This window comes from Chiloscyllium punctatum, chromosome 26 (genome assembly GCF_047496795.1).
Source record: "Chiloscyllium punctatum isolate Juve2018m chromosome 26, sChiPun1.3, whole genome shotgun sequence".
Lineage (NCBI taxonomy): Eukaryota > Metazoa > Chordata > Chondrichthyes > Orectolobiformes > Hemiscylliidae > Chiloscyllium > Chiloscyllium punctatum.
Genome location: NC_092764.1, coordinates 44,388,194 through 44,676,551, shown reverse-complemented (window position 1 = coordinate 44,676,551; position 288,358 = coordinate 44,388,194). Strand labels below are relative to the sequence as shown.

The 288,358-nt window shown below is 41.2% G+C and overlaps 2 protein-coding genes across 8 annotated transcripts in view; both read left to right on the top strand.

The window, feature by feature from the left end:
• znf423 (zinc finger protein 423) overlaps nucleotides 1–58,010 on the top strand; it is a 366,010-nt gene extending 308,000 nt beyond the window's left edge. For all 6 annotated transcript variants that reach the window (XM_072596261.1, XM_072596260.1, XM_072596259.1 and 3 more), the window contains 3 exons: nucleotides 4,552–4,683; nucleotides 9,678–9,793; nucleotides 57,378–58,010. In XM_072596261.1, the coding sequence (XP_072452362.1) occupies nucleotides 4,552–4,683; nucleotides 9,678–9,793; nucleotides 57,378–57,407 (278 nt within the window). In that variant the 3' untranslated portion in view covers nucleotides 57,408–58,010. The remainder of the gene's footprint in view (nucleotides 1–4,551; nucleotides 4,684–9,677; nucleotides 9,794–57,377) is intronic.
• Nucleotides 58,011–142,771: 84,761 nt separating this feature from the next.
• On the top strand, nucleotides 142,772–287,567 carry LOC140496479 (plasmanylethanolamine desaturase 1). 2 transcript variants are annotated; one of them, XM_072596254.1, is made up of 6 exons: nucleotides 142,772–143,293; nucleotides 177,587–177,706; nucleotides 235,095–235,186; nucleotides 249,624–249,768; nucleotides 273,710–273,922; nucleotides 282,108–287,566. In XM_072596254.1, exons 1-6 carry the CDS (start codon nucleotides 143,119–143,121, stop codon nucleotides 282,227–282,229), a joined length of 867 nt encoding a protein of 288 aa, XP_072452355.1. In that variant the 5' UTR covers nucleotides 142,772–143,118; the 3' UTR covers nucleotides 282,230–287,566. The 2 variants fall into 2 exon arrangements, with proteins under 2 accessions (XP_072452355.1, XP_072452356.1); XM_072596255.1 differs by lacking the exon at nucleotides 177,587–177,706 and having other exon boundaries at nucleotides 142,775–143,293; nucleotides 282,108–287,567.
• Nucleotides 287,568–288,358: the final 791 nt, after the last annotated feature.

Below are 288,358 nucleotides of genomic sequence, written 5' to 3'. Positions count from 1 at the left end.
CAGTGGGACCTAGTCAAAGGAGTTCTAACAAAATAAAAATTGCAATTTATAAACCATTAACTACTAACAACCCAGAAGAAATAGCTACATTTCTTTGAATGGATTGTCCCAAATATATTATGTCCTTGTATTCTTTGATAATGTTGATGTGTGAAGCAGTCAAGACCAAAGCGTTGTTTGATTTCAAGGAGGAAGTTGGATATAACACTTGAGGCTAAAAGGATTAAAACAATTGGGGGAGAAACAGGCACAGGTTATTGAGTTGGATGATCAGCCGGGATCATTATGAATGGCGGAACAGACTAAAGGGCTAAAGACCTACTCTGCTTCTATTTTTGATGTTTCTGTGAAAGTGCTTTAACTACATGAAAAACGTTCAACACTGTTAAAGATATTTATGTTCAGCCAGAGAGAGACTAATCCAGTCAGCAACATTGGAGTTGATAAAGGTACCAGTTTTGAAGGTGTCAATCATTTTATTAGTTTCCTAGATCTATTTGTTCTTCATGGTGACAGTCAGGTATCAAGAGGAACTTGGTTGGAGATACATGAAAGAATTTAATGTATCTGAGCAGTAGAAGTGATAACAAGGTTACAAAATGCTATTTCATGTTTCTATTATTTGTGTGACTGAACTCTCTATCAAAAGCAAATCTAACCCACTACACAATGATCTCCACCAAAGGTAGGACAGCAAAGCAAGTCCCAAATCCAGGAATAGCATTGAACTCCTACTTTTGGCACCAATTCTGACTGCCCATCCAGCCACGCTCACAATGAGTTTGTGTTGCTGTGGCAACATACATGTTTACATATAGGTTGTGGCATGGATCACTAGATAGTGCCAGTCGAACTTTCAGTTTCTTTCCATTATATGGCAGACAAGGAGTTTCTCCTGCTCTTACCATCTGCCAATGTGTGTTGGAAGGATTTGAAAGTTTATACCCAGCCCTTTTGGCCATATTAAGAATGCATCTTCCTTTGCCACCAAGTCTTGGAGTGGGACTTGAACCCAGAGCTCAGGGGCACGAATGTAACCTGCTGTATCAAAAGTGTTCCATTGAAGATTTCATAAAAATGCATTTTTCATTTCTAAAGTTTCTAATCAACCTGTTCAGAGATGTTATTACACACCTCTGGAGCAGGTGGAACCTGAACTTGGGCCTCCTGGTCCTGGAGTAAGGACACTACCATTGTACCACAAAATGTGTTTTTATTGGGGCATTTGATTCAAGGTGTAAGTATTTGTGAGAATTGAAAATTTTTGCTAAACAGCAGCCAAAGATTTTCAGATAAGTAAAACTAAAAGAATAAATGTATTTTTAATTGTTTTTTATTCATTTCTTGCAGAAAAGCTATGTTTTATGGTTTTCACAGAAGCTTTATAACAGATGAGGGAGGTCTCAGAAGAGTTGAGAACCCCTATTCTAGATCATTACTTAAGCTAATTCTAGCCCTAAGGCTCCCCAGATACTACTTTGCAGCACAATTGTGGTGAAATAGCACACACACCGGCCCATGCTAAAAGATGTAGATGTATTTCCATGTTCTGTCATGGCCAGCGTAGGGTTATCATGTTTTACAATTGGATTCAATTCCACCAGGGCAGCTGGTCAGATTTAAATTTATTTAAATTTTAATGGAGTCTGCAAAGGGAAGCCTGTCTCAGTCATGGTGATCATAAAACTATCGTCGATTGTTGTATAAACCCCATCTGTCTCACCAAGGTCCTTTACTGAACGAGATCTGCCATTCCAACCTGGTCTGGCCTACATGTGACTCCAGGCCAGTAACAATGTGGTTGGGTCTTAACTGCCCTCTGAAATTTCCCAGCATGCCATTCAGCTCAGGAGCAGTTAGGATGGATACCAAATGCTGGCCTAACCAGCATCGCCTGCACCAATGAACAACTAAGAAAGCTCACACAGACCCACAACATAAATTTAGTTAGAGTCTCTACATAACCACCACACTCATTCTCAAACTCTCACACACATCCGGCATGCACTGACATACCCCCAAACTCCAAATACATAGCTACCTTTTCAACCTTTTGAACTGGTGACCTTGCCTAGCGGATGCTTTCCTGTTGTACACTGATTTAAAATATATTGAAAAAAGCAGCATTTGCATTTGATATTTTTTATACTGACCACACTACTCTTGCACGCACGCTTTTTTATATTTGTAGCATTCATCTTTTTAGAAGCTTTGTTTCCAATGCCCTCTTTATTCTGTTTGCATACAATCATTCTCCTTAGAAGAAGAGAGGCTGAATAAGCTGGGACTGTTTTCCTTGGAGTGCTGCAGGCCGAGGGCTGACCTTATAGAGGTTTATAAAATCATGAGAAGCTTGGATACAAGGTCTTTTGCCTGTGGTGGGGAGTCCAGAACTAGAGGGCATAGGTTTAGAGTGAGAAGGGAAAGATTTAAAAAGGACCTAACATGCAACTTTTCATACAAAGGGTGGTGTGTGTACGGAATGAACTACCAGAGAAAGTGGTGGAGGCTGGTACAATTACAATGTTTAAAAGGCATCTGGATGGGTATATGAATAGGAAGGGTTTAGAGGGATATATGCCAAATGCTGGCAATTGTGGCTAGGTTAATTTGGGATATCTGGTCAGCATGGACTGAAGGGTCTATTTCCATGCTGTACATCCCTATGACTCTCTCTCTCTGTGCCTCTCTCTGTCTGTCTGTCTCTCTCTCTCTCTCTCTCTCTGTCTGTCTCTCTCTCTCTCTCTCTCTCTCTCTGTCTCTGTCTCTCTCTCTCTCTCTCTCTGACCTCTGTGTGTACCTACAACAAATGGACTTCAAGAAGGCAGTTTACCACCACCATCTCAAGGCCAACTCGGGTGTGGGCAATAGATGCTGGCACACCTGGCAATGATCAGGGTCCATGAATAAAGTAAAAGAACACACAGCTCCCTCCCCCCCAACCCCCGGGGGCACTACTCATTGACTCCCTCCTCATATAATCCTACAAGCATAATCACAACACCCACTCATTCACACACACACACATCTGTTCTCCTCACCCCGCCACAAAAAAACCCCACTCTGCTCTCCCCCCCCCCCCCCAACCAAATCAGAGGAAAGTTCTGCGGCATTTGCAGTGTCACAAAAAGAGATAGCTGCTGCTGAGGCTGTAAGAGAAATGTGCAGGTCTGCGCCATGTTACCGTTTCTGAGCAGGGTTTGAGAGGTTGATGCAGAGTTGTTCCGTTTGTTGGGGCCAAGCAGGAAGAGGGGAAACCTCTCCACTGATACCATAGGGATGGTCTTTGCCAGTGGCACTCCCCTCTTTGCGTCATGAGCATCCAGTTGCCCATCTCCCCCTGCCGCCGACTCCCACCAGCACCCGAAATCTGAAGGTGGCTGCTCTCTTGAAGCTTCTGGTCTCCCCACACAATGCTGGGAAACAGTTCCACCACCAGCTAAATGTCACTGACCCCAGGAAGTAGCCCTTCATTGGTCTTTAATTGTCTATGTTCACCAGGCACCTCTGCTTGGCAGTATGCCAAGTCAGTAACTTTCCTGTTGCTGAGAAATTTCCCAAACAGCAGGATTGCATCAGGGAGCCATCCTGATATGACTCTGTGGCATTTATCAGCACCTATACCTCCTAGGAGCCTTCAGAGAGCCAGTAAAATTACATCTAGTCTCCAGCAGGAGAAGAGAGGAAGAGGCATACTTGGCATAAAATTTATTTCAGATATATTTCCAATTACATTTTCCTCCTGAAGTTTGTATTGAATTCATTACCTTCTGACAAGTTTATTGTTGGACCACAATTGCTGGATTGCATCAAAAATGTAACCAATCCCAACCCATCTCTAATTGACCGATAATGTTAGCATTCATTGTAGCCTATAAGTGTTGTCTAACTGTTAAAGAAATCAAATGTTAACACTTGGGTGCTATAAAATTGGTACATTTAGCTTTAGCCTCAGTAAAAGCGCAGTAGGGAAGGTGTTAGGTTTATCCAATCAAAAACATCTGTGGTCAGTGCAACTAATCCTGATTTGGTGACAGGCTGTTACCAAGACTCAGCAGGGTCCTAATCTGCTGTCATCAAATCTGATAGGAGTAATAAATCTGTCAGCTCCAAATGCTCATCTTCAGCTGCCAGAAGTATCCCAAATCCATGATATCTGTAAAAAAAAACTGACAGTCATGGTTTAAGGTCAGAGCAATGTTGATTTGTGTTTTCAATATTTTAATGCTACTTAAATCTTCAGGCCTCTTGCAGGTGCAAGATGTATTTTAAATATTGTAAAATACAAATGCTGATGATTGAGGGCACAAATGCATCATAACCAGCCTTAGAGCAAACAGACAAATATTATAGTATATAATAATAGGTTGGAACTTTCATGGTTTTGAACAATATCTATGTATTTTTTTATTGACATCTACCATAATGATATTTGGTACTTGGTTTAGATTGTTGGTTTTCAAATATAAATTTCAAACAGTTTCATTGTGTACCCCGACTTCCAGCCTATAATTTTCTTTAACTAACTGTTATATTATTTGAACTTTACAGAGGAAGGCATCAATCATGAGTGCAAACTGTGTAACCAGATGTTTGACTCGCCAGCAAAGCTACTGTGTCACCTGATTGAACACAGCTTTGAAGGGATGGGAGGTACTTTTAAATGCCCTGTTTGTTTTACAGGTAAGTTGCATACAATAGAATTTGTTTTGATCTCTTCCACAGTTGAATCAGAAGCTATTAATTTTAATTGTGAATACTGAATAAATTAAGTTCAATTCTGAGAGCATTAGAGTAATTTCTGCAAAATAAATGAAAAAAATTACTCTGCTTGAGGGTAATACTGGGCTTTTAGCGACAACATTGATGATTACTTGTGGCTGTGAAATCGCTGCTTCTGCTTTATCAATATAATTAATATCAGTCATTGCAGTCTAATTCCACTTTTCAAATAAAGATTCAGAAATGTTGATGCATTTTATCCAAAGTCACATTGACTACATTCTATGCTTGTTTATGGAGATTCTTTAGGATTTGAAGTTGGCAATGAGGTGCACATTTGGGAGTCTAAATGCACAGATCATTTGAAGCTACTGCATACTTAGAAACCACAATCAAAAAGGCTAATGAAATGTCAGCCTTTATCTCGGGGTAGTGGGGGGCTAGGTTACAAAGGGGAGGAAGTTATGCTTCAGTTGCACAGAGCCTTGTCAGATCCCATCTGGAGTCTTGTGTGCAGTCGTGGGCACCACCCCCCTGGAAAATATATATTGGCTCAGGAGGTGCAACACAGACTCACTCAAATGATACTGGAGCCTGGTTACCTTTTAAGGAGGTCCTTAAAAGAGGATATAAAGATGGGAGTTGAAGGGATTGAGGAACATCATTCTGGAGCATGTAGGGAAGGTGATGGAAGACATCTCTGTAAATGGTAGTATGATAGAAGGGCAGATATGCAAGAGCCCCAAGTTGGAGAAGCAAAGAGTTGTAGGGAGAGGGATTGTAAGAATAGAAGAGGTTACAGAGAGAGGGAGGAGTGAAGCCATGTAAGGATTTAAATGCGAATGAGAAGTTTAAGTTGGAGGCACTAGGGGAACCAAATGTCAATATAGTTCAAATAGTACAGCACTGTTTGGATTTATGTGATAGGATACAATGCCAAGTGAACTGAGGAATACAGAGTTTGGAGGATGGTCAGAAAAGTATTGGAACATTTGAGTCTCTAACATTTTAAGAGTGAGGGTTTCAGCAGTAGCTGGCCAAGACAGCACTTGAAGTAGTCAATGTTAGAGTGGTGGAAAAGACTTTTATTTTGTCTGAGTGTACAAAATTACTCCTATTGGGTTGATAGGGTGCTTGAGACTAAACTGTTTCATGTTGAGTTACTGGCTGTTGATGAACTGGAATTCATGGCAAGGTTATGGGACTTGTAGTATGAGGTGATGACAGTACCACTGGAGGAAATCATGACCCCTTTGAAGACTGGATGTTTGACCAGCAGTTTGAAACCACAGACAGCAGACAAGGCTATATGGAGGTATAAAGCTGGGTGTCATGAGCATACATGTGGAAGTTAACCCTATGAATTTGGATGATGCTGCTAAGGGGCATCATGTAGTTTAGAACAGGAAGAGGTCCAAGGATAGATCCTGAAGCTTAAGGTGGAATGATGCTGAACCAGAATGAGAAGCTGTTGTAAGAGATACCAATCAATTTGTGATCGAAGTAAGCGTGGAGCAGAGCCAGAGCTACTTCGTTGTTGTAAAAATGGAGAAAAGAAATTGGAAGTAGATAATATGATCAAAAGTGGTAAAAGCTGTAGAGAGGATGAGGAGAGAACATGGCACCACATTTTATGTCAGAGAGAATTTATTTCCGACTGACCAGAGCGATTTCTGCCATAAAATGGGCATAAACCTGATTGGTGAGATTCAAATGTTGAATCAGAGACAATATTAGGAAAGATATACGAAAAGCACTTTCAGTAATACAAAAGTAAAACACAATGAATGATGGAAATCTGGAATGAAAGGAAATGCTCTGCAGATACACCAGCATCTGTAGAGAGACAAATAGTTCAGGTCATGATCTTTCAGGAGGATGTGAAAAGTTGAAGATATGACAAATTTTAAACAATTACAGATGTAGTGGGAATAAAAAAGAATCAAAGGGATGATCTGGGGTTGGAAGCAGATGGGAAAGACTAAATGACCAAAAGGGTTAACGATGCAAAATTGACTAAGATGGTAATTGTAACAGAAGTAAAGGAAAAAAAGATGGCCTTAGTGGAGACAGAATCATCACCTGCGGCTGTTGTCTAAAGCAAAAGAAAATATAAGAAAGAAAAGTTGGGGGCATAGTTTATGAATTGTTTAACTCAGTATTTGAATCTGGAAGGCTGTAAAATTCCTAATCAAATAATGAGTCCTCTTCCCTTCAATTACGTGGCTCAAGGGTAGGATATAGGGGACCTGAAGCAGTTTAACTTCATACAGAAATAGGAAAGCAACAGATACAATATGGACAGCAGGATAGTGTTGATCTTATTAATCCAAGAACTGCTTGTACTTGCTACCAAAAGGTGAAGATGTTTTGGTGCAAACTGAATGTGGGGGTTATTCTCACTCTTCGGTGTTTTTGAATTATGAGCTTGTTCTTGCAGAAAAGAGCAAGGCCAAGGGAATTTGATGGGACTAGTCAAATTCAGCGACAGATGGCCAAGTAAGGTTGCTTGCAGAAGTAAAGATGTAACCATACTAGATGGAACAACCAGGATGAGACAGAATAAACTTTCTACCAGGAAAAAGGGCATTAAAGATGAGGGAATGGGTGAATAAATGAGCAACTATAGAGGTTTCATGGTAAATTACTGACTTTGGTCTGCAAATTTGGGAAATTAAAAGTACTGTAGTGAGCAACTTCATCAAGAGCTTATTTCAGATCTGGTCTGGTTTCACCTCACTGATTCTAATTAGTGTGTGGTAGCAATATTTGTAGTCAAATTTAATATTTCATACTTGCTGTTTGATTCAGCCTATATATAAACACTAATAATGGCAGGTCATAAGCTACACCTGAGGCTCCAATTCATTGCACGTGTACTTGCAGATGGGCCCTCAGACAATCCATACGCACACTGTGCTTTATACCTGCAGCCGCATTGATCAAAAGTACATAGCATATTTCTGTTTTTGCTCATGTCTTACACACCTTAGTCCTATTACCACATTAACTAGGTAGGAAGTCCCTTGCCAAACCACAAAAACGGAGAAATAATATGATCCTCTATGAAGTACATCTTGGCTTCGTGTTCTGTTTTTATTAAATATTACAAGCATCAGCAATAGGTGTTTCTGTCCCCAAAGGTGCGATATAATTCTTAAACACAATAATATTAATCTGATTCTGACTTAAGGAAAAATTAAAATGTTTGATTCACTTTCTGGAACTGTTAGATTCATTATTAATTTTGTGGAAAGCAGATTTACTCCCTTCTTACAAAATGTTAATCATTTTTGAGTGGAATTGTTAGTCTTTCCTTATTTCATATTGGAACCATGTCCCTTTAAGGCCACATTGCAGCTAGTGATGGTTCAGGAGTGAAGATTGGCTATTTGAGCTGTGCTGAGGCACTTTTGTAGTTTTAGATTTCTGCTTAGTTTTCTGAATTAATGGACAAACTTTTATTGCTTCAAATTAATGGAAAAGGTTGTGAACTAATTTAGTGTCACACATTGCTTTTCATAACTTCAATTAAAAACACAAATAGGATTTCAATAAAAGTATAGTTTTTTTTGTTCAGTGCAGTCTGAAGTTGAATCCACTTAAGTTTTATACTTTACTTTGAAAGATTTAATGAAGCTCTTGTAATGCAGTGTTAGTGTCCCTATCTCTGAGCCAAGAGGCCAGGTTCAATTTTTCCTGCTATAGAGATGCATAATAATATCTATGAGCAGGTTGATTAGAAAATATATTACTGAAGATTTCAAGTATAAAGTGCCCATCTCATGATAATATTGCCTTTCTTACTAAGCTAACTTTGGCAAAATGTTGACCATTACCTTTACAGCCACAGCTTAAAAATGTGTTGCTGGAAAAGCACAGCAGGTCAGGCAGCTTCAAAGGAACAGGAGAATCGACGTTTCGGGCATAAGCCCTTCTTCAGGGCATAAGCCCTCCTTTACAGTCACAGATCTGTATAAAATCTAATTCACTAGTCAAAGTCTCCACTATTACAACTATTTACATTATTTGATTTTAAAAGATTTGGTTAACTTGAATTAATTTAGCAATGGTGGGAGGGAGGCTTATCAATAGATTCCATAGTAGCCCATGGTTTGTATAGTTCCTTTGCAAAATAATTTTATAGAACATTAGACCAATGACATGCTACTCAATATGGCTACTCAACAACCAAATTAATTTGTCATTATGTTTTCGCCCATGCTGATGTAAACTCAGGCTATAAACATTTTAACACAAAGCTATTGGACTTCTACCTCCCTGACTATGCTGCTCCACTGAGATTCACCAACTGGAGGAACCTATTGGCTTCAGTGTAACAAATAAAAGCCAATGCAGCACTCTTCACTACACTTCGTGAAGTTGAGACTTTATGGTGTTCACAAAACCAATGCCTGACCATCTATCACTGATGGGTGCAAACAGATAGTGCTTGTTTCTAATTTCTTCATTCAAGCATCCCTCTCTTTGATAAGCACAAGTCACTAAAACATACCAAAAAAAAACTGATCTTTGATTGCTTTTATCTTTTCATTGTTTTCTTCCCTGTTGGCACATACTAACATTTGAATGTTATTTGAATTGGCACAGTGAATAATGGCTTCACTGAAGATGGCAGGTTCATTTCTGATGATCCATCCCAGGACATAGACCAATAATTAGCAACCCTAAAAAGGCATCTTCATGTGTGCAAATTAAAAAGAGCTCCGTATACAAGATGTTATAAATAAGTGAAGCACTTGCCTTGAAATATTAAATTATTAATATCACCGACATAGTGGATTAAATTTAGTGAAACAAAAAAATGATTTATTGATAAATATCACTCAATCCATGGGGGATTTGGCTCAGTGTGGTAGTAATAGACATACAGCTGGGAATGGCAGCCAAGTTCTGCAGCAGATGCACTTCTGATCACTTTCAATTATTTTCAGTCTTCGTGCAGGCAAACAAACTGCAGCAACACATCTTCGCTGTACATGGGCAAGAAGATAAGATTTACGACTGTTCGCAATGTCCACAGAAATTCTTCTTTCAAACTGAACTTCAGGTATCCTCAAGATACATAGCATCTGATTATTTAATGGTTAAGCAAGGCAAAGAATAACTAACCTCATGCATATTTTACTCTTAACTCTATTTGATTAATGGGGAATAAATATAAATTATTTGTCAGTGCTCCATGTCACTGAAAATCTGTCTCTTGGGTGATTTAACTGTTTAAAAAGGAGTTATAAGACTTATTGTTGACTTGCATACTCCTGTGGTAAGATATGTTTGCTATGTTATTATTTGTCTACCCAAATATTTCTAACTTGTATGATTTTATCTAACTTGTGGGAACTTGAAATTTTAATGCTGTTTTCTCCATTACTTTCTGCACAGGCCTTGCCTTACAATGTACCAATACAATTGTTTCATAATCACAATAGCCTCTTGTGAAGGTCTTAGATTTATGTATGCTGTGCATAGTGAGGTCTTAGTTTCTTTTAAAATCTTGTCAAAAACAAATCAAGATGAAGGGTTTGGGATAAAAAAAAATCACTAGAGAACATTATATCCATCATGTTGGTGAGGCTCTGCCAATAGTGATTATTTACATTGATGAGGATTGACTCAATATAATGGAGACATTTCCTGTGACCTCATGGGCTCTGAAAATTGTAGAAGCTCCTGTATGCTGCCTCTCAGGTCTGCTATGATTAGTTACGCTGCCCAGTTTGTACAAGGCAGAACAGTCACATTCTGCTTTTAAAAGAGAATATTGCTTTGTATTTACACAGACACATTTGGTGGACTGACATCAAGCAAAGAAGGTCTGAAGTGTCATATGCTTTCATACTGGGATCCGTATTATCTAAGAAAGCCAGAATTGCATCCAGCTTTATCTGGACATTATTTACGATGCATCCATTCTAATGCCTAACTAACTGATAATCCATTCTTGGTTCCGATTTTTCTTTATTTATTCTTGGAATATGGGGGTTGCTCGCCAACTCAACATTTATTGCCTATCGCTATTTATCCTTGAGAAGGTAATTATGAACCCCCTTCTTGAGCAGCTATAGTCCATGTAGTGAAGGTACACCCACATGCTGTTGGGTAAGGAGTTCAAAGATTGTGAGCCAGTAGCGATGAAGGAATGGTTAGCTTCTGTACAAGTTTTAATCTGGAATAATGTCGTGGTTTACTTTAAAGACAAGGGTTTTGTTGATATTTATTGACATATAAATGTGAAACAAGTAGAAATGGCGGATTAAAAGGATAGCTGTGAAAACGAAAAAAAACATGTACAGATGCTCTTTGAAAGCATGGAACAATCAAATTCAGACCTTGATTCCTAGACCAACATAATGTTTAACTGCAGCCTTAATCTAATTACTAAGAAATTATGAAGACTTACTGGATAGTTAATATTTTCATGTGCAGCAGCACAAAGCATTGCATGCCTATTTGAAGTGCATATTACATGCTTGTCTGTTTAATTCAGCTAGAGGTCAATATGCTTTATCTAATGTACAGCCAATGATTTTTCATGCACAATTCAAGAAGCACAACAGAGAACTGTTGCTTTCAACCAGTAAATCAGAGTGGAGAGGATTACTGAGATAAAACCAGCACCCATTCATTTGTCTTTATTGTAAACCTTGTAAAATTGTTACTGCGTTGCGGCACTTGCACAGGGGCTTATCCAAGGAAGCAAGATTGATTGCTGTTTGTTAGTTTTATCTTAGACTAAGTGTGAACACTAACCAATACTTGCTACTTCTAAATATATAAAATAAGTAGAAAAATAAGCTAACTGTTTAAAAAAAAAACTAGTAATTAGAACAGCAAGATCTTGCCATGATAGTTGTTTCTTTTTTTTACACTTTAATAGGTCACTTTACCGTTTTTCAAGTGTTTGACTCCATATGTTTTCCTCCTAAGATTGGATCATACCAGAATATGGTTCTATGCTTCTCGCTAAGCCACAGCATCATGCTCTCAGAGTGCTTTTGCAATTGTGAAGCCAAGTAAAGAATGTACAACTCATGTTCCTATGCAATCTTAACACTAATTGTATTGGGAAGGTGGAGGTTGCTGGTTTGGAAGGTGCTGTTGAAGGATTGTTGCATGTAACTGCAGTGCATTTTATGGACGGTATACATTGTATGCCAGTGGTGAAGAAGTGAATGGTTAAAGCAATTGATGGGGTGTCCATCAAATAAACCGCTTTATTCCGGATGTGTTGAGCTTGAGTTCTGTTAGAGCTGTAGTCATCCAAGCGCTTTGCAGAGTAGTGTATCAGACTCCAACTGAATGCTTTCTATGAAATAAAAAGGCTTTGGGGAATCAAAAATTGAGTTAATTGTCACAGAATTCCCACCCTCTAACCAGTTTCTGTGTGTAGTGTATTTATATGGCTCAACCAGCTAAGGTTTTTAAACATCAACTTTTGTTGACTCTTCTCTTCTCATTCAGAGACACTGGTTTCAGTGCAATATTGACACCACCATCCTAACTGACATCAGCTCACTGAGATCAGATAGGAATTGGAATTAAAATTCTCTGGCTAGTATAGCTTAGTATCAAAACTGGGTATTTTTCCACTTTAAGGCTCATACTTTTAAAACTGTCTCTTGCTGTTACAAACGTAAAGGAATTAAACAATCTCACGAATAATGTGGCTAAAAATTACTAAATCCTGTCTGTCTCTATGGTATACAGCTTTGCATTCTTTAACAAATGATAACTCACATCAAGCAAACATAACACAGTCTTTTTTTGAGTCATGTTGGGGTATACACTTTGCTTATTTTAAGCCAAGTACAGCGAAAATGTCAAATTGAGAAAAAAGATGGAATGTAGCATTTCCAGCAAAGCACTGCTGACACAAACTGGAAAGCACAATTTAGATCCCACTTCATCCCCAGAGAAGGCAATTTTTTGTATTCAAATCACATGAATTAAACTTGTATCTCAGACTATTGCTGTTTCATCGTACCAACTCTAAATTCTCTTCACCCACTTAAAGAAGCTTTCATAATCTACTGTTAATCAAATGAATGAGCGAGGACCAATCATGACTCAAGTGCACAAATAATTTTTCCCTCGCAGCATACTGGAGCTCTTGAATTGTCTAATTCAATTAGCAAAAGAGTGACAGTAATCAGCAAATAACAGTGCTCATTTAGTGAACTTAAAACAAAGTTTTCGCACTTAAATTGAAGCAGTGGTGCAGTTGTTCTGTATAATGAGCTGGTTGATTAACACATTACTGCTAACAATAGTTAAACTCATAGTCCTCTACAAAAATCATTGTGGAGAGGATTTTCTGTCTGTCTCTGTTCACTGGTTTCCTGCTGACACACTGATGACTGTGAATCCTGCGCCTGCGTGAACATATCATGCTGCAAGGAGGATTGGTAATTAGCAGAATGGGAACTGAAATCTTTCTGACAAAGATTTACGTTAGACTATTGATTGAGAAGCACTAAGTCTGGCGTTGGTGTGTGTATGTGTATGATTAATCATATGAATATTGTACTGTTTTTCTCTCTCTCTCTCTCTCTCTCTCTCTCTCTCTCTCTCTCTCTCTCTCTCTCTCTCTCTCTCGGCTGCTTTGGCTGGACAAGTGGCAGTTAGAGTTGCACAGCACGGAAACAGACCCTTTGGTCCAACTCATCTACGCCAACCAGACATCCCACTCTGAGCTAATCCCATTTGCCAGCATTTGGCCCATATCCCTCCAAACCCTTCCTATTCATATACCCATCCTGATATCTTTTAAATGTTGCAATTGTACCCGCTTCCTCCACCACTTCTGGCAGCTCATTCCATTCACACACTACCCTCTTGTGAAAAACTTACTTCTCAGGTCTTTTTTAAATCTTTCCCCTCTCACCTTAAAACTATGCCCTCTAGTTTTTATGCCCCCCACTCTAGGAAAAAGACCTTGGCTATTCACCATGCCCATGTACCTCATGATTTTATAAATCTCTGTAAGGTCACCCCGCAGCCTCCGATGTCCAGGGAAAGTAGCCCCATCCTCTCCCTTTAACTCAAACCCTCTAGTCTCGGCAACATCCTCGTAAATCTTCTGTGCATCCTGTCAAGTTTAACAATATCCTTCCGATTGAAGGGCGACCACTCTAAAAGTGGCTTCACCAATGTCCTTTACAGTCACAGCATGGCATCCCAACTCCTATACTCAACGTCCTGATCAATGAAGGCAAGTATGCCAAACACCTTTTCACCACCCTGTCTAACTGTGGCTCGCTTTCAAGGCATAATGCACTTACACCCCTGTTCTCTCTGTTCAGTTCCCATGGCCTTACTATTAACTGTGTAGTCCTGTCCTACTTTGTCTGAGCATAATGCGGCACCTCATATTTATCTAATTTAAACTCCATCTGCCATTTCTTTCAGCCCATTGGCCCAACTGATCTATATCCTTTTGTATGTTGAGATAATCTTCTTCATTGAATACTACAACACCTATTTTGATGTCATCTGCAAACTTACTAACCAGTTATTGTGTGTCTGATTGTTGAAACTCAGAAATGGAAGGTTATGCCAGATAGCAGCATGAGGGTTTGCTGGATGTTGAGAAGGAGGATAAACAGATACATGATGTAATCCTTAATATTTGAAGCAACATCTGATGTTATGGGTTCAATCACAGTCAGCCCAATAATGCTCCAAGCCATTGCTGCTGTAGAGCTCAAGGTATGCAAGAGTGATCTGCTTTCACCATGCCTCTATTCTGCATCTATCGAATGCCCCACCTTCCCTCTGGAGCAGAATGACCTAATAATTGTTCTGTAACAGTGTAAAGGTCTGAAAGGTTTGTTACTGGGGAGTGTACTAAAGAGGACTGTCCAATTTGATAGTGTTACATGTCCTTGAGGATGGGAACAGGTTTTGCATCTTGAAGGAGTAATATCCAACATTGTGCTCTCTCTCCTTTATTGTCTCATGAACAATGTCTATCATTTCAATGTAACTTGTACCTAGTTGCTAATATGCAATAAATAATGTCTAGTTTAAAACAAAGTCCTCTTCCCTTTCAGCTGTCTGGTGGTGTTTCTCTACACACTAGTCTAAGCAAACTTGTAAGTCCCTAGAAGGAAAGGGGGTGGTAGCCGCAAGTCTATCAGATGTTTCTTGCACCACGATAAGCTGTGATCAGGATTCATTGTTCAGTAATAACATAGTGCTTTATAAGATATTATGTAGAACATAGCTAAGTAACTAGAGGCATGTGGAGACTATAAAAGCTGAATGTGTGGCAGGCAGCATTGCCGGCTGGGCTGGATGGAGCATTTGTAAGGGATAAGTTGGAATGGTGGAGAGGGTTACTATGAGAGTGATAAGTGAGTCGGTTATTGAGCCATTTGTGTCGTTGTGACGTGTTGGCTACAAGATATGATGTGAAGAAGCATTACCGTGTGATCTCATTTTACTTCCTGAGGCCCTAGGGTTCAGAATCTGGAAGTTGCCCTCCCTGTCCACCTTCTTTTAATCGCTTCTGTGGGTGGAGCTTAAAGGTCTCCTCCTGTCCACCTTCATGACTAACACCTTGAGTGCTTACATTATTGTTCCATCTTACCCCTTTTAAATCCCAGCAATGTTTTTGGTACAAGCTCTTTCGAAGAGAAAGGCCTTGCTTTTCAGTACAGAATACTGGCCCTACCGTTCTCAAAACTACACCAAGAAACACTGATTCAGCTGGTAAAAAAGTAACGAGGCAATCAGCAATGAAGACCCACTTGGGCAAAAGCTCCAGTCAGGTAAATGAGGTGGGAACACTAAGGTTGCCTCTAAAGCAAGTGATCTGCCCACCACAAGTACTTGCTGGTAATGTAAATATTTTTCACAAATCCCAAAATAAGTAAATCCTGATTAACAGTAAGCAGAGAAATTCCTTTTGAGTGTGTTCCTCATATCCTCGAAAACATTGAGCAAAAGAAATGAAATCAGATGAACAAATCAGTAGAGCTCTACAAGAATAGAAATGGACCATTTGTGTTAACAAGAATAATGGGAGAAACAAGGCTATATGCTTACCTTAGTCTCAACTAATAACAGGAATGATTCAAAACGCTTAACATATAGCAAATTACTTTGAATGCAGACATAGATGATTGCCCATTCACAAGTCAGTGGGTGGAAAACCCATGCTTTAATCAGATCCACAGGATGCCCATGAGAGATTTGTTAAAGAAAGGATATTTGCTTGAGCAGCAGAACCACGTATCTTTCTTCAAATGGTGCTACAGTAGCCTTTGCATTCATCTTCTTAGAAGCTGGCAGCAAGTTACAGGTTTACTGTCTGGTATGGAAAAAGCTGGCCTCTGTTTTGAAAGTCTGAGTTCCAGAGTGACCATTCAGATTTGTTTGCTGGTTTTCAGGTAAGTTGCTGTCATTCTTGAAAATGCTACAAGGTGGAGTTTCACAATGGGACACTCAGTCTTTGGGACATGTACAGATTAACAAAAAATCTATGGAATTTTCTGAAATATGTTCCCTGTTGTTTGACAAAGAATTGCATTAATTGCAGTTTTGGAGAATTGTTTGGCTACATTTTTCTTGGTCATAAAATTGAAATAGGATAGTTTGGAAAGAAAAATGCAGCAAATGCAGATTGTATTATTATCTTTAAAAATACTAATCACTATGAGATGGAGAATTCTGCTATGAAGCACCTTCCTTGTTAGAGGGATAAAAGGTGGTCGTAATTCATTGCTTAGGTAACCAATTAAAACAAGAACCAGACTTTGGTGCTGTCTTTGAAGGTGTTTTTTTCAGACTGTTTCTGAAAGCACTGGCTCTTAATGAGCTTACAGAGGAAGCTGATGGACACCAGATAACCAGTGTACACTTGCACATGAACAATTTGTTTGGCCAACTATTTTACATTCTTCCAAGTAAGAACTGTACATATGGATGTTTCACTCACTGTTAGTTAATATTTACGAAAGAGAAATTGCATTACCATATTATGTTTAGTATTGCTTAGGAATTATTTTAAGCCTTGTTGTCTTTGACCTCCTTTGTTCTGATATTTCCTTTAAACTGCTGTGTGAGAGATAAGTCTTGGAGTAGAATTTATCTTGCAACCATTCCTCGAATCTTGCTCCTGTATCATCCTAATGACGGGTAGGATGCACTCAGTCTTGTTAACAAGTATACATTTTTAAGAATCTCTCATGTACTTAATGATGATTTTTGTGTAGCTAAGTTGGAAAGTTTCCTGTTTCCCAGCTTAATTATCCCTTGTGTTACTCAGTACATAACTTCACAGAGGAAAGAAAAGAAAAGCAATTCATTACTTCTGCTGTGAAAGTGATCCTATGACCTACTTGATATTATCCATTGGCTGTTAGTCTACTGCAATTTGGCAACACACCATGGGGAACTTTCTGACTGGTGGTTCCCCATCAGGTGCAGCCCACCCCCTACCAGTTGTCTTCTAATAGGTCCAGCTGCTGTTCATGTGGGTTCTTGAGACTGCGGCTGCTTCTTTCCCTTGGAGAGTTCTGCCATCAGAGTGAACCTGGCAATAATGACACTCATGATTGGCAGATAGAGCTCATTGAATGTGCACAGAACAAATAAAATATCAGAAAAAAGCAATCCAGAAGCTGAAAACTCTCACGGCAATCCTAGCAACAAATAAGAGGTCAGGCATAGAGATCCAGTTCCCTGTAGCTTAGTGTCTCTTTCAATCCTGCCTTGAATTGTTGATTTTAAAAAATAAGCCCGTCAGTAGTTGTTTGGAACTTGTATGACTTCAGGTTAAGATGGTGTTGAAGTTCAATTTGAGTCATATGTTCCTGCTGAACATGTATTCCACTGTTCTCCACTGGCTATTTTCTAATGCATGCCATGGACAATGAAAAAACCTGTTGAAAATGGTGGTCAGTAATAACAGAGATTTAAGCCCTCTACAGTCCTCTTCCTGCTGGCTCGAGATTAAAATCTAACATAAACAAATTGGGTCAATATTTTCAGCAACTGAGAAAAATGAAAGGTGTTCTCATTGAAATGTATAGGTGCTAAAGGAGCTTGAGAGATAGGACTGAGATAAAAGAGGAGTCTCTTTACTCAAAAGGTTATGAATCTTTGGAATGCTCTGCCTCAAAGGTCTGTGGAGTCTCTGTTGTTGAATGCATGTAAGTTTGGCACAGACAGACTTTTGAATACAGAGAATCAAGGAAGATAGAGATAACATAGAATATTATAGTGCAGTAGAGGCCATTCAGCCCTCTATGTTATACAGACCGGTGGAACCAATCTGAAGCTTATCTATCCTATACTATTCCATTTTCTTCCATATGTTTATCCAATGACCATTTAAATGCCCTTAAAGTTGGTGAGTCTACTGTTACAGGCAGTGCATTCCGTGCCCCTACTATTCTCTGAGTAAAGAAACTACCTCTGACATCTGTCTTATATCTATCACCCCTCAATTTAAAGCCGTGCTAGCCATCATCATCCGAGGAAAAAGGCTGTCACTGTCCACCCTAGCTAACCCTCTGATTATCTTATATGTCTCAATTAAGTCACCTTTCAACTTTCTTCTCTCTAGCGAAAACAGTCTCAAGTCCCTCAGCCTTTCCTCATAAGACCTTCCCTCCATACCATGCAACATCCTAGTAAATCTCCTCTGAACCCTTTCCAAAGCTTCCATGTCCTTCCTGTAATGCAGTGACCAGAACTGTATGCAACATCTCCAAGTGCGGCCACACCAGAGTTTTGTACAGCTGAAGCATGACGTTGTGGCTTCAAAACTCAGTCCCTCTACCAATAAGAGCTAACACACTATATGCTGCCTTAACAACCCTATCAACCTGGGTGGCAACTTTCAGGGATCCATGTCCGTGATCACCGAGATCTCTCTGCTCATCTACACCGCCAAGAATCTTACCATTAACCCAGTACTGTTTATTCCTGTTGCTCCTTCCAAAGTGGATCACCTCATGCTTTTCCACATTAAATTCCATTTGCCACCTCTCAGCCCAGCTCTGCAGCTTATCTATGTCCCTCTGTAACCTTCAACATCCTTTGGCACAATCCACAACTCTACCGACCTTAGTGTCATCCGCAAATTTTACTAACCAATCCTCCTATGCCCTCATCCTGGTCATTTGTGAAAATGACAAAAAGCAGTGGCCCCAAAACAGATCCTTGCAGTATACCACTAGTAACTGAACTCCAGGGATGAACATTTCCCATCAACCACCACCTTCTGTCTTCTTTCAGCTAGCCAATTTCTGATCCAAACTGCTACAACACCCTCAATCCCGTGCCTCTGTATTTTGTGCAATAGCCTAGCGTGGGGAACCTTATCAAATGCCTTACTGAAATCCATATGTATCGCATTAACCGTTTAACCCTCATCCACCTGTTTGGTCACCATTCTCAAGAACTCAATAAGGTTTGTGAGGCACAATCTACCCTACACAAAACAGTGTTGACTATCCCTAATCAACTTATTCCTTTCTAGATGATTATAAATCCTATCTCTTCTAACCTTTTCCAACACAGTACCACAACCGATATAAGGCTCACTGGTCTATAATTACCAGGGTTGTCTCTATTCCCCTTCTTGAAGGAGGGGACAGCATTTGCTATCCTCCAGTCTTCTGGCACTATTCCTGTAGACGATGACGACATAAAGACCAAAGCCAAAGGCTCTGCAACCTCCTCCCTGCACGGAGAGCTGGCACAAAAGAGAAAAAGAAGCCCAGGATCAATACAGCAAAAGTAGAGATGAGGGGAAGCAATTATAGCAATGTAGACTATGTGGAGTCAGAACCACGGTTTGCTGTTGTCTCAATATTGAGATCCAGTTCAATCTGAGACAATAGTCAGAGAGGTAAATGGAATTGGTTAACAGAATCAGGAGTTCATTATGAGGGTTGATGATGGAAGCCTTAGATTTCATAATGTTTAGTTGGAAACATTTGAGATCATCAAGACTGGGCACTAGACAGGCTTCTGACAAAACAGGTCATGATGAGAATCGAGGATAGGTGGTGAAAAGTGAGATTTGATGTCCTTAGTAGAAGCTGTTGGACAATGATGCGTGCCTTAAGTAGTCTGTGAGTTCTGAGCTTTTCTCATGGACTGTCACTTCCTCCGATGGTTGATATGTTATGGTGCAGTACAAATTGATCCAGTGTTCACATGTGAATGGTGCTTTGTGTATCAATCTCTACTGCCCTAAGTTCAATATCATCAGTGAACTTGAGTGATCTGCTATTTTGATTCACTGCCCCAATCTGAGTTGGTAACAAAAACAGTTCATTCAATAACAGTCTTCCTCCTTAAAATATAGATTAGCCATAGGTCAAAACGAAACATTCAACTTATTGTTTCATGCCAGCTCTCTGGATGAGAAACTCTCCAACCACTTTCCTGTATTTCCCTGTAGCCCAGCAATACTATGGGTAATTTTGATCCCCTTCTATAAGGAAAGATATTTTGTTATTAGAGACAGTCCAGAAAAGATTCCTAGGTTCATCCTGGGTGTAGACGATTGTCTTATGAGGAGAGGTTAAGTCGGCTTATTGGAGTTTAGGAGAATGAGAGACAGCCTTATTGAAATATACAGGACTCTTAGGGGAAGTGACAGGGTGGATGTGGAGAGGTTGTTTCCTCTTGTGGGAGTGGAGAGTACCAAAGAGCATAATCACAGTAAGAGATCACACATTTAAGACAAAGGTGGAGAGGAATGTCTTCTCTCAGAGGGTAGTGAATCTGTGGAATTCTTTACCACAGAGGACTGTCAAGCCTGGTTTGTTAATTATATTCAAGGCTGAGAGGAATCCAAGGTTACGGGGAAAAGGCAGGAAGTTAGAGCTGAGAGTTATCAGATCAGCCATAATCTCATTGAATTGTGGAGCTACCTCAATGGACTAAAAGGCCTACCAATTGTATATCTTATGATCTTAGAATCAATATTTTCTCTTCACATGCTGACCTAATCCATTTGAAAGCCACCACTCAATTTACTACCACCACGCTCCCAGACTCTGCACCAAATCCTAATCACTCGTGTTTCAGGAAGGATGTGAAGGCTTTAGGGAGGTTCATCATGGACAAAAAGTTTAGAAAATATTTGATAGAGTTGACGGGGTCGTACAGACTGGGCAGGGAGAAACTTGCTTTCAGTGGAAGAGCCTCAAACCGTAGGACAGTTGAAAGAATGGTAGCATGAGGGAAAGCGGTGAGTGGTTAGGGTTTGGATGCATGATCTTGTAATGTGGTGGAAGTAAAGTCAATTGTAGCTTTCATTGTTGACTGTTGTAAAAAACAATCTAGTTCCCTAATGTCTTTTAGGAAAGGAAATCAGTCACCTTCACCCTTCAAGCCTCCAGATACACAGCAGTGTGGTTGACTCTTGAATCCTCTGAACTGGTCCAAGCAAGCCACTCAAAACAAGGAGCAATAAGGAACGGGCAGTACCTGCTGGCCCATTCCACATCCCATGAATGAATAAAAAAAATTGATCTTGTCTTTGGAAGTGAGGGGCCCACTGAGTGTCACTTCCATGCCTTTTCCTCGGAACACCTTACCCTCCTTGCTTTTGACTGTATTCCTTGAATCCCCATATCACTATCACTTACCTTTCTACAAGGGATATAACCTTGTACCCTGACAAAGGCGAATGTGAATTACTGGGGGGACCCACTGCTCCCCCCTACAGTGGTTCTGCTGGTAATGGACAATTGTAGGCCTCTGATTAGGCAGAAGTTGTTGCCTTGGAGGCAAGATTTCCATCCAACTTGAAGTTCTGCAATTAATTTTTCCCAGTGGAGCCAGGAGCACTGCCAGCAAGAATCCTGGAGTAAATCAGGGACTTAGTTCGTGGCTCCTAAAGATTGGTTCACTGCGGTTGCTGCTAGTTTTGGTGGCAACTTTTGAAACTTGCACCACCTTCAGTAAATTCCTCCCTCCACCTCTATTTATAAAGCCCAGAATTTTATATGCAATTTTAGCCACTTTCTCAATCTGCCTGCCAGGTCTCTGTGACTACATCCTCTATAGGATTGTATCCTTCACTTTTAAATTACTTTTCCTCATTCTTCCATCTATCATAATGGAAATGTTTATAACATGTTTCAACATATTGCAAATGTTCTTATAATATGGGGATTTCATGGCATTAGATTTCATTTGCCACATGTTCTCTTATTCCATCATGCTCATGGTTCACAGTTAATCCAATTATTGTTCTGTACACCCATGTCTAGGTCATTAATGTGTAGCAAGGAAACAGTGGTCTGAATACCAACCTCAGGGAAATGCCATTATACACCATCTCCAAGTCCGAAAAACAGCTGTTTACCATGCTAAGTTTCCTGCTACTCTGCCAACCTGACATCCAATTTGTCACTAACCCTTTTATTTAATTTTGCTAACAAGCCTGTCCTGTGACGTTTTAAATTTTCCATCTACTGACACCACCACATAGTGACCGCAGTGTCTTCCATAGATAAACTGCAGCACAGCAACTCACAGAGGCACCTTTGAGCACTTTCCAAACCAGTCACCACCATGACCTCAAAGGACAAAAGTAGCAGACAAATGGAAGCATCACCTACTATATCCCCTCTGAGCCATATGGCTTCCTGACCTAAAAGTATATCACTGTTCCTTAAGTGTAACTGGGCCAAAATCCTGGATTTCCCTTCCTCTTGTATATCTATGCCAGATGGAGTGCAGTGATACCATGTGGCTTACCATTACCCCCTCAAACACAATTAGGTAACAAAAGCTGACCTTATGTAGGATGCACACCTCCCAGAAAAGAATAAACAAATGCTTATTGGAAGTCCACATATACCACATCAAACGCAGTGCCTCCATCAGCACTCTCTTACCTCATCAGCAACCTTGTATAAGTTAATTAATGTATGTTGCCTTTAAAAAAAATCTGATGCTGTCTTTCCTTCATTTTCTGCCTTTCTCCAAGTGTCTGTTAATTTTGTCCCAGATAATTGTTCTTCAAAGCTTTCCTAGTACACAGGTTAAATTTTTTTAAAAAAGTCAAAGAACTGCAGATGCTGGAAATTAGAAATAAATGCAGAAATTGCTGGTAAAGCTCAGCAAGTCTGGCAACATCTGTGGAGAGAAAGCAGCATTAAAGTTTTGTGTCCTGTGACCCTCCTTCAGAAGTACTGAGGTTAAATTGACTGGCCTGTAGTTGCTGGGTTTATATTTGCATCCTTTTTTTGCAGTAAGATTTGCAACATTCATGTTCCCTGGCATAGCCTCTGCATCTGTAAGGATTGGAAGGTATGGCCAATACTCCTGCAATTTCCAAACTTACTTCTGTCAGCATTTTCCCATGCAGTTCTTGTGACTTATCAGTAGTGGCCACTGCTAATCTTGGTAATGGCTATTTTAATGGCAGCTAGCTTTTCTAATAGCCCCTTATTTCAATTATTAGCTCATCCAATAGTTCCTATTTTCCAATAACTTCAGTAGCTTCTTCTTTAATAAAAACATATACAATATAAATTTTTTATTCTTCCATGTGATGTGGGCATCATTGACTGTCTAGAACGTCCTCTCTGCCAGGCAGTGCTGTCAGTCCCTACTGAGTGAGGTGAATAGAATGGGCATTTAAGAATCAAACATATTAGTGAACTTGAGGGGTTTTTATGGCAATCTATTATAGACTCATGGTCGCTGTTACTGGCATACCTTTCTAATACAGATTTAATTAATTGAATTCTAAATTTCACTGGTGGCCATGATGTGATTGGAGTCCATGTACCAGAGAATTAACCTCAGTTTTTGGATTTCTAGCCTAGTAACGTTACTATTACAACACCATCGCTGTATTGGTACCTTAACCATGACCTCTGTTCCATGCATGTGTCTTCTTTCTTGATACCCAACTGACCCCACTAATCAATCTTTTACCATTTTATATGTATATGGAAGACTTCAGTTTCTCTTTTACCTTAGTTGCCAGTCTCTTCTCATTCTTACTCTTTACCTTTCATGTTCTTCAACTCTAATGAATTAGATTCTGTCCTTGGCTCCTCAGGAATATCTACCCTGCCAAGTACTGGAATATTATCTTTAATTATACTGATAATTCTAATTTTTCTTTTCTTCCCTATCTTTCCTAAAATCTTTGCATGCTTTCTTACTGTTCCTTGTTCTCATACCATGTATTTCTCAATTCTTCAAGTACCTTGTTTTTACTCATCACTAATGCTATTCCTGGTGCCCAGATCAGCTGCCAAATTAGTCTTAACTCTCCCCAGTTGCACTCCCCAAGCTGCTCAATGGGGACATTGTTCCTAAGCTCCCTTTTGATTGAAACTATTTCAGCCTGTACAAATCTCATCACCCCAAAAACAATTTAAATATTTAAGGAATTAAAAACTCTGTCTTTTGCGCCATGTCTCCAGCCAATATCTGCAATTTTTTAAAGAGTTCTATTTCTACATTCCCTAGTATGTGGCTGAAAGGAAACCAGAGGTAATAATTACTTTTGAAGTGCTGCTTGCTAGTCTCTTTCCTAGCTTCTGAAATCCTCCGACAGGATCTCCTTCTTCTTTCCAACTATGTTAGTGATCCTGATATGTACCTTGACTTCTGATTGTGTCTCTCTCTTGTCTGAACAATCTGATGCCACTCAGAAGCATCCCTGAACTAAGCACCAGGGAGCTGGAATACTATCATGGATAGAGGTCTGTAGCACAGAAATGGCTGTCTGTTCTCATAATTGTAGCATCCCTATCACTATTACTTTTTCAATTTTCTTTCTTCCCTGGTGTATAGCTGAGCCACCCTTAATGCCAGAGACTGGAGTCACTGAAACTGCGAGACAAGCCGCCACTGATCAGTATTCAGTACTGATTACTAGTTTGGAGAACAAGATGCAGTCAGAGGACTCCTCCATAGTAGCACTCAAAGTCAGGCTCATTCTTCTGTTTGTCCTTCCTAAGAACCATCTCCCCAAACTGTGACGACAGGTCAGCTACTCACTGCCATGCTTTAACTAGGCATGACTTTGGAGGGACTAGCAGACATAAATTCCACGATGTGGTCTCAAACAGATTGTACTGCAATTTACCAAAATACGCTTCTGCAAAACTATTATTGTCAAGCATTGCAACATAGCAACACACCTTATCCGTTAACTGTTACCTCCCAGAAGCTAACACCCACAAAGGTACATAAAAGGAAAATTTTAAATCTTTGAAAAGGCAGTGACCCAAAATGCCATTACTTACTCACATAATGAGAATACTGTATGACATGACAGGACCGCATTAGCCATTCACAACCTTGTCGATCAGGGCTTTGATAGCCAGACAGTACACAGGTATGATGAGGAATAGAGCTAAGTTTGAGCATAAAATACTGTGATTCACAAATTAGATATAACATCTTCACATACAAAACAATTTACGTTTCAATAAAAGAGAAGTCAAGCATTTTTGAAAACAATGCTCACAATTATATTTATATTTCTCAGTGTTTAAACTCATTTAGTTCAGCTATATGCCTGTTCCAATCGTTCCACTCTTCAACAAACAGTATGCAGCTTATTGCCCATCTTACAATATCTAGATTCAATAGCGTGGCATTTTTTGAAGTTTATTTTCTTTTGCACTTACAGCAGAAGTGCCTTCTCCATTTTAACACAACAATACATGCCTGGGTGTTTTCAGAAAAAAAAGTCTAGATCATTAAATATAATAGGTCTCAGCTGCAGTTATGATCACTGAAGCGTGCACACAATTCATCACAGCAAATTAGGTACATCTAAGAAACGTAAGTGTCTCTGAGAAAATCTTAAGAAAAATGCCAGCACAAAACTGTATGACCAAAATCATCATTTTGCTTAAAATGTTTCTTGAACATTATTAGGCAAAATAACATTATTTTTATAGAAAATATACACATTTTTTGTTCACAGTCCATGCATTAAAATTAAATAATCACTGGATGGATATCTCTCTGCATACATAATTTATTTAGTTAAAGTATCTTGTCTACTGTTAAAGATATGAAAGTCTAAACAGTTAACATTTTAGTGACAAATATTTGAATACAAAGCCCACATACTTGTCAAATATTCCTGGCATGGGTTCAGATAATTGTCCTTTTTTAACGCATCTTGTTTATGGCATATAATAAATTAACCCAATTGTTTCTTAACTAAAGGCTCTTGAGATAAAATAAATGCCTTAAAATTGGTCATTTGTTTTCCATTCTGTTTGGTTGTGATGCTGTTTAACAAGCATTTATTAATTGCATTAAGATTTTACTTTTTTTCTCTGCTGCATAAATCCTTTTGGAGTACCTTTCCTGATGTCCATAATACGCTAGTTACAAAATAATTTAATCACAATAAAATTTACATTATGTGTATTGTGCTGAATATTGTAAAGTAGAAACCCACTGGCTCTATTTTTTGTAAATCTTTATGGAGTAAACTAAACACAATAACCTTGTTCTCATGTATTGGTGTTAATCTTCCTCTTATACCTAAATCCTGAAACACGTCTCCAACCAAGTCTGGAAAAGTATATTCCCTAAAGTTTACACTTTCCTTATAAAATATTACTACCATATTATTTCCACATTGCTAGAGGGGAAGGAGGAGGCCTGAACTCCCATGAACCATTGCATTATTTATAATGCTTGTCAGCACAGTGTTGAGTATTTTCAGAACATAAATGCTGCGACAATATCTGTGATCTAATAGTTTGCACAACTTTAATATAGCATGAGATACACATTGTGTTCTTGGCAATACAGAAGTATAAAGTAAATTGGCTTTTTTTAATCCATCTTATCACAATATACTTAACAAAGAGGTAAGTGTTTTAGTTTTGGTAGCTTTTCATTATTTGGTGTAAATAGGCATTTTTGCAGACTATCAAGTTTATCCTTTAAAAAGCAATTTTATAGCATACAGCAGAATTTATCAACTTCGTTTACTAAATATAGCATTAGAATGTTGATCAATAGGGAACTGAGGAATTATTTTTACTATAATTCCCAGAAAAAATATTGATGTCAAAAAAATGTTCGGAGACCAGGAGAAATCCATCTCCTTCCTGGAATTACAAGGACCATAATTTGCATTTGTATGCTGTTATATAGATTCATGGTTCTGAAGGGTTAGTGGTCATGTTAGAGTGGCTCCACTCATTCTAATAGCATCACACAAAGTCTTTGTGTAGAAGATGAGAAGTCTTGCTGTAGCTTTCAGAGGGAACAGATGTTAGTAGGACCTCCCTCAGGTCCTACTAAACATATCTAATCAAATTAGTTGTACTAATGGCTATCATGCAATTAACCTCCTTATCTAAGAAGGTCTATCTTCTTCTATAGACACTCAGTGGTAACTTATCCTATACCAATGATCTCTGGGTAGGGCCAAAACAAAACAAAAACAAAAGGATAAACTGGTGTCAATTAATTACCTCAAAACGACCCTTACGCATTACAACTTACTTATGGCAAATACTCACAGTACCATCGGTTCTGATATAACGCGACAGTTCTGTTTGCGTGCAATCCCACGTTATAAGAAGACTAATAGCCAATACAGTTGGAAAGTTTGCATTCTACAAATAATGGTCTGAATTCTTCAATTGCGTTATAGCCAATTCGTGTTGAAGAAACAGGCGTTATGGCAGAACCGACTGTACCAGCAGTTGTCATCTGGGAATATATCACAGTGCAGCAGCGTGCATCCAACCTTCACCATGAGAAGAATAAATACAGAAGACCCTGAAGTAAAGGAATTTTTTCACACAAAATTAATGTGACACTTCAAGAGCATTACTGCCTTCAGAAGACAGTTAGTCAGCAGCTGAAATGCAGTTACTGGCAGAAAGAGACAACAGGAGCTGTGGAAGCAGCAAAAAGGAAAGCTCAGTTCTTCAAAGTCAAAACTTCTTTCAGAAGCTGGTAAGAAGTGTGAAGGCAAGAGTGTGGGTTACAAAAAGAGAGAAAACCAGCCATACTTAGAAGATGCAGAAGTCTTTGTGAAGAACGTTCCATTAGAGCCAAGTGATATCTCCAGGAGATAAAATTAGAGATCTTTATGGGAAAAGTGATTAATTTTTGAGAAACGGCATAAAGAGAAGAACGGGAAGACAAAGCAGTGTGAAAGAGCATTTTCACCATCACAATTAATATTGGCATCATTGACATTCAACTCCAAGAGGTGCAGCTTCAATGAACAGTGAAAGGGCCACTAAATAAATTCAGACCAGTGTTACAGCATCAGAAAGGCCTCAGAATTTCTTTAACTTGAAAATAAACAATTTCGAAGTAATCTAGTGTAAAAGTTCAGAAGATAAAGGTTAGGAAGAATGAATGATGTAAAATAGCCCAGATTTAGTAATTAAGCTGTAACATCAATAGGAAGATTATGTTATAAAAATAAATAAAATATTTATATTTAGCCTGAGAACATTATTTAAATACTTGGGTAGTGGGAAGTATTTGGAGATTTTTACTGTAAAAGATGGCAAAATATCCACTTAACTCAGGACCAAGTAGTCAGGTGGCACCTTTGGAAAAAGTATGTAAATCCAGTAAGTATTACAGAAATTCAATATTACAAAGAACAGGTTTAAAAAGCACAGAAGCAATAATTCATTGCTGGAAAAAAAGTTAATAAAATTGAAGGCTTTATTGAATAATTTAATATGGTACTACAGAAATACAGGACTAAAATGACTGGCAAATAGAAAACACCACAACACTGTTATATTATTGAAGTCTTAAAATCTCTTGCAAGAGAATTTTAAATAGCATTTGTGAATACAAGGACAAGTTGAAGGAAGTCTAGATTTCAAGCAATGTTGAATTGCTCCAGAATTAAAACAATTTTACAACAATATGATTACTCAGCTCATTGAGAAGAAGTGGAAAATGTTTTAATACTTAATACTAACAGATTCAAGGTCAGCGATGGACTACACAAAGCATAAGACTGGATTTCATGGGGGCAACAGTTCAGACAGTATTGTAATGCCTCAAAAGCAAACACTAAGTACAGATTAGTACACCGATACAGAGGTGCAGGAAACAGAAGGTTGTACACACAAATATCTTAATAGGGTAGTGCAGTCCTCTTTCGAAAGGATAACTGAGGTGTTTATAGGGGAAATTGTTGATCCTAACTATCAATAATTCATAGAACATGTCTATGGCAGTGAACTTCTTATTAAATTTAAGATTGATACAAGTGCTGAGGTCAGTAACTTATCAGAGCAGTTACAATGGCTGAAGAAGCCGAAGCTACAGCCTACAGTTCTGAGATTATATGACTTAGATTTTAGGGGAAAGTAGCATGAACAACCAAGTTTCTGGTATCAAGACTGGCTGTAATGTAGTGAGGGACACCTTGGGTTCCAACAGATCGATTGTGTTAGAGGACTCTCTAGTCCGAGGCACAGACAGACGTTTCTGTGGCCAGCAGTGAAAAATCAAAATGGTGTGTTGCCTCCCTGGTGCCAGGATCAAGGATGTCTCCGAGAGAGTACGGAATGTTCTCAAAGGGGAGAGGGGCCAGCAGCTGGTCATTGTCCACATTGGAAACAATGACTTAGGAAGGGAAAAGGACGAGATTCTGAAGGGAGATTACAGAGAGTTAGGCAGGAATTTTTAAAGGCAGTCCTCCAGGGTAGTAATATCTGGATTACATTTAAACTAAGTAGCGGTGGGGAGGGGACAAACTGGGTGTTTAAAAAGGAAATTGAAGGGAAAGTTAGAACAAGAGAAGTCAAGAAAGACAACTGTATCAATGAGGCAGAAAACTCGGAAAGGGATCATGCTGTAAGGTTGAGTGAAATAGGGGTTGATGGGAAGGGTGAGAGCAGTAACAAATTAAAAATACTATATATGAATGCACGAAGCATTAGACATAACATGGATGAGCTTGAGGCTCTTTTGGAAATTGGCAGATACGTTATTGTGGGGATAACTGAGACGTGGCTTCAAGTGGACAGGGCTGGGAAATGAATATTCAAGGCTACACATGCTATCGTAAGGACAGACTGACGGGCAGAGGGGGTGGAGTGGCCTTGTTGGTAAGGGAGGATATTCAGTCCCTTGCACGGGGGGATGTAGAGTCAGTGTGGATAGAGCTGCGAAATACTAAGGGTAAAAAGACCCTCTTGGGAGTCATCTACAGGCCCCCAAACAGTAGTCTGGATGTTGGATGTAAGTTGAATCAGGAGCTGAAATTGGCCTGATACAAAGATGTTACTATAGTTGTTATGGGGGATTTTAACATGCAGGTAGACTGGGAAAATCAGGATGGTATTGGACCTCAAGAAAGAGACTTTGTGGAGTGCCTCAGAGATGGATTCTTAGAGCAGCTGGTGCTGGAGCCGACCAGGGAGAAGGCAATTCTGGATCTGGTATTGTGTAACGAACCAGAATTGGTCAGAGACCTCGAATTGAAGGAGGCATTGGGATATAGTGACCATAATACATTAAGCTTCAGTCTGCAATTTGAGAGGGAGAGGGTACGGTCTGAAGTGACAGTACTTCTGTTGAATAAGGGGAACTATGGAGCTATGAGGGAGGAGCTGGCCAAAGTTCAATGGTGCAATACCTTAGCAGGGATGACCGTGGAGGAACAATGGCAGATATTTCTGTGTATAATGCAGAAGTTGCAGGATCAGTTCATTCCTAAAAGGAAGAAAGATCCCAGGAGGAGGCATGGGCGGCCGTGGCTGATGAGGGAAGTTAAGAAACTGGGTGGCAAGGTGATATGTGCTGAGGATGTTAGGAGATTACAGGGTGGCCTGGACAAGTTAGGTGAGATGGCAGATGCAGTTTAATGTGGATAAATGTATGGTTATCCACTTTGGTGGCAAGAACAGGAAGGCAGATTACTACCTCAAAGGAGTCAATTTTGGTAAAGGGGCAGTACAGAGAGATCTGGGTGTTCTTGTACACCAGTCAATGAAGGCAAGCATGCAGGTACAGCAGGTAGTGAAGAAGGCTAATAGCATGCTGGCCTTCATAACAAAGGAATTGAGTATAGAAGCAAAGAGGTGCTTCTGCAGCTGTACAGGGCCCTGGTGAGACCACACCTGGAGTACTGTGTGCAGTTCTGGTCTCCAAATTTGAGGAAAGACATTCTGGCTATTGAGGGAGTGCAGCGTAGGTTCACGAGGTCAATTCCTGAATTGGCGGGATTACCTTACACTGAAAGACTGAAGCGACTGGGCTTGTATACCCTTGAGTTTAGAAGACTGAGAGGGGATCTGATTGAGACATATAAGATTATGAAAGGATTGGACACTGGCAGCAGGAAACATGTTTCCGCTGATGGGTGAGTGCCGAACCAGAGGACACAGCTTAAAAATACGGGGTAGACCATTTAGGATAGAGATGAGGAGAAACTTCTTCACCCAGGGAGTGGTGGCTGTGTGGAATGCTCTGCCCCAGAGGGCAGTGGAGGCCTAGTCTCTGGATTCATTTAAGAAAGAGTTGGATAGAGCTCTCAAAGATAGTGGAATCAAGGGTTATGGAGATAAGGCAGGAAGAGGATACTGATTAGGAATGATCAGCCATGATCATATTGAATGGTGGTGCAGGCTCGAAGGGCTGAATGGCCTACTCCTGCACCTATTGTCTATTGTCTACTCCTGGTGCTGTGAGCTAGTGAGGGCAGGAATTGGAGGATAGAGCAGATGAATGCATGGCTGAGGAGCTGGTGTATGGAAGGAAGGATTCACATTTTTAGACCGTTGGAATCTCTTCTGGGGTAGAAGTGACCTGTACAAGAAGGATGGATTGCACCTGAATTGGAAGGGGACTAATATATACTGGCAGGGAGATTTGCTAGAGCTGCTCAGGAGGATTTAAACTAGTAAGGTGGGTTGGCGGGGTCGGGTCGGAAATCCAGCAGGGAGATAGTGAGGAAAGAGATCAATCTGAGACTGGTACAGTTGAGAACAGAAGCGAGTCAGTCAGGGACAAGGTACGACTAATAAATTAAACTGCACTTATTTCAATGCAAGGGGCCTAACAGGGAAGGCAGATGAACTGAGGGCATGGTTAGGAACATGGGACTGGGATATCATAGCAATTACAGAAACATGGCTCAGGGATGGACAGGACTGGCAGCTTAATGTTCCAGGATACAAATGCTGCAGGAAGGTCAGAAAGGGAGGCAAGAGAGGAGGGGGAGTGGCGTTTTTGATAAGGGATAGCATTACAGCTGTACTGAGGGAGGATATTCCCAGGAATACATCCAGGGAAGTTATTTGGGTGGAACTGAGAAATAAGAAAGGGATGATCACCAATTTGGGATTGTATTATAGACTCCCTAATAGTCAGAGGGAAATTGAAAAACAATTTTGTAAGGAGATCTCAGTTATCTGTAAGAATACTAGGGTGGTTATGGTTGGGGGTTTTAACTTTCCAAACATAGAGTGGGACTGCCATAGTATTAAGGGTTTAAATGGAGAGGGATTTGTTAAGTGTGTGCACGAGAATTTTCTGATTCAGTATGTGGATGTACCTACTAGAGACGCTGCAAAACCTGACCTCATGGGAAATAAGGCAGGGCAGGTGACTGAGGAGTCAGTGGGGGGAGCACTTTGGGGCCAGTGACCATAATTCTATTAGTTTTTAAATAGTGATGGAAAAGGATAGACCAGATCTAAAAGTTGAAGATCTAAATTGGAGGAAGGCAAATTTTGACGGTATTAGGCAAGAACTCTCAAAAGCTGATTGGAGGCAGATGTTTGCAGGTAAAGGGACGGCTGGAAAAGGGGAAGCCTTCAGAAATGAGATAATGAGAGTCCAGTGAAAGTATATTCCTGTTAGGGTGAAAGGAAAGGCTGGTAGGTGTAGGGAAGCTGGATGACCAAGAGAAATTGAGGGTTTGGTTAAGAAAAAGAAGGAAGCATATGTCAGGTATAGAGAGGATAGATCGAGTGAATCCTTAGAAGAGTATAAAGGCAGTAGGAGTATACTTAAGAGGCAAATTAGGAGGGCAACGGGGGACATGAGATAGCTTTGGCAAATAGGATGAAGGAGAATCCAAAGGGTTTTTGCAAATACATTAAGGGCAAAAGGGTAACTAGGGAAAGAATAGGGCCCCTCAAAGATCAGCAAGGTGGTCCTTATGTGGAGCCACAGGAGATGGGGAAAATACTAACCGAGTATTTTGCATCAGCGTTTACTGTGGAGATGGAAATGGAAGATATAGAATGTAGGAAAATAGATGGTGGCATCTTGAAAAATGTCCATATTACAGAGGAAGAATTGTTGGATGTCTTGAAACACATAAATCCCCTGGACCTGATCCTGTGTACTCTAGAACTCTATGAGAAGCCAGGAAAGTGATTGCTGGGCTCCTTGCTAAGAAATTTGTATCATCGATAGTCACAGGTGAGGTGCTGGAAGACTGGAGGTTGGCTAATGTGGTGCCACTGTTTAAAAAGGGCAGTAAAGACAAGCCAGGTGAGCCTGACATCGGTGATGGGCAAGTTGTTGGAGGGAATCCTGAGGGACAGGATGTTCATGTATTTGGAAAGGCAAGTACTGATTAGGGATAGTTAACATGGCTTTGTGCATGGGAAATCATGTCTCGCAAATGTGATTGAGTTTTCTGAAGAAGTAACAAAGAGGATTGGTGAGGGCAGAGCGTTAGACGTGATCCATATGGACTTCAGTAAATAGTTCAACAAGGTTCCTAATGGGAGAATGGTTAGTAAGGTTAGAGCTCATGGAATACAAGGAGAACTAGCCATTTGGATACAGAACTGGCTCGAAGGTAGAAGACAGAAGATGGTGGTGGAGGGTTGTTTTTTTAGACTGGAGGCCTGTGACCAGGGGCGTACCACAAGGATCGGTGCTGGGTCCTCTACTTTTCGTCATTTATGCAAATGATTTGGATGCGAGCATAAGAGGTACAGTTAGTAAGTTTGCAGATGACAGCAAAATTGGAGGTGTAGTGGACAACGAAGAAGGTTACCTCAGATTACAACAGGATCTTGATCAAGTGGACCAATGGGCTGAGTGTGGCAGCTGGAATTTAATTTAGATAAATGCGAGGTGATGCATTTTGGGAAAGCAAATCTTAGCAGGACTTATACACTTAATAGTAAGGTCCTAGGGAGTGTTGCTGAACAAAGAGACCTTGGAGGGCAGGTTCATAGCTCCTTGAAAGAGGAGCTGCAGGTAGATAGGATAATGAAGAAGGTGTTTGGTATGCTTTCCTTTATTGGTCAGAGTATTGAGTACAGGAGTTGGGAGGTCATGTTGCGGCTATACAGGGCATTGGTTAGGCTGCTTTTGGAATATTGCATGCAGTTTCGGCCTCCTTCCTATCAGAAAGATGTTGTGAAACGTGACAGGGTTCAGAAAAGGTTTACAAGGATGTTGCCAGAGTTGGAAGATTTGAGCAATAGGGAGAGGTTGAACAGGCTGGGGCTGTTTTGCCTGGACTGTCAGAGGCTAAGGGATGACCTTGTAGAGGTTTGTCAATTCATGAGGGGCATGGATAGAGTAAATAGACAAAGTCTTTCTCCTGTGGTGGGGGAGTCCAGAACTAGAGGGCATAGGTTTAGGGTGAGAGTGAGAGGTGAAAGATATAAAAGAGACCTAAGGGGCAACTTTGTCATGCAGAAGTGGTACTTGTATGGAATGAGCTGCCAGAGGAAGTGGTGGAGGCTAGTGCAATTGCAACATTTAAAAGGCATCTGGATAGGTATATGAATAGGAAGGGTTTGGAGGGATATGGGCCAGGTGCTATCAGGTGGGACTAGATTGGGTTGGGATATCTGGTCGGCATGAACGAGTTGGACCAAAGGGTCTGTTTCCATGCTGTACATCTCTGTGACTATCTGATTCTATGTGGAATAATTGTCAAAAGCATAGATGTGCTCTATGTTACAGTGCAGTACAAGTAGTACAAGGAAGTTGAAGATCAGAATCAACAATCTTCACTTTTGAACCTGTGTGTCATGATCACAACTTCCCAAGGAAAGTAGAAGGACTTCAACTAACCCTGAAAGCAACTGACCAGGAACGACTAATCATTGCTGAAAGATCTGAAGGTAAAACCGAGTAGAGTTTGCCAGAAGAAAGCAAGAATGAGCAGTGCAACCCACCTGAGCTCATTGTCAACTCTTTAAATGAAGATGTCTAGACAGCTCAATAGTCTGCTGAACAAATTGCTAAAACATAACAGTCAATACCAGTGAAAGAGAGTGCTGAGTAAACTGCATCTTCTTTTAAAAAATGTTTACTTCACTCGTCAAACAGCTACAGGAAGTGACTAAAGATCCCCAGCCTCATCAATTATGGGAGTGAGGTAAGCAGCATGGGAGTCAGCACAATATCCACAGATTCTGAACACGATCAAGAACAAAGCATTGCCTGATCCAGAATTGAGAATACTACAAGAAAGAAAGCATTTATTTCCACACAGCAGCAGTCTTTCACAGAGGAAAATCCAGAGGGTCAGGGTCCTCCAGCTAAAGTAGTAGGCTTACCAAAAATGTTTACAAAGAACAAGATCCTCTGTGAAGAATATCCGATAGATTAAAGATGTTTCAATGGAGAAAGGATCCACAGTTGAGAACAAGGGTTAACAGTTCTCAAGCAAGAGATCTACCATTATGCCAAGCCCAAAGGATTCTGAGCAACATGTGATATGTCTAGACTGCCTACATTTGTGAAGTCTAAGAGTTGGGGAGATAGTATACTTCACTCTGAGCTGTGAGGCTGGGCATGTGTAGCCACTCTGAGGGTCCATGCACAGCCAACCCCATTCACAAAAATAGTTTAGGCTTAAATACCTGACTCATTTTTGTAATATTTTTACTCCCATATCTTTCCATCTTTGCAATGCACTTTGTTCATTTAGAGAAACAGGTATGATTGATCTAAGATTCTGCATATGAACATTGCTTCAATTCAATGGATTGACCTTCCACGTATCCTTAGATGGGCAAGATACCAGTTTTCTCAGTTTTAGGCTTATCCATTCAATTAAGCAATTGCTGGCTAAAATTATCTCACCTTGGTATGAGTCTTGAAGTATTGATCACTGATGATGTTCATGTTTACTTACTGAAACAGAGAGAGCAAATTGGGCTCCATAAAACCATGAGGAACATGAGTAGGCCATTTAACGCCTCAGATCTGCCCCACCATTCAATAGGACCATGGATGCTCTAACATTTCTTACGTCTACCTTCCTGCCCTTTCCTCATAACATTTGATTCCCCTATCGAGGATTTCAAAATTTGAATCCTGGCTGTTGTCAGAAGCAACAAATATATGTAGGTTTTAACAACAAAATGGCTTTTCAGTTTAAAATATCACAACAAGATGGCTGCAAGTTATGATTTGACTTTGTGAACCTGTACTGCTGCTTTGCTGTTTTAGCTGTAATAGAAGATAAGGAAAACAATAGCGTTTTCATCAAATGAATTATGAACCATTAATTAACCACTCAAACTAACCTTGAACTGCTAGCATAAGATGATGATCTGCGTAAAACAAGAACCGTTTCCCAGGAAATATCGTAGGATTAGCCTGTCAATCGTCGGTTGATTGGTCTTGTTATTAAGGCTGTACTGTTTCTTGAAAAACATATAAAAAATGCTTATTGTTCAATTGTAATTGCGCAATTTCGCCCCGAAGCCCGGAAGCTTTAATCTCTGTGTTGCTGGACAGAATTGTGTTAGGCTGCCTTACTTTATTAAATTGATAATCTTGCTTTATGCAGACCGGATTCCGTTGATTCTTTGACCGATCTCGAAGCCAAGGGGTCCCACCTGGGATCCATATCTTCACTGTGGTCAAGAATATATCAAGCTCTCAGCCTTAAATATACACAGCTCTCTGTGACAAGGATTTCCAAAGACACTCAACCCTCTGAGAAAGAAAATACCTCCTCATTCAGTCTTAAAAGTGTTTTCCCTTTAGTGAATTGAACTGAATTGAATTGAATTTATTGTCGCATGTACTGAGGCACAGTGAAAAGCTTTTTAGTCTAAGACTGTGCCCTCTAGTCCTGGACTCTCCCATGAAAGGAAACATCTCCTTAGCATTTACCCTGTCAAGTGCCTTATGAATTCTGTCTGTTTCAATGAGATCAACTCTCATTCTTCTGAATTCTAATGAGCTGGGTCCCAACCTGTGTCACCTTTACCATAAGACAATCCCTCCATAGTTCTGTAGCTGTGAGGTCTCTTAAAGTACAAAGCTAGTGTCCATGACTTGCATGTGCACTTGAATGAAAACTGTACTGGATCCTACATTTGGAAAGAGGTTTTTGCATATATACTCTGATGACTGTCTGTGGCATGGATACCAGGCAGATTATAGCTGTCAGCAGGAGACAGTTTCTATGGAACAGTTGACTAAAGTGCTGTAACGTTGAAGAAGTTTCTTTGCACATTTATCCAGAGCCACAATAACAGCAATCTGAGCTTCCAGTCAATGTTGTTTGTGCCGCAGTGGAAGCAGAGGTATCGGCCATCAGATTGTGAACCATGTCAGTATTTGACACCAGACTGAAGTCTCTGATCACTGTATGTTCACCAAGCTGTATTGCTAACTTGGCTCAATTCTTTTTGCCATGTCGATGCTGGCACCATGTTGCTTGATATTGAATACATGCATCCTGATACAGTATGCATTTTGGTCTATGCACAGATCTATTTTCTTTGGCCCAGTCCTCATCTGAGTCCTGTATATGTTGTTGTCTTCCAGTGAGTTGGCACCTTGAATGTCCTTGGCTCCAGGTACTTGTGTTCACTTGTCATGTTTAGATCACACCTATCTGGTGCCCTCTAACTTAGTGTCAGTTTCTGAACTGGCAGCAGTGCTGGGGAACTCACTTGATAGTGCTTCTTCGTCTTTACTTCTTGCTTCTTATGTACTGACTAGGTAACTGCCAAAGCTTGAGGATTGAAATGAAAAGGAAACAAAGGCTGTGCTATGCAGGAGAGGAGAAAGTAAAATGAGTGCATGCACCATCTGCAGCTGGTACATCAATAGAGACTGAGGGATGAAGAGATGAGGTTAGACAAGGAGAATCAGCCATACAGATCTTCTAATCTTCAATGGTTTCAGCCCCCTTGATTATCACAGCCTCAGCAATGGCCCTTCTCTCTACCCACCCCCCCCCCCCCCCCCCCCCATGTCCACTCCAAGGGAGGAAATGTCTCTTTCCTACCAGTAAACTCCTGCAGTCTCCTCTTGTGCACTGCTTCCTTTCCCTAGAAAGAGGGAAATGTGCGTGTGTAATACAATATGTTTGGATGATGTGGCTGTCATAGATGAATAGTTGCTAGCATGCAAAAGCTTTGAGATTTAAGTTGGTTTGAGAACAGGACTTAAAAACCAGTCTTGTGGGTGTGTGTGAAGTTGAGGTAGAGCAAAAGAATGTTAGGTGTGAGTCCTGTATGTTAGAAAGTGTTAGTAAGAGATAGGAATGTAGTGAATTGAACAGTGGATATTGATATTCGTGCAGCTGGTAGGATATAAGATGCATTAACTTATGTGAGACCATTCAACTTCTTCCTGCACTGTATCCTGGTCCTTAGTCTCACTTCTCGCATTAATCTCTGTCACCGATCTTTTGTGGTGGACCCTTGAGTATTTGTGTAGAGGCTGACTCTCTCAGGATTGAGGATTTCTCTTGTGTTCTTTCTGTCCCTTCCAACAGGATTTCCAGGGCAGTGTCCAAAAACCTTTTCACACACACTCTCCTATGGTTAACATTGTTCCATTGCACAATATTTAGAATAATTTCCACATCACTGTAAGCCACAATACACCTCCCCCTTTAAAAGATGTAGGCTAGCTTTAATTAGTGCTAGGGAGTAACAATGTTGGACTCCCTGCTGATTTGTGCAGCCAGTAAATGATGCAGGAAAGTCTGGCTCTATGCAAGTATTGTGGCATTGAGCAGACTGCAGGAACTTGTTATATCTACAGTCAGCTTGTGCAAGTTAATCACACATCATCATCTCAGCGCCCATTATCAGGCATTACTCAATTTGACTTCCATGTGGTTGCAGTGTCAATCATGGCTCAGTTGATGACACTCTCATTCAGTCAGCAGATCCTGGGTTCAGCCACTTGGACTTGGAACAAAAAAGTTGAGCCTAACATTCCCAGTGTAATAATGACCGAATGCTGTACTGTTGGAGGTGCTGTCTTTCAAACAAGGCATAAGACCAAGGTCATACTTACCCTCTGAGACATTACTTCAAAGGGAAGTAATCTATCCTTAGTGTTCTGGCCAATATTTACCCCTTCAGTGAACATTATCAAAGAATTTTTTTGTTAATCACTTGGCTGCTGTTTGTGTTATTCAATGACTCCTCTTCACAGCTCATCATGGTATAAGATATATCTCATAGGTTTTAAGCCTCCATCCTCCTTCCTGATAGGGATTTACAGTATTCTGTTGCATCTAATGTGATAGAGGAAATCGACCATGCAGTCAAATGAGAAGAAGGTATGCTCTGTAACCATATATAATGTATTGCATGATGGCAACCAGGTTTCAGTTGCACATTGGTATGATGGGCATAGTTACTGAGACTACAAGGGAGACCATCTTAATCATTTCAGAACCAAAAATGTTTCCTGGCCTGATGTTACGTCACCACATTGGAAAGTGCTTAATGCAGTTCTCATAATTAACTGTTTCAGATTCTTCCAATCTCATGTAATATCTCTCTCCTCCTGCCACCCATCTCCCCATACACACCTCCCCCAATACCCTAAGCTTTATTCCTAATATTAATGTTATGAAATTGTGTCCATGATTGCATTTACCACAACGCTAGTCTCTGTCTAAGTCGCTTCAGACTTGGAATATTGTAGGTCACTGGAATGAAGATTGTTGACTTTGACTCTCTTCTGGACATCAGATTCAGGACTCTGGTCACTGTTCACCAAGCATGATTGCAGCATAAAGTACTTCAGGTGTGTATTCTCTTAATGGCTTTCCTGAATTAATCCCACTCTTCATGGCTCAGTAAGACGAATCCTGTTCCTGAAACAGATTTCCCTAAATGATTCCCACTGTCTGCAGCACGACAATTAATCTCTGTGACTTCACAGTATTTTGCTGGACATGCTTCCTGTCTCTATTGCGATTTAAGTAATGGAGCTCCTAGTTTTTCTGTGGTCTTAAAAGCATCCGAACCTCCTTCTTTCCTTAGATTTGTCCACATATGCATTAACTTGTCCCTTTTATTGCTTTAATTCTGGGTCTGCAATGTTCCTGGATATGTGAGCTCATTGTAAATCATTTCTGTGCGTGACAATTTCCTTTATATTGTAATGCTTCTTCATGGTGGCCACTCTCTGGTGGCGATGCTCAATCTTAGCTGCAAGCACTTTGCTTACTTCTAGCTTTTCCAGCCTCAGCCACCAGGGATTTCAACTTTACCCGTAGAACCTTTGATGTCTGTTTGCTCTTTGGCTGAACCTTGACTTGACTGCTCTGACAGATTAGTCAGCATCTGTGACAACCTGTGACGACCTCGATGTAACCAGAATTCCAGCTCCATGGAGGTTCTAGTTCACACTCACTGCAGCAGTTGCCAGGTCTGAAATGATTTTGTTTTATCATCAACTGTCTTATTGACTCTTGCCACCAGGTTCTTTTCAGTAGGATATTGAATGTTCAACACCTTCAGATGCTAACTGTCTACTTGAGCAGCTTCCTTAAAGCTGTGTCAGTAAAATCTTCAGATCTCCATGGCTGCCAGCTAAATAGAGTCTGTGCCACTTGCCACCATGATGTATGATAAATCCTCCCCACAGCTCATCATAGTGTCAGATACAATGGGTAGATTTGCTCTTTCCTGGGCAGGATTTACAGGGCCTGTTTGATGCTGTGTGGTAGGGGAAAACCACCAGGTGGTCTAATGAGAAAAGGCTCTTATTTTAAGCAAGGTATTGTTTATTGCATGATAACAACTCAGTAAAGTTACATTTCTACACTTGACCCTATAACTTAGACTACAGGAGGGACTTTGATATTTGGTTTTATTTATTCAAGGTCCAAAACTGTTGCCCTGTTTCAGTCCATGTGACATTTTCAGATTGGGCTGTGTTTAATACATTCTTCCACATTAACTCTGTGACACCCTTACATCTTTATACAATAGTTTACCAGGTGCAAATTTGCTGTTGTGATTTCTACATTATAACAGCTGTGTATATTTAAATATAAATGTCAATAAGACATTGTATGATACCAAACATTGTGAATTATTAATGCAAGTCTTTCCTTCTCTTCTATTGGAGCATTTTAACTGGAAGAGTAAATGCAGTCAGGCCTCTATAATAAAGCAAGATAAAAATTTTATTAAAAGTGATTCATATCCCAGAAACCTTTTAATGTTTTTACATGCTGAAACCAAAATTCATCAGCCTGCTGGGTGCATATTAAAGATGTCAAGGTGCTGTTTGAACAAAAGTGAGGAGGTACCATGGGTTTTTAAAAAAATTATTCATTCTTGAGATGCGGGTGTCACTTGTGAGGCCAGCATTTATTACCCATTCCTAATTGCCTAGAGGGCAGTTAAGAGTCATCCACATTGCTGTGGGTTTGGAGTGACATGAAGGCTCGACCAGGTAAGGAAGGCAGAATTCCTTCCCTAAAAGGATATTGTGAATCAGATAGATTTTTATGACAATTGACAGTGGTATATAGTTGCCAAATTATTCCAGATTTTTACTGAATTCAAATTTCACCATCTGCCATTGTGGGATTTGAACCTACATCCTCAGTATATTAGCCTGGGGTTCTTTCTTACCAACTCAGTAGCATTACCATTACACCATCACCTCCCCATAACAATTTCCTTCTCCTACAAATGCAACTTAAAAATTAAATTTAGTGACCAGTTATCCCTTTTCAGTTTGTGAGGCAATGTTATCACAAGATGACTGCATACAAAATTATCACTGAATTGTTTTTGCTGAAGAGCTATTGATTGAAATATTTTGAGCCTCACTAACATAAACTTTCAATATAAATACAAAGGAGTATTATTGCAAAATTATTGTATGCTGATAAAGGAAGTGTTTGGGTGAAGTTGCCAATGTTTTCCCCCTGGTAGGGGAGTCCATAACGAGAGGGCATAGGTTTAAAGTGAGAAGGAAAAGATTTAAAAAGAACTGAGGGGCAACTTTTTCACACACAGAGTGGTGTGTATATGGAATGAGCTGCAGAGGAAATGCTAGCGAAAGATGCAGTTACAACATTTAAAAGACATTTGGACAGGTACATGGACAGGAAATGTTTGGAAGGATATGGGCCAAATGCAGTCAAATGGGACGAGATTAGAAGGGCCTGTTTCTGTCGTGTATGACTACTTCCTAGACTGAAACCATGCGATTCTGTAATGTTTTCTTGGCTATAAACCAACTGCATGTAGAAAAATAATATTTTCGTTATAATATGAAAAATACAGCAGGAAGTTGATGTCTTGTGAATCATTCTATTCAATGTCATTTTTACAAAATCACATCCAAAGAAAACTGCATGGTAGCTCTGCATCTACCTCACTCTAAACCCTCTGCATGGCAAGTCTGCTCTTTAAAAGAATCATCATGTATGAGAGAACTTTTCACTTCTTGCATTAATGATCTAGATGAAGGAACTGAGGATATTCTGGTTAAGTTCGCAGATAATACAAAGATAGGCAAGGACGAGTTGGACCGAAGGGTCTGTTTCAGTTCTGTATATCTCTATGACTCTAGGTAACTCAGACAGGTAGCATTGAGGAGGCGGGGAGGCTGCAGAAGGATTTGGGCAGGTTAGGAGAGTGGGCGAAGAAGTGGCAGATGGAATAGAACATGGGAAAGCGTGAGGTCATGCACTTTGGGAAGACAAACAGAAGCATGGATTATTTTCTAAATGGGAAAAAAAATTCAGAAGTCTGAAGTGCAAAGAGACTTGCGAGTTCTAGTCCAGGATTCTGTCAATGTAAACTTGCAGAATGAGTCAGTGGTTAGGAAGGCAACTGCAATATTTGCATTTATTTTGAGAGGACTTGAATATAAAAGCAGGGATGTACTTCTGAGGCTCTATAAGGCTCTGGTCTGACCACATTTGGAGTATTGTGCGCAGTTCAGGGCCCCATATTTCAGGAAGGATGTACTGGCCCTGGAGCATGTTTAGAGGTGGTTCACAAGAATGGTCCCAGCAATGAAAAGTTTAACATTTGAGGAATGTTTGAGGACACTGAGTTGATACTCGATGACATTCAGAAGGATGAGGGAGGATCTAATTGAAACTTACAGAATACTGAATGGCGTGGACAGAGTGGATGTAGGGAAGATGTTTCCATTGGTTGGAGAGACTAGGACCCAAGGGCACAGCCTTAGAGTAAAGGGAAGAGCTTTTAGAAAGGAGGTAAGGAGAAACTTCTTCAGCTAGAGAGTGGTGAATCAATGGAATTTATTGCTACAGAAGGCTGTGGAGGTCAGTTCATTGAGTATATTTAAGACAGAGATAGATAAATTCTTGATTATCGAGGGTTATGGAGAGAAAGTGGGAGAATGGGGTTGAGAAACCTACCAGCCATGATTAAATGGCGGAGCAGAGTTGTTGGACTGAATGGCCTAATTTCTGCTGCTATGTTTTCTGGCCTTAAAATGCAGAAAGTGACAGTCTTGAGACAAAAGAAAAACTGCAGCAAAGCAAAAAGGAAAGGGTTAGGGCAACGCACTGTAGACTGTCCTCCCTGACTGAACTTCTGACTATATCAGCACTGAAGTTTACAAAATATGCAGGATGAGGAAGGAAATATAAGGACATCATGGTTGCAGGGAGGAGGAAGCAAAACAAGTTTTAAATGGGGTAGGTAAAGCAAAAGTGGAGAGAGATCTTACCCAGATCTTTTAAAGATTAGAGATCCTATGTTTGTAGGTATGTTCGCCGAGTCGGGAAGTTGATTAGAGATCCTGGAAAGGTAAAGATCAAATCAGGCAATACTGAACTGAGACCAGATGGCAAAGGAAGCTGTAGAGCGGGAAAAAAACTACTGTGGACACAAGGAACTTCATCTCTGTTCCTACTGGGAATGGGAGGGATGGAGGCATTATTAAAAACATGATATCATTTGTTAGCAATAGCATGGGATCTCTTGGTGTGACCATCCACCGTCATCTGATAGAGAGTACCAAAAATAAATTGATCTTGGTGTTGGTAAAGGAATATCATATGTAAAGAAAGTACGTACCTTAAGTGATGTCACTTCCAGGGCATGTACAGATATGTACATATACAGCATGGAATACTGCCTGCTGCTGCTTTTGCCACCAGTAATTGTAGTTTGCTATTACCACACTCTATGTTGCCAAGCCAGCATTTGGCCTAAATGTTCAGCCGAACCAACCAAATTCAGTTGTGTATTTTTATAACCCCCTTTGCTGCACACGATTCACTGCACACCCGTTGAGTGCGTTTACTGTTTGTCAGGAGTGCAAACTACAGAACATATGAGGCTTTAAGACAGGCCATCTGTTAGTCCTGGATTGTTGGAAGATTGTCAAACTAGTCTAAAAATAAGCAGATAAAAATACACTGAAAAAGACAATTAAATGCTTTGTTTTATTCTTTGGAAAGGTGTAAACAAAGTTTGGCTTTGTGATAGCATGTAATGAAGCATGCAAATCTTTTTAGCTGCGTGAGATTTCATTGTTAGTTAATGAGCTGAATATACACTGTCGGGCCAGCTAAAGTTTTGTTTGTTTAAAATCAGACGTCCAGAAAATTTAAGATACATGTTACTAAACAATACTGGTTTTGATTTTCTTGATGGCCTTAAGATGTCTGTAGCCAAACCATTATGATATGACTGTAAAATGGGGCACACTTGGAATCGGTGGCTGTACAATATGCTAAGTAGTGGCTTAGTGCTCATTTTCTGGTACTAGATGTTGTTGCACTTAAGTATAGTAGATGTAGAACAGACATACTCAATCAAACCATTGTGAAGAGCACATGAGGATGACTGATTTCTTTACCACTATGGATTAATCATGAAACACGTTAAATCTCCACACTAACAACAAAATCAGTTGCCAACACGCATATTGTTTTGCTAATGTGGAGCTGACTGGATTTAATAGAGTCATAGCAGATTTGTTTGAGCAACAATTGAATAAAAGCCAATGATATGGGATGTATAGGATTGGTCTGAAATAGTTGGACTGAAATTTGAGGATACAAAATCCTAATCAGATTTTAATAGCGTGGTTTTACACTTGAGTAAAATTCTCCAGAATGTAATTATATCTTGTTTAGAATTGATTTTACATGAGTTGTACCTTGTTTCTCCAGCTATGAACTCAACTGAAAGGCTAAATTTTACTCGCCCCGTACAGGCAGAGAGACTGGTGAAATAGCAGTTGAGCTGTGATGTGTTGGAAATCTCTTAGCTTAGGTCACAAGTCAGAATAGTTGTTTTCTCCATCGAAGAAAGCAACCGATTTGCATAATTCAGGAACCAATTTGGGCCATTCTGTGAGGCTGTCTGTAATTTGCTGATGCACGCGGACCTTTAGAATGAGGTAAAGCTTCCAGCTTCATAATGGAAACCTTCCTGTAGCTATCCAGGAAGTCCATCAAAGTCAGAGGGGACAGGGTCAAGAAAGATCCCTGCTGCAGAGTCCAGCTCCCATGAGAGGCTTCCCCTTTGTCTCACACCGGGGAAATGCCCTCATCTCCCTATGTTTTCATTGATACATAACTGTCTGGAGAACACTTCTATTTTGAGATGCACCAAGGACAAACTGCCTGCCTCAGCAGCATCCATTGCTGCTAGTACTCTGAATGGACAGCCATTAGCTAGTTATCCTTAATTGAATAATGTGACACCAGGCATCCTCTTGACTACTAAGGTGCAGATAGACGTCCCATGCTTAACTCAGCATGTCAGAAAATAACTGGATAAAGTTGTTTAATTCCCATAATTTGCAGTGGGTTTCACTGCTTTCAACTACAGTTATGGGAAGGCCCCAAAGGTGCCCACATAGAGTTTGGCTTTTGGTCAGTGACGCCCAGTTTGGGTTCTGCCAGGGTCACTCAACTCTTGATTTCATTCCAGCCTTGGTTTAAACATGAATAAAAGAGCTGAGTTCCAGAAGTGAGGTGAGAGTGACAGCCGTGACATCAAAGCTGCATTTCACTGAATATGACATGAGTTTCAGCAAAACTGAAATCAGTGGGTATCAAGGCAAACTCTCTGCTGGTTGGAGTCATATCTGGCAAGTAGGAAGGTGGTCATGGTCATTTGAGGTCAGTCACATTCGATCCTGGACATTTCTCCAGGAGTTCTTCAGGGTAGTGTCCTCACCCCAACTATCTTCAGCTGCTTCATCAACGACCTGCCTTCCATTAAAAGGTCAGAAATAGGAATGTTTGCTGATGATTACACAACGTTCAGCACCATTCACAACATACTGAAGCAGTCCATGTTCAAATGCAACAATATCCAGGCTTCGGCTGACAAGTGACATTTGCCCCATACAAATGCCAGACAATTATCATCACCAGTAAGAGACAATCTAACCACTGGCACTTGATATTCATGGTGTTATTGAACATCATTGAATTCCTCCACTGCCAACATCCTGAGGTTACCATTGACCAGAAACTCAACTGGACTTGCCACATAAACACTGGCTACAAGAGCAGGTCAAAGGCGAGCAATACTGTGTTGAATAACTGATCTCCTGATGCCTCAAAGCCTATCCATCATCTACAAGACACAAAGAATGTGATGGAATACTTCCCAATTGCCTGGATGAGTGCAACTCCAACAAAACTCAAGAAGCTTGACACCATCCAGGAGCACCACCACCTGCAAGGTCCCCTCCAAGCCACTCACCATCCTGCCTTGGAAATATATCGCCGTTCCTTCACTGTTGCTAGGTCAAAGTCCTGGAATTCACTCCCTATTGGCATTGTGGGTCAACCCGCAGCAGGTGGACTGCAGCAGTTCAAGAAGACAGCTCACCATCATCTTCTCAAGGGCAGCTAGGGATGGGCAATAAATGCTGGACAGCCAACAATACCACTTGCCACAAATGAATAAAAAAAAATCTTGGGACAGGATTTCCCAGTGTGTTTTCCTGACTTGCAGCCATAATTTTGGTGGATGATCAGTTAAAACTCTGAGAGAATGTTCTCTATTCCTGCTGTAATCACAGTAAGAGATGAGGCAGAGGAAGTAACCACAGAAAGTCTGACCCTTTGTGTTTAATATTCAGTTGTTCCCCTACAGAAGATTCAGCAATGTCTGTTGGGTAGTTTCAAAATGAACAGAACCTTGTGCCTTCTAGCAAACCTAACTTGGTGCTGGAACATTTAATTGAGTGGCAAGGTGGAGATCCCATCTCCACAGCTATTAAGGCCCTTAAATGAGGAATTAATCCAATCAAACACCTTATAGTTCTGCTGCTGTGAGTGGTGGGAGGATGCTTATCATTCAAGGAGCATAGCAAGCAAACTTGCAGGATTTATTTGTGGGTTCCTGGAGTGTGGGATTGAGGGCAGAGAAGAATGGGAAGTCCCTTGAGAGGCCTAGCATCTAGAATGGGACAAACCCTCAGATAGCCATCCTACCACCCATGTTTCTAGCCCCCTCCCATCTTGCCAGCTATCGTCACCTGTGCATGGGCAGCGTCTCATCAATATATGCAGTTCTGAAAGCAGCCACCAACTTATCAGTGGTGCTGAGAGTAGAAGTAGGCTGTGGGCTTCTGATATCTAGCAACTCTCAGCAGACAGGACCCTGCCTCGAGGATACTCAATCCCAGAGGAATGTGTGCTCTTGTCCTGTGAACTGACTGAATATGGTACAAGGTGCAGAAGGATTTTTTTGAACAAAGGCAGTGAGGGGCTCCTGCTGCCCCTCCAACCACTGGTCAAGACTCCCTCACCCAGTAATATTCTACCCAGTGTCTTATTGGACTTAAGTATGGCAAGACCAAAAGGTTAATTTCTATCGGCTGCATCTTCAAAGGCATCATTTAATGTGGGGTGTAATTTGACATTGAGCGGCTCATTGTCTGATCCCACCTTGCAGAATATTTTGCATAATGATCGTTCCTGTGTGATCAGTCAGCAGCACCCAGCAAAGGAAATGTTAGACTATGTGGAGCCATGTTTGCAACACCCAGCATTGGTCAGGCTTTGTTTCCAGAAGAATGGGTTCCATCAACAAGATGGATGTCTCAATGTGACTTTAGGTGGGTGCTGGGCAATTCATTTGAGGATGTAAACTTGTCATTTGTTTATTTGATAGACTGTTGGCTGAAATTGGGCATTATTGGCCCAACTTTTAAAAGGAGTAGGTGTAACCAACAATTGTGTAACCATTTGCAGCCACAATTAGTGGCAAGTGGTATTTGTTGGATATTGCCAACTTTTGAGGAAAAATAACAATTGTGACATCTGGTGGACAGTCAGAATAAGACCTCACTGACAGGTTAACTGGGGAGTCACATGATTACGTGAGCGACCTAACTTTTATCTTCTCAAAAGTCCCATGTTGTTACATGCTCCAAATGATAGACACACATACCAGCTTAATTTTGATTGGATGTCAGTAGCTGTTCGTTATTTATACAACTTAACATAATTTTAAGAGTTATGTTGTTTTGTAAAATAAGTGGTTTACAATTTAAGAGAAAATAGACCTTCTATTAATATCTAATTATGTTAGAAAACCAGTCTTGTTGTTATTACATAGATTCTTAATGTCATAGTTGACTGTTTTAATGCAAATTGCCAACCTGTGAAAAAAAGGTAAGCCCAAATCCCATAATGATTTTTTTTCTTTCACATCAACCATTTATCTTGATAATTGCTACAAATGTTTTTGAGCAATTTACATCAAAAATTAGTAGGAGAAGAATTTTTATTAGATTCTCCATATGAAGGTTTTCCATCATGCCAATGATCACAATGGCGTAGTTCAACTGATGACAGGAAAAGTGTAATGTCCTGCTTCCAGGCAATTGTTCAACTCTATTATAAAAAAAACTGACACCTGTCCTCAAACTACCAGCTCTTACATAAACACCTTTATCTCTAAAGTACTTGACTGTATTGTTATCTTGCAGTTCAGTGACTGTCTTTCCAATGACTCCATGTTTGATCTTTACAATAAACCTCCCTTCCCATGGTTTAAGTAAGTCATGAACGATAGTAAAATATATGGCGCATTCGCCTTTTTTTTGTCCTCCTCAACCTCTGTGCAGCTCGTGGCACAGGTAAACACATTATCCTCTCTGCTGTTGTCCAGTTTGGGGGAACGTCACCGGAAATCCTAGCTACAGCCTACCAGTGTCGAGAGTGTGGTGCTGGAAAAGCACAGGAGTTAAGGCAGCAGCCGAGGAGCAAGAGTCTGCAGTCCTCACTTTCTCCAACAGCCTACCGGTGCCCAGCAGGGTCCAGGAGGGAGATTGTGGGCCCTGCCACTTCTCTGTCTCTGGAGCCCCTTTCTTTCCCCAGCCTGACAGCCTTTAGCACTTCCCCTCACATCCTTCAGATTTGAGAACAGGGAGCAAAATGTTTCCTTTTGAGCTTTTCTGCTTTTTTGATTTCTCGGTTGCTACTTTCTCATTCTCATGTAGTCACGCTGTAACATTACCTTGAGTACTTGACATAGAATTGGAAAAATTCATCAATATCCTCAGCAAGTACCAACATTCCATTAAACTTAAGGGCACAGAAGAACAGATTTTTTTTCTTGACTCGATTGTATCTAAATTGACACAAGACAAGAAAAATAAGTTTTTTTTCAAAATAACTAACACGTTGCTACACAGAAAAAGCTATTTCCCTAAGCACAACTTTCACAGACTGATGAGATCATAGCTAATGGCTTTCCACCACATGTGCAAGAAGCTGGAATATTTTAAACAAACAATTGTTACTCCATTGCCCATCCCTAATTGCCCAGAGGGCAGTTAAGAGCCAACCATATTGCTGTCGGTCTGGAGTCACATGTAGATCAGCCCAGGTAAGGATGGTAGTTTCCTTCATGAAAGGACTTTAATGAGTCAGATGGGTTTTTCCAGCAATTAGGAATAGTTTCATGATAATTATTCGACTCTTAATTCCAGATTCTTCATTGAATTAAAATTCCACTGTCTCCTGGCAGTGCATGCACTCATTCATATTGCAGTGGTGTGTCAGTTTGGATCTCTGCAGAGGGGAGTTGAACCCTTAACCTTTTAAGGCGGAGGTGAGAGTACATCCACTGAGCCTCAGCTCTTCATGTCTTAGCCCACTGTCCACACCCCCTCCAAATTTAAGTATGTCAAAGCTTTCTGCTGTCCTCCACACTTAAACCTCAATTTCACCCAAAACTTTACAGCTTATTACCTAAACTAGAGTAATTCTCATCTCTGTTACCTATCTGATCACTGATCGGCATTGACATCTCAGTCCCCTAACATTTCTAATTTAAGTGTTGCGTTCAAGTGCCTTAATGACCTCAGCCAGCCCCACCCCTGCCACTCTCACCATCTATCTCTATAATCTTCTGAAAACCTATTATTTGCAAAGAATCTGTTTTTCCACATGACCTGTATATCCCCATTCTCTGCCAAACCACCTTGGCCATATTCACCAGAATTTCTTCTCTAAATCTTTATACTTTATTTAAGATCTTCTGTAAAATATACCTCCTTGGCCATGCTTATAGTCACTTCCTTCAAATAGCTTCACCAATACCTTAGTGTCAATTTTTATTTTATTTTCTGCTCTGAAGTGTCTTTTGCTATTTTCCTACATTAAAAGCATTGTTTTAATGCAAGTTGTTTTTAAAATTAGCAAATGGTGAAATCCTGTTCTGTTTAAGATTTTAATTATTAAGTGTGTCTATAGTTCTCAACAGTGCAAAGGTTTCATAATAAATCAGCTAACATATCTTGCTTGATATGTAGTGTGCTGACATAATGAACAAGAAAGGGATGGAAAAGATCCTGACATGTTTGGAGAGAGAAAATCAACGTAGTGAAAACAATTACCATACCATTAAATTAGGTTGCTTTGAACTGTCAATATGTCTGTCTCCGAAATTTACACTAATTGTTTAAAGTGCATTAAGTATTGCTGTATTGCTCTGAATGGGAAAGGAAATATGACGCTGCAAATCACTATTTGTCATATATGGTATTTTTCAAAAACGAATCTCCTTCCCAAACAAGACAAGTGTCCTTCATTGAGTTAATATAGTTTCTTTTTCAAAAAAAAGATCAATCACGGGAATAACCCTTTAATTTACCAATGGTGAAAAGTGCAGTAGGTCACATTATCATATCATTTGCATGTGGCACAGGTCCAGCTCTGCACTGCAGAAACTGACAAAACACCAATTTCTGGCACAAGGACATCTACTCACAGCTGGCACCAAAATTACACCATTTCTCAGAAAACAATAAACTACTATATTAAAGGGGTACAGCATTCATCTATGTTTTAATAATCTCCAGTTTTATGAAAGGGATAGATAACAAAAGATCCATTATTGGTGTACTTCAGTCACCATTACTAAACTATTGGCTCAAAACAATCTGGAAGCAGGATTTCTGTCTGAAACCCAATGTACGGTGATGTTTTTAAGATCTGCCTCTGTGATGTCACGAATGGACAAATATTCTGGCTCCAGCTACTGTTTCAGTTTATGTCGTCACTAGATTAGGAAGCCAAATAGTTATATTACTGCTTCCCATACAAATTGTATGTTCCCTATTTGCTGTAATTAACAATTTGCCTTTGTTCATTTTGGGACCTTGCTGTGTGCAAATTGGCTGTCACATTCCCTACAATACAGCAGTTGAGTATATTTTAAAAGTACTTAACTGTAACTCACTCAGGAATATCCTGAGGTGATATAAGGTCTCGCAGAAGGTTCTTGCTTTTTGATTTATTTAATTCTGGATTGAAGCCTTTTTTCTCCACCAGTCAGAAATATATAGATATTGTATTGAACAGGATGGAAAGAAAGTTTATTTTGCTTCTTTAACTTAATTTATTTTTGTTAATTTAAGCATACAAATTAGGAATACCCCATTTGGCCCCTCCAGTCTGCTTTGTTTTTTATTAAGATAATGGGTTGATCTGATTGGGCCTTCAATGTCTTTTTCCAGCCTATCCCTGACACCAATTGATTCCCAAAATCAGTCAAGAATCTCTCTTCCTCTGCCTTATAAATATTCAGTGTTGCTGCCTGCCTCCATGGCTTTCTGGTGAAGAGAATTCCATTGACTCTCAATTAAAAAAAACTCATCTCTTCATCATCTTGCCTATCCTGTGCATATTTTCCAAACCAAAAGTTTTTTATCCACTCCTAATGTGTCACTAGTGCAAATTAGTAGTACCTAGAAGTTGTAGCCGAGGTAAACTCATAAATTATCATTCCTGGGAGGAGCTAAGTGACCAGCTCTGATAGCAAAGCTGCATGAGAATGTTTCAGTTTAGTAATGTGAACTTACTCCTAGGTTGAGTTCAGTTTCTCTCAGGGAACCATCATGTATCTCAGTTGAAATGCAACTAGCTATTGAGTAGTATGTAATAATCCTATTTACTGCTTATCAAGATCTAACATATCTTCTGCTGAAGACTTCTTGTGGTATCCTTCTCCACACGGCATCAGTAACTTATACTAATACAAGCAGATTGAGGTCACTCTGATACTCTTAGTCTTACAAATCAGCAACTGTCATAAGGATCTTTTGTTATCTATCACTGGAATTTTCCAGAGGCTTAGCCAAGATTGAAACATTGCATGTTGAATTGCAGATGATGGGCAGAATCTTACGCCCTCCCCTTGGCAGTGTGGTTGCAAGGGGCATTTAATCAGATAGAGGATTGGTGGGTTAGGGTCCCATCTACAATCTGATTATATCTCTGATGGGAAGTCAATTGATGCTTACTTAAGGGCCTTATCCCATTTCCATCAATATCCTAAAGGTGGCAGAAAGCTTGTCATGTAGGAGATATGGCAAGGAAACCAGTGTGGGTGACCTGCGGACTCTCTGGCATAGCCCCGGTTCAAAAGTGCTCAATGGTTGATTGAGGGACCCAGAATTGCAAAGGAGGGATAGGACTGCTGAGAGCCAACCCCTCCTTCCTTATTACTGACCATACACCCTGCTAGTTCTGTGGTCACATTCATAGAATCCCTACAGTGTGGAAGCAGGCCATTCAGCCCATCAAGTCCACACTGACCCTCTGAAGAGTATCACACCCATACTCACAGTACAACCCTATTCCTGTAACCCTGCATTTCCCATGGCTAATCCACTTAACCAACACATCCCTGGTCACTATGGGCAATTTAGCATGGCCAATCCACCTAACATTGCTGAAATGATAACATTATAACAAGATTAAAATTTCATTGATTTTTTATGTACAATTCAGTTCAAGGAAAATCCAATTTTCCATGAGTTGACTTTAAACCTTGCTAAAATTTATGAAAGAAATTTATTGCTGGTTGTCACCTAAACCAAGATGTTATTAATTATAAGATACAGTGTCACCAGGTTGACAGTGACTTTGAGCATTTGAATAGCTTTTCATTGTGGCCTTCAAAGATGATGTAACATGTCATCGCTTTAAGGAGCTATCCTGAGAATTTTGGTCCAAAATAGCATTTATCTTTTTAAAGATAGGATTTCTCAGATGGCTGGTCCCACTGGGTACCACAGTTGTCCAATGTTAGGTACTGGGACAGATGTAGTGGTGATGAGTTTTGTATATATGTCTCTGTACAATGCACTACCAGGAAAAGCAGGTCAGGCAGCAGGAGGAGCGAGTGCACAGCTGCAGTTTCCCAAACTGGCTCACTTCCAAGATGGTGGGTTTGCCATGGGGACAAGCAGAAATCTAATTGTCTCTGTGGATTTTTTTTTTAAGAAAAGTAAAGTTTATGATAACTGCTGTTTCTTTTTGTATGTTGTTACCAGTGCAGATGCTGGATTATTACCATGTTAAATTCTTGTTTGATACAGACAGTTATTTTAATTGCTATAATTATCATGTTTGAATAGGACAAATTGAAGTAAAAGTGTTCAGCACCGATATCTGTTTCATACCACCTGAGTGTTTACAGTAGGATGATGAAAGTGGCTATTAAAACTAGATTGGTATAGGAAGTTCTACTTTGTTCTCTTTAACAGCATTACAGTGAACTTTTTGCCTTTTGTACATAGAGATTTGAAACCAGTATTTTACCCCATATAATAATAAAAAGAGATGTCAGATAAAGAGCCTGAGGTGTATTTGCTATTCCACGAAGTGAGTATAACAAACACAGTTGCCTGTCTTAACATCTTTTGCTTTTTGAAATTTCCTCCTTCAATTTTGGGCTTGTCCCAGCATCTCCTTTGTTGTTTGTTCCAATTTTATTAAAGAAAACATAACAATGTCAACATGCTTCAATGTAGTGCAAATCAGTTTTTTTCATTTTTTTGTTCTTATTTGAAATTTCTGCATAACAAAGGCAATTCAAACAGCAAGTCAGGTAAGCCAATGAGAAAATGCTGCACATGTTGAATTAAGCATTCCAGGTAGGCATAAGCAGCAAATGGCAGTGTTTCTCAATGAAGTCTCTAATGCTCACTTTCTCTCAGAATATTTGTAATGGTATGGTTCCAAAACTAAGAGCTGAAGTGGATTTGTGTCAGTTTAGATTACGAATTCCACTGACTTTGTATGCAAAATGGATGTGGTCTTTATTTAAATCCGGAATAAATGTCTGTTCGTAGATACTTAGCTTACAACAGTTGACATGCATTTAATGCACAATCACCGATAAAACCTTTCTGATTATCTGGATAAACAGCTCCTTACTTGCATTATTATGTGGAAGGATTATGGCCTGGAGTTTCAGTTTTATGCACAATTACTTACCTGGGCACAAACTACACCAGAAATTGCACAAGTTTTTAAGAAGTGTTTCCTCTCTATTAAATTTCTGCTCAGACTCATTTGTGTACTATTGAAGATCTGATTTCTGGTGCTCTCAGACAATATTTCACAATGTAGTTTTCTTTAATAAATCTAGAAAAATTAGGCGGGTTGGTGTCAGGACAGATACCATACTTCTCTACCTCTGGCCCAAGTGACTTCTGGATGGGAAGGTTCAAAGGCAACTGTCTCGCTCTGCTGCCACTTTCAGACCCTTTAGTTACTCAAGGACCACTAAAGAGCTTATTCCCTCCTGGGCTGCAATTATTTCAGTCCTAGGTGGAACAAATAAGAGATGGCATAACTGACTGATAATCCTGTGCAAGCTGCCCATTAGCTGGAGAGCTGCCCTATAGATCTGCAATATCTTTTGCATGATTAAATGTAGTGTGTATAGGGTAGGGCAGTTTGGCTTCCGACATAGAATCCACCACTGTTGCTTCTGACCCCAGTAGCTGCTTGTGACCCCTGCCTCCCAAAAAAACGTCTGCATGTTCCTTCCACACTTGTCGCTCATTGCTCTTCCATCTTGGGAAATTCAGTAGCCACACCTCCACCATGGTGCAACTGAATATTGGAGCTGCTACCCTCTAATTGATTGGCATCCTGCGGGCAGCTGGGGCGTCCCATTTTGAGGTCCTCAGCATCTTCGTTGGTGTTCACTGAACTGCCTGCTGAGGACACACGGGTGCTTCAGTGCTTTTGTAAGCAGCTTGCAAGGCATCCAGCAAAGCAACCAGTGTTTTAGTACATTTTATTCAAAGCTTTCAAAGTTCTTTATTACAGAAACATGCTCAAATTTAAGAGTTTCCTTGAAGGCTGCAGATGGCACAATTAGAAGTTTGCATTAGTACTTAATTCAAACTTGGTCCATGGCCAATCATTCGTGGACAGTCAGCTTCTGTTTGATGGTTTTTAAATCAGTGTGGAAGATCATTGAGACGTGATTTTACTGGACATTTTTTGCCCCTAATACTCTGTTGTCCTTTGTGGTAGTTTGCCCTATTTCACACAAATTGGGCTAAAGAACCTGTGCAATTTAGCAAAAACCTAGACCAGTGTGTAAATAATCCTGACCTATGAAATAACCCTTTAATCACTTCTAATCAAAATTCCAATATATGTACAATTGTCATTCTCATGCTCACCTTACTGGATCAACATAATGTATTTCTGCAATGTTGACATTCAATAATTTGATCTTTTTTCTGCTCACCCTTGATGTGAGACTGTTTAAGAGACAAAAATCCTGCACAATAGCTGAAGAAAAAGTTACTGTTATTTATTTAATTGTTTATTATTTACTGTAATTTCCCAGCAGTCAGATTAATTGCAAAGTTTTCAACATTTAAACTTAAAATTGTGTCATCTAAAAGAATGGAGTGGAATAACATAGGGATTCAAAACTGAATATTTACTCTGGTCAGCTTCTTAAAACCCTTTTTATATTGACACTTGGAAGTTAGATTGAGCCCAAAACATGACCTCCATTTGACAATATAAATCTCCTGAATTATGAATGTCAAACTGGTGCTGTTTTTAAGTAAACTCACCTCAGGAGTAGGTCTCCTGCTAATACTGATTCAGATGCACAAAAGCAGTTTAAACTGTAGGCGGATTTGCTGTGAACCATTTTTGCCTTCAGTATATACTTTTTCTGTTCGTACATCTTTGTATGCATATTCATGTATAGTTAAACATTTACATGTTATGTTATATTAATTGTCCTTGTAAGCAGCTCAATTTAACAGGCCATATTAATGGAAGAGTCAGTTGCACTCGATGTTATTACTTTAAGTCCTGACACCACATTATAATACTGGATCACATTACAATTACAAACAATGAAACCTGAACTGTTCAGCCAGTATTTTGATATGAATAAATTAATATTTATAAAAATCAGATTGGAGACTGTTAATCTTTCTTTAAACGCATCTGGTCAGCTTTTTATAAACCGGAAGTGCATATATGTGAACTATATGTTCTATTATGAGAAATCGTACAAAATTGAAATGAATTAGGGATTTTGTGTTTCTTAAATGGAATATTTAAATGAAGGAAAGCTGACCAAAAAAACACAGGTATTGTGCTTCCCTCTTCTGGTAGAAAGACAGAATTTGCTAAACATTGACAAAAAGCATCAGATCAAAGATAGCACCAAAGAGTTATTCTTTGATTTCAATGTTTGGAACAATAATTTAATAAATTGTTCCATGTCTGTAGAGTTACCCTCCACATGACTATCAGTTTGTTGCAGAATTAAGTCAAAAATACTTTGACACAGATTCAAACAATTTTTTTAAAAATGGATTTTAAATCTCAAATTTCACATGATCTATTTTTAGAGTTCACACAGACTTACATCTCCTGCAGTTTGTATTCATTTGCAGTCTTGTCCAATGTAATATCATTATTACAAAACAAAGGTGATTGTCATACCCAGTTGATTATAAGGAATTATGTGTTCAGTCTTGCTCTTGTTAAGCTAATGAAATTGGAACCTAGTACAGATAACAGTTACTTTTGTCTCTGTGCATAAAGCTAAGTTGTACAAATTTTACATTATCTGCAGTGAGCCCTGGGTGGATATGGACACGTGTAATTTATCCCTTATGGGGTTTTTTTGTCTTTCCAGAACCACATGATGAGTCAGCACGCACAGTAAGGTGTCAGCACTGCGAGACATATTCTCTGCAGAAGACTCGACAGAGACACAGTGGGAGAGAACTTTTGAACATTACATCCAATCAAAGTGTCATTTGAAACCCAGATGTAAAACTAATGATTTGGCCATGAGGCACTGCTATTATAAGCAGTTTGAAATGAATATTAATGTAACAGATTAAAAGTATTCTATGCTCAGTATTTTTCTGTCCTGCTTTTAACTAGTGAGTTCACAGCTTTTGCTTCTAATCAGAGTTATAGTGTGTTAGAAACATCAGCTTTGTTGCTGTTGTCCTTTGTTGCTTAATGTAGTAAGCTAATAGATGTCAAGATAACTAGATGTATTTTGTTAATACTTGCTTTTAAATGCCGAATTAGCCAGTTGTGATAACTGTGATGCGCTAGCTTGCCATTGTCAGAATTTTTTTTTCCCTTTTTGTCAAAGAAAGATGTTTTAATTGAATTGACCGGTTCACAGTACAATGAAAGATTATGTAAAGAAAAACAATGATTACAGTGCAACTGGATGGTGTTTGCTTATAAAATGTGATTTACCTGATTGCAATAACTAGGACAGTATAATAAAGGGAAACCACGCACTTGATCTGTCTTTGTATTTTGTGTGAATGCATGTGTTGGTTATTGTTCTCTTTCAGTCTAGCAGAAGGTCTTGACCACAGTAGAGTGTATTAATCATCATTGCACATAATGCAATACATTTTAGTGTTATACAATAGCTAATATTAGAGTAGTCATGCAGAGATTATATGATTAACTTTATAATTTTGGTCAGCTTGGTGTCATAGCACACTGCATGTTGTGGAGGACATAAACCCCTTGCACACAATTTAATATGACTGTGCTTCCCTTTATACTATACCAGAACTCCCTTATGTTTTTTAATTCACCCTAGAGATGTTCAGTGAAATTGAGGTCAGGTTTGTCTCCAACTTATTTCAGTAATGGTTCACTGTAACCTCGTTTCACTATGTTAAAGGCACCATAACTGGAAGATGTTGTTTTTATTGCACACAACTTGCACTGTTTTACAGGGTACTGCCTCAAACTGAAATATTGCAACACTAGTAGAAGTGGAGGAGGTATTGGATTTGAAATGGTAGGATGTAATGTAGGTAAATTATATTATTGAATTTTCTGTTGCAACCTTATATTGGTTTATTTGTCCTGTGTTTGTTTTTCTTGCCCTAGTTAAACTTTGTATGGAGATTTATATATGGTGTTATGGCAATGTATAAAAAGCCAACCACAAGAAAACCTATTGTTTATGAATTCCCGTCTTTTTAATCAGCGTTTCTGTGACCCTTTCCCAACTACATTATTTCATGAAAACAATTTTTACATGAATTATGAATGATTTATTAAAAATGAGTAATTCAAATGATAATTTTCATAAACCAAAGACTGCACAATTCCTTTACAATCAGGATAACTAAAACGCTTTGACCTTAGCTTCTTTTAGATTGGGTAGAGATGTTAATGAACAGAATCCTCTTGCTTGGTTTTCTCTCCATCAAAATTTCAGTCCTTCTGGAAAGATCAAATGTACACATCACTTAATTGTATTACGTATGTGTGCACACTAGACCATGCAGATATTGCCTTGGCTTTCTTACCTCCTCTGGATCAATATTTGAAATTTGGATTTACAGCTTTGAAAATGACAGACTTTTGCTGAAGTTACAAAAAACATTTCCGATTGTACAACTCCTCATTGCTTTTTTCTTCCAAATTTTTCTTCCACGTTGCCAGTATTTCTTAGAAAAGACGAGCAAGGCACCTGCTGTTCAGACTCCACCCTTCCTTCCTACATGCAAGCTGGAAGATGCGTCAAGGTTCATATTGACTCATACTTCTATTCACCTGTGTTTCCTGCAGCTGACTTGAGATTAGGATATCTTGTTAAGTTAACCTTTGCTTAGTTACACCACAGATCAGTATGTTATGTAGGAAGTGCTTAAGTAGTAAACCAAGAGGTGCCAGGGTAATTGAATGTGTTTCATCAACACAGTTTAGTTAGTACATCATCAGCTTGTGCCACTACAGATCATTGCTGTCGATTTTCTAGTTCAGCCTGAGTTGCAGGTGAATTTTTCCAGCAACAGTTAGGCTTACAAAATTCAGTCCTTATTTTTGGCATGACATGTGCCATTTCAACTGCAGGTTGGTGCCTGTGGTGCACGCACATAAATTTGACTAGGTAAAAACAAGGACTGCAGATGCTGGAAACCAGATTCTTGAGGCAGGCCATGCCAAACACCATTTTGTTCAGGGCTTTACTGTGCACACAGGGAGTGCTCACTATAAACATGTAGGCTAGGTTATTTGGAATGTCTGATTTGACGTCAGCATTGCCATTTTAGAGCTCAGCACTCCCAGTAGGTACCATTTCTTAATCACGGACAGCTCAGCATGCATTCAACAGCAGGATTCCAACCCTTCCTCCACTCACGGACTAACTACCATTGCTAACTACTTAAAGAGATCATTAGTTTCTTAATAGATTAGTTGTTTATTGATTTCTACTGGCTGGTTCTGAAAATGTTATAGTGTTTGATGGTTTCTAGAGTTCTTGAATATTGTTACAGTCTGCAAGGCTGAGCTGAAGTATACTGTCAAGATTTTAAATGTTTTGCATAAGCAACATACTGTGTGACTCAATGACAGATGAAGATGAATGTGCTTGGAGGATCGTCAGATGTACCTGAAACTGAAGTCCAACTGGTTGAGAATTCAATGCAGGACTGGTTGAGAATTCAATGCAGAAGCAGTATTTCAGACATACAAGGCTGAAGTATTTGCAATCATCTTCAGATGGAACTGCTAAAAGGTTGATCCATTTGAACCTTCCCTTAAGCTCATCGCCATTATAGATTTCATCATTGAGTCAGTTTGATAAGTTTCCACATGGTTTCAAAAATGAGGTGAAGACATTGGATATTAAAGCACCAATGGAGTCTAGCAGCATTCCACCTGTAGGACTGAAGATATATGTTTGACAACCAGCTACACTTATAACCGAGCCAATTCGGAGGTACAACATTTGCGTCTACTCAGCAGTGGGGAAAATTGTACAGGTATATACTGTCCACACAAAACAGGACATATCCAATCTGGCCAATGACTGTCCCTACAGTCCACTGTCAATAATCCGCAAAGTGATTTAACCAGGGAACATATTGTCAAAAGTTTTAGTGGCACTTACTCAGCAGTAACCTGCACTCTGATGCTTAGATTGGGTTCAATCTGGAATATTCAGCTGTGTACTCATTACTGCCTTGGTCCAAACATGGACAATGGAGCTGAATTCTAAAGGCGAGGTGAGAGTGATGACCAAGGTATCAAAACAGCTTTTGACCAAATGTGATATTAAGGATGGAATACTCTCCCCTTCCCCAGATGAGTGCAGCTCCAACAAGACTGAAGAAGCTTGATACCCTCCAGGACTAGATTGGCACCTCAGCCACCAATTTAAATATTCACTCTCTCCATTGCGAACACATAGCAGCAGCAATGTGTAACCTTTACAAAGTGTAGTGCAAAAACTAACCTAGGCTTCTTCAGCAGCACCTTGCAAACCCACAACTCTTGCCATCTGTAGAGAGAAGGGTACCGATAGGTGGGAAAATAAGGCACTTCCCCTTCAAGCCATGCACCAACCTGACTTGAAATTTTATCCCCATTCCTTCAGTGTTGCTGGTTCAGAATTCTTAAACCTTCCTAACAGAACTGTCAATATCTCTACCCATCATGGACTGCAGCAGGTCAAGAAGGCAGCTTACTACTTCTCGCTCAAGACTGATGAAAGATGTGCAACAATTGTAAGCAGAAGGTACTGGAGAAGATCAGCAGGTCTGGCTGCATCAGAGGAGAGAGAGTCACTGTTAATCTTTCAAGTTCAATGATGTCTTCCAAACACTTTCTAAAGAAGAGTCATTGCACTTGAAATTATTTCTCCCCACAGACATTTCCATTTCTTGCACTTTTTGTTTATGTTTCAGATCTCCACGATATGCAGTATTTTACTTTTAATTATAGAACATAGAACAATACAGCGCAGTACAGGCCCTTCGGCCCTCGATGTTGCGCCGATCAAAGCCCACCTAACCTACACTAACCCACTATCCTCCATATACCTATCCAATGCCCGCTTAAATACCCATAAAGAGGGAGAGTCCACTACTGCTACTGGCAGGGCATTCCATGATCTTACGACTCGCTGAGTGAAGAACCTACCCCTAACATCAGTCCTATATCTACCCCCCCTTAATTTAAAGCTATGCCCCCTTGTAATAGCTGACTCCATACGCGGAAAAAGGTTCTCACTGTCAACCCTATCTAACCCCCTAATCATCTTGTACACCTCTATCAAATCACCCCTAAACCTTCTTTTCTCCAAAGAAAACAACCCCAAGTGCCTCAGCCTTTCCTCATAGGATCTTCCTATCATACCAGGCAACATCCTGGTAAACTTCCTCTGCACCCGTTCCAGTGCCTCCACATCCTTCCTATAGTATGGCGACCAAAACTGCACACAATATTCCAGAAGCGGCCGCACCAGAGTCTTATACAACTGCAGCATGACCTCAGGACTCCGGAACTCAATTCCTCTACCAATAAAAGCCAGTACGCCATATGCCTTCTTCACTGCACTATTTACCTGGGTGGCAACTTTCAGAGATCTGTGTACATGGACACCAAGATCCCTCTGCTCTTCCACACTACCAAGTAGTCTACCATTAGCCCAGTAATCCATCTTTTTATTACTCTTACCAAAGTGAATCACTTCACACTTAGCTACATTGAACTCCATTTGCCACCTTTCTGCCCAGCTCTGCAGCTTCTCTATATCCCGCTGTAACCTGCCATATCCTTCCTCACTGTCTACAACTCCTCTGACTTTCGTATCATCCGCAAACTTGCTCACCCAACCTTCTAACCCTTCCTCCAGGTCATTTATAAAAATGACAAACAGCAATGGTCCCAAAACAGATCCTTGCGGAACACCACTAGTGACGGCACTCCAAGATGAATCTTTGCCATCAACTACTACCCTCTGTCTTCTTCCAGAGAGCCAATTCCTAATCCAAACCTCCAACTCACCCTCAATGCCATATCTCTGTATTTTCTGCAGTAGCCTACCATGGGGGACCTTATCAAACGCCTTACTAAAATCCATATATACTACATCTACCGCTTTCCCCTCATCTACCTCCTTCGTCACCTTCTCAAAGAATTCAATAAGGTTTGTGAGGCACGACCTGCCCTTCACAAAACCATGCTGACTATCCTTGATCACATCATTCTTATCCAGATGTGCATAAATCCTATCCCTTATAATTCTCTCTAAGACTTTGCCCACAACAGAAGTGAGACTCACTGGCCTATAGTTACTAGGATTATCCCTACTCCCCTTCTTGAACAAGGGAACCACGTTTGCTAGCCTCCAGTCCTCTGGCACTACTCCTGTAGACAAAGAGGACACAAAAATCAAGGCCAATGGCTCTGCAATCTCCTCCCTTGCTTCCCAGAGAATCCTAGGATAAATGCAATCAGGCCCAGGGGACTTATCTATTTTCACCCTTGCCAGAATTTCCAACACCTCTTCTCTACATATCTCAAAGCCATCCATTCTACTTATTCGTGCCTCAGTATTCATATCGACAACAATGTCCTGTTCCTGAGTGAATACTGACGAAAAGTATTCATTCAGCGCCTCCCCAATCTCTTCAGCCTCCACACGCAACTTCCCATTACTATCCTTGATTGGACCTATTCCTTCCCTCGTCATTCTTTTATTCCTAACATACCTATAGAAAGCCTTAGGGTTTTCCCTAATCCTACCAACTAAGGACCTTTCATGTCCCCTCCTTGCTGCTCTTAGCTCTCTCTTCAGGTCCTTCCGGGCTACCTTATAACTCTCAATCGCCCCTATTGAACCTTCACGCCTCATCTTTACAAAGGCCGCCCTCTTCCATTTAACAAGGGATTCCAACTCCTTATTAAACCACGGCTCCTTCACACGACCCTTTCCTCCCTGCCTGATAGGTACGTACTTATCAAGGACACTCAATAGTTGCTCCTTGAACAAGTTCCACATATCAATTACGCTCTTGCCTTGGAATCTACTTTTCCAATCCACACATCCTAAGTCATGCCTCAACGCATCATAATTTCCCTGCCCCCAGCTATAACTCTTGCCCTGTAGTACACACTTATCCCTCCCCATCACGAGACTAAAAATCACCGAATTGTGGTCACTGTCCCCAAAGTGCTCACCTACCTCTAGTTCTAATACCTGGCCTGGTTCGTTACCCAGAACCAAATCCAGTATGGCCTCACCTCTTGTTGGCTTATCTACATATTGTGTCAGGAAACTCTCCTGCACACATTGCACAAACACTGACCCATCTAACGAACTTGAGCTATAGCTTTCCCAATCAATATCAGGAAAGTTAAAGTCTCCCATAACAATCACCCTATTACTGTCACTCTTCTCCTGAATCATCTTCGCAATCCTTTCTTCAACGATTCTAGGACTATTAGGAGGCCTGTAAAAGACTCCTAACAGGGTGACCTCACCTCTCCTATTCCTAACCTCAACCCAAACTACCTCAGATGGCAAATCTTCATCCATCTTCCTTTCCACCGCTGTAATACTATCTTTGACAAGCAAAGCCACCCCCCCCCCTCTTTTACCCCCACCTCTGACCCTACTAAAACATTTAAACCCTGGAACCTGCAACAGCCAATCCTGTCCCTGATCTAGCCACGTCTCCGTAATAGCCACAACATCGAAGTCCCAGGTACCAACCCACGCTGCGAGTTCACCTACCTTATTTCGTATACTTCTGGCATTAAAGTATACACACTTCAAGCCACTCTTCTGTTTACAGGCACGATCCTTTAAGATTGATACCATATTCCTACCCTCCCTACACTCCAGGTCCTGCACCCTAAAGTTACAGTCTGGGTTCCCATGCCCCTGCAGAGTTAGTTTAAACCCCCCCCAAGAGCACTAGCAAACCTCCCCCCAAGGATACTGGTGCCCCTCAGGTTCAGGTGCAGACCATCCTGTCTATAGAGGTCCCACCTTCCCCAGAAAGAACCCCAGTTATCCAAATACCGAAATCCCTCCCTCCTGCACCATCCCTGTAGCCACGCATTTAACTCTTCTCTCTCCCTATTCCTCGACTCTCTATCACGTGGCACGGGTAACAAACCAGAGACAACAACTCTGTTCGTTCTAACTCTGAGCTTCCAACCTAGCTCCCTAAAAGCCTGTCTAACATCCTCAGCACTCCTATCTATGTCATTGGTGCCAATATGGACCACGACTTCAGGCTGCTCCCCCTCCCCCTTAAGGACCCGGAAAACACGATCAGAGACATCACGTACCCTTGCACCTGGGAGGCAACATACCAAACGTGAGTCTCTCTCGTTCCCACAAAACCGCCTATCTGTGCCCCGAACTATCGAGTCCCCAATTATTATTGCTCTGCTCTTCTCCACCCTTCCCTTCTGAGTAGCGGGGACAGGCTCCGTGCCAGAGGCCTGAGCCCCGTTACTTACCCCTGGTAAGTCTTCCCCCCCACAAGTATCCAAAACGGTATACTTGTTCTTGAGGGGAACGACCACAGGGGGTCCCTGCACTGGCTGCTTCCTCCCAGTCCCCCTCACTGTCACCCATCTATCTGCCATCTTTGGAGTTACTACTTCCCTATAGCTCCGATCTATGACCCCCTCTGCCTCCCGAATGATCCGAAGTTCATCCAACTCCAGCTCCAGTTCCCTAACACGGTCTTGGAGGAGCTGGAGATGGGTGCACTTCCTGCAAGTGTAATCAGCAGGGATGTCCATGGCATCCCTCACCTCATACATGTTGCAGGAGGAACATTGCACTGCCTTCACTGCCATCCCTCTAAAGCTAACCTTTATTTAAAAAAACTGGGTCTAAAGAATACAACAAGCAAAATTCGGCACTTACCTCCTTACCACAACGGATCTTATTATTAGGTTAGAGGAGGAGGGCGGGAGGGAGGCACTACCTCCGTAGTGCCTCGGGTTCTTCAGCTGCACGCTTTTAAAGGGGAAACAAACCTACCCAGGTAAGCTTACGCTCTACCTGCTTCCGGGTCTCGGCTGCCTCTCTGGTCGTCGTCACTTCCCCCTACTGCTCCCGCTCTTTCTGTGAAGAGAGAGTGAAAAAAACCACCGCTGCCCGCTACCGGTAAGTACTTTTAAAACAAACAGTCTTAACTTAGCTGCTGCTCGCACTCAAAATGACCGTTAGCGTCGAAGGGTGAGTATTTATACTCACTGCTTTCCTTCCCGGCTGCCTCTCTGGTCGTCGTCACTTCCCCCTACTGCTCCCGCTCTTTCTGTGAAGAGAGAGTGAAAAAAACCACCGCTGCCCGCTACCGGTAAGTACTTTTAAAACAAACAGTCTTACCTTAGCTGCTGCTCGCACTCAAAATGACCGTTAGCGTCGAAGGGTGAGTATTTATACTCACTGCTTTCCTTCCCGGCTGCCTCTCTGGTCGTGCAATTAGAGTGCAAGAAATGCTGGCCTGGTTGGTGTAGTCTAAATTTGTGAAAGAATACATTTTAAAAAACCCCTTGGTTACATTAACATTAAAGGAAATCCCGTAAACCCTCCTCTGGTTGGAGTCATACCTAGCACAAAGGGAACTGAAATGACTGTTGGAAGCCAATCATCTCAGGCCCATGACATAATTGCAGGATTTCTTCATGTCTTTGGGCTAACCATCTTCAACTGGTTCATCATTGGACTTCCCACAAACATTAAAGTATTTGCCGATCATTGCATGGTATTCACTGCCAATCACAACTGCTCTGGCACTGAAGAATTTCATTCAACCAAATCAGCATAACATTCCAGCTTGGGTTGATAAATGGCAAGTGGCATTTAGAACATAGAACAGTACAGCACAGAACAGGCCCTTCAGCCCACGATGTTGTGCCGACCATTGATCCTCATGTATGCACCCTCAAATTTCTGTGACCATATGCACGGCCAGCAGTCTCTTAAATGTCCCCAATGACCTTGCTTCCACAACTGCTGCTGGCAACGCATTCCATGCTCTCACAACTCTCTGTGTAAAGAACCCGCCTCTGATATCCCCTCTATACTTTCCTCCAACCAGCTTAAAACTATGACCCCTCATGCCACACAAGTACAAGACAATAACCATATCCAACAGAGAGAATCTAACCATCTTCCCTTTGCACTCACTGCTGCTTTCACTAAAATCCTGACCATTCTGGGTGTTGCCATCCAAAAACATAACAGTTCCAACTGCATCAAAACCATGGCTCCTGTTCTTTTCACTGAAGAGTATAAATACTGTGGTTTCTAGAATTGGTCAAAGACTGCAAATTCTACTGCTTATAACTCACTTGACAATGTCTGCCCATCATCTACAAGTTGCAAAGGAAGAGTGTGATAAAATGATCACTTGCCTGATTGAATGTAGATCCAACACCACTTAAGTAGCTTGTTTTATTTGTATCCCGGTACAATACCTTATATATTCACTCAGTCCAACACTGATAGCAGTGGGTACCCTCTGCGCAAAGCAATACTGCAGTTCATCAAACTACCTTCACCTTCCTGACCTCTAACAACGCTACTAGTTCCTTCCCATTCACATGTTATCCTGGTGTGCAACTATCTCACTATTCCATCAAGGTTGCATGGTCAAAATCCTGGAACTTTCACCTTAACAGCATTGGCATATACTGCTGGACATAGACTCTAGCAGTTCAAGCAGGTGCACACCACTATCTTCTCAAGGGCACTCAGGGAAGGGAAACAAATTCTGGCTTTGCTAGTGACATCCACATTTTAAAATTGAGGAAAATAAATAGCATGCATTCCTGTTGGACGAAAACATAGCAGGGAAGATAATTAGAGAAAACACAACAAGACAAGCTGCTGCAAGAAGGGGAGCAGTGTTCTCCTTAGTAGACCGTGTTCAGAACAATTTACCGACGTAAGTTTCAGTGAGGAACTGTGCGCACTTCAGTAAAATGCTCTCATTGAGATATGCCATTTGTGACAGCATTAAATGTCATCTGGGAGCAAGATAAGGACAGCATCCAATGTCTGTGAAAATGATATTGACTACAAGTGTTTGTGTGTTTGGATCATCTGACGTTGGATCAGACTACAATACCACACAACTGTTACATGTAGGATGTCACTGAGGTTTGAAATTTATTCCAAGACTGATGAGTATGTTGCATACTCTCTCTCCAGAGAGAAGCAAGTGAATCAAGTACACAACTTTGGAAGGATTTGGTGTGAGGATCTAGAGAATAAATGTTGATGTTTGCTCCACTTCAGCCACATGCATGCCAACCACTGAGCCCGTATGAGCAATAGTGATAAATTTGGCAGAATGTTGCAACAATGAAAAAAATAACATATTCAACATTGAGGAAAAGAACTCTTGGTTTTTCCCTTAAGATCACAACGGCTGGATGCAAATCTTGCTGGTAAGTGATGAGGGCCCTTTTCGCATGTGTTGACAGTAAAAGTAAAGTTGCCATTGTTCCACTCTCCCATTTGAGAGAGACAACATTAAGCTAACCTTCAATCCAGTTCACCAAGAGTGCCTGAAAAAACTGCCCATTGCTCCTGTGACTGTTTCTACATTTGCCTGAAGTTATTAATGCCCTATACAATGGGATCATCTTCTCCCTGGGGCTGAGAAGGCTCCTGGTCTTTACTGACTTCCCATTTCCAGCAACCCGGGGTTTTTCTTCCTTGACCAGCTGCGGAGATGTGAGATTAGAGTGGTGCTGGAAAAGCACAGCAGGTCAGGCAGCATCTGAGGAGCAGGGAAATCGACATTTCGGACAAAAGCCCTTCATCAAGATACTGCATCTGCAGTACTCACCTCTGCCCAGCTGTGGAGATGTGCCTGTGACGTGCTCTTCAGGACATAAACCCAAATAGTTTCTCCTGAAGAAGAACAATAGTGTGAAGTTGTTAGACATAGGTTACCCCAGTCTAATGAGTTTAGTTCAAAAGTTCCAGACCAGAAGTGTTTGGTTAAAACCCTGAAGGGGTTATTTGAAGTTGAGAAATGTGACAACTCAAGGAAGAAGCTAGCAGGTTCGCAAGACCAAGAATTGAAGCATGTTAAGTTATAGGGTTAACAACTCCTCTTGTGGGAATGATTTTGAGGAACAAACCAGCAAGAAAATTGCAGAAAGTTGTAAATATCATAGCATCATTATCGTGGGGAGCTTTAATTACCTCAATATAGACTGAGATAAAGGGTGATGTAAAATTCAGCAAGGGACTAACATTCCTAGATTGTGTTCAGGAGAATTTCCTACAGGAGAATCTGGTCCATTAAGAAAGGTTGAGACTAGACCTTTTCCTTGAGAATGAGGTGGGTCAAGTAAAACAAGTGTGAGTTGAGGAAATTTTAGGGATAGTGATCATTGTATCATAATATTTATGATGTTGATGGCAAATAACAATGAACATAATGAACAAGTCCCAAATTCCTTGCTTGATGAAGGAGATAGAAATTTAAGTTAAATAAGGAAAAGTGTGCTTGTGATAGAAAATACAATTGATAACCTAGCTGTACACATAAGGTTCAGAAGGGAGATGAAAACGTTAAGCGGAGAAGTGAAGAAGGATTATGAAAAAATGCTGACATCTAACATACAGAGAAAACTTAAAGTCTTCCATAGGCATATCAATAGTGAAAGGATGGTAAATGGAAGAATAGTGCTGATTAAGAACCAAAAGGATTTACACATGGGAACAGCAAGCATGAGAGAAATGTTTAAAAACCTCTGTCTTTACCCAGGAATAAAATACTGCCCAGGGCATGGTGACAGATGAAGAAACTCTGAAGGGTTTAAAATTGATCGTGAGGAGGTATTGGATAAGTTGTTGGTATTTACAATTAGTATGGCACTGGGATCAGGTGAGATGCATCCAAGGATATGAAGAAAATGAGAATGGAAATTTCAGAGACCCTGGCAATAATACTTCAATATTCCTGGAGTAGTGCTGGAGGACTGAAGAATTACAAATATTACATGCTTGTTCAGTAAAGATTGTAAAAAATAAGCTCAACAAATATCGAGAGTTCATTGAACTTTGGTGGTGGGGAAACTTCTGTAAAGTTATTTTAGATAGGATTGCTAGTCATGTGATAAATTATGGGTTAGTTCAGAAGAGCCTGCATGGATTTGTTTAGAAAAATCATGTCTAGAGGTGACAGAGGTCTGGTGAGGACAACGCCATTGACAAGGTGTACATGGCCTTTCAAAAGCGATCAAATGCAGTGATAAGAAAAATACTGAGTGGCTAGAGTCTGCATGGAAGCATTTATTCTTGAGGCATTAAAGAGGATATTAGAAGATTATCTACATAGAAACAACATACAATGTAGCATAGGAGACTAGCAATAAGGTAAAATGCTCAGAGTCAATGCAGACAAATGAGCCAAATGAAGGAAAGGAAATGAGGATGAACAACCATATTTACAAAGTACAACATCCTCGATGAAGGATATCTGAGAGATGTAAAATCCTCCAGCAAAGAAATTATCTATGGATCAGAATCAGGCTCAATATTCCTCAAGCAAGAGAGCTACCATCCATCAATGGGAATGCATTTAGAGAAATCCAGACTGTCTTTGTGAAGTCTGAGACTTAGGGAGCAGTATTCCCGCCATTATCCTTTCCATCTGTGCAGAGATTTGTGCACAAGAGCAACTTCAGGATCGGGGATCAATTCTGTCATCCGACCTGGCTGGCCAATCAGCACTCACATTGGAGTGGCAGCACATTCAGCCATGGAGGCTTTGAGGTGATGTTATTGGTGGGGGGTGTGGAAGTGGTAGATGTAATCTAATTATGTACTTGGCTTACATGGGGGAGAAATATGGAGAAAGAAAGCTTGGGGGAGATGGTGTTACTAAAAGGGCTACCATTCATGTTATATTGCCTCTCCTATTCTACTAATATAATGTGTAATATTTGTGTGAAGATCAAGAAATTCTACCCTAGCTTTCAGAAGGAACAAATGTATCTATACTGGATCCTTAATCTCCGTGAAATAATGCCTCATTAAATGTAGTAATAGTAGTTATTGCTAGCATGTAATAAACCTTCTTGTTATCTAAGAAATGTGCCTCGTCTGTAAATACAGGTACACAATCTTTATCCGAAATTCTGAAATCCGATAAGCTCTGAAATCCGAAATTATTTTTATGGGATGTGGAGCGTCATTTTGGTGTGCAAACATGTAACCCAACTCCCCACCCACTCAAACCATGTCACTCAGATGTGATGTAGTGGTGTGGCCCAGTACTGGCAGGAGTCAATTGTGTCTCAGCGCTCGTACTATTCACACATGCGCCTGCTGTTAGGTAATTTTAAAAAATTTCACTGTGAAAATGTCATTTATTCCGAAATCTGAAAAATTCCAAACTCCGAAAAACAATGAGCCCCAAGGATTTCAGATAAATGATTGTGTACCTGTCTTCTTTACCACAATTCACTCGATGGGCCCAAGACAAAATAAAGACAAAGGAGGATTGGTAACTATCTCAAACAACTCTTACCCGATAATATACACTGGTACAGGTGGCAAACATTACAAGACACCAAGAGTGGTCATCACAGATTGTGCCTTTGGTGCAAGTGCCATTAATTGTACCAAATACAACAAGTTAGACGGTGTACTGGGTGACAGTGGTCATCCTTTGATGTCATGGTTCATGATTCTGATGCACAAGCCATGCATTGTCAGTCTGCATATGGTGGGAGACATGCTACGACATGAAACAAAATAGAATAGAACATTGACATGCTATGACAACACCTCTCACCCTCACAACGCGCAGCCCTCCAATCCGTCTGCTCCAATCCCAACCTCACCATCAAGCCAGCGGATAAAGGGGGCGCAGTGGTAGTCTGGCGCACTGACCTCTACACCGCTGAAGCCAACGTCAACTCGAGGACACCTCTTCCTACTGCCCCCTAGACCATGACCCCACCCCCCATCACCAAACCATCATCTCCCAGACCATACAGAACCTCATCACCTCAGGAGATCTCCCACCCACAGCTTCAACCTCATAGTCCGGGAACCCCGCACTGCCCGGTTCTACCTCCTTCCCAAGATCCACAAGCCTGACCACCCTGGCTGACCCATCGTCTCAGCATGCTCCTGCCCCACTGAACTCATCTCTACCTACCTCGACACTGTCCTATCCCCCCAGTCCAGGAACTCCCCACATACGTTTGAGACACCACCCACGCCCTCCACCTCCTCCAAGACTTCCGTTTCCCTGGCCCCCAACGCCTCATCTTCACCATGGATATCCAATCCCTCTACACCTCCATCCACCATGACCAGGGCCTCCAAGCCCTCCGTTTTTTCCTCTCCAGACGTCCCCAACAGTACCCTTCCACAGACACTCTCATTCGTTTGGCCGAACTGGTCCTCACCCTTAACAATTTCTCCTTTGAATCGTCCCACTTCCTCCAGACCAAAGGGGTAGCCATGGGCACACATATGGGCCCCAGCTATGCCTGTCTCTTTGTTGGCTACGTAGAGCAGTTGATCTTCCGTAATTACACCGGCACCACTCCCCACCTCTTCCTCCGCTACATTGATGACTGCATTGGCGCCACCTCGTGCTCCCGCGAGGAGGTTGAGCAATTCATCAACTTCACCAACACATTCCACCCTGGCCTTAAATTTACTTGGACCATCTCTGACACCTCCCTCCCCTTCCTGGACCTCTCCATCTCCATTAATGACGACCGACTTGACACTGACATTTTTACAAACCCACCGACTCCCACATCTACCTGGATTACACCTCTTCCCACCCTACCTCTTGCAAAAATGCCATCCCGTATTCCCAATTCCTCCGCCTCCGCCAGATCTGCTCCCAGGAGGACCAGTTCCACCACAGAACACACCAGATGGCCTCTTTCTTTAGAGACCGCAATTTCCCTTCCCACGTGGTTAAGATGCCCTCCAATGCATCTCGTCTACATCCCGCACCTCCGCCCTCAGACCCCACCCCTCCAACCGTAACAAGGACAGAACGCCCCTGGTGCTCACCTTCCACCCTACCAACCTTCGCATAAACCAAATCATCCGCCGACATTTCTGCCACCTCCAAACAGACCCCACCACCAGGGATATATTTCCCTCCCCACCCCTTTCCGCCTTCCGCAAAGACCGTTCCTTCCGCGACTACCTGGTCAGGTCCACGCCCCCAAACAACCCACCCTCCAATCCTGGCACTTTCCCCTGCCACCGCAGGAACTGTAAAACCTGCGCCCACACCTCCTCCCTCACCTCTATCCAAGGCCCTAAAGGAGCCTTCCACATCCATCAAAGTTTTACTTGCGCATCCACTAATATCATTTATTGTATCCGTTGCTCCCGATGCGGTCTCCTCTACATTGGGGAGACTGGGCACCTCCTAGCAGAGCGCTTTAGGGAACATCTCCGGGACACCCGCACCAATCAACCACTCCGCCCTGTGGCCCAACATTTCAACTCCCCCTCCCACTCTGCCGAGGACTGGAGGTCCTGGGCCTCCTTCACCGCCGCTCCCTCACCACCAGACGCCTGGAGGAAGAATGCCACATCTTTCGCCTTGGAACACTTCAACCCCAAGGCATCAATGTGGACTTCAACAGTTTCCTCATTTTCCCTTCCCCCACCTCACCCTAGTTCTAAACTTCCAGCTCAGCACTGTCCCCATGACTTGTCCGGACTTGTCCTACCTGCCTATCTTCTTTTCCACCTATCCACTCCACCCTCTCCTCCTTGACCTATCACCTTCATCCCCTCCCCCACTCACCCATTGTACTCTATGCTACTTTCTCCCCACCCCCACCCTCCTCTAGCTTATCTCTCCACGCTTCAGGCTCACTGCTTTTATTCCTGATGAAGGGCTTTTGCCCGAAATATCGATTTCGAAGCTACTTGGATGCTGCCTTAACTGCTGTGCTCTTCCAGCACCACTAATCCAGAATGCTATGACAACATGTCCACTGCCTGCTTCATTCTAGTGAAGCCCTGCCCTAACTGACAGAACAAATGTTAAAATTGGTGGTGGTCTGTTATCCTCTATACAACCTCTGCATTATAAGGCAACATCTCTTACAACCTGCGATACAATGTGCAGCTGAGGAGTCAGAGTAAGAAGAATGGAGACGATGTCTAATGTTGGCTGCACGCATCAGTATAGTAATAAGGAGATGGTCTGAAGTTGGTGTGCTGGTTGTATTAGAAGCAACTGATATGGGCTAATCATGGGCCATGATCCCTGTGTCTATTTTTCAAGGGCCATTATATTTTGCTTTCTTGTAAGGCTTTTTATTCTTAACTATTCTTTCTAGATTCTGTCATGTTGAAAAACTGTTATTTAAAATTGAATGTGGTAATTCACCAGTTATCACACTAGTTAACAGAAAATAAAAGCTGATGTGCACAGAACAAATTATTTCACTGGTGGTCTTTTGGATTCTTTTGAATATTTCGGTGTTCTTTTTCTTAAACGTACTTCTGTAAAAGGGACATGTTTCCTTCAGGTCGAAATAGAATTTTAAAAAAATTAACAGAAATTTTTTATTAATTTGTTATAATCTTGAAATTTTGTAATGTGCATAGTGGCAGGGTCAGGATTTTGTGAATGAGAAGATGTAGAAATAATATCTGATGTTCGCAATTCTGAAGAGATTAATGGCATCTATCCTATGCTCAATCCTGCACTTGAATAAAGTTATGCAGGTCAAGAATGGTTACTAAATTAGTTATGGCATTTGTAAAATTACCTCCACTGTATACAGAATCAGGTCACTTGGTACGACTGTATGAAAGTGTTTATATTCTGTGAAGCTCCCCCACTCTAATTACCTACTTCCACCCACACTACTGTATCCCTATCTTCCTTTCTCTGCCACGAATTAACACAAATTAATTAGATTGTTAAAACCTTTTAATTCTTTCCCTTAGCCTCTCACCACTTTATAATGTTACAACTCGATTTTCTGCTTCCATGTTCCATATCATGGAATGTTTACAAAAGCATAAACTGCCAGCCAGAACACTTCATTTTGTTCTTCAATTTACTTTTTTAAGTAAATGCATCTATGATTAAAGATGCATTCCCAATAAATTCTTAACTTTTAAGAGCTTATGGGTCATTTTCATTTATTCTAGGATCACTAGTCAGCCCATCACGTAGTACATGGAACAGATTAGAATTAGAATCAGCCTTTATTATCACATATATTCAATGAATGTAGTGGACTGTTTATATGTTACCACTTATAGCCCCATCTTAGGTACAAAGGTACCTAGGTACAGTTTCTTTAGTTACAAGATCTGAGAAAATAGAGAAATAAAATCTCCAGCATTGCAGAAATAAAAATTCAGAACAACAATCTTCCAACCCAGACTATGCTGGCATCTCGCCTCCAACCCATACTGGGTCCTGGCTCCAGACCACTCCATGCCTCACCTTGAGGGTGATGAGGCTGGGAGATCACTTCAGACTGCCATGTCAGGCTGAGAGCCTGTCATGTGAAGACTTTGTCCTGAGACAATGCTACAGTAAGTGGGGGGACAGTTATGCCAAGCTGGGAGGACACCACAGCATGCCAAGAGGCTACTCTTGGCGGCTGTTACACCAGACTGGGACTCGGCCACACTATGCCAGGAGGCTGCTATGAGAGGGTGCTGTGCCAGGCTAGGAGGTAACCACAGCATGCCATGCCAGGAGGCCACTATGGGAGGCTGCTCTGCTAGGCCGGGAGGTCACGAGTCATTGGAGGTTTGCATTATTGCTGGAGGCCGGGGGCCATCACCTGAGGCTTGGGGTCATCGCCAGAGGCTGGGAGTCATCACCGGAGGCCTAGGGTCATCACTGGCGACTAGGAGTCATTGTTAGGGGCCTGGGGCCATCGCTGGAGGCTGGGAGTAATCATCACCTAGGGTCATCACCAGAGGCCTGGGGTCATCACCGGAGACTGGGAGTCATCATCGGAGGCCTGGGATCATCACCAGAGGCATCGCTAGAGGCTGGGGATCATTGTTGGGAGCATGGGGTCATTGTTGGGAGCATGGGGTCATTGCTGGAGGCCTGGGGTCAGCGCCAGAGGCTGGGAGGGAAGGATAAAAAAACACACTTAGTGGAAAAGAAAAGAAGAGGAAGAATGGGCGAAGTGGATGAGTTCCGGTTGCAGCGTCCTCTTCCACCGCCATATTGGTAGGCCTACTTGAGCCATTAACAAAACTACTATGGAGAAAATATTTGCTGTGAACAATCCTGATGTGAACATTTTTGATTGGTAAGGGGATCAAAGGTTATAGGGAGAAAGCAGGAGAATGGGTTTGAGAAACCTATTGGTCATGATTGACCTAATTCTGTTCCTATATCTTATGGTCTTATAATGTTTCAGGGACTATTAAGTCAATATATTTAAAGGTTTTCTATATAGTTCCATATAATTTGTACTTATGCCATATTCATCTCAGACATGAATGATATCTCTCTGAAGTACTCTGGTGTCCATGCTTTTACAATTAATCTAGATAGCAAAAGATATAATTATTTGGAGAGTGGAATGAAGCTGCGATTATTACATATAGCCTTATTTAGCTAAGATTGAGAGTTGAGCAAAATAAATTTTAGTAATGAAATATTTTGAGAAGGTTCCACTCACATTAGTGTGCTGTATCTTGTCCTAAAAAATGTATTTACTTCCTGGTGCACACTGCCTATCCTCATAAACCTTCAATGCTTGATGTTTGCCAACCAATGACTGTGATATCAATTGTGCATTGTTGAAACAGTAATCAGAATCAGAATAATTTTAGTCTTGACAGCAAATATTCTTTTGTTTAGATAGTAAAGTGTAAAAAGTCTGAAACTGAAAATCTACGCAGATAATGAATTTGTGTGAGGGTTGCCAATGGCCCTCTGACTCATGAAGATTTCTAAACACTTGGGGAATGCATACAATAATTTTCCTTGTCAAATATTTGTCAGTTCATTCATTCTTCAATGATTGCTTTCAAAACAGGTGTGAACCATTCAGGCGAACAGTTTGAATGCTTGCTTCCTCTTAAAGTGCTTATTTTCACCTGTAGCTCAGATACCTACACATGTTGGATGTTGGACTTTATGAATTTTTTTTAAAAACCGGCACTGATGTATCATCTTAAATGCATTAAAATATCCCAAGGAGCTAATAGGAGCATAATCAGACATACGGTGAGACAATGAGAAACACTAAAAAGGCTGGCTAAAAACATGGTGAGTGAATCGGATACAGGGAGCATCTCAAAGGAGGAAGTAGAAGTAGGTAATTGAAGGGGGAGACCCATATGGTTGAAGGTGGAGCTGCCAATGATAAGGTAAATGAAGTGGGAATTGTACAAGGCTAAGATTGAGGAGTGTGCTGTTTTTGGAAGGTGACATGGATGGATAGGCTTGATTTCTCTATGATACCTTCAGCAATTTTTACTGCCAGCTCAGCTTTTCCATTCGACTGGCAATAGTATGTGATTGAAGCATGATATTGAATTTCCTCATTTTTTATGAAGCAGCTGCATTCTTCACTCGTGAACTGAGAGCCATTGTCACTCAACACATTATTGGGAACGTCATAAAGTTGAAATGTATTTTCAGGCATCCTGCAATCTCACGGGTAGTCATCAAAGTCAGCTGGTCCGCCTTCCAGTAATCAGAACAGTAGCAAGATAATCAATTGCTGAGAGCATAAAGAGATCCACTCCCAGGGTACCACAATAGGCAATGCTTGTTCACACTATGTATAAACAATTCAGCTGAGGGAACCAAATACAACATTTCCACCTTTGCTTGGTTATGAAAAATTGGGCAGGATTGTGAGTTGTAAGGAGGATACGAGATGATTTCAAGGTGACTTAAACCAGTGCAATGAGTGAGCTAATGCAAGGCAGGAAGGGCTGGGGTGATGTGGTGGGAATGTCACTGGCCCATAATCCTGAACTTCAGGCTAATGTTCTGTGGGCATGCGCTTGAGCCCCATCATGGCAGGTGGTGACTTTGAATTCAGTATCACAAACAAAAATCTGGAATAAAACGCCAGTCCAATGATAACCATGACCACTATCGAGTATTGTAAAAACCCATCTGGTTCGTCAATGCTCTTTAGAGAAGGAAATACACTGTCTTTACCTGGTCTGACCGACATATGAATTCAGACCCAGAGCAATGCAATGCTCAATAAATGCTGGTCTCACCAGTGATGAATGAATTTAAAAAAGATGCAGTATAATGTGGCTAAATGTGGAGTTGCACACTTGGGTGTGGAAAACAGGAAGGAAGAGTATTATTTAAATGGTGATCTATTGGGAATTTTGGACATACAAAGGGATCTGGGTTCGCTGATACACCAGTCAGTGAAAGTAGACAGGCAAGCAATTAGGAACACAGATGGTATATCGACCTTCATTGCAAATGGATTTGAGTTCAGAAATAGGGATATTTTACTATAGTTATACAGGGCCTTGGTCACCTTACACCTAGAGACATGTAGATTTTGTCTTTGTACTGAAGAAAAGACACACTTTCAATAGAGAGAATGCAGTGGAAGTTCACTAGGCTAATACTGGGGATGGCAGAACTGTTTTATGACAAGAGATTGGTTTGACTGGACCTATATGCACTTGAGATTAGAAGGATAAACAGGATCTGATTGAAACATTATAAAATTCTAACATCTGAACAGACTAAAGCAAGGAGGATGTTTTCCCTGGCTGGGGAGTCTACAACCACTCAATGTATTCAAGAAAGAGATAGATACATTTTTAGATTGTAAAGGGAACAAGGAATATGGGAAAAAAGTAGGAATTTGGCATTGATATAAAGGATTAGCTATGCCATTAACATTACCATCAAAATGGTGGAGCAGGTTTGAAGACAGACTGGCCTACTACTGCTCCTTGTTTCTATGTATGTAGTATAGATTAAACCATGACATTAAAAAGTGATATTAATAGCCAAAGGAAATACTTGAAGTTATTGCAAACAGATTTCTATGTTGCCGAATGTGTGAGTATCTACTTTGGACTTGAAAGGCTAGAACAGAGTGCTAGATGATGAGAAAGTTAGAAAATTGGGAGTACATGGTTACATACATGGATCATTGAAATTAATGATAATCGAAGAGATTAAAGGAATGATGGCCTTTCAACCTCGAGCTTGAGCTATTCAATGTCTTGATGAGACTTCGCCTGGAGCACTGTAAGCAGTTCTGGGGAGCATATCTTAGGAAGGATTACATTTGCATTGGAGAGAGGGTAATACAGAAGTATCAGAATCATACTTGGTTGAATTACAAGAAATTATTACATAGACTAAGGTTATACTTCCTGTAGTGCAGATTTAATCAAATGTGTCAATAACAGATAGGCTACTGAAGTATTTCTGTTGGTTGGGATGTCCAAGGCTGATCGGCAGCTTCAAAAAATGGAAAGCAATCCTTACAGAATTGAAAGTAAGAAATACACTGCTGCACACAAAGGATGGCAGAAGTTTGGAACTCTTATCCACAAATTGCAACTGATGCTAGATTAATTATAAATGGGAAATCAGTGATTGATTAAAACATTGATTAACAAAAATATAAGGCATATATGGAATTAAGTCACCAGTCAGTCCTGATCTCATTGAATGGGTAGAACAGGACTGATGGGCTAAATCACCTAATCCTGTTCCTAAGTTTCTTTGTTCCTCCTTCTGTTTCACTCATGCAGGTGAAATAGGTTTGATGCCGGTTGGGATAGAAGCTGTCGAGTTTTGGTTGACTTAAGTTTGAGGTGAGCCAGGGGAGCTGAGTAGAGTTTGGAGGTGGTTAAAAACATTGATGAGAATATGATCTGATGCAGAGTCAGAAACTGACAATATTCCACAAGTGAAGTTAAGCGGCCTTTGAAATAGAAAAGATATGCGGTAAGATGCTCATAAAAGATACCAAAGTACCGAACAATTTAGTGAACTAGAAACAGTAGCCAGAAAATTGATGAGGATCTTGGTGACATATTGGAATTATTGACATGGACCAAGGATAAACTCAATAGTTCCAAAAATAGGGGACGGATTTGAATGATGAATTAGCCCACACCTGTTGTTTCCAATGCAAGTGAGCATGGTAATGTTGAGCTACCTGCTATTTAATATGATTGCAGCATACAACGATCACTAACTGCGTTGTGGAGTGTCTGAATACCACAAGTGGCCCAACAAGATAACAGTCAGTTTTGATTATCCAATTCATAGTTTGATAGCATCATAGAGTATACAGCATGGAAACAAACCCTTCAGTCCAACCAGTCCCCATTGGTAATTTTCCAAAATTAAACTTGTCCCACCTGTCTGCATCTCGCCCATGTTCCCTCCAAACCTTTCCTATTCATGAACTGATCTAAATTCTTTTAAACATTGTAACTGTATCTGCATCCACCACTTTTCCTGGCACTTGACCACTTTCTGTGCAAAAATGGTTGCCCCAACGTCTGTTTTAAACCTTCCTCCTGTCATGTTAAAAAAAGCCCCCTAGTTTTGAACATCCCCATCCTAGAGGAAAGACCGTTGTCATTTACCTTATCCATGCCCTCATGATTTTATAAACCTCAATATGGTCATCCCTCAAACTCCTACACTCCAGTGGAAAAAAAGGTCCCAGTCTTTCCAGTCTATTTTATATCTCAAGGTGACCATTCCTGGCAACATCCTAGTAAATCTTTTCTGAATCTTCTCCAGTTTATTAATATCCTTCCTGTAGCTGAGCAACCAGAAATGGACACAGTACTCTAGAAGAGACATCACCAATGTTCTGTACAACCTAAACATGATGTCCAACTCCTATACTCAAAGGTTTAAGCAATGAAGGCAAGTGTGTTAATTCCAGATCAAGCTGACATCTACTTACTCCAGTCCTCCACAAACTCAAGGCTACAAACAGATAGTGTCCTTGGCTGCCCAGAGGTAGACTGCACTCACGTTGGTGCTGCGACCATTCTGATCAGTTAAAGCTAGTTTTCACTCCTTAATGCCAGCCTGCACTTTCAGACGTGCATTGCGGCTAGAACACTGTGAGTTATTCTACATCAGATTATGACCTGGAAATGACTCTGAATGGCTGGACTCCAAGATATTCTAATGTAGCACTGGATACGTTGATCAAGATGATGCAGAAGTGATATATTCTCAGGAGTAGTGGAGGAGTCAATGGTCACCTCAATGAATATTTAAGAGGCAAGAGGATTGCAGTGGTGGTTAATCCTAGGGAAGCACCCAAGGACCTGAAAGCAGTGCCATAAAAGATTTTAATTTCAGTAACCTGCCATTAGCGGTCAGAAGATGAATATATCTCCAAATACCATACCCCCAATTACACCATACCTTAAACTCCATCACACCTCTCTCACTCAACAGCCAACAAATCTATCAATCCAGGCTCATAGATCATGTACATAGATTCACCTCACCCTCCTATATCTCAATCTGCTGTAAACCTCACACCGACATATGCACATTGACATGTAGCTTCATCTGTGAAGGTTGCGCTCACTAACACACTTGCCTTTCAGTTGCTGGCCAAAGTACTGTACAACCTGAGGCAACAAGTGCTAACTAGTGGGGGCAACTGAGGCTGCTAACCCTTACTCATGTTGCAGCACAGATAGTGCTGGTCATTATTGAAGCAACCATTGCTGAAGACATGGTCAGCGGCAGTGCTGCAATGATGGAAGAAGACAATATCCTTATTTCTCACGCTTCCTGCTCCCACTTTTTCCTCATCCCACAATTTATTCTGATTTACACACTTCAAATGTTGTAAGCATGCACCTCTTTCTTTCCTCTGCTGTCACCCCCCTCCTCCCTCACCAGAACCAACACCTTTCCTGAACTTTATTCTACCCTTGCCCTTTACACCTTTCAATTATTCAAGAACTGCAAGTGGCCAAGGCTATGGAAGAGCAAACTGATGATGAGGAAGAAACTGTCAGTGGACTGCACACCAACAGCCACAAGTTTAAATATTGACATGTCATGTACTTCATAGGATAGCACAGAAACAAGACCAGTCCATGGTAAAACATTGGTCATGTGGTCTGCTGACTGAGCAGTATTAAAGATAGCAATGGTGCCCTCCAAGGGTGAATCACTCATGAGTTCTTCGGCAGAGGATTCAGCTGAGGATTTTGATGAAGCAGTCCGACAACTCCAGTTCTCAAAGACAGTGATATCAGACCTGAAACATCAACTCTGTTTCCCTCTCCGCAGATGCTGCAAGACCTGCAGAGTTTCTTTGCCAATCACCAGCATGCATTAAGACTTAGAAAGGAACTAAGAATAGATGTTTGAGGCTTCAAGAGATAATGATGAGGGGGCAACTTGAGTAACCATTGCAGATTTTCTGTCGATAAATAGTAAGGCTGGGATTAGGCAAGAGCAGTCTTACTCAAATTGTCAATAAGAGTGATATTTGTTGAGGATGTTTTAGTCAGTGCTGTATTTCTTGCACCAAGTCCCTTGGTGCTTCCTTTAATTGCATGTTTTACCCATCCACTTGGAGGATTGTGAGTTCTGACAAAGGGAAGCAGCAGTGGAAATGCTGAAGGGATAGCTTCAAAATTTTTAGCTCAAGTTTCTTAATATATTTTATATAAAATTAAGTCACTTGTACACACATGGTTGACAGCTGTGTTTTTAATGCAGTGAAGGAAGCATCTGCAGTAAGTACCGATGAAGATAATGGTTGACACATGGTGCCATTTGTTTTTAACGGTCGGCATCCACCAGAGGGAGACTTGGGCTAAACCTTTACTCAATCTTATGTGTGGGATGGAAAGGATGGAATGGTGGTGGGGCCTAATTTGAAGTAACCTTGTGAACAATTACCTATTTTAGACATCAAGAATTGCCAGCTTTAGTTTTCATCTAAGACACCACGCCCCCTCCCCCACCCCACGTGCAACAATTGCAATCCTGTTTTGAAAGAATTGTAGCTGCTTTTTTCTGCCTTTCCAGCGGGGAGTCTTTTATGTTGACGGATCATTTTAGTAACTCTTCAGTTTCCAGGTCTGATATTTTTGCAGTGGAATCTGTTTTTTCAAATAATTCATTTTTAGGTCAGTTGCTACTTGGGCTGCCTCAGAAACTGTTAAACATCAACCACAACATATGGATCAAACTAAGTCAGGACAACATAGTGTTCAAATGGATATTCACAATAATCCTGTTTTACTGACCTCTAAAGTAGAACTTGAATGCATAACTTGTGGGTTGCTATTTCAGCACACTAGTCAGTACACTACTATGTCATGTGTGTTATTGAACCTCTTGCCAAGAAAGAGATGTCTATCTAGTTTGTTTGGATTGAACACTGGAAAGAGTGAAATGAGGCATTGCTCTTAAGGTGATCAAGCACATTCCTTAGTTCATGTATAAGTTTCCATCCCATGTATATGTGGGTTTCCTTCAGGTGCTCCAGTTTCATCTCACAATCCAAAGATATGCAAGTTAGATGAATTGGCCATGCTAAATTATCCGTAGTGTCTAGGAATGTGTAGACTAGGTGGATTAGCCATGGAAAAAGTCGGGTTAGGGATAGGGTAAGAGGGTGGTTCTGGGGGGATGGTCTTTAGAGGGTAGGTGTGGACTCAATGGGCCGAATGGCCTGCTTCCACACAGTAGAGATTCTATGATTCCATGATGATTCTATGTATACTCACAAGGAATCGTTACAGATATAAATAAGTTTCCATTGCTGACAAGACATTTAAAGATCTCTTGTATTTGAGGCTAGACCAAAGAGAAACGCTGTGTACTAGTAACAGCTACTCCAAGAATTCCAGACTTCCTGATTGATGCATAATTGACTACATTTTGGGGCATTGAATTTTGTTGTTATTGGTTTTAAATTAAGCCGTACTTCTGCAAAATGCAAGTGGAGATTCATAAGTTCACTCTGTGGATTTATTGTGTTTAGTCAAAAAATGCTAGAATGTAGATATGTTCAGAATATTGGCATTGGCAAAGATTCATTCAAGTGCAAAATCTTGTAAAAATTGTCAATTCAGGATGTTGGTCAGGCCACTTTTGGAATATTGCATGCAATTCTGGTCTCCTTCCTATTGGAAGGATGTGGTGAAACTTGAAAGGGTTCAGAAAAGATTTACAAGGATGTTGCCAGTGCTGGAGGATTTGAGCTACAGTCAAAGGCTGAATAGGTTAGGGCTGTTTTCCCTGGAGCATTGGAGGCTGAGGGGTGACTTTATAAAGGTTTATAAAATATGTGGGTGGCCTGGTGGCTCGGTGGTTAGCACTGCTGCCTCACAGTGCCAGGGATATAGGGTAAGGGAATGGGTCTGGGTGGGTTACTCTTTGGAGGGTCGGTGTGGACCGGTTGGGCCGAAGAGCCTGTTTCCATACTGTAGGGAATCTAATTTAACCTAAAATCATGATGGGCGTGAATAGGTAAATAGACAAGTTCTGTTCCCTGGGGTGGGGGAGTCCAGAACTAGAGGGCATTGGTTGAGTGTGAGAAGGGAAAGACATAAAAGGGACCTAAGGGGCAATATGTTCACACAGAAAATGCTGTGTGTATGGAATGAGCTGCTGGAGGAAGTGGTGAAGGCTGGTACAATTGAAATATCTAAAGGTACATGAATAGGAAGGGTTTAGAGGGATATGGGCCAAGTGCTGGCAAATGGGACCAGATTAGGTTGGGATATCTGGTCGGCATGGACAAGTTGGACCAAAGGGTCTGTTTCCATTCCGTACATCTCTATGACTCTAATATTAGTGGGTCATCCATAAAAATACACAGTTGTCTTCTGATGGAAAGAATGGAGCCGCTGACAATGGGATGCAACAGCAAAACGAATGTATATCGTACCTTTAACATAGTAACAACAATCCTGGCACTTTACAGGAGTATTAACAGTGTTTGATAGTTTGGAAAAGCCTGCCATTTTTGTATACCTGAGGTAATCATTAGCATCAACAACCTGAGGATAACTTAAATATTAAGGATCATAATGTCTTATTGACAAACTGGTAATTATTTAGCCACAGATATACTGAAAAGGAGGGGAGCAGTTTTGTCAACAAGGGACTGAAATGGTGCTGGAAATTAGTAGTTAGTCTGCATCTTGTATTCCAGGGACAGAGTGAGTTTTATAGTCTCTGTGTTTTTTCTTAGTAAACAGAGACTTTGATGCAGCTCCTCTAGTTTTGATTTATACATCTGTTATCCTGACCAAAAGGAAATGGATACAAAGTAAAAAAAATTCACCAAGTTATCAAGAACCTCCAAATTGAAAAGAAAACTAAAATTACTTCAGAAATTGTAACATCAGAAAACAAAAATAGACTTAGTCAAATAACTTCCTTGAATGAAGCTGATATTTACTAATTTACGCTAGTTAATGCAAAAGCCACTACTTAACCCTGGACAGCAGTTTAATTCCGATGACTGGGATCTTGGTTTTTTCCAATCATAATGTTGGCACCCGTAGTACTCACCACCTGGACTCTGAAGAATTTCCTGTTGCTTTCCCTGATGGCTATGTGGGGAAAGGATGCAGATTTGAGTTGTCTGGCTCATGGCCAATATTTTAGGCAAACTGCCTGAATGATGGTGAGCAGAGTCATCATTTTCAACCTCTCTTTCATAAGGAACTTGTTGACTGAGCTGTTGAATACATGAGACGGTGATAGAAATCATTGATGCTGGAAGATTCCCCCATGTTCAATCCCTTGACGCTGCTTATGAAATAAATTGGAACCGTCATGTCTTCTCAAACTCTTTGCTTCTCCTTTGACACTGGACCATATTTTCACCATTTGTGGTCCTGCTTTTGAGCTTGAGATTAATTGTGATGCTGCTGGCAAACAGATCCTCTCCAGCCTCGAGTCTCAGCTTGACCAGTGGGTGAGTTCTTGTTCAAGCAGACAGCCTCCAGATTTCCAAGTAGGAGGTCACCCATGCCAAAGGTGGAGAGTTGTTTTTGTATTGTTTCAACTATTTTTAACTTGTTAGGCCCAAAATTTAGAAGTGCAAGTGTCTGTATGTGCTCTAGCTCTAATACTCTGCAACCCCCAATTCTAAAGTAGACAGAACAAATGGATTATAAAATGTGGCTTCTCTTATTTATACATATCCATCCGAACTGTGCTAGATTTGGTGAAAGACACTTGAACAAAAGATCAATTATGAAAAAAAGGGGATATAAAAAGGACATGGAAATGGCATGTTACTTATTTAGAGTTGGGGGTGTGTGAAGAATTTCTCATATAGGTGGACTAGTACCTCTGAGACATTATCAACTGCTTTTGAATGTGGCTAAGGTTTGATGCGTTGCAAAATGTCATAGGCTTGCAGTTATGCCTTGAAGTAGCTGGTAAGGCATATCAGCAGAAATAGCACGTGACCTGCTGCATGTGAAGAACTAAACTCAGTGAGTGTATCATCGGTTTTTTTTTCTGGTGCAGAGAGGAACGTCACACTCTTGAGTGCATGAAGTCTGGAACAATGGACGAGTCAGGTGATCTGAGCAAGAGGACCTTGGAAGGTGGACACCAGCAGGATGTGTTACACATCCAGAACATTTTCCTGATGCAGTGATCTTACGCACTGTCATTCCAGGAGAGCTTGGGACTTTACCTAGTATTATCCTATAGCAATGAAACTTTGTCACAAAAAAGCTGTTGTATTACAGTACAAGTACTGGTCAACTTAATATTCAACCTAAGCAAGAAGAAGGATCTTGAAGAAGAGTTATTAATGCTAATTTATGCACATAATATGCTATCACCCATCTTTTCTTAAAGCCTTGAAGCTAAGTTATCAATCCTAAATAAATATATTTTACATTTCCATTCTTCTTTGTTTTAAAGTGAGTGTCCCTGATGCTTTCATTAAAGGAAACATTTTACTCATTACTTTGTTTCCAGAAAACTAAAATCTACAAGCTACATCATAAATGTCCAAGTTGCATTTGTTTTTGTCGGTGTTGTTAACATTTATTCACTTCATTATTTAGGTGAGGTAGAGACCATCTGCTTTCTGGATTGAAGGATGATTGAGAAACTATCGTGTGGAAGAGGGGAATGTATGCAATGTGAAAGGTATATACAGATTGCTCAAAGCATTCCAGCACACATTCTGAGAGAAAGTCATTGAGTTTCTCCAGTTTAATGTAGTGACTACAAAATTAACACATGAACTATTCCTCGGAGTTGTAGTCAGAAAGCAGAAAAGTGGACTTAAATACTGCCTCTCATATTTCCAGGAGCGTTATGACCAATGAAGTACATTTGAAGTGTCACTGTTACATAATTAGCAGTCAATTTATGGATGGCATCAAAACATTGAGATAAATAACCACATGAGCTGATTAAATTACATTGGTTGAAGGATAAATGGATAAATCCTGCACTCTTTGTAGTGCTTTGTCATCTTTATGTTGATGTCAAAAAGCAAACAAGGCTCCATTTTAAAATTTTCATCTGAGAAAAAGAATCTCTCAAAATGTAGGATTGCACTGAAAAATACTCAATTATGTGGTCATGTAATGGGGCGGGATTTTGTTGGGTATCATGGTCCCTGGCTAACATACCTTAGTGTAACTCTGATGAAAATCCTGAATTGTCTTAAAGTTTTCTAAAGTAAATATTTTGTCAAAAGTATTTCATTATGGTGAAGTCCTTTAAATTGCTTTAGCCTGACATTGCAGCACCGTGTCATCTGGATCAAACACCCCCTCCACCTTCCCACCCCACCCCACCCCATGATGCCAGTAGTCACCTTGCAGCAATTTAATGCTGGATTAATTGGAGAAAGTCCCACTAGAGAGATTCTGGCCAATCTAACTGGCCATGCTGACAACTGTGACCACAAGCAATCCTACCAGGACGAAGAGACCAGGTGATCTGAAGTTTGGAGAGTTGGTGAGAGAGAGGGTGGCCATGTTTGCTGGGGACAAGGTTAAAGATTGGGATGACCTTCATGGGGTGGGGATGGGTGGGTCCCTTTGGTGAGGCCATTGAAAAAAATACTCTCCCTTTGCTGTCCGCAGCCTGTTGCAGCTTGTTAATTGGCTACTTAAGGGTCTCACTAGGCCCATGGGTGGTCAGGCTGCTCAATTCCACTCTAACCCCTGTATAATTTTAGCCTTGTTGCAGTGGGTGGGTCCCTGCACTTTGTGTGCCACCCTGTCTTCAAACCCACCATCAGGGGAGTGGGTCTTGAATTCACACCATTGCAACACAGAGGCTCAAGTCGAGAAAAGTTGCTAAAGTATAGCAGTCGGATGCCCATTTGTAACTCCTGAAAGATTAATCCTACCTCCTTTCTGCATACATGTCATATGACCTACTGAGCATTTCTAACATTTTTTGCTCATTACAGAGTGGACTTATTCCATCAATGTGAATCATCTGGTGTATTTACCACAGCTTAAAGAAATTGGCAGAAAGCCGTCTAGTGACATTCCAGGGTCCTTGTTGGGTCACACATATGGAGAAGGGTGTTTTCTATTCCGCTTGTCGACCGGCACTGGGAATTTGATAATCCCTTTTAGTAAAGGACTGTGGGTGGCGCCATATTCCAAATAGCTCAGGTTTTGAACTGAGAAGAAAAGGTCTTTTCATTCCATGTTGCAAAAGCTGCAAAACCAGCATTTTAGAGATCTCCATTATCTATTTCAATGTACTGTATTAAGCATGCTCCTGTTCCCAATGTTAAATCTTTTGACTAATTTGTTATTTCTTTTACTAAATGATTAACATGCAAGTCCAAAGTGAAGAACCTGAATGATGGGTGGCTGAAGTTCATACCAGAACTGTTTGATGATAAGAATTGATTATAGAGATAATAATGTAAGATCTCACAGCAAAGGGCTGAATTATATCTGTGTTATATATGACTTGTATGTTATGTGCAGTTATGAATGCAATTCAGTTGTAGGAGAACAATTGGCAAAGTACATCTGATTAATTTTTAATCCACATTGACCATAATGGAAGTGGTTTGTCTAGGAATGAAATGTTAAAATAACGTTTACTACCAAATAAATACAGATAATGCTATTTCATGACACATTCTATTAACGTTAAGGAATAACCCAACTACACTTGATCTGAGTGACATAGTGCTGCAGTGTCAGGCTAAAGCAATTTATAGGGATTCGCCATAATGAAATTCTTTTGACAAAATATTTGTTTTAGAAGACTTTAAGACAGTTCAGGATTTTCATCAAAGTTATAATAAGATATATTTCAATTCAATTTGTGTGCATTGAAATTCAATGCACGGTTACTAATGGATTTTCTGTCACAGTTCATGTGGGTTCTCTTGTCTTTGATTGTGCTCTGTCCTGTAATCATGTTGATTAATGTAAACTAACAATGACATTGTCCCTCTTCCTAGAATAATGACTGCAGATGGACACCATTGTTCCTCTCCTCTCCTGCATAAGCTCTTCATCAGGAATGGGGAGGGGGTGGCCCAAGGGGGCTGAGAGATCCATGGCCCCTGCCCCCATTCCTGATGAAGGGCTTATGTTCGAAACATTGACTGTCCTGCTCCTCGGATGTTGCATGAGTTGCTGTGCTCTTCCAGTGCCACGCTCTTTGACTCTGATCTCCACCATCTGCAGTCCTCACTTTCCCCTCTCTTCTCCTGTCATCATCTTCAGTAAAACATCACTTTTGAACTATTCAAATATTATCAAGATTTTCTTTCTTCACTCTCTTTTCAAAGATTGCTCCAATAACCACAAAATGTATGAATCCGTTTCCCTTTGGCATTCATTCTCTTTTTTTCCTTTGGTTTTCTGAGCAAGGTTATCCTGAGAAGCCTGGGATGCATATTGTCAGTGCTTTGATTAAAACCCCCTTGATAGATAGCTGCCTGAACATTATCACACAGAAAATGTTATATATGTAAAGTTGTTCAATCTTTATTTGGCTCAGAGTGAGGGAGTGCTGTGACAGAGAGTGAGGAGCCCAGAGATGCAGCCTGGTGCAGTAAATGAGCTGGGTGCATGACACTTAGCACAATGTGTCTTTACTGCAGCATTACAATATTGGTTGTTGGTGCAGCCTGAGGTGCAGCACTGAAATTTGAAAATTTCCTGGAAGTGGATTGGAGATGTGCAATGAGCATTCTCAGTGTGCAGCACATTTCAGATGCCAATGGTCATGGACATGGGATGCATTTGACAAGCGCCCATGGAGCATGCCCTGGGATGTTGGTGGCCAGCATTCAATATGGAGGTCCTTCAGAGCAAGTGGCGAGCTGAAGTTGTCAAGTAACTGCTCTAACTTCCATGTTGAGAACTCTTGACATTTAGCTTGTTTGGCGTATTTGGTAAGATGGGAAACTGAATATTAATGAGACAAGATTGCTAAGGTGATTAACAAACTACAATCCTGTTGATTGGCAACTTCCCGTTCCTGGCAAAAACTTGCATCGCTGCTTGGCAAATGTGTAAAAGCTGCATCAAGATCTCCCTGATGTTGTGACAGGCCTCCCTGCATTTCTTGCCTGATTCTGCGACAAAATCTTGCATTAACCGATAACACTCAGACCCCTACAATATTCCACCCAATGTTTTTGCACATCGGGAATTCTGGGTAATCCAAGATGGAGGACGGGGAAAACTTCTGGCTGTAACAGCGACTCCCTTATTGAGGTATTTTAGGTGTTGGAGGTGATTTCCTCGAATTCCAGGATCAGCAATTACTGTTTTATGTGCTGTTACATTGTTTTGGAACTTTGGAAAAAAAAAGTCCCAACAAAAGCAGTGTTAAAAGGGAGAAGAACAGACAAAGACAACACATGGTGAGGTCAGTGCAGGAGAGAGAGAGAGAAAGAAACTGACACAGCAATGAACCTGCACAGTTACCGCCTTTGCTGTTTGAATTCATGTATCGCTGGACAGCAGAGTGTGTCTGGGCAATTTAAAAAACAGTGAAATTCACAACTGATCTTGGAGGAACTGTTTGGGTGAAGTTCACAACACAGAAGCAGATAAGTGTATTGTTTTTAAGTAGGACCTACAGAAAAGTCTGGCGTAGTGAGTAGAGTGGTTTTTTTCTTGATTATATGTTTTATGAGATCTGTCTCTTGATTAAACTTAAAATATAAGCCATAACTATTAATTTAACCTGGAGCAGTGTTTTGTAGAGGAATAAGACTGTCTTATTTTCTGGGTCTGGAGATTGTGAAGTAGCAAAAATGGCCTTTAGTGGAGTGGTATGTGCTTCTTGTCAGATGTGGGAGTTTAAAGAGAGTTTAAGGGTTACTGTGGATTATATCTGCAATAAATGCTGTTGGTTGCGAATCTTATAGATCGGTTGGAAAGACAATTAGAAGCAATGAAGAGTTTGCAACAGCAACAGTATGTGATGGATGGCAGTTATAGGAAGGGGGGAAAGTCTCAGATACAGTCACATAGATGGGTTAACTCCAGGAAAGGTAAGAGAGGTAGGCAGCTTCTGTGGCTATATCCATTTCAAGCAGGTATGCTGTTTTGGAAAATGTAGGGAGTGATGGATTCTCAGGGGAACGTAGCACAAACAGTCAGGTGTCTGGTATTGAGACTGGCTCTAATACAAAGAGGAGTACATTGGATTCCAAGAGATCAATTGTGTTAGGAGACTCTCTACTTCGAGGTACAGACAGACATTTCTGTACCCAGCAGCGAGAAATCCGAATGGTGTGTTGCTTCCCTGGTGCCAGGATCAAGGATGTCTCAGAGAGGTTGCAGAATGTTTTTGGGGGGAGAGGGGCCAGCAAGAGGTATTGTCCATATTGGAACCAATGACATAGGAAGGGAAAAGGTTGAGATTCTGAAGGGAGATTACAGAGAGTTAGGTAGGAATTTAAAAAGGAGGTCCTCGAGAGTAGTAATATCTGGATTACTCCCAGTGCTACGAGCTAGTGAGGGCAGGAATAGGAGGATAGAGCGGATGAATGCATGGCTGAGGAGCTGGTGTATGGGAAAAGAATTCACATTTTTGGACCATTGGAATCTCTTTTGGGGTAAAAGTGACCTGTACAAGAAGGGCAGTTTGGACCTAAATTGGAAGGGGTCTAATATACTGGTAGGGAAATTTGCTAGAGCTGCTCGGGAGGATTTAAACTAGTAAGGTGGTGGGGGGGGGGGGAGGTGTGGGACCCAGGGAGATATTGAGGAAAGATATCAATCTGAGACTGGTACAGTTGAGAACAGAATCGAGTCAAACAGTCAGGGCAGGCAGGGACAAGGTAGGATGAATAAATTAAACTGCATTTATTTCAATGCAAGGGGAAGGCAGATGAACTCAGGGCATGGTTAGGAACATGGGATATCATAGCAATTACAGAAACATGGCTCAAGGATGGGCAGGACTGGCAGCTTAATGTTCCAGGATACAAATGCTACAGGATTGATCGAAAGGGAGGTAAGAGAGGAGGGGGAGTGGCAGAGGGGGAGGGGGAGGGGGAGCTGAGGGAGGATATTCCCGGAAATATATCCAGGGAATTTATTGGGTGGAACTGAGAAATAAGAAAGGGATGATCACCTTATCGAGATTGATTATAGACTCCCTAAGTCAGAGGGAAATTGAGAAACAAACTTGTAAGGAGATCTCAGCTATCTGTAAGAATAATAGGGTGGTTATGGTAGGGGATTTTAACTTTCCAAACATAGACAGAAACTGTGATAGTGTTAAAGGTTTAGATGGAGAGAAATTTGTTAAGTGTGTACAAGAAAATTTTCTGATTCAGTATGTGGATGTACCTCCTAGAGAAGGTGCAAAACTTGACCTACTCTTGGGAAATAAGGCAGGGCAGGTGACTGAGGTGTCAGTGGGGCAGCACTTTGGGGCCAGCAACCATAATTCTATTTTAAAATAGTGATGGGAAAGGATAGACCAGATCTAAAAGTTGAAGTTCTAAATTGGAGTAAGGCTAATTTTGACGGTATTAGGCAAGAACTTTCAAAAGCTGATTGGGGGCAGATGTTCGCAGGTAAAGGGACGGATGGAAAATGGGAAGCCTTCAGAAATGAGATAACGAGAATTCAGAGACAGTATGTTCCTGTTAGGGTGAAAGGAAAGACTGGTAGGTATAGGGAATCCTGGATGACTAAAGAAATTGAGGGTTTGGTTAAGAAAAAGAAGGAAGCATATGTAAGGTATAGACAGGATAGATTGAGTGAATCCTTAGAAGAATATAAAGGCAGTAGGAGTATACTTAAGAGGGAATTCAGGAGGGCAAAAAGGGGACATGAAATAGCTTTGGCAAATAGAGTTAAGGAGAATCCAAAGGGTTTTTACAAATACATGAAGGGCAAAAGGGTAACTAGGGAGAGAATAGGGCCACTCAAAGATCAGCAAAGGTGGCCTTTGTGTGGAGCTGCAGAAAATGAGGGAGATACTAAACGAGTATTTTGCATCAGTATTTACTGTGGAAAAGAATTTGGAAGATATAGAAAGTAGTGAAATAGATGATGACACCTTGCAAAATGTCCATATTACAGAGGAGGAAGTGCTGGATGTCTTGAAACACATAAAGGTGAATAAATCCCCAGGACCTGATCAGGTGTACCCGAGAACTCTGTGGGAAGCTAGAGAAGTGATTGCTGGGCCCCTTGCTGAGATATTTGTATCATCGATAGTCACAGGTGAGGTGCCGGAAGACTGGAGGTTGGCTAACATGGTGCCACTCTTTAAGAAGGGCGGTAAAGACAAGCCAGGGAACTATAGACCGGTGAGCCTGACGTTGGTGGTGGGCAAGTTGTTGGAGGGAATCCTGAGGGACAGGATGTACATGTATTTGGAAAGGCAAGGACTGATTACGGATAGTCATATGGCTGTGTGCATGGGAAATCATGTCTCACAAACTTGATTGAGTTCTTTGAAGAAGTAGCAAAGAGGATTGATGAGGGTAGAGTGGTAGATGTGATCTATAGGACTTCAGTAAGGCATTCAAAAAGGTTCCCCACGGAGACTGGTTAGCAAGATTAGATCTCACGGAATAAAGGGAGAACTAGCCATCTGGATACAGAATTGGCTCAAAGGTAGATGACAGAGGGTGGTGGTGGAGGGTTGTTTTACAGACTGGAGGCCTGTAACTAGTGGAGTGCCATAAAGATCGGTGCTGGGTCCTCTACTTTTTGTCATTGACATAAATTATTTGGATGTGAGCATAAGAGGTACAGTTAGTAAGTTTGCAGATGATAACAAAATTGGAAGTGTAGTAGACAGTGAAGAAAGTTACCTCAGATCACAACAGGATCTTGATCAGATGGGCCAATGGGCCAAGAAGTGGCAGATGGAGTTTAATTCAGATAAATGCGAGGTGCTGCATTTTGGGAACGCAAATCTTAGCAGGACCTATACACTTAATGGTAAGGTCCTAGGGAGTGTTGCTGAACAAAGAGACCTTGGAGTGCAGATTCATAGCTCCTTGAACGTGGAGTCGCAGGTAGATATGATAGTGAAGAAGGTATTTGGTATGCTTTCTTTTATTGGTCAGAGTATTGAGTATAGGAGTTGGGAGGTCATGTTGCGGCTATATAGGACATTGGTTAGGCCACTGTTGGAATATTGAGTGCAATTCTGGTCTCCTTCCTATGGGAAAGATGTTGTGAAATATGAAAAGGTTCAGAAAAGATTTACAAGGATGTTGCCAGGGTTGGCAGATTTGAGCTACAGGGAGAGGCTGAACAGGTTGGGGCTGTTTTCCCTGGAGCGTCGGAGGCTGAGGGGTGACCTTATAGAGGTTTACAAAATTATGAGGGGCATGGATAGGAAAAATAGACAAAGTCTTTTCTCTGGGGTTGGGGAGTCCAGAACTAGAGGGCATAGGTTTAGGGTGAGAGGGGAAAGATATAAAAGGGACCTAAGGGGCAACTTTTTCACGTAGAGGGTGATATGTGTATGGAATGAACTGCCGGAGGAAGTGGTGGAGGCTGGTACAATTGCAACACTTAAAAAGCATTTGGATGGTTACATGAATAGGAAGGGTTTGAGAGGGATATGGGCCAGGTGCTAGCAAGTGTGCCTAGATTGGGTTGGGATATCTGGTCGGCATGGACGGGTTGGACTGAAGGGTCTGCTTCCATGCTGTACATCACTATGACTCTATGATATTTGGACAGTCTATCTTGCCTCATGGTTAAAAGTTAAAACTTGGAAATATCATTTAAATATCTTCTTTCTTAATTCAGCACCAAGAGACGATTGGGATTTTTTTGGGGGGCTGATTCTTCACCAAAATTCTTCACCCGTCAGCCAGAGAGTGGTGGGCCTGTGGAATTCATTGCCACGGAGTGCAGTGGAAGCCGGGACGCTAAATGTCTTCAAGGCCGAGATTGATAGGTTCTTGTTGTCTAGAGGAATTAAGGGCTACGGGGAGAGTGCTGGCAAGTGGAGCTGAAATGCGCATCAGCCATGATTGAATGGTGGAGTGGACTCGATGGGCCGAATGGCCTTACTTCCACTCCTATGTCTTATGGTCTTATAAAATTACAAGAGGACAGAAAAAAATGAGGAAAAAATGTGTCATTGATATCATGTAAAGTTTCTACACCTTACAGGCTTTATCTGTTGTTTTATGCTCTCTCTCTTTGAAACAGAAGCCTGGAGCTGACACACACAATGCATTTTTACTCTGTTATAAATGGTTCCCCTCTCATTCATTGGACAGACTGTAGAAAACAGCAGATGGGTGAGGTGGTCAGCAGCAGGGTGGTGTGTCAGTGAACAGAACTGCTACATCCTCAATTAAATAACGCAGAGCAGCAACAAATTATCGATATTCTGCAAAACAGAATGATTAAAATTACAATGGAAGGCAAATGGATTATGATTTGGGTATAAGTAATTGCAGATGGTAGAAATCTATTGAAGATCCAATAAGGATGATTTTTAAAACAATCAGCAAATTGCACTGTGGAAACTAGAGGGTAGTGGATGTTAAAGAAAAGGGTGCATCAGCGGTCTGTTTTACTTTATGGTAAAATATTAAGAAACAATTTGGCCAAAGTGTAAAACAAATTATCAATTCATTTGGGCTTGTTTATCAACATCGTTTCTGGTGCATTTCACATTCCTCAATCGAAAAGCTTTCATCTAATCACATTATCCACCTCATTGATGTCATCTTTACAAGACTGCAAATCTGTTGCTTTGATGTAGTGTAATTTTGCCAGTTCTGTGTAACTGTGGAAATAATGGGACTGCTAGCAAAAGCTCCTTTCACATAGAAGGGAACATGCATTTCTTGAAAAGGCATTAACATTATCGGCACATGCCCTCCCACTGCCCATCATCTCCATTGGTAACATATTGTCATTGAAAGAAGATTGGCTGGTAAACAGGAAGCAGAGAATAGGCATCAATGGGCCACCTTCTGGTTAGCATGATGTAACAATGGCATGCCACATGAATCAATCCTGGGACCTTAACTGTTTAAAAGTTATATTAAGGCCTTGGATTGAGGAGCTTAAGGTATGATTGCTAAATTTGCTGCTGACACAAAAATAGTTGCGAAGATAGGCTATACATCGACATTAGGAAACAACAAAGGAATATGGATAGGTTGACTGAGCTGGTAAAGATTTGACAAATGGAGGATAATATGGAAAAATGTGAAATTGTCCATTTTGGTAAGAACAATATTAAAAAGCATATTATTTCAATGTTGAGAGCCCTGAGATGTGGAGGGATCTGAGTATCCCAATGTAAGAATCACATAAGATTAGTATGCAGGTTGAGCAAGCAATTAGAAAAACTAATAGAATGTTATTGTTATTGCAAGGGGAAGTGAATACACAAATAAGGAGGTTTCTTTACGTTTTACAGAGCATTGGTAAGACCACAACTGGGTACTGTGTACAGTAATGGTTGCTTATTTAAGAAAGAATGTAAATGCATTGGAACCAGTTTAGAGAAGGTCTACTAGACTACTATATGGAATGGGCAGGTATTCTTATGAGGAAAGGTAGGAGAACCTAGGTTTGTTTCCACTGCTGTTTACAAGGGTAACAGGCAATTTGATTGAAACGTAAAATGTTGACGAGTCCTGACAGGATGGATATGAGAAGGATGTATCCACTGCAAGAGAATCTAGGACTAGGAGTCATCGTTATAAAATATAGGGTTTCCAACTTGAGACCGAGAATGAAGAGAGATCTTTTCTAACAGTCTTCCATGAAGGACGGTGGAAGCAAAGTCTTTGAATATTTCTAAGGAGAGACAGATAGATTTTTGAAAGGCAAGGGGTGAAAGATTATAGGGGATGGGCAGGAATGTAGAGATTAACCATGATCTCATCCAATGTCAGAACAGGATCAAAGCGTTGAGTGGCCTCCTTTTCCTAATTCACATGCATTTTCATGTTTTCACATGGTTAGTGTCCAATGACCACCATACGCAGGAGAAATGTATTTGTCTTGTTATGCGTAATGACATCATTGCCTTCAGTATAATCAGGAAAAGTAAAAACAAACGATTGCTGCCTTTTTCTAATTTGATCATTGTTATAGTTCACTAAGTCTACCGAGTGGAAAGGAGAGAAACTAAATCACAACCAGCAATTATTTAAAAGCTTTCTAAAGCAGGAAAATTTGTTGCCTCAAATGTTAATACATATTACAGGCTGTAAAAATGATTCAAGATGTGAATCTGAAGGCAGGAGTTCTTGACCTCCTTATTCTGTCTCCTTGATTACCTCAATCAGAGTTCCCTGATGAGAATCATTTTAAGTGCACAACAATAATCAGGGATTTTGGCTTCTAGTCCCTTTTTTAGTAATAATATTTTTCTTCTCAGAAGATGATCATAAACGACAAATAGGATAAGTAGATGTCAGGTCAAAGATTTTTAAGCTGGCTGTTGTGCACGCATTTTATTAGTCATGGTTTTCTGAAACATATCAGGAATAACGTTAAATTTCACATTTGATAACAAGTCTCAATGAAATTGAGCTAGTCTAGAGGAAGAAAACATCATAACATCACACAATCATCCTAGGATGAAAAACTGGTATAACTTGAAAATAGAATGTCCAATTTAATAATCATCATAAAAATGTAAAAGATTGCTATCATTATTTTTAAACTTAAAATACTTGAAAGGATGCGAAATGAAGATCAGAAAGTGCCACCTCATTTTTGTCAAGGTGTTCATACATTCTGTTTCCTACCATCATAGATTAATGAAACACTGGCAAATATTTTAATTTTCTTGCCATTTGTTACATAACAGAAATTAAACTACTAAGCGCTGCTCGTTGGATGCTGCCTGAACTGCTGTGCTCTTCCAGCACCACTAATCCAGTACTAAGCTAAACGGTCAGGCCACCATGCATTATGGGTTTTCCTTCATTTTAAGTCATCCAAAAGATTTGAGCCTTCTTACTGTCGAGTTAAACAATGATGCAATAATTTAGTGAATCCCAGACCACTGTAATAGCCATGTTAGAGTCCATGATGACATTAATGACTGTACGAAAAGAGTTCACCCTTGTTTTTAACACGTTCTTTTGGTGGTATAGGATTAGTTTTAACTCATGGTTGGATCAAGACAATCCATGTAGAGTCCAAAGATGCTTCTTGTTGTTCCTCATGCTCTGACCTCAGCTTCACCGAGAGTAAACAGACTCTGAACAAACAAACAAGGAACACCAAGGGCTAAGTTGTTAAGGCAGCAGGAGATTTTTTTTTATAAATCATTCAGATAATAAATCAAAGTGCTTTGGCAGGTTTAATTATACCACAAAAGACAGTTCCCAATTTCACAGAACCCCTAGCATGTGGAAAGAGGCCCTTCAGCCCATTAAGTCTGCAATGACCCTGCAAAGAGCATCCCACCCAGACCCAGCTCCCTACCCTATCCCTGCAACCCCACAACTATGATGGCTAATACACCTAACCGACATAACGCAGGGCAGTTTCAGCATAGCCAGTCGACCTAACCTGCACATCTTTGGATTGTGGGAAGAAACCCGCACAGACACAGGGAGAATAAACACACTCCACAGACAGTCGTTCGAGGGTGGGAACGAACCTGGATCCCTGGCGCTGTGAGGCAGCAGAGCTAACCACTGAGCCACTGTGCTGGGGGGGGGGATGATAGGCTCCATTGTAGTAATGGTTGCCTTGGAACTCTGACCAAGTGCTAATAAATGTCCCTTTAAATCTCCCAGAGTTTTTAGTGGCAAGTTGGCTATAATTGTCCAATTCTGGAGGCCTGAATCATTTTCTTAAAAACCTAACATGATGTTTTACTTAAAACCCCTATGGATTAACCAGTCCACCACCTCCCCCTGCTTGCTCACATGGGACATTCTCCCACTTCTCCCCTCTGTCCCTCAATGGCAATGCTCCAAACCCCTGCTTTCACAAATCTGGGGTGGTGGCTAGTATTGTGCACTAAAATGGGGTCACACTGAGAAAAAGTTTGGGAAGTTCTGATCTAAAGCTTGGGAAGGAATCTCCACAGGCCCTGAACAACATGGGCTAATGGAAGGAAATTTGGGATATCTGGTCGGCATGGACGAGTTGGATCAAAAGGTCTGTTTCCATGCTGTACATCTCTATGACTATACGACTTGTGAAAATTGGATGAGATGTCACACAAGGTCCTCTCTGTGTCTAGGCCAAAAAGTCATATTTTTCAACCAAGTCCTGGATGTGGAAGGTGTATTCTTATTAGTGGGCAACAAGAAGACTGTTACTGGAGTTATCACTTATTATGACTCTCACTGCTACCAAGCTCACTTCACTATGACACAGACTTCCATTCTCTCAGTGTTGCAATTTAGAGCTCACCTTACTGGAATATTTTGTTGTTTTGTACTGTCAGTGAGTTTTCATTGTTGAATGCTACAAACTTTCCTCTAGTCTTCAACTTTAATTGGAGCGATGAATATGTAAAATTGTACTTTTTCTTGACAAAGCAGTAATTGTTTCAGCATTTCATTTTGGCCTTAACTAATGATTAACCTATACATGTGATGCATTTTATGTGGCACTGATATTAATTGAGTTCAATTGTTTTATAACCATGAATAATTGAAAATTAAAGATTTTATGATATTCCTTTTGTGATGAAGAAAATTCTAACTCAGTTTTTGTATTGGTACGTGCCAAACTGTAAACTAAATCATTAAGAACAATAAGCTGAGGAAGCATGAGCGATTAAAGAAGGTAAATGGTATTCCTATTAAAATAAAACATGCGCACCTTTACTTACTGCAATAGCCTTGCTTTCTCTGCTGATTATTGGTATTCAGATCTTTCCTGATATCGTCTGAATTGAATTTATCTCAAACCTAAGATCAGCTACTAAAGACAGACACACTCTTTGAAGTGGTAGAGAGACTGTTATTCTGGCAGTCTTCCTAGATTCTATCTTCGTAGAAATCTATGCCTTTCAAAAGGCTGGGAAATTGGGTTTATGCTGAAAAGCAAACAGAAGTTTGATTGCCCAAATACGTGGCTTCAAAGGTCCTCCAGTATGATTTTTAGACTTCATTTCCGTAAAATAGGCAAGCTACAAATGTCAGTCAGGTCTCTTGATGCAGCCTAATGGTCAGGGTCTTTGTAGAACTGGCTGTCTCAATCTTGAATTCACAGAATCACTTGCGATCTTTCAAACTCTACATTAACTAAAAACAAACCATTCCATTCAGTGTCCCTGTCTGTATTTGGGAACTGTGTCCCAAACAGGGGTTAGGCCCACATTAGCAAATTGAAGGAACCTGTTATAGATACAAAGCTCTCTGGGCTCTCAAATTTCATCAGTTTGTAATTTAGCATCCAGTGCACGTCTGGTTATGGGTTAGTAGATGGGGGTGAGAGGTGGAGGGAATGTGGGGTGGGGAGTGTGAGGGTATGTCTTGGGGGTAGTTAGATGGGGCAGGTTAGAGCATGTGTTATCACCACACAAAACCATTCCAAATCCATTTCATGCCAGAATTTGGGCAGGATATTAATAAATTTCTTCTTTGACATTGCTAATGACGAAGCTTTGATCATCGTGCTTAGTTGAGAGGAGAATTGCTGAAATGTTTTATATATTAATCTACTTACTATTAGTAATAAAACACGAAAACCACGGATATAAGTACAGCTCAGAGAATTCATCCAGTTGATTGTTGAAACCTGTAGTATTCCTTATGTTCCAATATCCAATTACCAACAGAAAGACTCCAGAGTTTTTGCTTCCACTTCCTTAACAGAAGATAATTTCAAACATTAATCACTTTATAAACTTGCCTTTCATTAGGTTTCAATATTACACCAAGAGTTCCATTGCCCGTCCATGTAGGCTTGGAACTCAATTTCCATTCTAGCAGCAAGATGAACTTGCATTTGAGAAAACTCCAGCCAATAATTTTCTTTTATAAAACAACCCCTTATAAAATAATGTCATTCTGCCTTGATGATTTGCATGTCCTGAAGCAGATATTGCATTTGCCATTTACTTAATGAACTTTTTTAACTATCGATTTTATAAAGCTGTTCATTTTCAGGAGTAATGACTCCTTTGATTTGAAAATAATGTGTAAAAGACCTTTGTACAGTGGGTTTATTTCCTATAACTTGCTTTCTGTATTGTTTTCCCTGTTACATTGTTTATAACTTACTTAATGCTATGAAACAATGCAACTGGAGATCTGGCTAACGGTGGTTCTGCATTGAATGACTTTCGGAGATCTTAAGTATTAATAATTCAGGGCCGTATCATCTTGTTTTTCTCAGTGCTATGAACTCAATTGCTTTTCCCAGTTGCAGTGCTGGTCGACAATGTTAACTGTTCCCTTTTCTGGTATGACATCGATATCCTTATCAAAACTCAGCAACCAATTTTTCAGGAAAATCAGCTTCAATGTCTGTCACTTCCAATTTCCATTCCACTTGTAACTACCATCTTCAGGAAAATTCAGGCCTTAGTTATGGATGAGCCAGGATTTCTTCCAGTTGAGCACTGGAAAGTTTAAAGCCATTGTTTAACATCCACATCAAAACTTTTGATCCCATTTCCATTCGATCCCTCCTTGCCCTGTTTGGTCACTCAGGCTGGACTAGTTGAACCCAGATGGCAAAGACAGCATTTGTTGCCCATCCCTAATTGTCCTTGATGAGATTTACTTTTTTCAGCTGTTGCAATTCATGTGATGTATGAATTCCCACAATGCTATGAGAAAGAGAATTTGAGGATTGCATTCCAACAAGAGTGAAACATCAGTGTTATACATCCAGGTTATGACAATGCATGGCTTAGAGAGGAAATTGTAGCTGGTTATGTTACCATGTGGCCTTGTGATGGGGTTGAAAGGTATTGCTGGAAAAAGTCTTGTTGAATTGCTGTCGTGAATCTCATAAACATTACTCACTGCCACTATTGGTAGTGGAAGGAGTGCATGTTTCAGTTAGTGAATAGGGTACCATCCATGTAAATAAATGGATATTTTCGAGCTTTGTGAGTGCTGATAGAAATAATTAAGGAAGCTACTGAGTTCATAGAATTGTACACACTACAGGAAGAAGCTGTTGGGCCCCTTGTGCTTGCACTGGCTCTGTTACCTAGTGCCAATATCCTGCCTTTTTCCTATATCCCTGCACACCATTTTTGTTCAAGTAATCATCCAATGCTCTCCTGAATGTTCAAATGAATATGCCGCCACCAGATTTCCAAGCAGGACATTTCATACCCTAACTACCTGCTATGTGAAAAGGTTTTTCTCACATCAACCTTGCTCCATTTGCACATTACTTTAAAACCATGCCCTTGTGTCTTTCTTTTTACCTCTTACGAGTGGGAAGAGCTTTCCTCGATCTAATCTGTCCAGCCTGCTCATGATTTTGAAAACTTTGAAAAGGTCTCTCAGCTTTCTCTCCAAGGAGACCAGCCCTACCTTCTTCAATCTATTCTGAGAACTGAAGTTTTTCATTCCTGGAACCATGCTTGTAGACAGCTGCTGCATTCTCTCCAATGCATTCACAAAAGTTCCTATAATGTGCCACCCACAACTGTACACAATACTACAGCAGAGATCTAACATGTTTCTTGTACAAGTTCAACATCAGCTTTTTACTCTTGTAATCTATGCACCTATCAATAAAGCTGAGAAATCTTTACTAACTGCTCTCTCTGCCTGTCTTGCCACCTTCAATGATTTGTGCACATATACACTCAGGTTCCTCTGCTACTCCCCATTTTATGTTGACTTTTCAATGTTCTTCTGACCAAAGTGCATCACCTCACATTTCTCCACATTGAATCTCATCTGCCACCTGAGTTAGTGATGTAGTTAGTTTAGTTGACATGTACTGGAGTTTCATCAAGCTTTTTTTTGATAGGATGCCACACAAATGGTCCTTATTTATTCAATCAGTTGAACTACAGCGCAAATTCTTCTTCCACGACCAGCAGGTTGTGGCTTCAGACCAGAATCCTGAACTTCTCGATTAGAGGTAAAGATGCCACATGACCTCTCAGGAGCCATTGAAGCCATTTGTGAGGTAAACGTAGCGACCTTTCATGCATATTTGATTTTGGACAACAAATAGTTAATCATAATACAGCATTTTGGTGAAATATTTCAGCATTGAAAGTGAATGTTGATTGGACTTGCAGTCATTGAGTGATTGGTTTCCTGGCATCTTCAGTCTTTTTAGGCAGGAGCTTCTGACTATTGACTGCTGCCCTGAGGAGGCCTGTGCTCTTGTATTCACCTTTTACTTAACATTTGATGCATGAAAACTTGCATATTCTTCTCCAATCCAATACATTCATGTGTGTAGATTTTGCTGATCCCCTACATTATTTATCACAAATAATTATAGTGTCTTATACATATCCTAAACATGTCTTATACATGTCTTCTTCCATCTCCCATTCCAAAATTCCATTTCCTTCTATTCTGTTTCCTTACTTGATGATGATATCATGCTGCTGTAAGCTTCTTCATAACAAAACAATTGAGATACAACTGTTGAGGCTGCCAGCGACTTTGTGTTCATGTGTTTCATGTCAAGGAAGCTTTATTCAATGATCCTTCACTCTAATATTTATCTTTGTTTTTCAGGAAATAACAATAATACTAGTAGGCATGGGCACCTTTTATTGCGTAGCTTGATTTAACTTGTCGCCATTGTCAGGTTTTTAAAGGGATTGTATATTCTTGGAAAACAATCTACGCTCTATTGCTTTTCGTAGGTGGGAGAAATTACTAAGGGCACATGTAATGTCATTTTGATATCAGCAACAAGTGATTTTATGATGCCAGTATGGGACATATACAGTCACCTGCAGGCAAACATATATGATGACATTAGGAAGCTGTCATGACAAGACTATCATGTTGTGATTCCTGACCAAAGAAAGAAACTTGACAGTCGGGATAGCTCAGTTAAAAAATGCATCTTCTCGTCTGTCATAATAATTCAAAGAATTTAGCGCGCCAAGATTTGTTGCAAATTGCACAAAACACTTTGATTGTCAGTTGGTGGGAAAGGGACAATCCAAAAACAGTTTATGTTCTCTATCTTGAAATGGGCATCTTTAAACAAATGTGGTCTCCATATGGACTTACATCCATTTAAGTTTAGCCATTTCAACTCCATCAAAATCACTGTGTTCTTCATTAATTGGTTCTTCAGGGCCTCAAGTGCAGTTTGATGTTTTCACTTCCAGATACAAGTGCTATCTTTCTTGTTAATTGCCACAATAGCTGTGTGATTGTGACACAATCATTTAACATTCGCAGTAGTTATCTACTTTCCTTTTGTGAACTTTGTACTCATCAGGTTGAGGAATGTTATTGTTCAAGCTCTAAAACACTTTTTTTCTTTGAACGTCTGTAACTAGGCTGCGCTTGATTTAGTTCACCATATGACTTAGGTGACTTTACAATTGCAAATGCTTTGGCTAACAATTCATAAATAACCCTAAATTCTTACACATGTTACTCATTCTACCAGGTCAAACTTGAAAATACCGCATTAAATTGAACTTAGGCAAAAATTAGTTATAAATTAAATAATGAAATGGCAGAACTTGGCAAAATACTAAACAGCATAAGGCAGCATTTATTTTTAACATACAACTAGAATGCTCACTTAAGAGTCAGTTGCTGTTCAGTTTATCTCCCTTGGAAACAATGTATTTAAGAAAAGCTGCTTATATGATGTCTGAGTCTGATTCTAATGCTGTTGCTTCCTGGAAGCTATGTTTTGGTGCAGCTATCACCTACTCACAAAGTAAACTTTCTGAAATCCAGTATGTTTGCAGTGGTATTGCCAGTAATAATACAAGACTCACATATTGACAGCCAATAGTACTGGATTGGATCTTGAGCAATATAAAATCAGCATGAAAGACTCTCTAAAGGTACTTTGACATTGTGTATGTAGCATTGCTGTTGCAGAGTGAACTACAAGCAAAATATAAAAATGCCAGGGGTTGTTATATCTGATGGCTCAGGTCTGGCAGGATACAATAAGTTGGCATTCCAAAAATTATTGAATTGAGATTGTGGCCAGTATATTTTCTCTCAATAATGAGTTCTTCATCTCACTAAAGATCTGTATAAGTTCAAAAAAAGGTAAGTAAAGAAAAAAAAGATAAGTCACTGGGCTGTTCTGTTAAACCAGAATGAAGATTAAAAAGTGACACTCCACATTCAGCTGAACAATTGACTCCAACTGATTGTACAGCACGTTAATCATACCAGGGACATATGTAAGGCTATTCATCCACTTTGTAATGAGCATGTTTGTGAACATCAAATCCATTCTTGCTTGACCTGACAGTGTGTCCATGAAGAATAGAGTGTTCATGTAAGCCTGAGCTGCATATTTTGAAAGAAAACCACAGAAGACACAATTTTGGTGAATTAACCCTTCTTCGATGCTTTCAAATATTCCATTTCAGTATCTTCACAATCTACTTGCAGATTTTTGAAGTGTGACTGATATACAACACATCACTTATGAATATACACATGAATTCAGAGTAGAAGTAGGTCAGTCGGCCTTTCAAGCCTGCTGTGACATTAAATAATATCATGGCTGATTCCACTTTCCCATCTCTCCCTGATAACCTTTGATTTCCCCTGCCTGGCAACAATTTAACTACCTCCATCCTAAAAATATTTAATGACTCTGTTTCCATTGCCTTTTGAGGCAGAGTGTTCCAAAGTAGTAGAACCCTCTGAGAGGAAAAGCAATTCCCTCACCTCTTTCCTAAAAAAGTGGATTCCTAATTTTAAAATGCTGTCCCCTCACTCTGGACTCACCCATAACAGTAAACATCCTTTCCAGGTCCATCTTTAGGATCTTATAAAATTCAATCAAATCACCCTTACTTTGCAATTTAAAGAAACCCAGCTTGTCCAATCTTTACCCAAAAGACAACCCACTCATTCCAGGTAGCAATCTAGTAAACTTCCTCTGAATGTTTGCCAAAGCATTTATACCTTTCCATAAATAAAGAGACCAAAACTGCTCACAGTAATAAAGATGTCAGAGTAGGTCATGTGGTCAGAGGGAGACAGAGAGAGACATTGCTGGAATGAAACTGAAACAGAGCGAGTAACTGGGAACCAAACCAGATGGTGCTGGAAAATCTCAGCAGGTCTGGCAGCACCTGTGGAGAGAAATCAATGTTAATGTTTCAGGTCCGGTGACCGTCCCTCAGAACTGGGGGAGGGGGAGAGGTGGATAGAAGGAACTTTATTTAAGGTTTACTGCAAGACATGAAGTCTCGACAGTGAGGGGTGAACAGGAGAGGAAACAAAGCATGAATCAAGAGGCCTGTTTGCACTGAGACCAACAATAGCATGATGTCACAAAGGCAGGGGAAAGGATCGGATTGGTGAGTAGATTTGGTCAGTAATTCCAATCGTTAAAAGGGAAGTTGGACATTTATGTTTAAACATCTAGATCGTTTTTCTTTTTTCTGAGAAACACTTTATTAAGTTTTCATAGTAATACTCACTTATTTTAGGGGTAGCAAATAGTCTTTAGAGTTACAAATAGTAGGTGGAGGGACAGGCCAGTGGAATATAGATCCTCCAGTTAGTGTGAATATGAACTGGCATGGGTGATGTCTCCTCAGACGATGGCACTACAGGAGACTCTGTTATCTAGGGGAGAAAGGAGTAGAATGGGACAGGAATAGTTACAGGAGATTCCAGAGCCAGGGGATCAGGTAAGCCCCTCAGTGGCAGGGAGCATAACACCAGGATGTATTTTAATTAGTGAAATTAAATATGTCTCAAGTCCATTTTAATTAATAAATCATCACTTTTTATAAGCATCCATGCCATTGTTTTCATGAGAATTTGTCACTTTGTTGACGCAGCCTTGAAAAGTTACTTTCTGTTGGTCAGCAATAGTTGGATTGAATAGAAGTATGTGCTACTCTTTTTGTTTTGCAGAATGAGGTGGCATGGTGGCTCAGTGGTTAGCACTGCTGCCTCACAGCACCAGGGACCTGGGTTTGATTCCTGCCCTGGGTGACTGTCTGTGTGGAGTTAGCACGTTCTCCCTGTATCTGTGTGGGTTTCTTCTGGATGCTCCAGTTTCCTCCCACAAGGTCAGGTGAATTGGCCATGCTAAATTGCCTATAGTGTTAGGGGTAAATATAACGTAGGGGAATGGGTCTGGCTGGGTTACTCTTCAGAGATCGGTATGGACTTGTTGGGCTGAAGGGTCTACTTCCATACTGTACGGAATCTAATTGAAAGAAAAACTGGTTTGTAGTCTTCACAGAATTTAGCTTCACTTGGCAAGTCCTTGGTCTATTTGTTTTCTTTTCCAACATCTTTATATTAAAATGGTATAGAGCATTCTGTTAAATGTTAGGATGATTTTTAGTCCCAGAAATCCTGGCAGCAAATGAGAGATGAGCATGTCTGGATGGACCCAGCTGATGGAGAGTTTTTCCACATACCCATGAGATAAGCTTTACCTACTCTTCATGCCTGTACCCTCACAAACTCTTTTGATCCTCCCGGACCCTTCTGACCTTGTTCTATTGATCTTCCCTCACAAACATTTCCAATATCCCTCACCAACTTTTAAGGTTTGTCCCCAGTCCTTCCAATCTGCTATCAAGTTCTTCTAATCTCCCCCTCTTCCTGGGTCTTACATCTTCGCCAAGCACAATGTCTAACATCTCATCAATATTTGCTGTGCCGCTCAAAAGCCCAAGCCTTATTGATCCTTCTATCCCTTGGGTCTGCTCCCTGGCTCTAGCCTAGTTCCAAGGGCCATTCTGCCTTATTCCTGCTCTATGACACTTTATGGATCTGTCAAACTGGGCTGGGAAGCTGGGTAATCAGAACATAATGAGATCCTGCCTTTAGACTAATCAAAACCTAGGAGAGCCCATTCTTTCATATTTCCCAACCGCAAAAACCTCGCCATCTCAATGCATTCCCAAGATGTCCTGGGACCACATCCAGTGGGATTCCTCAGCTCTCCACAGCAATACCCTGACCATCCAAAAGAAGTGCATTGGGACTGGAGCATTTGAATAGAAATGGTGTGTAGGCAAATGAGGAAAAGGCAGGGGATAGGCACTAGGTATTAGGTGGAGAATGATGGGCCAAATGATCTCCTGCTGAGCTGGAACAAATCAATGATTCTGTGATATGCATTCAGAGCTTTACTACATTGCTCAAGCCATGGATGCATTCCTTCAGTGGCTACGTGAGAGAGGGCTGAGCAATCTGGAAAACCCTCAGGATGTCCTATCCCTTGAGAGGTGAGGGAGGTGCTATTGTATACTGACATGGAGGAAGAGCAACAGACAGGCACCCAGGGATTGTCACCTCAGGACACTCTGGAGGTGCCCTGGGATACCTCCTCCCCTCTGTCAGGTACCCAAATGCCTCCAGCAGATCAGGTCGAGGTGCATCTATGTAAGAGACCCGCCCAACCAGCAGACGGTAATTCTGGATCATCAAAGCTTGCCTGTCAAAGTTATTTGGGACTGGTTCCCTCAAGCTTAGCTGAGGCTGTCAAGGTGGCACCAAGACATAGGGATCAGGAAAGAAAGATTAAACAACATTGGAATCACTTTGGATGAAAAGACATGAACCATCTGACACTTGACAAATACAGTAGTCCTCTTGTTTTTTCAACCTGGTAAGCTTTCTGATTTATAACTGCCTTGCAGACGACCTTTAGGGGCACTAATCACTGTACATCCTGGGGTACAGGGCAATGATTGCTGAGGCTGTCATTCTCTGGGAGGCACATACCCTCTGGAAAGTGTTGGCATTGGGTATCCCTTCTGATCCTGTTCCTTCTTCATCATAGCTATGCTGTATAGCAGTTGGGTGAAGATGGTCAAACAATTGGCACTGATCAGTGAAGAAATATCAGAAAGGAGATTTAAGTTCCAGTGAGTAGAAGGCAAAAGTGAGGACTGCAGATGCTGGAAACCAGAGTTTAGATCAGAGTGGTGCTGGAAAAGCACAGCAGGTCAGACAGCATCCGAGGAACAGGAAAATCGATGTGAAAAGCAACCACACAAAAGCCCATCCCTTTCTAGCCCTTCCCTCTCCCTTCCACTGCTCACTTCCACCAACCAGAATCATTTCTCCAATCAGATCGTACCCTCTTCACCTATCCCCACTTCATCACCCTGCACACGCTGCCCCCTTTATTTGCAGCTCCCCCTACACCCACTCCCAGTCCTGAAGAAATGTCAACTTCTTCACCTCCTGATGCTCCCTGGCTTGTTGTGTTCTTCCAGCCTCCTGCCTGTCTATTTTGGATTCCAGCATCTGCAGTTTTTTACCTCTAACTGAGATAGTCTATTGAGCCAGCCCTGCACTATTTGGTGAAGTGGTGGAATGTTCTTGTGCTTTCAGTGCTCCCCCCAAGCCCACATGCAGCCTGGACAGACACTATCTCTCTCGCCTGCCGTAAGGAAGGCCACGCTGCTTAATAGTCCATGTTACTATCATGGCCTTTGGCCCCATTCACACCTTTTGGCACAGTACCGGACTTGATCTCCACTCCTGGGTTTTTCTCCAGTCAAGGTGTGTGCTCCCACTCCCAGATTCTCAGACCCTGACTCCCCTGGATATATGAACCTTTGGCCTCAGTGGGGCCATCTGCACATGTGCACCTGGTGATGTTGTTACATTTCGAGCACAGTGACGTGAACACACACACACACACTGTGCAGGTTCATTCTGGCTTGGGATTGTCTGTCACCAGAAACTGATGCTTTCTGGCCCATTTGCTCATGAGCAGGCAGCTATGTTGACAGCCTCTTTTGATTCTGTGCCATTTACGACAAATAGCAAAATACTAAACCATTGTTGGAAAACTGATATTTTGACTTCTGCCCAATTAAGAACATATCCCAGCATCAGCCCCCTCTTGTCTTCGCAAAGGTCCAGACTAACCTGAATGATTCAGTTGAATGATGGGGTCCTCACTATTCTAGTCCAGGTACCTACCTGAATAGGAAGGAGACATATTAAAGCTTGAACACAGAGGGATCTGACACATTAAAGGCTCCAAGCACTACGGATGCAAATAGCTATAGTGTGTGCCAGTGGCCTAACCAGCATTTCTTCAAAAGACTCTCTGAGGCCATTCACAAAAGGACTCAGGAAAAGTCTTTTATTTCTGTGGTTATCTGCAGAGTGTCTCTTTGATACTCACAGCTTGCCAGAAACATTTAAATAAACTCTTGTATACTTCTGAATGGTTCTGGTCTCCTATTGACAAGAAAGGGAGGGCTGAGTCATCCCTTACATCTAGATTGTGTTTCTATAATAGCAATTAAAACAGCTATTGTGTCCCTTTTCACTGTTGCTGATGGTTTATATGCTTCTTTAAAGCCACAATTCCAAAACTGACCAATGATGAGTTGAGTCGAAGAGTGTGGTGCTGGAAAAGCACAGCCGGTCAGGCAGCATCCGAGAAGCAGGAGTGTTGACGTTTCAAGCATTAGCTCTTCATCAGGAATGAGGGGGGTGGCCCAAGGGGGCTGAGTGATAAATGGGAGGGGGGGGATGGGACTGGGAGGGAAGGTAGCTGGGAATGTGACAGGTAGATGAAGGTGGGGATGAAGGTGATAGGTCGGAGGGTGATGTGTCCCAGAGATGTTCTCTGAAAAGTTCTGCAAGTTGGCGTCCTGTCTCCCCAATATAGAGGAGACCACATCAAGAGCAACGGACACAATGGGCAGCACGGTGGCACAGTGGTTAGCACTGCTGCCTCACAGCGCCAGAGACCCGGGTTCAATTCCCACCTCAGGCGACTGACTGTGTGGAGTTTGCACGTTCTCCCCGTGTCTGCGTGGGTTTCCTCCGGGTGCTCCGGTTTCCTCCCACAGTCCAAAGATGTACAGGTCAGGTGAATTGGCCATGCCAAAATGCCTGTAGTGTTAGGTAAGGGGTAGATGTAGATGTAGGGGTATGGGTGGGTTACACTTCGGCGGGGCGGTGTGGACTTGTTGGGCCGAAGGGCCTGTTTCCACACTGTAAGTAATCTAATCTAATCTAATCAATAGATGACGTGTGTGGAATACAGGCAAATCTCTGTCTGATGAGGAAGGACACATCATCTACTGTGTAGTTGCTCTCAATGTGGTCTCCTCTACATTGCTGATCTCCAGCATCTGCAGTCCTCGCTTTTTTCTCCGAAGATGTAATGAAGCCTGGATTCCTTACGTGGCCCAAGTAACAAATGAAGAAATATATTTTGAAATGTTGCTGAGCCAAGAGAAACAAGAGGACTTCTGCACAACCCTCTCAAGCCCTGAGGCCTGTGAGCTGCATCCCCACCTCCTGTTATTTTTAACTACTCTAGCAATTAACTGCAAGGCAGGTGATAGCTGCCTGAGGAAGTGGTGGAGGCTGGTACAATTGCAACATTTAAAATGCATTTGGATGGGTATACGAATAGGAAGGGTTTGGAGGGATATGGGCGGGGTGTTGGCAGGTGGGACTAGATTGGGTTGGAATATCTGGTTGGCATGAACGGGTTGGACTGAAGGGTCTGTTTCCATGCTGTACATTTCTATGACACTATGACTCTGGAAGTGGGCAAGCTGCCTGTGAAAGTGGAGATTTCCCACTTGGTTTCAATGTAACATGAAGCCTACTACATTTGCGTAGACCACGGGGCTCCAAACTGAGGCATGCATTGCAGACGCATTGTTGACTCCACATTCTCAATGTGACTGACAAATTTCACCACAGGATTTTGCTTTTGTCCACATAAGTTAGTTTTCAGAGCACACACGATACAGCCTTGTCACTTGCTTTTCTGTATAATTTGGTGATCTGAAACTGTTTTAATGTTTCAGAGAATTCTGGTGATTGATCTGAAAGTACACCCCTTACCAACTACAATCCCCCCCACTCCAGACAAGCATCATAGCTGGACTGCTTTGTATTCAAGCAGCCAACAACGTTACGTCAAAAGGCCATTTTGTCAATATTTATTGAGGCAGCTTCAGCTTTGAACCGGTGAGACCAACCAGCTGCTGACCTCACTGGTGACCTTATACTTAAAATGTGTCATACATTCCCAATGATTTGAAAATGAAATTTTCAGAAAGTCAATCAAATCAATATAATGTTAGGTGTTTCAATTTGTGCTGAAAATGCTGCAGTATGTGCTAAATGCTGGTCTGCAAATTACCTAGCTGCATTCCCAGAGAGTGAAGTTCTGAGATCGGATGCTAGTAAAATCCATCAAACAATGACAAAACAATCATGAGGGTTTACTTGTCTAAAACTGTAGTCAAGGATATCACTTCTATCACACAAAGCTTTTAAATGTTGAAACTTATAGGGGAAGCATTTAATCTAAATTGTGTCATTATGTCTACACAAAACATGTTTCCTTTAATAGACTGTCAACTGGCATTAAAAAAGCAGAACAATGAAATGTCAGTACACTTTGATAGAAGTAAGCATTTTATGTCTGGCATAAATCCATCAATTCTGTGTGTTACATCACCAAAAAGAAGTCTCAAATTTTCCAGATAACTTAAAAGCATACACTTTCACTGTCTCTTGCCACTTGTCTCAAACTGAGACAATCATCCATCCAACAGTCTGCCCTGCTTCCATGGTTACTATGTTGTTGGGGATTGAGATCAGTAGCATTCGTGACGATAACAGAATGGTAAGGTCAGACTTACATAGATAGATAGTGGTAGCTGGAAAGAAACAGAAGCTGTAACCTAGTATGAAGAGAATGTATCTGTAGGTCAAGCTGCAAAGATGTTTTGCAAACAGTTCCAGCAGCAACACTTTAAGAAACTAATCAAAGTTAGACATGTCAGCAATAATGGTGGCAGGTGGAAAGGGAGAAAGAAATAAAAAGGTCAAAGTCAGCAACTGAAATGGAAGTTGTGGTGAAAAGAAAGAGAGAATTTGTTTGAATTCTTGCCAGAATGTCATGGATGTCTGAGGAGCAGCAAGCTTGAAAGGACTGGACAACAATAAGCACTGGCCCAGAGCCAAAAACTGCAGGACAGAGCCTGGTTGTCCCAGATGCAGGAAGAGCTTCAAGGTTTAGGAGACAGGCAAAGCCAATTTCCTACCCCCATAAAAAAATCCAGGAAATTGAGGGACTGCATCAGGCTGAAGAATGGGAGACTTGAGAGAATAGGTTCACTGGGAATAAAACTGCTTCAGGAGTAGCTAAAAATAGCCAGAAGGATCAAGTTAGCACATTACCATAGAAGTTATCTGTAATGATGGTATTATCACTGATGAGAATACGGTATCATATGAAGAGGTTCACATGCATTTGATGATTATTTCAGTGTTCAGAGAATTTTAATTGTTGAACAGCTAAAGTTTAATAGAGGAAAGCAGACGCAAAGTGAAAGCACGGATTTATTCATGAAAGATCCTTACTGTATAGCAGAAAATTGTGCGTAAGAAGGATTGAAGGCAGAGATATTTTGGAACTAGATCATAGTCACAGTAGCAGTTGATGGCTTACAAGGATTTTGACAAGCCAAAAATGATTTAATGTTGCAGATTACCAGTGGAATTTCAGAAACAAAACAGGCTGCATGTTCAACAAGAAACTGAGACAGAATGGAATATAGTGAGCAAGTTTTTAGGTTATAAGGAAGAAAGTGCGCTTATACCACTGCCTGCCAAAAATGGAGAAAAGCATGCCAGCAGACATTTTGAAAAGTCGTTGATATAGTGGGAACAAGTGACAAAAATGTCCAGCAGGGTCAGCAGTGTCACACTTGTGGAAATTGGGTCTCTAAAATTGTCATTGTCATTAGCATTCATCCTCGAATGAGTAGGATTATCTCCCTAGGAGATTCTGTGTCACTGGTCATGGGTACTGTGGGTCCTTGTGTGGCTGATGAGCCCGATGCTAGAGCCGCGTCATTTGGCAGGGATTTCCTGGTGGTGAATTGGTCTTTGGCCTGAGATCATTGGCATTCCTTTCTCCGGTTCCTTTTCCATACTTCCTCCTGTCGAGGGGTGTTTTTGAAGAATTGTGTCCCCTCATCCAGGAGGTTCCTCCAAGTCGGTTTCTTCTGAGTGAGAGTCTCCCAGATTTTGATATCTATGTTGCATTTCTTGTGAGAAGCCTTCAGGGAATCTTTGAAGCATTTGCTTGGTCCTCCTCTTGTTCAGATGCCTTCATTAAAGTACCATTGGTTAGGTAAAGTACAGACATAGATGAAACAAAAGGATATATCCTCAAAGCTGAAGACAAATACTTGAGTGTCAAACCAGAGGTAAATGGATACCCCACAGAATTTAAACTAGGTATAGAGCTGATGATTCAGCATTATCAGATGAGCACCAATGGCTTAAACAGATTAAGTTGCGGGGGATTCAAGATGGCGGCGATCCAGCAAGTCTGAGTCTATAGTGCTCTGCCTAAGACTTGGGCAAAGTGGGGCACTCGCCTCTACCTCACCCATTAAATCATTTAAAATAGCTTTTGCCCAGTGTAGTTAGTGATTTTGCATCAAACTTGGATAGTTTGGTGTTGTTCTTAAAATGACAAAAGGCAAAAGTTCCCGCAGCTCGCAACAGGCAGGGACCCCTCCCCCATACCCTCTCGCAGCAGCTGAGATGTCCACGGCTGCCTCTGGGAATTACCTGCAGAGGCGGGCCTGCACTCCGGGATCAACAAATTTCAAGAGAAAATCGACGCTCTTGTTGAGGAGTCCCGGTCCAGGTGGGAGTCAATCTCGGTCATGCTGCAGAAGGGGCGGAGCAACGGGCCACAGCCTCGGAGATGGCTGCCGAGTTGTCCATAGATCAAGTCCGGGCTCTCGAGCTGCGAATCCAGACCCTGGAGAAGTGCATTGATGACCTCGATAATCAGGGCCGTCAGAAAAATATTTGGTTGCTGGGCCTTCCTGAACGGGAAGCACAAGGCCAGCATGTAGACTTTTTGGAGCGATGGCTCCCACAGTTATTGAAGTTGGAGTTGGGACCGGGCCAGGTGTGGGTGGAGTGGGCCCATTGGGTTGCTATATGCAGGTCTGGGTCGGATCAGCGCCCCCGCCCAGTTCTAATCTGACAGCAATGCTACAAAGAAAAACAAATGCTCTTGGAAGCCTCCAGAGCCCTGGGGAAGGATCCCCAGGCCGTGATGCACAAGGGCTCCAGAATAATGTTATTTCAGGACTTCTCTCCAGTCGTGGTCCGCAAGAGGAAGGTATTCGATGAGGCAAAGAAGCATCTGAGAGACCTAAATATCCAATACTCCATGCGTTATCCGCTAACACTGCTTCAGCCATGGAGGATCTGTTTACAACTTTGGGTTGCTGGAAAAAGCAAAACAATTCTTGGACTCTCTTCAATAGACTGCGGGACTCGAACTGTATGGATAATGACTTTTATTTACGCCCCCTTTGTTTACCCCCTTTTTTTTCATCCTTCTTCCACTCATTTTTCCCTGGGGGTGGGTTGGGGTGGGGTTGGGGTGGGGTGGCTTGTTCTTTACTCTTCCTTTGGTTTCCTTTTTATAGTCTGTGCGGATTAGTTAATTTGTGGGTGAGGTGAGCTTGTTTTGTCTTGCCCTTTTCTTAAGAGCGGGGTTTTCTTTTTTCCTCATTTTACTTAGTTGCCTAATAATTGCTGAGGTTATAATATTGTAATTTTGTAATTTTATATATTTCTATTTTTCTACTGTGTTTGCTAAATGCACCCAGATGTTGGGGGGTTACTCACTTTCAACTCTGGTTTTATAAAATATTTGAACTTGTCTACTCCAATCTATAATGCCTGGGCCGAGGGCAGGGCCCTAGCTAGGAGAGGTTATGGTGGGGTTATTGATAGGTAGTTATGCCCCCTGGGAGCAAGGGGGAAAGTCTACTTTCAAATATGTTTTGTGTTTTTTTTTCATTTAGGAATAGCTTTTAATTGTATTGGTTTAAATGTTTTAAAGAATTTTTGTATTTGTGAAATTCTTATGGTCTTTATTCAAGATTCGTTGAGTGGGGTTCTTCCTCCTAGGGGTGTCTTGGGCTTGCCTGGACGATCATGGCTAGCTATTCGTTTAGATGGTGCACCTGGAATGTCAAGGGGAGTAATTCACCAATCAAAAGGAAAAATATATTATCAAGTCTCAAAAAAGAAAGGGTTGATGTAGCTCTCTTACAGAAGACACATCTACTTGACAAAGAACATATAAAGCTACAACAGGGTGGATTTGATCAGGCTTTGTTCTCATCTTTCAGTGCAAAAAGTAGGGGAGTAGCCATTCTTATTCGGAAGAATCTTCCTTTCCAAATGTTAAGCCATATAAAAGATGAGTCTGGACGGTATATATTGATCAAAGCCCTAATACATGGAGAGGAATGTGGAATTTTGAATCTTTATTGTCCGCCGGTGCACCCCTTGAAATTTGTAATGGAAGCACTCTCTAAGTTGATGGCATTTGGAGTCCACCATACAATTATAGGAGGAGACTTTAACTGTATTATGGACCCAGAGACAAATAGACTACTAAGAACACTACGGGTATATCTCTGAGATCTAGACAATTGGCTGATCTGAATAAGGAGCTTGGGCTAGTGGATGTATGGAGGTGCCTTCACCTCCAGGGTAGAGATTTTACTTTCTACTCTAACCCACACAAGTGCCAATTGATATGTTTTTGCCCCTCAACCCTTTTGAATTCCATATTGTCTTGTAAAATAGGTAATATAGCTATTTCTGATCATGCCGCAGTATATTTGGAAGTCAAGATCAGGGATGATGGAATAGGCCCCCGACATTGGCGTATGGATCCCTTCTTATCGAAGGATAGCAAATTTATGAAGTATTTTTTGCAGGAATTCAAAACCTCCTGGAAAATTAGCTCAGTATGGCCAGTAACCCGTCGATGATGTGCGAGGCTTGATCATCTCATATTCTGCGACCTGGAAAAGACAAAAGGGAGAGCAACAGCATCTGCTCGAGGCTCACTTGAAGGCAGCTGAGACAGTGCATGTTGACAGGCCTTCCATTACTAAGCTACAAAGGATCACAGCCCTTAGGACAGCCTTGAATACCACACTTACTCAAACAGCAAAGAGGGAAATATTATTCGCAAAGCAGAGATTATATGAATATGGCGATAAGCCTGGCAGATATCTAGCATACCTTGCTAGAAAGAAAAAGGCTCCTCAAGCCATTACGTCCATTAGAGAAAGTGCTGGTACCCTGACTTGTGATTGTAAAAAGATCATTACAGCCTTTAGAAAGTTGTATTTTGAACTGTATAAATTGCAGGACTGTGCGGATAGAACTGAGAAGATGGAATCCTTTTTAAAAAATCTGACCTTTCTGGGCTTCACCTCGGAGCAGGTGTCGATCTTGAATGCCCCCCTCAACCCAGGGAGTACTCGATGCGGTTAGGCAGCTCCAAAGTGGCAAAGCGCCTGGACCAAATGGATTCCAGGTCGAATTCAATAAAGAATTTATAGGGGATCTGGCCGGGCCACTCACAAATATGTTTAATTATTCACATAGTCAGGGTTGTCTCCCACCTTCATACAGAGAAGCAAATATCTCTCTTATTCTTAAAAAGGTAAAAGTCGCAGAAGATTGTTCATCATATAGACCCATATTCTTAGTAAATATGGATTTTGAAATTCTTTCTAAAATGTTAGCATTAAGATTGGAGAGGGTCTTACCATATATCATAAAACAGGACCAGACGGGGTTTATAAAGGGCCGCAGGTCAACTAATAATATCAGAAGGGTCTTAAATATGATACAAGCCTGCCAACAGGGAACAGTACCAGGTTTAGCTGTCTCCTGGGACGCAGAGAAGGCATTTGATCGGGTGGAATGGCCAAATCTTTCTTATACACTGGAAAGGTTCGGTGTCGGAGAGAAATTTAGTAAATGGGTTTCGGCGTTATATAATGATCCTAAAACAGCGGTGATCACTAATGGTTTAAGTTTGGATAAATTTAGTGTTGGCAGGGGGTGTCGTCATGGATGTCCTCTTTCACCATTATTATTCACGCTAGTGATTGAACCACTGGCGGAAGCTGTATGAACTGACCCTAACATAACAGCTCCAAGGGTTGGATCAGGCAAACATAAAATCACTCTATATGCGGATGATGTCCTCCTCTTCTTAAGTGATCCTTCGGTATCCCTGCCCCACCTAATCCAAGTGATTAGCTTATTTGGTATGTTTTCAGGCTATAAAATCAATTTCATGAAATCTGAGGCCATGCTGTTGGGAGGTCTTGCCATTGTGTCTAATTTACCGGATGGATCTTGATTTCCCTTTCGGTGGTCACTAGAAGGTTTTCTTTACTTAGGTATTTTTATCACCCCAGTATTTGGTCAGCTGTATAAAGCCAATTTTGTGCACTTATCAGAGACAATAAGACAGGACCTTCAATGCTGGGGAGATCTTCCAATATCCTGGTTAGGCAGAGTAGCCCTAGTTAAGATGAATATCCTACCTCGTCTTTTATACTCCATGAGAATGGTCCCCCTGATGCTGCCAAGGTAGGCGTTGCGTAAGCTTTATGGCTGGCTCGGCTCCTTTATTTGGAATCATAAACGGCCCCTTATTAAATTAGAAAAGCTGCAGCTTCCACAAGCAAGGGGAGGATTGGACTTTCCAGATTTTAGGAGGTACCAATTGAGCTCCTTATTATCTGATTGGGTCTCTTGTGACCACAATCAATCTGGCTAGATATTGAGACCTGAAAATGTGTTGCTGGAAAAGCGCAGTAAGTCAGGCAGCATCCAAGGAGCAGGAGAATCGATGTTTCGGGCATAAGCCCTTCTTCAGCCCTTCTTCTGCTCCTTGGATGCTGCCTGACCTGCTGCGCATTTTCAGCTCTGATCGCCAGCATCTGCAGTCCTCACTTTCTCCTCGTAGATATTGAGACCTCCCAAGCAAAGTGTCCCCTCATCACTCTTTTATTTATGGACAAGATGAGAGCTATTATGGACTATTGTAAAAACCCTATTGTATTAAATGCAATTAAAGCCTGGAGGATAATGCGACAAGATGAGGGTAACCTGCAAAAAACCTCTCCTTATACTCCTATAGTGGGAGCATTGGGGTTTCAGCCAGGGGTGACATATACTACATTTAAAACTTGGAAGTCCAGAGGTATCTCCTGCTTGGGAGACCTGTTCAATGGGGAGTAGTTGCACCAGAAGTTTGGATTGCCTAACAGGGACCTTTTTCGGTATTTCCAAATTGCGAGACTATATGCAAAAGAAGACTGCACTGATAATTAACTCCTACAAATCGGATAGGGAAAGGAGAGTGCTATGGCCGATGAGGCCCCCCTCGGTCAGTACTCTTTATCACTCATTATATAAGAAAGTATCTAAGGACATGGAACGATTATTTAAAACCTGGAATCAAGAATTAGGGTTGGAAGTCTCATCAGAAGTGTGGGAGGACATCTGGGAAAATGGCAGAAAGATCTCTGTTTGTAATAAAACTCAGGCTATTCAATTAAAGATACTCCACAGGGCTCATATGGCACATGAACGACTCACAAAATTCAAGGCAGGACCATCCCCAGTGTGTCCTAAATGCAAAATAGAAGTTGGCACTCTCACGCATTGTCTATGGACATGCCATAAGACCCGCAGGTATTGGGATAGAGTAGCGAATGGCAGGGATCTTGGGTACAGAGATTAGATCGGATCCAGTGTCCCTGCTTTTTGGGCTCTTCAGATTTTCCCTCCCTGGATATGCACGAGAGGAAATTATTTACCATTCTTTCCTTTTGTGCAAGGAAAAATATTTTAGTGAACTGGATAGCTGAAGGCCCTCCAGGACTCTCGAACTGACACAGGTTAATCATGGAATATATCCCTCTTGACTTCCTTTCAAATATGGTGCACCAAAAAAACAGAATTATTCTATAAAATATGGACTATATTGACACAGATAGTTTGGCCATACTGTCCAGGGCTTTTGTCTAGCTATGGTAATGGTTCTGGTTGGTTCGGGGATCCGTATAAATACGGATTTTATTATGACTTGATGTAAAACTATTTTGAGCATGCATCTAGTTAATTAATTATTTTGTTGTTTATTGCTAGTAATGTATGATATTCTATTTTATGCTATTTTGTTGTTTGTACGATAGATTAGTAGTTAGTTGGGTTTTTCTTCTTTTTTTGGTTATTTTTAAAAAATTTATTTAATTTTATATTGATGTTTATGCTTCTTTGTATTACTTTTGTAATTTTGTAAAAAATCTTTAAAATTTTCTTTTTTCAATAAAAATATCTATATGAAAAAAACAGATTAAGTTGCTGTATCCTCAATGAACATATAACATCCTGCAGGAATATCATTGAAAGTAAAAGGCCAAGTATTGGCAAAGCACCAGTAAACATGAAGAGAAATTATAGAATCTTTCTATGTAATTCTCCTTGAATGAGACAAAGGGAGGGATTGATTGATATGAAAGTGGTGGCACAGCTGTTAGTGCTGCTGCAGGTGGGGAGGGGGAGGGGGCTGGGAGATGGGGGCAAGGTGTCCTGAATACATTAGTAGGCACTGTAGAGACCATACAGACATAGTAATATGGGAGGATTGTGTGAGTGAGAGTGAGTAAGGGAAGATGCTGCGTATAACAGTGAGAGTGGTGGACCATGAACATTGGTGGGAGGTAGTTGCAGCAGAAAAACAGATTGTGAGATACCAGAGAGAAAACAGCGACACTTGCCCCAATGTAGCAGAGAAAGTCATTGACCTTTTTCCTGCATTGCTGCATATTCCTCTGAATTGTGGAAACAATACTGTCTCAGGTAGCAACTTCAGACCAGGAGGACAGCTTCTGGTGTTGCTGTCGCTTCTGCTGGTCCTGAGAGAAGTCCACTCTGCATCACCCAATCTACCAGGACCTCCAGGTCCTAGTCTGTAAAGCGGGATGTCAATTTATTCTATCCACATCTCTGGGGCAAACAGCAGGAGCTGTGTTGGATTTCATAGTTGAATTTTCAAATGGTGCCAGTGCCAGGAACCTAGGACATCCCAGCAGCTACTGTGAATGGAATAAGATGAGACTAGTGTCAAAGGGGTGTACTTCATAAGCAAAGAGGCGAGTTTGGGAAGATAGCGTGAGAGATATGAGAACAATCAGAAAAATGAGAAAACCTCTGTGGATCTCGCCAAAATTGACACATTCCAATCTCTGAACGGACAAGATCTAAGATTTAAACAAGATGCCAGGTATGTCATCTTAATTTTTAAATAATTGTTACAATTGTGTATTCATTTTGTAAATAGTTGTTGCAATCAAATAGTCATCTTGTAAATAGTTGTGGTAATTGTTTGCTCAATTTGTAAATAGTTGTTGCAATTACTGTGTGCTCATTAATTCTTGCACTTAAGTTTAATTTCACCATATGGGTCTTTTGTTTGGATTTCTTCATAAAAATTTAAAATTGAGTTGTTGCCTTTGCCTCATTGTGATCCTTCAATTTCAGCTAGGTTTTCAGCCTTGATCCAATGGGTTTCATTGAATTCTCTTCACCAATAAAGTGTAAAATTCACATTACCATTGAAGGCACATATACTTAAAACCTGCATATTGGGGAAACAATCACTTTAAACCATAAGGAGAGCTGAAAGGCTAAACAAAAATTGCTCTACAAGGTAATAATGGTCTGCAAAATAGCTGCCAGTGACAACCATCTCCAACTGCTAGTGGCAACTGAAATGTTCCCAGTATCCCCCCTTCATTTTTCCTGTTCAGTAAAACAGTGTTTTCCTTCTGGGTAGGGTCAGAAACCAGGTAAAAACAATGACTGCAGATGCTGGAAACCAGATTCTGGATTAGTGGTGCTGGAAGAGCACAGCAGTTCAGGCAGCATCCAAGGAGCAGTGAAATCGACGTTTCGGGCAAAAGCCCTTCATCAGGAAACCAGCGTGTAGGCCGACCTTGTAATTTTGAGGCCCTGACTGACCAATCTCATTTCTGACCTCAGCAGGACTCAAAGTTTCACTCCTTTTTGATGACTGTTCAATGTTAATAAAAGGATAAGGCTTGGATTTCCTGTTTTCATTTGTCGGCAGAGCTGATTTGTTACTTTTTAAGGTATCTCTGCAAGCACTGAATTTGGTGTTTTGTATTTGGTTCCGAGACACGTACTTCTGCGATTGTTTTTTTCTCTCTCTCACACACACTGTAAGAAAATGTGAATGTGCTGATTAATAATTATTAATGAAGCAGATAAATTCGAGTTTTCAAAATTTAGCGTTTTGCTTTCTTCTCATGTTATTTCTTGCTCTGTCTCATTTTTTTCTGAGCTTGCTAAAATTGTGAAGTTACAGGCATGTGGACATAAAAACATATATTGGTAAGAAGTTAACACAAAAATGTAGCAAACATTTTGAAAATTAGGTTGTGCATAGAGGAAGCATTGTAATTTATAGCAAGGCATAGAGATATCAACAAACAATTAACCTAAAGATCTTTTATGCAATGGCATGACATCAGAACGGTACCATATGGAGAAAAGGGCGCTCTCGAGAACCAGACTTAAACCTTTTTCTCTGCATTTAACTTTTTCTGCTAATTAGGGCAGAAGAAAATAGCTGAAGAAATGACATAAAAAGAAAGGGACAGAGGTGAAATCAGGCTCAGAGGAGAAAAGAAAAAGAAATGGGCCAGAAGTATAACGAGAGTCACCAGGAGGCAAGGATCAGGAGATTGTAAAGCTAGTCATAATTTAGCTGCAGGGTCTTGAGATAACACAGAGGGAGCAGAAAATCAGTGAGGAATCGACAGAGTAAGTTAAATAGTCTGAGACTGATTGTTTCCTGTAGTTGAACTGGAAAAAAAAGTGCAATTAAGAGAATCAGTCAGTGTGAGACGGAGATTAGGTGTTAGATGACTGGAGGCACTGATTTCTAGTGATCTATGAACAAGTTCTGCTGTTCCTTGTCGATCAAACAATAGAATATTAATGCTGTGATTTTTAATGCTAAGTGGAAAGTAATTTAATTACAACCAGAGTGCTACTCCATTAAGAACAAGCTAATTAGTATATTGCATTTTTCCACTATATTTTCCATGTCCAAATGTGGGCTATACATGAATATTTCATATTGACTTAAAAACACCAACGTGCAGAACATTTAGAACAACATAATGGTGTCTGTCAGGTATTATATAACAATTGATTGGATTTCCAAGCATGCTATTTGCTAAGATACATTTAGCAGGATATAAAATTAAAATCAGCAAGCCACTCTGCCAGGCTGAGCAAATGTAGAGATTGGGAATGTCCCTTCTTCAGTTCCTAGCTTGCCTTAAACTAACTGGGTTCAGCTAGACTGATACTGGTCTTGCACAATTGACCTCAATAATCTTGGAAGGGAGCTATGTTAACTCTTCTGAGCTTTATCCACTGTGCCAGAGTTCCCCAAATCAAATAATCCAGTGATATTCATTGTCCAGTTTTACACATGAAATGTTGTGTCATGAATGAAATACTGGACACCAGCCAGCATATGTGGAACCACATTCCTGTCTGAGTTTCTGGAAGAGACAGAATAAAAAGTATAGAAAGACAATGCAATTACAAACAAGTTTCTAGGCACTGGAATGTTTGTAGTTTGTCAGAATAGTGAGAAGATAGGACAGCAATATTTTCTTTACAATGGTGAGGAGGAAAATGGATAACTTCTGACCTCTGCCTCAATTGGGCTATAACTTCCAAACTCATGTCCCAGTTTCTATAATGAACATTCTAGATGTGCCATGGCATGTGTACTTGCACATGCTATTAAAAGCAGGGAATCTCCTCTTCACCATGTAGACTGTGGTGGTCACTTTGTGTCCTTCACTGTGTTTTGCACCTGCACACACGCACACCATGGGTGCTGGGGAAAAAAAATAAGCACTACCACACTTAAGCGGTAGTGTGGGGGTAAAAATAAAAGAAAAAAAGAAAGAAAAAAATATATATAAAAAGGGGATTTCCCTACCCTCCCCTTCACAAAAAAAAAGCAAAAAAAAAATAGACTGTGGTGGTCTCAGCCACAGGGGTCAGGAGCAGATGCATCTGTTCAATTACACACCCAATGGGCTGTTATGACCAGACCCAAGGCAGCATTCTTCAACATTTTAAGTTCTAAAAAGGATACTCCAAATTGTTAAGCTCCTGCGTGAAAAGGGCCTAAGTGGCTCACCTGCCCCTCATTTAGTTGCAATCAGGTTAATTCAAAAACAGACCCTTTCCTTGTGGTTACCTTTCTCCCAGATTCAAGTGAAGTAGTGTTTTAAAGGAATCACTGTGACCAGGCTTCATTGAATTTACAAAGAATGAATTTATTAATTACAAAATGTGAGAAAAATTACCCTCACAACACACACAGACAAGGATTAGAAATAAAAGGTGTTTCCAAAAAAGAAAGTTCAAAACACAGATAGAAGTCACTTCTGAATTGTTTGTGAAAGGAAGACAGTTAAATGTTATGGGCATTGTAGTGAAGCTCACTGTTGTATTGGCATTGGTAGTTGAACATTTGGTTACATGATCTGTAGTTTTGGAGATTGGTTCAGATTCTGTAGTGGTGATTCTTTTTGATTGTGGCTGATTCCAGCATTCAGGGGAGAAAGAGCCCTTTTGTCATCCTGCTTTCCATTTCACTGGCTGCTAGCTAGCTGACTTTTAGCACTCACAGCATGAGAGGGTCTTTACTTGCAACAGAGAGGTGACTATGTGATAGTTCTTTGCCTGTTACCTTCACTAGATGCTAAAGCTTGAACTCAAGCTGATACACATGAGAACCTTCAGTCCCACTCGTGCACTCCAGTGGGGTTGAAATTAACTTTTACCCCACGTTCTTGTATATTGTTCAAAGGGAAAAGAAGTATATCTAGAATTTGGAGTAACTTGCTGTTGAGCAGACTGCCATCAGGTCTCTGGAATCACTATAGTCACATGATATCACAGTCTAGTCTGGTTTATTGACCTCTTCCCCCCCCCCCCCCCCACCTTTGAAGGGCTATTGTTTGAAGACCCCTTTTGCATTTGTAGATGTGACATTCTGTGGATCTCCCTCTGTGTCCAAGTAGCCACTAACTTTATAAAAGCAAATTACTGCAGATGCTTGAATCTGAAACCAAAAGAGAAAATGCTGGAAAACCTCAGCAGGTCTGGCAGCATCTGTAAGGAGAGAAAAGAGCTGACATTTCAAGTCTAACTTTGTCAGCTTTGACAGTGGGTCAGTTAGATTCGAAACACCAGCTCTTTTCTCTCCTTATAGATGCTGCCAGACCTGCTGAGATTTTCCAGCATTTTCTCTTTGGGAGCCACTAACTTTACATCTGCAACCACTTTTGACTGCAGCTCCTTTTAAAAAAAAGTATGGAAGTAGGAGTTAAAATGTTCCCTGTATTTTGGGGTTCTGTGGTCCTGGCACTACCCATGGCTTTTCAGTGTCACCATCTCCATTATTTGAAGGCTACGATCCAGGCATCAGTAAATTTTGCAAGCAGAAAATTGAACTGTATGCATAAATATTTACTGTTCATTGCCTTAACTCAAAATGATCAGTCTAGTTTTGGAAGCCTTTTACATCCTCACTCCACCCTATACTGTGTTCATTTTTATCATCTCAGTGAAGTGTCTTGGGTTTGTTTTTACACTGAAGGCTCTACACAAGTATAAGATGTTTATTTTGTTTTCTGCCAGTTTGAAGTTTCCATCCTATACTCCTCGGACTGCAGATGTTTTCCATCCATGAGCTGTGGCCTAAATGCTCATCTGGGTCAATAATACAATCCAACTTCTTGTTCCACTAGAAGAAAGTGATTGACTTTGTCATAGTTTATCAAGGTGGATTAGCTGGTGCATGACATGCTGGGATCTCTAAGGTTAGGATAGATTTTCTTAAAAAGCTCCTGGCTTGTCTTAAACTTGGGCTTCTGCAAGATGTGTAGAATCATTGGGAACAGTTTAGCCTGGTTAATCAATCAGGCATTGCAAATGCAACTGTCGGAAGTCCTACAGCAAATGATGATACTAATTCAGATGAAAGGTCCACTCGTGATAGAGGAACATTGGAGCATTATGGATGTTGGTGATGGAGCGCGTCTAACCTATGGCCTGAAACTGGGAACCAGATGAAAAAAAACATTTCTGGTCTGCACCAAGTTGCTAAACTAGTATCAATACCTAATTAGGTACACCACCACAGATTAATAATGTTCAGCTTTCTAAATCAAAACACATATAGTTTCCATTTTGACATTGTGTATCACAGTCATTTCAAAGTGGTGGTCATGTTTCCCAAGCATGAAATTGTTGCTGTATGATTTCTACTATTCTTATTGCTACCTATTAACCCTTTTCTACTTCAGACTTTTCCCAAAGTGAAAGCTGATCCCTTCATAACCTCTGACAAACCATGCATCAGACTGATTTGCAGTTTTAGTGTACTGGTGTAATTTCTGTTTGATAAAAACATCAAATAAACTTAATTTCACTGTTTAATCTATGAAAAATAATATTATAAAATCATCTGTTTGTACACTCACCACATCTGCAGCCATTTTTGACTGCAGTTCCTTTTAAAAATAAGGTATGGAAGTATGAGTTAAAATGTTCCCCATATTTTGGGGTTCTGTGGTCATGGAACTACCCATGGCTTTTCAGTGTCACCATCTCCATTATTTGAAGGCTACGATCCAGGCAGCAGTAAATTTTGCAAGCGGAAAATTGAACTTTATGCATAACTTTACTTTACTGTTCATTGCCTTATCTCAAAATGATCAGTCCAGTTTTGGAAGCCTTTTACATCCTCACTCCACCCTATACTGTGTTCATTTTTATCACCTCAGTGAAGTGTCCTGGGTTTTTTTTTACACTGAAGGCTCTACACAAGTATAAGATGTTAGTGTTAGTGTTTGAATTTTTAACAGACACTGTCAAATTACTAATATAAATACAGAAAATATTCCAAATATTTGGCAAGTCTGTGGAGAGAAAAATCAGATTTAACGTTGGTCATCTTCGATCCAAACTGGGAAACAGATGTAAACAGTTTGCATAAGGGTTGGGGGGCAGTGGAACAGGGCCAAAAGGAAGGTTGTGAGATAGTGGAAGGAAGGAGAAATTCAACGACAAAAGAGTTAGTTTTCCTGGGCACCTCAAAGTTTGCAACCAAAATCTGGAAATGTGATGGGATATTACAAATATTTCCCTAGCTAATGCTTTCCCTAGCTTTGCTCGTAGTATGTGACTGGTACATTCTGCGATCTAGTCAAACACTTCTCACACATGCTTCCTCAAGCTAGAAATGCATGCTGATAGACTGCTCAGTGGATAAACTACTTTCATGAAAAGTTTTTGAGGGTGCTGTCCATTATGCTATGCAAAGGGATGTGAGACAGATCAGTTTAGGCTTTGTGCCATTTACGAAATCAGGGAAGTTATCCCCAACCCAATTTCTGATATAGAGAAAAAATATTGGAGGGGTGTTCTATTACCCTATGCACTTTGAACGATATGATCTGCCCGTACTACACGTAAAACAAAACGTTTCATTGTGTCTAGGTATATGTGACAATAATAATTGATCAAATCAAATCATAGGAGAAAGTGAGGAGTGCAGATGCTGGATGCCTTCTTGGATGTCACCTGACCTGCTGCGCTTTTCCAGTGCCACACTTTTCAAATCAAATCATACCAAAACAAGCCATTTAGATACAGAACTGGCTCGAAGGTAGAAGATAGAGGATGGTGGTGGAGGGGTGCTTTTGACTGGAGGCCTCTGACCAGCGGTGTGCCATAAAGATCGGAACTGGGTCCACTGCTTTTTGTCAATTATATAAATGGTTTGGATGTGAACATATGAGGTATAGTTAGTAAGTTTGCACATAACACCAAAATCTAGAGGGGTAGTGGACAGTGAAGAAGGTTACCTTGGATTACAATGGCACCTTGATCAAATGGGCCAAAGGTCCGAGGAGAGGGCAGATGGAGATTAATTTAGATAAATGTGAGGTACTGCATTTTGGAAAGGCAAATCAGGGCAGGACATATACACTTAATGGTAAGGTCCTGGGAAGTGTTGCTGAACAAAGAGACCTTGGAGTGCAGGTTCATAGTTCCTTGTGAATGGAGTCACAGGTAGATAGGATAGTGAAGAAGGCATTTGTTATGATTGCCTTTGTTGGTCAGTGTATTGAATATAGGAGTTGGTGGGTCATGTTGCAGCTGTACAGGACATAGGTTAGGCCTTGTTTGGTCTCCCAGCTATAGGAAGGATGTTGTGAAACTTGAAAGGATTCAGAAGATATTTACAATGATGTTAGACAATAGACAATAGACAATAGATGCAGGAGTAGGCCATTCTGCCCTTCAAGCCTGCACCGCCATTCAATATGATCATGGCTGATCATTCCTAATTAGTATCCTGTTCCAGCCTTATCTCCATACCCCTTGACTCCACTATCTTTAAGAGCTCTATCCAATTCTTTCTTAAAAGAATCCAGAGACTGGGCCTCCACTGCCCTCTGGGGCAGAGCATTCCACACAGCCACCACTCTCTGGGTTTGCCAGGGTTGCCATGTTGCCATGTTGCCAGGGTTTGAGGGTTTGAGCTATAGGGAGAGGCTGAATAGGCTGGGGCTATTTTCTCTGGGGCGTCAGAGGCTGAAGGGTGGCCTTATTGAAGTTTACAAAATAATGAAGGGCATAGATGAGGTGAATAGCCAAGATCTTTTCCCCAGGGTGTGGGAGTCCAAAATTAGAAGGCATAGCTTTAAGGTGAGAGGGGAAAGAGTTAAAAGGGATCTAAGAAGCAACTTTTTCATGAAGAGGGTGGAATGAGCTGCCAAAGGAACTGGTGGGGGCTGGTACAATTACAACACTTAAAAGGGTCTGGATGAGTATATGAATAGGAAGGGTTTAGAGGGATATGAGCCAAATGCTGGGAAATGGGACTAAATTAATTTAGGATATTTGGTTGGCATGGATGAGTTGGACCAAAGGGTCTGTCTCCATGCTGTACAGCTCTGAGTCTAAGTAAGAAAATCAGAACACACTGTCACAGTGAGGCAAATTTCCATTCTCTGGGCATGCTTTGTGTATTGGACCCTGCCTCCTTATATCTGGTGATCTGCTTGGCAATAAGCCAGATGTTGCCACACCTTCCCACAAAGGTCCTAAACTAAGGAATGGAGAAAAGTGAACTTGTTGCACAATGAGGCCCTTGGCCTTTTTACTCAGCAGCCTAAGCAATCATGAGGAATGTTTGAGGTGACTTTGGAGTCTCACCAATATCTACGGCACAACTGAACTTATAGGGAGCTATCTTAAGTACCATCTAGTGAATTGCATACAATGCAGTAGAAGGTAGATGTGGGTACTGGATTCATCCCAATCGACCATCATTTGTTTTTACATCACGCCCTCAATAACTGCTTAGAAACTGGACTTGTTTTGAGAGCATGTGTCAGTATCTGTTTCATTTCATTAGGACCATATGAAAGTTGATCTGCCAGAAGGAAGAATTTTCTTCTCATCCTTTGTCACCACTGCTCCTTCATATTTCCACCTGTAAAGGGTGGAGGGTGCTTTATCCATTTATTACTTACTGCACATCTTTTTTTCTTCAAATTAAAGATCAATTGAACTAATGTTTTGTTGATGAGGCTTGCTGAATGTTATGAAGTGCTGACTTCTTCCATCTTCCTTGTCATAAATTCAGCTTCAAACAAGGAAAAACTGAAAATGGGATGTAATGGTGCCTTGAGGAAAACTCTTCAGATTTACATTTCATCTCAGTCGACTGGAATTGACCTGTTCAGTTCATTTTAGTATCTGTGAATAAGAAGCTTAGTTAGAATAAAGGGTGGGCTTTGCATACAAACCTTAATGCAGATGTAAAAATTGCAATTAATCCAGAACCAACCATTGTGTGTAGTAGGGAGTTCCATACTTCTGTGAGTGGAAGTGTCTCCTAATTTCAGTCCTTAAAGATCTGGCTCTAATCGCTAAACTGTACTACCAAGTGTTATACAAGGCAGTTAGTACCTGAAAAAGATATCTCAGATGATTTTGCAGAAACCAACACTTACAAATTGCTGTCAATGCTAGTATACCACAGTACAAACCAAGAATCCTAAACTCACAAAATAATAGAAATGGCCCCTCCCATTTTACTCCATCTGTTCTCCTTCATATTTTGAAAACTTCAAACAATGCACTCTTAAACTCCTAAATTCCAGGTAATAGAATCCTATTTTGAGTATTTTTTCTTTGTAAATTAACTTTAGGAGTCCAGATATCATCTTGCTAAGTCCATGCTGCACTTTCCCTTCCTTATGCTGTCAATAGCCACCCTATTCCATGCAACTACAGTAAGTGAAGGGTATTACAAGCTGAAAGGGAGAGGATTTGGTTTTGTGCCCCTTCTCCTGCCCATCAAAAGCTCAGCTGGAAGTTGGAGTAGTCACATAATGCATCTAGCTACAGAAAGAATTCATTTCCTGCCAACGCACTCCTAGTGATTACTGTGTACCTTGTATTGAGTACTGCTCAAGGTCTCTGAAGAATTTAAATGTAAAAGGCTGATTTCAGCAATGTAGACAATCCACTGAGCAATTAATCCCATTATTTTCAATTGACGGCTCCAACAGAGTTTTTGTTGACTTCTCAAAGGTTCTCAGATTCATTTATGTTGTGGCAATTATAATCCTTCCCTTCTTCATTTGAGACAGCTGCTCTGTTGGTAACATATAAATGCCCTGACTGACTCTGAGGGTGCAGCCATAGTTGGATGGAACTTTTGTGACACCAGAGATCTCTGTTTCCAAAAGGCTTCCGGGGAAACATCTGAGCTCTTTTTAAAAAAACTGAGCAGAAGTGATTTTAAAAACATTCTTGACAATTGAAACTTGTTTACTGTCAACAATGAACATTTGACAGTACACATGCATAGACCATGACTTTATTTTTAAAAATAACAATAAATGTACAATGTACCTGCCATAAAATAAATTAGTTTATATTTCAATGTTAATAGAATGATGTTAATTTAAATATTGCACCAAATCTAATACTGGGGGTTAGGATAGGGAGGAGGTGCCATTACACACATTGCTCTGAAACAGTGTTATTAGCCTGTGCACCAGAAAAGAAGCCAGAGAGTGACTTTAATGCCTCTGCAGCCAATATTGGTAAATATTAAATGGGAGAAATGAGAGAGAGAGAGAGAGAGAGAGAGAAAGAGAGAGAGAGAGAGCGAGAGAGAAATGACATGGAGAAAGAAATGATATAGAAAAGATGGCAATGAGAGGAAACAAAAAGATTGAACAAGATGGAATGAAAGAAGGACAGAACAAATGGGGAATGAAAGAAAAAATGTATACCCATAGAATGAGAGTGGGAAAATAGAGAGTTGGGAATGACTGTGCAATCAAGATCTTAGTGAAACATTGAAACTAAAACATATCACATGATTAAACTAGGTTTCAAAATTTCTTGTATTCTATACCTGTACCTCCAGTGATATCAGTGAGTATAATGCATTTGAAACTTAAGGGACACATGACCTTTCTTTAGAACCCCAGGCACTACGTTTAGATTAGATTACTTACAGTGTGGAAACAGGCCCTTCGGCCCATCAAGTCCACACCGACCTGCCACCCACCCATACCCCTTCACCTAACACTGTGGGCAATTTAGCATGGCCAATTCACCTGACCTGCAGGTCTTTGGACTGTGGGAGGAAACCGGAGCACCCGGAGGAAACCCACACTGACCACACTGACACAGGGAGAATGTGCAAACTCCACACAGTCAGTCACTTGAGGTGGGAATTGAACCCGGGTCTCTGGCGCTGTGGGGCAGCAGTACTAACCACTGTGCCACTGTGCCACCCGCACATTCTCATTTACTGAAGTGTATTGTAAGCTATTATGCAACTACTTTGACTCTAGTAAGTCAAAGCATATAACTCATTTCAGTCCATAGATCGGCCGTAAAATTGAAAACCTAGTTACAGCTGGTTAAACAATGCATGACTTTTGATTGGTGTTTTCAGTAGCAATCCAAAAGAGGGAAAGAGGAAGTTCCAATCACACCAATTTGAAGTTGTTGATGAATTTGAATATTGCTGTTGAGAGGGTGGGAATGTGAAGGTTCACAGAATGACCTGCAGGGAGCAGTGAATGACAGTGTGCAACTTTAGGATTTCCACATAAACTGCACTAATGCTAAATCCTGACATTGTGGCCAGATTCAGAGGGACGACAGCATCAAGCCCTTCAGAAATCCAATCCATTAACATTGGCTCTTAGAAATGCTACTTGACTAATCCAAATTTTCAATGCTGTAAATATGTTTCTCTTACATTTCTGAAATGCATAACTCTACATAAAATTATTCTTTACCATAGCCACATTCTTTTCAGATACTATCACAGAGTCTTTGAATAACCCTGTATCTCTGCTAATTTCAGATTGAGTAGTGTGCTAACCTATAACCCTTCAAGACTCCTGGCTCCAAAGCTGCAGATTATATGGGATCAACAGACAGGTCTTCTCCGACTTATTCCATGTCTTTCCCACAAACACAGTTACCATCAAAATTATTGTCCCTGAGAAGCCCAATTATCTCAACCATTAGCTACCTGATGAAGGAGCAGCGCTCCAAAAGCTTGTACTTTTAAATAAATCTGATGGTGTTGTGTGATTTTTAACATAGAATATTGGCAGCAAACAGTTGTATATCTGTGCACTGTAACGAGTAAATTAATGATTAACTGTAGCTAGCTGTCATCAGTATCAGTGAGTATGTTACATTAACACTTGTGAATCTTTGACAGCATGAAATCCTTTGTCCAGCTCTTGAGCTTAGGAAAGTTGATCACTATGTCAATTGGACTGAATAATATTGTTTGACTTTATTTAAAAATCGTACGGATTTGTTATTTGGAACAAAAAAGACATCTGAGCATCTGTATTGCCTAGGTTTTCTGAATAATACAATTTAATCTTTGGAGTCCAGAGCAATAGAGAGAATTGGAGACTCAAGAATTAAAGATATTTTGAGGTTTGTAGCCTAATCTCAGGGTACAGATTTATGATGGCAACTGAACCTGTGATTGTGTTCCATATTGTGTCTTTGCATCATGTACTCTTCTTCTATAAGTTTTCTGGCCCTGACTGCAGTGCAAAACACACTGCAACAATCAAATGGAACCTTAAACAAATACAGTCTTGGAATAAATATTGCATTGCAACACTTCAGTAAAGGAACGTAGTGACTGGTTAAAGTGCCCTGCAAACACTCCAACAGGTTCAACATAAAGTTGATTACAAATAAATGACCGATGAGAACAAAATAAACAGGAGCAAGAGTAGGCCATGTGGTTCTTCAAGCCTGTTGCACCTGTCAATAAAATCATGGATCACCTTCAACCTCAACTCCACTGATTCCCAATCCTCTTGAGTTCTAGAGAGTCGAACAGTCTAATCTCATTGCCCTTAAAGGCACTCCACATCTAAGCACAGAGACCCCTCTAAGGTGGGGATTCTAAAGATTCACAATCCTCTAAGAAATTTCCCCTCGTCGATCCTAAAGGGACAATGTCTTATCCTGAGACTACACTTTCTCAGTTGCCACTCAGCATCTACCCCATCAAGCTGTTCAGAATCAATGAGATTACTTATCACTCTTCTAAATTCCAAGCACAGTAAGCCTGTCTACATAATCACTTTTCAGAGGCCAACTTCTTCATCTATGATGTTATGATAGAACTATTTTGTCAATCAATTCTCCAAAATATTGTTTTCCTTGCAATCAAGACCCTTCCCATATATTTCATTTGTGAGTGCACTGGTATAATGGATTTATTTGAAGCCAAAAGATGGTGACTTCTCTATCCTTACTGATATTTTGGTACATTTTGTATCACACCCCTGTCCAAACTGGCAAATGGTAGCATTGCTGATGTTGGGAAGTCCCATCTTGACTTTTGGTCTTCATAGAATCAAAGAGATATACAGCACGGAATCAGATCCTTCAGTCCAACTAGTCCATGACGACCTGATATCCTAAATAAATCTAGTCCCATTTACCAGTATTTGGCCCATGTCCCTCTAACACTTTCCTATTCACCTATCCATCCAGATGCCTTTTAAGTGTTGTAATTGTACCAGCCTCCACCACTTCCTCTGGCAGCTCAGTCCACACATGCAACACCCTCAGCATGAAAAAGCTGCCCCTTAGATCCCTTTTAAATCTTTCTCCACTCACCTTAAACTTCTGCCCTCTAATTTTGGACTCCCTCACTCCAGGCGAAAAAAAACCTTGCCTATTTACCCATCCATGCCCCTCAGGATTTTATAAATCTCTATAAGGTCATCCCACTGCCTCCAATGCTTCAGGGAAAATAGCCCCAGTCTATTCAGCCCCTTCCTATAGTTCAAACATCCAACCCTGGCAAGATTCCTGTAAATCATTTCTGAACCCTTTCAAGTTTCATAGCGTCCTTCCTATAGCAAGGAGACCAGAATTGAATGCAGCATTCCAAAAGCGGCCTAGCCAATGTCCTGTACTGCTGCGATATGATATCCCAACTCCTACACTCACAGACTAATAAGGACAAGCATACTAATCACCTTCATCACTACCCTTTCAAGGAACTATGAACCTGCAGTCCAAGGTCTCTTTGTTCAGCATCACTTCCCAGGACCTTACCAATCATTGTATAAGGCCTGTCCTGATTTGCCTTTCCAAAATGCAACAGCTCACATTTATCTAAATTTAACTCCATCTGCCAATCCTCAGCCCATTGGCTTATCCGATCAAGATCCCATTGTACTCTGAGGTAACCTTCTTCGCTGTTCACTACACCTCCGATTTTGGTGTCATCTGCAAACTTATTAACCATACCAGAACTTAAACACTTAATGGTAAGGTCCTAGGGAGTGTTGCTGAACAAAGAGACCTTGAAGTGCAGGTTCATAGCTCCTTGAAAGCGGAGTTGAATGGTAGATAGGATAGTGAAGAAGGTGTTTGCTATGCTTTCCTTTATTGGTCAGAGTATTGAGTAAAGGAGTTGGGAGGTCATGCTGTGGCTGTACAGGAAATTGGTTAGGCCACTGTTGGAATATTGTGTACAATTGTGGTCTCCTTCCTATTGGAAAGATGTTGTGAAACTTGAAAGGGTTCAAAAAAGAGTTACAAAGATGTTGCCAGGGTTGGAGGATTTGAGCTATAGGGAGAGGCTGAATAGGCTGGGGCAGTTTTCCCTTGAGCATCGGAGGCTGAGGGGTGACCTTATAGAGGTTTACAAAAATTATGAGGGACATGGATAGGATAAATAGACAAAGTCTTTTCCCTGGGGTCGGGGAGTCCAGAACTAGAGGGCATAGGTTTAGGGTGAGAGGGGAAAGATATAAAAGAAACCTAAGGGGAAACTTTTTCACACAGAGGGTGGTATGTGTATGGAATTAGCTGCCAGAGGATGTGGTGGAGGCTGGTACAATTGCAGCATTTAAGAGGCATTTGGATGGGTATATGAATAGGAAGGGTTTGGAGGGATATGGGCCGGGTGCTGGCAGGTGGGACCAGATTGGGTTGGGATATCTGGTCGGCATGGACAGGTTGGACCAAAGGGTCTGTTTCCATGCTGTACATCTCTATGACTCTATACCTCCTATGTTCACATACAAATCATTTACATAAATGACGAAACGAAGTGGACTCAGTACCAATCATTGTGGCACACAGCTGGTCACAGGCCTCCAGTCTGAAAAGCAACCCTCCACCACCACCCTTTGAGCCAGTTCTGTATCCAAATAGCTAATTCTCCCTCTGATCTGTGTGATATAATCTTGCTAAACAGTCTACCATGAGAAACCTTGTCGAACACCTTATTGAAGTCGATATAGATCACGTCCGTTGCTCTGCCCTCATCAATCCTCTTCATTGCTTCTTCAAAAAACTCAATCAAGTTAGTGAGACATGAATTCCAATGCACAAAGCCATGATGACAATCCCTAATCAGTCCTTGCCTTTTCAAATATATGAAAATCCTGTCCCTCAGGATTCCTTCCAACAACTTGCCCACAACCAATGCTCACTGGTCTGTAGATCCCTGACTTGTTCTTACCATCTTTCTGAAATAGTGGCATCATGTTAGCCAACCTCTCGTCTTGTGGCAGCTTGCATGTGGCTATCAATGCTACAAATATCTCAGCTAGCGTCCCACAGAGTCTGATCAGGTCCTGGGGATTTATCCAACTTACACATTTTGAAACATTTTTCAAGATGCAGCTGTTTATTTCTCCATGTTCTCTATCTTCCATGTTCTTCTCCACAGTAAACACTGATGCAAAATACTTGTTCAGTATCTCTGCCATTTCCAGGGTTCCACATATAGGTGACCTTGCTGATCTTTAAGGGGCCTTATTCTCTCCCTAGTTAACCTTTTGTCATTGATATATTTGTAAAAACTCTTTGGATTCTCCTTAACCCTATTTGCCAAACCTATCTCATGTCCCCTCTTTGCCTGTCCCCTGATTTCCCTCTTAAGCATACCTCTACTGTTTTTATACTCTTCTAAGGATTCACTTGATTTCTGCTGGCTGTATCTGACATATGCTTCCTTCTTTTTCTTAATCAAAATCTGAATTTCTCCAGTCATCCAGCATTCTCTACACCTACCAGCTTTTCTTTTCACCTCAACAGGAACATACCATCTCTTTATTCTCGTTACCTCATTTTTGAAAGTTTCCCATTTTCCAGACATCCCTTTATCTGCAAACATCCGCCCCAAATCAACTTTTAAAGTTCTTGCTTAATACTGTCAAAATTGGCCTTCCCCCAATTTAGAACTTCAACTTTTTGATCAGGTCTATCCTTTTCCATCACCATTTTAAAACTAATAAAATTATGGTCGCTGGCCCCAAAGTGCTCCCCCACTGACACCTCAGTCACCTGCTCTGCCTTGTTTCCCAAGAGTGGGTCAAATATTTTACCTTCTCTAATCAGTACATCCAAACACTGAATCAGAAAGTTTTCTTGTTCACACTCAATAAATTCCTCTCCATCCAGGCTCTTACTACTATGACAGTCCCAGTCTATGTTTGGAAAGTTAAAATCCCCTCCAATATTATTCTTCCAGATAACTGAAATCTCCTTACTAATTTGTTTCTCAATTTTCCACTGACTATTAGGGGGTCTATAATACAATCCCAATAAGGTGATCATCCCTTTCTTATTTCTCAGTTCCACTCAAATAACTTCCCTGGATGTATTTCCGGGAATATCCTCCCTAAGTACACCCGTAATGTTATCTCTCATCAAAAATGCCCCTCCCCCTCCTCTCTTGTCCCCCCCTTTCTATACTTCCTGTAGCATTTGTATCCTGGGAACATTAAGTCGCCAGTCCTGTCCATCTCTGAGGCGCGTTTCTGTAATTGCTATGATATCCCAGTCTATTGTTCCCAATCATACTCTGAGTTCATTTGCCTTCCTTGTTAGGCCTTTTACATTGAAATAAATGCAGTTTAATTTGTCAGTCTTACCTCGTTCTCTACTTTGTTCCTGCCTGCTCTGACGTTTTGACTTACTCTTTTTCCCAACGGTATCAGTCTCAGATTGATCTCTTTCTTCACTATCTCCCTGGGTCCCACCCAACATGACCCCCCCCCCCCCCCCCAAATTACCCCTGAGCAGCTCAAGCAAATCTCCCTGCCAGTATATTAATGCCCTTCCAATTCAGGTGCAATCCATACTTCTTGTACAGGTCACTTCTATCTCGAAGAGATTCCAATAATCCAAAAATGGGAACCCTTCTCCCCTGCATTAGCTCCTCAACTATGCATTCATCTGCTCTATCCTCATATTCCTACCCTCACTAGCTTGTGGGACTGGGAGTAATCCAAATACTAATGCCTTCAAGGACCTCCTTTTTAAATTCCTGACTAACTTCCTATATTGTCTCCTCAGAATCTCATCGTTTTCTTTTCCTATGTCATTAGTTCCAATGTGTATAACAATCTCCTGCTGGTTGCTTTCCCTTTTGAGAATATTCTGCTCCCTCTGCAAGAGAGGGTTACCTCAGGTTACAACAGGATCTTGACCAGATTGGCCAATGGGCTGAGAAGTGGCAGATGGAGTTTAATTCAGATAAATGCAAGGTGCTGCATTTTGGGAAAGTAAATCTTAGCAGGACTTATACACTTAATGGTAATGACCTAGGGAGTGTTGCTGAACAAAGAGATCTTGGAGTGCAGGTTCATAGTTCCTTGAAAGTGGAGTCGCAGGTAGATAGGTTAGTGAAGAAGGCATTTGGTATGCTTCCTTTTATTGGTCAGACTATTGAGTAAAGGAGTTGGGAGGTCATGCTGTGGCTGTACAGGACATTGGTTAGGCCACTGTTGGAATATTGCGTGCAATTCTGGTCTTCTTCCTATCGGAAAGATGTTGTGAAACTTGAAAGGGTTCAGAAAAGATTTGTAAGGATGTTGCCAGGGTTGGAGGATTTGAGCTATAGGGAGAGACTGGGACTGTTTTCCCTGGAGTGTCGGAGGCTGAGGGGTGACCTTATAGAGGTTTACAAAATTATGAGAGGCATGAATAGGGTAGATAGGCAAAGTCTTGTCCCTGGGGTCGGGGAATCCAGAACTAGACTGGAAATAGGTTTAGGGTGAGAGGGGAAACATATAAAAGAGACCTAAGGGGAAACTTTTTCACACAGAGGGTGATACGTGTATGGAATGAGCTGCCAAAGGATGTGGTGGAGGCTGATACAATTGCCACATTTAAGAGGCATTTGGCTGGGTATATGAATAGGAAGGGTTTGGAGGGATATGGGCCGGGTGCTGGCAGGTGGGACTAGATTGGGTTGGGATATCTGGTCAGCATGGATGGGTTGGACCGAAGGGTCTGTTTCCATGCTGTACATCTCTATGACTCTATGATATCTTTGATCCTGGATCCAGGGATCCAAAACACCATCCTGGTGTCTCACTGTCGGCCGTAGAAATTGTGAGGGTCCCCTATCACAATTGATTACTTGGAACCTGGCATATTCCTCAATACATTACAACCAGTCTCAGTGCCAGAAATCTGGCTGTCTGTGGTACATTCCCCTGAGAGTCCATCACTCCCTCCTTTTTCCAAAACAACATATTTGTTTGAGATGGGGATAACCACATGAGATTCCTGGAAGTTATGACACAGTTTCCATGCTTTATCCTAATTTATCCACGATCAACCTTTCCACCTTTACTCTCATTGTCTACCATTCCCTGAAGCCTCATTGCAGCTTCTTCAGTGAGCTCTCCTTACTCTATTCTTTGCTTAGATACTGTGGTGAACAACTTAATGCTTCATTTAATTTATCTCTAAATTCTCTCAGTTCCTTGTCCAGTCACCATTCTTCCTTCTGCATTCACTGAACACTATGCTATATAAACTCAGCCATGGACAGTCCTTTGATCATGCCAAATCCAAGGTTTTGATTTTTGACAATGCCTTCTCTGAGCTCTGCTTGATCTCTCTTTCTGTTCATGACATCAGTCCTCCTGCATGATTCACAGTACTGCCCCCTTTACTACCACACCTCTTTGAGAAAAACATTTGCTTGCACTTGCTTATCATTCCACCCTCTAACTGCTCTTCCCAAATGCTAGTCCTTTAATTTCCTTGACCCTTATGCTATTGTTGATACCTTCACTTTATTAAATGTTCTTGTCTTTTCCATGAGCTTTGAATATCTCTATTCCTCTTGATTCAGTTTCCACCCCATACCTGTAAGTGTGGGTGCTGCCAAATCAGGTTCTGGATTAGAGTGGTGCTGGAAAAGCACAGCAGTTCAGGCAGCATCGAGGAGCAGGAAAATTGATGTTTCGGGCAAAAGCTCTTCATCAGGAATACAGGCAGAGTGCCTGCAGGGTGGAGAGATAAATGAGAGGAGGGTGGGGGTGGGGAGAAAGTAGCATAGAGTACAATAGGTGAATGGGAGTGGGGATGGAGGCGATAGGTCAAGGAGGAGGGTGGGGGAAGGTAGCAAAAAGTACAATGGGTGGATGTGAGTGGGATGAAGGTGATAGGTCAGAGAGGAGGGTGGAGTGGATAGGTGGAAAGGAAGATAGGCAGGTAGGACAAGTCATGGGGACAGTGCTGAGCTGGAAGTTTGGAACTGGGATGAGGTGGGGGAAGGGGAAAAAAGGAAACTGTTGAAGTCCACATTGATGCCCTGGGATTGAAGTGTTCCGAGGCGGAAGATGAGGTGTTCTTCCCCCAGGCATCGGGCAGTGAGGGAGCGGTGGTGAAGGAGGCCCAGGACCTCCATGTCCTCGGCAAGTGGGAGGGTGGTGTGGTTGATTAGTGCGGGTGTCCCAGAGATGTTCCCTAAAGCGCTCTGCTGGGAGGCATCCAGTCTCCCCAATGTAGAGGAGACCACATCGGGAGCAACGGATACAATTAATGATATTGGTGGATGTGCAGGTAACACTTTGATGGATGTGGAAGGCTCCTTTGGGGCCTTGGATGGAGCGTGGACCTGACCAGGTAGTCACGGAAGTCATTGTTTTTACCTCGCTGCCAAATCAGGATTCAAGAAAGAATCTACCTTACTTTCCATAACCAGAATTTTTTTTGTCATCAATGATAGTAAAGCTAGTCTCAAACTCCAATGAATCTCATCATACAATTAATACAACACAGAACACGGCCACATCTGAACCAGCTCACCAAATATGCAACTCATCTGGTGCCATTCCTCTGACTTCTCTCTGGGACCATGCATATTCTCTCTTATGAAACAAGACAGGCCATTCTGCAATAACACACCTTTCGTCAGTGCGAATTGGCTATAATGCGATTGATGAATTGTGGATGTTATTTGGATAACGTGTACTTTCTACTGAACGGGTATAGCAATTTTCTACTAGCGCAATTTTCTGTAGTGGTTTTCCATAGCATGAGGAAATAGCTATCGCGTTATAGCACAACAACCTATAGCCATTTTCACCACACTCTTAAGCAGTGCTTTTCAAACCCTAAACACTTGCTGCATGGTAAAGATTTTCCTCATATCACTTTTACTTCTTTTACTAGTAACTTTAAATCTGTGCCTTCTTGTTCACAATCCTTTCATGAGTGGGAACATTTTTATCCTATTTACCCCATCCAAATCACTCATATTTTTGAACATTTTGGTCAGATCTCCTGATCTGAGATCTCTAAATTTCTTCTTTAAAGAGAATTGTTTCAGGTTCTCAGCTCCATTTTCCTAAATGATATTGCTCATCCCTGGACTCATTTTTACAAACCTCTTCTGCACTCTATCCAATGTCTTCACTTCCCTCCTACAGCATGGTCCCCTGAACTGGGTGCAATATTTCAATGCTTTTAAGTTTCATGGTTAAAAATCACATAGGTTATGGTCCAACAGGTTTAGTTGGCAGTACAAGCTTTTGGAGTGTTGCTCCTTTGTCAGGTAGCTACAGTGCTTCCAAATAAACCTGTTGGACTATAACCTGGTGTTGTGTGATGTTTAACTTTGTCCAACCCAGTCTAACACTGGCACCTCCACATTTGTGTTTCATGCCAGCAGCAAATTTAAAAAATATGTTTAGTACATCAAGATTATTAACCTAGATCAAGAAAAGCAACTGTTGCAACTCTGACTGTAGAGGTCTCCACGATAAACATTGTCCCAGCCTTAAAGGCATCTATTAATCACTAGTCTCTGTTTCCTGTCACTTAGCCAATTCTGTATCCATGCTGTTATTGTCTTTTTGTTGCATGAACTCGAACTATCCTCACATGTCAGTTGTGTGGCATTGTATCAAATGGCTTCTGGAAGTCATTTAACTGCTTAATTTCTCTCTTTTCATCAATTCCTTCAGCTCCAGCTGTAAGAAGCCTAGAGATTTGCTTGTTTGAAAATTGAAATTGTTTGCTTCAACCTCTGTCTCCTCTTCATCTAATAATTCCCAGTACAGCCTGGACTTTGTTCTAGTCTGGATGCCATTATCATTCTCCAATCTTCCTTCCACTTCCCCTTAGGTGACACCAGCTCTATCACATGACACTCATCTATTGCTCCTTTAATTTTGTTCCTAGTGAAATTCTCAGCACACAATCATTGCTTCAATGCTCTTTAGCATCAGTGATGATCATCCTGATGCTGTCCATCCACAACAGATGGTCCGCTTCCCCTGATATGTACAATTCCAGATCTCATTTTATCTCCAAGTTATGCAGACTCCAGCAGACCACAGTTTATCGGGGACATATTTAATACTCTCTCTGTGTGGCTGCTCAAAACTTGGTCACTTTTTGTAAACAAACCATTCCTGGACATCAGCAGTTCAGGAGGGCAGCTCAAGATCACCACCAGCTTCTCAAGAGCAACCCGGGATAGGCAACAGGTACCGGCCCAGCCAGCGTCACCCATGAAAGAATATTTGCCATAAAACTCTTCAAATGTCTCTCACGCTGGAACTGCACAAAGCTGATCTTAATCTTATTTATGCAGTCGATAGCATCACTTTGTCCGTGCTACCTTCTCCCACATCCACATGGCTACCCGCTCTCCCAATTCCAGCAGCCAACAAAGGGGGTGGGCGCTGTAGGAATGTCCCCTGACTAGACAGAGGAGACATGAACACCTCTACTTTCTGTATCCCCTGAGCTAGAGGGTCGGAAATCCGTCAGCCTCCCTTGTCTCTGAACATCAAGGCAAATTGAACCCACAGAGTACCATCATGAGGGAAATCTCATGCAGAATGGAACCAAGCCTCCAGTTTCTGCCAGATTTATGTTGGATGGTGCTGCTGAACTTTTTTGGAGTTGGAATGGAGAACCTCTGAGTGTGTGTATCTCTCTCTCTCCAACTTTGTCGCTGCAGTGAGTGAGCTGACAGTGAGAGCGGTTCAGACTGGGGCAGACACTCCGCCCATGCTTCCACCGCACGCACGTCCTTTCCGGACCGGGGTTGGTGCTGGGGAAGGCTGATCCTCAGCATCTTTCCCCGACTCGCGGGGCCCTCACCTGATCCTTCCCACCCTCCCAGCCGGGGAGAGAGCAGCTTTGGAAGGAGGTCCCTCCCCGGGCTGATTTGAGTGCTCCTTGCCTTCCGCACGATGGAGGAGCCGGCCAGTGCCCTGCCGCTGTCGGAGGCGGAGATTGAGCGGCGCTCCATGGCCGAGGAGGATCCGAACGGTAACGAGCACGGAGCCGGGGCGAGGAGCAGCACGGTACCGCGCTGGGGACCACAGCACGCCGGGGCCAAGGAGCTCGCACAGCTTTACTCACCAGGTAAACAGGGGAGCACTCCGGGTACACCCACTCACCCACCCCCTGGGCACACTCACCCCAGTCAGGGCTGGCGACAAGGCAGTACCCATACCATACCAGCCCAGCCCGGCTCGGCTCGGCTCCTACCCAGCAAGTACCACTTGGTGCTTTCCCCTGACTGGCTCCAGAACAGAGCAGAAACGCCATGACAACAGGTAGTCTCTGGAAGTTTAACCAGAGGACGTGACACTGACCCTTTAACAGCAAACCAGAACTAATCAAGTTGTTTCCCCCCTTTTCTTTTGCCCCGCTGTAACGCTCCACCACTTCTCTGGAAGGTGCAATGGTCCATGTTTCTACCCCTTGCTGCTTTCAAAGCATCTGTATCCGAACTGTACAGGGAGCCGCTGAGTTCAGGATTTTGATCGCTCCATTGCATTGTCAGGGTGGTCAAACTGGGACACCGAGGTGGCTAAGTTATTGGAGCTTGCAGTTTAGATAGTGCTACCGCATCATGTGTGAGGGTGGTGGCACCCCCTGGGCTTTGAATCAGATGTTTGTGGGTCCAAGTCCCACTGCAGAAACTCGGGCAGACCATTTTGCAGACACTCCAGAGCTCTATTTAGAGAGTGGCCCAGTGTCAAGGATGGCATCTTTCTGATGAACCAGTCTCCCAGATGGGCCAAGAAGATCCCACAGGTGCTATCCTGAAGACGTGCAGGGAAGTCCTCTCTGGCGTCCGGCCCAATATTTATCCAAAACCAATTTCTCAAAACCAGGTGGTCAATAATCATTATCACATTGTCATTTTCTCTGTGCACATTAGCTGCATTTCCTACATTATGAATGACTATAATTGAAAAAGTAATTTGGTCATGAAGCACTGAGATATGCTGATGCTGTAAAAGGAGCCATATTAATAATGCAAGTCTAGCTTTCAAAAAAATTTGGTTTTTAATGTTGCTGACAGGAAGTGGAGTCTTAAAACACAATTGATTAACACAAGTGAGGAAGTTTGGGCGTGTGACTTTTTGATGCAACAACACCAATTTGCATTCATTTTGTGCCGAGCCAATATAAAATGTCTCAAAGCGATCTTAAAAGAAAATGTCATACGGAGCCATATAACATATTGGGACAACCTTTTGCTGTGTGCAGTTAGGTTTTAAGGAATATATTAAAGGAGGAAAGATAGGTAGAGAGGCTTAAGGAATAAATTCCCTGAGCCTTGGGGTCGAGCCAGATGAAGGCATAGCCACTGCTGGTAGAGTGATTTATGTAAGAGATGCTCAAAGGACTGGAAATTAGAGGCATGCAGATATCTTGGCAGATTGTAGAGCTGGACGAGACTACAGAGACAGGGAGCGGTCAGACTGTGGAGAAATTTGAAAACAAAAAATGAGTTTTAAAACTGAGGCATTGCTTACTTGAAGACCAGTAGAGAGCAGTAGTAATTAATGGATTGGTCTCAGTGCAAGTTAGGGCAGGGACAGCACAATTATGGTGAGTAGAATGTGTGAGGCCAACTAGGGGAGTGATGGAATAGTTGAATCTGAAGGTAATAAAGCATGGATGTGGGTTTGAGCAACAGAAGAGTTGAAGTACGGGCAGCGATGAGTGATATTGTTGAGGTGGAAAAGACAGTTTAGTGACAGTATGGACATGAGATTGAAAATATATTGTGGGGACAGATATGAGACTGAGGTTGTATACAGTCTGGTTGAGGCCCAGATGTTGCTGTGAGAGAGATGGAATCAGTAGTGAGAGAATTGGAATTCTGGCAGGGACTAAAAATAATCTATGAACATATCATCAAGGAACAAGACGAGGCCACTTGGCCATTCAATAAGATCATAATTGATCTGACTTTAACCTCAACTCGACATCCCTGCATATTCTCAATAACCTTTCAACCCCTTGGTAACAAAGAATCTATCTACCTCTGCCTTAAAGATATTTAAAGATTGTGCATCCATCTACTAAAAACAAATGACATAATGTCATTAACATTGCTGTCAACTAGTGAATACAAAGAGGAATGAATTGACTCATCCAGTGATGCTGAGCAAGGATAGTATATATTGGATTTCTGGTGATCTTGAATGGATACATACCTCTGTCTAGAATTAGTGGTGCTGGAAGAGCACAGCAGTTCAGGCAGCATCCGAGGAGCGGTAAAATCGATGTTTCGGGCTTTTGCCTGAAATGTCGATTTTACTGCTCCTCGGATGCTGCCTGAACTGCTGTGCTCTTCCAGCATCACTGATCCAGAATCTGGTTTCCAGCATCTGCAGTCATTGTTTTTACATACCTCTGTCTAGCCTGTCCCCCCTCAGTACAACTGTGTGAAGTGGATTCACTCAGTTGGCATTACTGTAAGGGAAACCACTTGAATTACCCTCTGATTCTATTTTTAGTAACAATAGGAATTGATACCAGTGGTGGGAAGTTGATGCGACTTCTGTTCTTGAAGGGCACATCCACTTAAAAAAAAAGGAGCGCTTACAGGTACAAGATTCCACAGAGGAATCCTATAAACAATAATATTATTTGGAAAACACATCATCTTGGGACACGTTGCTGTGCAATCCTGCAGTTGTCTTCTGTTTGAATCTTTTACTATTGTAGCTAAGCTATATCTTTGTTGAATTGGATTTGTTTAGTCCCAAATGATGCTATGCTGAAGGATCTCTGGTTTATCAAGCGTCTATGATTGACAGTTTCTCAGTCGCCATACAAAATTATTAGGTTCTGACTTTTGACTGTAAATTAAAACTCTAAATGCTGCAAACTTTAATTAAAGAGCTTAAAATTAAAACTGACAATTTTATTTAAATACATAGACTAAATATAGAGCAGGACAAATACTACTAGTAATGATTAAATTAGAATTCTTCATCAAGCATGAGAATTGTTTTGCCCTTTAACTAAGATTAGAGATCTGCTATTTTAAATATAGTTGAAGATGTCACTAATTACAGGCTTACACCCAATGTTGCCGTTAAGTTAATTCACTGCTTACTGTGGAAGTGAAACTGCAAGTACCTCATTTAATTTCTGATCTGTATTGAATTAGATTATCTCAGTTGGGGTGATGGTTAGGCACAATATTTGGCCTCAGCACCTTTTGGGCTTGGGAATGGAAAATCTTCCATGGTTCTAGTCCCTGATTATAATTTCAAAGCCTCTGCTAGAAAGGGCACATGTTGGACAAGGGTGGGATCTGGGACGCCAATGACGATTCATTTAGTCAAATAAATATTGGGTTTCTGGTGATCAGGAACCGATACATACCTCTGTAAAGCCTGTCTCCCCCTCAGTACTGTTGTGTGAACTGTTCACTCAGTTGGCATTACTATAAGGAAAACCACTTGAATTGCCCTCATGTTCAAGTGACACATATGAATAGGAGAAAGTGAGGACTGCAGATTAGATTAGATTAGATTACTTACAGTATGGAAACAGGCCCTTCGGCCCAACAAGTCCACACCGACCCTTCGAAGAGCAACCCACCCATAAGCATTCCCCCACATTTACCCCTTCACCTAACACTACAGGCAATTTAGCATGGCCAATTCACCTAACCTGCACACTTTTGGACTGTGGGAGGAAGCCGGAGCACCCAGAGGAAACCCACGCAGACATGGGGAGAATGTGCAAACTCCACACAGACAGTTGCCTGTGGTGGGAATTGAACCCAGGTTTCTGGTACTGATTCTGAAGATCAGTTGAAAAATGTGGTGCTGGAAAAGTGCAGCAGGTCAGGCAGCATCTGAGGAGCATAAGCCTTTCGTGAGGAATGTGTTGTTTGGGGGGGGGGGGTGGAGGGAAGAAGAGGAGGGTGGGGGAAGGGGGCTGAGAAATAAATAGGAGGGGGGAGTGGGGTTGGGGGGTGGGTAGCTGGAAAGACGATAGGTGGATGCAGGTGGGGGGGGGTGATGGTAGTAGGTCGGACCGGATGGGGGGGAAGGAAGGTGGACAAGTGGGACAGTTCAAGAGGGTGGTGCCGAGTTGGAGGGTTGGATCCGGGATGATGTGGGAGGAGGGGAGATGAGGAAACTGGGGAAATCGACATTGATGCTGTGTAGTTGGAGCGTTCCAAGATGGAAGATGAGGCGTTCTTCCTCCAGGTGTCAGGTGGCTAGGATTTGGCAGTGGAGAAGGCCCAGGACTTGCATGTCCTTGGTGGAGTGAGAGGGAGAGTTGAAGTGGTCGGCCACTGGTGGTGGGGTTGTTTGGTGTGTGTGTCCCGGAGATGTACCCTGAAATGTTCTGCAAGTTAGTGTCCTGTCTCCCCAGTGTAGAGGAGACCACATCAAGAGCAATGGACACAGTAGATGAGGTGTATGGATGTGCAGGAAAATCTTTGCTGGATGTAGAAGGATTCTTTGGGGCCTTGGTTGGCGGTGAGGGGGAGGTGTGGGTGCAGGTTTTACATGTCTTGCAATGGTAAGAGAAACTGCTGGGAATGGACGATGAGTTGATGGGGGACGTGAACCTAACAAGGGAGTCATGGAGGGAATGGACTCTTCAGAATGCTGATGGGGTGGGGAGGGAAATATATCTGTGGTGATAGGGTCTGATTGTAGGTGGTGGAAATGGCAGAGGATGATGTGCTTTATCCAGAGATTGTTGGGGTGAAAGGTGAGAACTGAGGTGGGGGTTCTACCTTGTTGCGTTTGGTGGGGGAGAGGTTCAAAGGTGGAGGTGCAGGAAGTGGAGGAGATGCATTAGAGGGCATTGTTGATCACGTGGGAGGGGAAATTGTGGTCCCTGAAGTAGAAGGTCTTCTGGGATGTTCTGGAATGGAATTGCTCCTCCTGACGTATATAAATGTTTGAAAAACAAACAGACTGCAAAGGACTGGATAGTCCTGTTCCAGGCAGACATGATGCAAATAGGCATCAGGATCCACTGTATTACTTTCATCACTAACCATGTAATTGCTTAGGAAAGATAAAGAAACAAATAGCGAAAGACAACATGAGTCGATTCAGAGGAAACCCTGAAGTTGATCATAACCAGTTCTGGGAGATCACACTGCATAATTACTGCTTAATGTCTCACCTATCTTTCAGACACAATGATATCAGTGACAGTTTTGGGAGGGATCATAAAGAAAATCGAATACAAAATCAGCAATTAATGCAGGGCAATAGTGGGACCACATATGGAGTATTACTTACAGTAATTAGATTAGATTAGATTAGATTACAGTGTGGAAACAGGCCCTTCGGCCCAACAAGTCCACACCGACCCCTACCCCTTACCTAACACTATGGGCAATTTAGCATGGCCAATTCACCTGACCTGCACATCTTTGGACTGTGGGAGGAAACCGGAGCACCCGGTGGAAACCCACGCAGACACGGGGAGAACGTGCAAACTCCACACAGTTAGTCGCCTGAGGCAGGAATTGAACCCGGGTCTCTGGCGCTATGAGGCAGCAGTGCTAACCACTCTGCCACCGTGCCGCCCAAATGGTCTCTTTATTTAAGGAAGAATGGAAGAAGTTCAGAGAAGGTTTACTAGATTAATACCTGAGTGAAAAGTTGGACAAACTAGGCTTGCATCTTAAGTTTGGAAGAGCAAATGGTGACTTGATTGAAACATATAAGAAGATCTCAACAGTTATTGTAGAAATGATTTTTCCACATGTGGAAGAATCTAGAACTAAGGGTTACTGTTTGTTTACTTATGTCCTACCATCCACCTTTGTCCTTATACCTAATATCTACTGTAGACTGAGCTAAGGACCCAAGCTGAGATGGGATGAAGTAAAGTTCTAAGAGTCTATTGCAAAAACCTCACTCAGTCATCAAACCCTACGATTATGTTTGCATTCCTTCAGCTACATAATGCCTTATAAAAAGAAACATTTCTTTAAGTGCACAGACTCTTATAATAAGCATTGGAATTAATAGTTTGATTTCAAAGTGTCTGTAACCACTTGTAGCAGCTAATCAAATGATGAAATGGATGACATTCTTTGGTGATGATCATTGGTTGTGAAATCAGTCATGCAACACTCTTTCAAGAATGCAAACCCCCAGTCTTATATTGACAGTGAGAGGAAAATAGGACACCAATGATTTGTTTAATTCCTGAAAATTTCTGTCCAAGATTTAAAGGGCAGGGCGTTTAAATGCATGGCAGCTCTTGTTGACATTTGTGTTTGACACATCTTTTTGCCATTTTTGACAATTTCTCTTAATACTTCTCTCAGGTTCTCTCAGGTCCTCTCAATTTTGACAGCTTTATTTGACAGGTCAGTTACCATTCCCAATGAGCTTAACAGTTATTGAGTTAATGGACTGTGTGTGTACATTCATGATTAGTTTCACCAATTCCAAAGGGCAGCTGTGCTCCCCCAAAGATGTCTCAGGGTCATATCCAAAACGGTGTCTTGGCTATTTACAGAAATGTATTAAGATCTCGCGCAGTCTTGCCAAGTTTACACTATAAATTTGAGGTTTTGCACTCCCACGCTACCTGTTCCAAAGATGCTAAATGTTTAACATCATTTCGAGGACTTGTGGTTTGAAGGATCATGGAAAATATTTATTTAGTGTTTTGTGAAAATATCTGAAGCAGTTTCTTTAAAAGACTTCCTAGAGATCAAAACGAACTGGTGATATTGCTTGTATGCTGTAGACTCCTGGTGATGTTGTTTTGAGCAGTGGCTGGTTGGAGACCTAGCTGCCCCTACTTGTTTTACCTGGTTGAGTTGAAGTGAAGCCTGCTATTAAAAGTTGAGTTGGAAGAAAGCTCACTATGAACTCGCTGCCCAGCTGATCTCTCCCATTTCTAAAAAGGAAACTCTCTCTCCATCAGTTCAGAGTGGAATCTAATTGTTCTTTTCAAAGAGTAATTAAAAGAACATCGCAAGCTTGCATTTCTTGGACAAGGTGAGAGTTACAGTGTGACTAACATTGGGGGATTGCTGACAAATCTGTGGGATTTGCTTTCACTGCCATTTGCCATGTGATGAGCTCTGGGTGTGCTTGCTAACAGTTTGTCACCCAAAGTTACCTCATAATAATTCTGGATGTTTGAGCACAAATTGTACATACATTGCTTTACTGTTCTAAAGTTCTGGAGTCAAGGTTATTCTGCTTCTTTAAAACCATGCAGGCAAATGAATACAAATGTCTCTCTCTCCCAAGTAGCTCTGTGGTTAGCACTGCTGCCTCAAAGTGTCCAGGTTCAAATCCACCCTTTGGCGACTGGTTGTGTAGACTTTGTTCTCTTGGTAAATACCTGGGGTCTCAAATTTTATCTATGTTAAACAAAAGGCTTTCTGGTCCTTTTATCAGACTGTAATATAAATTTGGCAGTCTCTTCTAGGAGCTTATATTTCTTAAAATAAATTGCATTTGATTAACCTGATTGAATTGTTTGACTAAGTCATATGGATTTTAAAAAAAAATGCTGCATAATAGACTTGTTACCAAGACTGAAATCTATAGGATTAATAGGACAATGGCAGCTTGAGTATAAAACCGGCTCAGCGAGATATTAGACCTCGACTGTTCTTCATACCTATCGATCTCTAAGACATGGATAAACAGGGCATAATTTTAAAGCTTGCAAATTGTGTCAAACTCAGGGAAGATAGTACCAGACTTGAGGACATCAGCCAATGAAATGGGCAGGCAGCTGGTAGATGCAGTTTAATCAGAGAATTGTATTGCAATAAATGAGAAATGAAGTAATATAATGTTTCACAGCTTTAAAACCTGCTCCAGAGTTAGCAGCCTGAGGAATACTTTTGTACTGTAGTCACTCTTGTAAGAAGGAAAAGCCAACAGTCATTAATGAACTACAAATGTCCACAATAGCAATGTGATAATGACCAGGTAGTGAAGTTTTGGTGACATAGTTTGAAGGAAAAATATTAGCCAGGATAAAGCTGACAGTTCCCCAAATCCTCTTTGAGATTGTGGTACCATCTACATTCTTCTGAGAGGCCAGATGGGGCTCTGATTGAATGGTTTAATTCAAGCACCCCCGACAGTGCAGCATTCCCTTAGCACTTCTTATTATCTTTATATTGTTCTTGAACATGAACTGGGGAATGGAGCTAAACTTTGATAACAAACAGATAGGTCAATACAAATGTTTCCCTCTCCTGGGCTCAGTGGTTAGCAATGCTGCCCCACATTGCCAGGGACCCAGGTTCGATTTCACCCTCTGGCAACTGTCTGTGTGCAGTTTGTATATTCTCTTTGTGCCTCCGCGGGTTTCTTCTCGTTGCCCCAGTTTCCTGTGTCAGTCCAGAGATGTGCAGGTTAGGTGGATTGGCCATGGAAAATGCAGAGTTACAGGAGTAAAGTAAGAGGGTGGTTTTGGGTAGGTTGATGTGATTGGACACAATGGGTCAAATGGACTGCTTCCACGCTGGAAAGACTCTGTGATTTTAAGAATAGTGTGGGTTATCTTAATTTCAGCACTTAACCCATAATCTTCTGACCTCGCCAAGTGCTACAAATGGAGTCAAGGTGACATATAAACGAAACAATACTGGCTCAGACATTCTGAATAGTCACTGCAGCAATGTGGACTGGAGTTATGTGTTGGAAATGTGCAGAAATCCTGAGGCAACTAACTCTCTGGGAATTATCTGGCGAAGTTGATAACACTGAAGGACATTCCCTTGAATCTGGAACTTTCTAAAGTCATCCCCTAATTCCAGAGTATGAAGGGTTCCAACTCACTTAAGTTTAATAGCTACCCAGGAAAAATTAGATGATAAAAAACCACTTTTAACACCTGCAGAAGACTATTAAACTACACTGACCATCACTGCCCCTCCCGACCCGTGAACAGCATTTGCTCTCCAAACCCAACACCTTGCAATGATGGCTCTGACAATTTCCCTCCCACCATGACCCAACAACACATCAACCCAAACCAATAACCAATACCTGGTGAACCTGACATCATGTCCCAACTAACATCTGCCCCTGCAAAGCATGACAACTCTCCCCTCCACCTCCGCCTCTCCAAAACTGGAGACCTGTGTGAGCCTGATCTCCAAAGCACCTTTGGGGCTGGGGTCTGAAGTTTGTGGGAATTAAAAGTTGTGAAGCTGCCTCAGGATCCTGACACCTGTGGGACAGTTTCAAACTTTGAAAGGAGTGACAGTGGGTTGGGGCAAAGGGCAAAAAATGTGAAACATGGTCATTGCTAATTACTAGTTCCTTTAAGGGCCAATCAGTTTGAGATTGAATTTCTAAAATCTTTTTCTGGTGAACCCAAACAGTCTTGTGGCATAATTGTTGAATCTACCGTGGAGTCCTGGTAATTTGCTTTGCGTTAGTTTTTAAATTTATCCTGCGGTTTCAACAAGTGCTGTTCCCACCCTTAGGTCCATGGGTGAGTTCCATTATGTTTCCCATCAAAGTTAAAATGGCTGCCACCTGCCCATGCTGCTGGAACCAGGAAGACATCTTCCCTTCTGGACTCCCAATGCCTCTAATTGGACGCTGGGCTTACCACTTGGCCAATTTGGCTTGCTTGCACTAAACATAACATTGTGAGCACAATGCAGCTCTGGTACCTAGGAATACATCTGGATGCCAAGTTCCTGACCCCATTTTGAAATTCTGGCCTCAAATGTTTGCTAAGTTTTCCTCCTCAGAAATCCATAAAACCCTTTCTGCAATGTTTTATAGTGAAAGCTGTCACTCGCAGCAGAAAAACAGAAGAGAAAGCAGCGCCTATTCAAACTACATTTAAAGAAATAAAGGTGTCGTTGCTGTGATATTCCGGGAAAATGGTGAACAATTATTACAGAGCAAACAACCATGTGATAGAAAACAGACTATCTGTGCTTTTGTGATGTGTTTTGAGAGAAAATATTGGCCCATCCACCAGGGATAACTCTTAAGGTATTTTTTGAAATATTGTCATAGTATGTTTTACATGACTCAAGCAGGCAGATCAGGTCCTCTGTTTAATATCTCCGCTGAAAACAGTCTGTCCAACAGTCTGACACTCCTTCAGTAATGCACTGCAGTGTCAGTCTTGATTTTTATGTTGAAGCCCTAGCGATGGAACTTGAGCTTGGATCCCTTCGACGCAGAGGCGATCGTGTTACCAACTGAACCGTAGTAAATGACTCTGGAAATTTTATACCTTCATTGGCTTAGATTGTGATTTAATGGCAAGATTTTAAAGTTAGCTGATGATATTGAGTATTGTTGTGAAGCTAATTTTTTGCTTTGTGCATTGTTTAAAAAAAAGTCATACCGTTCTATTTACAGAAAAGAATATTTGATCTCATCCATGTCTCTACTGAAGTGAAATTATAAACTGGTGACAGCCAGATTTCAAAACGTCCTGGAGTAAATTAAGTGAGGTCAAGTTTTAAATGTGAATAACCATGCCTTTATTAACTTGAAAATATCTGATGTGCAAATTGTCCTTCCCCATATTAACATTCTTTACTTATTGGGTGTAAAACCTGACATGAGACTTAAGTCAATGTTTTGCGATTACTGCATGGTCCCATAATTCAAATCTGTTGAGCTTTGACCTCCCATAACAATTAGTTAGTCATAGGGTGGACAGATTAACAACTCTCTGAAGTCTTAAAATCATTTACAGGTAAGATTTGTTTATTGCAAAACTGAGCATATTGAGTATAACGCTGCTGCATAGAGCACACTGCATCAATCAGTCTTTAAGGATTACATATGGGTCTGCATTCGGCTTTCAAGTACCTTTTCAGATGCCTTTGTTTGCCTTCATGATGTAGCTTGATGAATGTTTTGAGGTAGCAACAGCTTGCAGGTAAGATGGTAGAAAAAAATATCATGAGGAGCTGTAGCTGTTGGCGAAATGGCAGGGTGGGGGTAGAATAAAAGACACCCAACCAAAAGAGGAAAGATTAGAAGGGATGATCAGAAGTTTGATCAAAGAGTTGAGTTTTAAACATTTTAAAGGAGTTGACAGAGGTAGCAAAGTAGAGATGTTCAGGGAAAAATTGCCAAGTGTGGGGCCTCAGTGAATCTAACAACATTTTGGAGGAGTTGATAGAAGAGATCTACAATTAGTTGCGCAGCTAATTTTGATAAAAAGCAGTCCCCACACCCGATTCTGTTGGATAATCTAATAAGGGTATTAGATTCCATCTTTAGGAGTCTATAACTATTTCTTCATTAAGCGACTCTTGTGAAATGACTTATTTTTCAAAATTATTATACGCCTAAACAGAAATCGCTGGAGAATCTCAGCAAGACTGGCAGAAGTTCTAAAGAAGGATTAGAGGACTCGAAATGTTAACTCTACGTTCTCTCCACAGGTGCTGCCAGCCCTACTGAGTTTCTGCAGCAATTTCTGTTTTTGTTTCAGATCCTTAGCACCGCAGTTCTTTGTATATTATCATAGGCCAAGCTTTGCTGCTAGTGAGTGAAGGATGTTAATATAGGAAATTGGCCAATTTTCAGCATCAAATATTTTCAAATCAAAAAAAGCATGATTAAAACGCAGGGTAAGTTTTCTTTGTCATTGAGCTGCTGCACTCTGAAATCTTTTCCTCAAAGCTACCTGATAATGAAACTCTTGAATGTTGTGGTACTTTGTCAATACTAGCTGCATTTAAGGGATATCTGTTGTAATCACTTTCCATAATAATCTGGGGAGGTAGATGGTGATTAGGCCACAGCCAGTGAGCTTCTTCAGTTTTTTTTTTATGATGTTAATAAATTATTACCTAAATTATTCTGTGACCTCATAATCTGAAACCTTTGTGCCTGGATTTTATGGTCAGTCATGAATGAAAAGTGTCTACTTGCTCCCAGGCATTCTCTGGGCATCTGCATGGTGGTTTGCAGTATTTGGAGAGCCCCAGTGGGGGCTTTGGGATCTTTGTGAAGAGGGCAAGCAATTGTGTACCTCCTAAATCAGACTGAAGAACTCTCAGACATGTGGGCTAAAATTCCCCTAGTGTTGGCGCTATGGAAAAATGTAGCATACTCAGACTGTGGGCATGAATGGGTGTACCATGTGTGCGCTGGGACATGCCCGGTGAGTAGACCACAACACCAGAGAACTGCCAACATTGGTTTAGTGCACAAACTGCCATTTTAGATTTTGCAGATCTAGTTAATGCCCTCTCATAATCACTTCCATTTGAGAATGTGATCAACTGCATTAGGGACCCACCTCCAACTGTTGGTCTTTAAATAGACCATCATGGAACTTTCAGATGAGGTGCTTCTTACTTTCTTCTGCTGTAGAGGAAGTGGAAGGGCTGTGTTGAATGTTATTAGAGAAATTCAGAAAAGCTTTGAGGATTCCCAAGTGGCTGAGAATGTACATTGATAAATGAGCAGTTAAGATTGGAAGTGGACCATAAGCAACAGAGAGGAAAAGATGAAGAAGTGGAGGATGAGGACACTCAGTGGAAGACCCTGCCCATCAAGGGTTTTTGGAGACTCCTCTCCTACCTCGACCTCAGCCAGGAGCAGTGTGAGAGATGCCTGTGTTTCACCAAGAGGCAGGTGACTGGACTGTGCCAGCTCCTACAACTGTTTCACTTTTCAAGAAGAGTGGTAAAGATAAGCCAGGGAATTACAAACCAGTGAATCTTACATCCGGTGTTAGGCAAACTATTGGAGAAAATTCTGAAGGAGAGAACTATCTCCATTTGGAGAGGCAACATTTGATTGGGGATAGTCAGCATGGCTTTGTCAGGGGGTGGTCATGCTAACAAATTTGATTGCATTTTTCAAGGAGGTGACCAGGTGTGTGGATGAGGGTAGTACAGTTGATGCAGTTTGTATGAATTTCAGCAAAATCTTAGATGACATCCCACATGGGAGGCTGATAAAGAAGATAAAAGCATGTGGTATGGTATGACCAAATGTGTGAGATGCAGCTCTAGGATTGGGCAGTTCAGCCACGCGAGGGCCCACAGAACACATGACTAGTGACAGGACATTTCTTAGGTTGACAATCGTACTTGTTAGTGGGTGATTTTGACAGCGACAATGATGGAAAGCACATGGGATGCAGGTTAATTTGGAATGTAGGATCCAAAATTTGCTTATTGATAGGAGACAAAGAATGGTATAATGTTGTTTGCATGACTGGAGGCTGATGTCCAGTGACATACTATACAGATCAGCGCTGGGTCCTTTATTGTTTGTGATACACATAAATGATGTAGATGAGAGTGTGGGAAAGATGACAAATACATTGTCAAGCACCCAGCCATGACATCTGCAAATGAGGAAGAAGGTCTTTAAGTTCCAGGAGGATATAGATGGATTACTCAAATGGGCTGATCATTGGAAGATGGAACTTAACTCTGATATATGTGAGGTGATGGATTTTAGAAGAAGTAACAAGACAAGAGAGTACTTCATGAACAGGACACTAGGAAGCTCAGAGCAACAGAGAGATCTTGGGGTGCTAGTTAACAGATTCCTGAACCTGACATGTTAATAGGGGAGTTAAGAAGGCATATGGGACCCCTGCCATAGATGTGCAGAGGAATGTAATGTTGGAACTGTATAGGACTTTGGTAAGGCCACAGCTAGGGTTCTGTGTGCAGTTCTGGCCACCACACTCTCAGAAGGATGTGATTACACCGGAGGGGTGTCGAGATGATTCATCAGGATGTTGTCTGGGATGAAGCATTTTATTTGAAGGGAGGTTGGATAAGCTCAGGTCTTTTTCTTTAGAACAGAGAAGGCTGAGAGGGGATCTGATTGAAGATTATGAGGGGCATGGACATGGTGGATAGAAAGTTGCAGTTTCCCCTCAGTTGAAAGGATGATAACTGGGACTGTGATTTAAAGGTGGAAGGCAAGAGGTTTGGAGGGGATTTGTGGAAAATATTTTTCACCCAGAGGGTGGTGGGAATCTGCCTGGGATGAAAATTGAGGCAGATAACCTCATAATTTAAAAAAAAACATATTTGGATGAGCACTTGAAATATCATAGTATTAAAGACTATGGACCAAGTGCTGGAAAGTGGGACAAGTGTAGATTTGTTGGTGCAGACATGATGGACCGATGGGGCTAAAATGTACTGAATGGTCTTATGATCCTTCCTTTAATAAATTGACCAATGTTGTGTAGAATACTCAGATGCAATCTCACCAAACTCAGTATAACTGAAGCATAACCTCCCTATTTTTGTATTCAGTACCCTTTGTGGTAAATTATTTGCTTTACCTGCATTCTAATCTTTGGTGAATCACACATGAGGAGGCCCAGATCTCTCTGCATGTTAGATCTAATCACTCCCATTTGTCTAATATGATTCTTCCTTCAGAAATGGACAATTTCATATTTTTCCACATTGTAATGCCATTTATCACATCTTTGCACACTCACTAAACCTATTTTTTTAGCAACCTCCTCTTCACACCTTATTCTCCTCCTTATTTTTGTGTTGTTACAAATTTGTGAAGCATACCTTCTGCTCCTTCACTTAACTCATCTATATGAATGGAGATGGTTCAGGTTCTAACACCGATCCCTGTGGCACATCAGTTGCTACATCTTGCCAACAAGAAAGATCTATTTATGCCAACTCACTGCTATCTGTCAGCCACTCAATTTTCTATCCCTACGCCGCAAGCTTTTAACTTTTGCAATAATCTTTGATGTGACACCTTATCAAATGCCTTTTAGAAATCTAAGTACAGCTCATCCACCAGCTCCACTTTCTGCTGAGCATGTGTTACTTCCTCAAAGAACTCCAGTGGATTGTACAAACATGATTTCTCTTTCACCAAACCATGTTGACTCTGTCAGATTACCTTGAACTTATCTAAGCACCCTTCTATAGCCTCTTTAATAAATCTTCCAAGCACTTTCCCTTGAAGGATTATAGAAGCTGGAGGCCAGTGGAGTTATTCTTGATGTCTGGTGAGTTGGCACATGGACTGCTGTTTCCATCTGCAACAACCTACTCACGCCTGGTGATGTATTGCAAGTTGATCCTGAATTTAAACTATGGTACATGCATTGCAATGGTTACTAGTGTCAGGTCAGTGATGGTGCTTGGAAACATAAAAAATGTCTGATGCTGCCCGGTAAAAGACCTTATCCAGTCTAATCTGGCTTTCTAGCTCTTGATCTGTCATCTTGCATGTTATTGTCTTCTAAGTACATATCCAGTGGAGTGAGGGTTTCTGCCTCTATATTCACTGACTTTCAACGTCCAACTATTCTCATTGAAAAAGATTCTCCTCAGCTGTCCTCGAATCATTCTATCAATTGTGATCTAAAAGTCTATCCGCTTTGGTTATTTACCTCTTTGTTAAGGCAATAGGTCTTTCCTATCCACTCTATTGAGACTCCTGATAATTTTTTTTACATCTTATGTAGACTTTCAGTCAGTCTCTTTTCTAAAGCAAGCAACTTCAGACTGCTTATATCCAACATTCTCTGGTTCTGGAACTTCTTGACAATTTCATTTATTAACCTCTCTAGTGTGAACAGATCCTTTTTGAATTCTAGTTACCAGAGTTGAATGTATTACTCCAGCCCAGGCCTAAGTAGTATTTTGTATTGTGTAGTACAATCTCCCAGCTCTTATATTGCTGGACCTGTCCTTCTTCCATTCAGGATCTGTGGACGTGCAGAACCCACTATTACTCCACATTTAACAATATTTTGTGAATTCCTTTGCCTTGTAAACTCTGCCTAAATACATTATCTCAAACCGCTGTAGATAGAATTCTATTTACCACTTTTTCATGATCTGACATGTCCAATGAAATCTCCCTGTAGTGCCCACCTTCCTAATTTCCACCACATGACCAATTTTTAGATGCTGTCTGTACTTTGTAATCATGCACCCTGAATTTTACTCCTCAAGATATACCAAGTACAGTAAGGGACCTAACACTGAGTCATGCAGAACCTCACAGTTTTGCAATGTATTCAGCTAATGTAGTATTTGGTATGTTGGGATTAGATGAGATACTAACAAGGCTAACATCATTGTTAAGGATGTAGAGGTAAGATGGAACCTCTGAGGACTAGTCCAGATGCAGATGGGTAAGTGATGGAGCTATGGTTGTTTGAGGCACAGTGAAAGCCTAGTGTTCTGCAGGGTCGATGTAATTTAAAGGATCATTTATTGACATGGACCACTCTTGAAATCAGTCAATTTTTTCCAATGTTGCAGCTAAGTTGTCAGGTTCAGGTGTTGAACTTCATGGCCATGTGCTTCGGTATCCTTCTCAGGAAATGCCTTGGTGGACTCCAGGCCTTCCAGTGAAACATGACCTTTCTTCACCTTTTGAGCTCCATTTCTAAAGCTCCCATTCTAGAACGTGGGAGCCCTTTCCTGGTTTAGCAACTCCATAAACAAACTTCCGCCTTCCATCAAACCCTTCCTATTACAGTTCTAGCAGCTGCTGTACCCGTTTTCCTTGAAGAAGGACAGGGTGCCTTTAAGAAATGCAGGCTAACTACATGTCACCTTAACCAAAAACTCGCATGGCCCCCTTGCAGAGTATGCAACCAATCAGCATTGCATTTCACACTGGGTTGCATATGTTGATGAGTATGCTCCCTGCTGCCAAACCTAGCGTGGGATAATTTCACATCACCATTCCCACACCTGATCTCACATCTAATTGCTCCTTCTCCTCTTGAGTCTAACCCAGCTGTTGTGAGTCAGAATATTTTATTTACCTGCAGAAATTGGGGCTCTTGTCGTGCAATGGTTGTTGCCCCTACCCCTGAGCCAGAGGTCCTGGATTCAAGTCCCACCTGCTCCAGAGGTGTGTCATAACATTGCTGAACAGGTTCATCCTTGATGGGGAATGCTCTTCTTTGTATGATGGGTTGTATTCTAAACAGAGTGTATTTTTAAGCGGCTCTGGTGGCACAGTGGTAGTGTTCAAGTCCCGCCTGCTTTAGGGATGTGCCATAACATCTCTGAAAAATTGATTAGAAAATGTTTAATGTGCAGAAAATAAAAAAGAGAGGGAAAACGAAAGATAAAAAAGGTAGCTGTAAAAGCAAAAATAAATTCTTAAACCTCCAAACCTCTCTGTTCTGAAGGAATGGGATGTCACCTTCTATAATGAAATTGCTGTCTTAACGTCATGCGGATGATTGAGTGATGATTAAGACTTCACAAGCTGGTTCACTTATATTGGAATGGATAAATCCTGACTTTTCCTGACACATTTTTAATCATATCTATTGGGTAAATAGTTGGACTTGATTGTATATTTGCAGCGTTGAGTAATGCACACCTGGTATGGCAAAGCTTGTGGCGATCAGGTGAACTCAGCAACTTCCTGATCTCTGAATGTAACTGTACTTCTGCGAGCACCAAAATTTATTGCCCATTTTGCTCAATAATGATGAGCGTTGGCAGCCTCCCTGTTTTTTTTTCAGCACAAAACTGGTGCCAACGTTTGCAAGGCTTGTTGAAAAGATCCGTGACCATGTGAATGGGTGGCACAGCAATCCAGTTCCAATCCAATTGGAATACAGAGGTTTCTTTCTTTCTCCCCTTGTGGCTCTGAGAAATACTGTAAGCATTGGGCACCGGATCACCACCACCTTTTTCTCATTAATATTTCATGCCTGCACTAGTCTCAACTGACTTTCTAAGTGAGGGTGGATGCACACTAGGCTGTGAACGTAAACAGATGATGAGTTTATAGTGAGAGGAATCTTTGTGTAATATCATTACATTATATTTTCCAAGACACATGGAGGAAGAGTCTATTCTTTGTGCAAAAATAAAGGAGTATAACTGCTGTTGACAATGTTATTCATCATCAGCTTAGAATGGTGGATATTGTTTTCCTCCAACATAATTTCTTCAAGTTACTGCCGAATAATATATACATTGCTAGTAATAAACAAGGAATGAATTCAGAATTGGTATTGAAAGTCTTTGGAGGAACGGACTATGTTTTCCGTAAAATATTTTTCCACTGCATTTCTAAAGTTTGGATTAAATGTATACAGAAAGCAGACTATTTCTTTACTTCATCTCTTGCATGTTATAGTGCTGGAGTTATGATTGGTGACGGTAGAGGCTCCAAGTTTCTTTGTCACCTCACTGACCAGAAATCCCTCCCGTTCTCACTGCCTGCCATTAGTTAATAGTGGAAGAATTGAAAAGTTGATTAATATCCTCTATGGTTGTGTTATATACAATCTTGTTTGGTCACCAAGTTCTGGAGTGGGACTTAAACTTTGAGCTTCTGGTTCATAAGTTGAGGAGTTAACCATTGTGTCTCCAGGCCTCTTAGAATACAAACTGTCAAGACTCAGTGCTGAAGGAAATTTCGGAAATAGACCTTCAGTATTGACCAACTTTATTTCATGATATATCATGGGAAGCAGCCAGTGCGTTAAACAAATGGATTGCGAACTGCTTTCCATGATATATTATAAAATAAATTTTGGTCTGTATTGAAGGTCTGTTTCTGAAATTGCCTTCATTACTCAGCAAGTTGATACTAACTTTTAGTTCATTTCCATTGAGAGTATCTTGGCTTTATGTAGTGCTGTGTTCGAGAGAAATTGAATACCATTCCTTGCTTGAGCCTTTAGTAAATATTGTGGTCACTGGGACCCGACACAGCATGCAGTCAAAGATCCTGCCAGCTTTGGCTGCAGGGGTATTGAGGAACTTTAACCAGTTCCTGAGTTAAGGCTGTATGAATATGTATGAAAATGACACAATGCAGAGAGGACTAAAATTAATAAATTAGCTGAGGGCTGTCTTTGCTGTATTTGGATTTCAGTAGCTATTAGCTTATATTAATTGAATCAGACCATGGTATGGTCACAAAACAGATGGAGTTGAAGACAATAGAGCCTTGTTCTTCACCCCACTCTGTCGTCAGCTAATGGAGACTGAGCATGTTAACACTCCAGTATTCTGTTGGCATTTAACTTCTTCTGAAAGAATTTTAAAAATGCTCTTGCCTGAGATCCATGTCTTTCTGTTTTAAAATTTATGTTTTGTCGATACTTGGGTTCAGATTTCTAAGAGAACCTGATGTACGCTTAGAAGCGACACTGTTGAAAGCTGTCTTTAAATGCAACTTGCAAGAAATCTTACAAGGTTTTGTTATGCAATATCCTTTTAATGTTAGTTTATTTTTCCCATGGAGCTGCAAACATCAGGCCCTTATTCGTTTGGAATTTGAGAATTCATTGTGAAATTATATATATCCAATCCCACCATGTGGTATAGTGACATCCATTGGAAACAAGCAGCTTGACCAGAAAAAAAGTAACATTAAAAGGAAATGGTTGAAAATAAAGAGGCAGAAACGAAGAATCATATGATGCAGTCCACTTGAATTTGGATTGAGCTACAGCGTTGATCAAGTTGCAATTATGAAGTTTATAAGTTTGTTTTTAACTTTAAGTTTGTAACTTTAAATTTCGGGAAAATGAATGGCATCTGTAGTGATTGTAATGAGGCCAACTAGCTGGACCTCCATAGAGTATGAGTTCCCTGATTGGGGCTGTTAACCTGCTCCAAGCAGGGACCCTTGGTTGACATATAAAACAAGTGAGTGTCATAGATTATGACACTCTGGCACCTGACTCCCTATGGGGCAATACTATAGTTAGTCAAGGACTGGCCTCTGTGGAATTATTTCAACATCCTGTGGCCTGCTCTAGAATCTGCCCTAGAATAGGCCTGGGTGCTTTGACTGTTAAGAGAAGGCTTGGATAGTTTCATTAAGAAACGTGTGCAAAATACTTGTGATCTATATTTTGAATGAGTAGACTAATTGTAGACCTAAAGTCCAAGAAAGGTGTTTTCGATATCCGCTTGTAAACATTTGTACTTTGATTTATTTACTTAAGAAAAAGAGAATTGGAGTCAAAATAAATAAGTAGCATTTCTATGCTTCAGTGGGTGTGGTGCTATTCTGTTTCATGTTGGGAAAGAAAGCAGAGGAAGCCATTTTGAAGATTGGGTTATAGGCTTCCCAACAAATCAATGAATATCATATACAGGCAAGAGGTGGTGTGTGGTCAATGAGAGTAAAGGCGACTTGGCTTTGTGAGCTACCATATCCTCATGTAGGAGGGAGATGATATTGTGTCAGAGATACCTTCTGCAGCCATCAGCAGAGTATCGAATGCACAAGACAACTAACGTGTGACCAGGGATGAAACCAGATATTCAATGACACTTGAATGCATGTGAGGCATGCCAACCCTAACAGCAGTTGCAATTTGTGGTAGGTCCATTCCTCAAAGTGAAAAGGACCAAGGATCAAGTCCGACCTTCTTCACAGATGTATTATAAATGTCTGAACAGGTTTATTAGACATATCTGTCGATGCCAGTAGCAGAGGGAACCTCTAATGCACATGAAGATCCATCCACATCTTGAATGAAAGTAGTAACAGTGCAGGGGGCAAGTTATGTCCTTGTTACAGATTGCTTCTTTAAATTTCCCATTGTTTAATAACACAGCAACACAACAAACATGGCTGTTGCTGACACAATGAGTGTTATTTCCAGTTTATTCAGTAACCTGGAACAGATAGATTTAGATTACTTACAGTGTGGAAACAGGTCCTTCGGCCCAACAAGTCCACACCAACCCTCCAAAGAGTAACCCACCCAGACCCATTACCCTCTGACTAAAGCACCTAATAGTACAGACAATTTAGCATAGGCAATTCACCTAACCTGCACATCTTTGGACTGTGGGAGGAAACCAGAGCACCTGGAGGAAACCCACGCAGACATGTGCAAACTCCACACAGACAATTGTCTGAGGCTGGAATTGAACCCAGGTCCCTGGTGCTGTGAGGCAACAGTACTAACCACTGAACCACTGTGGGACATGGGCATTGCTGGCTGGCCAGCATTGATAGCCCATCCGTATTTGCCCTTGAGAAGGTGGTGATGAGCTGCCTTCTTAAATCACTGCAGTCCACTTGCTTTGGGTTGACCCACAATGCCGGGAGGGAGGGAATTCCAGGATTTTGAGCCAACAACTGTGAAAGACCGACAGTATATTTCCAAGTCAGGGTAACGAGTGGCTTGAGGGGGAAATTGCAGGTGGTAGTGTTCCCAAGTACCTGCTGCCCTTGTCTTTCTAGATAGAAGTGGTCATGGGTTTGGAAGGTGCTGTCAAAGGATCTTTATTGAATTTCTGCTGTGCATCTTGTTGATCGTACACACTGCTGCTACTGAGCTCCGGTGGTGGAGGGATTAAATGTTTCTAGGTGTCGTGCCACTCAAGCGGATTGCTTCGTTCTGGATGATGTCGAGCTTCTTGAATGTTGTTGGAGCCAGACCAATCCAAGCAAGTGGGGAGTTTTCCATCGCACTCCTGACTTGTGCCTTGTAGATGGTATTATATAGACTTTGGGGTGACAGGAGGTGAGTTATTCGCTGCAGTATTCCTAGTGTCTGACCTCCTCTTGTAGCTACTGCATTTACATGGTGAGTCCAGTGAGTTTCTGGTCAATGGCAACCCCAAGGATGTTGACAGTGGGGGATTGAGTGATGGTAATACCATTCAATGTCAAGGCATGATGGTTAGTGTCTCTTATTGGTGATATTCATTGTCTGGCATTTGTGTGGCACAAATGTTACTTGCCACTTGTCGGCCCAAGCCTGGATATCATCCAGATCTTGTTGCATATGAGCATGGACTGCTTCAGTATCTGAGGAGTCACGGATGGTGTTGAACACTGTGCAGTCATCAGTGAACATCCCCACTTCTGGCCGAGGGCACTACCCTGAGGGAGAGCTGCAGAGATGTCCTGGAGCTAAGATGACTGACTCTCCACTGCCACCCCCACACTGATGATGTCACTTCTGCCCCCATCATGGCCACTCCCACAACCACTTCCACCCCTCACAATTCCTCATGCATCACACGTGACATCACTTCTGCCCTTCACATCATCGCTGATGTCACATGCTCAGTGACGTCCACCATCCCTACTGCCGTGGTCACCACCACTTCCACCCACACCAGCGCCACTCACCTGCATTCTGCTGACATGCCCCCCACAGACCCCACTGTCACTATCCCCACCCCCCAGAACCCCGAGGGGAACACTACCCCTGCTCATGACTCCACCCCCATTCTCCCCACCATCACACCCACTCCAGTTACAGGTTCCGCCCCCACTCCCAGCTCCACACCCGCACCAGATCCCAGCTCCCGGCCCTGCCGAGTTTTCACCATCCCTCCAGACCTCCCACTCACTGAGGACGAACGATCAGTCCTCAGCAAAGGACTCACCTTCATCCCCCTCCGTCCACGCATCAATGAATTTAATACACGCCGTGACGTCGAACAATTCTTCCGTCACCTCCACCTTCGAGCTTACTTTCACAATCAGGACTCCCGCCCACCTTCAGAGGACCCCTTCGCCCACCTCCAACACACTGCATCCACCTGTACACCCCGCGCTGGCCTATTACCTGCACTTGATCTCTTCATTTCCAACTGCCGCCGGGACATTAACCGCCTCAACCTGTCGTCCCCCCTCCCCCACTCCAACCTCTCACCCTCACAACGCGCAGCCCTCCAATCCCTCTGCTCCAATCCCAACGTCACCATCAAGCCAGCGGATAAAGGGGGTGCAGTGGTAGTCTGGTGCACTGACCTCTACACCGCTGAAGCCAAACGTCAACTCGAGGACACCTCTTCCTATTGCCCCCTCGACCATGACCCCACCCCCCCATCACCAAACCATCATCTCCCAGACCATGCAGCACCTCATCACCTCAGGAGATCTCCCACCCACAGCTTCCAACCTCATAGTCTGGGAACCCCGCACTGCCCGGTTCTACCTCCTTCCCAAGATCCACAAGCCTGACCACCCTGGCCGACCCATTCTCTCAGCATGCTCCTGCCCCACTGAACTCATCTCTACCTACCTCGACACTGTCCTATCCCCCCAGTCCAGGAACTCCCCACATACGTTCGAGATACCACCCACGCCCTCCACCTCCTCCAAGACTTCCGTTTCCCCGGCCCCCAACGCCTCATCTTCACCATGGATATCCAATCCCTCTACACCTCCATCCGCCATGACCAGGGCCTCCAAGCCCTCCGTTTTTTCCTCTCCAGACGTCCCCAACAGTACCCTTCCACCGACACTCTCATTCGTTTGGCCGAACTGGTCCTCACCCTTAACAATTTCTCCTTTGAATCCTCCCACTTCTTCCAGACCAAAGGGGTAGCCATGGGCACACGTATGGGCCCCAGCTATGCTTGTCTCTTTGTTGGCTACGTAGAGCAGTTGATCTTCCGTAATTACACCGGCACCACTCCCCACCTCTTCCTCCGCTACATTGATGACTGCATTGGCGCCACCTCGTGCTCCCGCGAGGAGGTTGAGCAATTCATCAACTTCACCAACACATTCCACCCTGACCTTAAATTTACCTGGACCATCTCTGACACCTCCCTCCCCTTCCTAGACCTCTCCATCTCCATTAATGACAACCGACTTGACACTGACATTTTTTACAAACCCACCGACTCCCACAGCTACCTGGATTACACCTCTTCCCACCCTACCTCTTGCAAAAATGCCATCCAGTATTCCCAATTCCTCCGCCTCCACCAGATCTGCTCCCAGGAGGACCAGTTCCACCACAGAACACACCAGATGGCCTCCTTCTTTAGAGACCACAATTTCCCTTCCCATGTGGTTAAAGATGCCCTCCAACACATCTCGTCTACATCCCGCACCTCCGCCCTCAGATCCCACCCCTCCAACTGTAACAAGGACAGAACGCCCCTGGTGCTCACCTTCCACCCTACCAACCTTCGCATAAACCAAATCATCCGCCGAAACTTCCGCCACCTCCAAACGGACCCCACCACCAGGGATATATTTCCCACCCCACCCCTTTCCGCCTTCCGCAAAGACCGTTACCTCTGTGACTACCTGGTCAGGTCCATGCCCCCCTACAACCCACCCTCCCATCCTGGCACTTCCCCTACAACCGCAGGAACTGTAAAACCTGCGGCCACACCTCCTCCCTCACCTCTATCCAAGGCCCTAAAGGAGCCTTCCACATCCATCAAAGTTTTACCTGCACATCCACTAATATCATTTATTGTATCCGTTGCTCCCGATGCGGTCTCCTCTACATAGGGGAGACTGGACGCCTCCTAGCAGAGCGCTTTAGGGAACATCTCCGGGACACCCGTACCAATCAACCACACCGGCCCGTGGCCCAACATTTCAACTCCCCCTCTCACTCTGCCGAGGACATGGAGGTCCTGGGCCTCCTTCACCGCCGCTCCCTCACCACCAGACGCCTGGAGGAAGAACGCCTCATCTTCCACCTCGGAACACTTCAACCCCAAGGCATCAATGTGGACTTCAACAGTTTCCTCATTTCCCCTTCCCCCACCTCACCCTAGTTCCAAACTTCCAGCTCAGCACTGTCCCCTTGACTTGTCCAGACTTGTCCTACCTGCCCATCTCCTTTTCCACCTATCCACTCCACCCTCTCCTCCCTGACCTATCACCTTCATCCCCTCCCCCACTCACCCATTGTACTCTATGCTACTTTCTCCCCACCCCCACCCTCCTCTAGCTCATCTCTCCACGCTTCAGGCTCACTGCCTTTATTCCTGATGAAGGGTTTTTGCCCGAAACGTCGATTTCGAAGCTCCTTGGATGCTGCCTGAACTGCTGTGCTCTTCCAGCACCACTAATCCAGAATCTGGTTTCCAGCATCTGCAGTCATTGTTTTTACCTCCAGAACCAGAGCCATCTTCCATTGTGCCAGGTATGACTCTAACCTCCTGATATCCATTGAATCCAGTTTTGCCAGGGCTCCTCGATGCCATACTCCGTCAAATGTCGCCTTGATGTCAAGGGCTGTCACTCTCCCCTCATCTCTGGAATTCAGCTCTTTCTTTCCTAAAGGATATAACTGGTGGACTGAGTCTGCAGCAGGTGGTGAAGGAACCAACACGGGGAAAAACATACTTGACCCCATCCTTACTAACCTGCCAGCTGCAGAAACATCTGTCCATGATTGCATAGATAAAAGTGATCACTGCACTATCCTTGTGGAGTCAAAGTCCCATCTTCACATTGAGAACAACCTCCATCATGTTGTGTGGCCCTATCACCGTGCTAAATGGGACAGAGTTCGAACCGATCTAGCAGCTCAAGACTGGACATCCATGAGGCGGTATGAGCCATCAACAGCAAGAGAATGGTGCTCCAGCACAATCTGCAACCTCGTGGCCAGGCATATCCCCCACTCAACCATTAGAACATAGAATGATACAACACAGAACAGGCCCTCCGGCCCTCGATGTTGCACCAATCTGTGAACTAGTCTAAGCCCATCCCCCTACACAATCCCATCATCATCCATGTGCTTATCCAAGGACTGTTTAAATGCCCCTAATGTGGCTGAGTTAACTACAGGGCATTCCATACCCTTACCATCTCTAAGTAAAGAACCTGCCTCTGACATCTGTCTTAAATCTATCACCCCTCAATTTGTAGCTATGCCCCTTGTACAAGCTGACATCATCATCCTCGGGAAAAAAAACTTTCATTGTCTACCCTGTCTAATCCTCTGATCATCTTGTATGTCTCTGGATGTAGGTTTGCTCGCTGAGCTGGAAGTTTTGTTTTCAGATGTTTTGTCACCATACTAGGTAACATCATCAATGAGCCTCTGGACGAAGCGCTGGTGACATGGCCTGCTTTCTATTTGTGTGTTTAGGTTTCCTTGGGTTGGTGATGTCATTTCCTGTTCATTTTCTCAGGGGGTGATAAATGGGATCCAAGTCAAAGTGTTTGTTGATAGAGTTCTGGTTGGAATGCCTTGTCTCTATCAAATCTCATCTTAGTTTCTTCTCTCCAGTGAGAACAGACCCTCAGCCTTTCCTCATAAGACGTTCCCTCCAGACCAGGCAACATTCTGGTAAATCTCCTCTGCACCTTTTCCAATGCTTCCACGTTCATCTTGTAATGGGGAAACCAGAACTATACACAATATTCCAAGTGTGGCCACACTAGCATTTTGTATAGTTACAACATGACATTACGGCTCCGGAACTCAATCCCTCTACTAATAAAATCTAACACACAGTGCTGCTAAGAAGGCATACAATCAACCTGGATGGCAACTTTCAGGGATCTATGTACATGGACTCCAAGATCCTTTTTCACATCCATACTACCAAGAATCTTTCTATTGGCTTAGTATTCTGCCTTCCTGTTATTCTTTCCAAAGTGAATCACCTCATATTTATTTGCGTTGAACTCCATTTGCCACCTCTCAGCCTAATTCTGCAGTTTATTTAAGTCCCCCTGTAACCCGCAACATTCTCTCACACTATCCACTTCTCCACCGAGTTTAGTGTCATCTGCAAACTTACTAACCCACCCATTTATCCCTCCAACAGCCTACCATGTGGAACCTTATCAAAGGATTTACTGAAGTCTATATACGCCATGTCAACTGCCCTACCCTCATCCACATGCTTGGTCATCTTCTCAAAAATCTCAACAAGGTTTGTGAGACATGACCTGCCCTTGATGAAACCATGTTGACTATCTGCAATCAAATTGTTCCTTACTAGGTGATTATAAATCCTATATCTTATAATCCTTTCCAAAATCTTTCCTACAACAGACATAAGGCTCACTGGTCTATAATTACCTGGGTGATCTTTACTCCCCTTCTTGAACACGGGCACAACATTTGCAATCCTCCAGTCCTCTGGTACTAAACCTACAGACAATGATGATTCAAAGATCAAGATCAAAGGCTCTTCCATCTCCTCCCTAGCTTCCCAGAGAATCCTCGGATAAATCCCATCTAGTCCAGGGGACCTGTCTACTTTCACTCCTAGAATTGATAATACCTCCTCCTTACTAACCTCGATCCTTTCTAGTCTAATATCTCATATCTCATTCTTCTCCTCTACAGTATTCTCCTTTTCCTGAGTGAAGACAGATGAGAAATATTCGTTTAGCACCTCTCCGATCTCCACAGGATCCACGCACAACTTCTCCTTCTGTCTTTGACTAGCCCTTTTCCTACCCTAGTCATCCTTTTATTTCTCATATACCTATAGAAAGCTTTCGTGTTTTCCTTTATTCTGTTTACTAAAGACTGTTCATGTCCTCTCCTTGCTCTTCTTAACTCTCTCTTTAAATCCTTCCTAGCTAATCTGTAACTTTCTGGAACCATCTCATCTCAACGTCTCTCATAAGCTTCCTTCTTCTGCTTAACAAGGGATACAATTTCTTTAGTAAACCACGGTTCCCTTATTTCCCCCCCCCCCCCCCCCCCCCCCCCCCCGCCTGATTGGGACATACCTATCAAGGACACGCAATACCTGTTCCTTAAATCAGCTCCACATTTCGATTGTCCTCATTCCCTGCGTTTTGCTACCCCTTTCTATGCATTCTAAGTCTTGTCTAATCATATTATAATTGCCCTTCCCCCATCTATAACTCTTGCCCTGTGGCATGTACCTACCTTTTTACATCGCTAAACTAAACGTAACCGAATTATGGTCTCTCTCTCCAAAGTGCTCACCTGCCATTAAATCAAACACCTGGCCTAGTTCATCACCATGCACTAGATCCAGCCTGGCCTCTCCTCTTGTTAGCCCTTCGACATATTGTATCAGGAAACCATCCTGTACACATTGGACCAAAACTGATCCATTCGATGTACTAGAATTATAGCATTTCCAGTCAATGTAGTGGAAGCATAATGACAACACTGTTCCATTCACTCCTACCCAGAATTGTTTTGCCAATCATCTCCTCCACATACCTGGAATTCTGCGGAGGCCTATTAAAAAAAAATCTCCCAGCAGCGTGACCTCTTCTCTCCTGTTTCTAACCTCCGCCCATTCCACTTCAATAGACGAGTCCTCGTCAAAAGTTCTTTCAGCCACCATTATACTGTCCTTGACTATTAAGGCCACACCTCCCCCTCTTTTACTGCCTTCCCTGTGCTTAATGAAAGATCTAAATGCTGAAACCTTCAACATCCGTTCCTGATCCTGCTCTGTCCATGTCTCCGAAATGGCAGACAATATTGAAGCACCAAATACTGCGAGCTCACCTACCTTATTTTGGATACCTCTGGCATTGAAGTAGACACACTTCAAATCAGCTTGCTGTCTGCCACCACACTCCTGTGACTGTGAAACCCTGTCCATCCCCTCCCTACTCTCATCCTCTTGTGCACTGGAATTACACCTCAGGTTCCCACCTCCCTGTTGAGTTAGTTTAAACCCACCTGAATAGCACTAGCAAATTTCCCATCCAAGATATTAGTACCCCTCAGGTTCAAGTGAAGACTGTCCTGTTTGTACAAGTCCCACCTTTCCCAGAATGAGCCCCAATTATCCATGTACCTGAAACCCTCTCTCCTGCACTATCCCTACAGCCATGTGTTCAGCTGATATCTCTCCCTATTCTTTGCCTTGCTACCATGTGGCATGGATAACAAACCGAAGATAACAACTCTGTTTGATCAAGCTCTCAGCTTCCACCCTAGCTCCCTGAAATCCTGCCTTACATCTCTATCCCTCTTTCTACCTATGTCGTTGGTACCTATCTGGACCATGACTTGGGGCTGGTCAGTCTGTCCTTCAGGATCCCAAAGACACGATCCGAGACATCATGGACCTTGGCACCTGGAAGGCAGCACAACAACCGTGAGTCTCGTTCATTCCCAACGAACCTTCTATCTGACCCTCTAACTATTGAGTCCCCAATGACTAATACAGTCCTACTTTCTCTCCTTCACTTCTGTGCAACAGAGGCAGACTCTGTGCCAGAGACCTGCACCCCACTACATGCCTCTGGCAAGCCACACCCCCCCTCCCCCCCACAGTATCCAAAACGGTATACTTATTTGAGTATTTTGAGAAGATTTGTAGGTCCGGTTGAGGATCTGGATGTAGGTTTGCTTGCTGAGCTGGAAGATTCTTGTTCAGATGTTTTATCACAATACTAGGTAACATCTTCAGTGAGCCTCCAGATGAAGCATTGCTGATGATTCCTGCTTTCTATTCATGTGTTTGGATTTCTTTGGGTCAGTGATGTCATTTCCTGCTCTTTTTCTCAGGGGTTAGTAAATGGGATCCAAGTCAATGTGTTTGTTGATAGAGTTCTGGTTGGAATGCCATGCTTCTAGGAATTCTCGTGCGTGTCTCTGTTTGGCTTGTCCTAGGATGGATGTGTTGTCCCAGTCGAAGTGGTGTCTGTCCTTATCCGTATGTAAGGATACTAGTGAGAAAGGGTCATGTCGTTTTGTGGCTAGTTGATGTTCATGTATCCTGGTGGCTAGTTTTCTGCCTGTTTGTCCAATGTAGTGTTTGTTACAGTCCTTGCACAGTATTTTGTAAATGGCATTAGTTTTGCTTGTTGTCTGTATAGGGTCTTTCAAGTTTATTAGCTGCTGTTTTAGTGTGTTGGTGAGCTTGTGGGCTACCATGATGCTGGGTACACTTTGACTGGGACAACACATCTAACCTAGGACAAGTCAAACAGAGACATGCACGAGAATTCCTAGAAGCATGGCATTCCAACAGGAACTCTATCAACATGCACATTGACTTGGACCCGATTTACCATTCCCCAAGGAAAGGAACAGGAAATGACATCACCATAGTAAATGACATCACCACAGGAAATGACATTGCCAACCCAAAGAAACCCAAACATATAAATAGAAAACAATGCTTCGTCCGGAGGCTCACTGAAGATGTTACCTAATATGGTGATGAAATGTCCGAACATGAACCTTACAGCTCAGCGAGCAAACCTATACTTGTTTTTCAGGCCAACGACCACAGGCGATCCCTGCACTGACTGTTTTCCTTCCCCCTTCAAACAGTTACCTAGCTTTCTTCGTACCTAGGAGTAACTACTTCCCTGTAACTCTTAGCTATCACAGTGTCCCGAATGATCTGAAGTTCATTCAGCTTCCACTACAGTTCCTTAACGCGGTCTTGGAGGAGCTAGAGTTGGGTGCGTTTTCTGCATGTGTACTTGGGTGGGACACTAATGGCGTACTTCACCTCAAACATCATGCAGGAGGAACATTCCTCTCCCTGCACTGCCATCCCCGCTAGTCCCCTTATCAGAATGTGAAAAAGAAGAGAAGCTTACCTGATGTGTCCCTGGTGTTTCAGGTTAGAGGAGGTGGTTGGGTGGGAGACCCTACAAAGGTAGGGTCTCGGGTTTAGAAAGCAATCACGTATATAGCTGGAGGGAAATAAAATTCCCATCAAGCCAGGAGATCAACCCTGATTCAATGGAGAATGCAGGAGGGCATGCCAGGAGCAGCATCAAGTATGCCTAAAAATTCGGTGTTAACCTGGTGAAGCTACCAAACAGGGCTACCTGCATGCCAAACAGCATAAACAGCAAGTGATAGACAGAGCTAAGTGATCCCACCACCAATGGATCAGATCTAAGCTCTGCATTCCTTCCACATTCAGTTGTGAATGGTTGTGGACAGTTAAACAACTCACTAGAAGAGGAGGCTCCACAAATATCCCCATCCTCAATGATGGAGGAGCCCAGCACATCAGTGCAAATGATAAGGCTGATACATTCGCAACAATCTTCGGTCATAAGTGCTGACTGGTTTATCCATCTTTGGCTCCTGCAGTGGTCACCAGGGTCACGGATACCAGTCTCCAGCCAATTCGATTCACTCTACGTGATATAAAGGAACAGCTGGAGGCACTGGGTACTGTAAAGTTAATGGGCCCTGATAACATTTTGGCAATATTACTGAAGACATGCTCTAGAACTTGTCGCTCCCCTTGCCAAGCTCTTCCAGTACAGTTACACACTGGCATCTACCCGACAATGTGGAAAATTGTCCAGGTATGTCCTGCACACAAAAAGCAGGACAAATCTCACTGACCCAATTACTGCCTCATCAGTTACTCTCATCATCAGTAAAGTGATGTAAGGTGTCATCAACAGTGCTATCAAGCAGCAATAACCTGCTCAGTGATGTCCAGTTTGGTTTTCGCCAGGGCCACTCAGCTCCCGATCTCAAAGCGTCAGATGATAGACTATGCCACATTGGCAAACTCTTTCAAAATGTGTAACAAATAGGAAATTGAGAGCACAACCAAAATGATGCATTGGGCAGAATGCAAGTTAGGAATACAAATACAAATACTTTGACGCTGGCACAAGTTTTGGAAATGTGCAATCAACAAATATTATATCTGTATTATTTATCATGGTGCTACATTGCAAAGGAACAGAAGCCAGCTCAGACCAAGATACACACATCAATCATAGAAGAGAAGACAGTGAGAAAGAAAACTCTGACAATGATTATGGTGTGGGTGTTAATGATCAGTCATTTGAGCAGCCATTTCTGGATGATTTATCAACTGACCAATAACTTGATTCCTGATTCCCCAGTGTCTGTCCACGTAGAAGGCACATGTCAGGAATTTGATGGAATATTTTCCACTTGCCTGAATGGATGCACCTTCAAAAACACTCCAACCTGACATTATCCAGGACAAGGCAACTTGCTTTATTGGCACCCCAACCATTCCCTTCAAAATTCACTCCATTCATCATTGACACACACAATAACAATAGTGTGTTACGCCTACAAGATGCATTACATCAACTCAACAGAGCCCTTTCAGTAACACTTTATGAACCCACTTTGAAAGATGAGAGTAGTAGATACATGGGATTATCACCCCTCCATATCACTAGCCATCTTGACTTGGAGCTATCTTATCATTCCTTCATTGTTTCTGGGACAGCATCCTGGACATGCCTTCCTAACAATTGTAGGCACCCCTACATCCCAGGAGCTGTTGTGCTTCAAAGAGGCAGTTCACTACCACTTTCTTCAGGGCAATCTGGGATGGGCAAAACTGCTGGCTTAGCCAATAATGCCAACATCCCATAAACAAATTGAAAAAATCCTCATAAAGGTTTGTATCACCCTTATGATGAAGAGTGGACTGATGAGTGTTACTTCATTTGTTGGCTTGGATATATAATTTGTTGCCTTTTGTAGAGAAAACATAGCTTGGCAACTTTCCACTTGTTGAGAAGATGCTTTTAATATAGCTGGATTGGAAGCATTTAGCTGAAGGTGTGTCTTAGAATGGAGCACAAGTAGGATATTATTGGAGTCTGTAGCCTTTGTTGTATGTCCTCTAATATGCTGTGCTATTTCTTGATGGGATGTGGAGTGAATTGAAATCTCTGATGATGGTGATGATGGGACTTTAGGATAAAGCCACACTGAATAATCAACTCAGCACACTTCTAGATTAAGATGTTTGCAAATGCACCAGCCTTGTCTTTAGTACTTAGTTGCTAGACTCCCCCATCATTGAGGATGGAGATTTTCATGGATCTGTTACCTCCACTTGTAGTGATTGTAACAGGGTCAGTCAGGTGGAGCTCATAGAATATGAGTTCCCTGATAGGGTCTGTTAATTGTGGTTGAAGCAGGGAACCCTGGCTGACAGATATAAACGGAAATGTCAAGGATTCTGTTCAGCCTGAGAGCTGGCTCTGAGGAGGCTGGATGATTGTCAAGGACTCTCCACATGTAAATAAAGGGTGACTTGGAGATGGGATACTGGCCTTTATGGAGCTATTTCATCTCCCACTAATAGTTTAATTTTCTATCACCAGGCATAACCTTGTGGCAGTAGTGCAGTGTTGTAATCAGATCCACTGGTTGTGGCATTGCTTAACTCTGTCTATAGCACAGTGCTTCACCTATTTGGCATTTAAACAGTAGAATACACTGTGGTATAGTCTTAATGCATTGGTTCCTTCTTTTTAGTCAGGCACAGTCCATCTCTGGCTTTACGGTAATGGCAGAATGAAGGATATGCTGGACTAAGATTTTCTCTTTGCTATTCCCTGTCTCCATGGGAAGATTGATTTTTTTGAAAGAAAATTCTGGTACTGTTGTTTCAGTGCTCAGATTTTCAGAAAAAAGTTCTGGGTGTAATTAATCCTTAGGTTTAAAGTCTTCCACTTGGAATCTGTTCTATTAAACTTAATGTGTAGACAGTTGAAAATTCAAGGCTTTGCTGTACGTTCTTGGGTGACATTTTATTTATACAGCATTTGGGTTCATTCCTGTATAATTTCCAATCAGATTGTGCCCGTATTGTGTTGGCAGTTTCTCATATTAAAATATTGGAAGAACAAAAAAAGCCGAAGTTTGAAGAGCCCAATTAATTAATTGAAAAGCTGAATGGGACTAGTCCTGATTTAAGAGCTATAAACAATAACAGAGGTGAACTTTCTCTTACTATACAATTTCTAATCTGCGTTATTCTGACCTCCTTTGTCAGTGCCTTTGCTTTGTACTTCACTTCAAGCCGGGTTACATTAGCGTATTTGCATTTATGATTCACGCTGTCAAATGTGTCTTCAGCAGGAGGCTGTCGAGGTAATCCATTGTCAGAAAAAAATGGTCAGTTAGTTAACCTGTACCATTGTCTCGAGTCTCCTATTGGAATGGTGTTGGTGGAGGTATGGAAGCAGTATGACGCCCTGCTCCTCAATCGGGGATTGTGCATAACAAAGTGTCATGCGAGGGTGAAAGTACATTTTTGTAAAAAATAAGGACAATATATCTGGCAATCTGCAATTTGCCTGCTGTGTTCAAACCCACTCCTTACAAAAAGACTTTGTTGGTAACCATGAAAAGGGGACAGAAATTCATTTTATTCAACCAGCCCACTCTTGACAGCTGGAATCACTCTTAGAAGAATTCTGCTTCTCTGCCTTGACTCAAAGTATTCTGGAAAATTCTGATGTCTCTGCATTAACAGGAAAGGCAGTAAGCTGGTCGGAAGCAAGAAGAAAATGGGCACTCACTTTTGTGACTTTTTTGATCTGTAAACCTTTAATAAAAAATGCAAAGTTTTGTTTTAAAATGTCTAAACTAAATGGAGCAACTATGGGGGCTATGCGGGTGGCGTTGGGGGAAAGATTAGTTAAACTTTCCAGAAAAACAGCTTTTCTAATATTTTATTCCTTCAAATATTGCCTGATTGCCTTTGGAAATTTTTTTTTTGCTTAAAGATTCAAGGTTGTATTGCTTGATTTCAAATGTAATTAAAATATTAATCCACTAAAGAAAAGAAAATTAGGAGTTAAATCATCATTTAAGATCAAATGCCTAAATTTAAAAAGTGATCTGAAGCTGCTGAAATGAAATGAAGAAAACCTGACTGCAAATTGACAAAGTTTAATTGTTACTTTTTAACATACTGTCTCACCCCTTGTAATTTCCAACAATAATATCTCCTTTCCCATTTCTTCTCAGGTAAACGGTTACAAGAATGGATCTGTGTCATCTTGTGTGTCTGTTTGGTGGTAATCAACTTCTTTTTCCTGATGCTGCATTTTTCTATGGATCACTTTTCCAAATTAATAGTAGCCATTTGTAAGTATTGTGTAGAAAATGTTGATGTTATGTTGCACACTAATCATTTGAAGGAATCATTACTATTGGTGAATTGCATGCCATAGTGTTAATCTGTGCTGGTTTTGAAAGGATGAAGAGCAGGGTTATACTTGCTGCTGTATAAATTGCAGTGAGAGCTGCATCATGTTGTGTATCAGCAGTATTACAAGCTGCAATTTCTGTGAGATTAGTGTTTGTATTTTATTTCTAGTTGGACTGTCTGCAAAATTGTGATCATTTTTCTCTAGTAATCAGTACTCTCGTGACTTCAACCAGTTACCGTAGAGATGGTTTGCCCTTTTAAGATTCTAATTGATAAAGAGTGATCTGACACCATCTCATATAATGTAAGATTCTTTTATTCAGAATATAACCAAGCATAAAGAAGAAATGCCTTTTAAACCTTTTCAATTCTGTCTTCCAGGTTTTTGTTGTCGCATCTAGCCTTACTATTTATCAAAAACAAACATTGCTGGAAAAACTCAACAGTGGACAGAAATCTGTGGACAAAACTTTAATTTTGAGGAAGGGTCACTGGATGTGAAATGTTAACTCTGATTTCTAGGCACAGATGTTGCCAGACCTGTGCTTTTCCAGCAATTTCTGTTTTTGTTTTTGTTTCTGATTTCCAGCCTCTGCAGTTCTTTTGGTTTTTACTTACCATTTGTCACTTTCCTTTTCCCATCCACAATCCAATATGACCCCACTCTTCATTGAATCAGGAAACATTCTAGTTTCTTCTTATAACTTTGACTAAATCAGGACCGCTCCACGAAAACCATGATTTCCTGAGTGTTTGTGCAACCATAACCAGTTGGAATAAGTGACAGTGCTTGAGGTGATTTGGCTTGGTACTAAATTATGAATCATTTACAGTGTCTGATGCATTGAACCATTTTAAGACTTTGTGATTTTTATTAGAATCCAGAAACCTAAAGACAATCAATCTGGAAGAATATTGAAAAAATTGCACCATTATGATATTGAGAGTCAAAAATGGTGTTCAGGTGCAACGCAAACAGAAAAGTGTATGAAGTGTTTGTGCAGTTGAGTGGATGATGCATTTAATATTTTAATTGTTGTGTTCAGTTATTGAAATTTAGTATTTATTTATTTGATGAAAACCTGCAGTGACACAGTAAAAATAAAATGTGGCCTTTACATACTGGAAATTTGATTTGGGTTGTTTTTGTGCTGTTTCACTTCAATGCAATTCCCTTAATGAATGTAACTTTTGTCCCATGCAGTACAGTCTCTCGTCAGTCCCTCATCATTCATTCACTCTGCTCTCTGTTCCAGTGCAAATTAAATTAGATTTGTCCTGTACCTGTAAAGTTTGGAAAATCAGGACAGTTAGCTGGATAACTGCTTCCAGGCATTTGCTGATCCTGGTATGCAGTCTGAACCCAATAATTCTACAATTGGTTGAAACTGAAGTTATTCAGCAATGTTTGGGGATGCCCCGTCCATAGAATGTGAGCGAAAGCTTGCTGAGTGTCTGTGTCCAGCATTGTGCTGATTCTGCATGCAGCATTGTAAAAGGTAATTGTAGAAAATGTCTTGTGGTTTGAAACTTGTTTGAGTTCATGGTGTGAATGGAGCACTGTATTCTCAGGTACTTGTGAGCCAGGTGATTTCTCGTCCTGAGATAAATTTTGTAATCCAGAACTTGAAACCGCATTGACTTTTATTCTGAGGTACTATATTACAGGAATCATCCAGGCACTAGCTCTGTTAAGCTAAGTAATTAAAAAATAAATAATTGTTTCATAATTAGGCTGTCCTTTCACATAATAAAATGTACGGATCAAACTTTATTGTTTTTTTAGCTGATGCTATGTAATGGTTAAAAAATGCAGTCTTTCTGTTTAGTGCCACAAGTCCTTTCCTCTGTTTCCTTTTACTGCCCTGAGTCCTAGGAACAAACCGATTCCCTACTCTTATTGACCATGATTTCTTCACAACCTCCAGCTCTTCCCAGTTTCTTCCCGAGGCCTCCCTATGGAGCACAGCCAGCCAGCAGCAGCTCTTCCTTGATCTGTACTCTAGCCCTGAAATAAAATTGCTTTTGGAATGAGCTGCCATCACGCACACATCTCTAGGACTCAGCGAGGAGTCTATTCTCATAGAAAGAGCAAAATGATTAAAGCATTTATATAAAAAAAATCCCCAACTGAATAAAATACAGATGGCAGAAATGGAATTTCCTTCAGGACATAGTTACACACGTGAAAACACATGAGATAGTCAAGTCATGACCAGTCCTACATGTAAATACGTTTTTGTATTCAGCAGTGCCTGCAGGATATCTATCCTTTTGCGTACTGGGAAATTACACTGCGACAGGGAAAACGACATTTACAGTAACTGCAGTGATGGGGGTAGTTTGGTGGCGGTTATAAAGGCACAATCCTGAGAACAATCCTTGTGATCTGAAGCAATGGCTGCCCTTATTGGGGACACTTACAAAATGCCACTCTGTGGAGTAAATGAATTCGCTGTAATTAAACCACATCACAACATTGTGGGGAAAAACGTCCCCAGGTGGGGGTTACTAAACTGCCGTCATGGCATCCAGATCCTGATTTTATGTAGCTTCTGAATGAATGCTCAATTGCCACTTGCCTAAAGCCAACAGTGTCCCATTTTAAATTCAAGATGGAGATCCGATTATGGCATCATGCTCTATTTCTGATTTTGGCTGAAAGGTTTTCCCATTACACTGAAGAGAATTGATCTCTCCAGAGAAGTGAAGAGACTCCAAACAGTTACTTTTATTTTACATGTCTATATTGGCTAAGAAGAACATGAGCATTTCTCTGGGCCCCGCAAGCATTGTTTTGGCCTTGAATAAGGAGCATCACAATTTGTTTCCTTTTGCAGTATGCTGCTGCCGGATTTTGTGTACTTGTAAAGTCATGAAAGGTAGTTTAGTGGATCCATGCCTGCAGAGAATTTATTCAAATTGGGCAAAGTAATTTCAGAGCGAATCTTTAATAGGTATCAGCATGGGAAAAAGTTCCTAATTTCTGTCTGGCCATGATTTGAACTCGGGTAGTAAAGGCAGAGTGTTCAGCTGTGTTGTTATTTCAAGCCTTTGAAGTTTTTGGAGATTTTAGTGATTTTAAAGGGAATAGCATTTTCTTCCAGACAAAGCTACAAAACATATAATGGTATTGGCCATTGGATTTATTAAATGCAGTAACATTGAAGAAAAGAACCCGGATTGTACAACACTTTATTTCTAATAAGAGAGAAATAAGCAAGCTGGACACACATTTTCCCTCCACCCTGATGTTATTAGTCTTCATTCAGTAGCAAGAACTAACCCCTCCAGAATCACTGACTTGAGTTCTGTTCTGTTGAGTACATCCTGCCATTTTGTTTCCCCTTGGCTGATGTCTTCTCAAGACCACAATGAGCATGTTTGATACAGAGTTGAACCTGCCTTGCAATTGGTGCACTCAATGGCCAGGAGTATCAAGAATTTGAATTTAATACTACATTTATGAGCTGTCACAAGCGTTAATTTTCCATAAAGGGAACTGAACAACTTGCTTCCTTAAACAGAACTAGTTACCTAATCCAAACTTCCACATTTAGTGATGCTGAAGTCTTGAAGTTAGGAAGTTCTTTAACATGTATACCTATATAAAAGGTTTTAATAGTTGTGGTGTTTTGATTTTTAGAAATCCCTAGCTGGAGGATATCTATCAAGATAAGTCATAAATGTAATAAACTGCAACACACTTTAGGGCCTAGTGTGAATTTAGGGCCTAGCAAATGAACGCAAAAGAACTGGTGGCCTGAAGTGCATCTACTTTAATGCAAGGAGTATAGTGTGTAAAGCAGATGAACTTAGGGCTTGGATTGGTGCCTGGGAGTATGACGTTATTGCAGTCACAGAGACTTGGTTGAAGGAAGGGCATGATTGGCAACTGTATGTTCAAGGATATAAATGCTTCAGACAGGACAGGGAGGGAAGGAAGTAAAAAGGAGGCGGGGGGAAGGTGGAGTTGCATTGCTGGTTAGGGATGATATCACGGCTGTGTTAAAGGAGGACACTATGGAGCGCTTGGGAAATGAAGCATTATGGGTGGAGCTGAGAAATAAGGGTGCAGTTACTTTGTTGGAGTTGTATTACAGGCCTTCCAACAGTGAGCGTGAGGTAGAAGAACAAATAGGTAAACAGATTATGGAAAGATGTAGAGGTAGTGGTGATGGGAGATTTTAATTTTCTCAACATTGACTAGGATACACTTAGCATCAGAGGTCTGGATGGGGTAGAATTTGTAAGAAGCATCCAGGAGAGTTTTCTAGAGCAGTATGTCAATAGTCCAATGAGGGAAGCAGCCATATTGGACCTGGTACTGGGGAATGAGCCAGGCCAGGTGGTCGAAATTGCAGTGGGGGATTACTTTGGGAACAGTGACCACAATTCTGTAAGTTTTAGAATAGTCGAAGCCAAAGATGAGAGTGGTCCTAAGGAAAGAGTACTAAACTGGGCCAAGGCCAATTCTATCAAAATTAGGCAGGAGCTGGGAAATGTAGATTGGACATAGCTATTTGAAGGGAAGTCCACATTTGATATGTGGGACGCTTTCAAAGATAGGTTAACGGTAGTGCAGGATAGGCATGCCCATTGAAGGCAAAGGATAGGAAAGGCAAGAGTCATGAACCGTGGATGACAGGAGAAATCATACAACTAGTCAAGAGAAAAAGGGAAGCGTACATAAGGTTCAGGCAGCTAAGAACTGAATGGGCCGTGGAGGAATATTGGAAGAGTAGGGCCAGTCTTAAACGAGGAATCAAGTGGGCTAAAAGGGGTCATGAAATAGCTTAAGCAAGCAGAATTAAGGAGAATCCCAAAACATTTTATTCTTATACAAGAAGCAAGAGGGTAACTAGAGAAAGGATTGGTCCACTAAAGGATAATGAAGGAAGGCTGTGTGTCGAATCGGAGAGAATGGGTGAGATTCTGAATGATTATTTTGCATCAGTGTTCACCGAGGAGAGGAACATGATGAATGTTGAGATTAGAGATAGAAGTTTGATGAGTCTGGATCACGTTGACATAAGTAGGGAAGATGTGTTGGGTAGGCTAGATGTTATTAAGGTGGACAAATCCCCAGGATCAGATGCGATCTATCCCAGGTTGCTGAAAGAGACGAGAGAGGAAATAGCTGGGGCCCTGACAGATATCTTTGTGGCATCCTTAAATACAGGTGAGGTACCGGAGGACTGGAAAATTGCTCATGTTGTCCCCCTTTACAAGAAGGTTAGTAGGGATATTCTGGGTAACTACAGACCAGTGAGCCTGATGTCAGTGGTGGCAAAGTTGCTGGAGAGGTACTGAAGGATAGGATCTATTTATATTTAGAAAAGAATGGGCTTATCAGTGATAGGCAACATGGTTTTGTGCAGGAGAGATCGTGCCTTACCAACCTAATGTAGTTCTTTAAGGAAGTGACCAAGTTGATAGATGAAGGAAGAGCTGTAGATGTCATATACATGGACTTTAGTAAAGTATTTGATAAGGTTCCCCATGGTAAACTAATAGAGAAAGTGAAGTCACATGGTATGTAGGGTATTCTAGCTAGGTGGATAAAGAACTGGTTGGGCAACAGGAGACAGAGTGTAGTAGTTGAAGGGTGTTTCTCAAAATGGAGAAAGGTGACCAGTGGTGTTCCACAGGGACCAGTGCTGGGGTCACTGTTGTTTGTGATATACATAAATGACCTGGAAGAGGGCATTCTTGATATGATCAGCAAGTTTGCAGATGACACGAAGATTGGTGGAGTGGCAGAAAGCATAAGGGACTGTCAAAGAATGCAGGAGAATATTGATAGAGTGGAGAGTGGGTGGAAAAGTGGCAGATGGAGTTCAATCCAGACAAATATGAGGTGATGCATTTAGGCAAGTCTAATTCTAGAGCGAATTTTACTGTAAAAGGAAGAGCCTTGGGAAAAGTTGATGTGTAGAGAAATCTGGGAGTGCAGGTCCATTGTACCCTGAAGGTATGCTTGCCTTCATTGGATGGGATATTGAGTACAAGAGCTGACAGGTCATGTTAAAATTGTACAAGCCATTGGTTTGGCCGCATTTAGGATACTGTGTACATTTCTGGTCATCACATTACCAAAAGGATGTGGACGCTTTGGAGAAAGTGCAGAGAAGGTTTATCAGGATGTTGCCTGGTATGGAAGGTGCTAGCTATGAAGAGAGGTTGAGTTAGTTAGGTTTGTTATCATTAGAAAAAAGGAGATTGAAGGGGAACCTTATTGAGGTTTACAAAATCATGATGGTATAGACAGGGTAGATAGAGATAAGCTTTTTCCCAGGGTGAAGGATTCAATAACGAGAGGTCACGCGTTCAAAGTGAGGTGAAAAGTTTAAGGGGAATACACATGGCAAGTACTTTACACAGAGGGTGGTGGGTGTCTGGAATGCGTTGTCAGCAGAGGTGGTAGAAGCAGGCACGGTAGATTCATTTAAGATGCATCTGGACAGATGCATGAGTTGGTGGGGAGCAGAGGAATAACAGATACTTAGGAATTGGGTGACAGGTTTAGACAGTAGATTTGGATCGGCTCAGGCTTGGAGGGCCGAAGGGCCTGTTCCTGGGCTGTAAATTTTCTTTGTTCTTTGTTTTTTGAATTCTTGCCTCAGCTTTACAGATTTGGGTAGAGTTCTCCATCCAGCTTTGTAGATGATACCAAGTTTGGAAGCATATTAGGTGGGAGCAGTTCACTTGAGGAAGTACTGTAAAAACTAACTAATTGTGTGGGTAAAACAGTATCAGATAGTTAATGCGAGGAAGTGAGAGGCCATTCACTTTAGATCTGAGAAAGTCATGTTGGATATTTTCCCAATGGTAAATGGCTAGAGATGGAAATTTCTCATTTGTGAACTCTAGAGTTAATCTTCTTCTGGAAAACGGATAGCAAAATGGACTGTGGGCAGCAGGCCAGTTATGAGAGGAGCACCAACCAGTTAAGGCTGGTAGCTTGCCTCTCAGACTTTCCAGATTTGAGTGGCAGCAGCCTTAGAAGTACCAATGATAAAAGTGTCCTCTACCAAGACTGCAGGGTGGAGCTGCCTTGGAAAGTGGAATAAGCTTTCAGTTAGTGTAGAGTCACTTGAGGCCTCAGAACTGTGAGGTTGGCCATTGTCTTTATGGTGCAGGGGGTTCTATCCATAGTCCACAGAGCACCTGTTAAGGAAGGCGCCCGCTCCATCTGGGAGTCCACTGGATGGCCAAAGTTTACCCAGCTGTCACCTTCTCAGATTGTGAAGGCCCATCCTGCCACCTGTGAGGGAGGGATGTGGTCTGTTGCTAGTGTATTGGTTAGATTAATTAGCTAGGGGAAAGTGAGGACTGCAGATGCTGGAGATCAGAGCTGAAAATGTGTTGCTGGAAAAGCGCAGCATGTCAGGCAGCATCCAAGGGGCAGGAGAATTGATGTTTCGGGCATGAGCCCTTCTTCAGGAATGAGGAAAGTGTGTCCAGCAGGCTAAGATAAAAGGTAGGGAGGAGGGACTTGGGGGAGGGGCGTTGGAAATGAGATAGGTGGAAGGAGGTCAAGGTGAGGGTGATAGGCTGGAGTGGGGGTGGGGGCGGAGAGGTCAGGAAGAAGATTGCAGGTTAGGAAGGCGGTGCTGAGTTCGAGGGATTTGACTGAGACAAGGTGGGGGGAGGGGAAATGAGGAAACTGGAGAAATCCGAGTTCATCCCTTGTGGTTGGAGGGATGCTGAGCGGAATATGAGGTACTCTTCCTCCAACCATCATGTTGCTATGGTCTGGTGATGGAGGAGTCTAAGGACCTGCATGTCCTTGGTGGAGTGGGAGGGGGAGTTGAAGTGTTGAGCCACGGGGTGGTTGGGTTGGTTGGTCCGGGTGTCCCAGAGGTGTTCTGATTAGATTAGATTACTTACAGTGTGGAAACAGGCCCTCCGGCCCAACAAGTCCACACCGCCCTGCCGAAGCGTAACCCACCCATACCCCTACATTTACATCTACCCCTTACCTAACACTACGGGCAATTTAGCATGGCCAATTCACCTGACCTGCACATCTTTGGACTGTGGGAGGAAACCGGAGCACCCGGAGGAAACCCACGCAGACACGGGGAGAACGTGCAAACTCCACACAGTCAGTCGCCTGAGGCGGGAATTGAACCCAGGTCTCCGGCGCTGCGAGGCAGCAGTGCTAACCACTGTGCCACCGTGCCGCCCACTGAAATGTTCTCTGAAATGTTTCGCAAGTAGGCGGCCTGTCTCCCCAATATAGAGGCCACATCGGATGCTGCCTACCTTTCCATTCCCACAGACTGGAACATTCCAATCGAGAAAGTGTCAATATGAGGTATACCTCCCAGACTGTCTTCCAGGGGCTGATAAAATCCCAGGTGTTGCGAAAGAACAAAACCCAGCATCTGGTATTATAACTTGGTCGAGACCAGTAATGTCTGTGTATATTGTTTAGACACAGTTTTTTATAAAGGTTACATTTAGAGGGATGGCAGTGAAGGCAGTGCAATGTTCCTCTTGCAACATGTTTGAGGTCAGGGATGCCATGGACGTCCCTGCTGATTACACTTGCAGGAAGTGCACCCATCTCCAGCTCCTCCAAGACCGTGTTAGGGAAATGGAGCTGGAGTTGGATGAACTTAGGATCATTTGGGAGGCAGAGGGGGTCATAGATCGGAGCTTTAGGGAAGTAGTAACTCCAAAGATTGCAGACAGATGGGTGAAAGTGAGGGGGACTGAGAGGAGGCAGCCAGTGCAGGGACCCCCTGCAGCCGTTCCCCTCGAGAACAAGCATACCGTTTTGGATACTTGTAGGGGGGACGACTTACCAGGGGTAAGCAATGGGGCTCAGGCCTCTGGCACAGAGCCTGTCCCCATTGCTCAGAAGGGAAGGGTGGAGAAGAGCAGAGCAATAGTAATTGGGGACTCGATAGTTTGGGGCACGGATAGGCGGTTTTTGTGGGGGCGAGAGAGACTTACGTTTGGTATGTTGCCTCCCAGGTGCAAGGGTACGTGACGTCTCTGATCGTGTTTTCCAGGTCCTTAAGGGGGAGGGGGAGCAGCCCGAAGTCGTGGTCCACATTGGCACCAACGACATAGGTAGGAGGAGGGCTGAGGATGTTAGGCAGGCTTTTAGGGAGCTAGGTTGGAAGCTCAGAGTTAGAACAAACAGAGTTGTTGTCTCTGTTTTGTTACCCGTGCCACGTGATAGAGAGTCGAGGAATAGGGAGAGAGAACAGTTAAATGCGTGACTACAGGGATGGTGCAAGAGGGAGGGATTCCGGTATCTGGATAACTAGGGTTCTTTCTGGGAAGGGTGGGACTTCTATAAACAGGATGGTCTACACCTGAACCTGAGGGGCACCAGTATCCTTGGCGGGAGGTTTGCTAGTGCTCTTGGGGGGGGTTTAAACTAACTCTGCAGGGGCATGGGAACCTAGACTGTAGTTTTAGGGTGCAGGACCTGGAGTGTAGGGAGGTTAGGAACATGACATCAATCTCAAAGGAGGGTGCCTGTAAACAGGAAAGTGGCTTGAAGTGGGTATACTTCAATGCAAGAAGTATACGAAATAAGGTAGGTGAACTTGCAGCGTGGGTTGGTACCTGGGATTTCGATGTTGTGGCTATTACGGAGACATGGGTAGAACAGGGACAGGAATGGCTGTTGCAGGTTCCAGGTTTAAATGTTTTAGTAGGGTCAGAGATGGGGGTAAAAGAGGGGGAGGTGTGGCATTGCTTGTCGAAGATAGGATTACAGCGGTGGAAAGGACGATGGATGAAGACTCGCCGTCTGAGGTAGTTTGGGCTGAGGTTAGGAATAGGAAAGGTGCAGCCACCCTGTTAGGAGTTTTTTTTACAGGCCTCCTAATAGTCCTAGAAACGTAGAAGAAAGGATTGCGAGGATGATTCAGGAGAAGAGTGAAAGTAATAAGGTGGTTGTTATGGGGTCTTTAACTTTCCTGATATTGATTGGGAAAGCTATAGCTCAAGTTCGTTAGATGGGTCGGTGTTTGTCCAATGTATGCAGGAGGGTTTCCTGACACAATATGTAGAAAGGCCAACAAGAGGTGAGGCCATACTGGATTTTGTTCTGGGTAACGAACCAGGCCAGGTGTTAGAATTAGAGGTAGGTGAGCACTTTGGGGACAGTGACCACATTTCGGTGATTTTTACTCTCGTGATGGAGAGGGATAAGTGTGCACTGCAGGGCAAGAGTTATAGCTGGGGGCAGGGAAATTATGATGCGGTGAGGCATGACTTAGGATGCGTGGCTTGGAAAAGTAGGCTTCAAGGCAAGGGCGTAATTGATATGTGGAGCTTGTTCAAGGAGCAACTATTGAGTGTCCTCGATAAGTATGTACCTGTAAGGCAGGGAGGAAAGGGTCGTGTGAGGGAGCCGTGGTTTAATAAGGAATTGGAATCACTTGTTAAAGGGAAGAGGGCGGCCTATGTAAAGATGAGGCGTGAAGGTTCAATAGGAGCGATTGAGTGTTATAAGGTAGCCAGGAAGGATCTGAAGAGAGAGCTAAGAGCAGCAAGGAGGGGCATGAAAAGTCCTTACTTGGTAGGATTAGGGAAAACCCAAAGGCTTTCTATAGGTATATCAGGAATAAAAGAATGACTAGGGTAGGAATAGGTCCAGTCAAGGATAGTAGTGGGAAGTTGTGTGTGGAGGCTGAAGAGATTGGGGAGATAATGAATGAATACTTTTCGTCAGTATTCACTCAGGAGCAGGACATTGTTGCCGATGTGAATACTGAGTCACAAGTAATTAGAATGGACGGCTTTGAGGTATGTAGGGAAGAGGTGTTGGAAATTCTGGAAAGGGTGAAAATAGATAAGTCCCCTGGGCCTGATGGCATTTATCCTTGGATTCTCTGGGAAGCAAGGGAGGAGATTGCAGAGCCATTGGCCTTGATTTTTATGTCCTTGTTGTCTACAGGAATAGTGCCAGAAGACTGGAGGATAGCAAATGTGGTTCCCTTGTTCAAGAAGGGGAGTAGGGATAACCCTAGTAACTATAGGCCGGTGAGTCTCACTTCTGTTGTGGGCAAAGTTTTAGAGAGAATTGTAAGGGATAGGATTTATGAACATCTGGATAGGAATAATGTGATCAAGGATAGTCAGCATGGTTTTGTGAAGGGCAGGTCGTGCCTCACAAACCTTATTGAATTCTTCGAGAAAGTGACTAAGGAGGTGAACGAGGGGAAAGCAGTAGATGTGGTGTATATGGAATTTAGTAAGGCGTTTGATAAGATTCCCCATGGTAGGCTACTGCATAAAATATGGAGGTATGGCATTGAGGGTGAGTTGGTGGTTTGGATTAGGAATTGGCTGGCTGGAAGAAGACAGAGGGTAGTAGTTGATGGTAAAGGTTCATCTTGGAGTGCAGTTACTAGCGGTGTTCTGCAAGGATCTGTTTTGGGACCATTGCTGTTTGTCATTTTTATAAATGACCGTATGAGGAAAGGCTGAGGCACTTGGGGCTGTTTTCATTGGAGAAAAGAAGGTTTAGGGGTGACTTGATAGAGGTGTACAAGATGATTAGGGGTTTAGATAGGGTTGACCATGAGAACCTTTTTCCACGTATGGAGTCGGCTATTACGAGGGGGCATAGCTTTAAATTAAGGGGTGGTAGGTATAGGACAGATGTTAGGGGTAGATTCTTTACTCAGCGAGTCATGAGTTCATGGAATCCCGTGCCAGTAGCAGTGGTGGACTCTCCCTCTTTATGGGCATTTAAACGGGCATTGGATAGGCATATGGAGGATAGTGGGCTAGTGTAGGTTAGGTGGGCTTGGATCGGCACAACATCGAGGGCCAAAGGGCCTGTACTGTGCTGTATTCTTCTATGTTCAATGTTCTATATTGTTTTGGAAATCCAAAATCCCAGCTTTCTACTCAAGTAATGAAACCACAGGGTTTTTTTTATTTAAAACCTTTGTTTCTTTCGATATTAAATTCAATAGCACGAGAAAAGCATGACTGCTAATGACTGTATACCTGCTAATAACCATATGTTATCAAAGATTCCATTGATATAAACATATTAAAAATACAGTGAGCTCAGTTACTCATATTTTGAACAAAGCTTCCTAACTTTCCCAACTCATTTGATTTATGCCCTTGGACAACTCAAGTCAGATAGTCATCTGAAATTGGAGGATTAACCACATGTAGAGTCATACAGCATGGAAACAGACCCTTCGGTCCAACCAGTCGAAGGCAAACGTAATCCCAAACTAAACTAGTCCCAGCTGCCTGCTCCTGGCCCATATCCCTCCAAACCTGTCCTATTCATGTAACCATCCAAATGTCTTTTAAACATTGTAGTTGTACCCACATCTACCACTTCCTCAGGAAGTTCGTTCCCCACCTGAACCAACCTCTGAGTGAAAAAAGTGTTCTTCATATGTTTTTTTTAAGCCTTTGTCCTCTCACCTTAAAAGTGTGCCCCCTGGACTTGAAATTCCACATCCTCGGGAAAAGACAACTACCATTAACTGTATCTATACCCCACATTATTTTATAAACTTCTATCAGGTCGCCTGTCAACCACCTACACCCTACTGAAAAAAGCCCCAGTCTACCCAGCCTTTCTTTGTAACTCAAACATACCATACCCAGCATTTGGGAGAAAGTGAGGACTGCAGATGCTGGAGATTAGAGTCAAAGGTGTGGTGCTGGAAAAGCACAGCAGGTCAGGCAGCATCCGAGGAGCAGGAGAATTGATGTTTTGGGCATAAGCCCTTTATGCCAGAAACATTGAAATCTCCTGATACCCAACATTTGGTCAAGTATGGTTCCAAAGATTTGTATAAAGGTTGAAATTTCTTCAGCATACCCAAGCAATGTATGTCCACCAAGACTAAACCTTCAAACCACGTTCAATAATCCTACAGTTGCAGACTCCAACTCCACACAGGTGCTGCTCACATCTTTAATGTAGCAATCTCAGCTCAGAACCCCCCTGGTTCGAACATCCTTTAAGTCTGATTTCTTGCATCTAGGAACTTTCTCTCCCTTTTTCTTTTCAGATTGCCCATCCCAGAAATTCGATTTACTCTGAATCTGTTCTTCAGTTTCAAAACTGTTGAACCGCTTTATCGAATTTAGCTTGCAAAAGATGTTCTCTGCATCCAGCTTGTTCAAATATTCACTGTTTAAAAAAAAGCAGCATTAACAAGAATCTCATTGCTAATTTCTTCTTTATACTTTTTTAATTTAAATATTGCATTTCTTCCAGGCAGCTTAGTCAAATCATAAAACCCCTATAGTGTAGAAACAAGTCATTTTCCCCAATAAGTCCACACCAACTCTCTGAAGAATATCCCATTCACACCCATTCCCCGACCTTATTACTCTATATTTTCCCTGACTAATGCACCTAACCTACACATCCCTAAACACTATAGGCAATTTAGCATGGCCAATCCCCACCTAAATTGCACATCTTTGGGTTGTGGGAAAAAACCAGAGCAACCGAAGGAAACTCTCACAGACACTGGGAGAATGTGGAAGCTCCACACAGACAGTCACTCAAGGCTGATCAGTTGCTGGAATCAAGTTGCTTTTATCATGAATCATTTTCCAGAGAAACCTGTTTCTCAAAGAGATCATCACCCAAGTATAAAGTATCGGGTAAGGGTTATTCAACCTGAAACATTAACTCTGATTTTTCTCCACAGATGCTGCCAGACCTGCTGAGCTTTTCCATTAGTTTCTGTTTTGGTTTCTGATTTGCATATCTGCAGTACTCTCGGTTTTTACTTTTAGCTCACAGCTATTGCACTTCAGTTAAAATGTCATACTTGTGAAACTTAAGGAGCCAATGACAAGGTGTTCTTCAGTGAAAGAAACAGGAATTTTTAAAATTTTGTGATAAAACTTCATGAGGTATTATCATGTGGGAATTTGGAATTCTTGAAGGAGATCTAAACGTATTCGTGGTTAGGTTCTGTGAAGGTAATTTTTCTTTAAAGGATTTATTTGAAACTGTGTACAGTGAAGACACATTTTTCAAGAGGCATGCTACTTAATTGTGCAGCAGAATTCCTGAGGAGGTAATTGTTGGCATGTTTATAAAGTTGAATCTCTTGTTACAAAAAAACCCAGACTGGATGCCACTATTGGTTCGAGTTCAGAATCAGCTTTTAGTTCAGAAGAATTGTATTTTCAGTTCAGAGGAATGTTTTTACCCAGTAGAACGTACATTAGTTTATGAAATCTTTATGTTGTGAGGGTTTATCTAAACATTTATAGGCTATTTGACCGGAAAAGTGGTTTTGGCCAACAGAACTGGAATGAAATTTCTAGGCCTTTGGAATAGGGAAAGAATCAGCGTCATCAGAACCAGACAAAGATCCCTTGGCCATTAAAACTGGAATCGGTCAATTACGTAAGAAATTAAAGTTCAGATAGGTATAATATTTCATTGGGATTGAGTAAACAGCAAAACAATGCTTCAACCTGTTTCCCATCAACATCTATCTCTATGACTGTGCCAATGTTGCAAGATGATCAATGATCCCTTTTTCACACACTTCAGCTGCCGTTGAGTTTGAATGCAGAAACTCAAGTCAGTTGTTGGAACATATCAGAAACTTCATTGCATGGTATAGTTTTTCATATTTCAATTTTCTTAAACGTTGCAATCTTGTCATTCAGTAGACAGTTGTATTGTCACTTGTATTGATAAGTTCAATATATTTAAAGTATCAACGAGGTATACAAGTTTAGATATGAATAATTAGTTACAGAGATTTTTAACTTGTGCAGGGCCATGTGCAGAAAGAAAGGCCTTCATACAACTAAGAAACTCTTCCCATGAGTCAGCTGAAAGATACATAACATAATTCGGTGTATGATATCGTGACTCACTGGGGTAGTGTACTGGAAATCAAACTCCACTCCTGGAGTCATTGTCAATCAAACTATCCAAAGTCCTCACTTTACTTGCATGGTGAAACCAGGTTAAACTGAAACACTCACCAGGTTTCTATCCTGAAAAATAAAGCAACTATTCATTGCAAACAGATTGTTTTTAACCAATAACTAGAAAATAATACAAATTACTAACTTATAAATCTACATAACCTATTTTCTGCTCCTTTTTAAAGAAAGATTTAATTCACAGATGAACGGACACACAGAGACATGACAAGACACATTATTACATTTGTGGATGAAGTGAAAAAGGACAGTGAATTGCTATTCTGGTATTATGTTCGGTTACAGATGTCGAAGTGATGTATTTTGTCAGTTCCCTTTCAGTTCCTTTTGACTCTGAGGAGGACACAAGGTTATGAATATATCAATTCTCAATCCTTCATTCACGGCCAAGGATTTTTCCTTTAACTGTCTCCAAAGGTGTTTTTTTTTTTTTTGCTCCTTTTCCCTTTCAAGAATGAAGTTTACAGAGACAGAGAGTAGCTAGCTGCTTTAATGTTCTTTTGCTTATCTTCTCATAGAAGGGAAAGAGGGAGTTTTTTTTATTTTCATAAACTAGATGTTTCTGCAGTTCTGTTCAAATATCAAGCTGCAGCCACTTGTCCAATCAAGATGTGGTTACTATGTTGTGTACTTCTGAACACACACACACACACACACACACACACAACTGGTTCTGGTTGAAAAACCAATCAGTGATCTATCAGGAGGAGAAACTGCTCGAACACAGCTCAGCTTCAATCTTGAGAGCATTTCCACCTGGACCACGCAGCTTTATCACTGTAGGCCCATAACTTGTATTTCTTTACCCATGGTAAATAATCTGATAAAATAACATTGCTCCTGTATCAAACTTAAAATTAATGAGATGTCTATTGATATAAACAGATCCTGTCAAATGTGAGTTAGTTGGATCACCAGTTTCCCTAGAGATTGCATTTGTATCTTTTCTAATGCATTAACATCTTTGTACCAGTAGCCATTTGACATTTTGCTGACGTTTCACTCTGCTGTAGCTATTTGTCGTCTTGAAGTGATCTACAGTTTAAATTTTTTAGTTTATAGTTTTATAGTATTATTTTTTTTAAAAATAAGCACCGCTTGTGCTTGAGTGTTTGTTGGTCCACAGTGGTGTCACTGTCCTTTGGAATCTGCTGGCTGGCTTACTTTTTGCATTGACTTGCTATATGTATCTTTAGTGGTTTTTATAACTTATACACTGGATAGATTTAGTTGGTTCCAGTGATAAGATTATTCTTTTACTCCCAGGATTTCACTGCAATTCTTCCTGCTGTTTTGTGAGTGTAATCAATTATTTTTTGATTGTAACAAATCTGACAAAAACTCATTAGTCAATCCAAAAGCAGTTCTACCTGTTAGAAATTCTAGCATTCCAAAGTTCCATCAATTTTGCAATTTTGCATCAATATATCAAGTCCATTAATGAAATTATCCATGGATTCCCAGGGTTGTTAAACTCTTCTGTGAGTGGGCGGCACGGTGGCACAGTGGTTAGCACTGCTGCCTCACAACGCCAGAGACTTGGATTCAATTCCCGCCTCAGGCAACTGTCTGTGTGGAGTTTGCACATTCTTCCCTTGTCAGTGTAGGTTTCCTCCGGGTGCTCCGGTTTCCTCCCACAGTCCAAAAATGTGCAAGTTAGGTGAATTGGCCATGCTAAATTGCCCGTAGTGTTAGGTGAAGGGATAAATGTAGGGGAATGGGTCTGGGTGGGTTGCTGTTTGGATGGTCGGTGTGGACTTGTTGGGCTGAAGGGCCTATTTCCACACTGTAAGTAATCTAATCTAAATCATGCAATTTAATAGTTTTATTTATTCTCAGATTGAAGTAATTTTCAAAGGTTAGTACAACTTCATCAAAAGTACCTTTGTCTTCTTTTATGTAATAACAAGGAGGCATCAGCTGTAGGCCCCATTGAATACAATTCTATATTCAGTTGCTCAGCTTGTGATATAGCATGTAACTTGGAAGCATTTCTGGACTGAAGGGTGTGTTTCTGTGCTGTACATCCCTATGACTCTAAATCTTTTCTCTAAAATGTCCATTCTTGTGTTCTACTTGGCTCATTTCTGAAATTTAAATCTGGCAAGCAGTACTATTTTTCTAGCCTTTCCTTTTAATGTGGTTATTTATTTTTCATACTTCGAAGCTTTCTAATTTTGCAGCATCTTGATACTGCTTCTAATCTTTGCTTTATATGCTTTTAATCTTTCAGTGTACCAATGTTGCTTTAATCTCTTTCATAAGTAGAATTGTATTTCTTGATTGTAATGATGTTGTTTTATTTTCCTTGTCTTAAAGGAAACTTTTAAATTGCATTGTGTAGCAATGCTGATTCAAATTCCTCTTTAAGTTTTAATCTTTGCTATATTATGATATTTTATCTCTGTGTTGTTTGTTGGAGCTGTCCCCCTAATTTTTACAGAAAAAATGCCGGCTTCTCACATTCCACCAACATGCAGGTTTCCCACCTTCTGAGAGCAAAATCAGGTTTTTCCACCCTTTTGCAGCAAAGTGATTGATTCTCTACTTTTCAAAGTCTGATAAAACATTGCCTGTCCTTTTCTATGACTTTCTCAAATAAAGCCTGCTTCCTATGAACTGAATAAATTCTTTTCATCCAAACCATGTATTAAATTATAGATTTCTCACTATTATTGAAATCTCAGTAAAGTTCATACTATCCCCTTTGGTAAGACTTTCTCTGTTTAGTCTCTTTAATTGCCCTGACCTTGCCTAATTCCATCTTGTGGTGTTGTCAGTATTGTATCCCCTGGTTAAAGTATTTCTGTGGCCCCTGATCTCTCTACTGTCGCCTTGCTTCATGGAGTCTGCTTACTTTGATGACAGCACTTGTAAGCAGTAAATTGTCTTTTTTTAACTTCCTGTCTTGTCAGCCCATTCTGCACTGTCTTCCCCTTGTCCAACAAGAAATCTTTCTCATGAAACTGCGATGTTTATTCGCTTGAAAACAAAAAAATGCTGGAGATCACAGCGGATCAGGCAGCATCCATGGAGAGAAAGCAAACTCATGTTTCATGTCAAGATGACTCTTCATCAGAGTTGAAGTTAGCTTGGTCTCTCTCCATGGATGCTGCCTGACCCACTGTGACCTCCAGCATTTGTTGTTTTCAGTACAGATTTCAGCGTCTGCTGTAATTTTCTCATACATTATTGTTATTTACTTCTTAGCTGACCCTCTAATTGGGACTGTTCCTACAGGTTCTCACTTCCCAGTGGAATCTGTAACTTCCAGGTGTTACTAACTTCTTGCTAACTCTATTCTTTGCACTTCTTACCAAGTCTGAAGTAAAAGGATTCATCATCAAATACTCTTTCTCCCTGGTCGAGCATTCTGTAATTTATCTGCAGTCTCTCTGTGAGTAGGCCTTGTATCCATAAAGTCATTAAAGCTGTGAATATTCAGGACCACGCTTGGGTTCACTGGAATTCTCACCTTTGTTAACCTTGAGGCCTTAAGCAACAATGCCCATCTCTGTTACCACTCTGAGTGTGTTGTGATGCAAACCACTATCAACGTAGAGTTGGGATAGTTTGCTGCCATCAAGTGAGTCTTAACATAAAGAGGCTCTTGTCTGAACAAGACGTGGTTTATTTCATGGTGACAATAAAAGTTTAACATTCGGTGCAATTTTCAGGTGCTTTGTGTCACATGAACACTGGTGAAAACAATTGGGGAAGTAGTGAAAATGACAAAATCAAACTTCCTATTTTCTTATGAGGATTTAAACAGCGAATTCTGACTTTTGCCACTGAGTGATGACACACCTTATTTCACTGTCAGCTGATCTCCCCTCTTATCCATTCTCTCTGCTTTACTCCAAGAAACTAGATGGCCCAAATTCTCCACATGAAGATTGAGCAATTACCTGCTGGAAGCAGCATCTTGCCTATTGCTACTGGGGGGCTCCCAGACCATCATTCTTCACCACAACACCCTGGCATGCTCCATGGAAACTGTCTTCCATGTAAGTGGGCACTGCCAACCCAGCATCGCCCCCATATCATCATGGCTGCTTTTGGACCAATTTGCCCATGACTTTAGCCTGTCATGTCTACATTTTGGAGCTCAGGTACACTTAAGGCTTGGATACTTCTTGGGTCACTTTGCGTACAGGGATAAACGCGAATCTCGTGCATTTACAGAGGACTGACCATGTTGGTTTTAGCTTAACTTACAGCTCAGTCACTTTGCACTCACCTGCAGGCTGCCAGGCTTTCTGGCTTGCATTGCTTTTAAGCACATAAAGCTCTAAAGTCCCAACTTACACGTTGCCAGCCTCTGCGGTTTACATTGCTATTTAGCACAAAAGGAGAGGTAGGCAGCTTGTCATTTTTGGAGTACTGAACAGTCAAGGGGGTGGACATGTTGCAGTTTGGCACTGTGCAATGTCGATGTCAATCTGCAGCACGTCTCAGCAGTTTATGTGGCAGAACACACTGCCTGGGCTTCAACCAAATGATCATATCTGAAAGTCAAATGGGACTAGTCTTTAGTTGAAAAGGGATTGTGGTCAATCATGGGTTGCTGCCAGATTCAGTTAAGTGACTCAATCTTGGTTGGAGGAGTGACAACTGCCCGTCAGTTGCTTAGTCTCACTGGAGTCTGGGGATCAGTAAGCTAGCAGTCTGAGATTATAGCACAGTCTGTCTTGCAGGTCAAATGCAACCAGTCTAGGGGTCACAGGTACATCAGTTAGGGTGTTGTGGAGACACCCATTTAGTCACTGGGCCACTGTCAGTCGGGGCTGTCCAGCCAAATTAGTCAATTTGCTGGGGCATGGTCAGTCCTGGGGATTTGGCCAATAATGGTTGGAGCAGGTGAGAATCTCCAATCAGATGAGGGGGATTATTGGACTGGGTTGCTGAGGAAGTGATTACAGTGAAAGGGGCCAATTTGAGATATAAGACAGGGATTATAGTCCACTGGAATTTGTGAGCCCCCAAATGTTATGGCTCAGTGGAGTAGTGCACTGGAAATAAAGTCCCATTGTCCCCAGAGTTATTACAAATTTTAAACATTTTTTAAGTACACAAACTTTGCAACTTTATCAGATTTTCAGACCCAGGTTATTAGAATGCATGGACCAAGCTTCTGTACTGAGCAAGAATAATTATTTATGACAGGTAATTAGATTTTAACTACAGGTAAACAGTAATAAGCTGTCAGCTATAACACGACTAATTAAAACTGTAATCCCTTTATAAACTGCATACACACAGTGTCTGTCTGTCTGTCTCTCTCTCTCTCTCTCTCACACACTCACACACACACACACACACACACACACACACACAGTCTCTTACACACACAGTTCTCTCTCTTTTTCTCTCTCACTCACACACACTCTGACACACTCTGTCTCGCTCTCACACGCGAACACACACACACACTCACACACACGTGTATGTGCATTATGGAAAAACAGTTCAACAAACTATTTGTCACCAGATTCCTTTGTTGAGATGATCCTTTATGGTTGATCTGTTGAGCAACACATTGCTTTATTCATCTTTATCTCTCCCTTTCTCTGTACAACCCCTGCCCCCATCCCTGTAGCTTGTTCCAAGCTCCAAATTGTTGAGTTACGGGAAAGCCAATCACACAGTAGTTGTCAGACAAAAGATCTCTGTCATTGATAATTGGGTGTATTCCACAACCACCTGATGAAGGAGCAGCGCTCCAAAAGCTACTGCTTCCAATTAAATAGTAGAAGTTAAGCTAAAACCAACAAGGTCTATCCTCTGTGAATGCATGAGATTCACATTTGTCCCTGTATGCAAAGTGACCCAGACTATAACCTAGTGTTGTGTGGTTATTAAATTTGTACATCCCAATCCAACACTGGCACCCCCAAATCATTGATAATTGGGCACAAGTCCATAGACCAGTCAACTTAATTTGCCAACAAGAGCTGCATCTGAACACGCACCCCCCGCACCCCCCCCCCCGCCACCTCACCCCTCAGCTGCAAACTGGCTGCAACTCAATATCAATTACTGCTTATTGAATCAATTATTTTCATGATGTTTGGCTTAGTGCACTGGTTTTAAATCAGCTCTTTCTCATTTCAGTACACAGTTTATAAAAAAAAGTCGATATATAAATAACATTCCGTACATTGAGCAAATTCCATTTTGTTGACTGTTCATTCCTTTTTGCAAAAATGAATGTTAAAAATTAAAGCCTTAAGTAATCCTGACCATTCCACTGCTTGCAGCAGTTGAGCCCCTATCATGTTAGATAAATGTTCCATGCAGATGTGAACTTCGAAATCTCACTTGAATTTGCCATTTCTGTATCACTCCTCAAATCCAGTATTGGAAAATAATGCTTTGCAAAGCCTCTAGCATGTAGATCTAACTCTAAGTATCTCAGGATGTGGTCTATGATGTTTTGGGATATCTTTTTCAGGAGGAGAACTATCACAATGGACTTGTACCAAATGTTTCACTCCCCAATGTAGCAATAGCACTTTGGTTCTGCAACTTACATCTGGATAAAGTTACATAAATCAGAACTCTTTAGGAGGCATAACATTAGCCTTCTTGTGAAGCCTCTGTTAGGACTGTGTCAGGGCATTACATTTTGCTTCATAGTGATCGATGTGAGGGCTGTTACTGATGAGCTCTTCTAATACTGACATTTGGCTTAGCTTATTGGCTCATGTACCTGAGATGGAGTCTGTGCTGAGGAATATCTGGGGACCTGTCTGGCATATCCTCCTACTTGACCCATAAATGCATCCAGAATGTCAATGATGCCATTTTTCTCTACAAACAGTTTACATCCTTCATGATGTTAATGGTAGTTAAGTCCCTCAGATACTGGGACTTGCCATTTCTCTTTGCTTCCACAGCTGTAGGATATTATAATTTGCACCCACATTGCTTTGAGAGCACCCTATCACCAAACTGCAGCACTAGGCAAATGGAACGGGTTTTATTCCATCAATTCGACCATAGATGCTAGACTTTGGAGGAGTGTACCAAATATTCTGGGAGCTGTGATGTTGTACATTCTGGAGAACTCACAAGGTCCTGCATCCTTCCAAGGTTCTTGGGTCATTTAGGGAAGGCTGCTCCAAACATGGTTCATGATATCTTTACAAAACCTTCAGATGGTTCCAGATGGTAGATGAAATGCTGTCCCTGCTTCTACTAGGACCACAATGGAACAGAGCATAAGCCTCCTTACCATGGGATTTTGATGCCTGGACCACTCTCATAGGGCCTAACAATTTAGCTCAGAAAGGTTGTGTCACATCATTGTGACAATTTCCTTCACAACAGGAGTTGATGAAGGGTAAGACGTGCATGCAGAGAAAATGGAGGATTGACATAAATTCTCTGAGAATGACGATCAAGACTAGGAGGGACACACAAGAAATCGTGATAGGGCTATGCACTGTCAAGTGTAAGAGACCAAATGGACCCTCATTAAATCTGCTTCCAGAAGAAATGAACTGGGTTTGGACTTCCTGTCATTGTATAACCTTCTATTGGCTATATGGCATGCAGTCATATAGTACATGTACTATATACTATAACAGAGTACATGTGGACTTGGGTTCTTTTTCACTTCTTGAAGTATTCTTGCATGAAATAAATGTTTTTGTATCCATACAATTATGTCTATCATATCTTCAGGTGATCCCACTTTAAAGTACCTGATCATTACATGTCATAGTCATCATTAGGGAGAAAGCAGCAGGCAATGAGACAGAGCAGTAATGTGATTTCAGGTTAGCATATAATATCCATCTACAGCAACAGGTTGGGCAGAAATCCTGAGGCATCTCCTTACCATCACCTGACCCTAAGAGACTCCAGGCTCCTGTTGGCCATGTACTCTGACAATAGAATAGTGCATTTTGAAGGCGGGATCACTTGAAAATATCAAGTATGCAGTTATATGGCTATGAAAACAGTCATGCGCTAACAGAAAAGTTCAAGCAATACAAAAACAACCAGGTCCCTATGCACTTCAGAGAACCACTAAACTAATTGAGGTGATGAACAATAACAGGTTCAATTGGGTAGATGCAGAGAAACTATTGTCTCTGTATGGAAAACCAAAACAAAATGACCCTCTTTTAAAATTAAAGTGCAATCAAGAAACTATTTCTTCTACACAAAGGGTGGTAGAAATCCAGAACGTTTTCCAAAAGGCAATGAGTAAATGGTGTGTCAATTGGAAATTTCAAGCCCAATTTTAATGGATTATTTCTTGGCTAAGGTAGTAAGGAAGTTGGATAAAAGGTTGGTAAATTAAGCTGAAGTGCACATCAACCATGATCTGATTGAATGACAGAACAAGCTCAAGGGGCAGAATGGCCAGCTCCTCTTCTTGCAAGAGGAGAAATGCAGATAGTCAAATCATTATCAGTCCAGCATGCCCTTTTTATTCCAGCTGGCTCCCATTCCCTTTTCCTGTTGTGTAGTGTAAAGCCATATAGAATACTGAGTCACAATAATGTTCGTTAAGTGAGTTTAGCAGAATCTCTAAACACAGGTTAAAAACTAAAATGGAAACCTGGCAACTGGACAAACTGCATGTATTCATTAGAAAAAACAAAGAATGACAGGCAGTGTTTTTACAGCTGCAACTAACTCTTGCGTTTTGGCAGATGATGAATTGCATAAGCTTCACTCATGTGATTCATGACATCATACAAACCTTTTGAATGTTGAATACTTGCACTATGCTCCCTGCTATTATCATGATCTGAGGAAAAATTGATTGGCTTAAATTTCAAATCTTAGAAACACTTAAATCACTGTCTCTGTGTGCATCTCAGAAACTAATTTTGAAATCTTTTTACCAGCCAGTGTGCAATCCCAACTCATACACTTAGTTCCCCACACCCCTTGCAACAGTGTAATCTCTTACATGCTGAGAGTTATTCCACAGGAGACCTTCCACTATCTATAATAATATGCAGTTCTCACTTTGCAATCAACTGTTAATTATTTTGTGATTAAGCATGCCATGATTACATCACTGTCATTAGTTGTGTGGGTGTCTTCACACATGAACGCCATAGAGTACCTTGCCTTACTGAGGCCACAATGTGTGCTGGTATCATTAGAAAAACAAACTCATGACTAACAAAAGCTATCTTGTCGAGTTAACAGCGCATATTCCAATAACTGACTATCTTGAAGTGTGTCAGAGGCTGAAATCTCATCCTTTGTTAAAGTAGATCATTAGCTTGATGTCATGACTGATAAAGTCATTTGAACTTCTTGGTTAGATTACTGGCTGATATCATGGCCAGGTATCTACTGTTCTCCAGAGTGTGGTGCTGGAATACATAGCAGGTCAGGCAGCATCCAAGGAGCAGGAGAATCGACGTTTCGGGCATAAGCCCTTCACCCGGATGAGTAACCCACACAGACCCATTCCCCTACCCTACTACTCTACATTTACCCTGACTAATGCACCTAACCTACACATCCCTGAACACTATGGGCAATTTAGCATGGCCAATTCACCTAACCTGCACATCTTTGGACTGTGAGAGGAAACCAGAGCACCCAGAGGAAACCCACTCAGACACTGGGAAAATGTGCAGACTCCACACAGACAGTATCCTGAGGGGGAAATTGAACTTGGGTCCTTGGTGCTGTGAGACAGCAGTGCTAACCACTTAGCCACTGAGCCACCCCTAAGAAATTAGGCTTGTGCAGGATCCTACTCCTGGGAGGTTGATTGGTAATTTAAGTATTTTAATGAGGCTCCCTCCCACCCACTACACAGTGAAAAATTCAGAGAAATTTTGCTGTACTAAAGGTACTAAATCAGGCACACAGGTCTGTACCATGAGGAGGGTGTGCTGCCATCAAAAATTCCATCTTTCAGATGAAAAACTAAACCAAATCTTTATGTTCTCTAATTAAAAGTAAACATCAATTAAAGCATTCATCAAAGACATGCTTGAAGTTCTTCCAGTACCCTGTTCAACAAGTTATTCTTTCACAACATCACTAGAACAGATTATCCAGCCAATTATCTCATTTATAGCACCTTGCTTTGTGCAAATTGGCTGCTGTGTTTCCTAACGTTTCAAGAGTAACTGCATTTTTGAAAACATTTCATTAATTCTGAAGTGCTTTGAAATACCCTCAGCTTGTGAAGCATGCTATACGAATGAGAAGTTTTTTTCTTTTTTGTTAGAATATAAGTTTCTGTGGAAGCAACCCTCCAACAATTTTTAGAGCCATAGAGGTGTAGAGCATGGAAACAGACCTTCGGTTCAACCCGTCCATGCCCAGATATCTTAACCTAATCTAGTCACATTTGGCAGCGCATGTTGTAATTGTGCCAGCCTCTACCACTTCCTGGCAGCTCATTGCATAAACGCATCACCCTATGCATGAAAAAGTTGCCTATTAGGTCCATTTTATATCTTACCTCTCTCACCTTAAGTCTATGTCCTTTAGTTCTGAACTCCACACCCCAGGGAAAAAATGCATTTGTCTTTTTACCCTACCCGTGCCCCTGATGATTTTGTAAACCTTTTTTTAGATTAGATTAGATTACTTACAGTGTGGAAACAGGCCCTTCGGCCCAACAAGTCCACACTGACCCGCCGAAGCGCAACCCACCCAGACTCATTCCCCTACATTTACCCCTTCACCTAACACTACGGGCAATTTGACTTGGCCAATTCACTTAACCTACACATTTTTGGACTGTGGGAGGAAACCGGAGCACCTGAAGAAAACCCACGCAGACACAGGGAGAACGTGCAAACTCCACACAGAGAGTCGCCTGAGGTGGGAACTGAACCCGGGTCTCTGGTGCTGTGAGGCAGCAGTGCTAACCACTGTGCCACCGTGCCGCCCACTAAGGTCTCCCCTCAGCCTCCGACCCTGCAGGGAAAACAGCTCCAGCCTTTTCAGCCTCTCCCTATAGCTCAAATCCTCCAAGCCTGGCAACATCCTTGTAAATCTTTTTGAACCCATTTGAATTTGCCGCATCCACATCTGGGATAAGAGATCCAAAATGTGTCTTCAAGTGACTGAAACGATTGGTCATTATGAGTTGGACACTGTTCACCTTCATTCTGTTCAACTCAAAAGTTGAGGGAAAGAGTCAAAGTTCAACTTTTGCATAGGATCTTTTCATGAATGACTGATTAACAAAACAATTAATGAATTTCTGTATTCTTGCATAGGCATTTGGTACACTTGCCTTTATTGGTCAGTTCATTGTGTACAGGAGTTGGGAAGTCATATTGTGGATGTACAGGACTTTGGTTAGGCCACTTTTGGAATACTGTGTTCAGTTCTGGTTTCCCTGCTACAGGGAACATGTTGTAAAATTTGGAAGAGTTGAGAAAAAATTTGCAAGGGTGTTGCTAGTGTTGGAGGATTTGAGCTATAGGGAGAGGCTGAATAGGCAGGGGCTGTTTTCCCTGGGTCTCGGAGGCTGAGGGATGACCTTATAGAGGTTTATAAAATCATGAAGAGTATGGATGGGGTGAATAGCCAAGGTCTTTCACTGGGGTGGGGGGAGTCCAGAACTAGAGGGCATAGGTTTAAGGTGAGAGGGGTAAGATTTAAAGGGATCTGAGGGGCAACACGTAGAGGGTGGTGTGTATGGAATGAGCTACCAGAGGAAGTGGTGGAGGCTGGTACAATTACAACACTTGAGAGGCATCTGGTTGGGTATATGAATAGGAAGGGTTTAGAGGGATATGAGCCAAATGCTACCAAATGGGATTAGATTAATTTAGGATAACTGGTCGCATGGACGTGTTAGACTGAAGGGTCTGTTTCCATGCTGTACATCTCTATGATTCTGTATTTACAATCAGTTTATTTAATTTCACAAATATGTCTTTGCCATAGGAAAGAAAAGCAAGTCTGTGCTGGTTATGGAGTAAAAATCATTGAATTGTCTTTGTTTGAAGGCTGTTGTAAATGCAAGGATCTGATTCCTTAGTTCAAAACAAAAATCTTTGTAGTATTTTCCATCTCCAAAGCCAGTGGACCCAAGTGTGAAATAACATGTAATCCAAGCCTATGTAAACAGGCTTTCTCCAAGTGAGGGACGTTTAATATAGTTCATGGTAGATGTGATCCTTAGCAATATTGCACCTAGCTCTGTGCTCAGTGTTGTCTTTGCTGGTAACGCCTTGTGAATCATGGTGAATCCAGATATCAGCGGGGCAATTCTCATTGATGTAGATCTGACTAGTGGCTTCTACATCATCACCCAGGTCCAACCATGCAAGCCCAGAAATATCTTTGTCCTTCATTTTCCCTGTAACACACTAATTATTCCCTGTGCCATTTCATGGTCAGTAAGTGGGAGACAAACCACGATGAGCTTACATGGCTTTATGTTGTTGTTAGATGGTGCTTTAAGAAAAATTATACGTTTGCCCAGTCTTCAGGTTTGGTGAAAACATTTCTGAATTCATATTCATCATACTGTGCTTATTTCTTTTTTTTCATTTGCAACAGAGTTAGAAGACTCATTGCTCTGTGTGAAAATGTTTCCATGGTGTTCGATGCAATAATGATCAAAATGATTTTCAGCCTACCAACTCGAGATTAGAGAATGAAGAGTCACCTAGACTCAAAATGTTAGCTTGCTTTCTTTCCATGGATGCTGCCTGAACACACTGTGATCTCCTGCATTTTTTGTTTTCACTCTAGATTAGATAACTTTTTTAATGGGCCCCTTCCTCTCTCAACTTCCTCACCTCACCCCTGCAATTGCACTTTCCTCCTCTGCTCTCTGACCTTCCAGTAGGGATTCCTGTGGATTGATGTGACCCTGTCATGTATGGGGTCACTTGAAGGTAATCTCCCCTTCCCGTAAGCCATGGGGTCTATAGAAAACATCTGGCCAATTGATGGTCGGCACTGTTGCTGCTTGTGTGAAGTTCATTCGCTTCGTCACCTCACAGTGAACCAGGGACAGAAAATAAAACAAGCACACGTGTATCATGGGGCTTTAGAGCTGGTCACTGAACTTGTTTAGCAGAGTCTCCTCTCAGAGGTCACCATTCTGCCTCAGGGCTCACGACTCCAGTTTTCCAATGGGGTCACAAACCACAGTTTGGAAACAATGAACCGAAGTCCGAGAATGAATTACCCAAGAATTTATAGCTGTACACATGAGCAATTTGTTTATGCTGAGTTGCTCTTTAACTTCCTCCCTGATTTCCCTGAGTGATGTTTTTCCTCTCGCTGAGACCGCAGATTATGACCTCTGCTAGTCCTCAGCCAAGTGACTGTCATGAGCTGATGACACAAGACGCAAAAACAGTCTGAAGATGACACTTTCCATTTTATATCCCCCGCTGTGGAAAAACGTATAGCATTTATCCAGTGCTATTGTGACGGCAACCTAGTGGAAATGCCAGCTCTGCACAGTGAGAACTGTATATTGAAACATTAAAGCTATGGAGTAATAAACAAGTTTATTTGCTGGAATCTGATGGCAGCTAATTGCTTCAGACTTGTAGCAAAAGAGTACAGAAATCAATCAATAGACGATAAAGGTTTGTGTCCTTTACACCGTTTCTACTATGTGGATGAGATCTTGGCTGCATTTACAGTTATTAGTTTCTTTAAACTGTTTGTTGCAATGTTTTATGACGAGGCTTTAAGCTAATATTATATCTGACACCTTTTTAAGTCCATCCATTTCAAAATTCAGCAGAAGAATCGTTGTGCATCTCTCTACTTCTATGCTTTTCCTTTCTTGTTTTTGGTTGAGGTCAGGTACATACTGATCAAATCTTCCCGAGAGAAACAGATTGAAGAAGTTTCGGATGCTTTTCAAAAAAAATTCAAAGGCAGCAGCCAATTCCTGTTGGGCGGTTGTTGAGGTACAGATGTTGTCAGTTTGTATTAGGATGAGTTTGACTCCTCCTTATTCCTTTCCTTGGTCGAACAAATTATTTTATTCCTGTGACTTATCACCTTGGGTGGCAAAAGGTCAGGTAATGCAGCAATATTGCTGTTTTGAGTTCAAACAGTAGGAGTTGCTGAATAGAAACTGATTTAAAACAGAATGGGAGAGCACTGTTAGATCTGGCAACTTATATATTTCCATAAAATCTTAACGACTTGACGAATCCGTTTAGTGAGTAACTGAGTTACCATCATTTTAAAGTTCCAGAGGACTCCTAATTTAGCTGGCTTCAGCAGAGACACTGATAATTATGCTACAATCAGCCTTACTTCCCCAGGTTAAAGAGCAGAAAATTAGCTAGAATTTCCACATCTGATTGCGATAAAGTGCTACCCCCGCAAATGTTTAGATATCATGTGAAGCTGGGTTTGGACACATTTGAGTTACCACACATACTGAAGAGTACTGCTCAGATTTGTGAGGATGAGAGCAAGGTTTAAAGGGTTAAATTGTCAGGACAGGTTGCATAAACTTAGTTTATTTTCCGATTTGGGTTTGGTAAGTTAAGGGATTGATCTAATTGAGTATTTAAGACTATTCGATTATATTATAAGGCAAAGTGAGTGAAGTTAATTTTACTGGAAGAGGGATCCAAAACAAGATGGCAGAATCTTAAAACTAGAACTAGGTCATTTGGAAGTGAAGTCAGGAATTGCTTTTTCACACAAAGTAGTGAAAAACTGGAACCTTCCTTCCCTGAAGATTATGAATGTATAGTCAGTTGAGGACAAATCAGCAGATTTTAGGCTAAACGGTTTTAGCCTAAATGGCTTACTCCTGTTCATATAACCTTAATATTCACAGTCAAACTTACACATGAAGAATGACCACTTTGGTTGGATTCTGAAGGGCAGCTAGTGTCCAAGACACAGAACCTGACAAGAAGACAACACTAAAGAAAGGTGGGAAGGCAGGGAAAAATAAATCAGTTCATTAATGAATTCTGTATGCCCTACTGTTCTGTTTGCAAGGAACTATTTGCAGGAGTGTATCATCTAATTTAAGGTGGTTTCTGTGATTTAAAAAAAATAGTAATTTTCTTATGAAGAATAGTGAATTTTACAACAAGATTTATGTTTTGCTGATGCTTTCACTTATTCCCTGTTTGGTTCATATACAACATAGAACAGTACAGCACAGTACAGGCCCTTTGGCCCTTAATGTTGTGTCGACCTTTTATCCTACTCTAAGATCAAACTAACCTACAAACCCTTCAATTTACTATCATTATGTGTCTATCCAAGAGTTGCTTAAATGTCCCTAATTTATCTGACTCAATGACAACCGATGCAGTGCATTCCATCATTTCTGCCCTGGGAAAAAGATCTCTGACTATTCACTCTATTTATGCCCCTCACCATCTTGTAGATCTCGATCAAGTCACCTCTCACCCTTCTTCGCTCCAATGAGAAAAATCCTAGCTCCCTCAACCTTTCTTCATACGACATGCCCTCCAGTCCAGGCAGCATTCTGGTAAATCTCCTCTGCACTCTCTCTAAAGCTTCCATATCCTTCCTATAATGAGGTGACCAGAACTGAACACAATATTCCAAGTGTGGTCTAACCATGGCTCTATGCAACTGCAGCATAACCTCACGACTCTTAAATTCAATCCCCCCATTAATGAAAGCCAACATACCGTAAGCCTTCTTAGCAACCCTATCAACTAAGGTGGCAACTTTGAGAGATTATGGACATGGACCCCAAGATCCCTCTGTTCCTCCACATTGCAAAGAATCCTGCCTTTAACCCTGTATTCTGCATTCAAATTTAACCTTCCATTGTGAATCACTTCACACTTTTCCACATTGAACTCCATCTGCCACTTTCAGCCCAGTTCTGCATGCTGTCAATGTCTCTTTGCAACTGACAACAGTCCTCCACACTATCCACTAATCCACCAACTTTCGTGTCATCAGCAAACTTATTAACCCATCCTTCCACTTCCTTGTCCAAGGCATTTATAAAACTCACAGAGTAGAGGTCGCAGTACAGATCCCTGCAGAACACCATTGGTCACCAAGCTCCAGGCTGAATACTGTCCATCTACTAACACCCTCTGGCTTCTATGGGCCAGTCAATGCTATATCCAAACAGCCAAATTTCCCAATATCCCGTGCCTCTTTATTTTCTGAGTGAACCTACCATGGGGAAACTTATCAAACATCTTGCTAAAATCCGTGTACACCACATCCATTGCTTTACCTTCATCAATGTGTTTTGTCACATCCTCAAAGAATTCAATAAGGTTTGTGAGACATGACCTGCCCCTCACTAAGCCATGCTGACTATCTCTAATGAATTTCCAAGTAATCATAAATCCTGTCTCTCAGAATCTTCTCCAATAATTTGCCCACTACAGACGTAAGACTGTCTGTAATTCCCATGGTTATCCCTATTCCCTTTCTTGAACAGAGGAATACCACTTGCTATCCTCCAGTCATTTGGCACTACTCCAGTGGACAGTGAGGATGCAAAGATCATTACCAAAGGTGCAGCAGTCTCTTCCCCTGCTTTGTGTAGAAAGCTTGGGTATATCCCGTCTGGCCCAGGGACTCATCTATCCTTATATTTTTCAAAATTTTCAGCACATCCTCTTTCCTAACATTAACCTGTTTGAGCATATCAACCTGGTTGATGTTGTCCTCGCAAACAACAAGGTCCCTCTCAGTACTAAATACTGAAATGAAGTATTCATTAGGGACTTCCTACTTTAATTCCAGGCACAGGTTCCCTGCACTGTCTCTGCTCAGCTCTACCCTCACTCTGGCCATCCTCTTGTTCCTTACATAGTGTAGAATGCCCCCTTCAAGCTCTCCTAAGTCCATTCTTCAGTTTCCTTCCTGGCCACCTTGTAACTCTGTCTGATCCTTGCCTCCTCAACGTTAAGTAAGCTTCCTTCTTCCTCTTGACTAGATGCTTTACATCCCTTGACACCCAAGATTCCTTCACCTTCCCTTCCCATCCCATCCCATTCCATCCCTGCCTCAGTGGGACAAACCTGTCCAGCACACTCAGCACGTGCTCCCTAAACAACCTCCACATTTCTGTTGTGCATTTCCCTGAGAACATCTGTTTCCAATTTAGACGCCCAGTTCCTGCCTAATAGCATTGTAATTCCCTCTCCCCTAGTTAAATACTTGCCTGTACCACCTGCTCTGATCCCTTTCCATGACTATAGAAAAAGTCAAGGAGTTGTGATTGCAATCATCCCAAGCTCTCCCTGCAAGAGATCTGACACCTGACCTGGTTCATTGCCAAGCACCAAATCCAATATGGCCTTACCGTTAGTCAGTCTATCTACATGTTGTGTCAGGAAAACTTCCTGGACACACTTGACAAAAATTGCTCCGTCCAAAGTATTTGAGCTAAGGCGGTTCCACTGATGACATCAACCCTGTTACTTCTGGACCTTTCCACAACCTGCCTCCCAAAGTGCTCCTCCATGTCTGTTTTACTATTGGAGGATCTGTAGAAAACTCCGAATGAAGTGACTGTTCCTTTCCTGTTTCTGACTTGCACCCATACGAACTCTGTAGATAAACCCTCCTCGATGACCTCCCTTTCTGCAACTGTGATACTATGATACCATCACTGATTAGCAATGCCACACCTCCGCCTCCCCCCCCCACCCCCCACCATAACCCCACCCTCACCCATCATTTCTTTTGAAATATCTAAACCCTGGAACATCCAACAATGTTCCTGTAGCTGTGATATCTAAGTCTCCATAATGGCCACAACATCATAGTTCCAAGTACTGGTCCACGTTCTAAGTTTATCACTCTCTCCACTGAATCACCTATCGCTATTGCTTTCCTATTCTCCCCCTTCCCTTCTGAGCCAAAAACCCAGGCAAAGTGCCACAGACCTGGCCACTGAGGCTTTCCCCTGGTAGGAGCCCCGACTCCAACTGTATCCAAAGCAGTATACTTATTGTTGAGAGGGACGCCCGCAGGGATCCGTGCACAGTCTATTCCCTTGCCTGCTCCTGACAGTCACCCAGCCTGTAACTTAGGTGTGATGACCATCCTTTAACTCCGCTCTATTACCCTCTCAGCCTCCCAAATGATCTGAAGTTCATCCAGCTCCAGCTGCAGTTCCCTAAACGCGGTCTGTGAGGAGCTGGAGTTGGGTGCACTTCTCGCAGGTGAAGTCAGCAGGGACACCAGTGGTGACCGTTACCTCTCACAGCCTGCAAGAGGAGCATGTGGCTGCCCTAACCTCCATCCCTTCTGCTCTAAAATGCCAAGACAGATTGAATAAAAAGAAACAAAAAAACAAAACCTTACCTTACCAACCCTCCACACAGAGTCTCGGGTTTAGCCACTGCCTGAATATATTAGTTCACGTACCCAGCAGTCCCTGTGTCTGCATCCACTCCTGTTGCGCCTTTGCTCCGCCTATTTATGAGGTAAGTCTTTAAGAGGGAAAATATTCCTACCTGGCAGACCCCTGGTCCGTGCTGCAAATTGCAAGTCAGCGATTTGCAATTCTGGCATTCCTTTTTTAAGAAAGGGAGAAAATCAGATCGGAAGCAAAACATTAGAAAATATAATCTTGACAGGATGGTAGAAGATTGCATCGACAGCTTGCTTTCTTCTAAAGGCACTGATTTTTCTGTGACTGTTTATATTAAATGCTGTGCAGGACCCCACATTAACACAGGAGACATCAGAATCATTTTACAATTGCCCGGTCTTCACCCAGCAAAAAGCCCATTCAAAAGCATGCTGTAAATTGTTGTGAAGATCACTGTGTGTCCATAGTGTTTATTTGCATGGACAGGAAGAAGTAGCATCCAGTACAGCAGCTCCTTCAGATGTTGTTGCTGCTACATATTTGGTTCATGGTGAAACACAGGGAAAAAGTTGTTGCTGAAATTTTATGTGAATTGTTCTTGCTGATGAGATTAATTAAGATAAGAAAAGAGGGAGCTACTTCACACCGCACAAGCACACTGACTGGAACGTTGACAGTCTGCTTTCCTTAAGGCATCATTTGTAATATCCCACCTAAAACTTGTAACTGAAATGTCTGACATTTTGACAGGAAGAGGCAAAATGTAAATGAATTTAAGCCCTTTAAAGGTTTATTGTACATTGTCGGGTACAGTATTTAAACTTTTATCAGTGTGATGCCATTTGCAGTATCACTATGTCCATGGTGCAAGCTACAATACTAACTTTTCTCTCTTCCTAATGAAGAGAGTGCATTCTGATACTGTACCTAGTTAACCTTGTGAGGTGTCATCAGTTACCTAGTGTAATGTAAGACTGTAATGTCTCTTATTTCTATATATAGTACAATGTCGTAACTATGTTATAAATTCACTATGATGTGGAGGAGCCGGTGTTGGACTGGAGTGAACAAAGTTAAAAGTCACACACTGCCAGGTTATAGTCCAACAGGTTTATTTGGAAGCACTAGGTTTTGAAGTGCTGCTCCGAAGCTCGTGCTTCCAAATAAGCTTGTTAGATTATAGCCTGGTGTTGTGTGATTTTTAAATAAATTCACCAGTTACACTGGGCTTGTATAAATCAAGCACCTATACCCAGGATGTACCATCTGACAGATCATCAGTGCAAAATTTTGAACCATTTCATTTTGTTTGCTAATTGCCATCAGTTTCAAAATTTCTCTCTTCTGCTGTTATTTTGTTTTTCTTATAACATGCACACTTCAAACTTAGAATGATCTTTCTATCAAAGCTTAAACTACACTGATGAAGATAAGTGTGGCTCACAAATATTGAGGCCTTGGTGGCTAACAGGGATGCCAGATGTATGTATTGTTAGGAACAAAACCTATTTATTCAATGATTTTAGTCCTTGCCCCAATGATATCATTTTGACCTGCCATTGAGCTACAATTTGATGGTTTTTGACTAGGATACTATTGCACTTTACAAGTTGGAGAAATTCCCTGAGAGATTTCTTGGTGACCAAGAAAGAAAAGACTTTGCAAGATGAAAAGTTCAGTGTGCCAGGATGGAGACCATTCGAAATAAACAATGCAAACAAGTATAATGCTTTTGTAATTTGCTTCTTCATTGATTGTTGCAGTACAGAAGATGTGAAAAGAAATGCCTTCGACAGGACAATATAGACAGGCAGGATCTGTTAAGTGTGAGGTACTGCATTTTGGGGGGAACTGAACAAAGCCAAGGGGTACATAATAAATGGTAGGACCTTAGGCAGTACAGAGGATTAGAGGGAACTTGATGTTCATGTCCTCAAACTACAGAACAGGTGGATGAGGTGGTTAAGAAAGCATATCAGATACTTCTCTTTCCTAATCAAGGCATTGAGTAATGGAGCAGTATAAGACAATAATTAGGTCAGAGCTGAGGTAATTTGTGTAGTTCGAGTTACACATTCTATAGGATGTAATTTCACTAGAGAGAATGAAGAGGAGATTCACCAGCTGTAAAGAGAGACTAGAGAGGCTGACATTGCTTTCCTTCGAGTAGAGAGGCTGAGAGGGGAACCTTATGTGATATCCAAGATTATGGTGGGCACGGATATGTAAGAGAGAAACATTTCCCCTCAGTGGATGGGGCGATAAACATTGCACATATATTTAAGGTAAAGGGCAGGAGGTTCAAGGGGATTTAAGGAAGAATTTCTTTCACTCAGAGTGTGGTAGGTATCTGGTAATGCCTGTGAACTGGAGCCATTACAACAACTAGAACGTATTTCAATAATCACCTGGAGCACCATATGGGCCAAGTGTTGGAAAATGGGACTAAAGTAACAAAGGTGCTTGGTAACTGTGGTCACAGTGGGCCAAAGGGCCTCTTTCTCTGCAGTAAACCTCTGTTTTTCTAAGCTATATTACTGATTGTGCCTTTCCTAGGTCTTTGGTATAGCTATTCAGTTTGTCCTATTTCTTTGCTCTTTCCTCCTGACTTCACTCATTGAAGAAATTTCAGTTCAAATATTTAATCTAATACAATTTTGCATGATATTATTTAATCAGTTTCCACTACCTTCTAAGTGGTGCAATTCAAATCAGCGATCATTTTTACAAAAAATATCTTTCCTCATGTCACCTCTTGTGCTTTTACCAATCGTCTGAAAAGATGTGTCCTCTGGTTCATGAGCAGTTCTACAACTGGAAGCAATAGTTTCTTTCTTATTATATTAAAATCCTTAAATATTGTGAACATCTCTATTAAATCTCTCAGTCTTCTCTGCTCTGGGAGAAGAACTACGAATTTGCCAATCTCGCCATATTGGTCTTTATCTTTGGTGCCATTCTAGTAGATCAATGCTGCACCTGTCTAATCATTCCTAAAGGAAGTGTAAATAATTATCCTATCTTACCACTATTTTAAAATGTTTCTTCAGTTTATTTTTTGTATCAGAGCATAGTTGCTTCATGTAGAAAGGAGGGAGGATAGTTTGATGTGGGGAGCAGTGGTTAGTGTGGAGAAAGAGATGCTGTAGGAGAGCTGAACCTGCCTCTTTTGTCGAGGCTAATTCATTACTAATAACTGCCTAGATATACTTCTGGATAGTAACCACTGTCGGTGGAGTTGTAACCACCTTAGGAGGCTGGGAGAGGTGAGTGAAATGGTTGGAGCTGGATTTTTAGCATAGATCACCACAACGGCTATGGGTCAAGAACTGTATCCAGGCCATGGTACTGAAGACAGCTAGATCTCCCTAGCCAAGCTATACCATTACAGCTACGACACTGGCAACTAAACATTGTTGTGTCCTGTCCATAACAAAACAGGACATAGCCAAGTCAGCCAATGACAACTTCATCAGTCTGCTCTCAATCATCAGTAAAGTAATGAGCAAACATTCTCAACAGTGCTATATCTAATGGCACTTATTCAGCAATAACCTGTTCGTTAATGCTGAATTATTCTTTAGTATCTGCTGGGACCCCTTAATTCTGGGTACCATTTCGGTGTTAGTCGAAAAAGGACAAAAAGCTGAATTCTGTAGATGAGGACTGCCTTTGATTTAAGGGAGCATTTGACTTGAGTGTAGCATTGAGGAACCCTTGAAAATATTGAAAGGAATTGGAATAAAAAGGAAACATTTTTATTAATTGTTTGGAGTCATATTTAGCCGAAAGGAAGATGTTTATTGGAAAGCAGTCACCTCAGTCCCAGGACATGCTGTCGGTGTCCTTCAGGGTGGTGTCCCAAGCTCATTACCTTCATCTGTTTCCTCTGTAACCTTCCATCCACATGAGGTCAGAGGTATGGATATTTGCTGATGATTTCTATGACACTTCTTTTCAGTTTATAAAACATATTTAGCTGGAGAATTGTTTCTGAATTTGTAAGGACATAGCTAGTAATGGGCTGGACTAGAGATCATTTTCACATTGTTTTCAAGCACAGTAAGAATAGGGTTATTTAATTGATGTATTCAGTAAATTCAATAACTAAAACTTAAAAGATTACATTTTCTGAACATCGGTAGGAAACTATCCAGAAATAGCAAGTTGATCCAAATGGGGCAGTTTTAAATACTCAAAGATATAATTGCATACTGTGCACATGTCTCTGGCATGATTACAATGACCTTGTCCTTCTTGTTTATGCAAAGAAACAAATTGCTTTGCATCAATCTGATTAGTTTACAAAATAAAGCCCTTTAACCCTTCCCCAGTCAGACAGAGATTTTCTACAATTTTCTTGTACTTTGTTGTGCGATATGAGGAAAGTTGTTAGAATTCAGAACAGGAAATTAAACATTGACAGTCTATGTAGGTCCAAGTTTCTAGCTTTGATTCTTGTTTTAGTGAGTTAGATGATCTCCATTAAGCATTGTTTTAGTAGTACACTTCGTCTCCAACTTTGCCATCTTGGACTGGAAATAGGGATAGTCAACCCAGGTATCTATGTCTGATCATTATCCAGTGACTGCATGTTGGACCATGGGTAAGAGCGAGAATGAACTTTGCAATATCCTCCACAGTTAATTAGGCTATTGACAGTCTCACTTGTATGTAAACCTTAGACATATGGGCCAGACAGCATGATAACATTAGAGTTCAAACAGTCAGCTACTTTTAGGTGAGCAAATGCAAGTATAATCGAACCTCCAGAAGGGTTTGAACATCAGTCTGGGAATGAAGAAGAATACATCTGCCTACCAAACTGAAAAGCAATTGTCCCACCCACTCTGCTACGTATACAAAATACACGGCACGGTGGCACAGTGGTTAGCACTGCTGCCTCACAGCGCCAGAGACCTGGGTTCAATTCCCGCCTCAGGCAACTGACTGTGTGGAGTTTGCACGTTCTCCCCGTGTCTGCGTGGGTTTCCTCCGGGTGCTCCGGTTTCCTCCCACAGTCCAAAGATGTGCAGGTCAGGTGAATTGGCCATGCTAAATTGCCCATAGTGTTAGGTAAGGGGTAGATGTAGGGGTATGGGTGGGTTGCGCTTCGGCGGGGCGGTGTGGACTTGTTGGGCCGAAGGGCCTGTTTCCACACTAATGTAATCTAATCTAACAAAACTTGAAGCTGTGTACCAGCATCATGCCAAGAAGCTCAACCACTTCCACTTAAGCTACCTTCAGAGACTTCTGAAATCAGATAGTAGGAGAAAAATGTTGAGGTGTTGACCCAAGTTGGTTTGCTAAGTATCCACACTCTATTGATTCGCTCACAACTGAGTTGGAATGGTCTTGTAGCCAGAATGCCTGATTCTCACTAATCAAAATCAATCTCATTTGGAGAGTGTTGCATTAGCAAGCACTGACAATTTGTGGCATGTGCTGTCACTGCCCCCCCCCCCTCCATCCTTTAATAGTCCAAAGGGCTATTCAGTAATCTATGGTGGATGATGGACCAGAAATAAGTCTCAGCAGTTATCTGTCTGTTATCCTCAAAAACAAGTAGTGGTGTATTATATAAAATTATGGTATTACAGATCACCTGAATCTTTGGGCATATTGATTACTGTCCTACTAAAAGGAGACAGCTAAGACTCCAGTAATGTGCCTCCATCGGGAGACTGAGCCAAGGTTCAACAAACGCCAATCTGTTGGCTGCTCGAACTATTGAAGGCTGCCTGATCTGCCTCAGCCTAATGGCTGTGTTATGGGCAGAGCTTCAACATAGCTTGATCGTTAATGCTTTCATGATCATTCTTATATAAAATCTTCACCCAATCTTTCCTTTCAACTAACCCATTATACACAATTCATAAAGCTATTTTACATCATAACATTATACCTTATTGCACCATGTTTCTGACTTTATGAATTTAATGTTTCAAGCGATTTAACACTGCATCTTCAGTGCATATCTTTCAGGCTTGGTATCCAATTCTGATAGATCTTCTATTTTGCTTAAGAATATCTCCGGTATTTATTTAAATGGGTATATCTGCAAAAGTAGGTATCCCTTCTCATGGAGGTGGATGAGCTTCTATATAGAGTGCTTTGTGTGTGCCAACCAGTGCTTGCACTGTTCTGGAACTGTTTCCAACTTATGCATATTCCTTGGAAGTGATCCATTTTTGTACAGATGTCACATTCTTTTATGATAGCCGGACACTCCTTTCTCGTGTGAAGATTTTTCAGTATCTGATGTCTTGCCTACTTTGTGTGCTGCTTAGCATGAGAATATTTGGACCCATTGAAGATAAAAGACTCTGTGGCAAGTTTGTTGTTCTCCTTATTTGTTGATTTTTATTTTTCTGATTGCTGCTTCCAAGAGAATTCAAAGTTAAATCTTCCTTGGACTGTACAAGATTTGTAAAGACTGAGCAAAAATTCCAACGATGATGCTGCTAGCTTGTCACATTAGTTCTTTGAGGTGGTACTTTGATTTCGGTCACATTATATTCACATTAGGTGGTGGGATGACAGAGACCAAATTGAAGATTGTATTTGATGTTAGTCAGCAGGAACTGCTCTTGTAAAATGATCAGTGACTGGTTCAGGAGTGGCATTGGCAGAAGCCTGTAGCACAATCTTTAATGCCAGATTAGCTAAATTTATATTTTCCAGTGCATACACAATACAAATACGACTTTAACATAATTCTTAAAATGGACAAACACTTTTATCGGCTGAGTGGAAATATCCACTCATCATGTCTGTGTTGTAGTGACTGTCCAGGTTCAAGCTAGCCAACTATAAAATGTTGAAATCTCTCTGGTTTTCCAAAGACCACCCTTTTGCCTCCTCGGTCACATATAATGCCACAAAACCCAGAGCTGAAGATGTTTTTTTTTACTTTACTCAGATTTTAGGTAGTAGGGCCCCAATATTTACATGGGGCAGGAGATGTGCCATAGTGGAAATGTGGGCTGTGTGTAGAATTGAATAACAGGAACTTATTGGAGTTTTCTTCCCTGCTTCTGGCCAGCCAGAATGAGAGGAGAGTTGTGCGGGCATAGCCAGGGAACAACGCAGAGGGGTGGGAGGGAGAGATAGAGTGTAGGGAATGGGCATCATGATATGAAGGGCTGGTAGTGTGAGGGGTCGAGGTGATTTGTTCTGCAAGGGATGACGAGTGAGATTCAGACAGTTAATTTTGATGGAGATGGGCACTGAATGGTGTTGCTTTTAAGCCCATGGAAGAGTTGCTTTCGATGCCAGAAAAACTCAAGTATATCTTTTATTGTAACTACAACCTGTGACCAAGATCACAGTTTTTATTGACGAACAATTGGTTGAACGTAATTGTTTTACCACATCAGTGATGAAAGGAGGAAAATAGAAGAGAAAGCATTGTTCCTGTTATCCTCTGTAGTTCTATTTTACTTTTTGGTCATAAAAGTATTGTTTTATAGATCTGCATTTTTCTGCCTTTAAGAAACAATTGCTTCATTATGGCAATACTGGCCACACTCCTGTTTGTCTCTTTGCTTTTGAAAAGAACTTTCAAGTCTAAAATCATATTAGTGAACAATTTTCTTGAAAAATCGATGAATTAAATGATCACGCTATTATTATGTTGAAAACAGACAGTTTGCAGCAAGGAAGAGTTGCCCCAGGAATGGTGAAACAACACAAATTTCTGGATAGTTTAGGCTACTTCTGCATTAGCTTATGAAAACTGGAGCTTACCATCAATCATACTATATGAATTTTCACTGATAAAACAAATTAAACTTGCCATAGAATGTTAGGGCCCATGTTTCACATCTTAAGACTCTGAATGGTGTGATTTAATATTTCTGCAGAGTGGCTGTGCAAGGGAATAATTGAAACTGTGCAGCCTCACTCCTGCATGTCATAAATTATTCCCACAGGATTTTAAACTTCATTTTTTTTTTGTTCTTAATTTAAATTTTTCCCTCTCAATCTAAACTTTCTTTCCTTCCTTTTTCTGTATGCAACTTGATACTTGACTCCTTGTCCTTTTCCTGTGTTCCAGTGTCTTCCAGGACCTAGTATTTAATTAATTCAAGAAATAGACTGTTAATGCTATTGATCTATATGTCATTGTTAGCTTGCACCTTTGGGCTAAGGGTCCGTATTGATGATCTTGGGTAATACTCTACTCCAGTGAATGTTGCTAATTTGAAGTGTGGGAATAAACTGCTCATCAGAGTTATGTGACAAGATAATTTTGGATGAACTATGCCTTTTAGCCCTTTATTATCTATTATAAAAATCACGTCTTTTTATGTTTCTCTACTTCTTCGATTGTTTACCAAAAATATGAAAAGAATACAGCTTTATACCAAGAAAATTGTGGAAGATGGTGTTGCAGTTTTGAACTCACTTTGAGTTTTATTTGCACAGTTGTTTTGTTCAAGTTGTAGGTGAGGATTGTTGCACTAATTGGCAACAATCAGTTTTGTTCAGAGACAACCTGTTGATTTGGATTTTCAATCCGGTTTAGTTGTGTGGGTCAGGAGTGCTGGGCATGGCATCTGGACAAGTAGACAGTCTATGTGTGAGCAATACAGTCACACATAGCCTCCAGATTCTAAAAAAGACAACATCTGCCATCTCTCCTTGCAGAGAAGTGACAAAGTATTGGAGTATACCTAGCTATTCTTACTCGCTATTTACTGTTGCTGTCTCTAACCTATGACTGAGAGACTGAACAATTAGTGTGCAAATTGCTCTGTGTCTGCAGTAAAGAATTGAAAGGACTTAGAAACAAGATAAGAAATCAAGAGGACGTCAAAGAAACAAAACAACACTTCAGTGATTCTACTGAGGTCCCCTAATATATTTTTCTCCATCCATAACATATTTTTGTTTGTTTTTTGATATCTGTCTGCCTATGTATATAAGAGTTTAAGAAGGGGTAGAGTTTAATTTGAAAAGTTATAAGTTGATATTTCAGATTGTTTGCCTGTAGTTCGAATGAATTTATTTGTAATAAATAGCAGTTTCTAAGTATAGAAACCTTGTCAGTGTTTTTGAATAAACTGATTTCGTTAGACAATAAAATTGGGGATTTAAATAATTTGATTGAATCTTTAACTTTCGTGATGATCTCAGGAATAGTGGGGATTCCATATCAGTGTGGGTTCTCAAGTGGATTGTGACAGTATTTTATCTTTCCATGACAGCATTTAAGAAAAGATCAAATTCCTTGTAGCCCTACCAGATATTAGGGCTGCTGTCTTATTCGAGAGAGCTGACTGATGGTGGTTTAGCTTGAAGGTCTGCACACCTCGGGTAAGGGGTGAAGGAGAGTCCTTCGGTAGTAACCTCAGCTGGGTGCAGGAATTGAACCGATGCTATTGGCACTACTCTGCATCAGTGGTCAGCCATCAAGCCAATTGAACTAATCTTTGATATATATTGTAAATAACTGGGACTGAAGCACTGATCCCAGTGGTACTCTGCTTTTCAACACCTGCTATTTTGAGTCAAACCATTTATTCTCACAATCTGTTCATCAATCCTCAATCAGTGCCAGTATATTACCACCAAGCCCATGATGTTGCACAATAATCTTTCAAATAGAACTTTACGAAAAGCTTTCTGAAAATCCAAATATACCACCTCCCCTGGTTCACCCTTGACTATTTTACTACAATAATCTCCTTGGTATCTGGTATGCATGGAGAATGAGAGTTGCCACTTATATGAATGTATAATTTGCTGCCAGGACGGCTCATTGATGCAGGCAGTGAGGTTATGTCTGAAGGGATGAGAGAGAGAGAGGTGACCAAACAATTAGTTCTCAGAGCGAGAAAGCCTGCTCTTGTTGATTGCTGGTTGAATGAAACTTCTGGACAATGGGTTACTGGATAATGGAGATTTTACGGTAGCTACATCCTCAAAAAAATGCAATTAAGTTTGTCAAATACAATTTCCCTTTCACAAATTAGTGTTGGCTTTGTGTAATATTCCTAGTACTTTTTCTTAAGTAACCTGTTATCCACTTTTTCAGAAAAGACTCCAGCATTTTCCTTACAATTGATGTTGGGCTCACTAGTCTGCAGAGCTCAATTTTGTCCCTCCTTCCTTTTTAAAATAGTGGATTTACATTTGCCAGCCTTGAGTCTGCTGGGCCTCTTCAAGGATATACAGACTTTTGGAAGTTGACAACCAATGTTTCCATGGTCCTCTTCTTTATTACCCTGGCATGTAAATTATCGGTTGCTGGGAATTCTTTCACTCCTATTAATTTCTTCTGAGATTTTAAAAAAAAACTATCACTAATTTCCTTCAATTCGTAGGGAATAGGGAAAGAAAAAGGAGAAGAGTGTCAGTAATGATTATGTAGAATGTTACAGTGCTGCTGAGCAAAGATGCATCGGAGAGGTCAAGTACAGAGCCTCTGTCTGGTTAGACATACCATTATGCAAAAGGGGTTATTTGATAAGTCACCAACTACAGAGGAACCTTGATTATCGAAACGACATGGGCAGGGAGTATTTTGCTGAGATAATCACATTTTTGGATAATTGATGCCAGATAACACAGTTTAGCCAAGCATCGGGACCTTGCCACCTTGTCCAGATAATCCAAAATTTGGATATTCAGATGCTGGACAATCGAGGTTCCTCTGTAATGGGAAAGGTATATAGAGGAGCAAGCTCTCAGGGAAATAACAGTGGTGAAAGAACTATTGTGTAATGATGACTGGAGATTTAAGTAATCTAATGTCGACTTTAGATAACATAGTAAAGGGCAGAGAGGGGGACATTTTCTGTGGTACCTTCAGGTGATATGTTTCTGGACCAAATATGAAAGAGGTAAGGCTGATTCTATTGCTGGAGAATGAAGTGGATTCAAGTCTCAGTAGTGAGTGGTGATCATTGTATCATGTTTTTAAATTAGGTACAAAAGGACAAGGAACAACCTATACTAAAAATATTAAAATGTAGGAGGATTGATTTCATTGGGATAAGAATATATCTGTGCCAAATACATTAGCACCAAAGCAGGTAATACAACAATCAAGTGATTGCTCTGCCTTTTAAGGTGGTGATGGTTCAGGTACCGGCATAGAATAGATATAGAATAAAAAGAGATCATTCATCCCGTTATGTCCTTGCCAATTCTATGCGAAGCAACTCAGGTAGCCCCATTGTGGGTAGCCCCATTGTGGGTAGCCCCATTACGCTATCATTCCCCCACCCCATTTCCAATCTTGCATTTATTTTCTGCTTCCTCTGAAAGGTCATGATTGAATTTGTCTCGATTACATGCTTGGGAGTGCCTTCCACATCCTAACCATGCAGTATTTTTAAAAAAATATCTCATGTTACCTTTGATTCTTTGACCATTCCCTGTCTGGTTCCCAGCTCTCCTGCCAATGGAACAGTTGCTGTCTATCTACTATCTTTCATGATTTCCAATAGCTCAATAAAATCATCTTTTCTTGAGGAGAAGAAAGAGAACAACCCCATCTCTTCCAATCTGTACTTGTAACTGAAGTCTGTCATTCCTGGGCGCATTTTTGTGAACATTCTCTGCACCTTTCCCAATGTTTTCACATTCTGACTGAAATGCAGTGCCTAGAATTGTGAACAATACTCCAGTTGATGCCGAATCAGTGTTTTATAAAGATTCACCAACGCATTATGCTTTTGTCCTCAGTGTCTTATTGATAAAGGCCAAGATCTGGTTAGACTTGATGTTTTTCTAACCAGCCCTATCACATGATTCAACGATTTGTACATATATAGCCCCCGGTTCCTCTGCTCCTCATCCCTCTTAAGATTGTATCCTTTATTTAGTATTGCCTTTCTGTGTTCTTCCCACAAAACTGTATCATATCATACTTTTGGGCAAAAAGAATTCATCTGCCACACATTCACCCATTCCATCACTTTATGTCCTCTTAAAATCTATCACTAACTTCCTCACAGTTTACAATATTACTAAGTTTTGTGTCTATTGCAAGATTTGAAACTCTGCCTGCACTCCCAAATCTGAAGTTATTGAATATTATAATAAATATCAAGACCATTTCTTTGAAAGTTTAAAAAGCTCCAGTTCATGTGTTCTCTCGTATTTTATTTTAAACTGAGCAGAAGAATCAATGGTTTGAATTATGCATCTGGAAATATTTAACATTTGAATATTAAAGTACTGCCTTATTGGTTCTGCAGTGTTTAGTCCCTTGCAGTGATTCTGTGGTACTGTGCTGTGATTCCTCACATATCAAATTATTGATCTTGACCATGTCATCCAGAGGAAGTGCTGAGTAGAGACTATTGCTACTCTGCAGGAAGTGAGGAAGTATCAGTTGCTGAATCAACTCTCACTCGTCTCCCAATTACCAGGTAAAGGTCCATTGTCTTATTTGTGGAAAAATATAAAGTTAAAAATCACACAACACCAGGTTATAGTCCAACAGGTTTAATTGGAAGCACACTAGCTTTTGGAGCGTCGCTCCTTCATCAGGTGATCCCTGTTGGACTATAACCTGGTGTTGTGTGATTTTTAACTTTGTACACCCGAGTCCAACACCGGCATCTCCAAATCGTGGAAAAATATAACTGGGAGCAAATAAAGTATAATGGAACAGGAATAAATTATGTATTTTTACCCCGGCTTGACATCAAATGATTTATTTGTTTTATGTTAGAGAATCTAGAAGCTGTTTGCTTGTGCTGTTATCTCTGGAAATACAGACTAGTCACTGAAATATGCAAAAATCTCAATAGCCTTTTAACTAAACTTGAAAGAAATGTTCTTTCATCAAATACTGAATTTGTTTTTTCACAACTCAAAACTTGGTGGATGTTTGCTGTGCAAGTGCTGATTGAATTCATTAGACATTGTGCAAATGCTGTCAGCTCAGGACGATGTGGTTCATCTTTTTTAGAGTTTCAGAACATGCCCAAGAAATTTTAAGTCAAATCATTAACATCGGCAGTAGAAAAAAATCATAGAATCCCTGCTAAGGGAGACAGTGGAAGAATATCATGAAACAAAATGCACGAACAGCCACTGCCCCTGTATCTTTCCACTCCAAGCCCACCATTTTAGCCTGGATGTAGTTCAGTCCAATGCGGACTGCTTGTATCGCCATCTGAAAATCTTAGTCGATATGGGAAGGGGACCTTAATCAGCCTTAAGATTACTTTTCTTTAATGGTAACTGGTTGGATGTCAGCCCAACCCCAAGCCAATCTCTAAACATGGTCCAGATTTGTGGCAAGGAAAGAGCACTGCAGCAAATTGAATTGCAGATTCAGTTGCCTCTAATCTACTTCAACCTCTTTAAAAATTCTGTACCTCATCCTTGTACCATCAGGCAATGGGAGCAGCTGTTCTTTGTCTGCCTTATCAAAACCTGTTCTCAAATCTCTCCTCAATCTCCTTTGCTCCAAGGAAAATAGATCGAACTTCTCCAACCTAATGTCGCAGCTGAAAACCTTCATCCCTGGAGTCATTATTTATTTTATTTATTTATTGAATTTATTGTCACATGTACCGAGGCATAGTGAAAAGCTTTGCCTTGTGAGCAATAGAGGCAGATCACAGAGTTAAGTAGCATAGGCAAGTAAATAATAGGTAAACAGTGGCAAAAACAAAAACATAGGTACAGGTGAATGTTAGGAGTTTGAGAGTCCATTCAGTATTCTAACAACAGTAGGGTGGAAACTGTTTTGAAACCGGCTGGTGTGTGTGTTCAGGTTTCTGTACCTTCTCCCCGATGTTAGAGGTTGTAGAAGAATATTGTCAGGGTGGGATGGATCGTTGAGAATGCTGGCAGCCTTTCCTTGACAGCGGGCCTTGTAGATGGATTCTGTAGATGGGAGGTTGGTCTTTGTGATTGTCTGGGCCGAGTTCACCATCCTCTGTAACCGTCTCTGATCTTGAGTGGTACAGTTGCCACACCAGATAGTGATACATCCAGACAGAATGCTTTCGATGGCACACCTATAAAGATTGGCAAGGGTATTCACTGTCATGCCAAATTTCCTCAGCTGCCTGAGGAAGAAGAGACGTTGTTGGGCCTTTGAAACCAGAGCATCCACATGAAGAGTCCAAGAAAGCTTGTTGTGGATGATCATTCCCAGGAGCTTGACACTCTCCACTCGTTCCAATTCTGTGCTGTTAATGTGCTGGGGGGGGGTGGAGACGGGGGGAGGGGGAGGGGGACGGGGGGGGGGGGGGGGGGGGGGGGAGGGATGGTGGTGGTGGGCATTAAAATCTCTTCTGCTCTCTCTCTCAGGGACTCTCCCATCCTCCCATCCCATTCCAGGAAGGCTGAGGGATCCCTCAATAGAATCCTTTAAAATTATTCATGGGTTTAAGTAGAATGGATACAGGGAGAATGTTTCCACTTTGTAGGTGGGTAGGGGGAGATCAATATAAAAATCTATTATTTTATTGTATAGTTTGATGCCACAGGATGAAGTTGGGTTCAAGACAGACTCATCAAGGAGAAGGCAAAGTCATGGAATGTCTTCAGGCTTAGATGTCAAAGTAACACAATTTATAATACAACACTAGTATGGCAGTATTTGTATTAATGATAGATATACCAGGCCCTGACATCTTATTATGTTAAGTAAAGACTAATCCATCTTTGTACGTGCATGTTCACATGAAATCAAAACTCTCTCTTGCAAGCATTTTACAGAGTAGAGTATTCAGTAATGTTCTAACTCCCCTCTAACTGCTTTATTTAGGCTCGGTAACGTGCAACTGTGTGATGCCATCACAAGATTGCTCCAGGGTTCTCATACCCTTATGCAATAGCCACCAAACAAATTTCAGTAGTGTGTGTCAGAAATGTTTTTATCTAAACAGCGGTGATAATATTGAATTCATTACCATACAGAGTAGATTAAACAAATAGTATTGATGCATTTAAGGGATAGTTGGGCAGGTTTATGAGGAAGGAATGGAGGGCAACTATGATAGAGTTGGATGAAGAAAATGGGAGAAGTCTTGAGTGGGGCATCAATGCTGGTTAGGTCGAATGGCCTGTGTTTTTTCCATAGGTCCCATGTAATCCAATAATGATTTAGGCTCCCACAAGATATTTCTACATATGGACCACTCCCGTTTGCTCTTACTCAGTATGTTGAACATTATCTTAGCAACAATTTACCTCTGTGTAGTAAAGACAAGCAACAGCCCCCTTACTCTGCTGATAGTCTAACTGGTCGTAATTTGACATACCAGCCAATTCTCATGGTTCCTCTTGTGCAGCGACAAGCATCATAATGTTTGGCAGACCAGGTCTCTCCCAGGCTTTAGATTACCAACATTATTTGTTAAGATAGATGAGGTAGATGCCAAGTAACAAGGACAAAATTATGCATGTACTGTAATTTGTTTATCTTAAATCATGCTTTTTATCAGAAAAGATTTTAACGCTTCACTCATTCTCATAATCAGGAACAGATATGCCTTTCTGCTTGTCCCAGTTCATTAGATGCATTGCAAGACACACATTCACTAAAGAAACCTTCATATTGGCTCCCTTTAAATTGCTGAAGCCTAATTCAAGTGAACATAGATCAAAAGGGATAAAAGCACAATAGTTAATGTGATATTCATAATCGCAATAATTAACTTGGCAGTTATTTTTAATTGATCTGCTCAGACATGTTATTACACATTGCTGGAGTAGGTGGACTTGAGCCCAGGACCTCTGGCTCAGAGGTACGAACATTACCACTGCACCACACAAGCCACTTGTCAGGATTTCCTGGTAGATAATGGTCAGGTGTTGCAAAATGAGTTGCTTTATCTCCTTGCAGCTAGATCACAACATTAAATGACATGTCACCTATAAAAATCTGGCAGTTGACATTTGTCAGACCAGTGATCATACATTTTTTCCATTTGAAGTGGCATTGATGCACAATTTGGGATGCACCGACAACAAACTATAAATTACCAAAAGTGGCCAACACATTGCCAGCAAACAAAATTTCATTAGGTAATACATTTTCAAACATTTTTCATGATTCATAAGATTGCTAAGATATTTGTAATCTGCCAGTTGGCCTGTTGGCTACCAAATGATGTTTGTGTCCAGAGATGTTGCCTCCTCTGCAGTCATTTCAATCACTATACCACTTCCCCAGTCGACATTTTCATCAATGCTTTTGTGAACGTTGGTCAAGTTTCTCAATTTTTTTAATAGTCAAGTCTTCCTTTCTAATATACTCTTGAATCAAACACAGACTATCTAGAGATAATGAATGAGGTTCATGCACACTTTCAGGAAACTGGGAGGAATGTGGAATTTTGTTCCCAATGAGGATTTTCAATACTTCATTCAACATCATTATCTTGATTGCAAACTATCGGTTCCTGCCATTGTCCTGACTTAATACAAAGTCGAACATTGAAAAGTGCTGAGCAATGTTGTAAAGCGGTAACATCAAAACAAACTCAGGGAGTCTAAAACAGATGCTCTTGGGAGTCGAAGCCAGTGGTTTTGGAGATCTCGAACTGGGAGAGATCAGAGTGGGATTGAATTGGGGCAGATCTGATGAGGAGCTATAATAGGTGGTGGGACAAATTGAAAAGATTGGGAGGTATTTGAGAATGGGAAGTTGGTGAATTCGTGTATGTTGAATCCAATATTGGAAGGCACTGAGCTACTGGATCCTGCAATAGTGCCTTTCCATAGATGTCGGGTTTGTCAAGGCCCAGAAAACCTGACCAGTCATGATGAAATTTAAAATGGTGGTTAAATGTGAGGCATGTAATCTCATTATGATATTTAAAGAGCTGACTCAGCTGTGTCTAAATTGAAAGTAAACATATTTTGAGTGTGTTTTTTAATATCGCAGCACCTCAGCTGACACCAACTCTCCCATTTTGCTGGCTGCACTTCCATCCACTGCTTCTGCTGCTTGGTTTTTAATGCATAGCTCTTCAAGCAAAGGCTTTGACTTCTGTCCTGGTCAAGGTGCGCTTTTCCAGCAACACATTTTTCAGAAGGTGAAACTGTTTGTCAATTATCCAAAGCAGCAGTTGTAAACGTACCATCATTCCTTTTCTCCAATGAGAACTTAACTGGTTTAAGTATTCAGTCCACATACTCTGGCTTTTTGGCCCATTGATTCCACGTTAGTCTCATTCCTTCACTCTATTCCTGCAGCCCTACAAGTTCATTTCTCTCAAGTATACATCCAATGTTGTTTTGGCATCATTGATCATCTCTGCTTCCAGCACCATCATAAGCAGTGAACTCCATGGCATTACCATTTGTTGTGTGGAAAGATTCTTTCTCACATGCTCCACCATCCCATGCCCACAGTGATAAAGCTATGTCCCCTATTACTTGTGCCCTAAGCTAATGGAACAGCTTTCCTTTGTCTACTTTATCTAAACCTTTCATAATCTTGTGCATCTTGATTAAATCTCCATTGTTGCAAGGAAAGCACCTCAGCTTCTCCAATATAATTTTATAGCTAAAATCCCACATCTCTGCAACGATACTGGTAGGTCTCTGAACCTTCTGAAGTGACCTCATATCTTTCCCAAAGTATGGGGACTAGAATGGTTTTAATGCTCTTGCTTTCTCAGAGTTTTATTGAGATTAAGCATAATTTCACTGCTTATTTACTCAATACCACTGCCTGTGAGTTTAAAAAAAAATTTGTTCATGGGATGCAGACACAGAAACAGATGCTTCGGTCCAACTCCTCCACGTTGACCAGATATCCTAAATTGATCTAATCCCATTTGCCCGCACTTGGCCCATATTGCTCCAAATCCTTCCTATTCAGATGCCTTTTGAATGTTGTAATTGTACCAGCCTTCAGCACTTTCTCTGGCAGCTCATACCATACACGCACCATCCTCTGCATGAAAAAGTTGTCCCCTGGGTCCCTTTTAAATGTTTCCCCTCTTACCTTAAACCTATGCCCTCTAGTTTTGGACTCCCCTACCCTGGAGAATCATCCTTGACTATTCACCCTATCCATGCCACCGTGATTTTATAAACCTCAATAAGGTCACCCCTCAGCCTCCGACGCTCCAGACAAAATACCCAGGCCTACTCAGCCTCTCCCTATAGCTCAAATTGTCCAACCCTGGCAATATCCTTATAAATCCTTTCTGAACCCTTTCAAGTTTAACAACATCCCTCCTATAGGAGGGAGACCAGAATTAAATGTAGTATTCCAATTGACTAGCCCAGCATTTATTGTCCATCCCTATTTGCCGAGAGGGTCTTTTGGTGTCAACAGCATTGCTGTGTGTCTGAAGTCACCTGGAGGCCAGACCAGGGAATGAAGGCTGATTTCCTTCCGAAAGGACACTAGTTAACTGGATGGGTTTTTCTGACTATTGATAGTGGTTGACATTAGACTCGTAATTCCAGATTTTTTACTGAATACAATTTTTAAACAAAATTCTTTTGTGGGCTGTGGGTGGCACTGGCTGGCCAGCATTTATTGCCTGAGGCGAGTTGACCTTGAGAAGGTGGTGGTGAGCTGCGTCTTGAATTGCTACAATTTACTTGCTGTAGGTTGACCCAACATTGCTTTTTGGGAGGGAATTCCAGGACTTTGACCCAGCAAAAGTGAAGGAACGGTGATATATTTCCAAGTCAGGATGGTGAGTGGTGTTCCTATGTATCGGCTGCCCTTGGAAATACCACCATCTGCAAATTCTCTTCCACTGTCTGCAAGGGTGGGATTTGGACATGGGTTTCCAGACATTACCTGGGTTTCTGGATTCTGAGGAAGCATCACCAGACCTGAAATGTTTACTCTGAATTCTCTTCACAGATGCTGCCAGACCTGTTGAGCTTTTCCAGCAACTTCTGCTTGTGTTTCTTACTTACAGCATCTGTGGTTCTTTTGGTTCTTTACCCTGGATTATCTTCTTTTGCATTTGTACAGCCACAAAAACTCCATGAAAATACTTTTTTTCTAGCGTAACTATTGAATATAAGTGATATTTGATTTGCAAAGCTTGAATAATGCAAGTGTTTTCTTTTTACAAACTGTTGTCCTGTTTAAGTGCTTTTTTATCGAATGTTGGCAGGGCCTTGCATTAAGAGTGACAGAGTCATACAGCACGAAAACAGATCTTTGGTCCAACTTTTCCATCCCGACTGGACATCCCAATCTGACCTCGTCTCATTTGCCTGCATTAACCCGAATCCCTCTAAACCCTTCCTATTCAAAAATTTTTCCAAAAGCCTTTTACATTTTATGGAGGTGCTGGCATTGGACTGGGGTGTACAAGGTTAAAAATCTCACAACACCAGGTTATAGTCCAACAAGTTTATTTGGGAGCACAAGCATTTGGAGTGTTGCTCTTTTGTCAGGTAGCTAGTGGAGCAGGATCATAAGACATGTCCTATGTCCATTAGCTACCTGATGAAGGAGCAACGCTGCGAAATTTTGTACTTCCAAATAAACCTGTTGGACTATAACCTGATAGTGTGTGGTTTTTAACTTTTAATTGTTTGAATTTACCCATCTTCACCACTTCCTCTGGCAGCTTGTTAGCGAGTTATAGGTTGCAAACTCAAATTCCAAGTATATATTTGGGGCTCCCATTCTCTAGTTTATCATTTTAAATGATGTCTGATATTTGATATGTGGAAGAGAGATCTTTTAAATTAAAACATCAGTAATTCCAAGCTTAGCAAGGATAAAAATGTTTGTGTTTCATCACTATCTTAGGAATGGTTTCCAGGAAGTTTATAAATTCCTATCATTTATGGTATGTCACTTACACTGATTACAGAATGCAGTAAATAGTGTGATATTGTTGTGTTGGATTGGTTCATTTGTGATTTAAACACAAAACCTTCATACTAACCAACATGATAGCATTAGGGATTGTATCTTGAGTTAAGTGCCTCAATCAGGACAACTCTAAGACCAGGAACATTCACAACTATAATTTAACATGACATACTGTAGAACAGGGAAAGATTTTACTTGCATCCTGTACTCTGAAGGTTTATAGACTCATTTGGATTGGTAATGTTGCATTTCATGACGACAGATACATGCGAGTATATTTATTTGAGCTGTCCCTGGATAGCACTGATATGCTTAAGGAATGTGATTTGCATCTTCCAGCTACCTAATAATTTTTCCTGATTAAACCCTTTACATTTTGCATACTTGCTGTTGCATATCTGATCAGTAACATTAACTAGTGTAATTTGTCTTGGTACCGTTTTGTTCCAAGTTTTCCCATAGTTACACTTTTGCAATGGAAGCAAAAAAAGTTTGAAAATGCTTCCTAAGGTAATTTATTTTAATGTACATATTTCATGTTAAGTCTATTGTTGCAGATGTAAGTTTCCCTAAGAATTAACTGGAAAACGTAACTTAGGATGGAGCAACTGTTATCATCACAGTGCGTTGTTGTTTGTATGCCTGACACCAGACTCCTGAAGGAACTGCTCTGTGCAGAACTCAGTTCCAGCAAAAGACTCCCAGGAGAACAGTGGAAATGCTTTAGGAATGACCCCAAAGCATCTGTGAAGAAGCCAAATGTCCGTGTTGACTCATGGGAGTCTCTGTCCTGTGACCAAAAATGAAGAAAGTGCTTTCGGGAAGGCACTGAATACATCAAGAGACTTTGTTGGGAATGCACAGAGGCAAAGTTGAGGTATTTGTGAAAGAGCACAAATCTCTTAACAACTCATCCAAGCATCCCTTGCCCCACATGTGGCAGAGTCTATAGATCGCACATTGAACTTATCAGCTATCTCAGAACCCATTGGACTAGAATGGAAATGTGTTTTTTTTTCTCAATTTCAAGGGACTGCCTAAGAGAAAGAGAAATTCCGTGCAATAGTTGTTTACAACGATATAAGGCTGTTGTAACTTCGAAAATTTTATGGGCATGTTTCAACCTTGATAATATTTATGGGGTAAAATGTAAAACTATTTGATGTATTCTAAAGATGAAAATGGCAATTTTGCAAAGTACAAAATGCAGATTTTTCAGAAAAAAAACAGAATTTAAATATCCTATCTCCAGCATTAGTAGCAGTTTGATCTGAATTAATAAGAGGACCTGCACCACTGGAAATTTGTTAACCACGCTTTTTCTGAACTGGATTTTGCAGAACCTCTTTATTGTTGGGCTTTTTGTAAAACCATTGTTCAGGGAAGAAATTAAAAATTTTGGGAGAGGGAAGCCTTTCCAGAAAAATTACAGATGAGTGTTTGAGCTAATTTTGTTTTATGTTTGGCCTTTCTTTTTTGTGATAACTGCAGCTTGAGCAGCACCTTCCTACACTCAGGGAAACTTAAACTACCAAATCACCAAACAGCCTGCTAACCAGAAATGGAAATATATTTTGCATTGGTTACAATCTGAAGTGGATCTACATGAATAATAGCCACTTATTTTAATGTTCAGAGAAACTGCCTGTGTATGAGACTTAAAGAGTTCAGACTTCTTCAACCCTTTCAGATATGAACAACAAATTTGTTTTACTGTTAAATTTGAAACATGCTGATTATCTGGTGTACTTTCATTTTAAATAATAGGTTTTTCCACTTCACGTGGTTGCTTCCTGATACTAATCAGTCTGCTGTTAGTTGTGTAATGTGGGTTTAATAAATGAGCTATCTTTCATTCTCGCACTCTTATCAAAATAGATGATGCCAGTAGGGATCGTATTTGGCTTTGCTTGCAATCAAATTTTAAGTCCGAAAATGAGATATGAATTTCTAGACTAAAGCTGGAAGCATTTAACTACATTATGTCTAATAAAAAAAAAGAGCATTTCAAATGCATTGGATCAAGAACCTGAATAACCAACTGAATTGGGACCAGACACAGAGCTATGCACAGTTGAATCATTTTAATGAAAATGATAAGAGTTGAAGCAGCATGGTAGAATGAGTATGCTGGTGTAGCAGCAGGGAAGTTGTGGTGACATGGAGATGTAGGATGCAGGTTGGCACCCACGATTCCTACACAGTTGTATGTCTCATTATTTTAAATCCACGTAACCCCTCAACTGGCATTTTTATTTCCGAAGGCCTCATTAAAATAATGAGCTATTTTAGAAATGAAAGCAATAAAAATTGGTTTGTTTTTAACAACCTACAAATAACAGTGTAATGAAGTGCATTTGTCTTTGATTTACAATTGAGTGAACTCTGGTTGTATGTTGGAAAGTCTAGCTGAAATCTCCTTACTTTGCTGTTCTGCTGATGTGGTAAAGAATATTATCATGGTTTCCTCGCCTCTTTTGCCAGGAGGAGTATAGTCAATAAATCTGTGGCTATTGTTAAATGCTAGTTGATACCCTGTGGCACTGCTCACAGCAAATCAGACAGTCCTGTGGTACGTGATACGATAGGATGACTACACCACCTGGTGCCCTGTAATCTGCAACTACAGTGCCACCAGGATCTGGTTACATAGTGAATTTGCATGAAACTTGATGACATGGACAATTATAATGTTGGATACTGAGGTGAAAAAACAGACCAACCGTTGTGACAACAGGATTTGGAGATTCAGAGCAGTTAGTGTATCAACTGAACTTTCACGATAGAATGTCATTTTTCAAAAACAAGCATTCCAAAAAACCGCTATGGGATTTTAAGCAGGGTATCTGACAGAAGAGTTTCCAATTGATTGACCAGGAACATTAAGTGACTGGCATTCTGTTTCAATTCGCCAAAATGAAGCCTCTCAAAAGACTTTAGCAACTTACATCAGGCACAATGTGGCTGGAAATGTGATCCCAGTGTAAAAAAAAAGCTGTAAATTATCTCGAAGTTCTGTGACATGATTACTTGAGAATGAACATTAGTGCCCATGGTAGAGGGGTGGTCATCTGTTGTGTAGTTGTGTCCCAGAGAGCATTTGTTATCAAAGTGACGCAATACGAGTTGTTATTGGCTCTGGATTTTGGCTCTTGATTTGCCTTCCATCAAAACTGCTTAAGCTGGGCTGGTTTGAGGCACTCAGTGTAGACTGGATGCTTCTTCCTAAGAAGAAGAAGAAAAAGTCAAATATTGAATTGTATGGGCCATTCCAGCACAGCTTCTGTAGTATCGACATGTTTCCTAAAGTTATTGATCAAATCAGGAAGATGGAACAACTACTGTATATACTGTGGGGATAAGGGAGCTAATATCTGCAGTGGCTAGTACGTGAAGTGTCTTTGTCCTTTGATTTGAGTTATAGAGTCTACAAATGTAGAAGTGCCTTTCTACATTAGGTCTAAAGCCTGGAAATAGCCAAGACATTTAAGAGTTGTGCAGACTTTACAGATCAAGAAATCATACTGTTCAATTAAATAATTATGAGGTGCTTTGTCATGGGTTTGCAAACTTGATTAGAAAAGTGTTCACTTTTTAAATATTTCCCACCTCCTGTTCTATCTGTCCACTTTACGCTAACAATGAATGAGTGGGTTTCTGATCCCAGGCCAATTGCCATGCTCTGTAGTTATAGTTTTTATGTGGTGCTTGGTTGGTGGCTGTCTCACTTTGCAGTTTCGTACTCCAGAGGGGGTCTGCTTGCTGTCTACCTAAGAAACAGAACTGAGATCAAGAGGTCTCAAAGAGAAGAAATAGAAACACAGTCCCAGATGAAACAAAACTGATCAGTCATCATGGGTTCATAGAGGAAAGGTTATGATAATGTGGAAAATTTGGTGGGGTGGTGAGGGAGATGAGCATTAACCTATGTCTCTGAGCACGTCAGTGTTTCACTGAATGAATTGCGTTGTGCTGTCCAACTAATCAGTGACAGTAAAAAGTTTTTTTTGTTCATAATTACACTAAACCTTTGTTTCCAATGTGTGTCCATCTTGATTGTATTGACTTGAAAAACATGAATACATTCTATTTAAAAAAAAAATTGTGTATGTCTCAATGTCCATTTCCTGCTTGTAAGAAAATTGTTGATTTCTGTCATGGTTATGAGAAAAAAAAGACAGCAACTATAAAAGTAATTTGCTTTTTCTACATTTTAATTTAAATACAGTACTTTGGATAAAATAACTATCTGAACATGCATAGCTTCAGTCTGTGAGCTCATTATGGATCTTCCAATCCTTTCCATATTTTCCAGTTGCTGGGATTGTTACTGCGGATTTTGCCTCCGGCCTGGTTCACTGGGGAGCAGACACCTGGGGTTCTGTTGATATCCCTGTCATTGGCAAGGTGAGGGCCGACTGGATGAATAGCATTTAATATGTGCATTGTCTTGTGAGCATGCTGACATCTGGGCCACAATTAAAAATTGTCTAAAAATAAGTGCTTTGTTTCAGTGACCCATTCACATTGTTACTTTCTCTTCACATACAAACACAGACGCACACACCCTGCAAATGTTTCTGATCTTGTATTTACGCTTGAAAGCTAATTCAGAAAGCTTCAATGTAAATTGGGCATGAACTAATGTGAACCAAATATACTGGTGGCTCCTTGTGGGCTAACACCAGAATCTGTAGAGATTTGCATTATAGTAAGACCCTTCACTGAGAGGATCTTTCTTGAAGGAGTATTTTAAATGACCCAAAGATTTTGCTCGAATCAGATTAATTGAAATCAGCTTGTGACTTAACAGGGAACAGCTGAGAGCTGTTGAAAGAGACAGCATTATAATGTAGGGTGAAGCTTTTAAAAGGGCTACGTTATCTTGCAAGCTACACTGTGTGTCAACTATATAAGACTTGTTTTTTATTCTAGCATTATTTTTGTGAGCTGTTTCAGATAATTTCTGAGAATGTGCTTTCTGGAAATTCTAGCTGATATCCTCATGCATGTTAAAAACCATGAACTTAGTTTTTGTCCTTCTTTGTACTGCTGATGATAATCTCTTTGAATTGTTATGTGTATGGTTATTATAAATCCAATAATCTAATTGTGCAGTAAACAGGCACTAATTAATCTCATTTGTACTATGTCAACTATACCTGCCTCAATTGTACCATTCGAGGAAGCATTGAATCCAGCCCCCACCCACGGGGATAGAAAATTAAAAAGTAAGTCAAGCTGGACCATTCTTGCATACCTCCAGTGGGCTGGTTTCAAAGGAGTGTTGACAAAGGCCTGTGTACAGGTTGTTCTCCCTTCCCCCACTCTGTTTTCCAGGGATGCAGCAAAGCAGTGAGGCCCAAGGAGGAGAGGGGAGTAAAATGGCTTAAAAAAGGAACCCTTCCTTCAGAATGTGACAGCTGAGACAGAGGGCAAGACTGCATGGACTCAATGCACCCTCTCGCCGGATATCTCAGCACGTTACTTTCTGAATGGCTGTGATCACGTTACCAACTCCGGCTCTCAATCTGGCAATCCAGGGAAATAATCGAGGGAAATAGGTGTTTATAATGCAGCTGGTGGGACTGATTAATTTTCAGAAAAATGCTTCACGTAAAAGCTAGAAATACAAGCCCCAAAGCAATGCTTCTTATATTTGGAGGAATGAAGGTAAAATGGGCTAAAGTTCAACATGGAACTGTTCTTCCCTCCTGGACTTCAGAATAGTCCCTAGTGGATTGCTTCATTCTTAGACCCTGGTATACATTACAGGATGGAATGCCAATGATTTGAGCTGAACTTGACTCTACCTTGTTGAATGGAAAGTAAACCTAATTACTCTGCAGCGAATATTTTGACTGTGGAATCTTACTGAATATTTTTACATGTTTCTACAGCACAACTAGCAACATCAAGTACTTGATTGTTTTCTGTTGCTTTGGCAAATGAAAACTAAAGTAAGTTAAAAGGAATAACTGTCACAGACATTTTTCACAGACTGTGTTTTCCTGTCTGAGTGTTTCTGCTACTGCCAAGTATTGGGTGCAGACTGACTATTCTCAGCCACGTGAAAGGGGGGTCCCCATTAATAATCTAGTGTGCTAGTTCCTCTGAATTTGATGAGGGCAGTGCCCCAAAAATAAGAACTGTATGAGGCTTCATTTAAAAAAAACAATATTTGCTTATGTTAAAACAATAATGTAAAGGTGTGTGGATAGGCAGTGTTAATTAATTGCACCTAGATTTCAAGGTTTTAAACAGCTATCCAGATAGTATTCTGCCAACAAACTGAATCTCTCATGAGTTAATGGGACCTTCTTAATGCCTCTTAAATGTGTGATTTTAGCAGTTCGACTGGACACGAATCTGACTTGCAGACACAAGTGTCAAGTTTGAAATAGCTGAAAAGAGCTTCCCTTGTGGTCAATGGTGGGAAAAAGGCTGCTCTTGGCACGGTGCTTGGTTCAAGGCTGTCGAAAAGTGAAGCAGCAAGAGACAACCTTTGGGTGACCATAACTGTTGGCTAGACTTACAGTGGGTGACCTTTAGAGATCAAAGAAATCGGCCTTTGAGGTGGACCTGGAAGGAACCACTGGAAAGTAGTGTGATTAAAAATGGTGTGATAGTGACTAAATAGGTAGCATGTGCATGAACTAAGCTCTTGATAAAGTTATATTTATGTGTTGTTCAATGGATAGAATCTTCCCAGCCCTAAAAGACATGAGCATTGGCGAGTCAGTTGGGAAAACACCCCTTAGAGTATGGTTCTGCACTTCAGTATTGCACTTTGGAACACACTATCATTGATATGCTACTACCAGTGTACAGGAGAAAATGAGGACTGCAGATGCTGGAGATCAGAGCTGAAAATGTGTTGCTGGAAAAGCGTGGCAGGTCAGGCAGCATCCAAGGAGCAGGAGGATCGACGTTTCAGGGAAGGGCTCATGCCTGAAACGTCGATTCTCCTGCTCCTTGGATGCTGCCTGACCTGCTGAGCTTTTCCAGCAACACATTACCAGTGTACAGGAACAGATATCCAGTTTATTGTTTGGACACAGGGCTCCTCACTTGGCCTGTTAGTGTTCACTCACTTTGCAACTATTTGGGTACATAAAACATCTCTGGCTTGTCTTGCCTCTTTGTGCTTTGTCCCCTCATTTAGAGCTTAAAGGCTCGCAATACTTCTGCCATGGTAGATGGTAAATTTGAATTCAGTGAAAATCTAGAACTAGATGTCTACTGACAAACATAAAACTATTGTCGATTATCAAAAAAACTTATGTTGTTCACAAATGTACTTTAAACATTGTTGTTCTTATCTGGTCTGGCCTACATATGTATCCAGTAGTTGAGTCTTACCTGCCCTCTGAAATGGCCTAGAAAGCCAATCAGTTTTAACAGTCACTAGAAAATTTCAAAGTAGGTAAAAGGCCGAGTCATGACCTAGGCACCAGAAACAACAATGTCGACCCTAAAACAAGAGTAGTGCCAAAATTGGGAGAGCTGTCTCATTGAATAGACCAGCGACAGCCTTCTGCAGTCTTACTCAGAACCATACCTCTAGACAACATCTCAACAGCACCATCACCAGGTCTGGGCATATCCCGTCTCAGCAGAGGTGGTGTGGCACTGTGGTATCCAGTCAAGAGATAGTTCCTTGAGAGTTCTCAACATTGACTCTGCACAAAATGAAGTCTGATGGTGCCAAATTGAACTTGAACAAGGCAGCCTCCTGCTGATTACCAAATACTGTCCTCCTTTGGCTGATGAATTGGCACTACTTCATGTTGAATAATGCTTGGAGGAAGCACTGAGAATGGCAAGGGTGCAGAATGTACTCTGGGTGAGGGATTTCAAAATCCATCACTATGAGTGGCTCAGCAGCTGCACTACTGATCAATCTGGTTGGGCCCTAAAGGACATAGCTGCTATACTGGGTCTGCAGCAGATGAGGAGGAAACCAACAAGAGGGAAAAACATACATGATCTCATTCTTACCAATCTGCAGAATCGATAAGAGCGGGCACCACAGAGAACTTGTAGAGATGAAGTTCCGCCTTCACATTGAATACACCTCCGTCATGTCATTGTGCTAAATCATTCAAACTTCAAACAGATGTATCATCTTAAGACTGTTCATCCATGGTTCTCTGTGGGTCATTAACAATGGCAGAATTGTACTCCAGCACAACCTATAACCTCCAACCCAACCATTACTAATAAGCCAGGAGGTCATCCTTGTTCAATGGAAAGTGCAGAAGGACGTGCTAGGAGCAGGCATACCTGAAGTTGAGGTGTCAACTTGGTGAAGCCACCAAACCGAACCACTTGCATGCCACTCACTAAACAGTAAGTGATAGACAGAATTAAGCAATTCCAGAACCAATGGATCAGATCTAAGCCCTGCATTCTGCCACATCCGGTTGTGAGTGTTGATGGATAATTAAACAACTCACTGGAGAAGGAGGCTCCACAAATATCCCCATCCTCAGTGATGGGGAAGCCCAGTGTCATGCAGAAGATAAGACTGAAGCATTTGCAACAAACTTCAGCCTGGTGTCCAGTGGATGATCTATCTTGGCCTCCTCCAGTGGTCCCCAGCATCACAGTCTTCAGCTAATTCAATTCGCTGCCTGTGGTATAAAGAAATTGTTCAAGACACTGGATACTGCAAAGGGCCCTGACAACATTCTAGCAATAATAGTGAAGACTTGTGGTTGATAATGTATCACACTCCTAGCCAAACTGGCCCAGTACAGCTACAACATTGGCATCTGCCTGACAATTTGGGAAATTGCCCAGGTATATCCTGTACACACAACAGGACAAATCCAAACAAGCCAAATATCCCCCATCAGTCTACTCTTGATCATCAGTAAAGTGATGGAAGGAGTCATCAACAGTGCTCTCACGCAGCACTAACTTGCTCAGTGATGCCAAGTCTGGGTTCCACCAGGACCACTTAGCTCCTGATCTCAGTACAGTCTTCATTCACACATGGACAAAAAAGTGAATTTCAGAGGTGCAATGTGAGTGACAACCCTTGCTTGACTATGCCAACTCCAGGAGTAGGACTGTGACATGAAGGAGTGAGTGGCTGTGAGGGTGACAGCTGCATTAAACTTTGATGGACTTGGCTGCTTTCAGTGATCCACTGGGGCCCTGTGTGGGATCTCACAACCCCTCAACCCACAAATGTTTCAAGGCTGTTACTGAGGAAATCTGTGACAGATCATGCCACTTCTTGTTTCTCAGTGATGGGGTCAGTGTGCTGCAGACCAGACAGTAGATGTTTTTGCCAATGAAGCCGGCTCTCCCCTGATGCAAACAACGATGTCCTATGAGAGGGCCATATCATAACACAACTCACACCAACAGAAACTGATTCCATTCCATCAATGCACAAGTTATATGTGATCATTGGTATCAGATCGTTAAAGTCTATTCCGGGTCTACTGGGAACTGCCATGATACCTTTATCTTTGGGAATTCTTATCTTCCTCCTTCATTTCATGGGCTTGATGCATTCTAAGGATGGTTGCTGGGAGACCAAAGCAACCTGTTACAACAATGGCTAATGCCTCCATTTGATGGTAGCCTGACCAAGGCAGAGTGTAGATGCAGCGCTACCCATTGTTCGACTTGGGCCATCATGGAGTAGACGATAGCCCTGCTGAAGGTGAGTTTCCATTGCTTGGATGGGTTTAGGGTGTCTTTGAAGTGAACTCCAGGCAGTGAGCTGATAATCATTGCATGCAGCAGACAATGAGGCCATGTGCTGGACATTGGAGAGCTGGTATATTGCAATCATTTTTGGTAACGATGTTGAGCAGGAGGAGCATCACCTTCAGCATGACAGAGCGCTGCAGCGCTGGGTACAACAAACCACGCAGGGTTAAATTGACAGCAGCTCCAGTAGCTGTGAGCTGGGTACGGTGATCAATCATTGACTGTGAACTTGTTGCTGCTTGGAACACGAGCAGCCCTTATCTATACCCAGAGGCAACTGCAACTTTTACTTGTTTCTAATTCGCTTTTGTTATTGCAGTATAAAAGTGAATGTTTTCAACCATTTGAAGGTTTACCAGCCTGTGATGCTCCCCCAGTGAGCCATGAAAAGAAGTTGGACTGTACTGAGCACTGGGGCAAGAGTAATGCTCTCTTAGGCAGGGCATGGCGCTAAGGACTGGTAATCTGTGGAGCTTGGTTCTTAAATAGCAACACCTTTACAATGTGCTCCTGTATTTGCAATGGAGTGTCAGCCATGTCACCTATATGCCCTGAGAAGCTTTTTTGTTTTGTTTCCTTCCCATATCATGAACTTTAAAATTAAAAATTAGAACAGTGCTTTAACAATGGTGCTGTGCTGGGAACCCCGTGAGATCCCAGCAGTGGTGAATGCTTCCACCAATGGTGAGAAGGAAGTCAGCACAAATAGGGCACCATGTCGGACATAACTAATGAGGAGAGTTGCGGAAATCAATGGGGAAAAGCCATGAGCCATATGGAGAAACCATGATGAAATTCGCCGATATAAGTCTTGAATTGGCCGGACAGCTGGTTCATGATGCAGAGCGCGTTCAGTTGGCAGCAATGTTTGAGGTTATGATGAAGGATTTTCTTTCTCAGCCTCTCCCTTCACCTAAGGTGTGGTGATCCTCAGATTAAACCACCACCACCCAATGGTCTGGTAAGACCACAGCAACTTTAGTGTTACCTTTTTTTCTTGAATATATTCAGTAACTTGGCTCCACAGCCTTAAGTGATAGAGAATTCCACAGGTCCACCACCCCGAAAAGTGAAGAAATTTATCCTCCTCTCAGTCCTCAGTGGCTTTTAATTCTTGTCTATAGTCCCTCCAATCCTTTCACATTTTCCTAAAGTGTGGAGCCCAGAATTGGACACCATACTTAAGTTGGGACCACAGTAGTGTTTTTAGTAAGTTCACCAAAGCGCCTTGCTTTTATACACTCTGCCTCCATGTGTAAACTGCTGCAGGATTCAATATCATCAAGAATCATAGAATCCCTACAGTGTGGAAGTAGGTCATTCAGCCTAGTGGGTTCATACTGACCGTTTGAAGAACATCCCACCCAGAGACACTTCCAATCCTATCCCTGTAATCCTGCATTTCCCATGGTTAATCCTAGCCTGCACATCCCTGAACATTATGGAAAATTTAGCATGGCCAATCCACCCATCCTGCACATTTTTGGAATGTGGGAGGAAACCCATGCAGAATGTCTAAGGGAAGCATGTCTAAGCTCCACTCAGTCACTTGAGGCGAGAATCGAACCTGGGTCCCTGATGCTTTGAGGCAGCAATGCTAACCACTGAGTTACCTATGCCTTAGTTTAACTGCTTTCTCAACCTGGCCTGTAGCAGTCAATGCATTTGTACACTGAATAATCCTGCTTCAGTGCTTCCTTTAGAAGTGTATTTGCTATTTTTAAATGCCTTTCCTACTTCTCAACGAACTGCTGATATTTATTCTGGAGTGCCTGTGACACTAAAAGAACTGTCACCTGTTTCAGGTTGTTGTCCTCATTGTAGTAAGCAAAGGTTTTAAAGCTCAAAACACTTTTGCAGAATTGTTATACTGGACACTATCTGAGGACTGCAGTGGTGTAGGATTTTATTGCTACAAACTAACTTGTGCTGAAAGAGAATAAAATCAATTGCGACACCAGAACAGGGAGCAGGTTTTAGCAAGTCTAGATTACTGGTGCCATAAAGGTGTCTGGAATACGATGTGTTTTTTGTTAAAATGTCTGTGTTATATCAATGCAACAATTTTACAAGTGCTTCCTTTATATGTGAACCACTTAACTGTATGCTGTAACACTCTTGAGTAATGAGGCTACAGTCTGTCTTTGCATTATATTCACCAGAGCCTCCCAGCCCATTAGATTAACACAGTGGGGACTTGATATGATCACTACTTGCCACAAAAAGCTGCACCAGCAATTCTTACAGTCATGTGAGAGCCTTACACACTTTAGGATCCAACCATCAAATAATTAGATGGCAAGTTGCTATTATTGATTGGTTGGAACAGAATCATAACTGGTTGAGAGCAAAAGGATTTTGGTCAGATTATTAGTCATGTGCAGACAGTAACCAATCATTGCATTGGGTTACTAGCAAGGCTCAGTAGCCTGTAGAATATTCTTCCAATATCTCGATTGGTTGACATGACAGGTTATGTTACGTCAAATCATGTTTTAAAATTTTTAGTCATCTCAAACTTTGAACTGTTGTTCTGTAGGCATCACCTTCAAAAAGAGATTGATATATTGGGTAATGTTCACAGAAAAGTCGCAAACTGTAATGTGCACATTTCATGGGAGAAAAGATTGAGGCTAGAGGAGCAGCCAAGGTGAGGACACAATGTCAGGCAGTCAGCATTACCTGCAGGAATGGGCATTACCTGCAGGATCAGCTGAGGTGAAGACACAGTGTCAGGCAGTCAGCATCACATAGCGGAGAAAACGAGGTGAGGAGCTGGTGAAAGGCAGTCAGAAACGCCTAGAGCAGCAGCCGGGGGGTGGGGGGACACACACACACAATATCAGGCAGTTAACATCACCTCCAGGGATGGGCATTACCTGTAGGATCAGTTGAGGTGAAGGCCCAATGACAGGCAGTCAACATCACTCAGGGAGGAAAGTGGTCTGAGAGCATGAAAAGTTTAAGCAGGACTCTGTGCTCTACAGTCTGTTCCCTGGGGGATACACTGATACAGACAGTGACTGTGCCTGGAGGACCATCAACTCTGTGAAAGACGTTCTTTGGTCTATCCAAAACCTGTTGGTCTTCCAGAGCAAGGGGTTGGCCCTCATTGAATTTTGCATACTGGCATATTTTAAGGTCCAGGGTTATATGCTGAGGGACACACTCTGCCTAGGCACAGTGGGGAAAGCCTACTGTGTCAGATCTTTCTGCCAAAGTATAATGAGGTCTTTTTAGTTGTCAATCGTCTCAGTGCCTCAAAATGAACATAAATTGTTCCCTGTATAAGTCAAAAATGTCTTTGTTTTTTGCAACTGTAGAGAAGCTCTAAAAAATGTCAAAATTCCAATGCTTTTTTTGTTTCCTTCCTCAGCAAAGAGTGTACAGAACTGATTTAGAACCTTTTATGAATAAAGTATGTTGGAATAAAGCAGAGAGCCATCAGAGAGAATAACAACTGCATCAGGGTTTGTTCTGGGAACTGCTTTCTGTAGTTCACTGTTACTTTGGTATAGGGTAAGAAGTTGTTTGGCAAGTAGCAGTATATTTTTGGACTATTCCAGTTGTAATAAATAATTTCTAAAATTACAGAATGGCAGGTGTTATAACGAGCCCCGAAATATTCATAGAAAAGTTTTGCTTTTAATTCCAAAATGTGTTTTGTTTTAAAAAGAACACTGCTACTGAGAGAGAAAAAGTACCCTAAGGATCTTAATGCAGTGACTGTCTGGCACAATTCTGTATGAATCTCCAGGAATGTCTCATATTTATGTCAGGGAAGCTTCAAATAGGGACAGACTTAAGATGGGATAGCAAGTGGTCTATCTGTGCCCCCCTCAACAGAAAGCCAGCTTTCACAGACATGTCAGTTTTACTTTTCACAAATATTCAAAAGCAGTGGCTAAAAACTGAGTGCATGTCTCGTCTGCATTATTGTCTGGATGTCCTACTGCATGGACGAAAGTGCTCTGAAGGCCACAGGTTTGAAGACAGCCATTCTAAACACAACTATGGTACATACAAAGCAAAAGAAATGTCTCTCTCTCACTCTGAAAGTTGGAATTCAGTCACTGTTGAAAGGAATCTGAACAGCAGATTTCCGCTAGCCTGCAAAGCCAGGATCTCTACATCAACTGCTCAACTGTTATTGTCAACACACTAGTATCACTCAATAGCAACCTTAACAGAGTGTCATTCTGCTGTTCAGGATGAATTAGTTAGAGGCTGGCAGCCTCTAGGTATGCGCAAAGTGAGTGCGCACTAAGCAAGCAAGCTCAGGGCTGTAGGATGCATCCCGTACAGATGCCTTTGTCCCTGTGCCAAAGTGACCTGGCAGAACTATGCATACTCTAGGTATCCCTGTGTTTCAAAGTGAAATGTTGAAGGGCTGAAATGGTGAGAGATTTGGTCCAAGAGCTGGAGTCGTGAAGTGGTGAGGCTGCAGCTTGCCTACGCTGACTGTCATGGACAATGGGGTGAGAAGGATGGTGTCCATGGAGCACGTGTGGACATTGTGCTGGAGATATATTTGGATGGCAGCCAGGGCAATCTGTCAGTGAGCTATAATTTCCAGATACCTGCTTTCGTGTCAGAAATTTGTGCTTGAGTTTCTTGAGGAAGGAGAGATTTGGAAGTGACATATAAAAAGACAACATGGAGTACTGCTGAATATTTGTAGAAATAAGACCACTCAATAGCACAATTCTGAAATTGCCATTAAGGCTTAAGGGGAAAGATTGCAAAATGTTTTCGCGTCAGGATTCTAAGATTTTTTTTCATTCTCTTCACATATTCCAAAATATCCCAGTATTGCATGCACATGCTAGACTGGGGAAAATTCCACTCAAAGTGTTGGGTAAATATCGACTGAAGCATAGCAGTTTCGGAAGTTAATGATAAGGATAGAGATAGACTATTAAATTATGTGACAAACCTGTCAGGATGATGCTGTGTGTGAAATGCAACAAGCTAGATTTGGATGGTTAACAATAGTGAATCAATATCTTTATCGTTGGCTCATTTATGCCCTTTGAGGAAGGAAATCTTACCTAGACTGGCTTACATGTAATTTAAGAGTACAGCAATAGGGATGATTTTTAACTGTCCTCTGAAGTGGCAGAGGAAGCCACTCATTTCAAGGCATTTAGGGATGGGCACAAAAGATAAACCTTGTCAGAGGCATGCACATTTCAGCAAAGAATAAAAAAACTTCAACTTTTAAGCATTGTGACATTAAGAAATGTTATTTTCTTCTGTACTCTACACTAAGTGTTCTCACTTAAAAGATGCAGTGGTTTGCTTCGATTCACTGCCAGAGAAAAATGTATATATGGAAAAGGACTGGTGAAAGATGTTTTCTGGCTTCTTGTAACATTTTCAATTATCTGAATACTGCTGTTATTACTAAGAATTTGGAATACCAACTTTCAGCATTTGACCTTGTTTATTGGGCAGACGAATACACATACTAACTGGGAGCAGATCTCTGCATAAACTCTGAGGTATTTATCTTGTGACTCCTCACACAAGTGAATGTGGTCTCTTGTTAGTTGAAAGCAGAAATTAGCTTGCGGAGTATTTTCCGATTATAATTTTTCTGAATTGTTAAAAGAGACCAAACTAGGGCTGACTTGCTCTTCTATTGTGGCCTTTTCATACCTCCATACTTGTGACATTGTAGTTTTCAGTTTGTTTTTCACTCTACTTGTTTTTTTTTCTCTCTGCTGTATTCAAAACTCTTCCTCTTTTAGTTTTCCCCTTGTGCACTCATAGATCATTTTTTATATTGTGTATTTTCTTATGGGGCTAACTGAAATCTTCCTTGGAGAATGCCACCTCTTTGTCATAGTGACATTTAAAAAGTAAATACATTCATTAAAAGAGAGTTGGTGCAGAAGGGATATGCTCTATTTCGAAGCAGGAAGGTGAGGGAGAAGGTGACTAAAACTTTTTTGCACAAGAGTACCACATGACCTCTGTACTTGACCAATTTGTTTACTCCCTCTTCTCTCTTCATCATTTATTATCCTCATTGATGTTGTTCCTGATCCTTGTTTCTGCTGAATCTTTCCTCTGCCAATTGAGTAGCCACTGTTCAGGCTTTGTGTCAGTTGAAGTGACAAAACTGGTACGAGTCCCTGTCCAAATTTGACAATGCGCACCATTTGTTTTTTAACTTTGATTAAAGATGAACCACTTTGCATTCGATATTTGATTTCCCCACTAATTCAGCTTTTTTAAAGCTCTCATTATACGATGGCTGTATCGACTTATTCCATGAGCAAATGACAGGCAATAACTATAGAGACAGCAAATCATATTTTTGAGCAGGGCTTTGAATTATTTTCATCTATTTACACTGATGCATATACCACAGGCCTGAACCAAGTAATTGGTGTGACTTACATTTCACTTTAAAAGTAGCTGATTGTGGAAGAGTGCACATTTAGCTCACCGATGTAAATTACAGTTTACTTGGTTGCAGAGTTATACATGCCAAACATTTTTATGTTGGGTTCGAAGTGTTTGCTGATGCCAACAACTGCCTATAATTACTGACTGCAATGGACTCTTCTTTTTTTTTCTCATTTTGTGCATGTGCAATAAAAAGGCTGGTATTAAAAGGTTACTTTGCTTGACACTGCTTTGCATTTAATAATTTTTTTTCTTTCATTCCGTTCTTTCCAGTTTTATGTGTAGCTGGGTTTTTTTTATTGATCTTTTTAAAAAATGCATTTTGCATGTCAGCAAACGCAGGCTTTTGTGTTTTGTAACATTTGGAGTCCCCTTCATCCACCTCCCTATTCCTGCCATACCATATTCAAAAGAAGAATTTAGAATTGCATCTGTCACGATAGTGATGGGTTAATTTCACATTCCATCACCAAGTTTTAATACCTGGGACTTTCAAGGCATAAATATTTTGCCAACAGAAGACAATGACTTAAAATGTCCATAGTAATCAGCTGACCACGTTGGTTAGCCACACTTCATGGCTGATGCCTGAAACGTCGATTCTCCTGTTCCTTGGATGCTGCCTGACCTGCTGCGCTTTTCCAGCAACACATTTTCAACATGGATTAAACTAAACTTATCTGAACTGAAATAAGCATTTTTACCAAAGCTACTGAAAATATTCCAACCAGTCAGGATGAAGCATCTCATATCTTCTATTCTGATTTATGCCTGTGTAATACATTTCACATAGCAGAGAAGAAAGTCATAGAATCCCTATGTTGTTCAGTCTATCGAATCCACACCAACCCTCTGAAGAGCATCCTACCCAGAATCCTCCCCCAAATCTGTAACCTTGCATTTTTTCCATGGCTAATGTGCCTAATCTGCACATCTGTGGGAGGAAATCCGAGCACCCAGAAGAAACCCATGCAGACACAGGGAGAATGTGTAGACTTCACCCAGGCACCTGCCTGAGGCTGGAGTCAAACCCGGGTCCCTGGTGCTGGCCAGTCGTGCCTTGAAATCTTAGAGCTCAGGAATAAGGAACTCAGATGTTGGAATACACAAATTAACAGTATTTCAGGGAGCTACTTTTCATTGAGGAGGCAGGTGGATTTGTGGCTGGAATGAACTGGAGAGAGCTGGTTATAAAGAAACATTAGATCATCGAAACCTCAAAAGGCAATAGAATGATTTGCTGCTGCTGAGGATACAAGACATCATTGTAGTCTGTGTGTGTATATTCTTGATGCAACTTTTTTGTTTTTCTCAGTATGAGCTAATAACACAACTGTTCTTTCTTTCACTCAAGAAAACATTTAGCTGCAACTTTTCTGTTAAAATACGCATTGAGTACGCATATTTTTCTTAATGAGAGGTATAATCTCATGCTAAAAAGAAATCGTTCCAGAAAACAAAGAAGTTTAAAACGGAGAAGCATATTCATCCTTCCTTACCTGGCAATAAACCTTCTGGTTCGGAAAGAATTTAAGAGGTTCAGTGATAGGATTCATCAATCATAAAAGTGCATAAATACGTTCTCTGGTTAATTCTATTAAACACAAAGGTTAACATCCCCTATCCTCCCCAATTGATTGCTTGTTAAACAGTAATTTATTTTTGCTCGATATGCAATCAAACCCTAATTAAAAAGCAGTAGTTGGAATGTGGTTAGATAAGATCATAAGATGAAAGACCAGAAGTTGATCCTTCAGTCTATCGGGTCTACTCTATCACTCAATGAGATCATGATTGATCCATAATCCTCAACTCCACTCTCCTGCCTTTTCCCCATCTCATTAAAAATCTATCTAAATCTGTGAACTTGTGTTCTGGGGAGAAGTGCTAAAACATGGAATATTTGGCAATTAAAGTTGGTGGCGAGAGGAATTAGACTAATTATAACAATAGGAGCAAGCACTTTATTAAATGGTAGAGGTCTTCTGGCATAACGGGAGTGTCGTTCCTCTGGAGAATTGTTGTCCAGGTCTGTCCACCATCTTCCATTTCCCCTGTGCTGTTCCTGTTAGTGATCTGCTCCGAACCCTGTCGCTCAGCTTAATTTCAATCACCAACATTTCCGAATTTGTAATGGAAACCCTACTGCTACACACTCCTGCCATTTCAAATCCTTTGCTGCTGTATTGCATGTTTGTGTTTGTACATCCTTGTCCTTTAAACTGCTGCAGAAGGACATTAGTGACCATTTCCAGCAAGCAAGCTCTGAATATGGAATCTCCTCGCTTTTGAATGTTGCCCAAATATTTTCAATTAGAGTGACGCAGAAAGCTTTGAGCTAACAAGTTTCGCCCAAACATCACATGTTGTTCATGTTCAACAAATACGGTGCAATGTGTAATTTGGAAATATAATATTCAGTGATTGGAGCTTTGAGTATGGGTCTTCCAGAACATATGACCAGCAATCCTAATGTATAATTGTAATACTTCATAATTTAATTTGCACCATATTTACAAAGATTTCTATCAGCAGTAAAACAGCTTCCCTTTATCTGCAAGCAGCTATCATTAAAACATGTGATTTAGACATACTTCTGATATATCTGTCACCATTTGGTTAACATATTTGTAAGATTGGAGAAAAAGTCAAGCCACACTTCAATTTTTTTTTGTTTTCTCTTGTTTATATACAGGCATTTATAAGACCTTTTCGAGAGCATCATATTGACCCAACTGCAATAACAAGGCATGACTTCATTGAGACTAACGGTGATAACTGTATGTTCACTATTATTCCTCTGGCCCATATGACCTACAAGTTTATCACTAACAGTCCAGGTGAGATTATGTAACTCTTTATTGTGATGCCATTTAATTGGATAAAAAGATCTTTAAATTTCTGAGCATTAAAGATTCCAATTCCAATCTCAATGTCCTAATTACAAACTGCACAGATTGTGAGGAGGTTATTGGCACTGTAATTAGAAGGATTAGTTGATGTTTCTGTCTGGTTTCCTCTCTAATTCATGGAATGTGGGTGTCAATGGCTTTGCCAACATTTAGATTAGATTAGATTACCTAGAGTATGAAACTACTACCCATTCTTAATTAAGCACTAATCACATTGCTGTGGATCTGGAGTCATATGTAGACCAGACCAGGTATGGATGGCAGATTTATTCCAGATTTTTATTGAATCAAATTTTACCGTCTGTCATGGATTTGAACCGAAGTCCTCAGAACATTAGGCTGAGATTAGAAACAAAATCAAGTTGCTGGACAAACGCAGTAGGTCTGGCAGCACCTGTGGAGAGAAAGCAGAATTAACATTTCAGGTTGGGTGACCCTTCCTCAGAACTGATGGTGTCTAGAAAAATGTTAGTTTCTATGCAGAAGATAGGATTGGAGGTGTGACAATATAAGGAGTAAATGATAGGTGGGAGTAGAGCCTTAAGAGAAAAAAGAACAGTTGGACAGACAAAGGAGTGGATTAAAATCTGGCTAGGAAGGTGAATAGCTATTATTTGGGACTGTTGGTAGCTACCAATGGTTTGTGTGTAATAGCAGACCATGTAATAACAAGGTCTGGTGTGTGGGGGTTGGGATAAGGACATGGGAGAGCTCAAGCCCTCAAATTGTTCGACTCAATCTTGAGTCCAGAAGGCTGCTGGGCCATCAAGCAGAAAATGAGGTTCTGTTTTTCCAGCTTGTGCTGAGTTTTGCTGGAGCACTGCAGCAAGCCTGAGACAGAGATGTTGGCCAGGGAACAGGATGAGGTGTTGAAGTGGCATGCAACTGGAATCTCAGGGTCAGAGCACAGTGTTCCATGAAATGGTCCCCCAGTATATGCTTCGTTCCCCCAGTATAGAGGAGACCACACTGAGAAGTGAGTGCAGTAGACTAGATTGTGCGAAGTGCAAGTAAAGTGCTGCTTCAGGAACTGATTCTGGTTTGGAAGCTGAAAGTGCGGGTGGGAGATTGAAGGGCCAGGGTGGTGGATCACGGTATAGAGAAGGAGCTGTGGTAATTTCCAATCACCCTTTTGGAGATGTTATTACACACCTCTGGAGCAGTTGGGATCTCCTAGCTCAGAGGTAGGGATACTACCACTGCACCAGAAGAGCCTTTGAGGAGGAGAAGAGGTGTGGGTATTACTTTATTTGAAATCAGCTAGTCTCCTTTTGGTGAGTAATAATTTTAGATGGTGCACCAGTGACTGAGTACAATATTAAGTTAGCATATCCCTGGCTATGAAGTTAGAATGATCTTTGGGAATCAAATTAAGCCTCTGCATAGGCCCACTGGTTGGGAATTTTGAGAAAACGGGAGAGAAATAAATTGCAATTTGACATTGCAATTCTTCCTTTGTTAAAAGGAAATTTCCCAATGGGCTAGAGACTCTTTTTGGAAACACTAGATTGAGAAACTGTGGGTGTTGTTTTTGTTCCCACCCTATTCCAGTTCTTTGGGCTAATAAATTTGCAGATATTGATGCCGGGGCCTAGAGCCTCTTAATTGGGCAGCTGGCCAGATCATGACTTCACTAGAAGTCCAGGTAAACTTTAACTCTGGAGCACTTGAAAGGTCAGAATTCATTTGCGAAGCTTTGCACCAGATGTGGCTGTATTTTCGACCTCTATCCTAATATGGAATGAAACACTTGGCAGCAGCTGTGAAGCTCATAATAGTTTAGCTGCTAAGACATTCAACAATTCAAATGTTGCCAAAAAGACCACGCAGTATTTGTAGCACCAGTCAAATATAAAGCAATCTCTGGGCTAGAGTCTCAACTGGGAGTGCCTGCATTTTTGGATAAGAGTCTGCTCGCTTTCAAACTCATGAGAAAGAATTAAAACACCACTAATTATGGAGGCTGTCTTCTTGTCAATCATGGTGACAAACTACTATGTTTACTTAAGAGGCTGCAACAAATATATTTTAATGAGCATATTTTATTTAAGTTTTGTCACATCTGTGCTTTGAAGTCTTTATTTTTTAAAGCAACTTTTCTTTTTTTTTGTTTCACTTTTCTTTTGACTAGTGTTATGATTCATGAAAGCACTGGTATTCTTATGGAACTTATTTAACGGATATTAGTTTGTAGATGTTCAGAAGAAGAGATTTTTTTGTGTCACGCTACCTAAAGCTGCACTATAAGTGTAAGCTGGTTCAACCATAGTTAGCATTATCTCTTTAAAGAGGCAGCTTGCCTTCGGAATGTACAAGGCAGTGCTCTTTCCCCACGGAGATGAGGTTAGCATGTAAACTTGGATCATGCTTTTCCTTTAAAATGTAAACAATGTACTCCCAACATGTGGTTTTAAACAAGTTAAGTGATGAACTACAAATTGTGGAATTGAATTTTTGTTCTCAATGTATTTTTGAAGATATTGTGTATTTTTTCCACTTGTATTGTGGTGACACTCTGCTCTTTTATCACCCCGAGAGTGGCCGTATGTTGTCAGACTCCTCCTCTGACATTCAGTACTAGATGAGCTACAATTTCCACTATTTAAGCCTCAGGAAGACCAGATTAGTTGTCCCTCTCACTCTGTACCTATGCCACTGATATCATCCCCATCCTGCCCAAAGCCTCATGTTAACTCAGACTGTCTCTGAATTGTTATACAGTGCAGAGAAAAGGTCTTCTGACCCACCATGTCTGCGCCGATTGTTTGGAATCTGGGTGCTCCTTCTGATCCCTCTGCAACGAGCTGTTGCAAATGGGCAGCATGGTGGCTTGGTGGTTAGCACTGCTGCCTCACAGCACCAATGACCCAGGTTCGATTCCAGCCCTGAGAGACTGCGCAAACTTAACACAGACTGTCTCCCTGTGTCTGTGTGGGTTTCCTCTGAGTGCTCCAGTTTCCTCTCATAATTCAATGATGTGCAGGTCAGGTGAATTTGCCAGGCCAAATTGCTCATAGTGTTTAGTGATGTTTAGGTTAGTTCCATTAGTTAGGGATAAGTATCGGATAATAGGGTATGGGAATTGGTCTGGGTGGGTTACTCTTTGGGGGTCAGTCTGGATTTGTTGGACCAAAGCGCCTGTTTCCACACTGAAGGAATTCTATCAGCTTCCACATTTATGACATCATCTACCTCAGCCAGATTTCTTCAGAAAACCTCATGTTTTTTTTTTAACTCCACACTTGCTAGTCCCATTCTCTTCAGGCTGTTTTATCCTCCACCCTCCAAACCCTTGCAAATTCAGCTGTCACTGTTCAATCCTGCACTCGTCCTGCTCATGTCTGCCCTGGTTTACATTGGCTTGAGAACATACATTGGTTCCTGGTCGTCCAACACCTCAGATTTCCAGCTGTCTTTCTGCTGTTCAAATTCCTTACTGACATTGCATTTCAAGTTTTCTATAATCCAGTTGAGGCCCATTGCCTTTGAGAATGCACTGTTTCTCAGGTTCCTTCATCTCACCTTTTTGAATTCTAGCCATCTAATCTCTGTGCCCTGAAATTGCTTCCCTTTCACCACTGAAGATCTTTTAGATCATACCACTTTGATCGATCTTTTTATCACCCTTCCTTGTAGTCCTTCCTTTCACTGAGTGTCATTTTGTCACCCTGGTGAAGCACCTTCAGGGTGTTTTTTTTTTACATTCAAGGTACAACGTAAATGCAGTTATTGTTATTAATGATGATGTCCTCTCTGAAGATTGCGAAGATAACCTGACATCATCTGGTGATGCAATCTGTGTCTGATACAGATTTGAAATTTCAGAATGTTGTTTCACTTACTGCTCTCTCCAGTGGGGTTTGTAAGTAAAACATACAGGATTCTGCCAGAGCCCATTTTGGAATAAGCAAAACCACGGTTTAACAACAAATACCTGCAGATGCAAAACTATAGAATATTGTCAGTAAATATGGAACATTTCAGATTCCACCTTATTTAATATTATTCCGCTGCATCCATGTTAATTTATAAAGTGTTGAGTAGCTGGGGTTCCCTGCATTACCATCTGCTTGAAAGAAAAGGCAAAGAGAGATATAAAAGCCATTCACAATTCATTCCAAATACTCAGTGGGGGTTATCATACTGCCGACATTGCAGCGTTACTCACACCCCTTCCAAATGCTCAACAGGAGGACCATCACGCTGCCATCATTCCAGATTGTTTGTGCTCACAGCCATTCCAGATTGTTTGTAAAACCTTTCATTTATATGTAATCAGACTTCAAACAAGCAATGCTATATTTTCGCTGGCTGAGAGTGTGGATGATCCTGAACAATTCTGGTTCTGTTCCAAATCTGCTTGGTGTGATGTACACAATTATGCAGCCCATGAACAGTAAGCTCATTGGAAGTGGTGTGACTTTCAAAAAAAAAATAGTGTGGATATCAGGATGGGTCACTGATATACTGTGAGACATCATCACCTGTCATAAAGTTTTATTTTAGCTTTGCTTGTCTTTTTCAAGTTAACTTTATTGTAAGTCTGTAATTGTCTTAGTTCTGAAAAATCTATTTCTCTTTTTAATATTAATGACCATCTTTTTTTTTCCAAATATATTTATTTATATTGCACAGGTAATACCTGGTGGTTTCTTGTTAGAACAGTTCCACCAGGGAATATAAAGTGAAACAAAGAGAGAAGTGGGTTCGGAAGAAACAGTTATAGACTGATAATAAAGTTAACTTCACGGGCAGGGGGAGTATATATATGTGAGACCAGTACTCCGGTGTTGTCGAGAATAAGCTCATTCCACATTAGGAAAAGTCTCAACCAGTTACATATTTCTTTGGAAGCCACATTGTACTGAAAATTGGGACTCTGGTTTCTGGATTTCAATAGAAATGGACAAAAGCATGTATTTTTCACTTAGCTAAAATATGAACATATAAATACAAAAAAAAGGGGAAGGAATTGGAACTTGACTTGAACACTGCCCTCCAAAAATCTCGAAATCTTGGAGAGGATCAATTATACCATTCTCCTTATTAATTGGCTTGTTGCCCATCACATTGGTCTTAAGCTCCTACAGTTTTATTGGTATTAGTCACAATGCAATGGTACAATTCCCCCAATAGCTTCCTCTCCAATGTTGTTATGGTTAACTGCAATGTGCTCCTCGCTTTCTATCCTTCATTCATATTTTATGCTTCAATAATAAGCAATGAATCAGATATTATTTGTATAACAATGGTAACTGGCTCTATCCTTTGATTGCTGTCCAATAGATTTTGTTTTTGTTACTCCACTGCTGCACTGCCACCCAGCATCAATTTTAGACCAATCAGAGTTTTTTGCACTTTATTATTGGCAAGATTAAAACCAGCTTGTTTAAGACCGCTCAATATCATGCACCCAGTTCTCCGATCTCATCGCCCTGTCAGGCCATCTGCAAAGCTCAGTCCAGCAGTTGTTTGTCCCTGGGCAAAGCTGTGAACCTCAAATCCACTACATAGCCAGGGCACACTCCCTATGCTTCCAAAAGACCTTTCACCTCTGAATGTGTTAATCTTTTGAATTCCTTCCTAGCTGGCTGTCCACCGTACATACTTAGTAAAGTTCCACTGATCCAGAGCGTCGTGTCTGCATCCTAACTCACTCACCTATTGGCCCAATTCTTACCAAGCTCAACTGGCTCCTCATTCTCAGCAGATCAGTTTCAATTTCATCATCCTTCAAATCCCCCCCACTGTCTCTTTCCATACTATTGCCAGAGTATTCTCCAGCTCTCAGCCCCCTACTCACGCTCTTTTCAACTCTGGACTGCTGCTTGTTGCTCTGTTTTACCCACACTGGTATTAATTCCAGTTGTCCACCCCAAACTCTGGAGCTCATTTCCATTTTCAAAGGCTGTCATAACCATTACCTCTTCGATTGCACCCTTAACTAGCAATCCCTTTTTATTCCGGTTTGGATCTAGTACCTAACTATCTGAGATCGGTTTACTTTCTTCAGTGTATTATGCCTTAAAAACTTGTGTCTAAATGCTCTTTAATTAATACCCCCATCTTTGATAGGCTATTAGAGTCTCTACTACTATTTTAACCATATAGCTTGTCAAGTATTTGGACACCTGCATTTTCCCACAAATTTATACTTCTTTGTTCACCTGATATATATGTCTGAAATGGTGTCTTTAATGCACTGCTCTTCTTTGAAAGACTCGGCTGGAGATTGGAATTGAGTGAAATGGAGGGATTTGATTAGCATTTCCCATTCATTGATATAGTGTGTTGATATTCCAACCTGGGGTGCCATTGCACTGCAACCTGATACCAAAAAAAATTGATCAAAAATTAATCAAAAGCATGTGAAACAATAGAAAAACAGCCAAGTAAACTGCAGATCACATATGAAAGTAACCTTATCTTTATAGACATGATTGTATGACAAAGGACATTTGCCGTAATATGGGCTGGCATTCGTCTAGTTTGTTTGTTTGAGATATGTAAATTGGATCCATGGAGATGGGCCTTATTAAGGATTGGCAGTGATTCAGTTTGTTTATTCAGTAGAAAGAATCAGAATGTAAACTGGAGCATGGAAATATCCTGGCACTGGTCTCGTTTGTTTATTTGCTTGAAAGACATATTGTAAGATGGACCTCCTCACAAACCTTGTTTATTTGAAAGGCATATACACATGCTTATGTTGTTCTGTTTGTGAGCCAAGTGCCAGAGCACAGATCCTGTGCATCTGGCGGTAGCCCCAAAATAAACTTGTTGAATTCATCAAGGCCATTTCTTTAACTACCTCTTTCCTCTTGCAGGTCCTCAAAAAAAAAAGCTGAAGTAATGACTTTAGGATTGCTGCAGGCTGCGTAAGACCCATGCATTGGGAGCCAGCAGTACTAATGTGACATACCGGCAATATAAAAGGAGCTATAATGTAAGCCACCCCTGCAGGGATGGGTCTTACTAACAATAGCTGCTTGTTTTATTATTCTAATGCATTTCAAGTATTATAAAGAATCCAAGGCATGTGGTTTTTAAAGTATGAATTCTTTTTATACTTTGTATTTACCAAATGCTGTCTTACTCCTCTTAAAGAAGGACCAAGCTGTTTAATTTTGAAAGGTTATTTGATTTATCATTGTTCTCCTCTACAGTATGCAGTGTGTCATTGAACCTTTTTTGTCCTCCCTGCAGAAGTCCATTTAAATAGCGGTCCTTTGGTGAAAGCATCTCCCACAGAAGGGGATGGGTAGTGGTAATGAAGCTGGCACTTCTATCAGCATACTGTGTTCAGAGTGGTTGCTGTGGAAATACTGGACTTGCACAATCAGATCAGCTGAGTAACAGCAGTTCAAATGGACTCATTGTGCCAGCAGATGATGTCAGTTGATAGAGGATTTTAAAAGCTCTGATAGTTCAATGTGAGCGGCTGCCAGCGAATCGCTGGCAGTGCGTGATATTTCTCACTTTTATTTTTAAATGATATCTGAATGATTCAAGGTAATCTACTCCTGCATAGTTGAACCCCGCTAATCACATTTTAACAATCTTTCCAGTTCAGAATGACTCGTGAGACCGTATAGTAGTAGTTCAGGTCACACAGGAAAATTGGGGTGAGTCCTGATGCCATTTCCTGCAAGGAGCACAGGGTCATATCCATTGGCCCATTAACAACCAACAGGGGATGCATTCTGAATCAGATGTCCAGCTGCTAAGGCCTTTTTCCCAGGAGATGAGCATCCAGATGGTGTTGTTTGAATTCTGTTCCCTGGGGATAATCCCGTATGTGCTTGGAAAACTGATTCACCACATGTTCTTCCTCCCCTCTAGTTTCAAATGGACTTTTGATCTGACCCCCTTCTGTCTCCCAGTGCTCTTTGCAGGAAACATTATTGAGACCCCCCAGTAAGCAAAACCTATGTAAAAAGTCGGTGCTGTTTTGCCTGCAGTGCTTTGGAATTCTTTTATCTAGCTCCCAGATGGGAAAGTGGAGATAATATTGGTGGTCCCGTTCCTTCATCTTTCTGTGCTGACATTACAGAATTGAAACGCCTCACAGACTTTTACAGAATTTTGCAGCAACACCCCTCTTGAGGATAAACCTCACTTTCAGAGTCAGGTCTGCTTTCAAAAAATTAAGAGCAGCATCATCTTCAGTAATGTCTGAACACTAACTAACTGCCAAGGGGGGGGTGGTTTGAATTACATAGTGTATGAGCTTTGTGTAAAATGATTTGATGCCTTTTTTCAATTGAGAGCCAACAGCTCAGCAGGCATCAGACTTCTCTTCAAGCGGGGAAGTATTTGAAATTCTGGATCGAGAGGCTTCAACCTTCCAAATTCCTCCTTTTTGGTCATTCCAAAACATTCAAATAATCTATGGGGACACCTACTGAGAAAATCTATGGGTTCCTGAAAGAGGTCAGCAGTCATACAAAGTGAAAGCTGCAGTTGCCTATTGGTATTTTGATCAGGCTTCTTTGAAACTGGGAGCGAAAGAGTTTAGTAGATTTTATTTTTCCAAATTGGCATTGAAAACATAATTAATTTAATTCTGAATGCAAACTCAGAAAATCAGCCCCATTAAAATCAACACGTTGAGATAATTTTCACTTGCAGTTGGGGAAGTCATTGCCTGACCTTCATATTCCCACATGGAAATGAAAATCAAGCAGATTTTATTCTTGGCGAACAATTGGCTCGCTGCCTAAGTGGTGAAGGTGAAAATTCCCTCTGTTGATTCTATAAGCACTTAAACCTGGCTCCTGGTGATGATTGAGGATGTGACTTTTGGCAATTAACAGGAGATGCATAGCACTTCTGGTCTGGTTACAGGACAGGGGTGCTGCAACACAGAAGGATAGATTTGTTGAACTCAACAAATCAGTACTTGACAATTCCTATGAGGAGTATCATCGGTTATAATTCAATACTGAGCACCAGGTGTTTCCCAATTTACCCGTAGCATCTCCTGATGCTGCTCTCACTTCCCCCCATCCTTACTGTTTATGATTTCCCACCATTGCTGATCCATCCAATACCTACTGTTCTCTACCCAGTATTCCTACAAACCACCACCATTATTCTACTGTGGCTCACCCCTTCCAGTGCTTCCACAGCCTCTGATTTTCTCAGTCCCTCCAAGCCCCACTATTGCCTTGGATCCTTTAATTCCTCCCATTAGGTTTTGCTGACCCTGGCATTTCAATACTCCTTCATCTGACATGGGCAGCATTTGTATTTTATTCTTATTCAAGATCAAAGTGTTTTTGTGTGCGAGATTGTTGTGTTTTCTGACTCCCAGAGGGATTTGTCCCAATTTACATGATTCAAGCCACAAGCAATTTTTGTGAATTAAAAAATATGTACCATTTATTATCGTGTGCTTGTACTAGAATTTTAAAATACATTATGTCTCACACACTATAAAATGCACAAAGATTTAGGTACAGAGGAAATGAAAAATTGCAATTACAAGTTGGGAATTATTTCAGTCCCTTCTGTAACAGGCATGTCGTTTCTCAGATGAGCTGATACCTTTTCTGAAATGGCGGTCAGTAAAAGCAGAGAGTTTGCAGTAAACTGCAACGACTCCTATAGTTGGTTTACTGTAAAGTCAACTCTCAGTTGAAGTTAGATCAAGTTGGAGTAGAGTCCATCTACAACTTTAAGGCCTTTCCTAATTCACCTTGGTGTGTAGTTGACTTTCAGCTAGTTTGATGGCTTTCCAGTTGATCTCTCAGATGGTGCCCTTTGTGGTGTTCAGTTTCAGAACAGCTTGTCCTAATATCTTTAACAACATGAATATACGAGAAAATAAAAACAATAAATATGATTGTCTTACCCATGTGAGTCCAAATATGATGGCATGTTCGCCAGTAAACATCCTGTGTTGTGGCTTTTCGCACCTTGGGTATTGGGGACAATATTATCTTTGTGTTTAAGATGAAGAACTATCATAATACAATAAAAAGTTAATGATATCCATTTTATATTCTTACAGCAATCATTGAGTTTAATACCTCTGTTATCCATGGTGAAGTATAAGGGTGGGTTGGCTAGAATGTTATAGCCCTCTTTGTTAACAATGAGATGTGTGAATTTCACAAGTAACTTTGGTTGACCTTAGTTACTGTATGTAGTTGTCATATTAGATAACGGGATTGTCGGGAATCAGTGTGCAACAGTGAGATGACAACACATTGGCATTCACAGTTAAAATGAGCTGAAAATCATTTCGGTGTTGGATATTGTGTAATTCCAATAAGTGGGTTTACACCAGGGCAGGTTTGATATCAATGGCAAGTGGGTGATAATTAGGAAGAGTGGATTGTTCTGTTAATTGTCAGGTGTCAACCTGTGAAAAGAGAGTGATTTTTGGTCCAACATTCTGAGGTAGACTTTTATACAAATTTGACTGTTACACAAGTATATACAGTAATTAGGTATTCGCTTGAGCCAGGTTGTCAGTTTGCTCGCTGAGCTGGTGGGTTTGTTTTCAGAGGCTTTGTCACCATGGTAGGTAACATTATCAGTGAGCCTCTGGTGAAGCATTGGTATTCTGCTATTTATGTGTCTTGGTTTGTTGGGTTGGGTGATATCATTTCCAGTTCTGTTTCTGAGAGGTTGGTAAAAGGGGTCCAAGTCTATATGTTTGTTCATGGAGTTCCAGTTTGAATGCCAGACCTCTAGGAATTCCCGCACGTATCTTTGTTTGGCCTGTATCAGGATGGATGCATTGTCCCAGTCGAACTGAAGTCCCTCTTCGTCTGTGTGTAAGGATACTAGTGATAGTTGGTCATGTCTTTTGGTGGCTAGTTGGTGCTAATGTATCCTGGTGGCTAGCTTCCTGCCCATCTATCCAACATAATGTTTGTTGCAGACCTTGCAAGGTATTTTGTATGTGACGTTTGTTCTGCTGGCTGTGGGTATGGGTTCCTTTAAATTCATCAGTAGTTGTTTTAGTGTGGTAGTGGGTTTGTGAGCTATGATGATGCCAATGGGCAGGGTAAACTGGTGGTCATCTCTGAAATGTCTTGGATGTATGGTAGGGTGACAAGAGTCTGTGTGTGTGTGTTGTGTCTTCCTGTTTAGGTCTGTTGTGCAGAAATTGGTGGACTGTGCTTATCAGATAACCGCTGTTCCCGAATACATTGTATTGGTGTTTTACCTCGGCTTCTTGTAGTTCCAGGGTACTGCATTGTCTTCTGGCTCGTTTAACTAGTGTCCTGATGCAGCTTCGTTTGTGGGTATTGGGATGGTTGCTGGTCAGTGTGTGTGTGGCTTTCATGTAGACGCTGGTCTTCACCTCTCAATTGGCTTTTCGTTCTCCCATGACATCCAAGAAGGTAAGTCGTTTATTGTTCTTTTCCTCTTTGGTGAGTTTTATATGGTGAGGATGTTGTTTATGTGTTTGTGGATTTCTTCACGTTTCGTGATAAAGCTATCATCCACATAGCAGACCCAAAGTTTAGGCTGGATAGTGGGCTGAGCTGTTTGTTCTAACCTATGCATAACTGCTTTTGCTAAAAGTCCTGATATCGGTGATCCCATAGGCATCCCATTGGTTTGTTTGTATACCTTGTCATTGAAGGTGAAAGTGGGTTGTGAGGCACAGGTACAGTAGTTTGAGGGATGCTTTCCTTGCTCAATGAGTTGGTGCTGTCAGGTGTTTGTATCCCTGGTTTGTCTAGCAGTGAGGCCAGTGTTTCTTTGTTTAGGGGTGATGTTTATTGAAATAAACATTGTCTGGGACAACGCATCCATCCTGCGACAAGCCAAGCAAAGACGCACACGGGAATTCCTAGAGTCCTGGCATTCAAACCAGAACTCCATTCATAAACATATTGATTTGGACCTCATTTACCAACCTCTCAGAAACAGAACTGGAAAAGATATCACCCACCACAACAAACCAAGACACACAAATAGTAAGTGGGACAGAACACCAACGCTTCACTGGAGTCTCACTGATGATGTTACCTAGCATGGTGTTGAAACGTCTGAGAACAGACACATCAGCTCAGTGAGCAAACCAACAACCTGAGCTACAAACTTTCTCCACAATCTCAAATTTACTTCAGTTTAGGACTTCCAGGAGCGGAATATGGCACAAGGTCACATGGCATGCTACCCACTAACTTAAAAGCTTTTGCGTCTATTGTTTAAAAGGATAATGTTCAAGATTATAATGCCTTCATGCTTTTGCAACACACCTCTTGACTCATGTCTGAAAATTACAGGATTACCACCTAAACATAATGATACCACCACTACTACCACAAATAATGTTCAAGACTCACTAGCCACCCTCATGAAATACCTTTCTTACCAGTTTCCTTTAACTTATTTTTTGAAAAGGTGGGATATTAACTGTATGTAAGATGTCCCCATTTTCCCAACTTAAATATAATTTTTTGCCTATTTTAGGTATATCAGCTGATCCACTTTCCAGCTGTGACAGCCTGTACTTATATTTGGAGTCAGTCTCAGTTTTTCTCTTTACAAATGCATGTGTTACTTACAGGTATCTTTTAGCTGGGCAAAGAGTTCAAGCAGGGAATGTTTTGTGAAGGTGTACTGGAGTTTAAGATATGCCCAGTCATTGCTTCAGAAGCAAATGACATTCAAAATGGTAATCTCATATTATGCCAGCATTTCACTTCTAAGTGCAGTATTTAAGTCAGCTTCCTATTTGGAGGGACATTTTGAGGATCCACAGATTGACTTGTATGCCAATATCATTACTAACTGCATAGTTAAACTATCTTTTGAATTATTTTCATTGGAATGATCATTTGGTCATAGACTTCGAGTTAGAGATCTACAATATTCTGTAATAAAAATGTGATTTGATAATTGGACACAGCTCTGTTTAATTTTTTTGTAATTTGGGATAAAATGATGCATTCTTAGTCACGATCAGCATTATCGATCTGCTTGTACAAAATTCAAAGCTCTCAATATTCTTGATGAAAACTACTTGTGCTGTCCTCTGTGTTTGCATTCAGTATTTGAGCAATACCATGCTTACTATTCTACAGGCAGTACTGAGAGGAACAGACTGTAAAGGTTGCTGCCAGAACAGCAGTCCTGTCGTAGTCCTACTGTCCTTCTTGAACAAAGGAACCACAGTAGCTTCTGAATCCTCCACATTGAGCAGCACAGTGGCTCAGTGATTGGCACAGCTGCCTTTCAGCGCCGTGGACCCAGGATCAATTCCACATTCTTTGTGAAGTTTGCACATTCACCCCGTGTCTGTATGGGTTTCCTCTGGGTGCTCCGGTTTCTTCCCACAATTAGGTGGATTGGCCATATGCTGAATTGCTCATGGTGTCCAGGGATGTGCAGGCTAGGCAGATTAGCCATGGAAGATCTAGGGTTACAGGAATAGGATGTGGGGATAGATGTAGGTGGGCTGCTATTTGGAAGGTTGGTGTGGATTTAATGGGCCAAATGGCGTGCTTTCACACTGATGGGATTCTATGAGTCTATATAAATCCCAGCACTCTATTAGCCATCTTGAATATTTTCTGCATCTGTTAATGGCATTTTAAAGACTTCTATACCTGAATCTTCAAGTCTCTTGAAGTCCCCATATCCATCCTTTTTGGTCCGGAATGGATAGCTTCATACGTGCTTACACTGAACTCTTTTTGCTACAGTTTTGCCCACTCACCTAGACTGTCAATATCCCTTTGTAATTTTTTGTGATCATCTAACTGTCTAAAATGCTGCCTAACTTTGAGTCATTGGCACATTTGGATATATAAATTTCTCTGCCATTATTCAAGTTGTTAATCAATAATGTCAATGATTGAGGCCAGAACACTGATTCTTGTGGACACAACTGGTCACATCCTGCCAATTTGAGTACCTACCCATTACCCCTACTTTCTGTTGCCTGTCACTCAACCAGTTTCCCAACTATGTCAGTAATTTTCCCTCAATTCCAAGGGCTTCGAACATCATTAACAGTCTGTTATGTGGGAAGTGAATTCTGGAAGTCCATATAAACAATAACCGTAGACATTCCCTGCCACTACGTTAGTCACCTGTTCAAAAAATTCAATGAGGTTTGTCAGGTATGTCCTACCTCTAATGAATCCATGCTGGCTCTCCCTGATTAACTGAAAGGTTTTGGGGTGTTCAGTTATCTACCCTTGATTATAGACTCCAGTTTCCCCACTACAGATGTTGGGATACCTGATCTGTTTTCCTCTTTCACATTTCTTTAAAAGCAGAGTGATTGTGTGCAATTTTCCAATCCAGAGGGATGACTCCTGTCCCTTGGGAACTCTGAAAGATGATAGTTTGGGTGTCTACAATGTGGTCCTTACTTTCTTTAACAGCCTCTTATCCTGCTTTCTCTCCTGTACCTCCCAGGCCATCAGTAGAGGATTCTGAAAACCCAACTTCAGAGGTTGCTATCATAGAATACCTATAGTGTAGAAAGAGGCACTTCAGCATTGAGTCTGCACCAACCCCCCCAAAGAACATTCTACCCAGACCCAGGCCCCCATCCTATCCCCGTAACCCCATAACCCTATGTTTATCACAGCTAATCCACCAAACATCTTTGGATTGTGCGAGGAATCTGGAGCACTTGGATGAAACCCATGCAGATATGGGGAGAACATGCAAAATCCGCAGTCACCTGAGGTTGGAATCGAAGCTGGGACCCTGCTAACCACTGAGTCGCTGTGCTGCCAAATTTATCAGTTTCTGATCGTGGTAATAATAAAGGTGAACACTGACACTTACCTCATCATTGTAGCTGCAAATTCTGGACCAATGTTGATGAAAGATACAACTTTTGAATTAAAAATGCCCAAATCAGCAGCTGATGGATAAATTATAGGAACCATCATGTTTCACTCCATTTTTAAAATACCTGAATACTTTGAAGATAGGTAGGCAAAAGTGAATAAAAACATATACTTGCATCTGAATATTAATCTCTCAGGCTGTGTCAAGCTCCCACCTTAACTCTCTGATCATCTGTTCACACCTATAGTACTGATCTGCTGTTCATTTATTCCGTCGCACGCAACAATCTGTTAACATTATAAAGAGGTAACGAACTAGCTTACAAATGAACTGACAGATAACTGCAATCCTAAACGAACACATAGGGATGGACTATTCAGCCATTCCAGCTGTTCCTCCATAGCTTTAATTCAAAGCTGATCAATACCTCAACTCTATTTAAAGGTGTTTGAATCAAATTAATTAGAACTCAAGTACACAGTCATATGGAGAAGGTACAGATTTATTGTATATTCAGTCTTTTTTAAAGTTTATTTCAAACGACTAAAACTTAACAAAGGCCATTTGTGCTTGCATATGTATTCTTTCAATTCTGAGCAATGTCTTTACAAATTGATTCTATTTTACTTCTAAATTGTACATTTGAGAATAGTGTGTTTCAGCACAGTGTGGAACAAATGTATGTATAACAGGCACATTTTTCAGCTTTCTGCCTTTTCGCTCCCCCTGTAATGAGTTGTGGGAGGTATTTAATTTGCAGTCTGCTGCAGTCTCGCACGATCACAGTTGATGACCAAACCCTGACAGTAGAGTGTATTGTGAGAAAGGTCAAGAATGTAATTAACACAGCAAGTTTGGAGAAGTAGAACAGTGTAAATGCTCAAAAATAACTGTAAACATCCGAGCCTACCAGGATCTGATCATCCCCTGATTTTCTATGTGTTGAGGTTGTGAACAAGCAAGTGCTGAGAGAAAATGTCTATGAGAAAGATGTAACTCTGGACTGTTAACTAGAATGTGTGAAAAAGTAACATAGGTTCGTTATCTGATGTGAATATGTGTCAAAAATCATCTGCTACTCAGATGAAATAGCTGATCAGTCCAGACATACTTGATATGGATTGGTGGATTTAGATAGGGTTAACACAGTCAGATGAAGCACAAAGTGTCAGTGGGATATAGCATAGGATGAAGCACAAGCTGGCAGCCAGGAAGAGAATGAAGAGATGAAGAAGAAGCTTCTGCAGTCTTTCCTGACTAGGATCTGGCATCCTTTGGTGCTCATTAGGACATGCAGTAACTCAAAAACACAATGATAGCTCCAGTGGTTTAATGCTCAGCTGCAGACTACAATGATGCAAGTCTGATTCCGAGGGATGCCTGTCACTCAAATGTGTTTGCCTTGGAGGGTGAATCTTCACTCTCCTCAGGTGAGCTGCTAGATAGGATTTATTACAAGACTGAGTTTTGCCGGAGGGAAGTCAAAAATACCGAAATACCCTGTTGAATTGTTTGTTACTGGGGTAATCTAACTTCTCTGTGCTGCCACAATGCAGGTCAGCATTTTGTGCTGGAATAGTAATGTGCCCCTTGCTTGGGGGATATTTATGCCCCCAGTTGCCTGCCTCTAATGCAGCACCTTGCTAAAAAATCATGGTGAAGACTTTTTCCATTACAATGGTTATAGCCAATGTGATCTTTTTGCAGCCTTCAGCAAGCTGTGGTTGACAACGCCAACCTTATCAAATGTCCCTTTCTTTAGCTGAGCTGATTGAAATTACCTTTGCCTGATGGCATTCTTACCCACACAGACATCACCAGAGAATCTCCTCCAGTGGCTTTCCTTCTTGCCTCCACACCGTAACGTCAAGCATCGATCCTTAATCCACCCGAACTATCAAGACATTCTATCTCTTAGCAACAGCATGAAAATCATACAGTCCAGGTTCCAAATATAAATACTGGAGTGCCACAAGGATCGGTGCTGGGTCCACTACTTTTCATTATCTACATAAATGATTTGGATGTGAGCATGAGAGGTGTACTTAGTAAGTTTGCAGATGACACCAAAATTGGAGATGTAGTGGACAGCAAAGAAGGTTACCTCCGATTACAACAGGATCTTGATCAGATGGGCCAATGGGCTGAGAAGTGGCAGATAGTGTTTAATTTGATAAATGTGAGGTGCTGCATTTTGAGAAAGCAAATCCTAGCCGGAACAATGCACTTAATGGTAAGATTATCGGGAATGTTGCTGAACAAAGAGACCTTGGAGTGCAGGTTCATAGCTCTTGAAAGTGGAGTCGCAGGTAGATAGGATAGTGAAGAAGGCATTTGGTATGCTTTCCTTTATTGGTCAGAGTATTGAGTACAGGAATTGGGAGGTCATGTTGCGGCTGTACAGGACATTGGTTAGGCCACTGTTGGAATATTGCGTGCAATCATAGGTTTAGGGTGAGAGGGGAAAGATATAAAAGAGACCTAAGGGGGAACCTTTTCATGCAGAGGGTGGTACATGTATGGAATGAGCTGCCAGAGGATGTGGAGGAGGCTGGTACAATTGCAACATTAAAAGGCATCTGGATGGGTATATGAATAGGAAGGGTTTGGAGGGATATGGGCTGGGTGCTGGCAGGTGGGACCAGATTGGGTTGGGATATCTGGTCTGCATAGACGAGTTGGACTGAAGAGTCTGTTTCCATGCTGTACATCTCTATGACTCTATGACTGACAACTTGCCGTTGTATCCAGGGTCTGAAATGATACACTGGTGCTGTTCCTGGCCTGTACCTTGTCCCTATGGTTTTGTCTCCAACTAAAGCACAGCAGACCTCCTACAGCCCTGGGATTCAATTATTGAGCTCTAAGGTACCTCATTGTCCCAGGCCCTGGCTTGATCTCACCACCTCTCTCAATCCCTTCCTTATCTTTATGCCATAAGATTATTTGTCTGACATCAGACCTATTATGAACCAGAATGTCATACAGTTAAAACGTTGGAGAGACCAAAGCTATTGACACCTTCTAACCAAGCCACAAACTGCAATCCTTAGCTACTGATATCATTCTTTCCCTGGCCGGTTCTCAGGCTGAACTAGGCTGTCCGTAATCTCAAAGACTTATTGATCTCAAGACCAGCTCTTGATGCCTAATCAACTCTCCCACAATAAATGCTGACTGATATGTGTGTTATTAGTTTTCACTTGTGCCCAAGCTATCTGCTACTAAAACTCTATTTCATATTTTAATTACCGGCTGACTCAACCTTCCTGGCTAGCCTCCTATCGTTTCACCCTCCAAAAACACCCAGAATTAAGCTCTGCATATCTTAAATTGTAGCAAAACCCATTTATCTGCCACCTTTTTGTATGGCTCCCAATCCAATAACAATTTTGAAGTTCTTAGCTCAGATGCCTCCATGATCTTGGTGTTTCCTATAAACATCTCCAGCCCTATAACTATGTTTCAAATGTCGACTCATGTACATTTGCATTGTTGTTGTGGCCAGCAATTTGCAGCCGTGTATTCAGCCACCTAAGTTCTAAGCTCTGATATTCCTTTTCAAAGCCTTCCTGTCTCTTTACCTCCTTCCCTTGATCACACTCCTTAAAACCTACCTTTTGATCAGACCTTTGGTCGCTCTTTGTTTTTAGCTTGGTGTCATTCTAATTAATTTTTTTCTAATTCATATTACCAAGTTAAAATGTTAGATAAGCGCACGTTATTAGTAATGTGTTGAAATTTTATATAAGCTGAATTTATCATGAGGGTGAGGTGATGTTCAGGGAGGGGGATTTGCCTTGGGCTGCTCTGGGACAATTTGCAATTGCTTTACTGGAGATATTGAATCCGGCTGTTGGTGAAATCTGTTGGCCCAGTGACTAACGTGACATGGAAATATCTAAAGAGAGGGAGATACTACATTAAATGAAGTAAATGTGGCAATAGAATATTGCACTAATGAAACAATAAGGAGATGCAGGTTTATAAAGATATTTAGCAGATATTTAAGATGCATAATAATTTTAAGGTTACATCCTAAATGCAAAGTGTCCAATTCAGCACCTTTCTCTAATGTAAAAATATGCAGCATTTAAAATACTGACCCATTCTGCTGATATAGGCAATGATTGATAATTACGTCACAGCATTCAGATTTACTGTTAGTACCAACACTAGGTGCTGGCTAGTGATACCCACTGAGTCAATCTGGGCATTGTATCAGGAAAAGCCTGTGATTTGTTTGTCCCTTATTGATTAATGTGAGGGGATATTAACTTAGCTTTTTTTCTGGGAAATCTGGAGCAGCTGCTTACTTCGCATTCAACACTTGTTCAAACCATCGTGACCAAGAGGTGAACTTCAGCCGTGAGCAAGGTATTCAAATGATATCTACAATGTGTTGGCTTGATTCCTAGGTGGGATAATTGCAGATATGGACAAAATGTCACCTATTAAAACTAGCAGCGGAGAGAAATTCTAACACTTAATTAAAGAGCACACATGGAAATAGATGAATGCTGGAAGTTGGAATGATGGAAGATGAGAAATGGTATCCAAACACAGATGTCTTTATCCAGTAGAAATTTACCAGTAAACTCAATTTTGGAATGAGAAAGTTCTTTTACTCCTTTTGGTTTTGTAGATACATTCTATGTACCTTCATCAATGCCTGTTAAATTAAACCTGTTGTTGCTGAGCTACCTTTCATATCTCCTGAATATTTTGCAGGAAGTGGAGAATCTAACTTTACATTCCTGTGTTATTCAAAGTGATCATTTGGTCACTCTTATCCCATTAGACATTGCCAAAAAAAAAAAAGGGCCATAAACTGCAACCAGTTTTGGAATTTGAAGTTATCTCAGATTCCACGGAATGTGTCACAATATTACCTGGGTTTCCAGCCTGGTCTCATTAATAGAATGTTATAAGAGGTATTGCAAGCATCTGAAGGTATGTAAAGCTGATTGATTGTAAAAGCAGTATTACGTTAAAACTAGAAATATCTCAAAATCAACAGTGTTTCTTGTTACCTTAAATATTTAAAATAGATGGTATCTCTCTTTTGTTTGATCTGTACAAATGTGCCTCAATAAGTAATATCCCTACGGAGGCAAAGGCTGAAGGTTTGGCTTCTTGTTCTTTTGAATTCCATCGTTAAAAGATTAATAAATAGATGTCACTTTATTTATTTAGTTAGTTATTTATATACATGGCCGACTTTCTCACAAGCAAGCTGCAACAGTGTTCAAATTGTTCTTTTATGGCACCATCTAGTGGCAATTTCATGCATTGTTTTTGTCAGTTAAGCTTAAAAAAAATCAAATTTCTGACTTGCACTAAATGTAATTGATTGTCATTTTTACTGTCAATAATCATTCATCTTTGTAAAGTATTTCTTTTTACTTAATCAAGTATATATACCAACTAGTTATTTACCCAAAAAGGTGCTTTGTGAGGTTTGTGAAGGGGAGATATTGCAGAGAAGACTTAAAACAGAAATAATTCTGCTTTTAAAGGTTAACTTTTTTAATGATTTAGATTTGACACTTACCTATGAATTAAGAGCAGGAGTAAGCTGTCTGGCTTGGCTGTCTTGCTCCACTATTCAGTAAGATCATGGCTGATGTGACTGGGGTCTCAAGTTCACACTCTTCCCTCTACCCAATAACATTTGACCCTCTTTTTAATTAAAAATCCACTACTCTACAAATATTCAATAGCTGTACTTCCACTACTCTCTGGGGAAGCGATCTCCAAAGACTTATGAACCTCTGAGGGGAAGAAAAGCCCTGGTCATCTCCTCGGTTAATTTTTAAGTCATTTCCCCTAGTTCTAGCCTCTCTCACAAAGAGAAGCATCGTCTCTGCAGTCATCCCGTCAAATCCTCTCAGGATCTTTAATGCTTCAGTAAGATCATCTCTCATGCTTCTACATCTGTCAGGTGGACATTATAAATTGATAATTTAGTATTTCAAAGCCACCAGACGTCAATATTCCACTCGTTGACCAAGGCCGTTGGTGAGATGCTTGTTCCAGATGATGCTGGAAGGAGATAACTGAATTATGAAAACTGAGAGTATATGTTAAAATCTAAACTCTTAATATATTCTAATTCTTTTAGAAACTTACCATAATTATTGTAAACCTTTTAGATTTTTCTAGCTTATTGCTGTTTTCATATTCAACAAAGCACAATTGAAAATTGCACACAAGCTTGCTCATTGAGTGACTAACTCTTCAATACTTGATGTTCTCTGCAGCTACTGTAGTGTGTGATTTCTGCTAGACCCGGTTAAATGGACAGTTTCTGCAAATGTTGAGTACTTTGTGATCTAAAGTAATATTTGAGAAGTGTAGCTATGGCAGTAAATAGTATTATAAATAACCAACAATTTTGCAACAATGTAGCATTTTATAGAAGTGTCCCATAGTCCTCAAATAGTAATAATCTTGTGCTCCCCTTTATCACTTCTCACCTCACACTCCACATCATGAACTTTATTACCTAAGTATGTAATAGGGCTATTGAAGCTACCATCAATCCAATCTGCTGAATAGAATTTCTTCTTTAGCAGGACTTGCTTCCATTCTGGGCAGATAGGTTTTGTGGTGGTTGAGTAGGTCAGTACTGCAGTCTCTGAGTAGGTAGTGTTTCAGGAAGTGGGTAGGTGGGTAGGTCAATCAGGATTCTGCTACTCTTTCGGCTGATTGTGCTTGGCCTCCTCGTGCTCAACTCTAACGCTGGAAGCGCTTGGCACCTTCACATGTTTCTTCTCCAGTTTGTGTGTCCAAGGGCAGGCGATTCCCCTGTGTTGCTGGGGATGTTGCATTTGTTTAGGGAGGCTTTCAGGCTGTTTTTGTAGTGTTTCCTCTGCCCACCTGGTGATCACGCACCATTGCGGGACTCAGGGAGTAGAATACTTTTTGAGGGAGTCTTGCGTCATTCACATAGACAAACTGGTCTGCCCATCGGAGCTACTTGTACAAGACTGGTGCTTGATAGTGGGGACATTGGCCTGGGAGAGGACGTTGATTGTGGTACGCTTATCCTTTCAGTGGATTTGCAGACTTTTGCAAAGGGAATGCTGTATTTGAGGTGTGTTCTGTGCATCCTCCATTTTTAATGCATATACAAGAGTGGAGACCATGAGCTTGGGCTTGAGGTCTTGGACTTCAAGCACTCTGTTCCTCCAAGCATTTGAAGACTGCCCTGATGTCTTGGAGTTGGTGTTGGATTTCATTGTCAATGGCTGCTCCCACTGAAAGGAGGCTCCTGGGGTATGGGAAATGGTCCACACTGCCCAAGGGCTAGCCATAGATTGTGATGGGGGTTTGGGGGTAGTATTGTGTGGCAGGAGTGGGCTGGGAGAGAGCCTTTGTTTTCTGGATGTTTATTCTGAGGCCCGTTCTCTGGGTGAATGCATCAGTGATGGTTTGTACTTTGGCCTGGAGGCATTAAAGGTTGAACAGTTTCCCATTTGTCCTATGGCTCCACTTCAGTGGGAAATGTCATGGAGATGGGTGTGGAGTGGGGCAAGGAAAGTGAAGAGGAGCGTTGGTGTGATGTCCCCACTTTGCAGTCGTACTGAGGCTGTGGTGGATCTGTTGGTCAGCAAGAATATTTTCGGATAGTTATCTCCTCACATTCACTTAAATGTTTCAAGGCTGTTAAACCTGTTACACACACTTACAATAAATATTGTGACATCATTTTGTTTCAACAGACTGTTAAAATTTTAATGAGGAAAAGGTATCCTGAAGTATTCAATTTGTTTGCAGTCAGTTCAAGAACCATGTTTGTTAGTATTTTAATGCATTAAATACCACATTAGGATTTGACACCTTTCCATCCATATTTGAAAGTGTTACTTTGGTTGGTTTCTGAAAAATTGCATATTTCTACAGATTTTTATCGCTCAGATGTTTTATATAAAATGTTAGAAAATTGTAGCAACTCTCACTCTCATATGTTGCCTGGCCACAAAACATTTGGGAATTTTGAAGACTGCAAAGGACATATGGTACTCAGTAGGTTAACCATATAAAGAGTTGATGAAGTAGGCCTGTGAAACCAAACTGCTTTCATCCCAAAACGCTGCGCAGGTCAGCAACCTCTTTCTTCTCTCCATGCAGACTCTCCTGACAGGGGAAGTGCTGTTGCTGAGAAAGGAATTCATCACTTCAGGTAATAGTAACACACATCATTGTGCAGCCATGCATTTTTCAGTTTAGATTAAACATGAAATAGACTGAATGTTAATTCCTTGAACACTAATAAATGGTTGATTCAAATCTATAATTCTGATTTTTGGACCAAGAACCCTTCCTTTCTGAGAAGAATATATTTTGAATAATGGATTCAACATCACTGGCAGAACAAAGAGTGTGACATTTTAAATTTTTGACCTGGACACCAAGATAGTAATGCAACAGTTTCTCAGAAATCTGAATAATATGGATAATCTAGGAGTCCTTTCCTTTTAAACAATTGCAGGTTTTACAAAGGTAACGTGTATCTGTATTTTCCATTTTGACTTGTTTGAGAATGTGATGAAGGAGGCAAAGGCTGTTGTAGATATTTGAGGTGCAAACAGCCTAAGTATAACAGGGAAAATCATGCTTAGGAAATGAAAGGAATTACTGATGGACATTTCTATTATGGTCAGATGTGGGAACCAGCCCATGTTGGTTGTACTTATCAGGAGTTTTATTTGATTAAAACATTCTAATTGAACAATTTCCAATATTGGAAATTCCCTTCTTGTATTTCATTATCTTAGTGGGAAGTCTTGTAGAAATTAAAAGTGCTACTTGAGATATTGTTAGCTTCTTTTAAAACAAGTTTTTACCGACCATGTGATTCTGCTTCATTTTACTCCAGAAAATAATTCCATTAACTATCATAAAATGGAGAAGCTAGGTTTGAAGTTCATGCATATGTCATGAGAGATAACACCAGGAGAAAGGTTGAATATTTTTCCAATTATTAACAAAAAGGAAATTTGTTTAAACAATGTTGACAAAGATTTGAGTGTTGTGAGGTGGAGCTTGATATGAAGCATTTATTTTTTGTTTTCTTTTACAGAAGCTATCTATGAAGCTTATGCTTGGGACTGCTATGTCTTCTGTTTAGGCATATTTGTGACGATGACCAATCAGATTCACAAATGGTCCCACACGTACTTTGGTCTGCCTCACTGGGTCACCATCTTGCAGGACCTGCACATCATTCTGCCCAGAAAGCATCACCGAATCCATCATGTTGCCCCTCACGAAACTTACTTCTGCATTACCACAGGTAGGCTCAGAATTGTAAATGCTACTTGGAAAATTCAAAACCAAAGGTCACAAGAGAATGCTGCCAGACCTGCTGAGTTTTTTCAGCATTTCATGTTTTTGTTTCTGAGCTACAGCATCCATCGTTCTTTCAATTTTTATTTCACAAATTGTGCTGTCGACAAACTACTTAAACCTTAATCCTTGAACTGAAATCTGTTTAGGTAAAATATCAAGGAAATTACCAGATTACTGAACAGTAAATGAAATAAACACTTCAACAGTACAGCATTTAATCTATAAATGTTATCTTGCCCAAAAGTCAAACTGTCTCGCGAGTGTAAACACTCGACTTGCTAAACACTGATGTTGATATGAGACCTATAGGACAAATTAGAAAATTCACCCGTGGCTCTTTATTCCTGCTAGCAATGATTGTAAAAGGGAAATCAGCCCTATCTGGAGAAATATGAATAGCTGCCTACTGTTTTTTTTGCATTCAAATCTGGCTGTGAGATATTAGTGAGAGAATTTAGGTGCCGGCGATGCCTTTGTCATTTGTTGATGGAAATTCAGGTCCAAAAACAGTTACCAGCCCGAGGCTTACAATCACATAAAAGAAAAGGGGCTGTTTTTGTCCTAAAAATGAAAAACAGTATTTCTGGTTTAGCTCTCACTTGAGGTAAAATGGTTCAGAATGGGATTGATCACTTGTCATCTTTGTATGTGAAGTAATCCTTCATTATCCAAGCTAGGTGGAATATTGCTGAATTTCATCTTTTTTAGGTTGAGATATGGCTCACATGAGTACTGTAGTGTAACAATCTGGGTTATCCCCAGACCCTGATCTAGTCAATAGTTAGAGTTTATTTATTCACTTGTGGAACGTGGGCATTGCTAGCTGACCAGCATTTATTGCCTGTACCTGGTTGTCCTTCAGAAAGTGGTGATGAGCTGCCTCCTTGAATCGCTACAGTCCCTGTGCAGTAAATTAACCCACAATATCCTTAAGGAGAAAATTCCTCGATTTTGCCCCAGCGATGCTGAGGCAACAGCAATATATTTCCAATTCAGGATGGTGAGTGACTTAGAGGAGAACTTGAAGGTGGTGGTGTTCCCATGTATCTGCTGCCCTTCTGAATGGAAGGGGTTATGAGTTTGGAAGGTGCTGTCTGAGGATCTTTGGTGAATTTCTGCAGTGCATTTTGTAGATAGCACACACTGCTGTGACTGAGCCTCGGTGGTGGAGGGGGTGAATGCTTGTGGATATATGGCCAATAAAGTGGGCTGCTTTGTCCTGGATGGTGTTAAGCTTCTTGAGTGTTGCTATCTAGGCAAGTGTGGAATATTCCATCACAGTCCTGATTTGAAGATAGTAAACAGACTTTGGGGAGTCATCAGATTTGAAGGATAAAGCCGGTTATGGTACACTTAACCTCCCTCAAAGGTAAAGTTCTGTGTATTAGTTCTGCATAGTAAAATTTGCCCATCCAATCAAGAGAATCAAATGGAACATAACCAATCATCCCATTCAGGACTGAACCTAGCCAGTTGTGAATTCTAGTTTTAGGTTGTGCTGTTTTTCAGGGTGGCATGAGGTAGCCAGACTCTTGTTTTACAGCACGAGGCACTCAAAAATCCTCCTTGCTGCAGAATCTGGGCTCACGAACACTACTGGAAAAAATGATGAGTTGTTTTGTAGGACACCAACGATGAGTGTATTTACAAAGAAACCACAGGGGAGAGTATCTGTTTCCAGGGAGAATGTGGCCTAACAGTCCTATTCTCTCTGAGGAATGACGTGCTCTCAGTTCTCAGTAAGCAACACTCTCCACATCGAATTATTAATAACCCTCTGTCAGTAGTAACAAATAGACCTGAATAAAACAGAACCAGCAAAAAAAAATAAGAAAAATTGGCTGCACAGGGATCAATCAGGGTTTTGAGGTAGTCTTGAAGCACTGTTTCTTAGTTACAGCATTGTAGAATGACTATTTGCTGAAAAAAAGCCATATTTTACATTTTTCTTTTATTCAGTTATGCTACGTTGAGATGCACCTTAAAACTGGATTTCAATATTTCAAGGATTGGTAATTATTAGAGACCAAATTAAAGCACAGCTTGCACTCATTTACTTATGATTTTAGGTATACCAATGCTGAGCCACTATCAGGATCATTGAGAATCAACACTACTTAATTCTACTGTTATGACAAATTTATCTTCCTTTATTTTAAGTTGTTTCGAATTAAATGGCAATATTTTCAATTTTTGTCATCCATAAAGTTACCCACAGTTTTCCAAATAACTCAGACTCTGAGGAAAGCAGATAATATGTCTGCTTTGAATAGAATGAATGGAAGGATGTTTATGTTGCTGCTGAGAATTATAGTCATTGATAAGGAAGGTATTTTTAGCATTTGAAGTTTAATTGATAAGGCTGTTGGGCTTTTGGTTTCTCTGCTTAAGACCTTATCTACCAGACATTGAATCTTTAGCAAAACTGCTATCGTGATTATGATGTGCGTTTACTGTAATGACAACACTTAATGAAATTTATGGTTTTATCATTCTTTTTTACGATCCATTCTGTCTGTGAAACCCATTTTTGAATCTTGCTTAACATGTCATATTTCTCTCCCCAGAGACCAGATTGAGGCAAATTATGTTTGGACAATATTTTTCCTGTTTTCTGTAATGGCCATAATTTAGTCAAATTTGTGTTTTTTTTTTCCCTTTACTTTTAGTATGTGAATGATGCTTCCAATTGACTTCAGCTATTAAGCTGTATGGCAGAACAGTACTTTAGAACATCAAAGTGTAACACCACAAAAAGATGCAATATTGATCCACTTTTTTTAAGCCATCGCTCACATACTGATTACAAGGAATTGTATTTTTTTAATGTCCTGACATTATCAGATCTTTCCCACATGTGACGCCCTGCCCTTTACCTGCTTAAAACCTGATATGTGTTCTAGTCAATTCTTGTTCTTTCTTTCACTCCCACACTTGGAAATCTCAATACATAGAAAAGCCATACTTAGAATGACACTGCAGTAGGTCTTGAACTTTCCATGACATAAGTCATAGTTATACATAGTATTTTATCAGCTTTTTGTTTTGTGGAAAAAACATGAAGTACGTAATTTTGAGTTCTGATAATTTAATGTAGAAAATTTCCGATAATATGTAATTTTATTATGAGGAGGCTATAGTGTTACGAACCCCCGCCCCAGCTAATTTAGATTTTTGATTCCTTTTAATGTATTATCCAGCATTTGGCATGTCCTGTGATTTAGCATTGAAATCGAGCATTAACCTAGAAAGTTAAGATCTCAAATGTGGTTGCTACAGTCCACTTGACCCTAGATTATGCATCATTAAAAGATGATGGAGAGTGAGTATAGTGCAACTGACCAGCATGTGTTCAGATAAAATAATTCACTGAGATTGTAAGAGTGGAATTGAAACCGATAAATGCATTCTTAATGCAAAAACATTAGGATGAAGAAAATAACTTGTAATTCCAGGCTACAACCCGTGCAGAGCAAGATGTCACATTGCACTTTAAATTGAAGTGAGGACCTCAAAATAAGTTATAAAATTTGATACTGTCTGACACTACAGTATCTTAGTTTACTAAGGAACCAATTTGACAACCCTGATGTGAAGACAGTGCTGGTAAACAAACCCACTATTCTCAGAGTTTTTTGCAAATGTAAAACATGGCCATCTTATTTACAGTGATGGATAATTTGCCTATGTCCACTAACTAATATAAAAAAAACTTACACCAGGTTTCTTTAATGTGGCAAAAATGGATTATCAATTGTGAGTATGCAAGCTTAAACTATATACCTTTAAATCTACTCATACGCATTCATTAATAAAAAGGATGGACAGAACATATGAAACAATGGTTTTTCAGGTGTATTTTCCTTGCACAACATAAGCAAAAAGAAACAACGTATGAGGATCAAGAATCCAAGCCAGCAGGCAACTTGAGTTGACTTCCTCAGTTTTTTTTTGTTTCTGCAATGATGTTATATTGTTTGTGGCGTCCTCACATCCTCAATTTGGTGCCTGGTCAGTTGGACCTGGGTCTTGGCTTAATTTCAAACTTGTTCTCGTTATTGAGGCATTTTGGTGTTATTTCTTTTCTACTTATTGAGGCAGATTGAGGGAGCCAGCTTACTAGCATGCTTTTGGAAATCAGAGAACCCAAATATCGCCTCTCCTCTCAGTTCTGTGACAAGCTACTAAATAAAACCAATCTAAAAGCTGTTGTCGGACACTTAATTTTTGTCAGCCCAAGGCATCTGATGCCTTTTGTTTCACTAAAGTGTCACATTCCACATCTTCCAAACGTTACATGTTGTGTAATCAATGAGTGAGTGCCATATGTTTCACTTCTGCTTTGAGATAAATAGAAGACTAATTCTTTGCCTGCAGTCCAAACTTCTACTTTCCAGTTTATTCTTTAATTAACATCTATGTACTCCTTATACCTGTATTCTACAGACCACTGGAATGGTATTGATTCCAGTTGCCCCCTGTGCAATTAAGGATCAACAATAAGTGCTGGTCCAGGCAGTGACACCCACACCCCAAGAATTAATTAAAACAAAATATGATCATTAATGCCATTCACAGTGCACAATGATTTACTTTGTGGTTGATGTTGATTCTGACTACTCAAATTCCTGATCATGTGATTACTGCAGGACTTCAAACTTACATATATAAATACATAAAATTTCATTGAGCTTTTGTAGTTCACTGAATCTGTGTCAAGTTAAAGTTGAGTCTGAGTTGTCTCTAAACCTGTTAGTTCATAAGGTGTCTCAGTCATAGGTCATATGATGTCTTGGTCTATAGGATGGAAACAGACCCTTTGATCCAACTAGCCCATGCCGAACATGTTTCCTAACTAAACTAATCACACTTACCTCCATTTGGCCTATATACCTTCAAATCTGTCTTAATCGTTTCCAAATGTCTTTTAAATATTATAACTGAACCTGTGTCCACCACTTCCTCTGGCAGTTCATCACACAAACAAACCACCCTCTGTTTAAAAAAAAAATTGTACCTTGTGCCCTCTTTAAAACCTTCTCCTCTTACCTTAAAAATATGCCCTCTAGTTTTTAAATCACCCATCCTAGGGAAACGACCCTTGCTATTCACCCTATGTATGTGCCTCATGATTTTATAAATCTCAAAAAAAGTCACCTTCAACCTTCCTACACTCTACTGAAAACAGTTGCAGCCTATCCAGCCTACTTTTATAACTCAAGCCCTTCATTCCTAGGGAGAACAAGCCATTTGAATACAGAACTGGCTCAAAGGTAGAAGACAGAGGATGGTGATGGAGGGTTGTTTTTCAGACTGGAGGCCTATGACCAGTGGAGTGCCACAAGGATCAGTACTGGGCCCTCTACTTTTTGTCATTTACGTAAATGATTTGGATGCGAGCATAAGAGATACAGTTAGTAAGTTTGCAGATGACACAAAAATTGGAGGTGTAGAGGACAGCAAAGAGGGTTACCTCAGATTACAACAGGATCTGGACCAGTTGGGCCAATGGGCTGAGGAGTGGCAGATGGAGTTGAATTCAGATAAATGCGAGGTGCTGCATTTTGGGAAAGCAAATCTTAGCAGGACATTTAATGGTAAGGTCCTAGGGAGTGTTGCTGAACAAAGACACCTTGGAGTGCAGGTTCATAGCTCCTTGAAAGTGGAGTCGCAGGTAGATAGGATAGTGAAGAAGGCGTTTGGTATGCTTTCCTTTATTGGTCAGGGTATTGCGTACAGGAAGTCATGTTGCAGCTGTATAGGACATTGGTTGGGCCACTGTTGGAATATTGTGTGCAATTCTGGTCTCCTTCCTATTGGAAAGATATTGTGAAACTTGAAAGGGTTCAGAAAAGATTTACAAGGATGTTGCCAGGGTTGGAGGATCTGAGCTACAGGGAGAGGCTGAACAGGTTGGGGCTGTTTTCCCTGGAGCGTCGGAGACTGAGGGGTGACCTTATAGAGGTTTACAAAATTATGAGGGGCATGGATAGGAAAAATAGACAAAGTCTTTTCCCTGGGGTCGGGGAGTCCAGAACTAGAGGGCATAGATTTAGGGTGAGAGGGGAAAGATATAAAAGGGACCTGAGGGGCAACTTTTTCACGCAGAGGGTGGTACGTGTATGGAATGAGCTGCCAGAGGATGTGGTGGAAGCTGGTACAATTGCAACATTTAAGAGGCATTTGGATGGGTATATGAATAGGAAAGGTTTGGAGGGAGATGGAAGGGTGCTGGCAGGTGGGACTAGATTGGGTTGGGATATCTGGTCGGCATTGACGGGTTGGACCGAAGGGTCTGTTTCCATGCTGCACATCTCTATGACTCTATGACTCTAACAGGGTGACCAGACTGCACACAGTACTCCAGAAGAGGCCTAACGAATGTTCCATACAACCTCAACATGATGTCCCAACTCTGATACTCAATGATTTGAGCAATGTAGGCAAGCATACTAAACGCTTTCTTAACCACCCTGAGTACTTGAGAAGCAAATTTCAAAGAATTATGTGCTTGAACCCCTAGGTCTCTCTGTTCAACAACACTACTCAGGGCCTTTCCATTAATTGTATAAGTCCATCCCTTTTTGTTTTACCAAAATGTAATATCTCACATAGATCTAAATTCAACTCCATCTGCCACTCTTCATTCCATTGATTCAATTTATCAATATCTTTTGAGAATCTTAGATATAATTTTGATGTCTTCCATAACTTACTAACCATGCCTCCTTTATTCTCATCCAAATTATTTATATAAATGACAAGCAAAAGTGGACCGAGTACCAATCTCTGTGGTACACTGCCGGTCACAGACCTACAATCTGAAAAGCTACCCTCCACCACCACCTTCTGTTTCCTACTGTCAAGCCAATTTTAAATCCCATTGCCAAGCTCATCTTGAATCCCATGATATCTAAATTTACTAAATGGTTTATCATGCGGAAACTTGTCAAAAATGTTACTGAAGTTCATATAAACGACATCCATCGCTCTGCCCTCATCAATCTTTTTGGTTACTTCCTGAAAACACTCTATGAGTGGCTCAGTGGTTAGCAGGGGGTGGCATGGTGGCTCAGCGGTTAGCACTGCTACCTCAGAGCACCAGGGACCTGGGTTTCATTCCACCATCAGGCGACCGTCTGTGTGGAGTTTGCACATTCTCCCTGTGTCAGCGTAGGCTTCCTCTGGGTGCTTTGCCTTCCTGCCACAGCCCAAAGATGTGCAGGTTAGGTGGATCAGCCATTATAAATTGCCTACAGTGTCCAGGGGTGTGTAGGTTGGGTGGATTGGCCATGGGAAGTACAGGGTTACAGGGATAGGGCCAGGGGTGAGTTTGGGTAGGATTCTGTTCAGAGAGTCAATGTGAACTTGTTGGGCTGAATGGCCTGTTTCCTCACTGTTGGGATTCTCTGATTCTAAGTCATAGAGTCATACAGCATATAAACATGTCTTTCAGCCATCACATGTATGCTAACCAACAAGTACCAAACTACATTAATCCCATTTACCTGCACTTGGCCCATAGCCTTCTGTGCCTTGGCATTTTAAATGTTCATCCCTATGCTGCTTAAGTGTTGTGAGAGTATCTGTCTCCACCATCCTCCTCAGGCAGCACATTTAATATATATCCCATATCCTCCGGGTGAAAAAACATTTCCTCCGATTTCCTTTAAGCCTCACCTTAAAAATCGGCCAATCAAGTTGATATCTCCACAAAAAAAATCAACTCAGGTCTTATGGAATAAACACAATTACCAGCAACTCCAAATTCTCCAAAATATAGCTTTCTTTATCCTGCACTGAAAAAGGTCTCAATCATTGACCACATCCCTGTTAATCTACTCTGTCTTACGGGCATTCTAGAAAGTAAACTTTTGCTGACTGTGTTTGGGCTTTTGATCAATCATGGGAAATTGAAGCAAAATTACTCACATGAATGTATGTTTCCTGATCCTGAAACATACATATGATGCAAAAACAATTGGTTAAATTATCTGAATCTTTGAAGGATCATATACTCTAGAATGAGGGAAATAAATTACATTTGTCCAGGATACTGAAGTCACCTAAAGGTTTAGACATTTTAAGACTGCACACTCTGATATGAAAATATTCTTTGTTATACTCAGGATGGCTTAACTACCTTCTGGAAAAGATTGGATTTTGGCGGAACTCTGAATATGTCATAACAAACCTGACTGGACATAAGCCAAGGGCTGATGACATGAAGTGGGCCCACAAGATGGAATAGATTAATGTGAACTAACCAATCATGTTTTGGCCACTGAACAGTCTAAGCTGTACTCAAGAACAAAAGACGCTTCCAATTGATTTTTCTAAATCCAGACCAGCACTTGGAAACTTGCAGAATATGCAAGATGTGATTATATGTTTGAAAGACATTTTATTTGCAAATTGTTGCTGCCATTTAGATTAGCTGCTGATAATGGTGTAGACACAATTACAGAAATAAATCCTTTGCTTCCCACTTTATGTTAATGTACAAAATACTAACTATGTACCATGCCACCTTGTACTCAATATTTGGTTAAACACAGTACCAGCAACACATTAAGAAAATGTAAAGGTCAGCGTGCCATTTCAATGGTGAATTTTGGAAGACTTTGGCAAAAGGTAATTGCATCCTGATCAATCTTAAGCAGCTGTTAAAATAACTGTAATCCCAGAGAATTGTGAAGCTCATGTGGGACTTCGTACAAAGTTTATTTTAATTTTATCATTGAGTTTTTGTTGTTTTTAAGCAATAATGTTGGTGATGGTTTTAATGTGAGGTAATAACAACATAATATAGAATCAAATCAGAGAAGCTTTCACACTCCTAATGTAGCCTCACAGTTAACTCAAGAATAAACAAGAGGACCACTTTAAAATTCTGTTGTTTACTTTGATTCTGAAACAGATTTGGTAAGGAACCAGAGAAACAAGTTGATAGGTTCACCCAACAATGGCTTCACTGCTTCGCATGTCGAGATGAATCCTATACCACACCTATAGCACAAGAATGATTTATTTTGTCTCAAATTTAAGGGAATAAGTAGGTTATGTGGTTGATTGTATCTGTGAATGAGGTGTGGGATTATATAGTCCACAGATTGCAATCACAACTAAGAGACCAACAGCCAATGACCTCCAGTAAAACTGATTCACAAAAGCTGTGTGGTCTTGCAAGTAGGTTTCCTCTCCTCTTACCTTAGCTTCAATTAATGGCAACTACAGGGAATTGGTGCCACCAGCAGTAGGTGGCAGAGTGATCAGCCAGTCAGATTGAAGTATTCTCACAAACAGCAAAGCAGCAAATAAAGAACAGGATTGATAAATCATGCTTAAACCATTGTGTAGAGAGTTAAATAAAGATTGAGAGATTGACATACAGCTAAGTGGGAAACAAAAGTCAGTGAAAATTCTGCAATTTTAAAATGTTCTGAGGGAATGAAACTCCACATGTGTAAAAATAGATTTTCATGGCCTGAGAGTTATTCAGCAATAATCATGACTTGGGATGCCTTTAAGTATTTGAGTCTTGTTCCATTAGGAGTAATTAACATTTTCATTGTTTTTTTTAGCAGCATGTGTTTGATATAAATTAGTGATTTCTAATCATTGCATCCATGAAGACTACAACAACACAGCATTTGGTTGAGTAGAGTAGCTCTCATAGCAATTGATAGATTTTTCACATTTATTTGCAGTGTATGGGTGGCAGAGGTTGCTGTCAGTTTTACACAGTAACAGCAGAGAATGCTGACAGTTTCCCCTTTTCTGCAGATTTCAGGCCTCAGCCGCTGTTCTTGGAGAAGCCATGGATGTTGCAACTGTATTATAGAACTCTTTGAAACTTACCTTGCAGTTTGATCCTTCTGTAGCTGTTTATACTATGGGATAGAGCTCTTGGAATATGTGCCATGATAAACAGCCACACCTAGGTAATTCCTGCATAGTTCTGACTCCAATTTTGGTTTCTGGCCATAGATTCTAAGTGAAGATCTGTATAAATTATACAGTTCCATCCAAAATACACCAATATCATACACATTTCTAGTTGCAGCAGATTTTTATATTGGCTTCTGACAGTGCATAGAGAATTTTGTGATGGTTGCTGCCTGAAGCACCATTTCCATTTCATTTATAGTTCAGTGCTGCTGTTGAAGTTAGAGATGGCACCAGTGATTGTGCTGAAATATAAATTTAACATCACTCAAATGATAGTGATCATGTAGTGTCATGATCCTACTCTGAAACTGTAATTAGGTCTTTCTTCTGTCTCAATTTAACACTAGTCCCTGTGTTATGTCCTACAACGGATAGTTTAATTCTTGCATTTGTCCTTTGCCTCATGCATGTATGCATGCACACTCTCAAATCTGCCTTCATTATCTACTTCTTAGATTTATGCTTAAAGTTGTTCATAAGCTGTAAGAGAACATTCTAGCTTGATCCTGCATTGACTTTCTTCATCTGCTTTTCACCTTTGCAGTGGCCTTTTTTAGTATGTCTCAATGCTGTTAATTTAAGTGGGAATGAAGAAGGCCATCTCCTTTACTCTTTCTTCCATTTTGGTGTCCCTTTAACTTGCTTACTGTAAATGTGATTATAAATTAGATTTAGTGTTCCAAAAAACAAAGCATCTTACTCTTTCGCAAAAGGTGAAAGAATTTGTCTATTCATTCATATTTATTTGTTGCAAAACAATTCATTTTAATAACATCTGAGGGATCATAAAGCATGTATGTGGTTTGGTACATAAGATTCATTCACTTTCTAAGTGAATGTGATAGAACTAAATGAGAGCTGGATCAGTAGCTGAGAGCTGTTTAAATTGACCCATACATTTTCCCAAGCTGACCAGGACCACAACACAGGCACCTGAATAATCAGACGTCAATCTTTTGCTTTTTGTTCTAATTTTAAAGCCCAGAATGTTTAAAAAGTGCTGCTGAAAATGGAGAGGATTACATTTTGAATATGTATCAACTACCTTCAAGTCAAGTTTATGAATAAACATTTACTTGTCTTTCTCTGATCTTGAAAATTCAAGTATGTCGTCCTTCTCTCCATAAAATTTTTAGAAAGAGTTTGCTCTCTCGCTGATGCATTTTACTTTATTAGGGCCATGTACATGTTTGACAATTTGGTTTGTATTTAGGACATTTATCATGAACCTCTTCATAATGCTCTTAAATTACATGACAGTTTGAATGCGTTTCTGATGTAAGATGACAATATGCAGTTTTTAAGGTGAATTCTGGGGGAGGATATGGTCCCTGCCTCAGTTTTATTTGTGTCCTATCTTGCATTTGCGATTTAGAGAACCATTACAATAGGATTTATTAAATAAATGAGGCATGACATTAGAGGACATGCATTGTCTTCTGTTGCTGCATTTTTAGATATTGAGCCCAGTCAACTTGTCCCTTGCCAATTTTTCAATCAGCTATGTGGCTCATATTATGAATTTATAATCTTGCTGTTCGAAAGTTTTAAGAATATGATTTTCGTTAGATCTACAATAAAAATCATGGTTAAAAAATGGCAAACTGACCTAAAGGTTAAAATTCCAAGGGTGCTCTGTATTAACTTCATAAGGTCAGAGATGGAAATGGGAAAATATTAAACGGTAGGTCATCCTCTCTTAGTTTCATAATGCTGCTGAGTCTGGGAGCATTGTCCTTGTCTTACAAATACCTTCCAAAGGAAGAAATGGAATCTGGTTTGTCATCCACGTAGATTTATTCACATTCCTTAGCCCAGCATATGTGCAGACCACTATTGCATTTTACAGACCAACTTCTTGGCAGCAGATATTTGATGGATTTAATCAACTGTTGTCACTTTTTCTGCCTTGCTTAACTGAAGGAAGTGAAGTTCTGCATGCAAGTGATTGCTGCAGTGGAGATGGAAACCGACACTGTAGGATCTTGAGCACATTGCTATGTGGTCTTATTTGTGCAACTATAAATTTTAGAGTTAACTGCTGATACCCAAGCAAGGTCCATGTATTTTACCACCTTCACTTGTCAGGTCGGTGAACATCTGCCCACAGAGTCTTGGGTTGGGGGACTCACTATTGACCCCACCGTATGGTCTATAAGTTTATTTCCTCTTGTGTGTCCCCAGCAACTTACATTTTAGAATATAGAACATAGAAAAGCACAGAACAGGCCCTTTTGCCCATGATGTTGTGCCGAGATTTAATCCTAATGTAAAATATAGTAACTTAACCTACGCACCCCTCAACTCACTGCTATCTATGTGCACGTCCAGCAGTCGCTTAAATGTCCCCAATGACTTTGCTTCCATCACCACAGCTGGCAATGCATTCCATGCATTCACAACTCTGCGTAAAGAACCTACCTTGACATCTCCTTTATACCTTCCTCCTAATATGTTCAAACTATGATTTCTCGTACCAGTCAATCCTGCCCTGGGGAAAAGTCTCTGGCTATTGACTCTATTCCTCTCATTATTTTGTACACCTCGATCAAGTCTTCTCTCTTCCTCCTTCTCTCCAGAGAGAAAAGTCTGAGCCTATTCAACCTTCATAAAACAAGTCCTCCAGTCCAGGCAACATCCTGGTAAACCTTTTTTGCACCGTCTCCAAAGCCTCTGTATCTTTCCTATAGCAGGGCGACCAGAACTGGACACAATATTCCAAGTGTGGTCTCACCAGGGACTTGTAGAGCTGCAGCAAAACCTCGCGGCTGTTTTTGCTGTATTTCATCCGGAAATGTTTGAATGTTGATCTTGCTGAAATGTGTTTTGTTACAAAATGCTCACAAAGTTGTACAAAATCTTAGACAAACCATTCATTAAAGCTGCTTGCCTCCTTGTCCTGCACCATGGTACTGTGATCTTTAGCCATTCTTAGCAACAGGCCTCTTTTCTAACTCTCCAACTCAGATCTAGCCCATCTTCCCAAACCCAAAATCCCTAATCCTGCCCCTAATATTACTCATGCCCAAACTCCAGTCTAACATAGCCAGCCTCCCATTTCTGCAGCCTTGGTGTCATACTTGCATTATAATGTATAAGCCATGGAAACATAAATGAGATGCTTCTGCAAATTACACCAGTGGAAATATCTAGCCTTCAGAACATAACATTGATCTAAATAGTCTTGTGCATTTTCAGGGTAAATTCTTGCAATAATTCAGATTCATCAAATTCTTTGGTGAAAGGGCATCAGCAGCTGCAAGTAGAAACATGGCCAACAGGTCACCCTTTTGGTAATTCTACTGTTCTGCTTGCTCTCACTCTCTCCCCCTCCCTCCTAGCCATTTAAGTGCAGCTTTCTGAGTTCAATGTAATGTTAAATTAATGAATGGTATGTGTTGCTGATCATAGTGTGGGACAAGACCATAAAGGCGCTTGAAGGTCTGGACAATAACCATAAAGTTAGGCTGCAATGGTGAAGAATGCAGGTTCCTGTAGGCATTCCTGTAAGTACCCAGCATTTTGGATGAGTTGTAGTTTGTAGGGAGGAAAAGCCTCCACAAACTAATTTTGCCAGAAGACAAGACAGACAAGAAATGGCACATGGCTAATGATGAAACAAGGCTGTGCATTGCACTAATTACTGAGGTGATTTACTGTGCTTGCTTCCTTTAGCAACTAATTGCAATGCTCTCATTTCCTATAGTGCTTTGCTATCACATTCTGCACTGCTGAGCTACAGCATTTTTATTTCCCTTGGGCTTAGCTACAATGTCGTTCTTTCTCTCAGGGATACTCTCATTTCCTGCAGTCATTCCTCTGGATACAGTTTCTGACTTCACATTGCCCCACTGGTGCAGTTCTTAATTCTTTCAATCATTCAGTTTCTGATGATGTCTTAGCACAGTCTTATATCCTTTTGGTCCCATTTTCTTCTCTTTTACTAAAACCATTTTTTTTACTGAAGTTTGCTAGGTCATGGTTTCACCTGTCAGGGTCACTCTACTACCTTGCCAAAGAATTTTACAATCACGTATGAGCCTAGATCAGGATTGATAGCAACCTACTTAATTGAAGAGATTATAGAACTAAAGCCATTGCAAGACAACAGGTCCCGAACATACCATCCCTGGGTATGTCCTATCCTGTCACCTGGACAGAGCTGAAAATGTTTTGCTGGAAAAGCGCAGCAGGTCAGGCAGCATCCAAGGAGCAGGAGAATTGACATTTTGGGCATGAGCCCTTCTTCAGGAATATCACCTGGACAGGCCCACCAGAAGAGGCATCACAGTGCTAATCAGTCGGGACTGAGTTGCCCTGGAAGTCCTCAACATTGACTTCAGGTGCCATGAAATCTCATGGCTTCTAGTCAAACATGTCAAAGAAACTGTCTGCTGATTGCCATTTATCACCTCCCTTCCCAGTTCTC

What these genes read in the sequence shown, in the direction of transcription:
- LOC140496479 (XM_072596254.1), top strand. Translation starts at nt 143,119, where the DNA reads ATGGAGGAGCCGGCCAGTGCCCTGCCGCTGTCGGAGGCGGAGATTGAG. An exon ending in CAAATTAATAGTAGCCATTT is followed by an intron (nt 177,707 to 235,094) that starts GTAAGTATTGTG and finishes CATATTTTCCAG; the next exon opens with TTGCTGGGATTGTTACTGCG. An exon ending in GTTTATCACTAACAGTCCAG is followed by an intron (nt 249,769 to 273,709) that starts GTGAGATTATGT and finishes TTTCTTTTACAG; the next exon opens with AAGCTATCTATGAAGCTTAT.